The 288,358-nt window shown below is 39.5% G+C and overlaps 2 protein-coding genes across 2 annotated transcripts; one reads left to right on the plus strand and one right to left on the minus strand.

Annotated features, from left to right (window-relative positions):
- The first annotated feature begins 2,768 nt into the window (after positions 1 to 2,768).
- On the plus strand, positions 2,769 to 225,238 carry LOC136879227 (sodium- and chloride-dependent GABA transporter 1). Its single transcript, XM_067153030.2, has 12 exons — positions 2,769 to 2,873; positions 60,923 to 61,237; positions 167,632 to 167,766; positions 178,887 to 179,015; positions 182,117 to 182,216; positions 185,635 to 185,767; positions 186,489 to 186,727; positions 203,573 to 203,789; positions 205,998 to 206,150; positions 209,990 to 210,193; positions 216,124 to 216,294; positions 223,768 to 225,238. The coding sequence occupies exons 2-12, from the start codon at positions 60,928 to 60,930 to the stop codon at positions 223,903 to 223,905; spliced, it is 1,929 nt and encodes a 642-aa protein (XP_067009131.2). The 5' UTR covers positions 2,769 to 2,873; positions 60,923 to 60,927; the 3' UTR covers positions 223,906 to 225,238.
- Positions 225,239 to 272,215: 46,977 nt separating this feature from the next.
- On the minus strand, positions 272,216 to 273,280 carry LOC136879346 (leucine-rich repeat-containing protein 23-like). The gene has a single exon (XM_067153161.2). It carries the CDS (start codon positions 273,278 to 273,280, stop codon positions 272,216 to 272,218), a length of 1,065 nt encoding a protein of 354 aa, XP_067009262.2.
- Between the last annotated feature and the right edge of the window lie 15,078 nt (positions 273,281 to 288,358).

A 288,358-nucleotide genomic window follows, 5' to 3' on the forward strand; every position in this document is an offset into this window, starting at 1 on the left:
GTATAACGCTTTCGCTCTCTAGAGAATAAAAATAAGTTATGAGTCGTAGGTTTAGTAGATAAATGAAGAAGGTGGCTCAGCAAACTTTGAATGTCATAATTTTAAATACTGTGACTCTTGTCTTTTTTGGCCGATACCTTCATTATTCGATGTGTCGGACCCCTTCAAATATTTATCTCTCTGATTAGTGTTAATAGAGGATGGTACCCAGTTGTACTTCCTCTTAAAACAATGGCCACCGCCGCGTCGCCACCGCCGCCACCACCATCACCGCTACCACTACCATTTTGTGTGGCTATTGCTAGCCTGGTACACCCCGGTTATGGTGGAACCTCCGACGAGAATGGATGCTATCTACAGTGTATAGGTAACTGCGTATTAGTTTAATTGAGGATAGTGCCGAGTGTGTTTATGAATTTCAAAGATGTTAGGGACAGCACAAATGTTAAGTCCCCAAGTCGTGGGAGTTAACCATTTAAGTTTAAAACCTCTGATTCTGCCGGGAGTCACATCAGGGGTCCAAGTCTGAACGTAAACGATTTCAAAGAAGTTGGAAATTTATCAAACATCTCCCTTGATAAGTTATTCCAGTCCTTAATTCCTCTTTCTATAAATGAATATTTGTCTCTTGAATTCCAGCTTTATCTTCATTTTATGACTTTTGCTACTCCTGAAAGCTCCACTCAAGCTTTTTCGTCTACTAAAGTCATTCCACGCCATCCCTGCACTGACAGCTCCAAACATTCCGCTTAGTCGAGCAGCTCTTCTCCTTACTTCCAAGTCTTCCCAGAGCAAAGTCTGCAACATTTAACACCACTCTTTTGTCAAAATTATCCAAACTGTGCTGCTGTCCTTTGAATCATGTTCAGTTCTCGTATCAAGTCAGGTCCCACTATTTTGAATGGCATGTTCATAAATGTCCCTGTATGTCACTTGCTACGTCCCATTCGGTAATAAGATTGTTGCTCATTTTCTGCAACTTAGAGCTTTACACACGATTTTCTTCATAATGCAATTATTACTGGAGATTTTAGCATTACATTTTTCATGTTAGTGTATTTTATGCATATAGATAACAATCTGTAGGCCGTTGACACAGTAATTTTACTTTCAAAACGTGAATAACACTTTAAAAAATTAGAAAAAATAATACGTAAGGAAACAATTAAGAAAAGTATTTTCGGAAATAATTTATTAAAGTTTATTATTGCTATTTGCTTTACGTCGCACCGACTTAAGACAGGTGTTATGGCGACGATGGGACAGGACATGTCTAGGACTGGGGGCTTTAATTAAGTTAAGGTATCTTAAGTAAATAAAACAAACAAACGGAAAACCATCTTCAGGACTGCCGAGAGTGGGATCGAACACACCATTTCCCGAATTCAAGACGTTACCCAAACCACACAGCTAAGTCACTCAGTGTGCATTTATTACTTTAGAGTATGCTGTTGATGCAAGAATTAAAATCATTCACCAAAATAATTATTTAAATATTAATACTACAATCATTATAATTATTAAAAACTAAAACGCAAATTTGATTAAGTATTTACTGAAAATTGGTAAACTTTCTTAAGTGTCTGGCAGAATAGTCATCGACTGATCTCCGGCTCGGCCGCGGTTTTGAATCCCGGCCGGACCGAGGATTTTAACTGCGTATAATTAATTCTTTTGGTCCGGGGACCAAGTGATTGCGTTCGTCTTAATACACACCTTTTAATCTACACACCACACAGTCAACCACTGCAGAAACGCACAACAGTAAATACATCTCTCCACACAGGATCGGCGTCAGGAAGGGTAACCGGCCATAATAGTGGGCCAGATCAACATCAAGTGCCGAACGGGGGGAAAATCAGGAAGAAGAAGAAGAAGAAGAAGAAGAATACAATGCTCTCTGTCTTAAACATATGAGCAATACGTTCTGTGGTGTAGCTAGTGGTTAGTGTGATTAGCCGCCACTCTTGGAGACCCGGGTTCGATTTCCACCTCAGCCATCCTCGAAGTAGTTTCCCACTTCTCCTCCAGACAAATGCCGCGACGGTACCTAACTTAAGGCCACGGCCGCTTACTTCCCTCTTCCCTGTCTATCCCTTCCAATGTTCCCCTCCCTGCCACAAGGACCCTGTTCAGCATAGCAGGTGAGGCTACCTGGGTGCGGTACTCGTCCTCCTCCCAAGTTGTATCCCCGACCCCAAGTCTTACACTCCAGAACACTGTTCCTGAGGCGGTAGAGGTGAAATCCCTCGCGGAGTCCGAGAGAAAAACCAACCCTGGAGGTTAAACGGATTAAGAAAAGAGAAAGAAAGAAAGAAAGAAAGAAAGAAAGAAAGAAAGAATGGAATACGTAACTTATCTCCGCATGCTCCAGAAGAACATGAGTCAAAATGGTTATCCCTCTGTCCCCGGACACGTAATATGAACAATTGCTCTCACCGGAGCTGCTCTATATTCTATTCAATTTATTACATGACTAACCTAGATCATTCGTAATCATTTATGACCTACTTATCGAACACATTTCTAGATATTAATTTTACCCCTTTCCATTTACATAATTGCAGTTAGTTATACTTTTCAACAATATATGGATATCAATGTTTTGTGCTTAGTGAACACTCAGCTGACCCTGATTGTTATTAAAATGCGAGTAAATAGTAGTGTCTAGTGGCGCCTCGCTGCGCGCATGCGCGGACGCTGCCGTCTACCTTGTTATATAGACACGGGCCATCAATGACGAGCCGGTATTTTCGTGTAGTCATTTGCTGTGGTAGTGTGGTCCCCAGTGTCACTCTCGTGGAACGTCAAGACGGCGGGCGTCACGATTAAAGGCAAGCCGAAGGGGATTCTCCGACCTTCGGCAAGAGAAGGTATATCATGCTTTATTATTAATAATAATATTATACACTGATAGCAATATTTTATTTTATGGAGTAGATTCTATGATAGGTCCGCCTCTGTAATGTAGTCGTTAGTAGGATTAGCTGCCACCCCCGAAGGCCTGGGTTCAATTCTCGGCTCAGCCACGAAATTTGAAAAGTGGTACAAGGGCAGGAACGGATCTAATCAACCTCGGTTGGTCAACTGAGTAGAGGGGGTTCGATTCCCACCGTAGTCATCCACGAAGTGGTTTTCCATGGTTTCTCACATCTTCTCCAGGCAAATGCCGGGATGGTACCTAACTTGCCGGGCTGCGTGTCTCAGACGGTTGAGGCGCTGGCCTTCTGACCCCAACTTGGCAGGTTCGATCCTCACCCAGTCCGGTGGTATTTGAAGGTGCTCAAATACGTCAGCCTCGTGTTGGTAGATTTACTGGCATGCAAAAGAACTCCTGCGCGACTTGGCACCTCGGCGTCTCCGAAAATCGTAAAACGAGTTAGTGGGACGTAAAGCAAATAACATTATTATTATTTATTGGTACCTAACTTAAAGCCACGGCAGCTTCCTTCCCTCTTCCTTGTCTATCCCTTCCGATCTTCCCATCAGCCACAAGGTCCCTGTTTAGCACAGTAGGTGAGAACGTCTGGGCGAGGTACTGGTCCTTCTTCTTAGTTGTATCCTCCGACCCAAAGTTCCACGCTCCAGGACAGTGTCCTTGAGGCGATAGAGGTGGGATCCGTCGCTGAGTTCAGGAAAAACACCAGCCCTGGAGGGTAAACGGAGTAAGAAAGAAAGATTCTATGATGAAATACCTTACTATAGTAATAATAATAATAATAATAATAATAATAATAATAATAAAAATCTTTCTGTAACTACATTCCACACTCCCATGGGGTCGTGGGTGCGAACTCTATAGCACATGTGGGCTTGGCCGAGGTTTACGGCACGATGCCCTTCGTGGCACCCAGCCCCTTGTGGAGGGATATATTTACTATTGCGTGTGTCTGTGGTGTGTTGTATGTCTATGAAGAGAAGTATATCGAGGGAAACTCAAATACCCCGCCCTCGAGTGAGAAGAATTAAGCAAACGGTTAAAATCGTCGACCCCACCGGGAACCGATCTTGGGACCTCTGAACCGAAGGCCTCGACGCTGACAAGTCTGCCAAGGAGCTGGACAATAATAATAATAATAATAATAATAATAATAATAATAATAATAATAATAATAATAATAATATGAGTATTATAATTGTATCTTGGAAATTGTGAAGCTATGCAGCGTGTATGATATCAAAATTAATCTTTCAGAAATCATAGCGATGCCAATTGGTAAGGAACCTAAGGGGATTAAATGTCCGATAAGGACTGTGAAACTGGAACAGGTGGGTGACTTCAAGTACTCAGGATGTTGATTCTCCCAGAACTCAGGATGGTAGTAGGCTATAGTAAGTAAAATTGAATAAAGGCAGTGCAATGAAAGCGCAATTGTGATCAAGGGTATTCTGTAAGAAAGAAGTTATCTTTATGACGCTCTTATTTGAGATTGACTTTGCTGTACGGGAGTGAAAGCTAGCTGAACTCAGGATATCTTGCTCATAAGCTGGAAGTAACAGACATGAAAATAGTGAGAATGATTGCTGGTACAAACACGTGCGAACAATGCCAGTTGGTAGAGTGCATATAAAGTGGCTTCGGCCACCTAACATAGTTCTATAAACACGCGTCTTTTACGTTTAAGGTTAGTCTGTTGGCACAATGATGTGCTTCTCTTTTTGTGGGTCAGTGGCAGGGCTTCGGATCCCAAGTTCGCGGGTTCAAATCCGCCAGAGTTCCTTGGATTTTTAATAGGCGGAAAATTATTCTATTCGACACTCCATAGTCTACCGTACGATGTCGGCATGTAACAGACCTCTAGAGTTTCAAATTAGTTAAAGCTCCGCCATTGATCGCGCAAGAGAGATCCAGTTAACTCTGTTATCTGGGTAAGTAAAACGGAATCCCCGTGTCGGTGGGGGAGGTAGAATAAAATCTACGGTATCCCCTGCCTGTCGGAAGAGGCGACTAAAAAGTGGCCGCAAGGGTTCTAAATTTTGGAGCGTGGATTGGCCACTACAGGGCCCTTAGCTGAGTCTTGCCATTGCTTCTACTTACTTGTGCCAGGTTTCTCACTTTCATCTAACCTATCCGACCTGTCTTGGTCAACACGTGCTCTTTCCTGACCCCGGCAGTGTTAGGTGTCGAGGCCTAGGGAGTCATTCATTTTCACACCATTCATCGCCGTTGTCTTTCTTTGGCCGATACCTTCATTTTTCAAAGTGTCTGAAACTTTCCATTTTCCCCTTCTGATTAGTGTTAATAGAGGCTGGTTTCCCAATTGTACTTCCTCTTAAAACAGTTATCACCAACCCTGCGGTTGGGGGCCATAGAGTAAGACGCAAGGTATCCCCTGCCTGTCGTGAGAGACTAATGAAAGAGGCCCAGCGCCTCTTAACTCGGGAGCGTGCGTTGGTGACCATGGGGCCATTAGCTGAGTCCTGGCATTGCTTGCACTTACTTTTGCCAGGCTCCTCACTTTCATCTCTCCTATCCGACATCCCCTGGACCACTTTTCTTATTTCCCGACCTCGATGTTATTAGGTCGCCAGGACTAAGTGGTCTTTCATTTCCATGCCTTCCATGGCCCTTGTCTTTCTTTTGCCGATACCTTCATTTCTTGAAGCGTTGGAACTCTTCCACTTACCTTCCGATTAGTGTTAACAGAGGACGGTTGCTAAGTTGTACTTTCTCTTGAAACAGTGACCATCATCAGCACCACAACCACCAGTAAAATGGAATGTCGAAATTGACGCAGAAACAACGTAGATGGCGTCAAATCAAAATGCCTGTATACGATAGCTGAACCCATACGATTATTATTATTATTATTATTATTATTATTATTATTATTATTATTATTACTGCTTAAATAGGGAGCCTCCGTGGCTCAGACGGCAGCGCGCCGGCCTCTCACCGCTGGATTCCGTGGTTCAAATCCCGGTCACTCCATGTGAGATTTGTGCTGGACAAAGCGGAGGTGGGACAGGTTTTTCTCCGAGTACTCCGGTTTTTCCTGTCATAATTCATTCCAGCGACACTCTCCAATATCATTTAATGTCACTTGTCATTCATAAATCATTGCCCTAGAGGAGTATGACAGGCTTGGGCAGCCGGCACAATTCCTATCCTCGCCGCTAGATGGGGGCTTCATTCATTCCATTCCTGACCCGGTCGAATGACTGGAAACAGGCTATGGATTTTCGCTGCTTAAATGAAAGAGACCCGTGTCTGTAGAATTTTTGGGTTTGGAATAGGTTGTTCAGACGGTGGAGCGTTAGTTTTCTGAGCCCAAACTTACGAATTTTACCCCAGTTCAGTCTGGTTGTATTTCAAGGTGCTCAAATATGCCACTTTCGTGTGGATCAAACTTTCGGTTCCTCTGCGTCCCCCAGAAGGGTAAAAGTGTTTAGTGGGACGTACAATTATTATTATTATTATTATTATTATTATTATTATTATTATTATTATTATTATTATTATTATTATTATTATTCGAACTACATGTAGTTAGCACTAATATGGATTAAGCTCAGTTTTCCTGCCCAGTGCCCTTTCGCACGCCAGACCTACGTGTGGTATTCACTATTTAGTATTTTTGTGGTGGTCGTTGTGAAGATGTTTATTATAACGATTCCAAACACCCAGCCCCCGAGCTGAAGGAATTAACCATACACTTTAAAATGCATGGCCAAACCGAGCATTGAACCCGGCGCCCTCTGAACCGAAGGCTAGTTCGCTGACCATTCAACCAACAAACCGGTTTATTATTATTATTATTATTATTATTATTATTATTATTATTATTATTATTATTATTATTTTACGTGACGAATTTACCACCTTTCTTAGGTTATACAATGATCACCAAACAAGAGTTTATGGCGAATTCAAGTGAGGCGCGCACAGCAAGCTGGGTGTATTTCCAGAGAAACCCATCGCAGATTCCCGCTGGAGGTAGATGGTGGTCTCTTCAACAAGAATAAATCAGGATATAGCCTATTTACTGTGAAAACCAGGAAAGAATGAAAAGCAGGCAATGATTTTCCTTTTCTGAACTTAACTAATGTCATAACAGCTGCTAAAAAATAATTTCTATTCTCGATTTATGCAGACCTGACAGCTGTCACTTCTGTGATACGCATCGTAATTTGTCTTCTATTATTTCACTTATCGCTGTCCTAATTCCAGAATTTCAAGCCTTCTTGGCACTGGAGTGAACACGATACCGCACTCCTTTGCTAAACGGCTAGACTTTTTGGGTAAGTGAAGCCTGGTTTGCATATCTTCAAGTTTTTCGTCTGTTAAGACCCTCTTTTTACAATGCCTTTTTCTGTTTATGATGGATTCGGTTGCACAATCTCGAAAGACAACACTGTTAGGCAGGAAGTACTCATCAGGACACAGAAAGAATCGAACTTCTACAGTCCAGTCAGAAATCTTCTCTGGGACAGCAAAATACCACAAAAAGCGAAAACAATCATGTACCACACTTACTTCGTACCAATCCTCACGTACGGTTTAGAGACATGTACCCTACTAAACAAAGACTTCAGGAGAATCCAAGCCACTGAAATGAGATTCATTAGAACCATGAACCAAACTACCAGAAAGGACAAGGTCTGAAATGAAGGGAACAGGAAAGTGGCTGGTATTGAGTGTCATAAAGAAACGCAGAGTTCAGTGGTATGGGCACATAATGAGAATGAACAGGGAAAGACCGGCCAGAAAATATTTTGACCTTAATCTCGTAGGAGGAAGACCACAGGGAAAACCAAGAAAACGTTGGATAGAGATTGTTAGGTCAGATGTGGAGGAGAGAGGACACAAATGGGAGGATGTACTGGAACAGAAGATGTATGAAGACAAAAAGAGATGGCGAGCGCTTGTACACCACACCCGGGAAACTGGAGTTGGGAAATGATGATTATGATGACGATGATGACCACTTCTCAAACAAAGCACGGATATGTGGTTTTGATGGTAGGCTATAGAAATGTCCGTAAATCGTTTGCAATACTTCCGTACGTACCTATCATACGATTTCTTTAAAAAACGATAAGTATCAATAATAAACACTCATTGCTTAATGGTCTACTTAACCGTGATGGATAATTGTTACTGTGTACTTTATAATCACAGTCACTTAGCGCGTCAAGTAAATCACGTGTCTCACTAACACAGTACAGAGTTCTATTAACGACTGAGCCTTACAGGACAGAGGATGGGACAAGAAAGCTGTTGTCTCCCACCAGGTAGCTTCTTGTTCGTCCGTTGAGTGTGCTGTAAACTAGTGATTGGTGGTATTTATTATGGACTTCAAACTATAGTCTGTGACAGATGGGAAACCGTTTTTGTTGGTTCGCTTTTATGAACTAAAAAGTTTCTGGCCTGGAAAAGTAATATTTAGCGCAGTGAAATTTTCCGCGGTGTGCACGAGTGGGAGAACGCGACAGCATAGCAGTCGCTAGGTTGGACAATTCTGAAAAGCCTCTCGAGGCCAAACATGCTTCCCATTTGACACAGACTATAAATACTGTATTCTATTTTAATGTACTCCACACTCAACTTAGGAGGCTTAGGAACTAGGTGCTAAAAATCTCATAGGTTACCGTACGATGTCTACATGTCATCTAGTCAATGCCGGGGTGAGTGGCTCAGACTGTTGAGGCGCTGGCCTTCTGACCCCAACTTGGCAGGGTCGATCCTGGCTCAGTCCGGTGGTATTTGAAGTGTTCATATAGTGTCGGTAGATTTACTGGAACCTAAAAGAACTCCTGCCGGGCAAACTTCCATCACCTCGGCGTCCCCGAAAACCGTCATGTGTAGTTAGTGGGACGTAATGACAACAACATCATCATTATTATTATTATTATTATTATTATTATTATTATTATTATTATTATTATTATTATTATTATTATTGTTTATTCAACTGATTTATTGTGGTGTTTGTTTTAGTACGATATGTTTTGTTTGGAAAGTGTTATTTTTGAACTACTCTCTTGAAACTAAAACACCGTCCAAGCATTTATTTGGGAATGTGAATGAAATACGTTGGAAAAGTGGCAATGAGGATGGTCTAACAAAGTAGAAAATGTGGCTCACATTGCAAACACCTTTGGAATTTCCTTGTTTATTTATGCAAAAGAACGCTTGCCGAGTCTATGATGATGATGATGATGATGACGATGCCTCACTGACCTGGCGCTGCTATTATGCAGTATTGCAGATTCGTTGCTGTGAGTTCGAGTGATCCTTTTCAATATTTAAATAGGCTGATTGAGAAGCGTGCAATATTCTCTTATATAAACAGCATAAATTTACATACGTTATATTTGGTACGCGGACCGGAGCGAATTCGTATTACTGCGCCAAGTTTTCATGTTTGACATGCGCTCTACATGTAGTTCAAGACTTCTGTCTTACGTCTGCCATTGCCGGTGTCTGCTAGTGTAAATATTTAGTACTGCGGCCACCGTGACTCAGGTGGAAGCGCGCAGGTCTCTCACCGCTGGATTCCGTGGTTCAGATCTCGGTCACTGCATGTGAGATTTGTGCAGGACAAAGTGGAGGCGGGACAGAGTTTACTCCGGGTACTCCGGTTTTCCCTGTCATCCTTCATTCCAGCGACATTCCCCAATTTCATTCCTTTCATCTCCCAGTCATTAATTATTGCCCCAGAGGAATGCGACAAGTTTCGTCAGCCGGCACAATTCCTATCCTCACCGCTAGATGGAACCTCATTCATTCAATTCCTGACCAGGTCGAATGACTGTAAACAGGCTAAGGATTTTCATAAAGAAGGGTGTTACAGGGCTTGAAAAAATGCACAGTTTCTTTATTTGCCTGCAATGAATGTGATACAAATTTAGAAAATCTCACTTTGGTTGGTAGTCGTACCTTACAGGCGACACGTGTGAATTTGTAATCCGCTATTCTTACATCCTGAGTTCTCCTAGCGAGCATTATTTATTTCAGACTGTGACGTAATTGCCTTCTTGGCGTATTCAAAAGTGTATGGAAAATGACACTTTACAGTGCTGTAATTACTTTCCACGCTGGTTATTACAAATCGTCTCTGATAAGTTGAACTCCTCTTCAGAGTAACGTAAACACGGATGGTCAGAGAAATCATGTTGAATAATTCCTCCGCCTGATTGCAGCACCGTAGTTCCGTACTCATCTATGCAAAAATCCGCAGTTCTAGCCCTTGAGGCAAGAAACTCAATATTGAGAACAGCCTAGGGATATGAGCTACTAATTTTAGGTAAATAAAATATAATAAAATATGAAAATATATTCTTTACTTATTCCTATAAGGTATTTTCTTAATCATCGTTATCCGGTCGATTAGATTAGCAGTTTGCCTTTTTCTACCACTACGAGCGCTAATGTGAGTCAATGCAGAGTTTCATTTAAGTCCTTATAACTACAGTAGAGTCTCGTTAATCCGAACTAATTGGGACCGGATTCTGTTTGGATTACGAAATTTTCGGATTAACCGGAAAATATTTTCTAATGATAATGTTATTGTTTTTACGTCCCGCTAAGTACTTTTATGGTTTCCGGAGACGCCTAGGTGCCGGGATTTTCTCCTGCAGGATTTCTTTTACGTGCCAGTAAATCTACGTACACGAGGCTGACGTAATTGAGCACCTTCAAATACCACCGGACTGAACCAGGATCGAACCTGCCGAGTTGGGGTGAGAAGGCCAGCGCCTCAGCCGTCTGATTAAAATAGTTTCTACAATACAGTACAGTACATACTGTAATCTGAAATGTCCGTTCTTTAGCAGTTACATTAATAACATTCTGTATAAAATTACAGTAGGGCAGTTAAGAACCCGTAGGGGAGAAAACGACAAATAAAATGACATTAGCGAGTGGATGGAAGCTGACTGTCATCAATTACAAACAGACCAAGAAATTGTAGCTATGGGGAGGAAGAATCTGGAGTTGATGAGGAACATAGTGACGACGAAGAAGACCACAATTAACAACTAGTGTCACATTCAGATGCCGTGGCCGCCTTAGAAATTGCCGTACGCTACGTCGAGCAACACTCCGCTCCTACGCCCACTGATGTGATGTTTATGAGACCATGGTTTAACACTGCATCTTCGAGTAGGTTCCAATCACTATGGCAAAATAAACTAAGAGACTTTGTAAAGATAAACGACCAGCGATTGATGGTTTATGATGTGTAATTATGTTTACATTAAAATATCCTAGTAAAATATGACTAATAAAATGCAAGTAATGCAAGTAAATCTTCATTCTATAATATGTTCTTTCATTTCAATAAGGAGACTCTTTTAAAAAATTGAATATTTCAGTTCGGATTAACGGGACTCTAGTGTACATTTGGTGTGGACATTTTTCAAAAAGTTAAAAAAGCCTTAGGGTATTGAATCATGGAACACATTAAAGAATGTTTGAATGAAAAAAAGAAACCGAGTAAAGAAACAAGCAATTTTAGGTTGTATTTCCGGAACTACATTTAGGCCGGAAGTGATTTTTGAAATTTGTTTTTTAGTTTGATAGAGCTATCCAGGACTCATAATTTGAAACCATTCTGGGCCCTTTAGCCCTTCCACATTCAGCACAATAGACGAAATTGCCTAATTTTATGGTGTTCGTAGCATGGAGGCCCCTACTTTGCTAAGTATGTCGTCTTCATCATCAACAAGTCTGCGAATGTTTTGTTTTCGCATAGTAGGGGATTGCTACATTATTCTTGCAGTATCAACTTCGACTCAATACCGTATTACAACTGGCGTGGCGAGAGGACTGGCCTTCGAGCTCTGGACATGACGACTTACGGCACAAGCTTGTGCAAAAAAAAGAGAGCGAAAACCACCAATGGCCGTTTTTGAAAACCCTGAGTTAGAGGAACAGGGCGGTCCGGTAATAAAGGCGATAATTTACCAAACTATAAACTTGAGAACTTATTGTCCTTTGCGCCAACCAATTAAGAACAAGCGCCATGGTACATTTTCTCACGGAGTAATCTTGTTGAAGAACTGTCGCAACTCTTGCGAAGTTCAAATGGAAATGCCTGCAGCACCTTTCTAACCGTGTGAAACCTTACAACGTGCAGTTTTCGTGGGTTGAGTGCACTATAAAGCAATTTGAAAAGTCACCGATTTTCACCAGGTATGTCCATGTCCAGGTATGCACGTTCGTTGCCATCCAGCTTCCAAGGTACTCATATGGCCCTGGAATTGGTGATGATGATGATGCTTGTTGTTTAAAGGGGCCTAACATCTAAGGTCATCAGCTACTAAACTCTGGAATTACTATGCTTTTTATACAGTAGGACTATGCTGGAAATGGATATTGTTAACAACATAATTTGTTTTAATTAATTTCATGCCTTTATTGGCGAGGTGTGGTGTTTATAGTGCACTATATCTTTTAGTGTGGGCTAGAACAAATTTATTACTCTCATTGATATTCCTCAGTCTTATCTTTGGTTTTGCCAATATGAAGTGACAGAGGTATGAGCGATGTTTGTAATGCCATTTCTTGTGCAGCCAGTTTCTGTTCTGAAAGATGTGAAAATGTTGCTCATAGGGTCGGTTACTGGTTGCATTTCAGTGGACTTGATAGACTGGTATGTCATAGCAACGTCTGGCTCGGTAAAGAAACTACCCCACTCCTCATTTTCCTAGTACACCTCTTCAGTGATGTCTAGGCCATCTATGACAGCTTATAGCGGAGCTGTTGAGGTTCTTCTGAATACTTTATTTATTTATGTATTTACTTACTTATTGGCGCGTGATAGCCGAGCCATGGTGTCGCCGGATACTCATCAAGACGAAAGCTGTTTTTTTTTTCTATTTATTTTACATGGTACCGACACAGACAGGTCTTATTGCGACCATGGGATAGAAAACGGCAAGGACTAGGAAGGAAGCGACCGTAGCTTTAATTAAGGTACAGCCCCAGAATTTACCTGGTGTGAAGACGGTACACCACGGAAAACAACTTACAAGTTTGTTAACACAGGGGTTCGAACCCACCATCCCCAGATTGCAAATTGATACTACGTGGCCCAAAACACATAGCCTCTCGCTCGGTCACGGGCAGCAGTTCGAATCCGAGACAATGCATATGGATTTTTTGAAATACAAATAAAATTTCACGCCTCTCTTGATCAGATTCCACGTAAAACTGGAAGTCCCGTGCGTATGAGCGCAATATGTATACTACTACTACAGTCAATAAGTTTGTGGTCTGGCGCCTGCAAAATAGGCAACACAGTGTACCCTTACGTACTGCAGTAAGTTCGTGGGCTAGCGCCTACAGTATAGGCAACACAGCGTACAATTGCGAACTACTGTCGATCAGTTCTCATCATCATCACCATCACCTTCATCAGAATCGTCTTCTTCAGCCTCGTACAGAAGAGTTGACCCGAAGTTCTGCCATTTACGGGATAATCCTGACTTATAAGCAGCCATTTTACTTAAAGAAAACAAAACATACGCATATCTATGATTAACTGCGAGTTGTATTAAGTTTACACGTAAGTCATAAACATTAAAATCTCATGTAATGAAAACATCTGTGCTAGAGTCAAATAAATAGCTAGCCGCTGGTATAAAATTTTGTACGAGTAGTTACCATACTCATGAAAACACCAGAGTTAGCTATAAAACCGCTGACTTGGCAACACTGATGACTGGCTGTTAACAGTTGAAATATACTCTGTCTGCTGCCACTCATCTCCGTTAGATAGCAGTACTGCTACAATTGTACGAAACTAGTCCAAACAGCTACCCAGTTAATGATAAGTAGGCCCCGGAGTTTCAGCCAGTAATTTGTTTATTAGGAAATATCATCAAGCACGCGAGAGTAACGTTAACTCTAGGGGTTCAGATGTTTCGTACCCCTAATGCATATGCAAAACTCATAGCATAACCGTTGTGCAGGCTAGAGTAAAGTTGGTATTCTCTTCAGTAAATTTGCATCCTAACCTATTACTGCCTAAAATTTCGGGCTCTAATGATAATAACAACTGATTTGGACGGCAAAAAATTACTCGTTAACGAAGAAGAATTATGTAAACTATATCAACGAAGTAATGAAGACGTTATCATTCATTTTTAGGCTCCTTGGGCCTAGTTGCAACGGAAGAGAGAGAGAGAGAGAGAGAGAGAGAGAGAGAGAGAGAGAGAGAGAGAGAGAGCGAATTTGAATTTGTTTACAATTTACTACTGAATCTAGTGAGCCCACTTATATAGAGTTTATATTAAATAATATATACAGTTATTATAGAAAAATGTGAAAAATAAATGCAAGCTAAAACCTTAAAATATGCAATTTAAAACAGGAACACATTATATTTAATTAGATTAGAAATCTGAAAACAATCTTGAATGGTACATTTTGAGCTAAAAATCTTTGTCGGTGATGGACAAGAAAGGGCTAGTTTAATTATTTTAAATGCTGTAAAATATAAGGAATTTCCTTCTAAGAAAAAGGAACTACTAAGAATTTTAAAATTTGACTGGCTAGTAGTAAACGTGATGATGTAGCGCACGCATTATTTACTAATTAAAGCCCATCGTTGTCTTCACCCAAGAGAAAGAGACAAGGCGCCCGCGAAGATTTGTTGGCTGAATGGTGACAGGGCGACTTTGTTAAGTGTGATGCCACAGATAAGGCACGAACTCAGGTCGCCAAGTCGTCGAGAATTTTTTTTGCTCTGGGTGCTGGTTTGAGCAGCATTTGTTGTTTGACATTGGGTGGCTATCCACTACCCTGATCGTCGTCGGCCATGGACTGATGACCTCTCGACCTCTCGTTCAGCAGATTGCAGTAAATTTGTGTGTGGTTGGTTTGTGGATGGCAGAACGCTACGATCTGGTGGTAAGTATCGTAATGTGTTCCTGGGGAAGAGTGAAACTCGATGTGCGGTTAAATACGAATGAGCAATTTTCTTGACTTGGTGTCGCTTAGCTAGGTCCTTACGGCTTGGTCAGGAATGCAGATCGAAAATTTGCAAAGTCATTTAATTATTCCCCTAGTATGACAAAGTCCTGATAGATAGCACTGTCTTACAAAATGCTGAAGCAGAGACATTCATAAACACGTACTGGTCGTTTCGATATTTTAAACTGGATTGAAGTATTACAATACATGTACAAGATGCTTTATGGTTAGATGCACTAACTCCACCTCTTATAGCAAGTCATAATACATAAATAAATAAACAAACAAATAAATAAATAAATAAATAAATAAATAAATAAATAAATAAATAAATAAATAAATAAATAAATAACATTATATTATTATATACACTACCGTAGGTCTGGATTGGTTAAAGACAGGAGTCTATCACACTTATGTGGAACCCATAACAGATTTAATTGAGGTTCAATGGCTGACAAGTATGTTTCATATAAACTGTGGAGTCCTGAAGGAATGAAGGAATGAAGGAATGTATCTGAACCATTAATAGGATCAAGATGAGCCATGATCTAATATTATTATTTTATATCTCTATACACTTCCCTTATTTTGCACTCAAATTAATGCTTGCTTCTTTCTTTCTTTCTTTCTTTTTTTTTCTTTCTTCGCCTTCGCTACCTTGAGTTTTCTTCGTTGTTTTAATTGCTCTTTGACTAGACATTTTTGAATAAGCCGAATAAAGATTTTAATTACAAATTATAAAGGTTGATCCAAGAACCTTCGTTTCAAAAGATATGTGAAAATCTTGGAATATATGCAAATTGTGAAACAGTATAAAAATGAGACATTTGTGGAAAAATAAGAAATTCAGATATTTCGTAGTTCATTCACAAGTTAGTCTTATACTACCGCATATACTTGCCATCTTATTCAGCTCACCGTAACTTTCAAAAATCAGAAGGCGTAAAACCGAAAATATGGCGCTCTCCCATCTGTCCAGCAACTCTATATGGTTCGGGGTATTGACCCACGACCGAGGAAGTATAACATCGAATTACTGTAATGGAATCAAGTATGCTTCGTTTGACACCTGACGTGACATTGATTGTAAGTTCTTTCTCCGAAGGCTGACGGAATCCCTAGCAGTTCAATCATCAGCTGATACGGAAAGCACCGGGCGAGTTGGCCGTGCGTTTAGGGGCGCGCAGCTGTGAGCTTGCATCCGGGAGATAGTGGGTTCGAACCCCAATGTCGGCAGCCCTGAAGATGTTTTTCCGTGGATTCCCATTTTCACACCTGGAAAATGCTGGGGCTGTACCTTAATTAAGGCCACGGCCGCTTCCTTCCCATTCCTAGGCTTTCCCTATCCCATCATCGCCATAAGACCTATCTGTGTCGGTGCTACGTAAAACAAATAGCAAAAAAAGATATGGAAAGCCTGGGCGTCACCGAAGAGGTGTATTAGAGAAATTGGGGGTGATGTAGTTTACAACTGCTTTCCTCACTGAGTTAGAAGGTCGTATTACTTATCAGTTTACCAAGCCCACTGAAGTGCGTACATTAACCGGCACTACAAGCTATACTTTCGCACCATTTATCAGAGAAAGACTAACCACGCAAAGAATGATGTTAGTAACATACCTTATAGTTCACAAGAAGACACGCTGATGGTGACAGATAAAAATGTTAATTATTGAATTGAATTTAACATATGACACTTTGTACTCATACAAATTTTGGCCACTTGTGTGCTATAACTTTGGGAGATAATTGACTTAAATAATGGTGTGAGAAGAGTGAGACTTTCTTGTTAGTAACAAGTAATCGAAATTTTACCTGAATTAATGTTTCGTTGTATTCAAAAGACATTTCCAACTGCGATTAATCATGAACATAGACACTGCAGTAGTGATATTAAAAAATGTTCAAAGCATAACTTATCTGAACACCATCTATATTTCACTGGCTTAGTCTTCCCTTACAGGAAATACCACAGTTCCCAACAATAAGGCTGGCAAGTAACGATATTTAAATGTGACATTACCCATTTCTGGCGAATCATCACTAAATTTTGTACAAGAGATAAATAACGTCGAAGGTTATTAGTTTCACAACATTAAGGAAAAACAATATTCACACATACAAGTGACAAGAATGGGTTGTCTTACGAACTGTATGTTTTTCGGTAGTACGGTGGTAGAGATTTTGACTAAAGATCCTAAGTTCGATAATTCGATCCCGCCTGAAGTAGTCGTTTTGTTAAAGGACGATTAAAACATCTCGACTCTCTAAGTCAATGCAGTTGGCAGGTTAAAGATCTCTAGTGGTGCACTCAGCGTCATCCGATAAAATTAAATTACCGTCCAGTAGAAACTCGCTTTTGTTACTAGACAGCAGCACAGTCGATACGGATGCCGAAAAGACGACACCATTTCAGAAGCTACGCAACTCGGTAGCTACAGGTCATTCGATTATTATTATTATTATTATTATTATTATTATTATTATTATTATTATTATTATTATTATTATTATTATTATTATTATTATTATTTCCCAAAACACGGCCATCTATCACGACTAACTGAAAAGGGAAAAATGAAAAACAACTCACAATATTATGGCTGAACATAATAAATAATGAAATGAAAATCCACAGCCTGTTTCCAGTCATGCGACCAGGCCAGGAATGGAATGAATTAAGCCCCTATCTAGCGTCGAGGATAGGAGTTGTGCCGGCTGCCGTAGCCCGTCGCACTCCTCTGGGGTAATGATTGATGAATGACAGATGAAATGAAATGATATTGGGGTGTGTTGCTGGAATGAAATATGACAGCGAAAATCGGAGTACCCGGAGAAAACCCTGTCCCACCTCCGCTTTGTCCAGCACAAATTTCACATGCAGTGACCGGGGTTTGAACCACGGAACCCAGCGGTGAGAGACCGTCGCGCTGCCGCCTGAATCACGGAGGCTCTACGAACATAATAATAATAATAATAATAATAATAATAATAATAATAATAATAATAATAATAATACCGGGCGAGTTAGCCGTGCGGTTAGGGGCGCGCAGCTGTGAGCTCGCATCCGGGAGATAGTGGGTTCGAATCCCACTTTCGGCATTCCTGAAGATGGTTTTCCGTGGTTTCCCATTTTCACACGGGCACAGATAGGTTTTAATGGCGGCGATGGGATAGGAGTAGGAAGGAAGCGACCGTAGCCTTAATTAATGTACAGCCCCAACATTTGCTTGGTGTGAAAATGAGAAGCCACGGAAAACCATATTCAGGGCTGCCGACAGTGGGGTTTGAACCCACTATCTCCCCAATGTAAGCTGATAGCTACGTGACCCAAACCGCACAGCCACTTTTCGGTATATTTAGTACTCTTTATAGTATTCACAGTCGCCAAAGTGCCAGAATTTAATGTGCCAGTAAATCTGCCAACTCGAGGCTGGCGTATTTCAGCATCTTCAGATACCACTGGACAAAGCTTGAATCGAACCCTTTAACTGGGGCTCAGTCGGCCAGCGCTTCCACCGTCTGAGTCGGTCAGTCCGTCGGGAAGGTTAAGGACAAAGTTTGTAACTTGAGCACAACGTGCGATAGAATGATTAGCACTGTATCCGCCCGCCTTTGCTCCGTTAACCCGGTACTCGTTTTGGCATAGTTGAGGGAACCTCTGGGAAGTGATACCCTGGAGCCAATTTCTTTCGTACCGAGCTCGATAGCTGCAGTCGCTTAAGTGCGGCCAGTATCCAGTAATCGGGAGATAGTGGGTTCGAGCCCCACTGTCGGCAGCCTGAAGATGTTTTTCCGTGGTTTCCCATTTTCACACCAGGCAAATGCCGGGGCTGTACCTTAATTAAGGCCACGGCCGCTTCCTTCAACTTCCTAGGCCTTTGCTATCCCATCGTCGCCATAAGACCTATCTGTGTTGCTGCGACGTAAAGCAAATAGCAAAAAAAAAAATATATATATATATATATATATATATATATAAAATAAAAACTTTCGACTTGCTGGCAAGGAATGGAATCTGTTTTACCGCCTTCAATATACACGCTTCTTCTTTCTTGACCTTTTCCTAATTATGTGGAGTCAGCACTGAGGTAGTTTAAGCCTAGTTTTAAAGTCTAATGCCCTTCCTGACGCCAATCCTATGAGGAGGGATATGTTCACTATTGCGTTTTTTTCAAGGTTGGTAGTGTGACGTGTTGTATGTTCATGAAGATGTGCATTAAGACGATCACAAATACCCAACCCCTGAGCTAGAGGAATTAACCAAACGTGGCTAAAATCACCGGCACTGCCGGGAATAGAACCAGGGGCTCTCTATCAACCGAAGGACACCATGCTGGGAATTTAGCCAAAGTGATGGGCATTTATTTACTGTAGTCGGAAGGGGTACATATAAATCATAATCAGTATTTGTCTCAGAATCAGAAACGATCATTGCATTCATTGTGTTTATTGGTTCTGCGGGTTGCTTTTCGGGGTTTGGGGTTTGCTCATAATGCTGCAGCCAACTCTACGCCATTGCAATATGTATGCTTCGACGGACTGTGGGTTGAACGACGTCCACAACGACACTACCGGGCGGCGAATGGGCTTCACACCTATTTATGAAAAAATGCGGGAGGGACGACTCCCGTGGTACGGCCATGCTGCGCATGAAACTTTCAACGGTACAACGCCCGCGAGGAAGACCTAAACAACGATGAATTAAGCCTGATCTAAAATCCAAACATTCAACCTGGTAATTAAATCACATCAGGCTTAGGATAAATAATAGTTCAATATGTCCAGCAGCATAAAGTTTATATCTGTTTGGTTCAACTCAAGGACATTTCCATTTGAATATATGGAATCCTCAGCCTATTTCCAGTCATTCGACCGGGTCGGGAATGAAATGATTGAATCCCTCATCTAGCGGCGAGGATAGGAATTGTGCCGGCTGCCGAAGCATTTCGCACTCCACTGAGGCAATGATTAATGACTGACAGATGAAATGAAATGATATTGGAGAGTGTCGTGGAATGAAAGATGACAGGGAAAACCGCAGTACCCGGAGACAAACCTGTACCTCCTCAATTTTGTCCAGACATGGAGTGACCGGGATTTGAACCACGGAACCCAGCGGTGAGAGGCCAGTGTCCTGCTGCCTGAGACACGGAGGTTCCATCTGAATATAACACCTTCAAAATACAATTTCATCGAAAATCTTCATTCATTAGGAGTAGAACATGAAAGCATATGGGTGAGGATGCATAACGATTTCTTGAAAGACAAAGTGTCACTCGGTTATTGCCAGGAGGAAAGGTTAGCACTGTTTAGTGGTCTCTTCTGGAACCAGAATAATTTGTATCTCTACGTGCCTCAAGTGAACAACGTGAGGCTGTGTACTCTCAGCAGTGTCGTAAAATACCTGCTAGAGAACAATGGAATTTAAAGATATTGCGCTAAATATGGCCAAGCATAGTCTTTTTTTCGTGTTTGTAACACAGGATGCATGTCCAGATTTTGTCAGTAGGATAAATGATGGAAATATGGGCCATCAGATAATATGAGCAATTTTTGGGAAGTGCCCATATTTAACTGACAAGTGTCATTCTACGATGGTGGTTGTGTATGGTGACCAGGCGCGTCTCGTGTTAAGGATCACACGATCACGTGAGCACTTTGGTAATCCCAAACCATTGCAATTTACACGATATTGCATGATGGTAATAAGATTTTTGTACGTTGAGAACATTCGGTATTTACGAAGTTGTACGTGCCGATTCACTTCCTGTTTCCATTTGAATCACGCGTCACGCTAGCTGATCAGTGATCACAACGCCGTTTTGAACTACAAAGTTCGGCGTATTGCATACCTAGACCTTGAAGGGGCAATGCTATGGGTATAGCGAATATGAGCACAAATTCCTGTGTGATCACGTTCCGCTGGGCCGTTTCCAATGCCTTCTTCTAAAGTTCTTCTCAAATCCCAAAAATGGATGCATGTATCGCGTAGTCCGTGGCAGTGGGTAAGGCACAAGGGAGGACTGCTACCACGGAGTGGTTTAAAAAAAAAGAAACTATTTGTCAAGGCATCGGAGCTAAAGCTCATTGTGGTGCAGTACATTCTAATATTATCATGACTACAGAGCATTTATAAAGTAAATTAAAACAATCCAGTAATCAAAGTTTGTAACACCAAATCAGTTTAAGAACAATTTTGGTTACATGAATAGATGTAAGTACTACATATCACACATACGTTAGTATCATAAAATATTAATATCATAGAAATATAATCATCACAAGGATTAGGTGTGTTGGGAATGGTGCTACTAACATTGCTTGTGCCTCAGTCACTTTCATATTACCGAAGCAAAGGGTGAGACTAAGACAGAGAAACGAAAGTAACACACTATTGTTCCGGCCCATATCCATACTGTTCACATTATTGAAACAAAGGAATTGTTAAGTTGTTTAACTATTTAGTAATGATTAAAGGTGGGGGGAAAACTGCTTTGTAAAATGCATAATGAATGAACTTAGGTCAATCTGCAAGTTTGAATATTTGCCAAAGGACGCCAACATGGCTAGTTAATCGTCGGAAAGGATCCAACAAAATGTCCACACACCCCACGTACATTCCTGACAACATTAAATAGCCTATGACCTTTTGGGTTATAAAAGCCTTAAAATGATAGGCATTGGACTTCAGGAAATATATCTCTATAAATAAAGCAAATAAAACGTCAGAAAGTAATTGAAATCTACTGGCAATGCAAGTAATCGTGACGGCACATTCCATTCTGATGAATTACTTTACTCACACTAAATCTCCCCCTGTGGAGGGGGTGGTAGAATAACACTCACGGTATACCCTGCCTGTCGTAAGAGGCGACTAAAAGGTGCCTCAGGGCTCACAACTTGGGAGCGTGAGTTGGCCACCACGGGGCCCTTGGCTGAGTCCTGGAATTGCTTCCACTTACTTGTGTCAGGCTCCTCACTTTCATCTATACTATCCGATCTCACTTGGTCAACTCTTGTTTTTTTCGAGCCCGACGGTATTAGTCTTGCGGATCCTGGGGAGTCTTTCATTTCCACGCACTTCGTGGCCCTTGTCTTTCTTTGACCGATATCTTAATTTTTCGAAGTATCAGATCCCTTACATTTTTCTCTCTGATCAGTATTAATAGAGGATGGTTCGCCAGTTGTACTTCCTCTTATAAAATTAATCACCTCCACCATCATACTAAATCACGTGCTATTAGGATAAACTGCTCTTTTAATTTAAGAGAGTAAGCTTTCGGCTATACATACGAAATATGACTGAACATGGAATATTTTATTTGAATTGATAAATGCATTATATACGGAGTGAGTCAGGTAAAATATTCACACCCAATAATTCGTACATTTTTAAATGTACAGAAAATCTGTTTTTATTTTCAGAATCGAACCTGCAGTATTTTACTGGGATGTCGGTATTCGTTACTTAGTTTTAAAACGAAAATACACTGTTTTCTAACCCTAGCATTAGGGATACTGATACCGTAAATTCAGGAGTGGTTACTTTCAAAATCCAACAAACACTTCTCGAGAAAATGAAATGTCTTCACAATTCTTCTTTCGCCAGCTGTACGCCATCCTATTCGAAGGAATGCTGTCCCTTAAAAGCCATCACCTATCTTTTTTCCGTTGCCGCTTACTGATTTCAAAACAGTTGAAACTGTATTCAGAAAGGAAGGATCTCCACAACCTTAACAAACATATCGAAACACGGTGACTTAAATCTAATTTAAACAAAACTAAAGTTGGTTGCTTCTGTTTAGATAATCAAAGAGTCAAACACATGCCTCAAGTGGAATTCAAAAGCCAACTACTAAAATAAAACCCTTGCCAAAAATAGCTTGGAGTCGCAATGGATACTGACCTATAAACAACACATCTGTAATACTGCAGCAAAGATAAAAAATACAAAGAACAACATTTTGTTTAAACTCAGTGGAACAGGCTGAGGAGCCAACGCAACGGTTCTACGAACATCAGCACTTGCCTTGATCTACCCAGTTGCAGAATACTGCTGTTATATATGGCTTAACAGCGCACACACTGGAAAATTTGATACTAAATTGAATGATAGTATATTGAATGATAATATATTTAGGCACCATCAAATCGACTCCTTTAAGTGGTTATCAGTGTTATCAAACATCCATCACCCTCATATAAGAAGAGCAGCAGTTGCGATAAAAGAATGGAATAACTATCGCTGGACTCCCCAACCGTACATACACCAGGACTGCACCCCTCCGAAACAGGAGAGACTGAAACCCAGAAACCCTCCATGAAATCTAGGTGGGAAGCTCATTAAATCACATTTTATTACTGATCAGTTCGGGTTTGATGAATGGCCACTTCAAATCCTGACCACTTGGGTTTAATCATCAATCCATGCAGGGCATCTAATTTGAACTTACCAAGAAAAGAATATCCTTGAATAGAATCCGAATAAATTATGGAAAATGCAAATTCTGGCTGCACAAATGGGGTAAACCGAAAAACCCATTCTGTGCTGTAACTGAGACAATGTGTCTCACACACTTTCCAGCACGTCGGCATGGAGTGTCCAAAGAGATTTGTAGGATCGATCCAAGATATACACAGTGCCACTGCAGATGCTATCAACTGCCTGAACACAATGAACATTACATTTTAATTTGCCAAAACGTTACTTACAATTTACCCTGTAAGTATTATAAGCTTATTGTAACATATTTATTTTTCCAATAGCAAAGCAAGCAAAACCACCTTCATACAGGCCATGAAGGCCCTTCGAGGAGTGGAAGGTAAAGGCTTCCACCATTGTTAACCTCGGCACGTGATGGGGTAGAGTGGTTAGCTCTACGCCCGGCCGCCTTTGCCCCCAGGAATTAACCTGGTACTCATTTTTGGTGTAGGCTGAGTGAACCTCAGGGCCATATGCACCTCCGGAAGTGGAAATCTCGTTTCTTAAATATTTCGACTTCCTGGCGGGGATTCGAACCCACGTCCTTCCGGGCGAACCAGCACGCCTTTACCGCCTCGGCCAGGCAGCCCCTATTTTTCCAATAATGTATCCTAATTTTTTTTGCAAACGAAATAAATATATTCGATGACATTACAAGTTTGAAAGTATAAATTTGATCATAGCAGATTTACAAGTACAATAGAGGGTGTACATAGCTGTCAGAAGAAGGTGAAGTGACTCTGTACGTAGCGCGCGAATAAGGCTGCCTACAGTCAATCAATCAATCAATCAATCAATCAATCAATCAATCAATCAATCAATCAATCAATCAATCAATCAATCAATCAATCAATCAATCAATCAATCAATCAATCAATCAATCAATCAATCAATCAATCAATCAATCAATCAATCAATCAATCAATCAATCAATCAATCAATCAATCAATCAATCAATCAATCAATCAATCAATCAATCAATCAATCAATCAATCAATCAATCATCTGCATTTAGGCAGTCGTCCAGGTGGCAGAGTCCCTATCTGTTGTTTATCTAGTGTTTTCTTAAATAATTGCAAAGAATCTAGAAGTATATTGAACATCTCCTATGGTAAATTATTCTAGTCAATAACTATACTTCCTATAAACGGCAGACGAACGAAGCACGTTTGAAGACATTCCATTTTCTTCGGAAGAACTTGTTGGAGTTTTTATTGTAAACATGTATGACATAAAACATAAAAATATGACCTATAAAATTCAAAATATGACTTAATGAATGGCATCTCCATTACATACAGAACAATTTTATTACTATTGCTACAAGCTGCAGTTAATTATTGTAGACTGAAAGTAGTTTTAATTCTTCGAAATCCTTAACCTAAACGTCAAATACTGTAAAATGCTGAATAGTTCACGAGGATGGACTCTGAGGAAGATATAAACACTACAGTTACTTTCACTGGTTATCCAATCAGATTGTTGCAATTTATGACTATATGCATCTTAAGGTTGTTGAATGGCAATCCTCTCCTGTTGTAGCGAGAAAAACTTCTTTGGACGTCACATAATGTAACGGGAGCGTACTTGAATAGAGTTAAATCACCTGGAGAAAACTCCCAGAAATCTGCAGACAAATAACTACAGAATTGCATCTGCTTTCCTGGAAACAATAGCCCGATTTCCAGGAATTGACCCAACCAGCAAAGAATAACTCTTACCTGCTTGAAACATTCCATACACTACTTCTTAATTCAGTTGTACTTCCTCTTAAAACAATAATCACCCCCACCACTACTACTTTTCAATGTTTCATCAGTAGAAGCATATTCCAGTCTATCCTGAAAAATAATTTCTAGAACTTTCGCTGATTTTTATAAAATGAAATTCAAATGAAAACAAAATATTATGAGATTTTGTTCAAAATATGCCATAAAACTAAAAAAAAGCTTACATATGCATTTATATGCCCAATAAAACCTGTTTAAATGTGGTTATCATGCTAGAAAAAGTTTTGAAAATAGAAGACTGTATGATATAATGTTGAGAAAAGTTATGACTTGTCATAGAACTCCGTCCCTTGATAATCACAGTCGTGAATGTTCAATATCTATATCAATAATACTAGATATAGAAAATAATATAGTGCCATTGAAGAGTAACAAAGTTTATACCGTTATCTCATTACACCCTGGTAAAGTTCTGCAAGTTCGATTTATGAGTCTCTGGGTAACATTAAAGAAATTGAAAACATATTTTTCAATAGCTTTAATGGTTTGCAAGTTATTTGAGGTGAATATACTGTATTAGATGACAAAGTAGAAATTATCTACTGAAAATATCACAAATAACCGTAATAAATTTCATGTACATATAACTTCAGGCACTTCAATACTAAATAACCAATAAGTAAATGAAAAGAGGTTAATTTTCACTAGACTGTTGTACTCTGACCGATTTACTAATACTAAAGTTAAGGGCTATCTGTTCAAAAGGTGCCATTTCCACTTACGAAAAACAAATCAGTGTTTCGTCCATATGCATTATAGTAGTTGAATATTATCGATTGCACCAGTCCGGCTCCATGGCTAAATGGTTAGCGTGCAGGCCTGTAGTCACGGGGGCCCCGGGTTCGATTCCCGGCAGGCTCGGGAATTTTAACCAACATTGGTTAATTTATCTGGCACGGGGGTTGGGTGTATGTGTTGTCTTCATCATCATTTCATCCTCATCACGACGCGCAAGTCACCTATAGGAGTCAAATCAAAAGACCTGCACCTGGCGAGCCGAAAACGTCCTGGGATCTCCCGGCACTAAAAGCCATACGCCATTTCATCTCATCGATTGCACTGAGCAATCCAAATCAGAGATGTAATTCCTTAAAAGTTGTACCAAACTCGATCATGGGTACGTTCCATGTGCCTTTAAATTTACGTTTCTTTAACTTTTCCACAACTTTCTTAAGGCGGAAATAGCACCTTTTGAACTGTCACTCTCGATTTTTTCATTCCTTATCCTGAAGGGGTACGGCGGATTCTTAGAAGGCGACGCCTTCTCTCGCGCCAAGGAGATTTGAATTGGTGAAGGAGATGTGCGGTGAAGGTAATAAAATGTATACCTTTTTTACCAGTAGCATATATAATGGACAACAAAGCTCATTTTTCTGTTTGCTCGCTAGTAATCTAATATTAAATTTACTCACCACCACCATCACCACCACCATCATCATCATGTTCGGTTTTATGGCTGAGTGGTCAGTTTCTTGGCCTTTGGTCCTCGGGGTCTCGGGTTCTGTTTCCAGCTGAGTCGGAGTATTTTAACCTTAAACGGTTCATTCCCACAGCTCGGTGTTAATTCTGTCCTCAGCATCCTTGCAAATTACACGCCACACAGAACACTCCTTCATCACACCCATCTTCCCCTAAACGACAGATGGCAACCGCCCATGTTGGGTTGCACAAGGCTAGCATTAATCACACGAAAATCATCATCATCATCGTCATCATCATAAGTAATCAGTCCTAAGACCGGTCACATGCCACGAAGTTCCTCTGAGTTCTGCAGTCCTATTCATTGACACATCGCTGTCTGCTCTTATGTCATTCGCTCTTTGATGAAGCTGTATCTCGGTCATTCGCGTCGTGTCGTCCCTTCAATAAAACGTTCTTCTATTATGGGTATAAATTCTGAATGGCACATCGCATATCTCCATCAGGACAAACGCCGCTTGCGTGTGAGATGTACTAAAGATTTTAGTTTAGAATCTCAAGTACCTTGGAATTAGAGATCTTATACTTGCACGAGATTCTCATCATCGAACCGAAGTACCACCTTTGAACCGCTTCGAGATGGTCAATTTCCGCCATATATACTGTCGCTGATTCAGTGAAGTACATTTCAGTAGTTCTTATAAACGTGCATAGCAATGGTATTCGCGTGTGGAGACTTCATATACGGGTTCAAAGTAATGTAGCCTATGTTTTGTAGGCGCATAAAACAGCCGTGACTAGTAGTGTAGGCACCTAACTTCTGTACCGCGTTTACCATCATCAGTAATATTCTCTCCAAGGTACATGGATGAGAAGTAAGTCAAACTTTTCTGTTTTATAAAGATATCAGTATTTTCAATTTAATTTAATAAGTATGCCAATTTGACGATCTAATAATGGAGAAAACACATTTATTTAAACTATACGTCCCACCGACACAAATAGGTCCTATGGCGACGGTTGGGTAGGAAAGAGTTAGGAGTGGGAAGGATGTGGCCGTGTCCTCAATTAACGCACAGCCCCGGCATTTGTCTGGCGTGAAAACGGTAAACCATGGAAAACCATCTTCGGCTGTCGACAGTGGGGTTCAAACCCACTATCTCCCCAAAACAAGAAAGTTCTATTTCGTGCAATCAGATTTGTTCTAACTAGTTTCTTTGAACGAAACCATTTAAAAAAAGTTATTGTTATTACGTTCTACTAACTACTTTTACTCTTTCCGGAGACGCGGAGGTACCACAATATTGTTCCGCAGGAGTTCTTGTAAGTGCTACTAAATCTACCGACACGAGGTTGGTGTATATGTGCACTCTCAAATACCAGAGGACTGGGCCAGTTTCGAACCTGCCAACTTGGAGTCAGAAGACTGCCGTTATACCGTCCGAACTACTCATCCTGGCTCGTTTAAAAGAAATTCAAACAGGTTCTAGTACAAACTAGTGGGAATAATGGATGGAGGGTACTCGGAACTAGGAGATAAAGGCTAAGTTTGGAATGAACTCGATGGATGAAGCTGTACACATAAACCTGCTTCAGTGGTGCCGTCATGTGAGGCGAATGGAGAAGGATAGTTTACCTAGGAGAGTAATGGACTCGGTAATGGAGGGTAAGAGAAATAGGGGGAGACCGAGGTGGCGATTAATGGATTGGGTTTTTAACGATTTAATGATAAGAGAAATGGAACTAAACAAAGCCAGGGAGATATTTATACATAGGGGATTTTGGAGGCGTTTAGTTAATATAATGAATAATGCTATTGACTTTTACGTCCCCCTAAATACTTTTACGGTTTTCGGAGACGCCGAGGTACCGAAATTTAGTCCCGCAGGAGTTCTTTTACTTGCCAGTAAATCTTCTGACACGACGCTGGTGTATTGAGCACCTTCAAATACCACCGGACTGAGCTAGGATCGAACATGCCAAGTAGGGGTGAGAAGGCCAGCACCTCAACCTTCTGAGCCACTCAGCCCTGCGCGTTTAGTTGATTCACAGGGGCATGCAGACTGAACGCTGAAGGGCCTACCAGTGTATAATAAATGTATCTGTATAACTTTGCCAGCTTGACGACCTCATAGTAGAGGGAACAGAATAAAATTATATTCCGTATATGAACGACAATTTTGTGTCCGCCTCTTTGGTGTAGTGTTTAGTGTGATTAGCTGCCACCCCCGGAGTCTCGGGTTAGGTTCCAAGCTCTATCACGAAATTTGTAAATTGGTACGTGGACGGGAACGAGGTCCGCTCAGCCTCGGGACGTCAACTGAGTAGAAGGACCGAGGGGGGGGGGGTCGATTCCCACCTCAGCCATCCTCGAAGTGGTTTCCGTGGTTTCCCACGTCTTCTCCAGGCAAATGCCGGAGTAGTAACTAATTTATTCCTTGCCCATTCCTCCCAATCTCCCCATACCGTGTTCACCATAGTGAGGTCATCAGGGCGAGGTACTGGTCGTCCTCCCAGACCAAATATCTCACGCTCCAGGACACTGCCGATGCCGTTGAGGTGCTAGTGGGGGAGATCTCTCGCTTAGTCCGGGGAAAAATCCATCCCTAGAGGGTAAACGGATTGATTAAATAAATAAATAAATAAATAAATAAATAAATAAAGACAGTTTTGTTCTAATAAGCTACCCTGTCCGATTTTGAAGGAAGTATTTTCCTAGATCACAAAAGCTACCTTCGCGAGAACGTTAATGGCTACAGTATAAAAATAACCTTGGTGATGACTGACTAAATCTCGGGGCCAGTAGCTCGGACGTTAGCCCCGTTTGAAGTCGGTGCCAACAACAAGTGATTGCTATACAGGTAACCTAATTATACCCCTCAGTTTGGAAGACGTAACTCGCTACCATTAATTAGTTCAAGGTTAGCTACCCAGAAGAAGCGGAGACATGCCTTGGACTCAGAACAGATTCTATTTTAGTTAGAATGTTAGGCAAGTCAGGATCTAAGTTGTACATGAAGCAATATACTCTAACCGTAAATGCCGTACTTGGGCAAGAAGAGCATAAGATTCAACGCAGGGCGTGTACGGTACAGAAATGGAGTGCTACAGATGGAGAGAGGTTTGTTGAAATAATGTCCGATTCAAAGAAAACGGAGTTATTAACAAAAGTTCAAATTTCGTATCACCTCTGTACAGAAGAAATACTGCGAAGTGTCCTTTCCTTGTCCCGCGGCTGGCGACGTTTCTTGAAGTCCGGCTGCTACTCTCGTACTACCATGGGTCTCCTCTCTGCACCATGGAACCACGATTCCTCCCTCGAGAGAAATTCTAGACGTTCTGGAATTTCTAGAAGATCCAGACGGTCTAGGAGTTCTAGTAGAATGGGCGTCGATATTGGTCTCGCATAAGATGAACATGAATACAGGCACTTATGCCCTGGACGTGTTAATTTGGAAAGCGGCTTCTGCACAGATGAAAAAGAGATATAACACGTAGAAATCATGTACTCAAAGGTTGAATCAATAACTATCACACGGTAGAGTGTCACTGGAATCTACTCCATGTTCTAACACCAATCATTTAATGCAGCCGAATTTCAATAAAATCGAACGCGCAATTTTAATCTTAACGCTTGAAAGACGGGTAAGCGGAGTCGAATGTCAATAAAATCGAACTCGCAAAATAAATAGCTACTCAAAATTATGTGATAATGTAACTTCACATCGTCGAATGTCAATGAAATCGACATAGTAAGTTCGAAGAATGTGACACTTGGCATAATTTGAAGTTTTCGCACTTGAGAAATATTTCTAAGTTTTTACACAGTTTTGAAAGTAATCACTTTGATTGAAGGAAAAAAATATATTTTACCTGTGAAAGTAGTCCTGTTCACACGTGTTAATTGAAAAATAAATTGAAACTGACTCTGTTCGTTAACAGTCGTTGGTTCGATCACTCGTAAGGTTGATAAATACAAATTCAAATATACAGGTCGCAGTCTATCACCTACGAAAATATTTCCAAGTGTTTGAGAATTATTTACACACGGGAAAATTGCAAGTCCGGTGACGTAGATACTGAGTTTAAGTTAACGTTATATTCAATCACTTTTCAATGTTCGACACTTGAGAAATTCTAAGTCTTATAGCACCATTATGTCAATCAAAACTCTCGATATTTCAATCACTTGACGAAATACAAGCACTGTTCAAGAATCTATGACTGTTTAGAACGTCTCATTTACTTTGGAAATTTGAGCACTTGGAAAATAAACACAAGTCTTAAAACACTCATCCTAAATAATCAATCACTTGTAAATATTAGTGTCGGCGAAGCACAAGTTGTATTCAATCACTCACGAACTGAAGAAAATTTATAAGTCCTACATTCAACATCGTAGAACTTAAACTGTTAATCAACGTACATCGCGAATGCCACGAGCCGATCGACCGGGTTCAACCGTGGTAATAGACACAATGATCTGCCTTGGGAATTAGCCCTCCTTATGTACGCAAATCGTGAAGATTGCAGTAATTGTATTCCATTGAATATCTTCTCTAGCTTTCGTCGGATTTACACCAAACTTGGTGGAAATGGAGACAAAAAATTGGCAACACGATGATGTTTTTCTGATAATTTATTTCTTATCCTAAGGAAAGTTATTAGGCGTAGAACATTTCGAATATTCTCTGGCTGATGCAATCTTTCTGTCGCAAGGGGAGGCAGGCAGGCTGTGACGTCATAAGCTCCACATCGCATACGAACATCATGCAGCGCGTAATTCAAGCTCGAAGTGCGGGGACTTCATCTTGGACCAGTGTTCCTGGTACAATACTATTATACAGAATAGTAGATACTATCCTGTCCGAATCGTTGGTTGAATGGTCAGCGTTCTGGCCTTCGGTTCCGAGCGTCCCAGGTTCGATTCCCGGCCGGGTCGGGGATTTTAATATCGTATGATAGATTCTTAGAGCTCGGTCTGTTTGTGTTTGTCCCAACACTCCTCTTCATATTCAGAACACATCCCACACTAACAACCACCACAAAAATACGCAATAGTGATTACTAGAGCTGGGATTTCTATGTAATTACATATTTTGTTCCTTGCTGTGTAGTGTAACCATCCAGGCTTCTCCAGCCCTACTAATTTAATATAATATCATTTTACGCGATATCATTTGATATCAAGTTTATCCGCCATAGGCAATTATTTGTAATAACATTTTTATTCAACGTCAATCATTTGTAATCAAGGCTTTTTGGAATCATGTTGTATATATGATAACATCGTTTTATTATTTAAATTATTATATTATGTAGGATAAGAATTCATTATGTTGTAAATACGGTCAATATGTTGAGACATAGTTGTTTTCATTTCATCTCATGTTTGTGTATACGGAGGGTTATTCTTGAAGCTTGGGATTTTGCGTGAGTCATGGGTTTATTTTATGACCAAGGCTAGTAAACAGCGACCCGTGCGCGAGGCTTGCAAGCTGGTCAGCTATATCATCGCCACACCTTCTGGACTTGTCGAGGAAGAAGAGAAAGGGAGTTGATGCTTCGATCTATCGTATCAGATACTTCGTTGTATATGAGTTTTGAGATTGAACTGTTACCAAGAGTGGGGGTGAGCCCGGATATATACTGATTCTCAACACGAGAACGGGACCTTACAACCGTACGACCTTACAACCTAACTACGAGATACTCCATCACTACTACTTCTACTGTGAACATCTACTTTGAACGACGTGATTTGATTTTTGATACAGTGTGTGGTCGCTCCGTGACATAGTTATTTTTGTACAATGTGTTGTCGCTTCGGTTATGTTATCGGATCTACGAGAAACGAAACAAGCTTATGGCTTGTGTGATATTCAGTAAATATTGTGGACGAAGAACTATGTTTAGTTCAAGTCTACGGAATTTTGGTACAAGTCTGTACCGTATAAATAGTATAGCTCAGTTGGTTTGAGATTTCTACTAATATGGAAAAATTCATATCTCTGAATTTTCTCCTCATACGATCAACGCTGATCAGTTATTACAAGTATAGGGCCAATGTCTAATTTAAAGACAAGGCAAGTAGGGAGTGTTAGTCCAGATAGCCCGTACCATATCAGAGAAGGAAGGAAGGATGTCCATGGAGCAAAGTCTACATCGAGAAGAAGAGAACGAGTAACCACGGAAACCAGATGACGTCAACGAAAGCTGCAATTGGTGAGCTTCAATTAGATAAAGCAAGCAATAGTAAATTCAGTAAATTATAAATTCCTCCACGCTTTAAGGAAACTTTTCCGATTCATCTCATTTTTTTGTATAATAAATTCATTTGTATTTTATATTGCGTTAATTTTCTTTCTTAAGCGATACTTAATGGTTAATTATTTAAAATCCTACCCCTGTGATTTAAGTATAAGTCTCTATGCTAGTAAATATAAATTTTGGTTTACAGTTTTATTTAAAACTGTAACCATGGCACCCAAACATTACATAGAGAAATGGGGAACCATGGAATGTTAATTGTTTCTATTTGCGTGGCAATTTGCGGGCAAGCCACAAATAGTTTATTTAATATTCATGTGTCCCAAGATAATAACTTTCATCTCCTCAAGTGTTTTGACGAGAGGGAACAGTTACATTTTGTCGCGCCAACGTGGAGCTCGAAAACCATTAAGTATTCGTGGAAGGAAAGCAGTAAAGTAGAGTCTGTGTTTGTGGGGGTTAAGTGAGTGTCCATATAATTTGTATGTGTGATTTTGGGGGAATCATGGCTGCACAAGGTGAAAAGGACATGAAATTACGTAGCGGAAACTTAGTAAAGGGAGGCGAGACACTGAATTCTAGGAATGTTGTAGATGAAAGTATTGAAGTAGATAAAACGGTAGAGAGCAATGGGAGCATGGAAAATAGCACAGAATCTGATGTAGCTAGGATGGAGGGCGAGAAAGAAAGTAATACGATTAGTGATAAGAATATTCAACAACTGTTTGTGATGATGTAAGTGATATTAGAGCAAACGAAAGGGATAGATGAAATTAGGAAGGAAGTGAAAGGGATAAATGAAAGTAAGAAGGAAGTAGAGAAAAAGCAGACAGAGATTAAAGAAAATAGAAAGGAGATCGAACAGACTAAAACCGAAAGTAGCAGGGAAGTTAATGCTAAGATGGATGTTTTAAATAGTAGTAGTACACGTGAGCACACAAACTATCAGACACCACCCAGAAAACAAGAACACAATCACCGTGGTCAGTTTCAACCGAGACAACAACCTGTAGGTAATCAGTCACACCAGCAAAATAGGAATGTTCAGAGGGAACGCAATGTAGAGGAAGGTACAAGCCGAAACCAGGATACAAGGAGACACAGTAATTTAAACTGATAGTAGACGGTAATGAGAGATCAGATTATCAGTCTTCAGTACATGTTGCTAGAAATTGTGTAATGACGCACATGGATTATGATCTCGATGTTAGAGATGAGTTATTACGGGAGGTGGAAGTAAATCAAGTCGATGTTGATAGTAAAAGTGAGAACCCCGTTGTTACTATCGTTATATGGAGGGCGCAGTATCAGGCTTTATTGGATTCAGGCAGTCAAAGATCATGTGTAAGTTTGAAGTGGTATGAGGACAGAAAGAAGGAAAATATTGAGATAGAAGAAATGCCTGTGAAATCCACATATATCGTCACTGCTGTAGGTAAACGATCCAAGCAAATATGTAAACAAGTTGCCATACCTATCTGTATTAACGGGAAGTCGAAAATTCAGATCTGTCTTGTTATTCCGAATCTTATATTTGATGTGATCTTGGGATCTGACTGGCTAAGTTTATACTCAGCTCGGTTAAATTACAATGAGGCGATAGTATATTTAAGGTGGGATAATGAGGATGTTAAAGTCACGTGGGATGCCGAAGTTCAGACGAAAGTGGAGGTTTGTAACATGTGGTGTGTTAATGAGGTTTCAAAAGATGAAGAAGAGAGAGCGGATTTTAAGTTGTGTGAAGTGTGGTTAGAGGAGAACCACGATGATGCTTTGAGAGAAGCGGTAGATAGTAGCAATTTGGAAGAAGGTCAGAGGGACCGATTGTTGTATGTGTTGAGAGAACACAAGAAAGTATTTTCATCGAACCTGGCAAAACACATGTGTATGAACACTCATTTTCAGTGCTGGATAAAAGTATATTCGCTGGACCGAGATATCCGATACCACATAAATATGCTAAAGCCGTAGACAATCAAATTGAAGCTATGTTAGAGGATGGTATTATTGAAGTTTCGAGTAGTCAGTGTGTCAATCTTTTATTGAGAAAAGCTACAGGTCTTGGTTGCAGTAAGATTATTAGTGACAAGTATGTTCAGGAATTAGGTACGCCTAGGAGGTTATTATCTGATAGCGGATCTCAATTTACATCGAAGAAGTGGAAGGCTGTGATGACAGAGTTAGGTATCTCACATGTTTTTTCCTCAATTAGGAATCCGCAAGGGAATATGTGTGAACGCACGATGAAGGAATTAGGTAGGATGTTTAGATCTTTAGTTCATGACAAGCACACTGCGTGGGTTATTTCTTTAGTGTTGATTGAGTAATGGATTAACATGGTTCAGCATGATAGTACGACATTCACCCCATTAGAGGTTCATTTTGGCAGCAATCCAAGGAATGAGCTGACAAAAGTACTAGGTATTACACAGGAACCTCAGCGGGACTCTCAGATATATGTCAGGTTAGCGAGAGAGAATTTGATTCAAGCGGCTGAGAAGCGTAGCAGACAGCAGAAACGTCAGGTGTTAGACGAATTTCAGGTAGGAGATTCTGTTCTGTTACGTGTTCCCATGCTCTCGTCCAGTGAAGAGAAAGTGACGAAGAAATTCTTTTTGTTGTATCAGGGTCCATTCCAGATTCATTGTCGGGTTGGTCCTTGTGCATACAGATTGAAAGATGGTAATCGTGTCATGTTGGGCACTTATAATATTCGCTCTCTGAGACGATATATTTCTGCGAATTAAGTGTAATGTCTCCCCGATCTTGTTTTGATAACATTAAATGTACTTGAGTTGGAAAACGTGAATTCATGTATAGGTTGTGAACCTAGACCTGACACCATTATAGAAGCCATGAGTAACTTGGGATTTTTTTTAAACTGCAGAAGGAAATTAATGCAATAATTTTCTAAGTAGTAATATTTTTTGCAATGAAAACAAGAAATTGCTTGCGGCCATCTATGAGAGGTAAGCCACGTGTGATTACGTGTGTGTGTGGTGTATATATTATTATAACCTGGAACTGCCGAACACTTTGATGGTGAAGTGCAAAGATAGAGTTATTTACCTGTTGTTGTAAATATTATGAGTGTCGCTGACAAACTTTCGCAAGAAAATTGGCAGGATTTATTACTAATGTTATCTGGTATCGTTGAAACAGACACTCTACAGTGAGATACAAGATTTGATTATGTATGTTTTTATTAAGTGTTTGTCAGATGTAATGATGTATATATCAACCGTTTTGGTGTAGTGTGTTATTTTCATATATGTTATATCTGTAAATAACAGGAGGGCGTATGTAACCGTCCAGGCTTCTCCAGCCCTACTAATTTAATATAATATCATTTTACGCGATATCATTTGATATCAAGTTTATCCGCCATAGGCAATTATTTGTAATAACATTTTTATTCAACGTCAATCATTTGTAATCAAGGCTTTTTGGAATCATATTGTATATATGATAACATCGTTTTATTATTTAAATTATTATATTATGTAGGATAAGAATTCATTATGTTGTAAATACGGTCAATATGTTGAGACATAGTTGTTTTCATTTCATCTCATGTTTGTGTATACGGAGGGTTATTCTTGAAGCTTGGGATTTTGCGTGAGTCATGGGTTTATTTTATGACCAAGGCTAGTAAACAGCGACCCGTGCGCGAGGCTTGCAAGCTGGTCAGCTATATCATCGCCACACCTTCTGGACTTGTCGAGGAAGAAGAGAAAGGGAGTTGATGCTTCGATCTCTCGAATCAGATACTTCGTTGTATATGAGTTTTGGGATTGAACTGTTACCAAGAGTGGGGGTGAGCCCGGATGTATACTGATTCTCAACACGAGAACGGGACCTTACAACCGTACGACCTTACAACCTAACTACAAGATACTCCATCACTACTACTTCTACTGTGAACATCTACTTTGAACGACGTGATTTGATTTTTGATACAGTGTGTGGTCGCTCCGCGACATAGTTATTTTTGTACAATGTGTTGTCGCTTCGGTTATGTTATCGGATCTACGAGAAACGAAACAAGCTTATGGCTTGTGTGATATTCAGTAAATATTGTGGACGAAGAACTATGTTTAGTTCAAGTCTACGGAATTTTGGTACAAGTCTGTACCGTATAAATAGTATAGCTCAGTTGGTTTGAGATTTCTACTAATATGGAAAAATTCATATCTCTGAATTTTCTCCTCATACGATCAACGCTGATCAGTTATTACAAGTATAGGGCCAATGTCTAATTTAAAGACTAGGCAAATAGGGAGTGTTAGTCCAGATAGCCCGTACCATATCAGAGGAGGAAGGAAGGATGTCCATGGAGCAAAGTCTACATCGAGAAGAAGAGAACGAGTAACCACGGAAACCAGATGACGTCAACGAAAGCTGCAATTGGTGAGCTTCAATTAGATAAAGCAAGCAATAGTAAATTCAGTAAATTATAAATTCCTCCAAGCTTTAAGGAAACTTTTCCGATTCATCTCATTTTTTTGTATAATAAATTCATTTGTATTTTATATTGCGTTAATTTTCTTTCTTAAGCGATACTTAATGGTTAATTATTTAAAATCCTACCCCTGTGATTTAAGTATAAGTCTCTATGCTAGTAAATATAAATTTTGGTTTACAGTTTTATTTAAAACTGTAACCATGGCACCCAAACATTACATAGAGAAATGGGGAACTATGGAATGTTAATTGTTTCTATTTGCGTGGCAATTTGCGGGCAAGCCACAAATAGTTTATTTAATACTCATGTGTCCCAAGATAATAACTTTCATCTCCTCAAGTGTTTTGACGAGAGGGAACAGTTACAGTAGGTGCTGGGAAAAGTCTTATGTTCACAAAACACTATATTAGAGTTATTATTACCGAATTTCATTTTACATATTTTTTTATATTTGTGGGTATTCTACATATTCTTAGTGATATTACATAAAATTACATATTTTAGCGTTTTCCTGTTTACATATATAATAAACTGCTGAATTGAAGTTTCACACTTAATGTGGGGGGGATTAAGGTAATTATGAGTGACAGGTATTTGAGAGGATGATAGGTGCAGATAGAGACCCTTGCGAAATAGGTTATTCTAAAGGTTCCAATTAGCTGCAGGAAAACTGTTACTTTACATGTGCCAGTCTTAAACCTTTCATCCCTTTTAGATTTAATTGCTTTACAACTAGCCACTTTCATGTTGGAGTTTCCAGGAATATTTTTCTAACCGCATTTCTGTGACCTCTTTGTTATGAACTTAGGAATTTCCAAATCTGTTGTTAGAGCTGTCTTCCTTTGAAATGTCTCAATTAGGTTTTAGTTTCCTTTGAACAGCTGAAGAACATAGTTCATGAACATCAGTTTCCTCTAGGGTCAATATGGCACCAGTAGCGTCCTCGCTGGCTTCAAAGTTAAAATCATGGATTGCAGTTGACGAGTCCTTTGCAACTGATGGCAAAGTAGTGATTTGCCAAGCATGCAACAAACATGTCGCATGTTGCATGAAATCCCAGCTTGAGCAACATGCACGAAGTGCTCTGCATAGAAAAAACCAACAGTTAGGTCTACAAAAGAAACAAATCCTTTTAACACAGATGCAGCCTTCATCTTCAAGTAAATCTTTATATAAAGACTTATGCTGTGCAATGACCGCAGCCAATATTCCATGGTATAAACTTGAAGTGCCTGAATTCACATATTTTCTGGAAAAATACTGCAAGCAACATGTTCCTAACCAATGAACACTACGCAAGAATTATCTTCAAGTCTGCTACGACGAGGTAATGCACAACATAAGACAGCATATAGGAAATTCTTTCATATGGGTTGCTGTTGATGAAACAACAGATGCTAAGGGTAGATTTATTGCAAATCTTGTGGTGGGGAAGCTACAACCTGACAGCGCCTCAAAATCATGTTTGATCTACAGTAAAGAGCTAGACTATACAAATGACTCAACTATTGCGAGATTTGTGAATGAGGGATTAAGAGCTCTGTGGCTGACTGAGATGGAAGAGGAAAAGTGATGTATTCTGATGCTGCAGCATATATGCTTAAGGCTGCAACTGCTTTGAAGGTGTTTTATCCTAATATGCTCCATTTTACATGCTTGGCTCATGGACTGCAACGTGTTGCCGAAGATATTAGAGCTAAGTTTAAACAAGTGAACAGATTAATTTCAGCAACAAAAAAGGTTTTTCTAAAAGCTCCACGACGAGTGATATCTTACAAACAGCAATTGCCAGAGATACCACTGCCGCCAGAACCAGTGTTAACGAGGTGGGGGACATGGATAGAAGCAGTTAAATTCTATAGTGAGCATCTAGATGCTATAAAGACTGTGGTAGATTCTTTTGATCCTGAAAATGCTGTATCTATTAGTGAACCACAAACTGCCTTTAGTGACTCCAAAGTGGTCTCCTCAATCACCTAGATCAGGGGCAACTTCTGCTGGCTTCCAGAAACCATCAAACGTCTAGAAACATCAGGACTGCCACTGCAAGATTCTATTGGCATCATAGAGGATGCTATTGAAAAACTAAGTGCTGTGGATGGGGAAACTGGTGCAAGTGTATTGAGTAAATTGCAAAAAGTGTTGAAGAGAAATCCTGGTTATTCAACATTTCACAGTGTGTGCCGAATTCTAAATGGAGATGGCGTTGATCCTCCCGAAGACATTTCTCCAGCGAAAATTCCTCTCCTAAAATTTGCCCCAGTTACATCATGTGTTGTGATATAAGAACATCCTAAGTGACAAACGCCTTTCCATGACCCCAGAGAACATCGAAAAATACTTAATAGTTCACTGTGCTACAAAATATAAAGAATAAACGTGCTCTGAGTGTTGAAAATAATTAAGTTTATATTGAATATGTGTGTGATATATTCATATAACATGACTCCAAAGAACATTGAAAAATACTTAATTATTCACTGTGCTGCAAAATGTAATATAAAGCATGTTTAGTGTGTTGTAACTGACAAAATGGTAAGTTTATATTAATTATATGATATTACATATTTTGCCCATTCTACATATTTTGCTACATATTTTGGTGCTTTTTGTAACATATTTATGTACATATTATGCCACTTGATACTACATAAAAATCCCAGCTCTAGTGATTACGTACATCCTTCAACACAGGGTTGTCGTCAGGAAGGGCATCCAGCCATAAAACAGGGCCAAATCCTCATGTGCGTCATAGTTCGCACCTGCGACTCCACAGGTAGAAGCAGAATAATAATAATAATAATAATAGTTACTGTCCTACTCCTTGACTGAATGGTCAGGGTTGAGGCCTTCGGTTCAGAGGGTTCCGGGTTCGATTCGCGGCCGGGTCGTGGAGGGAATCAGAATCTCAGCTGCTGGACTGAGTAGTTCAGGTGGTAGAGCGGGCGGTTTCGATCCCGGTGCAGTCCGGTGGTATATTTGAAGGTGCTCAAATAGATTAGTCTCGTATCGGTACATTTGCCGGCGCGTATAAGAATTCCTGTGGGAAACATTTCTGGCACCTTGTCGTCTTCAGAAATCGTAAAAGTGGTTAGTCGAACGTAAAACAACTAACATTACTTACTTAAAATCTCAGCAAACCAGCAAGCTTGGAGTTTTAGGTGACGGTTAATAAATATCACGATGAAAGTGGCATGCCTGCTCTATTTGTGCTGGAATCCTAACTGCATGAACGTAACTTTTAATTACAAAACCCCACATGGATTGGCTGGAATTCGAACCGTAGTCACCATGGTGATAAACCAGTGCTGTCACCCAGCCATTCACAACCAATCTGCTACATCGTTGCTGCAACTACCAACTTCATTTACTTTAAAGTCAATTGAATTTCTATACTGAAATGTGAAGTGTTTGTGAAGTTACTGCTCTATACAGAATTCACCCCCCCCATGATGTAGGGGTAGTATGCCTTCCTCTTACCTGGAGACCTCGGGTTCGTTCCAGGCCAGTCCAGAATTTCTGGACTGACTGCTAGACGTCTCGTAGTTTCTTGCCCTCCATTACACGAGATACCGAGCAGATAAGGAACACTGCCCTAAGTGTATACTCCGATTTTGATTAAACTAGTGTCGTTGAAAATACCTTCACGTCTTATTGACAGCTCAATAGTGATAATGTAGAACTTTTGTTGTAAACTGGTGATTATTTGATTCCCTAGGGTTGAGGAATGGATATCCGTGCTGTTCCTAATATTCCTACAACACATACAGCACAACAATGACACGTAGTTTACTATATGTGGCAGAAACTGCCCACCTTCATCGAAAGGTCTGCCCTACAAGGGCTGCACCATGCTATCAATAGCCACATAAAATTATATATCATACAGCACACATATAAAGGGCTCATTCCCACGTACAGTAGTCATCATACACTGTAAACAAAAGAAAACGAATGTTTTACGTTATTTTTAAATTTATTTTATTTATTTATTTATTTATTTATTTATTTATTTATTTATTTATTTATTTATTTATTACAATAACCATATTTACATGCCATTTATACTGTAATTATACTTTATCACACTAGTATCGTGTGTGTGACTGTTGGAAACAAATTATCACAGGGATTTTTTCATAAGTTAGAATGCTAGTTGGATTTCAGTATTGAAATTCAATTGACTTTAAAGTAAATGAAATTGGTAGTTGCAGCAACAATGTAGCAGATTGGTTGTGAATGGCTGGGTGACAGCACTGGTTTATCACCAAGGTGACTACGGTTCGAATTCCAGCCAATCCATGTGGGTTTTTTGGAATAGTCTTTATGTTGGGGAATTTTGTTCAACGTATTCTTGTGAAAGAAATTTCTTAATAGTGTCGGAATCTTATTTTTTCTAACGGTTTAACGTCGCACTAGCACATCGAAGGTTTTCGGCGAAGGGAGGATGGAAAGGTAGTGGCCGTGGCCTTGGGGTGAAAATGGGAAACCACAGAAAACCAGCTTCAAGGTTGCAGACGGTTTGGAACCCACCATCTTCCGAATGCAAGCTCACAGCTACGCGACCCTAACCGCACGGCCAACTCGCTCGGTTTTCATTTTTTATCCTAAGAATTGAATCGGTTATTTGAGAAAGCACATATGTCCACTACTACTTGTTTTGAGAAAAGTGAAAAAAACTGCCTACAGCTTCTAATGTTTGGAATTTGTGTCTAGTTTTTATACCGATTATTTATCACATCTTTTGTAATAATTCTGGTCATTTTTGAAAAAAGAAAGTTTTCAAACAAGAGTGATATGGGGACTGAAAGTCACTGGACATGTGCGATTTCTCAAATAAAAGAACTCTTGCTTGCAAAAACATAACGAAATGAGGTTACTTAATGCTTACATACACTTAAGCACACTACAATTTCACACTTTTATTATATAATAAAGTTACATCTTTAAATTTCCGTTCATATAACAACTTTACATTCAAAAATTCAGAACATTTTCTAACATTGTCCGTCTTAACAATATCACTTATTATAGTTACTTAGGGACATCTTCCCTGTTAACAACAACGCCAAGAGAATGTCTTGTCATGCATTTTAGTCAAGGTCCTCAGATCCGTCCTGCCTATTAACAGCAGACCAGGAGAAAATCTTGTCGTAGAAGCTGTTGATTTCATCCTCATTGGGTAAATTTCTATGTAACTTCTTCACATCTACGATTTTTTGCTCATTGATTGGGAGACGGCCTTCTGGGTATGCTTTCACAGTGGGTAATGATGGCGCTGAAGATGTTTCGGACAGCCGAAATGTATGACTTACCACACTGTCAATGTAGGGCCTTGCAATTACTGATCCATTCATGTCACTGTTGAAGGTAAATTGATTAAATTTGCTTAGTTGGAAAGGTACTTTGTGTTTTCTATCTAAATGCTTACCACACGATTCTACAGAAATAGTATTTTTCTTGTAGAACTGGGGCCACCATGTTTTGAACTGCAGTATATTATCAGATGTTTCCACCATGTTATTATTAGTTCAACATAATCCGTTAGCAAATAAATTCAATTGGTCCTCCTCACCTTCCTTTTGATGACACTGAAATCTTGGTCGCAGGACATGAACGAGTGACCTCGTGTAGGGAAATAGTGGTGTATGACATTGAACCGACCTTGGCATGTCAGTATTAGCCGCATTCGTAGGACTGTGTGGTTTTTATTTTATGCACCACAAGCATCGGAAAACACATGTAATTCCCTCACGTCATGTGGAACACTTTCAAGGTATTGCATAATAATAAATGAAGTTAATATTTTAGGTTATGTTGTGTATACTTACTTGCATGCTTCCCCACGATGTCTTTCTTGCACTATGTCCTCTCTCCAGTTTTCATATTGTAAGCCGTTAATGCGAGCTCACTTTATAATCTCACACTTGTACTCTACTTGTTTACGTCCCTTTGTCCTTCCCTTAACGTCCATATCAACATTCGCTTCTTCCATGATGAACTACAACAACAGCTGTTTAACAGCGACAATTATAGAGACCAGTGCCATTGGTTCATATGGTTGTCACCAGAAATGTTTAATTGAAAAACAACTCATGTCCTGAACATGTGTGCTTACTCAAATAAACACAATTTTCAAGGTCCCAGTAAAACCCTTGAAATTAGGCGGACATGTATGATTTCTCTATGAAAAATGCGTATACATATAATGTTCACATACAGTATATGCATTAAACCCATTTTGTCCAAAAATGGACATGTGTGGTTTCTCAAATAACCGATTCAATTACAGAGAAAGGTTTGCCACAAAAACACGTAATTAAATACAGTACATTCCTCTGCATAGGGTAGGTGTCAGGAACGGCATCCGACCTAAAAACTGGGACTAGTCCACACGTGGGACGCACATCAATCCCATGATCCCACCAGGATGTGGAATCAATTGTAGAAAAATGATGAAGGAAAGGAAGAAGATAAGTTATCATACTGAAAGGGCCATCCTTGATTTTCTTCTGCTATCTGGTGCCGGCACGTCTTAAGCTGGACTACCAAAATTACCTGTGTAGGGTAGAAGGTTAGTTGCTCGCCTTCGAATCCTGGCAAAATCGGTTGACATTTAAAAGTGTCAAAATGTGAGAGACCTGTGTCACTAGATTTACTGGCTCAAAAGGCTTCTTTCCAAAACGAAACCCAACACTCCGACAGGTGTTGATGGTAGTGGTAATTTAAGGGGCAAGACAAGATGAATATCGACCGCCTTTATTTACTTGCAAGGCAGAGCTTTCTTTTAAGCCGGAACGGTCCGGAAAGAGTTCCGGTAAATTTCAAGATATTAATGGTCCCTAAACACATCTGCGTGTTTTTCAACCCTTACCATACGCCAGCTGCTGGTTTTTGAAAGACAAGCATCTAACAACAGACTGAAGAATAAGGAGCGAACTCGAGAAGATGGTAATATCGAAGTGATGACTGTAAATTGAAATCTATTGTGAAAATTACAGAGAATCTATTGTGAAAATTACAGAGAAAGGTTTGCCACAAAAACACGTAATTAAATACAGTACATTCCTCTGCATAGGGTAGGTGTCAGGAAAGGCATCCGACCTAAAAACTGGGACTAGTCCACACGTGGGACGCACATCAATCCCATGATCCCACCAGGATGTGGAACTTTTCCCTCTTGCATTATTGTTCAGTATTTTAATTTTACTTCCGTGCAACACCAGATATTTGTTAAAAGTGAAAGGAGACCGCTTTGAACGTCTGGTATATTTTGATTTTCTTGTGCGTGGTATGAGATGGTAGAGTTCCGATAAACTTATATTTAGAGAAGGAAATCTCTACTTGCAAATACAACTATGAATTCGCTCACATTATTCAGAGGATCTCTTCTAGTGTATACAGGGTGTAGCAAAAGCGTATGACAATATTTCGGGGGTGAATTCCACGCATATTGGCAAGAAAGCAAAGAGTGCATAAAGGTCTTCCTTTACCGCCTTTCCCGCAGCTCTGGGGTCGCGTGTGCAAACTGGGTTTCCCCTTTCTACGGCCGGATGCCCTTCCTGACGCCAACCCAATGTGGATGGATGTAATCGCTCTTGTGTGTTTCTGTGGTGGATGGTAGTGTGGTATGTTATCTGAATATGAAGAGGAGAATGCTGGGACAATCACAAACAGCCAGTCCCTGAGCCAGAAGAATTAATCGGATGAGATGAAAATCCCCGACCCAGCCATGAATCGAACCCGAGAATTGAACTGAAGGCCTCAACGCTGACCATTCAGCTAAGGAGTCGAACCAATTCTTAATTCGTGAAATATCAGTCCTCTACTCATCGTAAGGTACAGTGTTATATGCTGTAATTTTTAGGCGCGACACGTATTATACATATAGAACGTGCAAGTAATCGCAGCTAAAGTGAACAAATTTGAATAGAATCTGTTTAAACCTGCAAATTGGTTGCATATGAGATATATTGTGAAGGCTTGTCAAACTCTTCGTAGAGCACCAAGGATTTTCGAGACTGTTCGTAACGCAAATGAGACAACGAGCAGTGGTCTGCGGTGCGGCAGAAGATGTGTATTTTTAAATTCTTCTTTTAAGGTAATCAACAGAGTGCATAATTACAGGAAAGTACAAAAAATTCATGTCTCCGTAATTACGATTTTCTGGACGCATATTTAGATGCAGATTTTTCTCCCCTCTAAAATTTAACATTTTTCCATCCTTTATAAGCGAACAAGCATCAGACAGAATGACGCTCGAGTATCAGATTTCTGAACATAAATATTACGCTGCATTTCTCCACTCATGGGAATTGTACAATGGCGTGTCTACAATGGTCTTGTTGATGGCCGTCTAACACGCCATGTTCTCACAGAGTGCAATAGAACAATATTATTGTAGTCAGTATGGTACACTTCAGGGGTGTGGAAACAGCTCCAGGAGTAGTGGCTAACGAAATGATATCACCATGTCCAAAATCTACCTCAAATGAAAGAAATAATAATAATAATAATACGGAAAATCTTGGGCCTAATTCAGATTGAAACCGGCTGTAAACTTCGGAACAACAATGAAGTCTACAAAAATGTGGAGAAATTTTCAGAGATAATGGAAAAAGAGGTGTTATCATTTCTCGGATATTTGTACAGAATGGAGAAAACTAGACTAACCAAAAAGTTATTCGACTACCTGTGGAACAATAATACATCGATGGCATGGATTAAGGAAGTTTGTAAGGATCTAGAGAATTTCAACGTCCAGGAAGTTCAGATGTTAGACAGGAAAACATTTCCGACCATGATTCAAAATTTAGAAGGGTTTCAAGTCGAAAGAACTGCAAAGACTGGAAGATCCTGGGAGGGTGAACAGAAGAAACGGCATAACTTCCGTATGAAGGAGAACAGGAGGAAGAGGAATTTTCAGACAAAGAAACAAAAAACGAAATTGTAGCGTGATCCTCAGTGGTCAATTCGCAAATAAATATAATAATTTTATTGGCTTTACGTTCCACAATGTTTACGGTTATAGGAGACGCTGAGATGTCAGAATTAAGTCACACAGGAATTACTTCACATGTAAAAGAATCTATTGACACGAAGCTGACGTATTTGAGCACCTTCAGACACTAACGGATTGAGCCAGGATCGAAACTAAAAGATTGTCTTGTTTATGCTTCATACATTATTTGAAATATCTGACTGTTGAAGTTATAGTAAGAAATATTATTTCTAAACGATGTTTCAAAACTGAATTCAGAGATAGTGCGAGTTACCGCCTAGTAGGGCATGGAATCCTTTCTTATACACTATAACGACGATCGAGTATCATTGGATAAGAATTTTTAACTCGTAACAAATTTCCAGTTGGAGCCTTCCCAAATCAGACTTCTTCTAACACATCCCACAATACTCAACTGGAGAATGTGGAGAATACTCAACTGGAGAATGTGGAGGCTAGGGAAACATAGGATTTGTTTTCCAAGCCTTTGTGAGTGGGAAGACTTATTGTCCTGATGGTACTCACCATGTATATGGCAGATGTATGGAATTCAGAACCATGTTTTATTGGTAGTACGTTTACAAATACCACTCTGTGTAAGAAAAATGTCTTTATTTCTCAGAGGTTACGAGTTCCTTTGATATTATGCCTCCAGTCTAAACCAAGTAGGTCTCTGGAAGTCGTAAGATTAGTTAGTAAGTGAGACGAGAATTATTATTATGAAACAAAGTAGTTGATTCATTAATTTCGCAGTGAAACAGATAACATGCATGATATTCGGTATTGTTTTGCACATACAAACATATGAGAGCTCCATTTCAACTTGATAACTTACCATCAGCCAAAAATTCATAATGTTTCCATGTTTATGAAATGCTACATTGTTTGTGTCATATTGCTTGAACTTATTGTGTCAATATCTGTTGTATTTTCAAAACTTTTAGTTTCCCATCTACTACGACAATTTACATTAATAACTGAGGAGTGTCTGTTCAAAACGCGCTGTTCCCATCCTAAGAAAGTTACGGAGAAACGCAAGGAAACTTAAAAGTTAAATGGAACGTACGCATAATCGGGTATGGTACTACTGAAAATGAAATGGTGTATGGCTTTTAGCGCCGGGAGTGTCCGAAGACATGTTCGGCTCGCCAGGTGCAGGTCTTTCGATTTGACTCCCGTGGGCGACCTGCGCGTCGTGATGAGGATGGAATGATGATGAAGACGACACATACACCCAGCCCCCGTGACAGCGAAATTAACCAATGATGGTTAAAATTTTCGACCCTGCCGGGAATCGAACCCGTGCCCCCTGTGACCAAAGGCCTGCACGCTAACCATTTAGCAAGGAGCCGGACATTGTACTACTTTTAAGGAATTACATCTGGTCTGTATTGTTCATAGGATTCGATAGTATTCAAATACTGTAATAGATGTGGACTAAAAACAAACTGAAGTGCAAATAGCACCTTTCTAACTCACAATCCTCAATTAATTTAACTGTCGTTCTTCGGCGCGTAATGCTTTTCTCTCTCTTCCTTTACAAGCATTTTATTGTAATTTTTTGTGTTCTATTTCGAATTATGATGAGAAAAATAAAGTGATATCGTTCAAAGATGTTAGAACTGTATTAAAATATTTTGTTATTTTTGACTACAATTTTGAACTCCTGTTTGAAAGGTACAAAATGTGTGCGGAATGTTCATATTAATAGTATATTTTTAAGATACGTCGTGCAGTGACTTAGGTATAATTCTTGCTACTACTAGACATTAGTGCCCCCACACAATTAGCAATGCACCCTCCTTTTTTTCTCACCCGGGCTTGAGACCGGCTATAGTGGACATTAAATTGAATGGAATATGATGTATAATAAATGTTGGCACTATAGCTATTTCTAATAAAATTCTATTGTCAAGACAAATTTACCGTGACTTATGAATAGTTCATGGTATTTATTGATCATTCTGTCGGTAATACGATTTGTGACCAACGTGTTTTCCTGATTTGAATTCCTAAAGTTTTAGTTTGGATACATTTAAAATAAACTGCTTATATATAATGGACGATCTGAAGCACACAGTTCTCTAGAAACTAAAGAAAAGACTCCTACAGGGTTTTGTAGTCGGCTTACAACGTACATTTACATTTGCATGAACAACGCAATAAGCGTCTGCCATACGTGAGTATTTTTGGATTTGTTGAAAATTTGTTCAGTAAACTGAGGTAGTTCTGTGGTGCAGTGGTTAGTGTGATTAGCTGTCACCCAGGAGGACCGGGTTCGATTCCCAGCTCTGCCACACAATTTGAAAAGTGGTACGATTGCTAGAACGAGGTCCACTTAGCCTCGGGAGGTCATCTAAGTAAAGGGGTGCTCGATTCCCACTTCAGCCATCCTCGAAGTGGTTTTCCGTGGTTTTCCACTTCTCCTCCAGGCAAATGCCGGGACGATACCTAACAAAAGCCACGGCCACTTCCTTCCCTCTTCCTTGTCTATCCCTTCCAATCTTTCCATCCTCCTGTTCAGCATAGCAAGTGAGGCCGCCTGGGCGAGTTACTGGTCCTCCTCCCCGGTTTTATCCCCATCTAAAGTCTCACGCTCCAGGACACTGCCCTTGAGGCGGTAGATGTGGGATCCCTCGTTGAGTTCGAGGGGAGAACCAAACATGGAGGGTAAACAGATCAAGAAAGAAAGAAAGAAAAAAGAAAGAAAGAAAGAAAGAAAGAAAGAAAGAAAAGGAGCTAGGAGAGAATTTGCGGCCCATCCATTAGCCGGTAGTTCTGAGCGTTGAAACCTTTTCTCTTACTGCTCAATATGGGCGTTCCATTATCGTAAATCCAAAAGTCCGGCTTTCTGGATAAACGGTTAACGTAACGGCGTTCAATTCAAAGTGTCCCCCGTTCGATTCCCAGTCAGGCCGGGGATTATAGATCCGTGTGATTAATTCATTTGGGTCGGAAACTAGGTGTTTGTTCTTCTTCCTACACACTACTTTATATGCGCACAATGCATTACCTATATATAATCATCGTCCATTCACTACACAGAGTAGCCGTCAGGAAGGGCATCCGGCCCTAAAACGGGATCAAATCTGCAAGTAGGTGCTACACATATTAATGTGAAAAATGTCGGAAGAGAAGAGGAGAAGAGGATTCATCCTGCATGAACCAATCTGTACAAAAAACAATTCTTACTCACTCTTGTCGCTATATGTACTTTGAATTATTTTCCTTGAATGGACCTGGGTGTTACCTTATCACAGAAGAAATAATTAAGACAGGGTACTTATATTTACTTATCATGTGTATATGGTGCAATAATGAGAAAAGAATACCGAGCGAGTTGGCCGTGCGGTTAGGGGCGCGCGGCTGTAAGCTTGCGTCCGGGAGATAGTGGGTTCGAACCCCACTGTCGGCAGCTCTGAAGTTGGTTTTCCATGGTTTCCCATTTTCACACCAGGCAAATGCTGGGACTGTACCTTAATTAAGGCCACGGCCGCTTCCTTCCCATTCCTAGGTCTTTCCTATCCCATCGTCGCCGTAAGACCTATCTGTGTCGTTGTAACGTAAAGCAAATAACAACAACAACTATACTGAGAATCCTGATAAATTTCTGTATATCAGTTTTACTATGTGACTATTCTAAAATAACATAGATAAGACAATACTGATATGCATTTGTTTCTTTTCTGCTGGAAATTAAAATATTACTGATTCTTGTTAACTAATAAGCCCTAAATCCATATTTATGTTCATATTTCCTGTATCACGTCAGGTTATTTTGTAAATTTGAAAAGAAAATCGAGAAAATATAAAAATTGTCGAAGCTCATCATTAAAAAAGATACCTGTAATTTAATAAGACAATATACCTGAAATGACTGCTTAGGTATTGGGGATGTAGAATCCAAGTCTCTATTCATATTTTCTCTATCGTGCCCAGTTTATGTAACTTATAGAAATAAGAACGAAACACTTCAAAATTTGAACAATAATTTCAATAACGTCAAATTAGGCACTGTGTATTCTATGTGTTTTAACACCGCAATATAAAATTTCAGTGCATAAAATTAACTATATAACATTGAATTGTATTCATAAAACGTACTTATAGCAATTCAGATGTTCAATTTGTCGGTCGGTCGGTCGAAAATGTTGCGCTGTTTTGATGCCCTGCTGTGATTTTGAGATGTATTCCTCTTTAAATATGTGAACAACATAATGGGTGAATAACTACTACTACGACTACTTTAAAGCACCAGCTATAATCCGCTAACATTGCTTCATTCCACTTGCCCTGGTATATTATTTCCATCGCTTTAATATCTTCATAAAATATTTCAAGGAATCCCATTCTAATGTAGAAACGAACTGAGCGTTCAAGTGTCCTTGCAATATTAAGCAAGAAAAAAGTAATTATAGGATACTTTGTTCATAATTTTTAATTTTAGTGATCCTATTATATCCAAGTTACCAGCTATAACGCTATAATAATAGCTTATGTAAAGATGTATATTAATTTCAGAAGACATTTTCATGAATTTAAAAAAGAAGCTTTTTAATTGGACGTGGTGAAACGAAACTGAAATTAGACTTTGTAACTGCTCCTGTGTGGGGGTGGGGGTGAGGGGGGGGGGGGAGACTGAAAAATATAAAATTTCTCTGTAGAAAAATGCTTTCTAGCCTTGTCGAACCTATTCTTTGATGTATTGACACTTCATGATTAGACTGATTCTTCTATATCGAACAGATAGAAGAGATTAATGATTGCAAATCTTGGTGCAGACTGCAAACATATTCTTAAAGAGCTGCCACGGCTAGCAGGTTATAATTTTCCCGAGCCATTAGATAGTTCAGCAGTCATCGTCCTAAATATTAATGCGAATATAGGGCCTTTTTAAGTGGGCGTAGCATGGGAAACTAACTTCCTTTTCTCCTATGTGTAATTGACATCCCTGAGCAAGTTCGCTGAAATTAGAGCAGTGGACTGGTACATATCTATGATCTAAATCGATACAGGTGACAAAATAAAGCGGTCATAGAGCAAAAGGATCCATGCCATAACGTGTGGGCAACATACATTTAGTTGATTAGATTAGGATCCCATGTTCTGTCTTGAAGGTCAACAAAATTTTAACATTCAAGACGTTCTTTCACTTTATTGATTCAAGAAAGTATTGTTACGAATACAACTACTGTTAAACTGTCCTCTGGAATTCGGATATTTCGAGACTCGGACATTTTGAGACGACACGGCTCAGAGCAACGGTTCCTTGCAATGCCCCTGAAGCCTGCAGTAAACAAACCATTATCAGTATAGCACGTTATTCTGTTAAGTGTAACCTACTAATGTCTCCTGATTTGATCTGCTGTGCTGTTATCAGTATCAAACAGGGAAACAGTATGCATTGTTACCGCATTTCACGCATATTTCAGATATTACATCCCGTAATGATAAATTGAACCCTGTGCTGGTGTTGTTTATTACGTTTGATTTCGTCTGGTGGATTAACCCTACCGGTCTTCACTAGTGGAGAGGAACTAGAGATTATTTAAATTCATGACGAATGTCACAGAAATGCAACTACAAATGAGAAATTGAACGCTGATTGCTACTCTGATAGACAATGTCCTTCACCTCGTACCATTGCTAACATATGTACAAGTCTCGTAGAAACAGTCTACGTATTTCAGAATGTATGAGGTTTGGACAAGTGAAACCGAGTCCCTTATCACTTATTGTACGTCTAGTTTTCAGTTCGCTAGACAAAACGAATATTCCGTTTAAACAATGTCACTTTGTGTTGCAAATCATATTTGTTTATCTTTTTAGTGTGCACGCCTCCCCATTGCCTGAGCCTCTGAAAGGGGTACATTCCTGTGCAACTAGATTTTTCACATTCTGTTTCATTTTGAAAATATTTGAGTTGCTATTAATGCTGCTAATGTAATGCTTTATTAACAGAAAAGAGTTAACTTCCGGATTATTTTTTCAGAACACTCATTTTGTCCGACAGAAGACCACATGTGTAACAAAGACAAGCGTGCAGCGAAGTTCTCATGTCTTAATTGGCCATCCTATTAATTTTTACAAGTTGCTTTACGTCGCACCGACACAGATAGGTCTTAACGACGACGACGATGGGATAGGAAAGGGCTAGGAGTGGGAAGGAAGCTGCCGTGGTCTTAATTAAGGTAGCATCCCAGTATTTGCCTGGTATAAAAATGAGAAACCACCGAGCTCGATAGCTGCAGTCGCTTAAGTGCGGCCAGTATCCAGTATTCGGGAGATAGTGGATTCGAACCCCACTGTCGGCAGCCCTGAAGATGGTTTTCCGTGGTTTCCCATTTTCACACCAGGCAAATGCTGGGACTGTACCTTAATTAAGGCCACGGCCGCTTCCTTCCCACTCCTAGCCCCTTCCTGTCCCATCGTCGCCATAAGACCTATCTGTTTTGGTGCGACGTACAGCAAGTTGTAAAAAAATGAGAAACCACAGAAAAACATTTTAAGGGTTGCCAAACAGTGGGGTTCGAACCCACTATCTCCTGAATGCAAGCTCACATTTGCGACCCTAACCGCACGGCCAACTCGCTCGGTCCATTGCAATCGATTCCTCCGATTAACCCCGTTCCATCTAAAACTGTGGCAAAAATATTATTTTTAAGTATGTAAATAATTCTTCATGCACCGGCCACGGACGGGATTCTTATACGAGTAAGGTAAATTTATCACTTCAGTGGCTGTTGCTTACAATATTTTATTCTACAACATGGCGAATTTATTTTAAATTAAATATTTTACTCTAACTTTGATACGTTGCCACCTAAATAATGCTTGATCGAGGCTACCGTGACTAACACAGTCGATACAATATTTCAGAAAATCAATACTTGAGAAGAAATTCGAACCAATCAGAGAGGCTGTTGGTAAGCGAACCAGTGTTCAAACAATCAGAGTCGCTTTTTAAATAGAAGTGGACGGAAAGTACAGCGTGACCCAAAAGTCCGTTAATATTTGATGAGGCAATACTTCACAGAATATTGGAGATAGAGAGGTAATAATTGACACATATGATTGGCATGACATGGGGTTTTATTGACACCAAAGTAAGTACACAAAATGACCACCATACGGTACACGAGCAATAATTAGCATAACAATCGAGGTTTAGCAAAGACTATGTTCTTTCTGACATATGCTCAACATGTCAGCCGTTATTCATCAACAATAGACCCTACCTGTAATCGAGGGACAACGTTGTGAACAGCACTGTACAGCATGTCCGTAGGTATGGTGAGAATCGCCGTCGTATGTAGTCTTTTAGCATCCCTAATGAGGTCGGACGATCGCGGTAGACTTACGACCTCGGGTAACCCCACAACCAATAATCACATGATTTGAGGTCGGGAGGCCGGGAGTGCTAAGCATAACATGCCGCGATTGCAGGCGCATCTGACGGCCTCTCTACTACTACTAAAACGTTTTCCCTGAAGAGCGAGGCGGGCCTCTTACACGGTAACGCCGTCTCTCAGGCCGGGAAATATGTTACGGTGAACGAGATGCACGGAGAAGGTGAGGGGGTTGGCGGCCGTGGCCTATACTAGGAACTGTCACAGCATTCGCCTTAGTGCAGGAGAATGGAAAACCACGGAAACCATTCTCAGGATAGCCGACGGTTGGGGCCAGCTGTGAGGTCCAGCTCTGTCCCGTCTCCCTAATGCAGAGGCGCAGAGCCACTGTAGAGACGTGGCCACCCCTCCCTCTGCTCGGTTGGCCGGTCGGATTACAGAGCTGTTGGACCACGGACCAGCCGTGGCCACTTGTGGGCCGAGACCCACTCTGCATCCACCGACTCGTCCTCTCTAATGACAACTCCTTTTATACCGTACGCGGGACACATTGCGGCATCAATGACGTGTTTCTGTCCAGCGACATCTGTTGGCCTGTTTGTGAACTTGTTGTTGGTATCAATAAAACGCCATGTCATGTCAAGAATGTTTAGCCATTTGTACATGACCTGTTGCTGTCCAGCACCATCGGTCGGTCATTTGGCGTACTTTAATTTGATGTCAATAAACCCCATGTTATGCCAATCATGTGTGTCTGTTATTACCTCTCTATCTCTAGTATTGCTTCGTCAAATGTTAACGCACTTTCGGGTCATCCTGTGGCTACTGAAGCGTAACGTGTCATTTTCTGTACACTTTTGAGCTTGGAAAGAAGTAAAATTCGTCACAGTATGGAATAAAATTATTTTGTGGTACAGTGACTATTACCATTAAGTTTATGATGTCTGAATTGATCATAAGGCCAAGTTTCATTGAATTCAGTAATCCTTCGCCGTCCAACCGTTTTTCTACACTGTAGGCCTAACTCAGGCTAGCAGGCCATTCCCTATTAAAAACGTGTTCTGATCAGGTGGACAGAAGAAAATCAGAGAGGTGTCGCCTCAGGGTGAGCCTATCGTCAACAATTCCATATTTCCTCATACTCCAGTAAAATCACTCCCCGTCATGTATCACCACCACCACCACCACCACAACCACCACCACAAACAGCCGCAGCAGTTTACCACTCAGCCGTAGTGTCTAGTTTTGCCGCTCCTGACTACCAAGCCAGATTTCTTCCCGTTGAGCCCATAATTCTACATTGCTGAAAGAACCACCGCACGGCTATGTAGGGCCGACTGCGAGAGGGAAAAATGCGTATCCATCTTTGTAATATAGCTAACCTCATGTCCGGGGCTTGTTACTCACAGCAGGAGCGAGATCGGAACATTTCGGAAGACCTCAGTAGATTAATAATACAATTCTGGCTAATAACCCCTATTGGGAGAGATTTTGGCACTGCCATTAGCGAGGAAGTAGTTAATTAATAATTTTGGAATAATCTGATGAAGATCACAAGAAGTATATTTATTTATGCCCAGATAGAAGTTCGCCTGTCTATCGACAGAGTGGGATTGACATGTGTTAGGCTATCCAGTCAAAATAAGCGGAATCTCTGGTGTAAGTGTCAGGTAAATCGGTCCAGCTGCTAACAGATGGAATTATTGCACAATAAAAGATAACGCGTTGTACCGCTTCCCTAGAGTGCCTATTAATAACCATTCTCAAAACGAGAGACTCACTCACTTGTCATCGTTCACAGAGGACGAACCTGTGACTGTCGAAATCAAGAAGAGGACTTACCGAAATTAAAGTGTTAGAAGCTTGGAAATCTCAAAAGCCAGTTGGCTTGAGGGGTAGGAAATTTGTAAAGAAAGTGTTAATGAGAAGTAGAAACGACTCTGATTTTAAAACATTTTAGTTACGACAATTCATCCTGGTAGGTAGATATATCATAGTGGCTATATGTAGGATTTATGAACTTCTGCTAGGAAGACAATGAAGTCCTAGATAGCTCTTTGAAATTATTATTAATACAGTTATGTTGACAATCTGTAAGGGAAAACAGTTGGTTTATTGTGAGAGATAGCATCATTGTCCCACGTTCATTCACGCTTGATGAACGCGTGGCATAAAGTGGGGTAAGAGCTTTCCACGATTTCATCAGTTGACTAGCCGATAACGGAGTGATGTGGTAAATTTTGTGTTGTGTGTATAATTAAATCTGTTATTCTATTAGTTCATGCTCAAGAAAATTAATCTCTGTTGCGTCAAGACAAGTACGCTATTTTGCTTTACGTCGCACCGACACAGATAGGTCTTATGGCGACGACGCGACAAGAAAGGCCTAGAAATGGGAAGGAAGCAGCCGTGGCCTTAATTAAGGTACAGTCCCAGCAATTGCTTGGTGTGAAAATGGGAAACCACGGAAAACCATCTTCAGGGCTGCCAACGGTGGGATTCGAACCCACTATCTCCCGGATACGAGCTCACAGCTGCGCGCTCCTAACCGCACGGCCAACTCGCCCGGTCAAGACAAGTACAGTGTCGTTATTGATAAGGCAGTATTTAAGTGAAGAATGCCACCTATAATTATAATGGCCTAAGTCGGAGGTTGTTGGTTTGTTAAATGCAGCAAAAATGTCGCCACATCAATCAGCACAATTACAGGCCTGTCTAATTCCAATATTGTGTTTTTGTAGTTAGAAATGTAAATGCTTGTCCCTTTAAATTAGTTGGTAAATCATGACACTGCGTTGTATATGTGGCGTGTGTACAATTAAGCGTGTTGCAATATCTTAATGAAATATTTCAAGGAATGCCATTCAGACAAATAATAATAATAATAATAATAATAATAATAATAATAATAATAATAATAATAATAATAATAATAATAATAACAATAATAATAATAATAATAATAATAATAATAATGCATTCGGCAGTTGTGTGAGTGAGGTCCACAGTTTTATTTCGAAATCCAGTCAAGTAAGATAATTTTGGCATTTAAAAATTTAATTTGTAACACCATGTATTGGAGAGGATATAATCCGACATACTATTTTGCTCCTCAGGACTGGAAAAATTTAGAGAAGCTACTTTGAGATCATTATGAAGTTGTTTGGTTATGGGATAGCTTGTACTTAAAATTTCTTCAAGCAAGAAGAAATGGATCGTAATGAGAAAGGAAATATTTATGAGAATAATTAGGAGGGAAGTCTGAGGCAGGGTAAGCTCTGTATTTTATGAGCGGAAAGAAATGGCCCTGTGGATTGATGAAGAAGAATTTTTGTGACAGTGTGTACATGTTGATGTGTGATATTTCCGAAACAGGCTGTATAAGAAGAGCGACATCCTGTAGCGATCCAGAGCGATTAAAAATGTAAGGGCTGTCAAATCCAAGTGAGTGCGTTGCAACGCATGTGTTAAGTACAAGTGAAGTCTCTCATGATTATTATTTTACGTAAGACTGTAGTTAACGTCAGTTAAGTTAAGTTGATGATTCTATTTGATACCAGAGAAGTGGGTTTTGTTCTAGCTGACCTCACGAATAAGATACCTTCTCACACACGATCGTGAAAATATTTGCTTATTGGAAATTGAATTTTACTCTGTATCTTTATGAGGCGAAAAATATCGCGAATTGGAGATATTACGGGTAAGAGAATTAATTTATTAGATTGAGAATTTATCCTGCGTGCGTTGAAAAGAGTTTAATTCACTGGATAGTTTACAATGATACATGTTTGGAGTGTTGACATTGCAGGTTATTTGGAGCCTCACACTCTAAACTATGCCGCGAAAATCGCGGTGGTTGTGATTATTGTTTTAGGTAATATCACGTAATATCATACGAGATTTGAGTTTACTTTTATTTAGCGAACTTCACTGAATGTGTTTAAATTTTAATGAGTGATAGAATGAACTATTCAAACCCATTATTTAATTTCTATTTCACACTTTATCGTAGGAAATGGACATAGTAATATTATTCCAGATTCGAGTTCATTTCTGCAGCGGATTTTACTTCATGTGTTTGAATTTCAATGATGATTAGATTTAAATATCCGGGCACTCTTTTAAATTTTCGATTTCGCCCGACAGTATCAGTTATGTGTAGATACCATAGTGTTGGCTCAACGATAGGTTCGGGATGCCGCATGTATGTTATTATTGCTAGAGGTGTGCAGACACTGTAGCGTTGGCTCAACGATAGAATCAGGACTACTGCGGGACTAAGTTCCGACACCTCGGCGTCTCTGAAAGCCATAAAAGTAGTTAGTGGGACGTAACGCCAATAACATTATTATAATTTACGTACTAGTAAATCTACCGACACGATGCTGACGTATTTGAGCACCTTCAAATACCACCGGACTGAGCCAGGAGTGAACCTCCCAAATTGGAGTCAGAAGACGAGCGCCTCAACCGTCTGAGCCACTCAGCCCGGCAACATTATTATCTAGCCTACCCTATGACTATGAGTCATGCTCATGACCACTCGAAATTGTCTGATTTATATTGGGAAGAACAGCTCGGTATTCTGTCAGTTCGTATGTCGCAGCATCAGTGTACAATACTTCAATAATCGAATCACGAGATCACCGGTGTACGCGGACAGTGAGTAAGTGAGCCGACTGATGCAATAGCTTAAATAAAAATATGTTTAATCAGAAAACCAGTAGGCTACTGTACATCTCTGTTAGCCTATACAAAATATGATGCTTTAAAAAATCCTCTGCTGATAGAAAGAAACATTTTAAAAGATGACCGAGCTAGTTGGCCGTACGTTTAGGACCGCGTAGCTATGAGATTGCATTCGGGGTATGATGGGTTTACCGTGGTTTCCCATTTTCACACTAGGCACGTGCTGTAGTACTGAATCTGAAAGTTGGCTGACTCATAGGAAAGCGGTTCACAGAATGAAGACAAGATGACAACAGGAAGCACTGAATGTTGTTGCTGCTGTCTTATCAGTACACACTACACAGATGCAGTAGGATCGATAACTCTAATGAGCCGTATATCGGCTCACTGTATCGATTCAGTAACGTGAACGGAATCAAATGAATCGATTCATTAAAATGAATCGAATATCCCATCATTAGTGGGAATACCAAGATTGTGTACTTACAGGGGTTCGATCTTCTGATCTCTCTTCACCACCGTTACCGGCAATCAATATTGCATTCTTAGTTGACAGAATATTAGAATAGCACACTTATGTTCTGGAAGTGTATCAAAGTAAATACGTAAATAATAATAATAATAATAATAATAATAATAATAATAATAATAATAATAATAATAATAATAATAATAATAATAATAATAATAATAATAATTTTGTTCCATCCCACTATTTTTACCGTCTTCGGAGACGCCGAAGTGCCAGAATTTTGTCCTGCAGGTGTTCTTTTACATGCGGGAAAATCAACCGAGAGCCTTCAAATACCATCGCATTGGGACGGGATAGAAACCGCCAACTTGAGCTCAGAAGCCTGCGCTTTATCAGCTCGGCAATCAATTTGTCGCTTTAAAAGGCAAAAGAGGCAAAGGCTAAAATAGGAAAAATAAAAATTGGCCCTACTAATCTCAAATAATTATGTCAAGACATGTTTATATAACTCTTTTATAATCCAACCTGGCATAAAAAGGCATTTTGCCAAATACCCGCGTTCTGCTGGTGAATAAACCTATTTCCAAGGCGGGCGTACAGCTTTGCTTGGCGTGAAGAAGTTAAGTGTGTCCCCAGGTGGTGTATATTATCCATGCGCTCAACAAAACTGGAACAGGATTAACGATTTAAACAGAGAAGGAACGCAACAGGGTTCGACACTCGACAAGCGCTCTCTGTCAAGTTCGTCACGTCGCATTGCGACATCAAATTAGGCTGTGGCCTGCTAACAGCGTGACACTTTCACCTCCTGTCTACCGTGTAATGCGCTGCGGTAGGACCTCTAACGACAAGCAATATTAAATTGCACTCTGCCATTCAGGGGATAGAAATAAAATTCATCGCACTGCACCAACTGTCTGGCTCTATGTCTGAGAGGTTGGTGTCTTGGCCTTCGGTCCTCGGGATCTTGGGTTCGATTCCCGACCGGGTCGAGGTCCTTGATCTTATTCGGTTAATTCCGTTGGCTCGGGGACTGGATATTTGTGATGTCCCCAATATTCCTGCAACTCATACACAACACACAAGATAATCCTCCATCACAGTAATACGCAGTTTCTTGTACACGGCAGACGCTGTCCACTCTCTGCCTTACAAGGGCTGCACCAGGATTTACCATACGAGATTGTAATCCCTGACCATGTCGGAAATCGAACCCGAAACCCCCTGGACCGAAGACCGCTACACTGACCGTTCAGCAAAGGTGCCCGAAAAGAATTATTTACTTCTATATTACAAATAAATGACATTTCCCTCTCTTGTGTTATCAGTAATTGATATCCTTATTTTATTTAAAAACATATTCAGATCGTTCTTTATTTATATGTCCGTACGCAATGTCACAGTCTATTTTGATGTTGATAACTTTCTGTTTGCCGCACTGCCAAGGTAATATTTTGTCTACAACAATCAAAACTGTACTTTTAAAAAACTCTTTGGTAAGCATTCATAGAATGTAGTGCTACAGATGTACACGATCATTACACGCATTCTTCACTGAAGATGGTACATTTTGCTAGGGAAAACCGCTAGTCAGATCATAAAAATTCCTTGGATATAGAGGGTACAGAATTACAAACCTATCTCTGATTCATGGTTGTTGCCTTGTTCTTGCAGAAAGGGTTCAGTTTATACACTTTAAGAGTAGGAAGATGTACGAAACAATTAATTTACTTGCAGGTAATGATAAACACGATCATGCAATAACAGTGTATTTCTCAGTTGTTCTCAACCATCCGAGCATGTGAAAAAAAACGTTTTGATGTCCATTTTAAATTTTTGAAATGTAGGGGTACATTTATTGTGCAGTCTTAAATAAATAATTTCACTGTTGGAAGTACAAAAATGTGTGGAATAAATCTATAAATAATGTGAACACCCTTGACTTGTAAATCATCTCGGCTTCCTTTCAAATAAGATTTGAATGCCGTTCTGACAAATAACCATCCACGCATCGTTCATTGTGAGCGAAAATCTAATTGTTGCATCTTGTTTATAGGCAAAATGTCCGAGAAGATGTACTACTGGGGGGAGGAGAAGGAACCGGTGGACCCTGAGGAGACATTCATCGAATTCTCAGCAAAGCCAGTGCAGATAGTGAAGCAGGCGACGACTCCCACAACTGCCGCTACTGTGTCTCTCCCCGAAGGTTCTGGGGCTGGACCTGGTCCCGGTCCAGGCACTGAGGAGATCGAGAGCGAGGAACGTGGTGGCTGGGGGAACAAGCTGGACTTCCTCTTCTCGTGTATCAGCGTATCTGTGGGATTAGGCAACGTGTGGCGCTTCCCGTATCTCTGCTACAAGAATGGAGGTGGTAAGTCACTCAACTGCTTTCATTCTCTTACTTTGTGCTCTGAAACGAGTTTTAAAATTAATGTACAACGAAGTGGAATGGACAAACTTGCAACACACACTGGCATAAAAATAAATCCAAACACCAAGAAAGGGTTGTGCTAGATTAAACGAACGTCGGTAGGCGTGTTTACACATCTGAAGGATGACGTTGATTCAAATTTCCCGAAAATCGCATTAGCGTGGCGCTAGTGGCGGCCCCTTGACGTTGCACATCAGGTTTGCTTTAAATACGGGTTGTACTGTGCGAGAGCGTTAATTACCTGTGAGATTGGACGGAGTGACTGTGAGTGGGTCAAGAATGCATTTATGACGACGAAGAGTCCAGTATCAGCAGCTCACTGCGGTTGAACGAGGCCGTATAAGAGGGCTACGTGAAGGTGGATTTTCCTTTCGCGCTATTGCAGAACGACTTGGCAGGAATGTCTCCGCTGTGCATGCGTGCTGGCAGCATTAGTCATGAGAAGGTACGTTCTCAAGAAGACTGGGTTCAGGACATCCTCGTGGCACCAACGAGAGGGAGGCCCACCGTATTCGACGTATAGGCTGTGATGCAGCTGACTGAACCTACAGCAGCAATTCGAGCGGCAGTTGGCACCACAGTGACGCAACAAACTGTTCGAAATCGGTAACTTGAAGTACAGCTCTGAGCCAGACGCCCTGCGGCGTGCATTCCACTTACCCCAAACCACCGCCATCTGCGACTTCAGTGGTGTCAAACGAGAGCTCATTGGAGGACGGAGTGGAGGTCCGTTGTGTATCCCGATGAAAGGCGGTTCTGCCTTTGTGCTAGTGATGGCCATGTGTTAGTTAGGAGGAGGCCAGGTGAGCGCCTGCATTCCACCTGTCTGCGGGGTCGACACACTGGACCTACACGGGAAGTTCTGGTCTGGGGAGCAATTTCCTATGACAGCAGGAGCACTCTAGTGATTATCCCATGCACCCTGACTGCAGATTTGTACGTCCATCTGGTGATTCGACCTGTTATGTTGCCATTCATGAACAGCACTCCAGAGGGTGTTTTCCAACAGGATAATGCACGCTCCCATGCCGCTGTTGTAACCTAACGTGCTCTACAGAGTGTCGACATGTTGTCTTGGCCTGCTCGGTCCCCGATCTGTCTCCAATCGAGCACATATGGGACATCATTGGACGACAACTCCCGTGTTATCCACAACCGGCATTAACCGTCACTGTATTGACCGACGAACTAGAACAGGCATGGAACTCCGTCCCACAAGCTGACGTCAGGCATCTTTAAGACACAATGCATGCACGTTTGCTGCATGCCTGCATTCAACAGTCAGGTGACCACACCGGTTATTAATGGACCAGCATGGCACATTTGCGATGGCTTTTCTCGCGTGGATATTAACCCGTAGATTTTTACCTTTAATCAATTAAATATGTTATCTCGGCAAATATATAGCCAAAGTTTCCGTATTATACATTCCTTGTATTTCATGGTGTTTGAATATTTTTTCCGCTTGTGCACAATGAAACCTGTGTAGACTGCTATGTTCACTCAGTGGTCACCTCATTAAATGACCATATCTTTCTGGAAATTTTCCTATAAAGCCTGTGTTAATACCTCTCCTAGCGGTCATCTCATACCGTGACCAGTGGCCAGACACATTTCACAAGCTGACCTGAATGGAATGGCCAGTCATAACCGCTCTGAATACTACTCTGTTCATCCCTGAGTCGGTCAAACAGTAATAAAAGTCGACCCTTTTCACATTTGACCACCCGAAAAGTGCTGAAGTTTCTCTTTTCTAGCGTAAAATAATAGGTAGCGTCTTTCATCCTCATCCTCCCTTCCCGTAGCTTACTAGTAAACAAAGTTGTAAATTACTCGTGACAATGAATCGGGCGGAGTGATGGAATAAGCTAAAAATTTGTGCACACATTTCAAAGTGTTTTGATTTAAATAATATGTACTACTATTACAGTAATTGGCGAGAATAATATAGGCTCGCATAAAATAACCACTTACAACCTTTTGAAACGTATGCCGCTAAAAAGAGATGTGGAAATACTACAAAACACACCAAACTGAATTATTTTATTGTAAATTGAGTAAATTAAGAAAAGTCATTCTACAGTACAGAGCAGCTTTACTCCAGTGAACGTCTGTTTTAGTGCCGAGTACCTTCGTTCCTTCTTATTTCTGTGAAATTCTTTCCTTAAATCCTTCCTGTCTACCTCATCTAGGCCTTGGTCAATCATTGTTCTCGTTTTAGACCTTTATTTCTCACAGGATCTACAGTATCATCAGAATACGAGGAAGAATATTTATGTACAAGTACAATATACTATCTTGTGGCCACAGGCACATTTTTCATGAACAAATTAGTTACATCTTTATATGGCCAGTGTTTAGCTTAGTACTGTGCCTGTGTGAAAATGAGAAACCATGGAAAACCATCTTCAGAGCTGCCGACAGTGGGGTTCGAACCCACTATGTGCCGGATGCAAGCTTACAGCTGCGCGCCCCTAACCGCACAGCCAACTCGCCGGTTTCACAATTACTAAGGCAAATGCTATTTATCTCTCATCTGCATATAGTAATAAAAATATTTTACATCTAATGCAGGGTGTATCTAACCCACAGCTGAAAATACCTTGATGATGTTGTGAATATGAACTGGCTAGTTTTGTAATAAAGACAGTTGGAAAAAAGCATTCGACAATAAATGTGTGTGATTGAAACAAAAATAGTGTCCGAATATTATGATAGTTATGAATACTCTCTCTTTGGATAGATCCTTAAAGCTGAAGCCAAGGAATTCCAGAAGTGCAGTATCTAGACTTACAGCTTGATGGTCGTCCCACTCTCCCACTTCACAATCTAGTCATCTTGAAGATAATTATGAATCATGTAATCAAGACATGTAATTACTCATCTCGTATAGGGGAGAACTTCAGCCCTTTAGAGAGAAGGTTTAATGATCTTAAACTTGACTTCAAACGATTCCGCGTACCTCAGAACTTGCCGTTACACCTCCATGCGGAGATTTTTAGTGACTCACGTTGTGGAAATTTACATTCTTCATTATCGTAATTTTGTTACAAAAGGAAGAAGCATGAAACACTGACCCTGGCCATTTATAAGATGATAGGATGTGTATCCATCTCTTTACCGTTCTATTTCGTTATTTCTATCAATAATGATATCATCATCATCAATAACAATAATAATAATAATAATAATAATAATAATAATAATAATAATAATAATAATAATAATAATGATAATCGTATGGCTTCAGCCACCGTGTGCAGTCATTTTGATCTGACGACAATCTAATACTGTCGGCAATAGCCTCTTTTCTAATTGCTAGTAATCGTAACCTATGGTGCTCCTCCCTCATTTTCTCTTAAAATGACCCATATTTATACAGGATGAAATGTAATGTACTGAGATTAAACGGAAAATCAGAAGAAAATTATTATTATTATTATTATTATTATTATTATTCATCTGTTTACCCTCCAGGGTCGGCTTTTCCCTCGGACACAGCGAGGGATCCCACCTCTACCGCCTCATGGGCAGTGTCCTGGAGCTTCAGACTCTTGGTCGGGGATACAACTGGGGAGAATGACCAGTACCTCGCCCAGGCGGCCTCACCTGCTATGCTGAACAGGGGCATTGTGGAGGGATGGGGAGATTGGAAGGGATAGGCAAGGAAGAGGGAAGGAAGCTGCCGTGGCCTTATGTTAGGTACCATCCCGGCATTCGCCTGGAGGAGAAGTGGGAAACCACGGAAAACCACTTCCAGGATGGCTGAGGTGGGAATCGAACCCACCTCTACTCAGTTGACCTCCCGAGGCTGAGTGGATCCCGTTCCAGCCCTCATACCACTTTTCAAATTTTCGTGGCAGAGCCGGGAATCGAACCCGGGCCTCCGGGGGTGGCAGCTAATCACGCTAACCACTACACCACAGAGGCGGACATAATAATTATTATTATATACAAAATGATATTTTCAGAATGTTGGTCATCATGATAGGAAAGGTTGTGCTATACAATTTATAATTACTAGATTGCGTGCCAAAAGTCGGGATTAAATTTAAAACCTCTCCATAGTGTCCATGTGGAGTGAGGGTGTGTGACGCTGTTGATGGTGATTCGTCCATTGGATGGCGACGTCAAGCCTTGAGCAGAACCCCTGATGCTGTTTGACAGAAGTAGGCTTTTAACTCTTCTGATGAGGTTGACGTCAGGAAAGGTATCCGAGGAAAGGTATCCGATCGTAAAATCTCGCTACGAAGATCATCTCGCTTCATACTCGACCCCGTAGAGAAACGAGACAAGGGTTGGACATACACAGAATGATATTTGCAAGACATACTTGGGAAACATTTTTATTTTTCGGACATACTGTACGTACTATAATGGAACTTTGTGAAACATAATACGTTTATGAAAGGTGACGCAATATGTAAGGAGACGCATGGCAGTACAATGGCTTGCTGTGAGTCACTCCAGTGGCAAGGGCAAGCGAACTGTTATGACAAGCACAACACACATGGTCGAAAGTCAGAGTAGTAGAATGATTTAGAACAAGCACACGAACTGGTTATGTAACTTGATGTTTACACATTCTTTGTGTCATAGACACAGACAGTATACTCGCAATATTAAAAGAAGCGTTTTGACAGATAGGGCTGGAAGGAGGAGCACATTCCTGCATTCCTTTTCCCTTTTTCCTTCCCCTCGCTTCTGGCTCAGTTGTTCGTTCGTTCAGACCGCCATGTTCTGTCGTACATAACTCAGACGTGAGAGGTTTGGCAAATCCAGGCAACACGAGCCGGCCAGCAGGCTTATCTCTATGGCAATCGCAGTAGGTCCGCCCTCATTTCCATGGCAACAATACCCCTTACTCCTTTCTATTCACCCAGGCAGGCAGTAAACGGACTTCCCTCTTAGAACTGCAGAATGAATGTTTCAATATTACGACTATAGTGCCATGGTGCCGGCCCCGTGGTGTAGGGGTAGCGTGCCTGCCTCTCGCCTGGAGGCCCCGGGTTCGATTCCCGGCCAGGTTAGGGATTCTCCTCTCAACCTGGGGGCTGGTTCGAGGTCCACTCAGCCTTCATGATTAGAATTGAGGAGCTATCTGACGGTGAGATGGCGGCCCAGGTCTCGAAAGCCCAGAATAACGGCCGAGAGGATGCATCGTGCTGACCACACGGACCCTCGTAATCTGCAGGCCTTCGGGCTGAGCATCAGTCACTGGGCAGTCCAGCCCTTTCAAGGGCGTTAAGTGCTGTGGGGTTTGGTTTTTGGTTTGGTATAGTGCCATGGTTGTTTGACGGTCGCCCGTGTGCAGTGAGTACGGAAGTTAAACGTAAAGCAAAACGATAAACATTGACTTTTGTCCCTCTGGACAGTAACGGGATGTTGGGCAGCTGTAACACATTGTAGCAAGTATATTTCCTATACAACCTTCACGTTTTTTTTTGGGAATACTGTAACTTACCATGGCACCCTCCTTTACAAACATACAGTATATCAGTGGCAATGAACTCGCTATTTATACAGTCATTTCCTTCCTGTTTAGCTTCTTGATAAGAGGTAGAAGAATACCAACCCCCCTCCATACCAATGTTGATTAGTCCAAGATGAAAGATATATTCTGGTGTGTAGGAATCTGATTAGAGAATGCTCTCATGATGATCTTTTAGCCAATGACAAAGCACTATACAGAGTGGACGAAAACAACGTGAACTAGGTATACGAGCGTTAGAGAGCTGGTCATAATGATAATTTGAAGAAATCGATATTCGCGCCGTTTTCATTTTATTAGCTGCTGAAGTTAGCAAATCGATGTCGACACTGACTAGGCTTGCGTTGCAATGTGAGTCCAAGTCCACTGTAGGCATTTCCGTAAATCAGAATGAAACAGTCCGGCTCCATGGCTAAATGGTTATCGTGCTGGCCTTTGGTCACAGGGGTCCCGAGTTCGATTCTCGGCAGGGTCGGGAATTTTAACCATCATTAGTTAATTTCGCTAGCTGTGTGTATGTATCGTCTTCATCATCATTTGATCCTCATCACGACGTGCAGGTCGTCTACGGTAGTCAAATCAAAAGACCTGCACCTGGCGAGCCAAACATGTCCTCGGATACTCCCCGCACTAAAAGCCATACGCCATTCCATTTCATTTCAGCACGAAACAAAACACACCGTAGCGTACTAGTCAGCTCGGAGGTCCGTGTTCTAATCTCTCCCCTGGCGAAGTTTTTTCTTCGATTGGTGCTCTCAAGCCAGTCTTACGCCACGAGCAGATTTAGCAGCACCACCACACAAAGCCTATTTGAATTCGCCCGCGAAGTGATCTAATTGCATAACTTCAGCAGGTGACAAAACTATTGTTTCCGATCACACTGTATATTGCAGAATACTGGAATGATACAATTTAATCATGATGTCGGATATTTAAATGTATTATAATGTAGTTGCTGTCCACGGCTGTTTCTCTGCATATTAACTGGTGATCATGATAATATTCTTCACCAGCTTTACAAATTAGCGGTAGTGTGTGTTAACAGGAGAAGAGGCTGTATTCCATTTTCCCATTCCTGATATCGTTGTGACCCCGGTATAAAATTAAAAGCGGGGAGATGATACTGACGTCATCTAGCTACGGTTCGTTAGCCGCGGCAAAATTGAAAAGATCCTAGACAAAGGCTTGTGATTACTTCATGAGAGCCTGTTAACTCCATTCACAGGAATCCTTTACAACTGCTAATAATATTGACAATGATAAGAGTGCATTCATCCCAGCAATTCGGTCGTTGGAGGCGTAGAGAATCAGGCAGGTATTGAAATACTGGTAGACCGTAATAATGGCAAAAATGAGATTAATAAAATACTTGGTTTCAGACGAAGTTGTTAATGTGATAGCTATGTAAGGGAAGAGAGAACTATGATGTGACTCACCTCGTGATTCTGCATCACTAACAAGAGTCTAATGTGTAACAGACACCATAATTGTCGAACTTTCACGAGATTATTCTATATGAATACAAAATCAGTACGAGTTCAGACATTCTCTCCGACAGACTTTAATTTTCTAGTTTTTAGTGCTTCAATATTTAAACGCCAATTATATACCTTCATATAAATCAGTATTCGGTCCGGCTCCTTGACTGAATCGCCAGAATTATGGCCTTCGGTTGAGAGGGTCCCGGGTTCGATTCCCGGCCGGATCGGAGATTTAACTTTGTCCGGTTAATTCCTCTAACTCTGGAGCTGGGTATTTGTGTTCGTCTTAATACACATCTTCATTTACATACAAGTCGTCTCACTGCAAACCATCGCAGAAAAACGCAATGAATTGTGAATACAACCCTCCACATGGGGTTGGCGTCAGAAAAGGCATCCGGCCTTAAAACTGAGACAAATTCTTACAAAATGCCGACTCCAGATAACTGGTAATAGGTCAGGAAGAATAAGATGTAAGCCAGTATTCGGAGAAGGTTTCACGGAGCATAATGGTCAAGGCGTTGGGTCCGTAAAATACGATAGTTATGCTGGGTGGGTTTGAAGTAGTTAATAACAGAGACATCAATAGAACTTCAGTTTTTCAATAGATGGATTTCATTCGCCAGCACAGAAGTTATCAGTGAGATAAAATGGGCGGTGTACCTTTTCCAACTGCAGTCAATCCGTTGATATCAAATTAGTATTCCATAGGTAAAGAGGAAAATAGAGTAGAGTTATACAACCAATTAAAGGTATTCCATTAATAAAGAGTCAGAATTTTTACGTGACTGTTGATTACATGATTATAGTCACGGGAGCTTCAGTTTTCGAAGACTCCGAGCCACATGAACGTGATTTTTCATTTCAAAAATCCCATATACATTGGTAGGAATTCGGACGGTGCCAGCCAGGTGAGTAACTCGGCTATCAAGCCCCTGGAGAAGAGCTAAACATAACAGGGATTCAGTGTGGATAGAAACACATGTACTCAAGTTGTGTCCAAACTTGTGATATGTTATAACTTATAGACTTCAGTTCTGTAGTTCTAATGTTATAGACCGTATCAGGTAACTTTGGTTCATGAGGGAGCAATCCCACTATTTATTCCCCATTACTACTATTTTATAACTGTTAGGTTGCATTCTGCGTCACCAGTCATACAGTGTAGGGACTCTGCTTACTGTTATCTTTCAATCAACTACAAAAGTTTTCATTCCCCACCCTGAAGGGGTACGGCGGGCCTCTTAGAGGGTAACGCCCTCTCTCAGGCCAGGAGATTTGCAGCGGTGAAGGTGATTTATGGAGAAGGAGGGGGATTGGTGGCCGGGACCTATAATAGGAACCGTCCTGGCATTCACCTTAATGCAGGAGAATGGAAACCCACGGTAAACCATTCTCAGGACAGCTAACAGTGGGAACAGCACCTCTCCGCCTCCCGAATTCAGAACTGTAGAGCCACGGTATAGCCGTGGCAACCCCTCCTCTACTCGGTTGATCGGTTGGAGTGCAGAGCTGTCCGACCAAAGACCAGCCGTAGCCACTTGTAGGCCAAAGCCTAATCTGCAGCCGTCGACTGTTACCTTTTATTTAGCAGGTTGGCATTATGTGATGACTTCTTTTCATGACTTGCGAGGTTATTACGTACTGCCAATAGTTACAGTATACTGCCGTACTGTATTGTAAAGGTCACTATTGGTACAACTGTCATCATCTTCGTACAGACCATGAAGGCCCTTGGAGGGGTGGAAGGTAAAGGCCTCCCCTATCCGTAACCTCGGCACTTGATGGGGTAGAGTCGTTAGCTCTACGCCCGGCCACCTTTGCCCCCAGAAATTAACCTGGTACTTATTTTTGGTGTAGGCTGAGTGAACCTCAGGGCCATGTGCACCTCCGGAAGTGGAAATCTCGTTTCTGAAATTGGTACAACTGGGAGTGTAATTAAGGAATATTTTCGTTATCTATAGGATTGTAAATGTATGTGGATAATTAAGAAGCAATATAATTCTGCAGGGACTCCTCCGGAAAGGAAAGAAATCATTTAATCTACAAAGCTCACTTTAGAATGTTATCGTAAGTATGTATGAGGAGTTAGGAAGATCAGGAAGAAGATAGGAACCGCAGTGATGCAGCAATCATATTAATAGTTGTTAAATTAATGAGGGTAAGAATTTACTTTAATCTTGTTTCTATGATAACTTTCTGACATAATGGGAATCAAGCGAAATTGAAGGAAATTTCAACTCTCGTGATCAACCGAACTTAACAGTAGCACATTGTTAAAGTGTTCTTCTTGACATCATAGCGGTACTGTTTTGCAGACCTATGCCATTCTGCATTATTATTGATTTACGGCATATATGTAATGCTGTATATCTGATTGTTTATATTATTACAGCATGGATTCACTGCGGTCAAGAGACTGATAATGAATTCCAAATTCTTAATTCCTCAGTGAATTTGAGAACTGATCCAAGTTTTGTTGACGTATTCAAGAATGTAAGTAGGCTAGTTTCCACCTGGGAGAAGAACTCGAATTAGAGCCCTCCCCACCCCCATTACTCACAGACCAACCAAACCAAAACCCTCCCCGACAACATCTGATATCGAAATTACGCAGTAATTCTTGTATTACATCTTTTTCAACTCAGATGGCAAATACTTTTGATTTCAAATTTGCAATTATTTAATTTTTAGTACACGATAAAATACTTAATTAATTCTAAGATATATTATTGACAAGTAATATGAGAGTAGCATGTTTGGAATATTCTTTCATCATCATCATTATCACAATCATCTTTCACAACTATCATAATCGCTGCAAATAAAAAGATCTGTCAAGTGATATCGCGATGTGTATAGTATACGGGTGGGCTGAATCAACAGACTGTTGCTTTAGAATAGGGTATTTAATTATAATAAATAGTACTAATATTATGAATAACCGATTTTACTCCAGTTATTATCTTGAGTAGGCCTATTATACTTAGACATTTTACACAATCTCTTAATCTATTGACAAAATGTAAGAAACATTAAACTACAGAACGCTTGAACTAAATCTTCATTTTACGGTTCCTTTTTAGCTTCAAACTGTTTTACAATGTCCTCAAAAGATAGCTTTGAAGTTAGTTTGTCTTCCGTAGAGATGATGCTGTGGTTCGTTAGTTGTTGCTGTCCTGTTAAGTTTCTGAAGTTATTTTGTATTATCTTTAGTCTACTAAAACTCCTTTCATTTGAAGCAACTGAGACTGGTATTGTTGGGAGAATTATCAACGCTGTCGTTATGTTGAGATACGATGTATATTAACGTCAGACGACCTAATGATGTAGCCATTTTCATATTACAGCTTAAACCCAAGACATGATACTTAAAACTCTCCACTTATATCGCCAGCTCGTTCAGCTAACTCGAGTGCCAGGTTCTTCAGCTGTTCTTCATTCATTGTTTCAAACCGAGCACCATTATGGAAACCAAATAAACTATTTATGTTTTCAATGGCTTGAAACCGTTGGCTCAGTTCGGGGCTACAGATAGACTGCGTCACTCTAAAATACATTCACGAACTGTTTACTCCCCTCCTTCACTCACATAAAAATCATGCAACACTTCACACATTCTGTATTTAGCTACTTGCTTTTTGTAGTCTACTCATATCCAGCGCCCGGGGCAAATGCGACGTCTGCCCCCTAGTTACACTCATGGACGTATATGATTCATTAGTGCCCCTTAACATATCATGGATTTTCCTAGTTTCTTCTTATAATTGACTTTACATCGCACCGACATGGATAGTCTTATAGCGACGATGGGATAGGAAAGGGTTAGGAGTGAGAAAGAAACGGCCGTGGCCTTAATTAAAGTACAGCCCCAGCTTTTGCCCCTAATATGTTAATTTTCAAGACAAAGTCAACCTGTAAGCTGAAAAATATGTTAAAAAATCTTCCTTCGTTACGGATTATTGAAGAAAATAAGGGAAAGTATAATTCAAGCAAAAGAAAGAAAGAAAGAAAGAAAGAAAGAAAGAAAGAAAGAAATAGAAAGGACAAATACTGCACATGACAAGTTTCTCAAGCTTTTGAAAATCGTAATATATCATGTAACTAAGACATGCCTTTCATTTCAAGAATACATTTATAGTAATAGGTAGCCCCTACATCAAAATAAAGTCATGACATGTATATAAAATAAATGAAGTGAGGAAGAGAGAGTGTTATTTTATTAATTCTGCAGTGACCTTGAAAAAGAACTAGATTAGTAATATCGTAATTTATTTCATATGGCATTATGAAGAGAACTGATACATTTTAAGTTTAATGAACAATATGCTCATGTATATTATTGCTTAAATGTATTCACGAGACTGGTCATCCATGGTTTTCATCATAAAATATGCAGGAACAAAAATCCATGACCCAAATGAAAATTGCGTATGCCAATTGTGAGAAAAAGTGCGGCACATATCACGTTACCGAGTGCGCAAAAAGAAGCAGGTCCCAGTGGGATTATGGCAAATAACAAATATACTTTTCTAATTAAAGTTATCTTCTTAATTATTGTTTATATTGAGGTAAGTTTGTTTCGGTAATGTTTGGTCTTTTCAAAATGTAAATAGTCAATCTGAAAGCAGTGAAGAGCCATACTTAGGGTAGCTATGTTTTCTTTCTAGGAACCAACGTTACATAAGTATAATGTGGAGCGAACGGACGCTTTAATTCTCCAGTCGCACGACAGTAGGCGGAAGACCTCACTTCACCTTTAGTTTGCATACGCTCACTAATAACATCATTTTATGCTTGAGAAACCCCATTTCGACTACACAGACCGATACTACGAACATTATTACGTTCCACTATAGTTTGAGTCGATGTTGACGGATGAGGCTTCTATGGTGCGTCGAACGCGGCGGCATTTCGAAATCGCCTTTGTTCGCACATGCACTCTGCATTACACCTGCCCGGTTTTTCTTAATGTTTAATTCTTCCTTTAATTTTTTATTCTTTAGGTTGTATTTTTTTATCTCATCTTTGTATCTCATCATGTTTACGCTGCATCAGACAATTTTAATGTCATTTTTTTTAAAATTCGAAAATGTTTAAATCACTGTAACAGTATTTTTCTTAATAAAAGAGTATACTAATACCTTCAATTTAATCTCATGTTAGTTTCTCTATGTTTTTAACTTTAGAAGTTCTAGCACTTAACAATCTCGGGCTAGTAATTTTCGTAGTCTAATTTTGTGATGACGCCATACCTACAAATATTAATCCGAACGAAAAGTCTTTATTTGAAAAATGTGATAGTATTGTAAAGTAGAACGCAGTTTGTTTAGTTGAGTCGTTGGGGAGGGCGTATAGCATCACGTTTTAACCCTTTATAGGGCAAATGTGTTTAAAAAATGTCTAGACCACACCTTTCGTTTACTACTAACAACGATGCTTCAAAAAATATGAATATAATTTCGTTTACATAACCTTGGTTGAAAAATAGTCTATCTTAAATCGCCTCTAGTAAATTCAAGGAAGGAGAAATTGAAATATAAGTGTATATTAATTATCATTTACTACGGAGTGAACGAAAATTTAAAATATATATACAAGTTATTGCTGACCAAATTTAACACAGTTAGTGAGATTTTCCAAAAATTGACCACAAAATATAAAGAAAAACATCCCAAAAGATGGAAAGTATTCTACCTTAACAAACCAAATAATCTTCCAGGAACGGAACATTCTCACAGTTGTCAAATGCACTGAATTTTATACGCCTGCTTTCTTGTTGTATATGTTTAAATTAATTTGAATAATCATACTATTCGTAAATTATGAAGGGTTAAAATAGACCACAAGGTCGGTAAATTATTTTACCAATAACCTACAAAGGGTTAAATGAGGTTGACACGTCAAGAAGTCACATTCTTTGCTATTATGATACATTTCTTATTTCGTCTTTGCTATTGCAAACGTACAGTTTGATATCAACGCAATGCCCATATTGAGGTGAATTCAATTTCATTGTCTTTGAATGTTTATGCTGATTTTATCCTTTTCCCCCCTTTAGGAGCCCTGAAAGTAGTTTGGGAGCAAATTCCCAACATTTCAGTTTCGGACCATGGAAAATATTTCCTGCCATCCCGAGTGTAAATTTTGCAACCGTTCTTCCCTCGTTCCCAGTACAAGCAGAAAGTGGAATGCTTGAATTCTAGGCTAGGGCAGTTTTTTCCTAATCTAACCCGGGAGAATAACATCCACACACTCTAGAACAGAATAACATCCACACACTCTAGAACACATAATGTTAACAGTAGGCTATAAATATTACTGGTAACTTATTTACACTTAATTTCTATTCTAAAACTGATCGCTTGTTATTTTTTATCCTGTTATGAATACCAGTTTCAAGCTTTCCTCAAGCTTTGGTATGTAAAGCCAGGGGGAGAAAAACAGTAATTAGGAGTAGAAACAACTAAGTAATTAATCCAGATGAACTTGCTGGAGGCTGCAGATCGACTCCGTGACGCATCACATTAGGATCGATAAAACAAGCTTTACCCGTTGATTGGCTGGCTCACCACAAGTCGGCAGACGTAATTGTAGCTTCCAGTGTCACAGCCCGGACGTTAGCGATGTACAATTTCATTCCCTGGAGGGGAACTGCCAGGGGACAGCTCTAGGATGGAACGCCCCGCTGCCACTGGGACATTAAATTATACAAGTTCTATTGCCAGTCTCTAAGTGACATTATTGGTTAAGAAGATGATGGTTATGAGGAAGTTTCTTACAGGGGCACTTACCGAGGTTCCAGGTCAAAAAGTTAAATGAGATATCATTTTTTTTTTTTGCTATTGGCTTAACGTCGCATCGACGCAGATAGGTCTTATGGCGACGATGGGACAGGAAAGGCCTAGGACTGGGATGGAAGCGGCCGTGGCCTTAATTAAGGTACAGCCCCAGCATTTGCCTGGTGTGACAATTGGAAACCATGGAAAACCATTTTCAGGCCTGCCGACAGTGGGGCTCGAACCCACTATCTCCCGAATACTGGATACTGGCCGCACTTAAGCGATTGCAGTTATCGAGCTCGGTCATCATCATTTAATAATATAATAATAATAATAATAATAATAATAATAATAATAATAATAATAATAATAATAATAATGTTATTGTGTTACGGCCCACTAACTAATTTTGACGGTTTATGGAGATGCCGAGGTGCCTGAATTTTGTCCCGAAGGAGTTCTTTAACGTACCAGTGAATCTACTGACAAGAGGCTGACGTTCATGAGCACCATCAAATTCCACTAGACTGAGCCAGGATCTAATCTGGCAAGTTGGGGTCAGGAGGGCAGCGCCTAAACCGCCTGAGCCACTCAGCCCGGCCATCATAATTAGTAATTGTTCTATTTAAATCAACTGGGTTTCTACAATTGATATATATTTTTGTTTCCATATTATGGACTTTTGAAGTTGGTGCTGTAAGGTGCGCGTGTACGCTGTATAGGTACATATTCTTTATGTTGTTTTTCTATTTTTTGTTACAATTTGCTTAACGTCTCACCGACACAGATAGATCTTATGGTGACGATGGGTGCGAAAATGGGAAACCACGGAAGACAATCTTCAGGGCTGCCGGCAATGGGGTTCGAACCCACTATCTATCGAATACAAGATCACAGCTGCGCGCCCCTAAGCGCACGCCAACTCGCTCGGTTACATGTTTTATTACGGGCGAGTTGGCCGTGCTGTTAGGAGCGCGCAGCTGTGAACTCGCATCAGGGAGATAGTGGGTTCGACCCACACTGTCGGCAGCTCTGAAGATGGTTTTCCATGGTTTCCAATTTTCACACCAGGCAAATGCTGGGACAGTAAAATTAATTAAGGCCACGGCCGATTCCTTCCCACTCCTAGACCTTTCCTGTCCCATCATCGCCATAAAACCTATCTGTGTCGGTGCGACGTAAAGCAAATACCAAAAAAACATGTTTTATTTCACCGCTTATTTCCCAATATTTACATATGGCGCATGTTGAAAGATTCAGTTTTCGGGAGAAATGATCCCCCTACAAATATTCCCGAATCACGCGAGAAGATAACGTCACATTTTACGTCCTTACAGCAACCTTTGTTCATCAACATGTTCAATAATCCTCAGACACCTTACAAACAATGAGTGGCACGTGGTGGTACACATTTTGAACACATACTGTACTAACACAATTCCGTGTCGTTTTATTTTGCCGCATACGAATAGTCGAAGCCTTTACCTTCTACGAGGGTTGGGGCAAAAGTCGTTACAACTATTTTTATTTATTGCAGACATATGAACGGATCGCTAACCGCTATTTGCCGCGTGGAAGCTATGCAGGCATAGTGTGTATTCACAACTACAGAAGGCTATGTGATTATTGGTAGTAGCACAGTCAGCTGTGTGGTGAGCGTCGTGCGAGATGGAAGTAACCCGTGTTGAGCAGCGTGCGTACATCAAAATAGCCGTTCTGCGGAGGAAGAAATGCTCGAGAACGTCACAGTGAATTGGTGAAAGCCTTTGGCGATAATGCCCTCCCATACCGTACAGTAGCTTGGTGTGTAGGAAAGTTCCAGCAAGGGCGTGTTGCAACCGGTGATCAGCAACGCTCGGGACGACCTGTCAGTGTGCGCACCGACGTGGCACGTGCAGCCGTGGAGCAGTTCCTAGAGGAAGACAGACGATGGACGCTACTGGAGGTGGAGAGGGCAAGTGACATTGGGAAATGCACCATGGATATATATGGTCAGCCTTGCTATATGGTGTGGAAACATGGACTCTCAAGAACATATCATTGAAACGCTTGGAAGCCTTTGAAATGTGGATCCACCGTAGGATGCTCAGGATTTCATGGGTTGCACGACTAACGAACCAAGAAGTACTCAGAAGGGCAAGAGCAAGTCGGGAACTCGTTCAAACAATAAAACTCCGGAAGATCTCTTACCTTGGCCACATCCTTAGAAATGACCGTTACCTCATCTTACAGCGGATTGTACAAGGCAAAATACAGGGTCGAAGAGGTGTCGGGAGGAGGCGAACATCATGGCTTGGAAACATCAAAGAATGGACTGGAATTCACAGTGTTGAAAGACTTTTCCACCTAGCTAGAGATCGTTCTGCATTCGCCACAGTGATCGCCAACGTCAGGGGGACCTGATACGGTACTATGAAGAAGAAGAAGAAGGTTAAGTTACAAGGAGATTCCTACCTTCCAATACTTGTCAATTTCCATATAATGGTTTTATTAATTACAGGATATAATCCAGCTTAATCTCTAGGACATGTTTCGTTCCGATTATGGAACATCTTCAGCTAAAAGATTTTACTTTTACCTTTCTATTTCCTAGAAAATAACATTCTAAGTACACTGGGTAGGCTCCATTTTCAAAAGACTGACAGGTTTGGTAGTGCTTTCACTTTTAAGGGTTCCAGGTGTTAATTTTCCTCTGATTTGCTTCACATTTTCTTTCACTGCATTACCGAGCGAGTGGCCGCGTGGTTTGGCGCACGTAGCTGTTAACCTGCATTCGGGAGATACTGGGTTCGAATCCCTCAGTCGGCAGCCATGAAGATGGTTTTCCATGGTTTCCAATTTTCACACCAGGCAAATGCTGGGGCTGTACCTTTATTAAGGCCACAGCCTCTTCCTTCCCGCTCCTAGTCCGTTCCTATCCCATCGTCGCCATAAGACCTATGTGTGTCGGTGTGCCGTAAAGCAAATTCTATTTTTTTTTTAATCCTGCACTGCATATCGCCTTTAAGAGGCAACGGGCCTGCTTGTTGCTTGATGTAAATTGCTGCCTCTGAAGTAGTCACTGACATGCTCCGACGCCCCGCAGAGTTGTGGGGGGTTGCCTACTGTAGTCCTGGGTGTGGGGCGACACACTTTCGTATTGTCTCCCAGCTCTACTCAACGACTACTTCTGTTCCTTGCCGTGGACCCCCTTATACTGAAGGAAGTTCTACCTGTAAATAAATATAGAGCACAGGCGGAGCGGCGAGCAGGGCCAGGAGAAGACGAGGACAGCCCAACCTGAAACTCCAAAATTGCTGTAATACATATAAACCAGTTGCCCGAAGTCTACAAATTAACAAACAAGGCAAATGCCTAATCAATTACGTCAGCAATAAACAAAAAAACACATAGCAAAGGCAAAGCGGATAAACCTGGATAAAGATCAGTGTTCAAGGAGTTTTTTGGAGGGGTCTCAATCAGTAATCGGCTCCGTGTTGAAGTAACATCTTCACAGAAGAGATCTGATGTCGAGGAGCACGGTCGGGAAGAGTCGACTGCCTTCTCGGACTTCCGTGGTTCTGGTTGGGGATTCCTCCTTGACCTTCGTCCGGCGCGACCTGTTCCTCGACGGTTGGCGTCGCCACTGACCGAGGGGCACATGAAACTGAAATCCGGGTAGAAGATCCACGACGCCATTCCCGGTGATCTCCAACTAAATGGCGTGCTCCCACCTTTTAGTGAGGACAATGTACAGGACACACTCTGGTGTAGATGTTTTTCTTCTGTGTCCTGTCGAAATGTGGTCAAGCATCCACAGAACAGTCTGTGAATTGCGGTTATCTCAACCGACTGGGAGGAGCGATGCTTGCTGCTGAAGAACCTATGCTAGGTTGAAAAGAGTGAAGACTCGATCGTGCGAGGTAGAGGGGAAACTTTGTTGTAGCTCATGGGCTGGAGCTTCCACCATCTGTCCACCGGAGAGTATTTTTGTTCGGGAGCCTGGAGTTGATCGGTCACATCGTCCTCTCGTTGCCTAAAGAAAGTCTGCATACGGTCGACCTTTGCTGTAGGTTCAGTGATAGTCTGCTGCCAAGAACGTTGAAGTTCTGCAATTGCTGCTGCTAGGATGTTCAAGGACTGTAGATGTCCTCAAAAATTTCACTGATGGATTCGTTCACTTGCGATGCACGAGAGGCTCTACTGACTGGTGTTCCGATGGCAACAGTTCTCTTGACCGAGATACCCGATATACTAGCTTGTACGGTAAGCTAAAGTACCTGCTATAAGCTTGACAAATTTGTCCTTGTTCGGTCGACTAGTTTTTACGTGAAAGAAAGGAAGAAAGAAAGAAGGAAAGGAAGAGAAATCGACCAACATTCAGATTTGCATATTAGTAAGGGTTGTAGGAGCGTAGCCAGAACCTCCCGCCCTTCCCCTCCCCCTATCGACGTTATAGAAAAAGGAAATGAACAGAAACTGACAATAAACAATAAAAATAAACATTCAGGGACATAATTGTAGAGGCAACAGATCAGTAACTCACTCGCATCAGTGTTCTACCATCATTTTGAAACTATATAATCCCCCCTCCCCCCATCGGCCGATCCTAGCTACAATACTATAGGGTTGTACCAATATTTGTCTGGCACTCATTTCCGTTATAGGCTGAATGTATCCCTGGACCACGTGTCTCTTCAGAAGAGCGAGTCCCGTTTCTAAATTCCTTGTCTTATTGACTGAGAATGAAACCTTCCGGGTAAACTAAGCTCACCTTTACCGCCTCAGGTAGGCAAGCTCATTTCAATTTGATTTTTCTGGTTATGTAATGATCTCGATGTAATCATCTCGATCATAAATTTATTTTTATATCCATAACTGGCTTTACATTCTGAGTAATAGAGATAATATCGAGGGACAGAATAGGTTACGTCATACCTCTTGTGAATTTAAAATGCGTTGCACTACCTTTGATTACATTCATAATTTTCTCCACTTTCAAATTCTTATATTGAATTGCAATACACTAACGGAGGGTATATCGGGCCTGTTCTCGCTGGCACGCGAGGTTTATCCCGACCGTTCACTTACAGCGAACGCAGTTCAAACTGGTACACGACAGATTAGGGAACATTACAAAAATAAAAATTAAAAAGCCGCCTTGTGAGTATTGTTGAGGATACATCCGAATGACCATTCTCAAATGATTGAATTAACATCCTACGGTTTCGCACGCGTGGAATTATTTCCATTTTGATATTTTCAACCGATAGTAGTTCACGCCAGTCCTTGAGACAATGGCAGTGTTACAGTGCTCCATGAGAACTGTATTATTATTATTATTATTATTATTATTATTATTATTATTATTATTATTATTATTATTATTATTATTATTATTATTAACAAATGCATTGCAATTAGAAGATATCCTGACGGAAATGCTTACTTACAGTAGTATAACAATGAAGTAAACTTAAAATATACATTTTATATGCAACATTAGGCCTAACAATTTCCTAAAAAAACTTTAAAAAATACGATAATAGAAGAAGAATAAAGCCGGGTGAGATGGCCATGCTGTTAAGGTCTAAGCTTGCGTCCAGGAAATAGTGGGTTCAAGCCGCACTTTCGGCAGTCCTGAAGATGGTTTTCCGTGGTTTACCATTTTCACACCGAGAAAATGCTGAGACTGTAACTTAATTGAGGCCATGGTAACTTCCTTCCCATTCCTAGCCCTTTCCTGTCCCATCGTCGTCATAAAACTTATCTGTATCGGTACGACGTAAAGCAGATTGTTAAAAAAAACAAGGGAGAAGAATAAAAGGTGAAGTAGGTATATGAAAACAGGAAATAAAATGTGACAATTAAAAATGACATGCGAGTAATGTAACGTAATCATTAAAATTAAAAAAATAGAAATTAACACGAAATTTGCGCAAAATAACTTGAAAAACTCCCTTACATATGGCGTAGCATAATATACTCTGTGGTGGGCATATAAACGCCCTCAGCCAAATGCTCAAAATGCTCATTTTATACGTTAAAAATCAAGCAAATCGTTGAGTTAACAAAGAAAATTCATGAGATTTTGTAAAGGGGGCACTATTCTAATCGGACTAACTGTTTAGGTAGCGTATTCACTTCTAAGGATCCTAGGTGTACTTTTATTTTTACTTGCTTGATATTTACTATCGCTGCATGGACTCCTTAGCTTTCACAACTGCATTCATTTTATGAGATCGTGTTGATTACATGGCGAAGAGAGATTCATTATACACTGACTGACAGAGCAAATGCAACACCAAGAAGGAGTGGTCAGAACTTTATGCCAATTGCAGGGTAGACTGACGTCACTGAGGTATGCTCATGATGTGAAATGCGCCGCTGTGTTGCGCACGTAGCGAACGATAAATGGGACACGGCGTTGGCGAATGGCCCACTTCGTACCGTGATTTCTCAGCCGACAGTCATTGTAGAACGTGTTGTCGTGTGCCACAGGACACGTGTATAGCTAAGAATGCCAGGCCGCCGTCAACGGAGGCATTTCCAGCAGACGGACGACTTTACGAGGGGTATGGTGATCGGGCTGAGAAGGGTAGGTTGGTCGCTTCGTCAAATCGCAGCCGATACCCATAGGGATGTGTCCACGGTGCAGCGCCTGTGGCGAAGATGGTTGGCGCAGGGACATGTGGCACGTGCGAGGGGTCCAGGCGCAGCCCGAGTGACGTCAGCACGCGAGGATCGGCGCATCCGCCGCCAAGTGGTGGCAGCCCCGCACGCCACGTCAACCGCCATTCTTCAGCATGTGCAGGACACCCTGGCTGTTCCAATATCGACCAGAACAATTTCCCGTCGATTGGTTGAAGGAGGCCTGCACTCCCGGCGTCCGCTCAGAAGACTACCATTGACTCCACAGCATAGACGTGCACGCCTGGCATGGTGCCGGGCTAGAGCGACTTGGATGAGGGAATGGCGGAACGTCGTGTTCTCCGATGAGTCACGCTTCTGTTCTGTCAGTGATAGTCACCGCAGACGAGTGTGGCGTCGGCGTGGAGAAAGGTCAAATCCGGCAGTAACTGTGGAGCGCCCTACCGCTAGACAACGCGGCATCATGGTTTGGGGCGCTATTGCGTATGATTCCACGTCACCTCTAGTGCGTATTCAAGGCACGTTAAATGCCCACCGCTACGTGCAGCATGTGCTGCGGCCGGTGGCACTCCCGTACCTTCAGGGGCTGCCCAATGCTCTGTTTCAGCAGGATAATGCCCACCCACACACTGCTCGCATCTCCCAACAGGCTCTACGAGGTGTACAGATGCTTCCGTGGCCAGCGTACTCTCCGGATCTCTCACCAATCGAACACGTGTGGGATCTCATTGGACGCCGTTTGCAAACTCTGCCCCAGCCTCGTACGGACGACCAACTGTGGCAAATGGTTGACAGAGAATGGAGAACCATCCCTCAGGACACCATCCGCACTCTTATTGACTCTGTACCTCGACGTGTTTCTGCGTGCATCGCCGCTCGCGGTGGTCCTACATCCTACTGAGTCGATGCCGTGCGCATTGTGTAATCTGCATATCGGTTTGAAATAAACATCAATTATTCGTCCGTGCCGTCTCTGTTTTTTCCCCAACTTTCATCCCTTTCGAACCACTCCTTCTTGGTATTGCATTTGCTCTGTCAGTCAGTGTAGAATGTAAGAAATGGCTAATCGAACACCGACCTACGACCTGTGGATTTCGCTTACAATATTCTCCCGACTGAGCTACGGTGTTATTAAATGTAAGTCTTCTTCTTCTTCTTCTTCTTCTTAATCTGTTTACCCTCCAGGGTTGGTATTTCCCTCGGACTCAGTGAGGGATCCCGCCTCTACCGCCTCAAGGGCAGTGTCCTGGAGCGTGAGACATTGGGTCGGGGATACAACTGGGGAGAATGACCAGTACCTCGCCCAGGCGACCTCACCTGCTATGCTCAACAGGGACCTTGAGTGGGGATGGGAAGATTGGAAGGGATAGACAAGGAAGAGGGAAGGAAGCAGTAGTGGCCTTACGTTAGGTACCATTCCGGCATTTGCCTGGAGGAGAAGTGGGAAACCACGGAAAACCACTTCCAGCATGGCTGAGGTGGTAATCGAACCCACCTCTACTCAGTTGACCTCCCGAGGCTGAGTGCACCCCGTTCTCGCCCTCATACCACTTTTCACATTTCGTGGCAGAGTCTGGAATCAAACCCGGGCCTCCGGGGGTGGCAGCTAATCACACTAACCACTACACCACAGAGGCGGACATTAAATGTAATTAATTTATTTAATTATTTGGTAGGCCTACATGTAGTATTTTAACGGTTCAAATCCCGTTACAAGATGATATCTGTATTATTATTATTCTTATTATGATTATTATTATTATTATTATTATTATTATTATTATTATTATTATTATTTCATCTGTGATATTATTACTATTATTGTAACTATTATTATTGTTCAATTCAATTATGCAATGCTTGTCGCTTGCGTAATTGTAGTCAAATTGTTACGTATATATATATATATGTAGATTAACACTAAAAACATGTACAGTAAGAGTTGCTGTATATCAGATGTGGATGTAGTGTGTGCAATAACTTGTGACATTGTAACATTGCGAAATACTGCTGGAGTAACTGCAGAGTCATTGTACGTCATCGTGTGCATTTAGCGGTGAGCTCACTTCGTGGGAGTTACCTAGGGTGCCGCCGGCGATTTCACCATTGCATCTAACATTTGTTGCGAGGTGGGAGTAGATCATAGTTATTTCTGGAGATTGCGTAGGTGTGTCAACCAAAGTCTATATAAGGTGGCTGCATATTGTCGCGTCAGTCATTATTCTACTGGAAGGAGACGCCACAGTTGGTCATTAACTGAACGAGACGGAGAGGAATTTATGTGACATAGTGTATAGGTTGAGATGTAATATTTCTGAGACAGTATAAGATGAGCGATGTCCTGTAGCAATCCAGAACGATTGATGATTGTAAAGGTTGTCAAATTTTTCGTTACTCACATTATTTATGTGAGACGTTGGTCTACCGATCACTTGCAGTTTAGTTTAATGGGACAAGTGTAGGTAGACAGATCTGTAATGGTAGTCGTAGTTATAGAAAATTGAAAAGATTTCCTTTTATATGTGTTATATTGTAGACTTGTATTTTAACTAATTTAACGATGTAACTGTTTGCTAACCTGAAAGTTGGTTTAGTAAGAACATTTTCAAGTGACTTATATGACTTTTCTTTAACTTCAGCGTTTGGCATTTCTTCCAAATGCATAGTGAATTAATGTTTTCCTGCATGTCACAGTTTTGTTCCTTCAGGACGACGTAAGGTAAGATCCCATCGGATCAAGTGTTGTTGGTTCCTTCTGAACTCTGTTTGGGGTGATGCATGTTTCAGCATCGAAATTCCTCTGTAACTTAAGGGTGTCACGAGATGACAATATATGGTGGAATTTTATTTCTGATTGTGACAATTGCTGCTAACTTGTAATGAACACCATGCTTTCCAGTAATATTTCGCAACCTATCCAAAGCAACTGATAGTCGATTTGGTTCGATTAAGGGTACATTCGGGGGATGTTCCAATATCCGATAGGATAGTAGACTGGTGGATAACCTTATATAATTTCCATTTATTTTGGAAAGACCTCCTGTATTTACAGGCTGCCGCTAAGAACAAGGTAAAACATATCAATTTTCTGTACATATCTAATTAAAGAAAATTCAAACCTAGCTGTAGAGGTGGTGCCTCATGATCTTGATGGAGGCTCGGAGGACGAGGGTCGCGATTTCGGGGATGAGCTTCATTGGGAGTTGGAAGCGCTTCCATGTGGCGACGAAGTGACGAGGTATGGTACCGCGAGCTCCGACCATTATCCCTATTATTTCAATTTCTTGAAGGTGGTATTTTGATTTATAGTAAGGGATAGTAAATCTGGAATTCTACTTGTTGAAGATCAGATTTTACACAGATCGTGTGGATTAACCCTCAGTTATCCTCTAGATCAATGGTGCCTGATTTTCAGGTTTTATTGTCGTTCTCTGGTTTTCGCTGTGCAAAAATTTTACACTACGTTTTCATTCTTTGGAAGACAATAATAAATATTTCAATAAAAATTTACCACTCACGTTATGCATTGTGACTGCGTTAAAACATGTGAAAATTTTAAGTGACTTTTCTTGCCAATCATTCTTTGGTCATCTGTTGAAAACACCTCAAGGCAGGTTAATACGCAGAATTTTGGAAAAGCTTTGGAAACAAAAGCAACAACCTGTCTGGATAAAAGAAATAAAAGAATACATGAAAGAATTAGACATAACACTGGAGGATTTAAAGAATAAATCAAACAAAGTAAACAAATTGAAGAATAGTGAAGTTAGATTCCTACCAAAATGTGATAAAAGAGAAACAACTAAAAGGGTATTTTCAGAAGAAGAACGACAACGAAGATCAGATGGAATGAAGAAATACTGAAGATCAGAAAAGAAAAAAAACATAAAATATCATAGAAGACCGGACAGAAATTGACTACAGTGGTCCAATGCGGCCGTAAAAGCATAATAATAATAATAATATTTCAGTAAGCACATTTTAGCTCCTCATTTGAAGTAGTTATGCTGAACCCTATCGTTTGGTCGATGAAGTGACAGAAAAACTCACAACGACCCCAAGATCCAAGAGTACGATATTGCCCTACTGGAGCAGCCGAGGCAGACGACCAACGATGGAACGGTAAGTTCAAGGGTTCAGCACAACTATGAGGTTGATGGTGGTGATGAATGTGACCATCATAGAAGAAGCTCTGTTAGTTCGGTTTATCACTATGCTCTGTGCTCAAATGGTAACGGTTCAAATGTTATAATGTTCATGTATTAAGTGCACTTGTCCACAACAGAGTGCAGCATCAGCCAGGCAGCACTTGCTGCTAACGGAATGGCAACGTATCTGGTAGTGAGATACTTCCTGTTAGGTTTGAGGGACCTGGTGCGACATGCGTCGAGACATGCGGACGGACGCAAATCTACGTCCACATCCATGTAGATTAAACATGTTGTACATAAAGTGTATATTAAGTGTTATAATTGATGTTCAATGTGTGCGCAAATCTACCTCCACATCCATGTAGATTAAACATGTACATCAAGTGTATATTAAGTGTTGTAATTGATGCTCAATATGTGCGCTTCCATTCGTGAGACAGTGGGTTCGAACCCCACTGTCGGCAGCCCTGAAGATGGTTTTCCGTGGTTTCCCATTTTCACAGCAGGTAAATGCTGGGGCTGTACATCAATTAAGGCCGCGGCCGATTCCTTTCCACTCCTAACCCTTTCCTATCCCATCGTCGTCATAAGACCTATCTGTGTTGGTGCGACGTAAAGAAAACTGTACCAAACGAGTTGGCCGTGCGGTTAGGGTCGCGCAGCTGTGAGCTTGTATTCGGGAGATAGTGGGTTCGAACCCCACTGTCGGCAGCCCTAAAGATGGTTTTCCGTGATTTCCCATTTTCACACCAGGCAAATGCTGGGGCTGTACCTTAGTGAAGCCACGGCTGCTTCCTTCCCGTTCCTAGGCCTTTCCTATCCCATCGTCGCCATAAGACCTATCTGTGTCGGTGCGACGTAAAGCAAGTAACAAAAAAAAATGTAAAAATAAAAATAAAAAGTTTAACGTGTGTGTATAGTATGTTATTTGCATTACATATCATTCACGTGATTATTTTTCGACCCGAGTGATTTACAACCAGCCCACCTCATGCATAACAACCTTTATACAGACCACTCGCCAGTAATTCACAACAACAAAACACTGTATACGAATGTATAATGCTGCAAAAATAAGAGAATATCAAATAAAATATGTTGTTACATTTTTTATATACTAACAAATGTACCCGTGTTTTGCTACGATATTCTAAATTGTATACGGATTTATACGTAAATTACTGTACACGCAGTGAGAAAGATTATATTAAATTGCATGTTTCTTAGCGTTATCCAAGAAACACCACGAGGAGGACCCCATACTTTGCTGCAGATGTACTGTGTGCTTTGGGAAGTAATGATGATGATAGCATGCCACGTTTCCTACTGCTATTCACAATCGAGTTCGAGAAATTTAATTTGCAAAACCAATTCATTAAGGACATTGGGTTAGCAGCCCTGAAATGATCGTTAGCAATTAAAAAAAATCATTTATACTCTTAGCTATATCTTTGTCCTATGAGGAATTTCTCATGGATTTCAAAATTATTGACTGATACGATTTTTTATTATTTAGGCTTTACTATAGTATACCTATCATTTACAGACACATTTTAAAAGGCCCTTGTAATTATTAATCAAATTTTTATGTAAGCTTTGTCTTTTGGCAGCCTCCAAATGGGGGAAGCAGAAATAAATGCATTTCTCAATAAAATAAGAGCGAAATTTCTCACACAGTATTATTGGGCCTTAATGTTTTCTTATACAGCGTGTTTCCGTAAGAGCGTGCACAAATTTAACAGGACATAGAGATTGCTCCACTGAACAATTTGAGGTAGGGGTACAGTTTTCTCACATTACTTTATTTTTCGGATACTTATATGGCAGATGGAATCACAAAATTTGACTAACATGTGACCACCAGCCGTGTCAATCTGCGTACCGAATTTGACAATTCTATCTTTACTATAAGTGCGTCAAACGATAAGATATACGTGTAAAAAGTACAAAATTAACTTAAAATTGAGAACTGCAGCTCTATCAAATGTATAAAGTATCAAGACACGACAATATGTCATAGGAACGAAGTTATAGAACTTTCCAAATTGAAACGTGATTGTACTAGCTATTTTGTGATACGACTTGCCGTTTAGCCACCAATTACCACGAAACGAAGGTCTGCACCGTCATTAAAATTGCCTCCATATTTCGATATGTTCCGGAGCCAAAAAGTTATACATTTTAACAGCTTGGAATGTTTCCTCAAAGGAAAGAGTGTTCAGGTTTCTGGAATAGCACTCCCATACATACGAAGTAATTAAGGAAGAAAGTATTATAATTAAGAAAGTTGAAATTAATAGAAAATAGGATTGTAACTGAGGACAACCGGATAGAACAAATATGTAAATACCAAGTAGATGTATTGCAAAATGAAATGTCCCTCACTAAAATGATGATATGAGTTGCGGATATAAGAAGGCAGAAACAGAGGAAAAATTTACGCGCAGAGATTTTTAGATAAGAAGATGACTTATAGTGTTACTACTTAAGCCTAAAGAGCCAAAACAATAAAAGGAGAGAGTGGAAGTAGAAGAGAACTACAGTAAAAAAGTATAGCAAATGCCAGAAAATACCTTACGGCGTGAAATCATGGGCTACACTCCACGGTACTGTTCAAATATTAACAGCCCCTTTAGTGCTATTCGAAGGCGATTGTATCCTCCAAGGGTATTCCGCAAATATTGCTCAGAAGGCAGCATGACGTCTCTCTCGTTTCCTACGCAAGAAACAACCATTAGTTTACATTAATGATGTCGAAAATGGCATTATGTTACTTCATTGCTGGCAAGCAGCCAGAGATGTTGCCATGGTAACCGGTAGGTTCGTTGTCGGTCTGTCGCCCACTCAATGCAGAGCATGACACCCGCAGAAAATAATAATTTTCTCCGTCATTTGAAGAATAAGCGAAATTATGCTCATAACAATAGTTGTTTAAAATGAAGTGACGTTTCACATATAGTCCATGGATTTTACACAAAATCAATGGTATAAGAGAAGATGAAAGAAAACTGTAGTGGTTTACTTATAAACCCCCAGTCTATTCAGTGATTTGTAAATCATATGCACATCTAAACCTTCCCCTGGATGAGTATATTCTACATATATGGAGTTTGGTCGAAATCTAGCCATTTCGCCGTGATGGTGGAACAGACGGACAAACAGACACAGAAGTTAAAAACCATTGATACGGTCTTGAGTTGACCTAAATCGGATAGATATCTTAAAAATTGGCAAAACAAAGGAAATTACAGACAGTGGAACAACAATTAACTGCGTAATAACATTAACACGTCTTGTCACAGTTAAAACGCTACGGATTTGTACATCAACCCGAAAGTATTATGAGTAGGACTGATCAATGAAATAAGTACTATTCGAAGATTTACCCAAGTACAAGGGATCTTCCTTCAGAAAACAGGTCTCAGTGCTGAAATTGGAATCTGTGAACAGTGCCGATCTCTGGTGCTATCGTAGATTGCTTGTTAACGAAGATGGGTGAAGAAACAGGCAACTATTGCCATCGCTGCTTTTTAATTAGGAACAAATTATATCCTGAGACAGTTAACTCGTAGTAATTATTCTCTCGCGATATAAGAACACGTGAAAGTTACAGTTATTGGAAATAGCGATAACCGTTTTGCTGATTAAGTTGCTCCGTATCTCATTGCCGTAGACTTCATTATTATCAAATCACGTAACAGCTGAAATCACGGCACACTCCTGGCTCTCGCGGAATATTGATTGCGGGGATTAGACACTTCCATTAGCACAAAGAGCTCCGTCTGGCGGCGACGGACAAACATGGAGATAGTGATGTGCTGAGCGAAATATCGAGTAAGCAGAGGGAGAAAGATTATTTGAAGAAATATTTATGTACATTAACGATAACTGAAAGGTCAAAACAACGGAATGTTCTGACCTTTCCGAAAAAGACGGGAGCTGAGAGGGGCCCAAAAGTAAAAGTTTAAAATGACCGAGATTAGTGTTGAATCCACTGCTTTTGGAGTCGCAAGGTCGATTGGTGATAGCCTCAATGACAGTTGACATCGCGAACATCATATCTACAGCGCGACGGGTAAATACATGTGGTTATCACTTATTACTCTTTTGAGAGGATCAAATAATTCCCAGTCAATTCGAGCTTCCACAAGGACAAAGTTTTACTCAAAAATTAAATCATCTAAAATTCAAAATCATACACATCTAAATAACAGAGAGTAAAATATCAATCAACATCTCAAAAAGGAATTCACACATAACGAACTGGTAAAAATATCTTCAAGGTAAACATTCAAAAACTTTCCGATCAACGCCGGGTACTATAGCTAGCATATGCCCATAATTATATATAAATGTCATTGTATGTATGTATGTATGTATGTATGTATGTATGTATGTATGTATGTATGTATTACATCTCCTACACCACTGGAGCGATTTCAACCAAATTTGGTACACGGATAACTTAGTATCCGGTGACAATCCGCGCGGGGGTGAGACACCGCAAGCACCCTTAAAGGCAGGGAGCGAGGGAGGTGAATATAAAAGTAATCGAAGTTCGTTTTGAATTCACACTTTTCGGGTTCCCTGAGATGAACAGTCACACTACGATTTTTTAAAAAGTTCCTTTGGGGTGAAGGGAAGGGGGGGAGTGAGATATAAAAATAATCGCAAATAGTTTATAAAGCCATATTTTTTCGTGGTCGCTGAGATGAATAGTGACACTCTGGGTTTTTTTAAAGCCCAAGATCCTCCCCCTTTGAGGTGGGGTGCGAGGGGGGAGTGAGATATAAAAATAATCGAAAAATAGAGTCGAATCCATATTTTTTGATTCCGGGTTTTTAAAAGTCTGCGTTCAGCTCCTTTTTCTGAGTGGGGGCGAGGGAGGAGTGAGCTATAAAAATAATCGAAAATAGCGTCGAATCCATACTTTTACGGGGTCGCTGATATGAATAGTGACAGTCCGGAATTTTTAAAAGTCCAAGTTCAGCCCATTTGGGGCGGTGGCGAGGGGAGGTGAACTATAAAAATAATCGAAAATAGTTTGGAATCCATAGTTTTCGGGGTCGGTGAGACGAGTAGTGACACTCCGGATTTTTAAAAGGTCCAAGTTCATCCCCCTTTGCATAGGAGGTGAGAAAGGGTGAAAGAATAAAATACCTTTATGGGGGTGAGATACAAAAATAATCGAAAATAGTCTGCAATCCACAGTTTATAGGGTCGCTGTGTTTATAGTGACACTCGGGATTTTTTATTCCTTGGCGGCACAGGGTGATTGGGGTGAGATATACAAATTACCAATAGTAGTGTCGAATCCATAGTGTCCGACTCGTTGGCTGAATGGTCAGCGTACTAGCCTTCGGTTCAGAGGGTCCCGGGTTCGATTCCCGACTGGATCGGGGATTTTAATCGCTTCATATTAATTCTACTGGCTCGGGGACTGAGTGTATGTGTCCGTCCCAACACTCTCCGCTTCATATTCAGACAACTTACCACACTACCAACCACCACAGAAACACGCAATAGTGATTACATCTCTCCATATAGGGTTGCGTGAGGACGGGCATCCGGCCGTAAAACAGGGCCACATCCACATGTGTGACACCATTCTCACCCGTGACCTCACAGGTTTGGGAAAAAGCGGTAGGAAAAGAATGAAAGAAAGTGTCGAATTCATAGTTTTCAGGACTACTGGAGCGATTTGAACCAAACTTGGCACACTTATGACTTAGTATCAGGAGACAAATAGTGTGGGGGTAAGACACCCCAAGCACCTTTAGGGGCGGGATGGGAGGGGGTGGAGGTCGTTGGGATATAAACATGCTAAAATAGTGTCGAATCCATACTTTTCGGGGTCGCTGAGAAGAATAGTGACACTCCGGAATATTTTTAAAGTCCACGTTGATCCCCCTTTGGGTTGCGGGGCAAGGAGGTATTGAGATATAAAAATAATCGATAATAGTGTCAAATACATAGTTTACGTGGCCGCTAAGATGAATAGTGACACTCCGGAATTTTTATATCTTACTTTTGGGGTGTCGATGTGTGAGATAAAAAAATAATCGAAAATAGTGACGAATCCATAGTTTTCGGAGTCGCCTAGATGAATAGTGACACTCTCAAGATTTTTTTAAAGTCCAAGGTCATCCCCCTTTGGTTTGGAGTCGAGGGGGTCGCTGAGATGAATAGTAACACTCCAGATTTTTTAAAGTCCAAGTTCAGCCCCCTTTATCATATGGAATGATGGAGAGTGAAAAACTTAAATGTCCAAAGTGACCGAGGTTAAGGATGTAGGCCTATGTGTGTATTTTCCAGCATAGCTGCCAACTAAATTAGGTGCAAATATTACTTACTGTCTGTGAAGAATACTGTGGGGGAAAGACAACCCTAGCAACCCTAGGAGGGGAAGGGGCGAAACACAAATATAAATAATAACGACCAATATTCGTGTCGAATCCATTGTTTTCAGGACTACTGGAGTGATTTGAACCAAACTTACTAACAGGAGACAAACTGCGTGCAGGTATGACGACCCTAGCACCTTGCGGGTTGGGGTGGGAGGGGGTGAGATGGGAAAACAATCGAAAATTGTGTCGAAACCATTCTTTTCAGGATCATTGAGATGAATGGTGACACTCCGGGCATTTTAGAGGTCCAAGTTAAGAAGGTCAAAAACAAAACTCCAAAAGGACAGAGATAATAGACGTATGTGTGTATGTTCCAGCATAGCTCTCAACTTAAATTGATACAATTAAGACGTACTATCTGGAAAAAGTACCTTGGGGGTAAGAGACCCCTAACCCACCAGGGGTTTGGGTGAAATGTAAAAATAACCGAAAACAACCAATATTTGTGTCGAATCCAACGTTTTCTGGGTCGCTGAGATGAACTGTGACACTCTGGATACCATTTACTGTAAGACAAATTTCAGTCCCAATCGGCAGGGCGGTGAGAATGGGCGAAAAGAAGGTAATGTCCAAGGTGACCGAGTTTAAGGACGTGTGTTTGTATGTTCTAGCTTATCTCTCAGCCAAACTTGGTACACATATGATTTACTACCTGGAATAAATTAATATGGGGCTAAGATACCCCTGGCACCCCTAGGGGCGGGTATGAATGATAAAATACCCAGAAAGAGGGATGAAATATAAAAATAATTGACAACGACAAATATTAGTGTATAGTCCGTAGTTTTCGGGGTCACTGAGATGAATAATGACACTCCGGATGTCGCTGAAGTCCATGCTTGGCCCCCATCGTCATAAAGATGACAAGGGGTGGAAAAGAAATGTCCAACATGACCGAAGTTACGGATATATAAGTGTTTCTTCCAGCATAGCCTCGTTCAAAATTGGTAACATATGACTTACTATCTGAAGAAAATACTGTTGGGACAAAACACTCCTAGCTCTCCTACGGGAGGTGGTTAAATATAAAAATAAACGGAAATGACTGATATTAATGTCCAATACATTGTTTACTAGGTCGCTGAGTTGAAGTGTGACCCTCTGGATGGTTAAGACATGCTTGATCCCCAATCAGTATGGAGGTTGGGAAGGAGTGAAAATTAATGTAAAACTAACCGAGATTATGGATGTATGTGGGTATGTTTCAGAGTAGCTCTCAACGAAACTTGGTACCCATATGACTTACCATTTGGATAAAAAAAGTACTATGGAGATGAAACATCCCAACCCCCACTGGGGATGAGGAATGGTAGGAGATGAAGTATAAAAATAATGGAAAATAACTTATATTAATGTCGAATCCATTGTTTATGTGTCGCTGATATGAATTGTGACGCTCTGGATACCGTTTAAGTCCCCGTTCAGCCTCCATTGAGACGGGGTGCTGAGAGGAACTTTAAATAGTTTAAAATGACCGAGATTAGCGTTGAATCCACTGCTTTTGAGGTCGCAAGGCTGATTGGTGACAGTCTCAAAGACAGTTGAAATCGTGTACGTCATACGGCTAAATACGTATAGTTATCACTTAACTGTTTTTTTTAATGATCGAATACTTCCCAGGCAGAGCTTCCACAAGGACAAAGTTTTACTCGAAAATTAAATAATCTAAAACTTGAAATCAAACACATCTAAATAACTTTAAAACTACAAAATAGACATAGAAGATTGTAAAATCAGCATCTCAGAAAGGAATTCTATAAAAATTCACTTCACACCCTAGTAATACAAATCTTAAAATTAAACATTCAGAACTTATCCTGGCAACGTCGAGTACTACAGCCAGTATCCTGTAAAGAAAGAGGACACAGGGCAATCTGAAGTAATTCCCACACTTCAAAATCTTCTACTATTGGGATTGGAAGAAAGCAAGAGTTGTCTGAGGGAATTCGGACAAGAAAGATGTGTGATACATACAAGTTAGTTGTAACTTTACGTGCATCAATTTAAGGACATTTATTTCTAGTTAAATTCCACTTCGATTTAACCCAACACACGTAATTACAAATAGCGGACTGAGTGACTCGGACGTTAGAGTGCTGAATTTCTGAGTCAAAGTTATCGGATTCGATCCCAGATTAATCCGATGGTTTTTTGAAAAAAGTCCATATGTATGACTGCCTTATTTAGGTAGATTATTGAGCAAATATAACAATTTCAGCAGATCAAAATTCTAGCTCCTCTGGACTTTAAACGACGATTTCTGTGTTAGGAAATATTATAAAAGGGTATTATTATTATTATTATTATTATTATTATTATTATTATTATTATTATTATTATTATATTAATAATAATAATAATAATAATAATAATAATAATAATACGACACATGACGATATTGAAGTAACGCTATCCAAATCGCTGGACAAAGCGCGGTGAACCTCGGAGCTGGCCTTCGAGGTCACCGGATCTCTCACCCTTAGATTATTACTTGTGGGGTCGCATGAAAAGTATTGTCTATATTACTGATGTATAGACTGAAGCGCAATTATTGGAATGAATTACCGCTGCTGCAGAACACGTATCGCAGCAACCATATCTTCACTACTGCGTAGAGCATAGAAGATACTTCGAGCCAAACAGCTATAAATGAAGGAATGTTATTCACTGTGTTCTGTTTTCGCTGAATGGTTCCGTCTGGGGTTCGATTCCCGGTCGGGTCGGGTATTTTAACCTTAAATGGTCAATTCTGATAGCTCGAGGGCTGTGACGTTTTCATCATTAGAATCATCATAGGTAGGGCCCCATCCGCATAGACGCGCAGGTCGCCTGTACGTCGTCAGCTCGAAATACCTACACCAGGCCACTTCGGAGGCCACACGCCATTATTATTATTATTATTATTATTATTATTATTATTATTATTTAGTAAGCCGTTTACTATTATTATAAGAAGTTATTTCAAACATACGAACATCTGCGTTTGTTGTCATTGAGACGTTTACAAGTTCCGCTTTTGTACACTGTTTGCTAATAAATTAGACAGTTATTGTCATGTGTTGTGTGATTTTTATTGTCGTATTCTAACATAGCTATATGAACGCTGACAATAGTTCACCTCCTCGCAAGTCACGAAAAATACTGCCAACATACGAATTCAAATATACAAGATTATTATTTACTGTATTAGCGTATGATGCTACAGTTGACAATTGAATCTATGTACGCGTTCTTGACACACACAACGTTGCTCAGCGTCCGTGCTTTTAACCTTAAAGTACCCTACACGTGTCCTCTGGGTGGTGCTAATAGACCAATAACAACAATAAGATGCCCCCGTACTTCCCTACTGGGCTTCACGACTATGGCGATCGAGAAGTCAACTTAAGTAATAATAAAAACAGTCCTTCTGAAGACTCGCATTTCCGTAATGGAACATTCGGCTCTCAGCTAAAAATCTGCCAACTAAATATCGAAGGTATCAGTACGGCAAAAAGTGAACTGCAAGATGATTTATCGACAAGTCTTTGCTTTGTATAAATAGCAACGCAGAATGTAACCCAATGGTTAGGAAGTACCTGTAACTGTAAATCAGTCACGTAGCCAAATAGAAGGTCCAGGAGGTCCAGACCCTGATCAGAATTTCTCCCAGAAGTGTTAAGGTATAAATTTTACTTTTCTCAAACAACTACCTCAAAAATAGGGAATAGAGATATTTATCACCAGTCGAAGTCCTGCTACTCATAAATGATTCGTGCTGTGTTGATGTGAAGAAATCACTTAAAATGAAGTTTGCTTTTGTAAACAGAATATCATAGTCGTGCAGGATATGTTGATGCGAAGAGTGGCGAGCAGAAAATGAAAATCGATTTAGGATAAGCGTGACAAGAACTTTTATCCTAATATCTATTACGTATTGTGAATGTTGGCAGCCCCACCTCTTTCAATTTCTTAAATAGAAAATTTTCTTCAGTTAAGTTGTGGAATAAATGGGCATTGAGCGTCGAAGTGGAACTGCTCTTTTGACTGTCTACTACACAATCCCAGTTACAATTGAAGAAGTTCTACGAGTACATGCAATGGCCAGTAGCAGAGACAGTACTGGACAGCTTTAACAAAGGTAAATATTTTTGATATTAAATGATAATTTATCTTATATATGAGGGATGTTCAAATTATTAGTTACGCATGCTGTCCGAACCAGAACACATTTTACAAGAAGTGTGGCGCATTGTCTGAACAGAGTACATGTCCACGGCTACTTAAAGAGAAACGTGTGCTGTGTAACTGGTAAGAGGTGCATCGTACTACGCAAGTGAATGAATTGGTGCGTTAACTGTAAGCATACTCCAGAGATGACAATGAACCGTTACACTTTTTGAGCTCAAAAGGTTGCAATTGTGCTGAGATTCACAGTGAAATTGTGCTTATGTGTGAGCCAAATGCAATGTTACCTCCAGCCATTGTGTAATGGTGCCAACAATTAGAATAAGGTCGCCTGGACCTGGCTGATGCAGATCGGATTGGAAGGCCATCAACGTCGAAGACAGTGTCCTGCAGATCGACGCAATGGTTCCCAGGAATAGCAGAACGGGTATCGGAGATATTGCGCAGTAGATGAGTATCTCAAAAGGCAGTACGCACGCCATTACCCGATACCAACTGGATTGTCGGAAATTGTAATCATGTTGGGTTCCAAGATGATTTACATCTGAACTCAAAGCAGCAAAGTTTATGGCTTTTCTGGACTTCCTTCAACGTTACTCTAAGAAAGACAATGAGTTTCTAAGCCGCATCATTGCGGGCAATGAGAATAGATGCACTTTGCTGATTCCTATTGTTAACCTCATAACTTAAGTTAATATTCTAGTTTCTAGTTATACCATCTAGCTCATCATCATTATTATCTTCGATAACATCACTACCATCATGTATAATTACAGTACTAATGCAGCTTTAAAGCAGTTCGTAAATCATTTTAATTGTAATATGTTAAATACCTTGTTATAATATGTGCATATGTAACTGAATATTTGTAATACTATGTTACTGAAGAAATGTGTATTTTTTATTTCATTTATGACTTTATTTTACAAGTACTTTCATAACGGGTATTATAATTTTAATTTAATATTTGTTTTTATCTAATGTAATAGTATATGTATATGTGTTTCACATCATTAGGTTTGTACCTGTCTGAAGCACAATAAATAAATAAATAAATAAATAAATAAATAAATAAATAAATAAATAAATAAATAAATAAATAAATAAATAAATAAATAAATAAATAAATAAATAAATAAATAAATAAATAAATAAATAAATAAATAAATAAATAAATAAATAATTTCTCACCCGAGGTATAGCTGCATCACTTGACATTCGAGGGAAGAAATTCAAAGTTGTGCCATCAACATGACCACTGTTTTCTTCGACCCCGAAGGTGTTGATTACGTACAGTTTACGCAACAGGGTGCAACCATTAATGCCAACACTCACTGCCAAATATTGGTGTCGTTGCGCAACGCCGTAAAGAATAAGAGGCGGCAAAGATAAGCAAAGGCATTGTTCTCATCCATGGCAATGCAACGTCACGCAAGGAGCGCACAAAACAAGCTTTACTTTGACGGTTTCGATGGATGGCATGGCGACATCCGGTGTACAGTCCAAATTTTGCACCGTGCGATTTCCATGTGTTTTGAAAACTGAAAGAACATCTGGGTAAAACAAGATTTGCCAACGATGAACAACTTCAAACTTGCTGGAATCCTAAAAATTGATCCTCAGTGAAATAACTGTTCCTAAAAACGAACTGCATTCTATCAAACAAGTTAGTAATTTCGCTAACATGTCTAATATAATAAGAAATAATGCTTTCCAAATTCCCACAGCTTGCATGAAACACGTTATGCGGACTGGCCTGTAATTATCTGTTTACAGAGACTGGTGGCTACGTCGAAATATAATGTGGTGTAGTAACTGTGTCCCTTTGCATTATACTACGTAATTCAATAAACGTTACCACCTGTGGGTGGGGGTGGGGGGTAGAAAACATCCACGATGCCCCCTGAATGCCGAAAGAGGCGACTAAAACTTGCCCTAGGTGCTCTTAACTTAGGAGCGTGGGTTGGTGATCACGGGCCCCTTACCTGAGCCTTGGTATTGCTTCCACTTACTTGTGCTAGGCTCCTCACTTTCATCTATTGTATCGGATCTCCCTTGGTCAATTCTTGTTTTTTCAAACCCTGACGGTATTAGAGCAACCGAGGCCTAGGGAGTCTTTCATTTTCACCCCCTTCGTGGCCCTTGTCTTTTTTTGCCGATATTTTAATTTTTTGAAATTCCGGACCCTTCCTTCTTTCCCTCTGATTAGTGTTAATAGAGGATGGTTGCCCAGTTGTACTTCCTCTTAAAACAATAATCACCACCATCACCTCAATGAATGTTCACTGGCCTCCAATACTTTTTTTGCTATTTGCTTTACGTCGCACCGACACAGATATGTCTTATGGCGACGATGGGATAGGAAAGGGCTAGGAGTGGGAAGGAAGCGGCCGTGGCATTAATTAAGGTACAGCCCCAGCATTTGCCTGATGTGAAAATGGGAAACCACGGAAAACCATTTTCAGGGTTGCCGACAGTGGGGCTCGAACCCACTATCTCCCGATTACTGGATACTGGCCGCACTTAAGCGACTGCAGCTATAGCTCGGTGCCTCCAATATTAATGAGTAACCTACTTCTTGAAAGTTGCTTTCACGTCGCATCGACACAGATAGGTCTTATGTCGACGAAAGGACAGGAAAGGACTAGAAGTGGGAAGGAATCGGCCGTGGCATTATGTAAAGTACAGCCCCAGCCTTTGACTGGTGATAAAATGGGAAACCACGGAAAACGATCTTGAGGGCTGCCGACTTAATTTTTGAAGGCGCCTCGTAACATATTTTTGATTTTGGTATTTTATTGAAAATAATCCGAATAGGCTATCAATTAAAGCTTTAAGTGTTGCAGTTTATATTATTATTAAAATTCGAGATATACATAATTATTTACTAGGTGCGCACAGTTTCTTTGACATGACATAGCTATATTAGCAATCCATTTCAATTTCCAATTTGATTCTCAAATGAGCCGAGACTAGGAAGGTAGAACAAATCATACAATGGAGTGCTCAAAATGCTAGAAACCAATAATTTCTATTTTGAATCCTTCCGAAAAAAGAAAAGCCCCTTTAAGGGTCTGCTGAAAATCATTGGGTTTTGCAGATAGGGGGTGAAAGGGAATGTTAGGTCACTTCGACTCTAAGTAGCCCGCAATTTAAAATAAATGGTGGTGATTACTGTTTTAAGGGGAAGTAGAACAAGATCTGCAATTGCTGACGAAACCTAATGTTTACAGTGCACTATGTCTTCTGGCATGTAACAAATGTGTTACTTTCATTGATCAGTCTCAGTCTCATCCTTGGCTTTGACAACATGAAAGTGACTGAGGTTTGAGTGATGGTAGTAATGCCATTCTTGATGCAGACAGTCCCTTCTGAATGGTGTGACAATGTCACTCATAGGGTCGGTTGGTGCGTGTGTTTCAATGCGCTCGGTAGACTGATATGTAATAGCAACTTCCGGCTCGGCGAAGGAAGCAACAGGAAACTAACTCACTCCTTATTTACCTAGCAAGCCCCTTTAATAATGCCTAGGTCATCTATGACAGCTGATGGCGGAGCTCTTGAGGATCCAACCAGTCTTTAGGCTGAGTACTCAACATACAATACATCAAGATAACTATTTCTAATGTCCGACTCGTTGGCTGAACGGTCAGCGTACTGGCCTTCGGTTCAGAGGGTCCCGGGTTCGATTCCCGGCCGGGTCGGGGATTTTAATCTTCATTGGTTAATTCCAATGGCCCGGGGGCTGGGTGTTTGTGCTGTCCTCAACATCCCTGCAACTCACACACCACACATAACACTGTCCTCCACCACAATAACACGCAGTTCCCTACACATGGCAGATGCCGCCCACCCTCATCGGAGGGTCTGCCTTATAAGGGCTGCACTCGGCTAGAAATAGCCACACGAAATTATTATTACTATTTCTAATTTCGCCGTCATAAGGAATGTAATATCAGTGCATGGAATTATATTAATACGAGAGAGATACTAACATATCCTTTTACATTCTATTTACCTAACTCCAAACAAAGCTGTCTTTGTTCCGTGGACTGCCTCGGCTGCTACAGAAAATTGGACTTAGCTGTTCCTTTTTCGCTTCCAATATCAGCCCGAAGCAATCCGAGATATTTACAGTGAGTGACGTTAATTCCAGAGCAGTCTGGCTAGAACCATACAACCTGTGGCGGCTCGTAGTTCATTAGAGGAAAAAGCTCACATTTTGTTACCAAAAGCCAAAAACCAAACCCCATGGCACTACAGCCCTTGAAGGGCCTTGGCCTACCAAGCGACCGCTGCTCAGCCCGAAGGCCTGCAGATTACGAGATGTCGTGTGGTCAGCACGACGAATCCTCTCGGCCATTATTCTTGGCTTTCTAGACCGGTCACATTTTGTAAGTACCAGGCCCGTAGTAGATGACGCTCACTCCGGTGTATCACCGGCAGGAATTTACTAGGTACTTTCCTTCCTTTTCTTTTTTTCTGTTCTTTTATTTTATTCAAACAGCATGTTATGATCAGCATCAGCAATTTTTTTTCTGGTAGCCTAGCTCTATCATGAGTTGACTAAGTGAGATCGGAGATGAAAGAATTTTTTCCGAGTAAGTGGCCGCGCGGTTTGGGTCACGTAACTATCAGCTCGTAGGTTCGAACCCCACTGTCGGCAGCCCTGAAGATGGTTTTCCATTGTTTCACATTTTTACACCAGGCAAAAGCTGGGGCTGTACTTTAATTAAGGTCACGGTCGCTTCTTTCCCTCTCTTAGCCCCTTCCTGTACTATTGCCGCCAGAAGACTTATCAGTGTGTGCGCGACGTAAAGCAAATTGAAAAAAAAAATTCAACGTCACCCTCATAGCACGTTTTAGGCACCACTGGGATAGGGAAGGTTTAGGACTAGGAAGGTAGCAAAATAGAAAAACAACAACAAAAAACAAACCAATCAAACACACACTTGGCGTGACAGTCAAGATGGCTCCTGCCCAATAAGTTAACCTGCAAATACTGGAGTGTCACAACATTCTCACTCGTATTCTTTAGCTTTCTTGAACAAGTCCACTGCCTCTTGTATCAGCCAACTCCTCATTTGTTCCCCCATTCCAGCACTCAGGCCAGAAATAAAATTCTCGGACTAGCTGGGAATCGAATCCGAGGTCTACGGATAAAAACCAGGCAAGTAATTTTTACACCAAGGGGCTGGGAGGAAGGTGCCACGTAATTTATTCCAAAAATTATGAAAATTTTTATCGAAATACGTATAAAATGTATACATAAATACGTAAATTAAACATTTTCCCCAGGTGGAAGCTGTCAGGAATGACGAGGTATGCTAACATTGCATATTGTTATTGGATTGTTGTCCAGCTCCATGGCTAAATGGTTAGAGTGCTCTCCTTTAGTCTTCGGAGTTCCGGGTTCGATTCCAGACCGGTTCGGGTATTTTAATCTCCATTAGTTAATTCGGATGGCTTGGGTGCTGGGTGTGTGCCGTCTTCCTCATTAGAATTCATGGTAAGCAGGGCTTGATCCTCATAGACGGGCAGGAGGTCTATACTGCGTCAACTTGAAAGACCTGCACCAGGCCTCTTTGTAGGCCACACGCCATTATTATTATTATTATTATTATTATTATTATTATTATTATTATTATTATTATTATTATATTGTTGTTGTTGTTGTTGTTCGCAAAATTCCGAGCGTTTTTTTTTTCATAGCTACATGTTCGGGTATAACGTATGTAGTTATACTGCTTGAAACACATGGCATCTTGCAACCCTTCTATATAATTATGTATAAATATTGAAACTTACTTGTCAATGAACTTCCGTTACGAACATTTGATGGTCTGTGTTTTTATTCAGTTTCGAGTATGAATGACCAGTTTTTTCCATACAAAGTCAGTTGAAGAGACCACTCACTATACGTAAATCAATGGTTTGGAGGATGTTCATGGAATATGCTCACAAACAAGGTTATGCTCTGACTCTTGTAGGGTTTCAGAGGCTTCTTGTTCTATGAGCAACTTCTTTTCAAGCAAACTCAATTAGAATGTATATTATATATAGAATAAGAGGTATGAAATATCGAAAACTATTGATGTTGTGTCCGAACAAGGCAAATCAAGATATCACATGACTTTGGTCACTCATAGAAAGTTGTCTCTTTTTAGAACTATTATATTGAGTAGACATTACACAATACGGTCCTAACTCCACTTATTCTTTTTCTCTACAGAATCAATGTTGTCATTGAATTCACGTGGATGACCATTTCACCTCCCAGAGAACCAAGTCAAAAGAGGAGATTTTAACATCGTCAATAAGATGGACTAAACTCATTTACTTTCAACGAAAGAAAGGGTATGACGTTTGAGGCATCTCTGGTAACTTGCAACGTATGTCCTCGTTGTATCGGGCCCTCACAATAACAGAATGGTTTTTTGCCCTGTAAATACATTGCGATGCATTCTGCTGTCCAGATGTTGAGTTGAAGGTTACAGTCAAGAAAACGACTTATATTTTGCATAGAGACGTGTTTAACGTTGTGGCTTAGCTACTGTCCTTCCTCTGGAATATATGTATGTACTGTACCATTATTATTGCCATTATATTAATCTAAACTATTGATTTGGTAAACATTTTAAAATAATAAACGATGTAATCTAATGAAACATGTCTCATCTGTACCATTTTGCATAAAACGGTATCTTCTATGTGGAACGTCTAACAAAATTATATTAATTTTGTAGCGAATATCAACATTTTGCAATTATTTAAACATCAAATAGAAGCTGAGGGGTAATGACACGCAAGAATTGTTTATAGGCTAATCTTGGTCATTAACTACATATCTTAGAAATGAACACTGCAGTCGCTTAAGTGCGACCAGTATCCAGTATTCGGGAGATAGTGGGTTCGAACCTCACTGTCAACAGCCTTGAAGATGGTTTTCCGTGTTTTCCCATTTTCACACAAGGCAAATGCTGGGGCTGTATCTTACTTAAGGCCACGGACGCTCCCTTCCCCCTCCTAGCCCTTTCCTGTCCCATCATCGCCATAAGACCTATCTGTGTCTGTACGACGTAATTTGTAAAAGGAGATCTTTTTTTGTTACTTCTGTAAAACGTTATGTTTTCTTCCCGGCAGCGACAACCTGATCACAAAACATCTTGTCCACAGGGGAATGAAGGAAAGTTTGCTTTTAGGTGATGAAAAAGGAATGACGAGTTTCTATAGCGCCGGAATCCAGAGCTTCCGAATTGGAAGATGGTATATAGGAGACAAGTTAATTTTCACGAAGGGGTCATCAAAGCTCATTATTCGTTAACATCATCTGCAGCTATACTATCCAAGAATATACATTTTCACGATTATTTGTACAATACGATGGAATATGGGTTCTAAAAAGAGTGGTATCATACTTGATTGTCCTCAATGGTTTAGCGCACCGCGGACTTCATATTTGTAGAGAAGAAACGTTAAGAGGGCTAGGTGCCAAATTTGGTTTAAAAAAGTTAATGGTCAGCTATTGCGTCAATATGCCTTCATCCTTCCAAATAGTTTCCGATTGGTAAAAGACAGCACCGGGTATATGTTTGGCAAATTTGATAGGCTAAGTACCAGCACCATTTTTGTTGCATCATTCTGTATCTCACTGTGTGTTTAACACTGAATATGGAGGTAAATAATGGAAACACTAATGCCATTACCCATCTAAATACATCTAAACCATTTAGAAAAAAACAGCAAGTCATACAAAATGCAAAGGCCCATGCGTTGGAAGAAGTATGAAAGGTAATAACAATAACAAGTCCTTCATGTCATAATCATTCCGTGTCTTAGATACGGGTGAAGGGTTTCTTGACTTCGAGAGGGAGCAAAAAACAAACACATGAAAACACCATAAACACTTCAAAGTTGAAGGTTTTAAAAATATAATGCCTGAGGATGACAAAATGCAATCCAAGTGTCATTACGTTAACGATTAAAGAAAACTTCAATGAATTTACCAAGTAAAAAACCTGTATCGTCCGCCTCTGTGGTGTAGTGGTTCGTGTGATTAGCCGCCACCCCGGAGGCCCGGGTTCGATTCCTGGCTCTGCCACGAAATATGAAAAGTGGTACGAGGGCTGGAACGGGGTCCACTCAGCCTCGGGATGTCAACTGAGTAGAGGGGGGTTCGGTTCCCTCCTCAGCCATCTTCGAAGTGGTTTTTCCTGGTTCCCCAGTTCTCCAGGCAAATGCCGGGATGGTACTTAACTTAAGGCCACGGCCGCTTCCTTCCCTCTTCATTGTCTATCCCTTCCCATCGTCCCATCCCCTGACAAAGCCCCTGTTCAGCATTGCAGGTGAGGTCACCTGGGCGAGGTACTGGTCATTCTCCCCAGTTGTATCCCCCGACCCAAAGTCTCACGCTCCAGGACACTGCCCTTGAGGCGGTAGAGGTGGGATCCCTCGCTGAGTCCGAGGGAAAAGACAAACCTGGAGGGTAAACAAATGAAGTAAGTTAAAAAAAACAACGTATTAATCCTGGCGAAATATGAATATTACCCATTAAAGCTTAAAAAGAAAATTCTTCAGCATATATCCTGTATTGTAAAATTGTCCTCGTACTGAGGCGAAAAATATTCTCAGAGCTGGAAAATGTGTGAACAGAACTGACCTGAACGTATCCTGCTCCGCCACAATTCATTCTGTCGTAAGTTGGTATTGGGCCAAGGAGTTGTGTTGGTCCTATTGCTGTTCCCTCGTTGACTTGATCTGCACGTGCGACATCCGCTCCGCTTCCATGGCTAAGTGGTCAACTTCTTGGCCTTCCGTCCGCGAGGTCCAGGGTTCGATTCCTGGCCGGGTTGGGGGATTTTCATCTTAAATGGTTAATTTTGTTTGGATCGGGGATGGGTGTTGGTGCTATTCCCAACATCCCTGCAACACACACACGACACTGTTTTCCACCGCATACACAGTATTGCAGGTTCCGTCCACCCTGATCGGAGGGTCTGCATTACAAGGGCTGCGTCAGGCTATCAATAGTCCACTATTATTATTATTATTATTATTATTATTATTATTATTATTATTATTATTATTATTATTATTATTATTATTATTATTATTATTTCGTTATGCCCATTCAAAGAGCGCGTTTAAACTTGTTCTTTGGCCTGATGCTTTTCGCCAAACTCTCTTTATGAATGCATTGTGTTGCATCTTGCATTCAGTGGACAATTTCCTACCAGTTTTCTTTTTAGATTTCTCCATGAATTTGTGCTTGGCTACTATTGTGCTAAAAGCTCCACGATCTTCTATGACGTCGCCCGTGATGTTCATTTCTTGGAGCTCGGCCTTACTTTCTTCTAGCCAGTTTATTTTAACCTTCTTTGAGTTGATTACTGTCTGTCTGTTGCTGGCCATTCTATAGATATCATCATCATCATCATCTGTTTACCCTCCAGGGTTGGCTTTTCCCTCGGACACAGCGAGGGATCCCACCTCTACCGCCTCAAGGGCAGTGTCCTGGAGCTTCAGACTCTTGGTCGGGGATACAACTGGGGAGAATGACCAGTACCTCGCCCAGGCGGCCTCACCTGCTATGCTGAACAGGGGCCTTGTGGAGGGATGGGAAGATTGGAAGGGATAGGCAAGGAAGAGGGAAGGAAGCGGCCGTGGCCTTATGTTAGGTACCATCCCGGCATTCGCCTGGAGGAGAAGTGGGAAACCACGGAAAACCACTTCGAGGATGGCTGAGGTGGGAATCGAACCCACCTCTACTCATTTGACCTCCCGAGGCTGAGTGGACCCCGTTCCAGCCCTTATACCACTTTTCAAATTTCGTGGCAGAGCCGGGAATCGAACCCGGGCCTCCGGGGGTGGCAGCTAATCACGCTAACCACTACACCACAGAGGCGGACTCTATAGATATGACCATAGAATTTTAGGCATCTCTTGCGTACGGCATCAGTGAACCTGTCAGTTAATGGGTAAATGTCCGCTAAACTCGTGACCTCGTCCAGAGGTGTTACAGCTCTTTTCAGGCACACCCCCACTGGTGGTGAGCTGCATGTACCATTTCAACCACATACCAGCCCTCCTGCCAATCTTAAAAGTCTTGGCAGTACCGGGAATCGAACCCGGGCCCCCGAGGACGGCAGCTAATAACACTAACCGTTAGACTACGGAGGCGGAGATGTCCGCTGATCTCCTCTTAATCCACATTCCATTTTCTCTCGTGGGACCATAAATTTTTCGGAGAATTTTCGTTTCTTGTTTTTCTTCTTCTCCTTCGTAATCTGTTTACCCTCCAGCGTTGGTTTTCCCTCGACTTAGTGAGGGATCCCACCTCTATACCGCCTCAAGGGCAGTGTCCTGAAGCGTGAGACATTGGGTCGGGGGATACAACTGGGGAGATTGACCAGTACCTCGCCCAGGCAGCCTCACCTTCTATGCTGAACAGGGGCCTTGTGGGGGGATGGGAAGATTGGAAGAGATAGAGAAGGAAGAGGGAAGGAAGTGGCCGTGGCCTTAAGTTAGCTACCATCCCGGCATTTGCCTGGAGGACAAGTGGGAAACCACTGAAAACCACTTCCAGGATGGCTGAGGTGGGAATCGAGCCCACCTCTACTCATTTGACCTCCCGAGGCTGAGTGGACCCCGTTCCAGCCCTCGTACCACTTTTAAAATTTCATGACAGCGCCGGAAATCGATCCCGGACCTGCGGGGGTGGCAGCTAATCCAAAGCCTACGAGATACTAGAAGGCCTGGACAGAGAGCCAATTTCTTGCATTAAAAGCGAGGTAATCGTTTTTCTCTTTTCCACCGCTAGGTTCGCGTTTATGTTCTGTTGTTTGGCACGAATTATATGATTACCTGTGTTACTGCAACATGTTTTATGAGAAGAAATAACATATTAAACTTCATTATATAAGGAAAGGCCGTATCTAACATGAAATATGAAGAATTTTGTCGTTTTTTTAATTTATTTGGTCTCACGATTTGCAATATATGGATGGTTGCTGAGATGCACTTAACATTTGTTTAGTTATGTGCTTCCAAATTACCGTGAAGGTGGTGGTGGTGATTATTGTTTTAAGGGGAAGTACAACTAGGCAACCATCCACTATATAACACTAATCAGAGAGAGAAACTGGAAGGGACCAGACACTTCGAAAAGTGAAAGTATCGGCCAGAGGAAAACAAGGGCCACAAAGGGCGTGAAAATGAAAGACTCCCTAGCCCTCGGAAACCTAATAGTGTCGGGGTCGGCAAAGAAGCAGAGTTGACCAAGGAAGGTCGGATAGGACAGATGAAAGTGATGATCCTGGCACAAGTATGTGTAAGAAATGCCAGGACTCAACTAAGGGCCCCGTCGTCGCCAACCCACGATCCAAATTTCAGAGCCCCTGGGTCCAATTGCCGTCAAGTTTCTCTTTCCATTCTGTGGGTTAAGGTGGTTTATTGTTGCGTGCCTAACTGCACATCTGACATAGCGAAGAAATATACACAAATATAAATTTTCATCTTTTTCCTAAAGATCCGAGTTTAGGGGACAAATGGAGGCTTGCTATTTCTCGACAGGGCAGCAGAAAAGGATCTCTTTGGGCTCCTAATGATAAATCCAGAATATGTAGCTTGCACTTTGTCGAATCAGATTACAGTGTAAGTACAGTGAGGGGAATTCTGCTCCCCGACAAGTCCCGGCGCAAATTCGTCTTCTTCTTAAAAATGCATTAATATTTACAACGCGGGCGTTAGGATATCTCGGAAAATGTAACCTTGTCCGAAAGCTGAAATTCCTCACCGCTCCAAAGTTTAAAGAGACGTTTCAGTGCCGCGACTGTGATCAAGCACACATCACATACGTTATACCGGTACTTACAAAATTTTTCAGGCCTGTTCTTGATACTAATGCAAAGAAAGAGACTAAAGACTGTGATTTATTAAACAAATTCAAGAGCAAGCCTCCGAGCAGAAAAGTGTTGAAATTATAGAAATAGGGAAACATCTTGTGAGTATTTCTATTTAGGCCTATTTCCCTATTCTTTATTCTTGTGCGATAATCAAGTGCTAAATGAAATAAATATATGTAGTGTAGTGTGTTCTAAGTTGTTTAATATATTTTTATCTGATTCACACTGGGCATAATGATAATAAAATGTATTATTTCGCTTTATTGTATGAATCTTCAATATAAGGATATAGATAGAACATGAGAACAACAGAACAAAAACGCGATCCAAGCGGCAATTGCCTGAACTACTTTGTTCGCCCAGAAATGTGTCGGCTTGTCCAGGCCTTCTGTTATAGCGTAGGCAACGGCTAATCACACTAACCACTACACCACAGAGGCGGACTTCTTGTTTTCAATTTCTGTAATTTTAGAGTGACCTCCAAGGGATACGGTTTCTGAATTATTATTATTATTATTATTATTATTATTATTATTATTATTATTATTATTATTATTATTATTATTATTACTATTATTATTATTATTATTATTATTATTATTATTATTATTACTATATCCCTATTCTAAGCGGGAACTTATTCTGAGTCCTACAGAGACAGTTTTCCCTGGAAGAGGAGTTTCAAGATGAAGGCTCCCGTGTCAGAGAGTAGCGCCTGATGACAGTGGTGGGCAGAGGGCCACGATAATTATAGCGGTCAGTCGTGCGCGCCTTGACAAAGACGTTATGTCACAATGGAGGGTCAGTACTACCAGGCGTGAGGCACACGAATAGACCAAGTCACGTGATCGACCGACCGGACTCAACCAGTACCTATATTTATTTTCCTTAGACTCCTTGTTTCTCTTTCCTTTTTCATTGTTCAGTGCCTTGCATAGGGATAGCTAAATCAGTCAGTAACATCCTTGTTAGTCATATTGACCTTCATATTCTTGACTCACATTAACTTGCGTCTACTTCCCGCGTGAGATAGGTGTGTCATTTCCAGTAATGAATGTACGTCCATACATAATTAAAGATTCGCAAACCGTAAAAGTAATAAGTTGAACGTAAAACGAGTAGTATTATGACTAATTAAAGATGCGTTCAGTAGAAAATTTCTGTGTGTGAGCTAATTTTTTATCGTGATTTCTTTCTTTCTTTCTTTCTTTCTTTCTTTCTTTCTTTCTTTCTTCCTTTCTTTCTTACTTTCTTAATCCGTTTACTCTTCAGGGTTGGTTTTTCCCAAAGGGATCCCACCTCTACCGATTGAAGGGCAGTGTCCTGGAGCGTGAGACATTGGGTCGGGGGATATAACTGGGGAGGATGGGAGGATGACCATTACCTCGCCCAGGCGGCCTCACCTGCTATGCTGAACAGGGGCCTTGATGGGGGACAGATTGGAAAGAAGCGGCCGTGGCCGTAAGTTAGGTACCATCCCGGCATTTGCCTGGAGGAGAGGTGGGAAACCACGGGAAACCACGGGAAACCACTTCCAGGATGGCTGAGGTGGGAATCGAACCCACCTCTACTCATTTGACCTCCCGAGACTGAGTGGACCCCGTTCCAGCCCTCGTACCACTTTTCAAATTTCGTGGCAGAGCCGGGAATCGAACCCGGACCTCCGAGGGTGGCAGCTTATCACACTAACCACTACACCACAGAGGCGGACACAGAGTAGGATAATGGTTCAAAATACCAAACCAACACGAGTTATCGGACAAAACTTCACACACACTCTCTAAGCACACGAGACTTATTATCAGCATGTCTTCAACTTCTATCTTACAACCAAAACAACTACGACAACAATATTCAATATTAAACAACTCTACGCTTTCGAAATATATGTTTTAAGAATTTAAATAGAACTGAAGTAATAAACCTCAGGTTTGGGACCAGATAAACGATGACGAAACACGGCAACCAAATTTCCTGTATTTTATACCGAAACTGTACAGTATTCTCTAACACAAATTGAAAGAAATTAGTGTACATTTCAAAAACCATAAGAAAAACATCAAATTCTGTGCTCAGGAGCAGAAAGTGAAAATTAATATAATCTATATATATAAAATAACTTGTCCTGACTGACTGACTGACTGACTGACTGACTGACTGACTGACTGACTGACTGACTGACTGACTGACTGATTCATCATCGCCGAGCCAAAACTACTGGACATAAAGAAATGAAATTTTGGGGATATATTCATATTAAAATGTAGGTGCTCGCTAAGAGAGGATTTTTGGATATTCCGTCGCTAAGGGGGTGAAAAGGGGGGTGAAATTTTAAAATGAGTGTATCTATATCTCAAAACTTTAAAAGTTTACAGGTGTAAAAATTGGTATATAGAATCTTCTTTAAAAATAAGGAAACACGTACTTTTTTGTTTTCAGAAAATCCCAATAGGAGGGATGAAAAAGGGTGAAAATGGGGGAAAATGGGTTGAATGCCTTTAATCAGGATACCGGTACTTATATCTCAGAAACTGAAGATATTACAGACCTGAAAATTGGTACTTTGGATCTCTTTTAAAAATAAAGAAGCACGTATTTTTTTGTTTTTGTAAAATCCAATTAATGGGAGGGTGAAAAGGGGGTGAATTTTTAAAATGAGTGAATCTATATCTCAAAACTTTTAAAAGTTATAGATGTAAAAATTGGTATTTAGAATCTCCATTAAAAATAAAGAAACACGTATATTTCGCTTTCGGAAAATCGTAATAGGAAGGGTGGTAAAGGTTGAAAAAGGGGTCGAATGCATTTCATGAGTCTACTTATATTTCACAACCTGAAGATATTACAGACCTGAAAATTGGTGTTTGGGATCTCCTTTTAAAATAAAGAAACACGTATTTTTGTCTGTGGAAAATATAATTAATGGGGGGGGGGTTTGAAAAGGGGGTGATTTTTTAAAATGAGTGTATCTATATCTCAAAACTTTTTAAGTTTATACATGTAAAAATTGGTGTTTAGAATCTCCTTTAAAAATAAAAAAACACGTATTCTTTTGTTTTCGGAAAATCCCAATAGGAAGGGTTTAAAAGGGTGAATAATGGGTTGAATGCCTTTCATGAGGCTACTTATATTTCAGAACCTGAAGATATTACAGACCTGAAAATTGGTATTTTGGATCTACTTTAAAAGTAAAGAAACACGCATTTTTTCGTTTTTGGAAAATCCAAATATTGGGGGTGAAAAGAGGGGGTGAATTTTTTAAAATGAGTGTGTCTACATCTTAAAACTTTAAAATTTACAGATGTAAAAATTGGTAGTTAGAATCTCCTCTAAAAATAAAGGAACACGTATTTTTTTTGTTTCCCGTAAATCCTAATAGGAGGGGTGTAAAAGGGTGAAAAATGGGTTGAATGCCTTTAATGAGGATACACATATCTCATAAACGAAAGATATTACAGAACTGATAATTTGCATATGGGATCTCCTTTAAAGAGTTCCCGTAAGTGGAGGTTTCCAAAGAACAAATCACCTGGATGTTTCTTGACATTTACAGGAGATTCCAAACACCCACTTTTTACGTCTGTAACATTTTAACGTTTCCAGACGTAAAATGTTACAGACGTAAAAAGTGGGTGTTTGGAATCTCCTGTAAATGTAAAGAAACATAGGTGATTTGTTTTTGGAAACTCCACTTAAGGGGAACTCAAAAGGAGTGAAATTTTAAAATGAGAATTTTTACAGTATATCTAAAAAAACTTAACATGTTACAGAAGTGAAAAATGGTATTTTTTATCTCTATTAAACATAAAGAAACGTGTATTTTTAGTTTTCAGAAATACCACTTGGGTGGAAGGGGGGGGGGGTAAAAGTTACTGAAAATGGTGTTGAATTCTTTTAATTAGGCTACTGATATCTCAAAAATGAAGGTGTTACAGACGTGAAATTTGATATTTGCAATCTGCTTTAAAAGTAAAGAAACACGTATTCTTGGAAAATCCAATGAAGTGGGAGGGGGGGTGAAAGAATTGAAAAATAAATTGACTTAATTGTATGAGAATACATACATCTAATAAAAACTAAAGTTTTTACTGACGCGAAAATTCGTTTTAGGATCTCCTTTAAAAACAAAGAAAAACGCGTTTTGGTGGGGAAACCATCTTGGAGGGCGGGAGTGTAAAGGAGTTGAATTCCTTTCATGAGGACACATAAATCTTGAACTGAAGAAGTTAGAGTCGTCATAATTGGTATTTAGAAGATCCTTTACTATTAAAGAAACAAGTACTTTTTGCGGGAAAATTCACTTGGGGGGGGGGGAGGAGTGTGAAAGGAAGTGAAAGAAATTGAATTATTTTTATGGGGATATTTACATCTCAAAACCGAAGGTAATAGACGTGAACATTGGTGTCTGGAATCTCCCTTAAACATAAAGAAACAAGCATTATTTTAAATTTATTGGTGGGGGGGGGGGGGGTGGCGGTAATTAAACTTAACGGCGGTGGGAGTGGGGTGTAGAAGGAGGTGAGACCAATTGATTTTACTGTTATTAATGTACTTATCAGTATCCTCCGTTTCTCAGGCGGCAGCGCGCCGGCCTCTCACAGCTGGGTTCCGTGGTTCAAATCCCGGTCACTCCATGTGGCATTCGTGCTGGACAAAACGGAGGCGGGACAGGTTTTTCTCCGGATACTCCGGTTTTCCCTGTCATCAGCCATTCCAGCAACACATAATAATAATAATAATAATAATAATAATAATAATAATAATAATAATAATAATAATAATAATAATAATATTCCGGACCGTCGTCAAATGCGCGGACTGCGCTGGAAACGGCTCCTGGACGGGTAATGACTAAGAATGCAGTCCGGACGCGGGTTCAGTGCCACCAAGGCACCCAATATGACACCACGCCGGATCTCCTGAAGGATTTTATCCATATTAAAAATATTATAGGAAAAGATGGCAAAGATTTACGAACCCAACTGACCGGGAGGAATACCTGAGTCTATCCCGGGAAGTACGAAATCGATTGCTGGAAAGGAAGATTTTAAAATGGGAGGAAACGTGCCGTAAAATCATAGAAAACCAGTCAGATCGGGAATTTTGGTGGATTCTCGCAGAAAACGAGTCAGATCGCGAATTTCGGCGGATTATATATCTAAAACAATAAGCATTCAATTATAAATTTCAGTATAATACCGTAGCGAAGCACGGGTATCTTGCTAGTAATAAATAAGATCTGAAATATACAGTACAGACGCCATGAAACTGAAATATACCACGCAAATCGGTAGAGACCTTTCATATTTTACTACAAAATACTTAAAATAAGTAAGAACCAAATTTATAATTTATAACACTCTCAAGTACATTCAATGGATTTTCTTACTCCAAATAAGTATATCACGTATTTTGATTATGCTAATTTTGTTAACTGTCATTATGTTTCTGTAAATTATAAGGTTTAAACAACTTGATATACATCTTAAATCATAGATTAAGTTTTCTTATTAACTACCACTGTAGTAATTTTTAAAATGACGTATGAATACCAATTATTTGAATGTATGTAACAGACCTCGCAGAAGGATTTGCCTTATGTGAGAAAATAGTATTTAGGTTATTTTATGTAATTGAATATTTAAATAAACTAATATTTTATGATATAATGGTTAATTAAAGATTTAGATAGTAAATAATTAATAAAATTAACAAAACTGATATAGCTCATACTGAAAAAAAAAAACCGATAACTGGTCGGTATCAAGACTAAAATATGTCTTTGTACAGTCTGTGAGGTCACCAGCTAGCTAAACTAAACAATCTAAATGGTCTAACTCAAGGGGATTCCCTAATTTTCCCACTGACCTCACGTCCAACATCCTTAATCAAAATTTTATTGGGCACGCTACTCGCTAACGATCATAATTGTGTTAAGAAATGGGAGCAGAGTCGAAGTTCACAGACGTCCGGGAATGTATCACGAACTTTGTTAATGCAGTTGACCCCTTACCGGCCCCCAATACATTTGTACAGCCTCATTGTTTAACTTTCCTTGCAGCAGGCTAGCACAATACTTTATTCTCTACAAGGGATGAAAACGCTCTGAGTATACAGGCACTTGGAGTTCTCCTTTATAATAATAAAAAAATCAATACATTGAACCTCTTATGGATATTTCTCTAGAAAATTTAGAGAAACTCTTAATAACAGTTCATTTATGTGCCGCGCTTAAAAAATTCGGGCACCACGTCACCACGGCTACTAAAAGTACGAGCCTGGTGCCTAAGATTTTCTAACGTTAATATTCGCAGTTTTTACCTCCCGTATTTCTGATTTTGACATATGTCTTATTGTGGGTCATCCAAACATTTGTGTAACGTGAGGCGATAAAATGCGTTCGGAAGTGTAACCATAGCAACCGTGCAGGCAGTGTTGTAAGGTACGAATGGTCAGACAATGTTACCTATAGTCGACGTCAACTGAAGTCCTAAGCGGTCCCTTTGATGTTATACCGTTACCGGCAGTCAACTGAAGAATTGAGGAAAATATCCTTCCGCGTGTAAGCACTCTTTCCCGTTCTCCATCACGGTTTTCGTCCTCAATCTGGCGGGTAATGCAAGCGGCTTTTATATAATCATCAAGGGGTTCGCTTAGGACTTGAGTTGACTCCGAGTATAGCAACCGTGAAGACTATGCCTTAGGCTGGTTGCCATCTGAAATTAGCAGCCGTTGATGGATGACCATGACCGGGTTTTCCGCAAAGGGAAAATTGGTTTTTCTAAACGTCAGTCTTCCTTCAGATTTTTTAAAAGATTTAAACTTATGTGAGACGGGTAATTATTGCCTGGCTTCTCGTGTCAAATTAATTGAGATAGTCACTTCCATATACCTTATCCACTTCAGTAAAAGTCGGGTCATTTTTAAACTTACAGAAAATGGTATATAGAATATAAAATTTTTATGTGATCGTTGAATGAAAATTAATTTAGGCTATAATACATTCGTTCTTTCTTTCTTCTTCTGGGCCGATGACCTTAGATGTTAGGCCCCTTTAAACAACAAACATAATCATCAATGGAAATGAAAATCCACAACCTGTTTCCAGTCTTTCGACCGGGTCAGGAATGGAAGAATGAATCCCCCATCTAGCGGCGAGGATCATCATCAACAACATCTTTCTTAATCTATTTATCCTCCAGAGTTGGTTTTTCCCTCGGACTCAGCGAGGGATCCCACCACTACCGCCTCAAGGACAGTGTCCTGGAGCGTGAGACATTGGGTCGGGGATACTCCTGGAGAGGAGCTCGCCCAGACGGCCTCACATGCTATGCCTTGTGGGGGATGGGAAGATTGGAAGGGGCAGACAAGGAAGAGGGAAAGAAGTGGTCGTGGCCTTAAGTTAGGTACTATCCCGGCATTTGCTTGGAGAAGAAGTGGGAAACTACGGAAAACCACTTCCGGGATGGCTGAGGAGGGAATCGAAACCCCTCTACTCAGTTGACCTCCCGAGGCGAATGATCGCACCTCTACCACCTGAAGGGCAGTGTCTTGGAGCGTGAGATATTCGGTCAGGGCATACAACTCGGGAGAAGGACCAGTACCTCGCCCAGGCGGCCTCACATGCTATGCTGAACAGGGGCCTTTTGGCGGATGGCGGGATTGGAAGGGATAGGCAAGGAAGCGGAAAGGAAGCGGAAAGGAAGCGGCCGTGGCCTTCATTTAGATACCATTCCGGCATTTGCCTGGAAGAGAAGTGGGGAAAAAAATGGAAAACCGCTTCGAGGATGGCTGAGGTAGAAATCGAACCCCCTCTACTCAGTTGACCTCCCGTGGCTGAGTGGACCCCGTTCCAGTCCTCGTACCACTTTTCAAATTTCTTCGCAGAGCCTGGAATCGAACCCTGGCCTCTGGATGGGGGGTAGCTAATCATACTAACCACTAAACCACAGAGACGGACTGTAACGTGTTAAGTACATGCAATTATTATACCGCATTTATGCTGGCAGGAGGAGTGAATAAAAATGGCTTTTATTGTATATGTGGGTGTATCTTAATCACAGGAATATAATTTAAAACAATACACTTTCATCGATGATATAGTAGGTTGATCATTGCCCTTCTGATCACAATATAGCGGGTTCGATCCCTGATTCCCCCGGTGCGAGTGGACGGTAGAATATTATCCACGGAATTCCCAGGCTGTCGTGGGTCCCAGGGGCTCTTAACTTGAGGGCGAGGTTTGGCGACCATGGGGTCGTTAGCTGAGTCCTGGCATTGCTTGCACTTACTTGTGCCAGACTCCCCATGTTCATCCATCTTATCCAACCTCTCTTGGTCAAGTCTTGTACTTTTCTGACCCGACGGTACTCGGTCTCCAAGGCCTAGGGAGTTTTTCACTTTCACGCCCTTCGTGGACCTTGTCTTTCTTTGGCCAACACCCCATTTTTCGAAGTGTCGAACCCATTCCATTTCTTTTCCGTCTGATTAGTGATAACAGAGGGTGGTTGCCAAGTTGCTCTTCCTCATAAAATAATAATCACCGGGCGAGTTGGCCGTGCGCGTAGAGGCGCGCGGCTGTGAGCTTGCATCCGGGAGATAGTAGGTTCGAATCCCACTATCGGCAGCCCTGAAAGTGGTTTTCCGTGGTTTCCCATTTTCACACCAGGCAAATGCTGGGGCTGTACCTTAATTAAGGCCACGGCCGCTTCCCTCCAACTCCTAGGCCTTTCCTATCCCATCGTCGCCATAAGACCTATCTGTGTCGGTGCGACGTAAAGCCCCTAGCAAAAAAAAAAAAAAATAATAATAATCACATCACCACTCGATCCCAGTTGAGTTAGATGTTTTGCCAAGGTGTTTAAATGAGACAATACCGTATAGTAGGCCTCTAGCACGTTAAATAACTCCTACAAGTAACATTTCCAAAACCCGACGTCTCTTATAACCTATAATAAATTGATTACTGTAAACATTAGCCTAATTTCGACTGCGTCTCGGGATTAAAGAGGCTCTTACAACACCAAACACAAGCCAATTCATTCATGTACAGTTCTCGAGTGTGCGAAATGATTACCCTAGAAGAGGGGCTACTCAGTTTAAAGGCCGGCTCGATGGCTAAATGGTTAGCGTGCTGGCCTTTGGTCACAGGAGTCCCGGGTTCGATTCCCGGCAAGGTGGGGAATTTGAACCTTAATTTTGTTTTATTTCGCTAGCACGGGGGCTAGGTGTATGTGTCGTCTTCATCATCAATTCATCCTCATCAAGACGTGCAGGTCGCCTACGGGTGTCAAATCAAAAGACCTGCATCTGGCGAGCCGAACTTGTCCTCGGACACTCCCGGCACTAAAATCCATACGCCACTTCATTTCAGTTTCAAATTTCTATCGTACCATTTACGATAATTCATTTACAGTACTTGCCTGCCGTGAGTGGAACCTCCTTCGCACTTTCAAAGAAGCTATTTGGAGACATTTTATGCACCAGTAAGGATCCTACGTAAACTTGATGTTGCTACTCACAACCATCCTATTGCCACGGATGCTCTGGTAGATGATTCCTTAAAACTTAATCGTTTTTTCAAATGTCATTTAATTTTATGCACTATCTATTCTTTACATATAGGATATTACCTTTAAAATGTTTCCTCTTATTATATTTAATTTTTGTTTAATTAATTTTAATTGTAATTATAATTTATCACTATTTATATTATTTTAATTAAATTCAATTTAACTTTTAATTAAATACAATGATATATAGGCCTATATATTCCTACTCTGTGCCTGGTTAGATGGAACAGAAAGTCCGAAGACTTTCATCTTACTTACTTACCGAGCTCGATAGTTGCAGTCGCTTAAGTGCGGCCAGTATCCAGTATTCGGGAGATAGTAGGTTCGAACCCCACTGTTGGTAGCTCCGAAAATGGTTTTCCGTGGTTTCCCATTTTCACACCAGACAAATGCTGACCCGACGGTATTAGGTCTCCAAGGCCTAGGGAGTTTTTCACTTTCACGCCCTTCGTGGCCCTTTTTTTTCTCTGGCCAACACCTCATTTTTCGAAGTGTACCTTAATTAAGGCTACGGCCGCTTCCTTCCAACTCCTAGGCCTTTCCTATCCCATCGTCGCCATAATACCTATCTGTGTCGGTGCGACGTAAAGCAACTAGCAAAAAAAATCTTACTCACTTACTTGCTTACTCCTCTTCAGTGACCCCTCGACTCTCTATATCAGCCGATGCTGAAGCTATTGAGGATCCAACCAGCACTCGGACTAAGTACTAATCGTACGGTATAATAGAGGAAAGTAGTTGTGTTTATCAATTTACGGAATGTGTTCGTTCAATTCGTTCGCTCGTGGAGTAAGTTTACGTATTTGTTGCCGTGTTGAATGACTGTGATACTTCGGAAGCCCCATCAGTGTGAATGAGATTTATGTAATACAATCGAAGATTTCTTGTCTATGGTCAGGGATGTTCTGTAAACAAACTTCCATTGAGCGGATGATATATTGCCTCTTGTACACGGCAGAAACGGTCGTTTATTTTGAGCCGTCTTTCGAGTGCGTCTCGCGATTAAAGAAGACCTTACAACACCAACACAAGCTAATTCATTCAAGTACAGTTCTCCAGTTTGTTGAATGGGTTTTTTCAGAAGAGGACGTAACTGATCCAAATTTCTTTTTTTTTTTTTTTTGCTAGGGGCTTTACGTCGCACCGACACAGATAGGTCTTATGGCGACGATGGGACAGGAAAGGGCTGTGAGTGGGAAGGAAACTGTCCTGGCTTTAATTAAGGTACAGGCCCAGCATTTGACTGGTGAAAAAATGGGAAAGCACCGAAAACCGTCTTCAGGGCTGCCAAGAATGGTGTTCGAACCCACTATCTACCGAATGCAATCTCACTGCTGCGTCCCCCTAACCTCACGGCTAACTCGCTCGGTGAACAATTCTCATGCGGATCTCTGTAAGTAGCCAAGTGTTCATATAAGGAAAGATCTTCATTGCGATAATCACATAAACGGGATTGTAAATAAAGGTTACAGATCTCTTCATATGGTCATGAGGGTGTTTAGGGGTTGTAGTAAATATGTAAAGGAAAGGGCATATAAGTCTCTGGTAAGACCTCCAATTAGAGCATAGTTCCAGTGTATAGGACCCACACCAGGATTACTTGATTCGAGAACTGGAAACAATCCAAAGAAAAGCGCTCGATTTGTTCTGGGAGATTTCCAACAAAAGGGTAGCGAAAATGTTGCAAAGGTTGGGCTGGGAAGACTTGGGAGAAAGGAGAACGAACTGTTCGACTAAGCGGTATGTTCTGAGTTGTCAGCAGAATGATAATAGTTGATAAATAAGTTTGAGTGCTGTTTTTGAAAGTAGGAAAGATCACAATATGAATATAAACTTGGAGTTCAAGAGGACAAATTGGGGCAAATATTCATTTATAGGAAGAAGGGTTAGGGATTATAATAATTTACCAGACGAGATGTTCGATGAATTTCCAAATTCTTTGGCATTATTTAAGGAAAGACTAAGTTAACAACAGATAGGGAATCTGCCACCTGGGTGACTGCCCTAAATGCAGATCAGTGGTGATTGATTGATTGATTGATTGATTGATTGATTGATTGATTGATTGATTGATTGATTGATTGATTGATTGATTGATTGCATACCTGTATAAACAATTATAAGTCGAATTGATTTTTACAAGTATGTTATAGTGTTCTAAGTGTTATATTTCGTATCTCGACAGGTTGAAAACTTACAAATTTTATTAACTAAGTCGACACTGAAAAAGAATTGAATTATCCTCCTTAACAAAAAAAATGTAAGATATGTATGATTTACTATTTCGTTCATTCTTGCATGAGGCTAGCGCTTCAGGCTCAAGTTTGTTGCGCTCCCCTAGCCATCTCATTCGTTCTGCAAATGTACTTTTGTCTTATTCGATCTCTTATTAAGGGGTGTGCGAAAGCCCTATCTTGACCTTGTTAATTTGACAGAAAATATATTCCAATATCGCAGGAACTGTTAAGGTTAAAGTTTTGACATTTTTACCACTGATAATTACGACCTTCTCCTAGATACAGAACTAGAATGAAGTGGACTGAGTGAACAGCTGTATATTTATTAATTTTTTTACTGTTCATATTTTAGCAATGAATGTCATTAAAATGCTCTAAATCAGAAACCAATCAAGGGAAATACCTTTTCTAGTTCAGTAGCTACATTTAGGCATAAAATAACTCTCTGAAGAAAATGATCTTCTTAGATTGCATGCTTCATGAGATAATGGGTCGAACATGTGAAAAAAAAAAAAAAAGGTCAGTCTTCAGAAAATGAGTTGACAGTAAGACACAATGTACCCATGTCAGCACCTAAAAACTTCCTGTTCCATAGTCAGCATTATCTAAATGTTTGTTATGATAGTGTGAGCAACTTCTTCACACATAATTCTGGAACAGATTAGTGAAAACCACAGCCCTCTAAATCGAACGGTTACGGAAATAGGTAACTTCAAAGAGAAGCATGCCCGAAGTTGTACAATTTCTCACTTGTGCAGTAATATTCTAAAATATCTTTTAAAATATTTATGGGTATCGTGTAATAATAAATTATACACCATTTCATTCAGCAGAGTCCAAATAATTTTATGAGGCATCATTTGGAAAAAGTCATTTAAAACTTGATTTTCCACATCCCTTCAGTCTAGTTTCCCCTTGCATACGTTTTCTGTAGACTTTTACCTTCTTTTTAAGGCATATAATTGGACATCTTTGTAAAGTGTACTGGATTCAGTTCCAAACTTCTCCGCAGTGTTTATATAAAGTGAGGGCATATGACGCTCTTGATGGAGATTAATTCGTCGGATGGCGACGTTAAACCGTAAGCAGACACTTTGGTGTAGGCAATGTGCCGACTCCGGGCTTCACCCTTTCCCTACCTCATTATCACGATCATCCCAGTTCACCCATCATCGTCAAATAGAAACACCTGCACCAGGTGAGTCGAACATGTCCTCGGACACTCCCGGCAGTAAACACCATATGTTAAATAAATAAAATAATTTGCTTATGGACAGCTGTATAAACATTCAGAAAACAAATGATTTCTTGCAGTATGTTAATTTAGCAATGATACCAATAATTTTTAAAAGATTCTTTGTTTATATCTGGACATAAAACTAGTTTTCTACACGAAATAAATTACGTGTAACATCCGTAAAAGAGGTAATAAGTAAATTACGGAGCCAGCCTTGATCCTGGAAACGAAATGGTGTAACTGGTTAGTCGCCTGAATGTGGCGAATTAGGGTGAATCGTGGTAATAATCGTTGCAGTTTGAATTCAGGTAAATTCATGCTAGTTAAGTGGAAAGAGTCAATTAGAACAGCTAAGGAGCTAGTAACGGAGAATTTCAGTGTAATCCTGTTACTGTATTTTTATGTTTCTATCAAGCTTTGTCAACATTATAAATTTCACACTTATTTATTCCCTTCAAACTGCTACAGTTATGTCTTCCTTTGATAAATTACCCATTAAATGAGCATAAGTTATTGTTTAAAATTATATCCACAGTTTTTAATAGAACTGTTAACGGAAAAGAAAACTAGTAGCAAAGAGATTTCTTCGCGCTTACCTTTAGTACTGTGGCCGTGATGAAAATAGACGCCAACAATTGTATAATACTACTGCATAAGAGATGTCACGGTGAATCAGTGGCAGTGTCCGACTCATGATTCCATGTTCGCGGATTCGATCTCAGCGTATGTAGTCGATTTCTGAAGAGCAGTCAGAAATCTTGGCATGGCAAGTCATTGTTGTTGGCAAATGAAAGATCTCTTCTAACACACATAGTGTCATCTGACAAAGTTAACTACATAGAACTGTCTGCTACAGCGGTGGCAAGAAATGCGCTCGCTCGGGGAATGCGCCCCCGTGCACTCGAGCTGAACGAAATATTTTAACGGCGCATACGAATTGAACGAACGCCTCCTGCCTCATCTAAACTAAAACAATCGAACTGAGTGACTTCCTGCCCAGGTCACCTAACTCAACCAAACCTAACCTAACCGAACCCAACCTAACCTCACCTGACTTCACTTAACCTAACCTAATCTAACCTAACCTAACCTAACCTAAACTACCCTCACCTCACCTAATCTAACTTTATTTCGCTCAGCTCGATTGTTTGCTGGGGAAGGAAATTTTTGGTCAGTCACTCAGTTCGAGTGTTTGGGCTCAGCTGAGGCAGGTAGAATTCACTCGGTTCGTGTGCGCCGGTGCGACCACGTTTGACCAGCGCTCCGGCTATCCCTGACCACAGAGATATTTGGTTGAAATTTGTGAGAGAGACGGATATATGCTGACAGTCGCGGTATCTAGGGGCGAGCAGAAGGTGTGCGTGTGGTGAAAAAGGACTGATAAAGCAAAATCCGCGTCAACAGCCTTCGTAATCAAACATAACAACAAAAATAATATATTGTGTATTTTACGATAACAACATTTTGCATACAGGAACATGCATTCACTCTTTTCAGCAAAACAAGGGAAATTGTGATCTGAGATAGTACGTGTGTTAGTTGGGCTGTAAAATGTGTCCTGTGTATGGAACAAGGCTTCTCTATGCAGTCGATCGCACGGAATTGCCTAGGTTAAAGTCCCTTAAAACCGCACGTTGCCAGGACTTTGTCAGCTTCGTGACAGAAAATATAAACGCTCACGTATACTCCCTACCATGTAAGGGTTCAACCTTACTCTTTCAACGAATCAGTCACTACTGATCTGCATTTAAGGCAGTCGCCCAGGTGGCAGATTCCCTTTTGTTTTCCTAGCCTTTTCTTAAAAGATTGCAAAGAAATTGGAAATTTATTGAACAACTCCCTTGGTAAGTTATTCCAGTCTCTAACTCCCCTTCCTATAAACAAATATTTGCCCCAATTTGTCCTCTTGAATTCCAACTTTATCTTCATATTGCGATTTTTCCAACTTTTAAAGACACCACTCAAACTTATTCGTCTACTGATGTCCTCCCACGCCATCCCTCCACTGACAGCTCGGAATATGCCACTTAGTCGAGCAGCTCGTCTCCTTTCTCCCAAGTCTTCCCAGCCCAAACTTTGCAACATTTTTGTAACGCTACTCTTTTGTCGGAAATCGCCCAGAACAAATCGAGCTGCTTTTCTTTGGATTTTTTTTTTTCAGTTCTTGAATCAAGTAATCCTGGTGAGGGTCCCATACACCGCAACCATACTCTAGCTGGGGTCTTACCAGAGACTTATATACCCTGTTAATACTGAAGGTAGTGATTTATAGTTATTTTCTAACTGTTGGGTTCGATTCAGTGTCTCTAACAATACAGTTTAGGGACCCTAATTGCCGATACGACGTCTTACAGTTTCTGTTAATCTTGCACGTTGGCACTACGTATATAGTCATGGTTTTCTTCGTGTCTTGGGAGATTTACGTATTGCCATTGCCGTATTATGAAAATTAATTATAAGTAAAGCATATTTTTCTTTTTCTGTAGGATTATAAATCTGTTCGGGTAATACCAAGTAAGTAGAATTGTAGCATGTTCGAATAGTGCATTTAATAACGTAGTTAGTGTTGAATGTCGAACGCAGAATTTTAGTAATACAGTCTTATTTCGTCCAATTCATACGTATAGAATTCGGTTAGGACGTATAAGAAACGAGAAAAATCTGCAAGAACTCCTCCGAAAAGGAAAGCAACATTACCTCCTCTATAAAGATCAGTTCAGTTGAAATGGAAGGAAACTTCGTTATCAACCTAACCTAACCTAACCTAACCTAACTTAACCTTGTCTTGTCACAACTTTGGTACGGTATGCTTACTTAGCCTTTGTGCATTCTTATTGACTTATGGCATGTGTACATGTAATATATTTGCTTGTGTGTATTATTGCAGCGTGGTTTGACGTAAGTCCGACAAATAATAACAAATTTCGAGAAGGGAGCTGAATTATTTACACCAGGCATCGTCAATAGAGAGCGAAATGCCTTCGGAGCCAGTTTGCTCCCCGCTCTCGAGGAACGTGAGCAGCTTAGCGAGCAAGTAGGGGAAGAAGTAGGGGAAGTTCATGACGTAGTATTGTATGTGCTGAAGGCCAGTGGCGCAAGTACAGTACGGCCACGTTATGCAACCCGCCTGACTGCTGCTCTCTTGTCACGTGACAAACACCCGTCCCGAGCGGAGCAAGTAACACCGGCTCCCTAGAGCAACTACGTGATGACGTCTGATTTACACCACGCAAACACTGAAGAATACGAATATAGTAACGCGTATATCAAAATAAAGGCAGAAATATGTAATATTTAATTAAGTGAGGGTGAGAGAGAGTATTTCCTTAATTCCTCATTCAGCTTGAAAAGCAACTTAATTATGAATATCTTGATTGATCATTTATTTGGGTAAGGGAACCTCCATTATTGATTCATTGAGGATAGTTTGTTGATGGTTATATCTCTTTATTTCAGTATGTAACTAGTCAAGTTGGCAGCAGCGATGACCCATTAAAAAAAGGAGAATAGGGCGACGATATTTGCTTTTTAGTGTATAGCAGAGCTTCTCAGGGTGCAAGCACCAGTGCATTGCGCGGCGCAAGGTGCAAAAGACGACTTAGCTAGGTTGACCAGAGTGCAGACCCCCACTCCTGGTTTTTAAGCAATAGCGCTCTCTCCCTCTTTCCCTACGCCTGTCTCGCTCGCTCCACCTGTCTCCCCTTTTCTCACTTGCTCTGCAGTGCTCCACCGGCCGAGCAGAGTTAAGCCGAGCTTAGCCGAGATTAATCGAGATTCCCCGAGACAAAATGCTTGTCCGAATAGAGCCGAGTCGGGCCGATGCACGGTGCACAAAACCTATGTGCCTCGGTTTGCACGTGTGAGATTTTGGGCGTTTGAGAGGCCCTGGTGTATCGCCTTACGTGACAAGTACTACACATACAGTGGGTGGACATGAATATTGAGAAAGCTTCATCAGCGTGCGTGTATAGTCGAGGATATTGCTGTTGAGGAAGTTTTTAAAAAAATCATGCACATTTCGGAATTACTGAAATATGTGCTCTAGTCAGGTGTCGCACCGCAGAGCTATCAGCTGATGTTGGAAGTAATGAGGAACATTCTCAGCCAAAAGTAAGAAAGGCCTGATATGTAAATCGAAGCCCTTCGAATTCTTGAAACCTCTTTGTAAACAGACTAGATGACAGGCTGGAAAGTTGGCTGTGCTGGTGACGCGTGGTTAGACTGCTAACTGGCTGACAATCGAACCCATGAACTCCGGGAAAGAGGCGGGCACGATACCCATACACCATGGGGCAGTCAATAATAATAATAATAATAATAATAATAATAATAATAATAATAATAATAATAATAATAAAATTAATTAACAAGAGGTATTATATGGATTAGAATGTTTAACGTTGAACAAAACAGGTGAACAAGAGGAACTGGGAAAGAAAGAAAGAAAGGGAAATACTTCGGAAAGTTTTGGAACCCCCAAATAATAAAGATATTCGGGAGAAAAGAAACAATGAAGACCTCTACCGCAATATATAGACAATTGCAGTCACAATTACAGTCACCTTCACAGAATGAACAATGACAGGCTAACTATGAAAATTTTTTGATTGTACCCTGGGTACTTACAAATTAAAACACATTACAGGTTTGCTGGAAAAGATACGATGGGATCTACAAAGACTAAAGATCGCAGATGACATAATAAATAACAGGGTGGCTTTCCCGCAACAGATAACTTCTGCGGATTTTTTGCTTTTATTAAATTCGACGTCAACCTCGGAGAGTGTTATCGGAGGAACAAAGGATCAGTCGACGTACGAAGTTCTGGAAAGAAAAGAAAATTAAAAATATTGTACCATTGTCTTAGGTTCTAAGCTGTCTATAATTGGCCAGATTATTTAATAAAAATAAATATAATAATAATAATAATAATAATAATAATAATAATAATAATAATAATAATAATAATAATAATATCATTTAGACTTTCACAGCCCGTGTAACTATTCATGATGTATATTTTGGGTTTGTGCCGTGTTATGAACTATATAAAAATTCTCAACGCGTTTTAAAAGGAACCTTTACTTTTTCAGTAGAAAACAGAAAAATGTAACATGACGCATCAAAGGTTGCTAAGAGAAAGCAACAAAGAACGTAAAATGGTGCCTTAAGGTGTAATAGGGACGCCATTTTAGCTCCATGTTAGGGATAACGAATAGCAACAGTAAAGCATCATTTTCTGATGGTTCTGATGATAGGTAGCCATTTAGCCGCATATGATGAATTTTATTTGACTCGGGGACTGAGTAGGGGCTGCCTGGCCGAGGCGGTAAAGGTGTGCTCGGTTCGCCCGGAAGGACGTGGGTTCGGATCCCCGTCAGGAAGTCATAAAATATTAAGAAATCAGATTTCCACTTCCGGAGGTGCATATGGCCCTGAGGTTCACTCATCCTACACCAAAATGAGTACCAGGTTAATCCTGGGGGCAAAGGCGGCCGGGCGTAGAGCTAACCACTCTACCCCATCACGTGCCGAGGTTAACAATGGTGGAAGCCTTTACCTTTCACTCCTCCAAGGGCCTTCATGGCCTGTACGGAGGTGACTTTGTCTTTTTCTTTGTCGGGGACTGAGTGTTTGCATTTGTCTTAATACACACAATATAACACACTATACCACCAGCCACTACAGAAACACACAATACGTAGCCATTATCAGAACCATAAGAAAATTATGCTTTACTGTTGCTATTCGTTGTCCCTAGCATGGGGCTAACATGGCGTCCCTATTACATCTCGGGGCACCATTCTAAGTTCTTTGTTGCTTTCTCTTAGCAACCTTTGATGTGCCATGCTTCATTTTTCTGTTTTCCGCTGATGAAGATAGGCAAGCTTCCTTTTAAAACGCGTTGAGAGTGTTCATTACACGGAATAAACCCAAAACATACGTAATTATTATTAATAATAATAATTTCGTGTGGCTATTATTAGCCTCCTTCAATCCTTGTAACCGAGCTCGATAGCTGCAGTCGCTTAAGTGCGGCCAGTATCCAGTATTCGGGAGGTAGTAAATTCGAACCCCACTGTCGGCAGCCCTGAAAATCGTTTTTCGTGGTTTCCCATTTTCACACCAGGCAAATGCTGAGGCTGTACCTTAATAAAGTCCACGGCCGCTTCCCTCACACTCCTAGCCCTTCCCTGTCCCATCGTCGCCATAAGACCTATCTGTGCCGGTGCGACGTAAAGCAACTAGCCAAAAAAAAAATAAGAAGAAGCAATCCTTGTAAGGCAGACACTCTGACGAGGATAGCTGGTGTGCCGTGAATGCTAAAATACTTCTTAGTGTGGTGGAGGATGTTACTGTGTTTGAGTTGTAGTCCCAGTCCCTGAGCTGAGGGAATTAACCGTTCATGATGATAATGCCATAGCCTGGTGTGGGTAACAAACCAAGAACCCTTAAGTCCCAAAGCCAAAACGCCCACCAATCACCCATAGAGCCAAAACGACATTATTGGACAATTCCTTAAATTCATATCCTGAACTAATCATGTTACAAGCTACTGGGCCTGGTAACTTAAGGAGCCAAACTCGTTACTTGGAGTAGAAGCAGCGCAAGGACATAGTATACGCTGTGTATGTCGATAAACATGAGCAGTGGAAGAAAGTGTTTGACTTCCTGGCCCGGCAGAGACCACACTTATTGGCAGTAATTGTATCAGTGGGGAGTTGATCTTCCCAATTAGTTCAAGGCAGTAGATGGTGTTGTGTCATCCGTGGTAGAGACCTCATAATCGTAGTTTAGATTAACTCGGAGCTACGTCTTGGCCAGTTTTCCTCTCACAACTAATTGTTGGTTTTTAAACAGAAGTCTATTCTTTGAGTGAGACTTTCACTTAAAGAATGCATCAGATGAATGAATGAATGAATGAATAAATACACTTCTCTCCCTTTCACGGATGACCACCAACCAAGGAGAGGGTATTATTTCATTGCACCATTGTTAATACATGCAGCTGGTCTGGATCTTTCGCTGAATGTCAGTTCTTTGTTCAGAAGGTACCACGTTTGATTCCCGACCGGACGGAGGGTATTTTAGCCGCATCTGATGAATTTCTTTGACTCGGGGACTGAGGGTTTGTATTTTTCTTAGCACACACAACATAACACACCACCAGCCACTATAGAAACACACAATAGTGAATACATCCCTTGACATAGAGTTGGCGTCAGGAAGAGCATCCAGTCGTAAAACTTGGACAAGTCTACATTTTAACCGAGCTCGATAGCTTCAGTCGCTTAAGTGGGTTCGAACCCCACTGTCGGCAGCTCTGAAGATGGTTTTCCATGGTTTTCCATTTTCACACCAGGCAAATCCTGGGGCTGTACCTTAATTAAGGCCATGGACGCTTCCTTCCAACTCATAGCCCTTTTCTGCCCCGTCGTTGCCATAAGACTTCTCTGTGTCTGTGCGACGTAAAGCAACTCGTAAGAAAAAAATCTACATTTTTAATCATGTGATCAGTTTGACGATATTCTCAGCCGAATCGCTTGGCTCGCACGACCCGGCCCTGTGTACCGTGTACCAGACCACTCTCCAGCCCTCAGTCCAAATTTAAAATATCTGGCCTGGCCGGGAAACGAACCTGGGTCCTCCAGTTACGAGGCAGGCAAGCTACAGCTCGGAACTGGCATAAACTTGTTATAATCTGTTTGCCTCGTATACAGGGTGATTCAAAACATACCGACAACACCTAGCATATTGTGCGAGACGGCAAGCTGATTCAGAACTGGATGATGTGGGCACTGTGGGGCATCAAAGTTTGGCAACATCTCGCATATAGGAAATTGTGTACTTTCCACATTTTGTAAAGAAACCTTTACCAACCCCAAGAGCATCATAACGTGCATTAATCCTTTAAGTGACTAATGGCCTTCACTACGACAATAAAGACATTTATTTATCTGCCTATTTCCAGATACATGAACATCCCCATGCTGAGTTATTTTCACATTTATCCTCATTATATATCAAGGCCTTAAGTCAATTTAACACATTATCTCTCCTCCTATCGTTTCCATATTAATACACATGTACTCCTTCAATGGAGATTTTAAATGTAATGTAAAAAGTTTCAATAGACTATCACAAGACGGAACAGGTAAGAGCCTCGAAGAGCTGGAATATGAAACAAAAACGTTGATCGCACAGTGAGGAACCGTTTCATCAATAGCGCCTCAAACAGCTGGTATATGGCACAAATAAAATGGTGTCAAATTTCCTTTTGGAAAAATCAAATGATTATAAATATGCCTTTCCATAAATTAAACTCAAATTTATAGGGATTAATTTATTTGCATCTAACGAATCATTTTCGAAACATCTTTATGTAATTCAGTCAACAAGTGTAGGATAAAGAGAATAATAATAATATTGTTATTGACTTTATGTTCCACTAACTACGTTTATGGTTTTTTGGAGAGGACGATGTGCCGGAATTTATTTCCGCAGGAGTTCTTTTACGTGCCAGTAAATCTACCGACAAGAAGCTGACGTATTTTAGCACTTTCAAATAACACCGGTCTAAGCCAGGATCAAACCTGTCAAGTTGGGGTCAGCGCCTCAACTGTCTGAGCCACTCAGCCCAGCAGGATTCAGTATATAGAAAGGCGAAGGTGTTGGTGGTGATTACTGTTTTGAGAGGAAGTACAACTAGGAAACCATCCTCTATATAACACTAGTGAGAGAGAAAAAATGGAAGGGATCCGACACTTCGAAAAATGAAGATATCGGCCAAATAAAGGCAAGGGCCACGAAGGGCGTAAAAATGGAAGACTCCCTAGGCCTCAAGTGCTCTCATACCGTCCGGATTGGAAAAGAACAAGAGTTGACCAAGGGAGGTCGGATAGGACAGATTAAAGTGAGGAGCCTGGTACAAGTAAGTGGAAGCAATGCCAGGACTTAGGTAAGGGCCCCGTGGTCGTCAACGCACGCTCCGAAGTTGAGAGCCGCTGAGGCCTCTTTCAGTCGCCTCTTGCGACAGGCAGGGGATACCGTGTATGTACTCTACCACATAATGGGATATAATTTATAAACAACATGATTCTTACCAATGGGTCAGAATTCTCCATTATAACAAGAAAAGGTAGCCTACAATGCGCTGAATAACTTTCAGAATACATCCACCGACACTTCAGTTCAATACTGTTACATATTTAAAAATTGTTATTTTCTAGATTTGTGCATCAGCAGAACCCAAAAAGTTAAAAAAAACATTGTAAAAGTCCTACGATTGTAAAGCCGACAAATAAAGACTTTCAAGAAACCTACTTCTCGATCAACTGATAAACAAACGTATCATCTCTAATGCGACGGGGAAAGAACGAAGTTAATAAGAATATACGTCAAAGGCTGCTTCGTGCATTAGTACAAACCTAATAAACATAGAGAATGTTTTGAAAATACCTGTTAAAGCTTTCATTGAATTTACTGAAATCTTAATATCCTTCAACAGATCAATCTATTCTTTTTCGAGTTATAGAGTGCTATTGAGCTGAACTGTCGATATAAGATAAGAGGTTATTGCCAATAAATAGTAAATATACATGTAAGAGGTCCTCTGTCTGTACATTCATTCCTTTTACAAATGAAATATCTTTCCGTTTCAGATCAGCTGACCATGCCAGTGGTTTTTAAACTTTTTGTCGTTTGTTTCCCATGATCGTTGGGATCAGCTAAATATATTGCGACCAATCTTCATTTTCACCACTTTTGTGGTGATGAGGGCTGCAATTGCTCACACGCAGGCAAGGTAGTCAGTCGCATGATGCCATTTTCATCATTATGCATTCATTAAGCACTGGTTACAGTTGGAAGATGATGGATTTGATTTGACTGGGAAGCACTCGGCTCAAGGGATTATGAAGAAGACTTTTCCCCAATGCTACACAAATCAATTACAGTTCTTCTACGTCCGTTTCTCCTCAGTCTCCGACTAAGTCATTTCAGCTTTATCAATCTATTTGAAAACGGTAGTGTATGAAGTGTGGCGATTGTCCTCCTACCGGGCGAGTTGGCCGTGCGGTTAGGGGCGCGCAGCTGTGAGCTTGAATCCGAGAGATACTGGGTTTGAGTCCCACTGTCGGCAGCCCTGAAGATGGTTTTCCGTGGTTTCCCAATTTCACACCAGGCAATTGCTGGGGCTGTAACTTAGGTAAGGCCACGGTCCCACTCCTACTGTAGACTTTTTCCATCCCATCGTCACCATAAGACCTAAATCGGTATGACGTAAAAAATTTGTAAAAAATAAAATTTAAAAAAGATTGTCCTTCTCCTTTAGTGTTTTCATGTTGGTCCATGGCTCGTCTTTCTACTGTTCCCTATTCTCACTGTCTTTATACACTGGCCTGTTGCTATTTCTTGACGGATACAGTATTCTTAGATCTTTCTCGTGACAAATTCCAGAGTAAAATGAAATTCCTACTGAAGACTCCGTCTTATTCATGGTTGTGATAGTATGGAAGCTGCTGACGTTGGGTGGTGCTGAGTAGTAGTGCGTCTGGATCAATCAATGAATATTCAAGTTAAACTTAAATATTATAACTAAGCGGTCCGCCTATTCAATACAATATATAATTTATTATATCTAGGACATGTTTCGTCCCCTAAGGGACATCATCAGTTAATAATAAATTAACATTAATATATCAGAAATAAATATTATTAAAATTGGAAAGACACATTAAAATTTTTGACATTTAAAATAAGATCTTCGAAATTTTGTTGAAATTGTAAGTCATAAGACAGATAAAATAGTTAAATTGTCCATATTTTTCTTGTTGATATTCTTGGAAAATACCAGTTTTGCTTATAATGTGATATTTTAAGATTTTATAAGCAAAACTTATGACTTACAATTTTTACAAAATTTCGAAGATCTTATTTTAAATGTCAAAAATTTTAATGTGTCTTTCCAATTTTAATAATATTTATTTCTGATATATTAATGTTAATTTATTATTAGCTGATGATGTCCCTTAGGGGACGAAACATGTACTAGATATAATAAATTATTGTATTGAATAGGCGGACCGCTTAGTTATAATATTTAAATTTATCTTGAATATTCATTGATTGATTATAGTCAATACGGGATTAGTATTACTTGAAATGAAGCAGTTAAAGCTTATCACTTGTAGTGTGTCTGTATGTTATGAAAAGTGCTACCCAGAAGCCGGTCGTGCTGAAGTAGCACCTTCTGGCTTAAAGAGGAAAGCAATGACAGACTATTTTCTCCTCATCATGCCTGGTGCGCCTCATTTTGGTGCCGACGTCGGTTTTTGCAGTTTCCATATAACCGCATGATCTTTGGTGAAGGATTTTGAGCATTCTGGGCTGAATACTTAACATACAGACAGCTCTCTATTTATGACGTGATTTGACATATTTCTGTTCGTTTTCATTACTTATACACATATTATGATGATTGAACAACTTATTGTTTATAATAATAACAATGTTATTGGCTTTACGACCCACTAACTACATTTTACGGTTTTCGGAGATGCCGAGTTGCCGGAATTTAGTCCCTCAGGAGTTCTTTTAAGTACCGGTAAATCTACCGGCACGACGTTGACGTATTTGGAGCACCTTCAAATACCACCGGACTGAGCCAGGATCAAATCTGCCAAGTTGAAGTCAGAAGGCCAGCGCCTCAACCGTCTGAGCCACTCAGCCCGGCAACTTCGTGTTTCTTTTAGGCCCACTCTAATAAATAGTGAAAGGATTTTTAGGCACTAGTAGGTTAAAATGCAAAGGTATTTAGCCCTAGAACTGGCAATGTTAAATTTTGTTGTGGCAGCCGTATTTAACAGCTTTTATTTGTCTAAATAAAATACAGAATATCCGCAAGATATGAAATAAATTCCATCTCTTAGCACAGGCCAGAGCAAAATGTAGCTTCCACTGAAGTCCCAGTCTCATCCATGGCTGTGACAATATGGAAGCTGCTGGGGTATGAGTGGTGCTGATTAATGATATTCAGAGCACAACCAGTGTGTCTGAGTGTCATGAAAGGTGTTGCTCATAAGGTTAGTTGTGCTACAATAGAACTGTCTGGCCCAGTGAGGAAAGCAATGGCAAACTACCTCACTCCTCATCTTGCCTAGTACGCCTCATATTGGTACTGCCATTGGTTTTTGTGGTTTCCCTATAACTGCATAGCCTTTGGTGTTGCTATTTGAGGATCCAACCAGTCTCTGGGCTGATGACCTAACAGACAGGCAGATGAAATAAATCTACGAGGTTTTATAAATCTTCATAAAGCTAATACACTGAGTATTGCCGTCGTGACACTAAATTATATAAATGTTTTGGCTAGAAAAATGTACAGACTGCTCAAAAATGTAATTTTTAAATTCAAAATAATAATAATTTCGATCATATGTAGGCTACACAAAATTAGAACAGGTCACAAACAAACTGAGATATACAGATTGTCAATAATGTATCTGTGATGCACTATCAAAAGTTTCGTCACTCTTCGAGGTATATTCCCCAATATATTAGATAAAAGTATTGGCATGCAATCGTTTGGAGGTGTGACATTAGACCACGTTGTTATGATAGGTTGCTTTATGGGAGATTCGTCTTCACTTTCACTTTCCGATATTGATGCGAAGAAATAGCTAATAAACATCCCAAATCTGACTCTGAATCTGCCGGTTCATTTTCAATAACCTCAAAGTCAGATCCGCCACTTTCATCTTTCAAAAAATTTCGCACCACTTCATTACTAACTTTCCGTGATGAAGGGAGATTTCATATTTAGACACTCACTGATCTAAAAATGTATATAATAAATTAAATAACAATATATATACAGAAGTAAATAACTCGCACCGAACGGAAAACTACGAAATAAAATTAAATAGAATAGCAAAACAGAGCCCGTGAAGGTTTGTTTACAAACACTACTGAAATGGCGCTCGAACAGATGGTCGGAAAACTGCACTCATTTATTTCTGTGAAATTGGGCCCAAAGAGTTTGTAAATATCAATTAAACTGAACTCGCAGCTGCTGTGGACATCGAAAATGACAAGAAGTACACTGTCATGATCATGACATCTGTTGAAGAAATGAGGAAATTACGAGAAGAAATACGAACATGTCGAATATTCGACAGTGCCACTACAGCAAGTACCAAAGTGTCGAATATTCGACAGCTGGCAGTTCTAAGGTTAAACGAGTCGCAAGTATCATCAAGCCTTCACAATCGCTCTGCAGTGATAGTTGCATAAATATTAGGGATATGGACTATCAGGACCTCTAAAATTTACGCAACTCGGATAGATACCTGAATTTGATCTTGTCGTATGGATACACACTCATATATTCTTTAGAAATTGCTGTGACAACTAATGCTCTGATGTAACATCGAGTTCTGCCTTGAACTTTTCTGTTGAGATCAACTCTTCACTGATGCAATTGTTGTCAATAAGCATGGTCTCTGCCAGTAATGAACAGGGCCAAGAAGTCAACCGCGTCTTCCACTACTCGCGGTTCAGGCTTGTTTTGATTACAGCAGCTCTGCAAAAGAACAAGGAAGTATTGATTTAGGTTATGTCGAGTTCCTCAACATTGGGACTACTCCTGTCTGCTACTACTCGCAGATATCTATACAGTAGATATAGCCGGGCTGTGTAGCTCGGATGGTAGAGCGCGGGCCTTCGGAGCCCAGCTTGGCAGGTTCGATCATAGCTCAGTCCGGTCGTATTTCAAGGTGCTTATACAGTATACGTCAGCCTTGTGTCAGTAAATTCACCGGCGCTTTAAAGAACTCCTGCGGGACAAAATTCCGGCTCCTCGGCTTCTCCTAAAACCGTAAAAGTAGTTAGTGGGACGTAAAGTCAATAACATTATTATTATTATTATTATTATTATTATTATTATTATTATTATTATTATTATTATTATTGTATAGAATTGTAATTTCGTATGTACACTTCAAAGGTTTGCCCCACACTTAGTTTTTGTCTCGGGTAAGGTAAACAAACTTCGAAGGTAGGCTTAGTTCAATTTCTGTCTGTCTGTTTGTTTGTTTGTTTGTTTGTTTGTTTGTTTGTTTGTTTGTTTGTTTGTTTGTTTGTTTGTTTGTTTGTTTGTTACTGCATCACAATGAAACGTCTTTACAGAATTTCTCGAAACGTAGTATGAAAGTTTTAGGATATCCGGGTAGTGCACTAGCAAAGCAAAGCCATCTCCATGCAGGACATGAAGGTCCTTGGAGGAGTAGAAGGTAAAGGCTTCCACTTCACGTAACCTCAGCACTAGGTGCGATAGAATTGTTAGCCGTATGCCCGGCCACCTTTGACTCCAGGAATGAACTTGGTACTCATTTTCGGTGAACGCCAAGGCCATGTGCCGCTATAGAAAATCTCGCTTCTTAAATTTGTCGACCTTGAGGGGAATTGAATCCGTCCCCTTCCTGGTGAACCAAGCACGCCATTACCCATCTCGGCTAGTCAGCCCCTGGGTTATGCACTAAACTATACTGTATATTATTTGGTTAGTACACTACACAGTGGTGTAGTAATATTAAAGGGATCATAAACAAAAGAATGCCTCACTTCTCCGTCAATATTTGCTGCATCCAAAAACTGTAAATAACAAAAGTTATGTAAAATTTTACTTCCTATCTTTATATGTTTTCTATTTTTACTTAATGATGCTTGTTTTTTTAAAGGGATCTAACATTGTATTTTTACGGCACGATGAATAATATCGAATATATTCTAAATAATTACATTATTCAAGAACTTCAAAACTTCTCTGGAGAAGTTAGCGCTATCCAAAAATTATACGTAACAAACATTATAAAAAATGTATTTTCTTATCCTTTACATTGGATACATTTTTACCGTACTACCTATATGAGTGGATAAATTCACGATTTAATATTTATTTACGAATTCCATCATTGGCGAGCATCGCTAACGTAGAAATATATTTTGAGTCGTCATGGTAACGAACTGGCGACGGCGCTGGTTGTCGTCGTGATTGTTGTTATGAGCTGGAAAAGTGCATGTTGAAACCATGCACTAATATCTTCGAACCGGAAGTAAATATGTGATGACATGCAATGTCCTATGCCTCAAGATTTTACATTATATTGACCAATTATTGACCTTTCCTCTGCTATTAATCTCTACTAGATGACATTACTGCAGTGATTGCGAGAAATTAACTCTCCAACGGTGGGCGCACAACAGCTAGTAAGGAATATAAATAGAAGTGTACACCATATTTAAAAATAACAAGTACTTCTCAAAAGGAATGCACCTTTACGTGTGTATTTGCTATCATTATGTTTTCAGAATACCGTACTTACTTGCGGTGGATATAGCACAAGAACTTGCTCATACTGAAGCGCTATCGCCACGCCTGGTCTGATGTAACATCGAGTTCTGCCTTGAAATTTTCTTGTCGAGATCATCTCTTACTGGTCCAATTGTTGTCAATAAGCATGGTCTCTGCCGACGATGAACTGGGCCAAGAAGTCTACTACATCCCATTGTCAACGCAATTGATTCTCAAGAATTTGTTATAGCCAAGAACTTGATGAATCTACTCCATCAAATAGGACAAAAGTATCGTACCGTGCAGTATGCAGAATGTTAGTAAATTGACGTCAGATTTAATATTTTTGGGGGGACATATTCTTAACAATAAAACATTTTATTTTACAATTGGCTTTATGTCGCAACAACAGAGATAGGTCTTATGGCGACGATGGATAAGGAAAGGGCTAGGAGTGGGAAAGAAGTGGACTGGCCTCAGTTAAGGTACAGACCCAGCATTTGTCTGGTGTGAAAATGGGAAACCACGATAAACCATCTTCAGGGCTGCCAACAGTGGGGTTCGAACCCACTATCTCCCGAATGCAAGCTCACAGTTGCGCGCCCCAAACCGCAGGGCTAACTCGCTCGGTAATAAAACATTAAAAACTGTTCATACAAACATGATCCTGAAAATGCTTGGTTTCACGGTTACGCTACGTTATTCCTGACAAAAAAAAGATATTGCAGTAGTAGCCGCGATAGTGCTAAGCAAGTTATTGCAAATTAAGCCCACTTATTACAAACATTACTCCAAGTAACCATCTCCTGCATGGATGCATCCTTTAAGTCTGCGTTCCAAGCTTCGACGTACTCTGCTAAAACTGCATGGAGTGTTTCGTATTTCTTCAAATCCATTTAGGATACGCTTCCTAACAACGTCAGCATTGGCTACAGGAGTTGTTCCTTCCCTCACCGGGCGAGTTGGCCGTGAGGTTAGGGGCGCGCAACTGTGAGCTTACATCCGGGAGATAGTGGATTAGAACCCCACTGTCGGCAGCCCTGAAGATGGTTTTCCGTGGTTTCCCATTTTCACACTAGGCAAATGCTGGGGTTGTACCTTAATTAAGGCCACGACCGCTTCCTTCCCATTCCTAGGCGTTTCCTATCCCATAGTCGCCATAAGACCTACCTGTGTCGGTGTGACGTAAAGCAAATAGCAAAAATTGTTATTTCTGTTAACGGGAGCTGGTATACCCTATCTTCGCAATGTTAATTTTGCCTATTTTAGGTACATGTTTTTAGAAAACTATCTATAATATCTCAATGAAATTTGGTACACATTCAGCTTGAGGTATTCCGTGTCAAAGGTAGGTTTTATTGAATAATAAACAGACTGAATGTATATACATTTCTTTACAGACGCCTGTTTTTACTGATATTTTAAGACTTTGTAGCTAAATAAATTCACGTTTTTTAAAATAATGAGTTTGAAAAACTTGCGAGATTTGTAAAACAGTCAATAGTAAAAGTGATCGAAATGTCATGCTTATTTAGTTAGTAGTTCTTAAATATTCCTTAAGGAATACCGAAATAGAGAAAAAAAGAAATCAAGATTACTTTAATGCATACCAATACCTTAATCTGGATCATCGCAGCCATCAGCAACTTTTCTAGACCTTTTCTTGTTTCTCTGCACAGTTCTCGATCCTTTGGAGATAACAGAAGCATCCATGTCAGACATTTTGCTCTTCATGTCATCAACTTCTTGAAGCATACGGAGGGTGTTCACTCCTGGATCAATCCCCCATTGCTGTATTTATTTCATCCTACCAACCCACCCCTCATTGAAAGTAATTACAGTATAAAAACACCAATGCAAAATGACTGATATCCTGCAAACAATGATTTTGGAACTCTACTCCATATGCCATTCTTGAATGATTCATTAGGGTTCTGAGTTTGACCTTACAAGCATTTAAGGGACAGTTCTGGATCAGAAAGTCTCCTGAACACAAGATTTATATGGAGTCAGCTACAACACAAATGGACATAACTATTTTCTTAGTTCAACAACATTACTTTATGCATAGGAACTAAAATACGAACGTATTTTTATTCAGTTATAAAAGAGGGCGCAACCTCTCAAGTGTCAAATCGTCATTTAGACTGTTTTAGAGGACGTTATGAATGATTTTGGACAATCCAATTACTCATACATAATAAAATAAACTTCAAAGTTGCAAAATTCATCAAAACAAAAACCTAATATTTTTCAACCAGTGAGGTTTACCCTAAATGCAATTCTTCTTGTACCAATTGATTAATTTTCGCCCACGTTACGAAGAACTCGTTTCTAAGACTCACAATTTCGTACCTCTCTCGGGCTTCCAACAGCTAAAACATTAATCTCAAGTGTCCCCGTCTCTCTTAAACGTTGCTGAATTCGTGAGAATGTTCTTGCACAAGTCTGTTGGGATACCTTTCAGCATACAGTCCACGTGCTCTTGATACATTCCTCTCTGACAAGCCATAAGCGAACTGGATATCTGTTATTTCCTCTCTGGATACACTTTTGTTATGAAAACAACATATTTAAAAGAAAATCAAGCATTGCAAAACATATTTCGTGGCTGTTGCTGTTCTAAACAAACAGTCATAATATGAAAGCAATTTGATGTGATCGATCCTCAAGGTTCGATGTAAGGATGATAATTCAAAATTAGGCATTTTCAGCGCCATGTCCTTGTGGAAGTCTTTTAATATCTTTTTATTACACCAGTTTACATACACCTTGTATATATTAAGGTTCTTGCAATTTTCTCTTTAACGACTGGTACGCTCTTGAAGCCTACCTGGCCGGCTGTGTTTACATTCCTTGTCCGCGGGGTGCCAGGATTTCGCAAACTCGAGACACAGCGCTGTCAACTCTCCGCTTCAGCCACTTATAGTTCCGTTTTTATGAGTTTCGACTTGACAGTTAACCGGAAGTCAGACTGTGGTGCCAAACTGCTAAAAATACAAACAGCTGATTTACGATACACAACAAGAACGGAAATGTATATACTGGAATATGTCCATAATCAATTATTCTTTGTAGCAACATACATAATTCACGTAAGATGAACAACAATACACGACACATCTAGGATAAGACTACAAGATAAACATATATCAATGCTCGAAAAGATAAAGCGTGAGGAAATTAAATTAAATTTCTACTCACCATGTAGAAGAGCTCGTGTTGCTGTTAGATTAAATTTCCCCTAAGGAAGGAAATAATCCTACAAAGGGAATTCACCACTCATTTCTGAGTCGCTATCGGCATTGTAATCGTCTGTTGAGGTTTCACTCTCTCCTGACCCTAAAGAGATAATAAAATCTTGAACATAATCGTCTGTGAGCCTTTCTTTCTCCCAATCTTTAATCATCTCGGAATACGTGTGTCTCACAACGTTGCTCCAGTCCTCCGCACTTATACGGCCTACGGCTTCGAAAATGTCTTTCAACTTCCGAAAGTGTGAAGAGTCGGTTATTCTCAGCTTCATAATTCTTCACTTGGGCCCAGATCAGTTCTATGACGTTAAAATGGCAATTGCAAACAATTTCCCGGACCTGGCTCCTTAGTGGAGTACCGCGTCTGAACGGTTTTCTTTTCTTGGGAGCTTCATCCTTAGACGTAGGCGTCGACGTGACAGAATATGAAATTCACACACGGGCCTAAAATTAACCTATAACTACCGAACGAAATATTAAACTAAGCTACTATATAAACTAGATCACTGTTGTACATTGTTACACACTATTCAATACAATATAACGGGCTGTACTACACAATAAATCTATAAACTCTGCACTACGAAATATAAACGAACAGCCTAGCACAAAGACACACAAGACCGCTAAAAGAAATGAGCACAATACAACACACAGCTGATAGCACGTGGTTACAGTAAACAACAGATCGACAACACCCCTAATCGGAAATGGAATTTAACGCGCTCTATCCGAGCGATCGGCTGCCTATGATCGGCAGTTGATTAATTCACTTACCCTCCGCCAAAAGGCAGCGCTCAAACGTCAAGTCGAAACTCATAATAACTGAACTATAGCCTCCAAGAGTGAGCAGCGGGACCGAACAGAACTCCGTGCAGCTGTACAACAATGACAAGCGAGCCAGCTTCAGGAGCGGCACGCTTTTGAAGTACTCCACGTGGACTGTCACTGCATGCTATTGGTCAGGAGCCATCTGCTATTGGTCACAACAAAGGAGACTGTACACGGTCATAAATCTGGTTACTGTCAGCGGGTGGGACTGCTTAACGTTTGAGTCTCCGGTCGTTAACGAGGAAATCGAGAGAACTATAACGACATCGTTAAAAGCGGCATTCTATGGAACTATCAGAAATATTGTGGAATGCCAAAATTAAAATGGAAAAATATGAAATGCGAATTTTTTCACATATTACCCAGGGACTTTACAGAATAACTGAATTAAAGTGTTAAAATACATTTATTTTCTCACATTGTTTAAAAATCAGTATTCTGAGTAATTATTAGGAATTGTATAGAACGCCAAACATCAAACTAAAGAAAATGACATGTAACAAAGCAACGAATAGGACACTTCGGAGATTAAAACAAGTTTTTAGGATTAATGAACATAGGTTTCCGTGGCTCATTGTATTAGAATAAAGAAATACATGTGCTAACTGGGTTAAAGCCACTTACAGTATATACCAGGTGGCTCCCGAACGCCGTACTTTCTACTTATAAATGTCCCGCATGCACGAATGATGAACGGGATATCTACCAACTGTTTTTCGCAGGGGCACTAGTGCCAGCGGGCAGGTTACGTCAGAATATAAAGAGATAAGAATCGGCCTGTCACTCGCAGCATGTTACTCAGCGCTACCGGTCTAATGCACCCCTTGCATTAGTAAACCTGCATAGTTCTAGGCTGGTGTATGGTACAGCCGCGCTATATTTGCTGTCTGCTTATCGGCAATGGCTGGTGTGTTCAGCAGCGACGAATACAACCTGGTCGGAATGCAGCCAAAGCTGCACACACGTATTTCGCTTAAATGTATGAGTGTTTCATACAAGCAGCTCTTTTATCGAGTGGAATGTCTACACGTGTATAAGTTATTAAATTTCCTTTTATGCACCTTTAGCGTGTTTACAAACAGTAGCGGCGATTAGGGAGTGGGGCGAGGAGGGACGGTCACCCCTCCCCACTTTGTGGAGTAAACATTACATTTTTATTCCACTTTAGCCAGCTGGAACTAGGAATTATTTAAAAAAAGCTATTTTTACAAGCCTTGTTGTCTTATCTGCTAATTCTTTCCTTTTATTTATTTATTTATTTATGATTATTATTATTATTATTATTATTATTATTATTATTTATTTTCTTTAATTATTAACATAACTATTGGCGGAAATACGCACAAAATGCCGTTCGTCGCGGCTATCCGATTTGTATAGCGCTACGGCAAGTAGTGGAGACTTTGCATGTGCTGTGAGGAAGGGTAGAAGGGGTACATACTTTTTTTGCCGAGGTCGTGGACACTGAGTTATAATTCACCCGCTTGCCGCGCGCATTCGTTAGTCTGGCTGTCTCTTTAGCGCCTGTTAGTTTTTACTGTGTATTCAAATACCGGTACTAAATGATTTTAATTGCATAATCATGCCGCACTTCTATTTAATTGTACCGGGCGATCTGGACGTGGGGTTAAGGGCGCGCAGCTGTGACTTTGCACCTGTGAGATAGTGGTTTCGAACCCCACTGTCGGAAGCCCTGCAGATGGTTTTCCGTGATTTCCCAGTCTCATACCAGGCAAATGCTGGGGCTGTACTTAATTAAAGCCACGGCCGCTTCCTTCCCACGCCTATCTCTTTCCTGTCTCATCGTCGCCATAATTCCTACCTGTGCCTCACTGTTGCCAGCACTGTACCTCAATTATTGCCAAGATCACTTCTTTCCTAATTCTAGGCCTTTCCTATCTCATCCTTACAAAAAATCTGTCAGCTCGTGCGACGATAATCCAGTAGCAAAGAAGAAAAGTGACTTTCAAACTTCAGCAGTCCACTCAAATGGAAGGCAAGGCTTCTGGAGCGAGCCACACCAGGAAAGTACCGTCCCGGTTGCCCCACCTTTAAAATACTAATGACTTTTCTTTCCTTGATACACACTGAATCGTAATCCATTGCATATATTGTGTTATTTAATATCGCACAGTTTTCTATACAAAGTACGATGGTGCTGCCAACAAGTCACATTTAATTACAGTTGTAGACTTTGTGACGTCAATAGAGCAGGATTCATCTGATGGCGGATGTATCAACAGAGCAAAGTCGCTCAATATCTAGGTCACTCCAGCCACCCGCTATTGACCCAGCTGGAGCATCAACCCTTCCATCTTCACCCCTCCAATTTGGCTGAACAGGCATGTAATAAAAACAACACCAGTCTGCTGATTTTCAAAAGGACTGAAAAACTTTATTGATCATGATAGGGAGCTGCCCAGATTAGGAAGGAATAGCTGCCCTTGTTAACGGCACACGCTGAAATCTGGCGTGCGCAATAGATGTTGTCCATCTGAGCTGAGCGGCTGAGATAGCAGCAGAGGGTTGGATTTCTGATTCGAAGTTGTCAGATTTGATCCGGGTCAGTCCGGTAGTATTTGAAGGTGCCCAAATACGTCAGTAGATTTACTGGCACCTAAGAGAAAATACAGACATCTCAGTGTCTGCATAAAACGTACAAGTAGTAAGTGGGTCGTAACACCATTATTATTATTATTATTATTATTATTATTATTATTATTATTATTATTATTATTATTATTTTCTACGAGGAAGGCCAAGTGAGAAGTTGGTAGACCACCGATCTCATGGTTCCAAAACATGAAAGACTGGACTGGTATCAATAACACCGAACAACTCTTCAAGTGTCCGGATCCATGGCTAAATGGTTAGCGTGCTGGCCTTTAGTCACAGGGGTCCCGGGTTCGATTCCCGGCGTGGTCGGGAATTTTAACCATCGTTGGTTAAGCTCCCTGGCACGGGGGCTGGGTGTATGCGTTGTCTTTATCAGCATTTCATCCTCATCACGACGCGCAGGTCGCCTACGGGGCTCAAATCCAAAGACCTGCACCTGGCGAGCCGGACCCGTCCTGGGATCTCCCGGCAGTAAAAGCCATACGCCATTTCGTTTCAACTCTTCAAGTTAGCTAACGAAAGGGGGTGCTTTCTCCAGGGTGATCGCCATCGTTTGGGGGACCGGATTTGGCACTTGAAGAAGGAGAAGAAGTAGAAGAATTATATTATTGTTATTTATATATTAAAAACAGCTAAAACAGCTTCCGCAAATCCGTCAGCGGTTCTACTGGACCGATTGGTTTCATTTCTGTTTTATTTTCTCCAGAATTACACTTCCTCTAAACACGGAAGATTACTATTCCCTGCTGAATACTCTTGATTTTCTAACATTTCCCAGCTTCCAAATATATTCACCAGATGGCAAAACGTTCCTAATAAACTTACATGCTACTAAGAGAAAAAAGTATGCGTACAAACAGACCCCATCACGTCATACGCTTTGGTGAATCATGAGACATTGATAGGTCTCTAAGTTCAGCCAACTTTGAATAATCATCAAATCAAATCATTAAATGACCACTCTAGTAAATGCAGGCGAAGGCTTACCCTAACCCACAATATTAATTTTGTACTTAGCAGGTTCCTAAGCGACTAACACTTTCATTAATTTTCTGATAGACCTATGTGATTTTCATCCTTAGTAATATTGCATGCAGCCATGCTTGATTACTACCTGTCAAGCCAGAGAGTATACACTTCCTCTGATCATGGAAGAATACAATTCCCTGCTGCATTCTCTTTGATTCTCTAACATTTCCCAGCTTCCAAATATATTCACCAGATGGCAAAGCGTTCCTAATAAACTTACATGTTACTAAGAGAAAAACTATACGTACAAACAGACCCCATCATGTCATACGCTTTCTATATTATCTGGGAACACCTCTCGAAGGATAACCTAACCACACTAGAAAGAGTGAAGGCCATGTATCTTAAAGAAGTTCTCTGGGTGGCAAAGGACGCTTCTTTGAGACTAATCTATGGGCTCACAAGAGAACCGTTCTATACACTGTATAGAAGAACTGCGTTTGCCTTCTACGGCACAATACCAAGCTTTACATCAAGAACTGCAGGATAAAAAAAGCGAGAATATGGGTAGATTTTTATCATGATGACGCCAGAATGGACGAATTCTCACAACGAACTGCGGCATACAATAACGCGCTTCTTAATAAATGTTCATAAAAACACTGGAAAGGGCAGGCAAAACAATATGAGTACGACAGACATACCAAGACGAGTTTTCTGACCTATTTTTATATAACGAATTCTGCGGAGTATGGGTCCTCTAATTATTATTATTATTATTATTATTATTATTATTATTATTATTATTATTATTATTATTATTATTGCCAGGCAGAGTGGCTCAGCGCTGGCCTTCTGACCCCACCGTGGCAGGTTCGATCCTGGCTCAGTCCGGTGGTATTTCAAGGTGCTCAAATACGTCAGCCTCGTGTCGGTAGATTTACTGGCACATAACAGAACTCCCGCGGGACTAAATTTCGGCACCTCGGCGTGTCTGAAGACCGGAAAAGTAGTTAGCGGGACGTAAAGCAAATAACATTATTATTATTATTATTATTATTATTATTATTATTATTATTATTATTATTATTATTGTTGTTGTTGTTGTTGTTATTTTTATTATCGATTTAATCAACGACGTGTGCTCTTTATGTAGAATATCAGCGTCTTTGAGAAATCTTTTTTTTTTTTTTTGCTATTTGCTTTACGTCGCACCGACACAGATAGGTCTTTTGGCGACGATGGGAGAGGAAAGGCCTAGGAATGGGAAGGAAGCGGCCGTGGCCTTATTTAAGGTACAGCCCCAGCATTTTCCTGGTGTAAAAATGGGAAACCACGGAAAACCATCTTCAGAGCTGTCGACAGTGGGATTCGAACCCACTATCTCCCGATTACTGGATACTGGCCGCACTTAAGCGACTGCAGCTATCGAGCTCGGTATTTGAGAAATCTGTGGCCATCATTCTGATAAAGCTAATTCTTGGATTGTTCTCATTCACTGTGTCTGACTCTTTCTACTTTCTGTTGTCTTTCCTCTCGAAATACACTGATTGCGACAAACATCTGCTTTTGTGAGAAAAATGAATTTTTGACTTCCCCTTACATCTTTGACCTTACAATTCATTAACCGACAATGTTCTTTTTTCTATTACGTCAAACCGGCACAGATAGGTTTTATGACGACGATGGGATAGGAAAGGTCTAAGGGTGGTAAGACAACGGCCAACGCTTTAATTAAGGTACAGCCCCAGCATTTGCCTCGTATGAAAACGAGAAAACACCGGAAACCATCTTCAGGGATGCCGACAGTGGGGTTCGAACGCACTATCACCCGAATGCAAGCTCAGAGCTATGTGACCCAAATCACGCAGCCATTCGCTCGGTAAGTCCATTGTCTGGAGCTGGATGATATTAATAAAAAAATCTTGAATTTTGATACTGCACAGCAGTGTTATTAATTCACCATTGACAGGTCAGTTTGTGTACGCTTGTCTCTGTACTCGTTCAGTCGAGTAAGCTCTCGGTCATCCTATGGATCATTGTGTCTCCATTCATCTTTATTTCGGGCGACTTCTTTCAACCCAACGATCGTCATGTCAATGTCACCTTTCCTCTGTCTAACCAATGTGACCTTGATCATCCAGTTCCGCTTTTGACAGTTCTTGGGAGGTTCTTTTCATTATTTGGGAAAAGTAAGAACCATTGAGAAAAAACAGGTACCATAGGGTCAGTAGCAGTATTGCAGAAATTCTCAAAAAATCTGGCAGTTTATAGTATTTGAAGAAGTGCACTGTATCTCTAGCGATGACTCCACTATACGTGCAGACATTGTCGTGATTTAAAAAAAAACGGCGTATGGCTTTTACTGCCGGGTGATCCCAGGACGGGTAAGGCTCGCCAGGTGCAAGTCTTTTGATTTGACTCCCGTAGGCGACCTGCGCATCATGAGGATGAAATGATGATGAAGACAACACATACACCCATCCCCCGTGCCAGGGAATTTAACCAATGATGGTTAAAATTCCCGACCCTGCCGGGAATCGAACCCGGGACCCCTGTTGCTAAAGGCCAGCACGCTAACCATTAGCCATGGATCCGGACATTGTCGGGATTGACAGGAAGAGAAACATCGGCTTTGTTATTGATCCAACAATAAGGTTTGAGTGTAACAGTTCACAGGCAAAATAAGTTGATTCTGAAGAGACACTACGAACCCTGTTTTAAGTTCTTTGAAGAAAAGTATCACATACCCTCCATTTGCTGGGAGGTGATTGAGTTACTTTTCGATGCGCGAGGATCTCTCACAAAATTCTCAGTTAATTTCTTGCTTCGTATAAGTATTCCTGTCCCGTTTTTAAAAGATATTTGTTTAGATGTTTTACGTAATTCATTGTCAACTGTAAATAACCATTTCTACGGTATATGTGAAGAAAAACGACGTTTTCCCGTTTGGAAACAGCTGTAGAACAAGGAAATATCAAAATAAAAAATATCTAAAGCTCATTTTATCCTAAGATAAATAGTGTGAAATTTACTATCAATCTAGGGGTCCAGATATCATCTTATCAATAGTTTTTTGTCAGTTCAGTTACCGGCCCTGTCACAAATTGAAGATTTATGACTGGGAGCACTTAGTCTCGGGAATGTAACTGAGATGAGAGAATTTTAAAATCTTCGTACGGTACCCCTTGTTCTAGGGCAACTATCTCTTGTGGATTTTCTCTCTCTAATCTAATTAATTATAACAACACCGCAGGAGTACAGACTAGATATAGGGGTATAAGAGCCTCATACCCGAAGACATCGGGTTCGATCTACGGCTCGTTTATGGATTTTAATGCTGTCTTGAGAGATGGAACAGAATGTATATTCCATCTTGTAACATCAGCTGAGGAACCGTTTTATATAGGAGGCAATGAATCCAGAAAGGAAAAGCAATACTACTAAAAACATCGTCACTCTGACTGTGTGGCACTCCAATGTGGTCTCAGTACGTCTTGTTCTTCTTCTGCTTCTTCATCCTGTCTATTTGTCCGACTTTGCACCCTGCGACTTTCAACTTATTCGTAGAACGATAAAACATATGAAGGGACGTCATTTTGTATTAGCATACGAGATAAAAACAGCATCGTAGAATGCGGTATGTAAAAGATTATGTTGGTAATCACTAAAGATCAGCAAAAGATCGCCAAACGGAGATTAGGTTTACTCTGACATCTGGCGAAAAGAGTTTGTGAAATGTACTCTCATTGGAATGGAAGAATATTTCCATAGATTATTTTATACTACAGAGAATTATTGTTCCCTGAAACTGTTGAAGGGAACAATATCAAGATACGTAGGCCATCCAGAAATTATTTCTTTTGTTGTAAAGTAAACGTATTTAGCCAGGAATTATGAGCATGTGCGACAGATATATGGCGTAACAATTATATACCTGCTGGCCAAGTATCTTCCATCATTTAAGAAAAGGCTAGGTGAACAACAGATAGGGAATCTGCCCTAAATGCAGATCAGTGATTGGTGGTCCCGCCTGTTGTCAGTAACGTAGCAGCAGTGGCTCGAAATGGCGGCTCGTAATTCCTTCTCCCGCTGCTTGCGAGGTTCGGTCTATGATAGAGTTTCTACAGAAATTGCGGTGGGCCATTCAAAACAAGAGGCTTGAAATGTTCAGTGCAGGGGTTGTGCTGATCCATGGCAATGCTCGCCCACATACGATTCGGCGCTCAGTAACTGTTCTGCAGGTGTTCGTCTGGGAGGTGTTTGATCATCTGCCGTAGAGTCCTGATCTTGCTCCCAGTGATTTTCATCTTTTCTTGCACCTCAAGAAATTCCTGTCCACCTGTCAGCTTTTTCGCACGGACGAATAGCTGAAGACGAATGTCACACGCTGGCTCCATTTCCAGGCGGCAGACTTCTATGACACCGGCATACAAAAGTTGATCCCACGATATAACAAGTGTCCATTCTGGTGGTGTATCGGGTGCTAATAATGTTTATCATGTAATTATTTTGTCTTTTTTTAAATAGGGTAACTTAATTTCTGGATGGCCCTCGTATCAACCCTCATGCGAATATTCGGGAGTTTATTCCTAGCAAAAATACCTTTCACAGTCACCGTATCTTAATATTTTCATATTTGGCAGGACAATATACGTAACTGATTAATTATAAACGCTAGGATCTGTATGAAATTTTGAACGCCATAGTTAGAGGAGTACTAACGTTTAAACAAATGGAATTTCCTTCCCATTTCTGTTCGGATAAATTGTTCAGATTTTAATAGGTAATAAATTGCGACATATAACTAACTGTACGTAACAGCTATTGAATATAAATGAAACTCTCTGTGTGTGGGCGTCCGGTCGAATTCACTGATATAATCGGATGGTGGCGTGAATGAAATGCAAATTAAACGGCGAGCGTTTATTATTACAAAATTGTTCTAAAGTATCATGGTATCACTGGCGTCTACAGTGTGACGTATGATGGTGAAAAGAGCTGTGAAACGCACTCTCAATGAAATCGAAGAATATTTCCATATATTATTTTGTACTACAGAGAATTGTTCTCTGAAACAGTATATGAAGAACGGTGTAATTTACGTGCGATACAACAACAAAAATATCAATAATCATTTTCGTGCTACTGTTGTAGTGCAGGTGTCTAGATATCATCTTCTCAATAGTTTTCTGTCAGTTCAATTACCGACCCTGTCACAAATTTTAGATGTATAATGCAACTGAGACGAGAGAATTTTAAAATCTCCCTCGAGATGATTTTACATGTGATTGTGGATCTTCCTACTTCACCTCTTAGTGAATAACACCCAGCGACAATCTTTGCATCCTCATTTCCATTTCCATCGTCACAGACCAACATTCCGCCCAATATACAGTATATAAGGTGAATGACCGTGCGATATTTAGATATATGCACACGTATATCTAATTGCAAGTGATTTGTTGTAAGTAGTTCAACAACCTGGTTAGCGATAAAAGGTACGATGAGGTCGCCATTCCTTGATCTTATCGAGTTAAATAAATAAATAAATAAATAAATAAATAAATAAATAAATAAATAAATAAATAAATAAATAAATAAATAAATATGTAAATAAATAAATATAAATAAGTAATAAATAAATAATTAAATAAATAAATAAATAATTAAATCTCCGTACAGGGCATGGAGGTGTCGTATGAGTTGCGCCGAGTAAAAGTTGCGCCGTGTAAAAATCAGTAAAACTTGCGCCGTGGTCATTAATCATTCTAGGAACTAGAGGTCTTGTTTGGGAATTCCACAGGGAATGAAACAACGCTGATAGAATGAACATTTGCGACGGAAAACTGTAAATTTCAGTTATTGTTAAGATTAAAAAAGCTTCTTCATGACGCTGAAGGAACGTAGGCTTCCCATCACTGCTCCGGGGGTTAAATCTACGATCACTTTAGATAGCGTTTATGCTGGACAAAGCTGGCATTCAAAATATTATTCCTGATTTCTTCATATTTATATCAGCATCACTGTTTGAAACAATTTCATTTGTCATTTATTAATCTTGTATACCCAGGGGAATGCGACAGGCCTCGCTAGGGCACACAATTTCCTTTCTTTGGCAGTAGCTATGGTTCATTCTTGAGGCTTATCATTTCATAAGGGGTGCATGTCGGGGAAACGTAGGGTGAGACAGTTTTTGTCTGTTTTCACTGGTCATTCTTTATTCAACAAATCCGCTACATGTCATTTGCCATCCATTAATCTTTGTCCGCAAAAGCACGTCGGATATCGCATTCGGCAGTATTTTCTTCCTTTAGCGGTATTTCATTCTTCATTCACTCCATTCCTGACCCTGTCAGTTAGCTACAAACAAGCTGTGGATATTCTTCATAAGACTGAAATACTGATTTATGTTTCCACACTTGGTTTGTAAATTAACTCAAACTATGTAGTTATACACATTTCACCCACTGATATAAATACGATGCAGGTTTTCTAAATGTGCAAGAAACCAACATTGATAGAGTGAATACCGAGCTCGATAGCAGCAGTCGCTTAAGTGCGGCCAGTATCCAGTATTTGGGAGATAGTAGGTTCGAACCCCACTGTCGGCAGCCTTGAAAATGGTTTTCCGTGTTTTACCATTTCCACACCAGGCAAATTCTGGGGCTGTACCTTAAGGCCACGGCCTCTTCCTTCCCACTCCTAGCCCTTTCCTGTCCCATCGTCGCCGTAAGACCTATCTGTGTCGGTGCGACGTAAAACAACTAGCAAAAAAAAGGATATATATATATTATTCATTATTAATTTCAAAATATCAGTACTACAGATATTCACAGACATTCCTTGAACTTGGAAATAACCCCATGCGGCGCAGCGCAGGTAGCAGATGCTTAAGACAGCTGTCAAACCACTTCTACTCCCGGCGGGGAATCTCCACGGCGCAAATTTTACTCGGCGCAACTCATACAGAACCGGGCATGAAGGCTCCTGGACGGGTGAAAGGTAAAGGCTTCCACTGTCCTCAACCTCGGCACTTGGTGGGGTACAGAGGTTAGCTCTACGTCCGGCCGCCTTTGCTACCAGTAAAAACCAGGTACTCCCTTTTGATGTAGGCTAAGTGAACCTCAGAGTCATGTGTACCTTCGGAAGCGAAAACCTCGTTTCTTAAATTTTTTACTTCCTGGCAGGAAATCGAACCCACCTCCTTCCGGGAGAACCGAGTACGCCTTTTCCGCCTCGGCCAGGCAGCCCATGGATACTGAGATAGCCTCATGTTAAAATTACAAATACTGTAATAAAGATTCAAGTATGTTTGTTTATGTGTATGTTTACTTTCACTTTAGTTATCTAATTACAAATAGTTATTAATTATTTATTTTAATACCGTTTGTAATGTTTTCAACATATTTCCGCGTTTATTAGCTTAAGTATAATATGTTGATGTGTAGTTGTTTCTATGGCTGTATACTACTTATTTTTAATGATTAATTATCTGTGAACTCGCATTCGGTAGGCAGAGTGTTCGTGTACCACCGTCCGCAGCCCTGAATATGGTTTTCGGTAGTTTCCCATGTTCACACCTGGAAATGCTGGAGATGTACCTTGATTAAGGCCACGGCAGTTACCTTACTAATCCTAGCCCTTTCCCATCCCTCCGTCGCCGAAAATCTGTGTGTTTTAGTGCGACGTTAAACAGGTAGCAAAAAAAAAAAATTACTATATAATTTAACTTATCATCTTCATTGTCAAATATTTAGGTATATCTTCTTCTTATTCTCCGTCTTCTTTCCACCAGGCTGTGGGGTTCCGCTTTCCAATATTTTGCACTCCACTTCACCCGGACTGCAGTGTCGGATGGGTGGACGCTTGCATCCCGCAGACGATCCATCTACCGCTTTTCTCGACGTCCTCGAAATCGCCATCCTTCAGGGCTAAGTTCAAATGCCTGTTTCGCAGTTGATTCTCCATCAGATTTTGATACGTGGCCATGTCAATGCAGTCTCGCCTCTCATCTTTTTTCGGTATTCGGGTGACCTTGATGGTATTACTAACGTCTTCATCCTCATTCCTTAGGTGGTCCAGTCGTGTAACTCCCAGCATCCTCATTTCCATCATCATATGCCAACATTCCGGCCCATATAGTGCCATATTACCGTGCGATATTTAGGTACATACAGCCCTCCCCCAAAGGCACTACAGCCCTTGAAGGGCCTTGGCCTACCAAGTGATCGCTGCCCAGTCTGAAGGCCTGCAGATTGCGAGGTGTCGTGTGGTCAGCACGATGGATCCTCTCATATTTAGGTATATACACACTCATATTTAATTGCAAGTAACTTGACGTAAGTAGTTCAACAACCTGGTTAGAGATATAATAATAATAATAATAATAATAATAATAATAATAATAATAATAATAATAATAATAATGGCGCGTAGCCTCCGGAGAGGCCTGGTGCAGGTCTTTTGATTTAACGCCCGTAGGTGACCTGCGCGTCGTGATGAGGATGATGACGGCACATACACCCAGTCCCCGTGCCAGGGGAATTAACCAATTATGGTTAAAATTCTAGACTCTGCCGGGAATCGATCGCGGGACCCCTGTGACCAAAGGCCAGCATGCTTACCACTTAGCCATAGAGCCGGACCTGGTTAGAGGTAAGAGGTAAGAAAAGGTCACCATTCCTTGATCTTGACGGGTTAAATAAATAAATAAATAAATAAATAAATAAATAAATAAATAAATAAATAAATAAATAAATAAATAAATAAATAAATAAATCTTTTTTTCTCTCTTTTCTTAATCCGTTTAGCCTCCAGGGTTGGTTTTCCCCTCGGACTCAGCGAGGTATCCCACCTCTACCAGCTCAAGGGCAGTGTCCTGGAGCGTGAGACTTTGGGTTAGGGGATACAACTGGGAGGAGGACCAGTACCTTGCCCAGGCAGCCTCACCTGCTATGCTGAACAGGGGCCTTGTTGGGGGATGGGTAGATTGGAAGGGATAGACAAGGAAGAGGAAAGGAAGCGGCCGTGGACTTAAGTCAGGTATCGTCCCGGCATTTACCCGGAGGAGAAGTGGGAAACCAGGGAAAACCACTTCGAAGATGGCTGAGGACGGAATCGAACCCCTTCTTCTCAGTTGACCTCCCGAGGCTGAGTGGATCCCGCTCCAGCCCTCGTACCACTTTTCAAACTTCGTGACAGAGCCGGGAATCGAAGCCGGGCCTCCGGGGATGTTAGCTAATCACACTAACCTCTACATCACAGAGGCGGGCATAATAAATAAATAAATAAATAAATAAATAAATAAATAAATAAATAAATAAATAAATAAATAAATAAATAAATAAATGCAGAATTCTACTCTGAAGTGAAGAATAGGATCTACCACAAGAGAAAAAGAGGAGGAAATCTTCCTTCCTCCAGGATAATGCGAGATCTTTCACTTTCAGAAAAGCCATCAGAAAACTAAAATGAGATCGCATGTCCCATCCAGCTTACAGTGCAGATATGGCACCAAGTGCAATTTATTTTACTCGTCTGGGAGATTAATACGTAAAATCGAACGAATGTGGTTCGAGGGTGTATGTGGTGTACAAATCAAAATACTTTTGAGAAAAGGGAATAGAACAAATTTCCAGAACGCTGGAAAGAATTGAAAGAAGCCAACGAAGTCTACAATGATAGCTGATATGTAATAATGCAAGTAAGCATGTAAGAATATATTTTCTATAAAAACCAGTCTGTTCCAGTTATATTTAAGGGCACGTGTCTCTGAAGACCATAGTAAAATAGTCGAAAATCACTATACTTGCCATCATAATTTGGCCAGATACACTTGTTCTAGGTGGACAAAAATTATGTGCAATGAATGAACATTGTAGATTGTTGTTATATTATTAGTTATTGGTTAAAGTTCATTGTTAATTTTTTATGGGAATTTATTTCTTGCGATGTCTTTTAAGTTTTTTCAAAATCACCCCCAAGCTGTCGGAAGGGTAAACTCATAAACTACTCGTGTGATATGTATGATATTTTTACATGTACTACCCACAGTATATAGCTACAAAGTAGACTACAATCGTGATATTTGGTTAAGTGGTTCTTTTGTGGGAAAAGTTCTAAAATTGTTATTAATATTTTCATAAATTTTGTTGAAAATTTTATGGACTATGCTTCATAAATAAATAGCTATGTTCATGATTGCAGTCTACTTTTCAGATAATTGTACACTAAAACCGTGTGCCAAATTTCAGTAGTCTATCATTAACGGTCACTGAGATAGTAAAATAAATATTCTAAAAAATACAATTTTTTAGGAGAGCCATTCAAAGTAAAAGTTTAAGTTTGTGACCAACCGTTTAGTTTCGATGCATTCCAGCTCCATATTCCTCATGATTGAGGGCAATCTCATCATCCTGCTGTCTTTTCCTATTTCTTCTCTTGGTACTGGCTTCTTTCGAGCTTTCGAATACAGCCCTCTCAGAATCAATTACCCTCCGACGATCAATTGCAGCTAATGCTGAGGCCATATTTTCCCTGGAGACATTCCTAAAGACTCCAGTGCCTTACATCTGGATGCAGCACCTGCATTGAAGCAGATTACTGCATCCAATACACCCATTTTTAGAGTAGGAATACGTACAAATATGCATTTTGGCACACGTTCCCAACTGCAATGATGGAAACTCTCATTCTGGTTCTGTGTTCGTCCATGCAAACATTTTTCGAAGAGATTTTTGGCACTAAGATCTATATTAATAGGTTTTATGGCATTAGTAACAGCATAAGGTAATGAATGTTTGTGAGAATAATCTTTACCCTCAGCCTTTTCTCTCTGGCACCCACACCAGTAGTTTGTACCTGGAGGACATAACACGTGTTGTGGGTGGTCATCAGTTAATGCTTTGTGAAATAAACTAACCCATACAGTTTTTCTCATAGCTTCCAAATTACCCTGGTTTCTCGTTATAGCTAAGCCATAGTACAGTTGTAATAAGCCCAGAAGGAGGTTTTCTGTGGTTTACCATTTTCATACCAGGCAAATGCTGGATGTTTACAAATAGAGAATGTCTTGCACGCTATACGCTACTAGCTTCTGTTTACAACCTAACACGTTGCAGCTGATAGGTCTAAGAACAATCAGTTCTTACGCACGGCAGCCAATCGATAAAGTACCACTTTCCGATATCTTTACTGGTGGAAAAGTTATGACACTTTCAAATATTTAACATTTAAAGGGGCTTGGCTAGTTAGTGCAGACATTCCTAAAAACAACATTTAGGACAAAATATGTTTGCTAACATATGTAAACTATATGTAGTCTGAAAGAGAGAACTCCAAAGAATAATAATACACGAAAATCAAATATTCAATTTTTTGAAAGTAATTCACGTACGCATGCCCTTAAACCATCTTGAAACATTGCCACACAACTTTACGGATGTAAAGTCTCCAGGGAAGACGAGGCTGCTACTGCTGCTGCTGCTGCCACCGAGTGTCCAGTGACCACATATGCTGTACGCCGTAATTCAGAACAGCTACTGTATACCAGATCGTGGCAGATCCCCTGGAGACACATAACTCGTATCTGATCGTGTACTCAATATGCTGTAATCCCCACGAGGACTGGACCACGGATATATTGATTCTGAATATGAAACCAACAATTTACTCTGCAATTTATTAAACCAGTTACATGAACTTTTATAAGTATATAAATCACTAAAAAGAAAATTACATGAAACTGAGCATTTCTTGGAGGAGACCTCAATGGTGCACATGTTAGTTGTTGTACTTCTCTTTCTAAGGCAGTGGGTTTGATCCTAACTGACGTTAAGGGCATATGGAGGTGTTTAAATGCAACACTTCTATGTCACTGGCTAAATTCCCACACTCGGATGACTATTATTAAAATATGAAATAAATGAAGACGGTTTCTGCCCAGTCAAATGGTCTAGGGAGAGTCACGTGGTAGGCGGACCGGCTTTCAGCCGTATTGCAAGCCCATTACCTCTCAAGTCATACATCTCCTCATTAAACCTTATGATTCGATAATGTAGTTCAAATTTACAGTGCATATGGTACAACTCCCAGGATAAGTGACACAGATTGGCTTAATCGACCTCGTTAGGCGGCCAAACCATTGTTCTGTGAATTTCACCGGAATGGTTCAAAACAGAAATATACATGCCACTATATACTGTGCTAATTGAATGCATTACGTCGTGAACCAGAAATCTCACTTACTGCCTCCTTGATCTCCTATTAAACACCGCTCCGTTACTAACATTAACCGAATGTAAATCACTCAATACGATGTTTCGCTGTGCTTTCCGAGTCTGATGAACAAATACGATTTCTTTACTGCGAATTACAGAGTGTGCTTTATGAAGCACCAATGTTGTCATTGCAAACGTCGTTTAGATATATCAGTCTGCATATTGGTCTTGAGTAACGAAAAGAGGTCTGCAGTATTCTGTTTTCAGCTGGGGTGTAATGTGTTCGTGACCCATTTGTGTACATATCTCACTAATCCAAAAAGGAGCCGGATATTATTATTATTATTATTATTATTATTATTATTATTATTATTATTATTATTATTATTATTATTATTATTATTATTATTATTATTATTATTATTATTATTATTACCGGTCTAGAAAGCCAAGAATAACGGCCGAGGGGATTCTTCGTGCTGACCACGCGACACCTCGTAATCTTCAGGCCTTCGGGCTGAGCAGCAGTCGCTTGGTAGCCCTTCAGGGGCCGTAGTGCCATGGGGTTTGGTTTATTATTATTATTATTATTATTATTATTATTATTAATATTTGAAAGAGACACCAAACTCCAGACGTGTATAGGGTAACATGGAATCACTAGGTTTGATACAAGAGTGATATCGTGTAATGCGAAACTTCGTCATCACAGAACAGTTGTTTTGCTGGAAGCAATATATACCTCAGAAACTACACCTCTAAAATTGATGAAATTGGAAAGCAAGAACGAAAAATCCGCAGAAAAATATATGGTCCCACACATGAAAATGGCCAATGGATTAAAAGAAAAACACAGACCTGTACACAGCAAGAGATAAGTTTACTAATGCCGTACATTATTATTATTATTATTATTATTATTATTATTATTATTATTATTATTATTATTATTATTATTATTATTATTATTATTATTATTATTATTCAATCCATCACTACTGATCTGCATTTAGGGCAGTCGCCTAGGTGTCAGATTCCCTATCTGTGATTTCCCTAGCGTTTTCTATGATCGCAAAGAAATTGAAATTTATTGAACATCTCCCTTGGTAAGTTATTCCAATCCCTAACTCCCCTTTCTATAAACGAATATTTGCCCCAATTTGTCCCCTTGAATTCTAACTGTATCTTCATACTGTAGTCTTTCCTACTTTTAAAGACACCACTCAAACTTATTCGTCTACTGATGTCATTCCACGCCATTTCTCCACTGACAGCACGGAACATATCACTTAGTCGAGCAGCTCGTCTCCTTTCTCCCAAGTCTTCCCAGCCCAAACTTTGCAACATTTTTGTAACGCTATGCTTTTGTCGTAAATCACCCAGCAAAAACCGAGCTGCTTTTCTTTGGATTTTTCCAGTTCTTGAATCAAGTAATACTGGTGAGGGTCCCATTACACACTGGAACCATAATCTGGTTGGGGTCTTACCAGAGACTTATATACCCTCTCCTTTACATCTTTACTGCAACCCCTAAATACCCTCATAACCATGTGCAGAGATTATTATTATTATTATTATTATTATTATTATTATTATTATTATTATTATTAGAAAGAGTCATTCATTCTGATAGCAAATCACAGATTCGTGAAAGCTAAAAAGACTACTGGAGAACAGTGGACAGAAGAACGGAAGCGGAGGAGGAGGAGGAGGAGGAGAAGCCTTGAGACCAAACTAACAAGATCAAACACGCACTTTAAATTTTATATAAGGAAGAAATAATAATAATAATAATAATAATAATAATAATAATTGTTACCGAGGTTTGGTGGATTAGCTGAGGTGAAAGAAGGTGCGGGGGTGAACAGGTCTCAAAATACGAAATTAAAGTTAAGATAAAATTTAACAAGGTTATATTTTCTTTTTAAGATTAGGAAATAACAAATAGAACAGGTACTCAGTAGCCGAAACACAAATCGATAATATACAATTACAGAGTTACAGAATTTGGGCTCCGAGAGCCAGATACACAATTCTTGAGCTATAAGCCCAACCTTACGATATACAGAATTCAACAAAGGGGCAGAAGACCCCAATCATGCCCAGGAGCACTTGCTCCCAATTACACAATAAAGCCTCCTCGAGGCGCGCAGAAAACAAAATTTTAGGAAGAGCAACCCGCTCTTAAGTTCAAGCCTATCAAAGGCCACACCAAACTCCACTTTCAAGTTGTCCTCCAAGGACATGAAAACAGGGGTAAAAATACCCAACCTACTGAGGCCTATTAAGTAAAGAAACAGGTCAATTACATGGCCTCTAAAATACCAACTTGAGAGGAGGCGTTCTTGCACTCCTAATACACTTTATATAAAACCTACTTGGCACTAGGCCGTTGCTGCAAGGGCTAATCCCATACTAAAGAGGTGACTTATAGAAAGAGACAATTTACATTACGTTAAGGAAGAAACGGTAGTGAAAATAAGCTCACCTCAATGCAATATGAGTGGGAGCTCGAGAGGGTTAAGCACTCTCTATCCCAATATGTAGTTTAAAAGATAGAATGATACTAAGTGTCTTTACATTTTAGGGGAAAGTTACATGGTAGAAAGGCTTCGGACCTGCCCCGAGAGTTAAACTGCTGAGCTAGCAAGAAAAGAAGTTATTAAACGGCCATTACCTGGTGGTTGAACTGCTGCCCGACGAAAGAGGCGCTTCCCGCCCCCTGCTACGTACTTTACACACTGATAGATGTTACTGAAGTGGCGCGGAGACCCGAAAATCAGCAGTTTATATACCATCGTGGAAAGTTCGAGGCGTTTCAGGAATGAGAACACCCTCCCACAAGAATTTTATTGGCTAACAACGAAAACCCCTACACTATTTGAAGAAGAAACCCATTATTGGTGGAAAATTAATTACAGAAATTACTCATTGGTCGAATTCAAAGCTGGCGGAAAGAAAGGGTTAATATTGCCAACTTAAACAATAACTGAAAGAAATTTAACAAAGAACAAACTTATGAATTCCAAATTTCTCCAAAAAACACAGTTCTTTCACTTCGCACTAGGGTGCATAATTGTAGTTCTTCAGTAGTGCCATCTGGAAGAGAATGTCCACACTTCTTACTACAGGCAAAACAAAAATACATCGAAAACGACCCAGTTCAGAAACTTCAAAATTTACAAGTAGTGACATCTTCTGAGAAACTTGAAAATTAACACAGTAGATAAAGTTCAGACTTCCTCCAGTAGAGGAGTTTCAACTGGCGCAAAGTTTGAATTAGCGGCGTGGAGGTGTACCACCCGGTACAATAATAATAATAATAATAATAATAATAATAATAATAATAATAATGACACCGCGGACAGAAACCTTTATAGGAAAAAAATTAATGGATGGAAAGTGCAACCAGAGAACGAAGTGAAAAAGAAGACTGGAGCAAAGTGGACAGAAGAACGAAAAAGGATCCACGGAGAAAGGATGAGAGCTGTTTGGCAACTCAGAAAACAGATCCGTTAGAGCTTTGCGTGATCCATTGGGTCCATACGCACATAATAATAATAATAATAATAATAATAATAATAATAATAATAATAATAATAATAATAATAATAATAATAATAATAATAATAATAATAATAATTGTATGTTTCAACATTTTTACTATGGCTATCGATTTTAAGAGAAGGTGGAGTGTATGAGTTCTGTGCTACAAACGGGGATCTTTAACGTGCCAGTAAATCTATTGATGTACATCTCCATTGCAACAAAATCCAGAAGAGTCAATGCCGTAGTCTTCCTCATCACAGCGACGCATGTAAAATCTGGACCCCGGAAGAAAACTAATCGGCACAAGATAGATTTCTTTGAATTATGATGCAGGTGATCAAGAGATGTTGAACAGGAAAGTTGACAGGAGTATGTAAAAGCAATGACAGATTCAGCTGGGGAACCTCGCATTCATAACACAAAGTGTGAGCTCCTGGGAAGGTCTCGTGTGAGCGCTGTTACTGTGATGCAACCTGTTATCAGATATCATTGGCTATAATTATGTTGGCCCAACAACAATCACGAGGCAGTTGATAGGCTCAAGGAGCTGTAATAGAGAGAGCCAAGAATCGCGCACATCCTGCCGTCTGCACTCTTCAAGAAGATTCGCTGAGATGGAATTGCCTGGAGGCACTCGACAGTGCGACTGATTTGGAGTAGATTTGTGGTTCGATTTGCTAACGTTCATCCGTATAATGTTCAGCGATATAAAATTAAAAGAAGTTTACAGAAAACTATGCATCATATTTCAATTAGAAGAGGCGTAATGATCGGCCATGTCTCCAATCTCAGTATGTCTAATCTATATCTCATTTCGAGCCACTGTAGAACTACTACTACCGAGCTCGATAGCTGCAGTCGCTTAAGTGCGGCCAGTATCCAGTATTCGGCAGATAGTAAATTCGAACCCCACTGTCGGCAGCCCTGAAAATGGTTTTCCGTGGTTTCCCATTTTCACACCAGGCAAATGCTGGGGCTGTACCTTAATTAAGGCCAAGGCCGCTTCCTTCCCACTCCTAGCCCTTTCCTGTCCCATCGTCGCTATAAGACCTATCTGTGTCGGTGCGACGTAAAGCAACTAGCAAAAACGAACTACTACTACTACTACTAAACGTTTTCATTCCTCCCCTGAAGGGGGAGGCGGGCCTCTTAGACGATGACGCCATCTCTCAGGCCGGGAGATTTGTTGCGATGAAGGAGATGTGCGGAGAAGGTGAGGGGGTGGGCGGCCGTGGCCTATACTACAAACTGTCCCGGCATTCGCCTTAGTGCAGGAGAATGGAAAACCACGGAAAACCATTCTCAGGACAGCCGACGGTTGGGGCCAGCCGTGAGGTCCAGCCCTGTCCCGTCTCCCGAATGCAGAAGCGTAGAGCCACGGTAGAGCCGTGGCCACATCTCCTCTGCTCGGTTGGCCGGTCAGAGTACAGAGCTGTTGGACCACGGACCATCCGTGGCCACTTAAGGGACGAAACCCTAGTGCCGAAACCCACTCTGCATCTACCGACCAAGAGTAGAAACCTTTACTTTCCACTTATCAAAAGACGTTCATATACTGAACAGAGGTGGTTTTTACATTTTTCGTATTAGTAGATCGAACCCGAGGGAAATATACCCAAACAATCACATTTAAGAGAAGGTAGAAAGTGTTACTGGTGACGTTTATATGTGACAGAACTATTAGTCTCCTTGTCAGGTTAAATGAAGAAGAAGAAGAAGAAGAAGAAGAAGAAAGACAAGTAAATACGGCCTCACAAAGAATGAATACACGGGCTGTAAAAAAAGGAGTGGCAATACTGATAAAACGCAATATTTAATTAAATAACAAGTTCAACTGAATTACCTTCCTTCAGTGCAACCACCCGCAAATGTCGAGAAGCCATTGGGGACCGTTAGCAAGGCGTTCTCTGTTGATGACGGAACACCTTACTGCGCGGAGTATAGATGCCACGTCAGGAAATCGGTGGCCTCGGAAACAGGTCTGGTGAGTACGGAGTATCCAAGACCTCCCAAGGCCACCGTTGCAATAAGAGCTTGACATTGTTTGCGACATGACAATATTCATTGCAAAACGATAGAGCGATCGTCTCGCAACAAACGCGGACGATTGCGCCGCATAACTGGACGCAGATAACGCTCCAGAAATCGGCAAGGATAGTCACTGTTGACGAGTTGTCCCTCAGGCACAGTATGCGTAAGAATAATACCCCCGTAGTCTTAGGCCACACCCGACTAGGTTCCTCTCGACATTTCTGTAGACTTAACGAACCTGGGTGACGCCATTCATTTGAATGACTCTTTAATTGAGGCTCGTATGTTCGTATCCACGTCTAATCATTGGCCACAATACGATGCAGAAATGCGTCTCTTTCGTTGCGGTATCTTTCCAGGAGGAGAATACCAATGCTATTTCTGTACGTCGGTGAGTTGATGTGGAACACGACGGGACGCAATGTTCCTCATGTTAAGACATTTCTCCAGTATTTGCCTCACCGTTTGATGACTGAGACCAACCTCTACGGATAATTCTCGGACAGTCCATCGATGGTCTACGGAAACGAAATCACTCACGATGTCAATTCGATCTCGAGGAATGGACGGCCACCCTGTGCGGTGAAAATCCGCAGTCTTATTCCCACCTACACGAAACGCCTTGACGCATCGTGCAACCGTCCTATACGGTAATGCATTCCCGCTACAGACTTCACGTAGTCCTTAATAATATAATGATGCATTTTCGCCACGAGTAACCTCGATTTCAATCCATGAATTTTGATCACCTTTTGAAAATATGCTTTAGAGCGGTGAAATCGACGCTCTTCACTTCAACGCCACTCAGCAACAACACTCCCAACTGGATGCCCGTCAAATGCGCACTGCACATCGACAACAGAGCCACCTCCCCGTTCCCATATCCTATTTGCGCATGTCCGATCTCCTGTGAGAGTCTGGACTACGTTGCCACTTTACTTACAGGGAAGGACCTGGAAATGCTACAGAATGGAAAACTCGCTTAGTCACACAAGAATGCTTGGAAGGCAACAAGTGATGATCTGAGTAGGTCAGAAAGCCGGGATCCCTCAGTCACCACACTGGTATCACGATTTGCGAGCATCTAGAGGGAGGGTACGATCACCGATATATCCTTTCATAATAGTTGTATGTAGTAACTATATAAACCAAACCAGTCCCCAATCCCCAACAGCCCCTAAGGGCCATGGCCTACCAAGCGACCGCTGCTCAGCCCGAAGGCCTGCAGATCTCGAGGTGTCGTGTGGTCAGCACGACGAATCCTCTCGGTTGTTATTCTTGGCTTTCTAAACTACCGTCGGATAACTCCTCAATTGTAATCGAGTCGGCTGAGTGGACCTCAAACCAGCCCTCAAATTCAGGTAAAAATCCGTGACCTGCCCAGGTATCAACCCCTGGAATCTCCGGGTAAGAGGCAGGCACGCTACACCTACACCGTGGAGCCGGCTAGTTATATACTTAACTTTAAATCCATCACAGAGAACTGCGAATATGATGTAAAACTGAGCTAGTAAAATTTATTTGAGAGAATTTGGAAGATTTTTAAAATGCTCAGTATCTAGCTTATCGAACATAGTAGGTTATATTTTTATAGACAGGACACTACTACAATAGCCAACGGCCGTAGCCGTGTTGAAACACCGGATCCCGTGACATCTCCGAAGTTAAGCAACATTGGGCGTGGTCAGGAGTTGGATGGGTTGCCACGCGCTGTTGGTGGGGGGGTAAGGGAATGGAGGAGCGGAAAGGAACTGGCCACCCTACCGCACGTAAACTCCGGCTCAGGAACACCTCTGCGGAGGTTCGGACCTGCCTTCGGGCAGAACAACCCTTACCTTACCTTACTACTACAATATACACTGACTGACAGAGCAAATGCAACACCAAGGAGGAGTGGTTCGAAAGGGATGAAAGTTGGGGAAAAAACAGAGTCGGCACGGAAGAATAATTGATGTTTATTTCAAACCGATATGCAGGTTACACAATGCGCACGGCATCGACTCAGTAGGATGTAGGACCACCGCGAGCGGCGATGCACGCAGAAACACGTCGAGGTACAGAGTCAATAAGAGTGCGTATGGTGTCCTGAGGGATGGTTCTCCATTCTCTGTCAACCATTTGCCACAGTTGGTCGTCCGTACGAGGCTGGGGCAGAGTTTGCAAACGGCGTCCAATGAGATCCCACACGTGTTCGATTGGTGAGAGATCCGGAGAGTACGCTGGCCACGGAAGCATCTGTACACCTCGTAGAGCCTGTTGGGAGATGCGAGCAGTGTGTGGGCGGGCATTATCCTGCTGAAACAGAGCATTGGGCAGCCCCTGAAGGTACGGGACACCGGTCGCAGCACATGCTGCACGCAGCGGTGGGCATTTAACGTGCCTTGAATACGCACTAGAGGTGACGTGGAATCATACGCAATAGCGCCCCAAACCATGATGCCGCGTTGTCTAGCGGTAGGGCGCTCCACAGTTACTGCCGGATTTGACCTTTCTCCACGCCGACGCCACACTCGTCTGCGGTGACTATCACTGACAGAACAGAAGCGTGACTCATCGGAGAACACGACGTTCCGCCATTCCCTCATCCAAGTCGCTCTAGCCCGGCACCATGCCAGGCGTGCACGTCTATGCTGTGGAGTCAATGGTAGTCTTCTGAGCGGACGCCGGGAGTGCACGCCTCCTTCAACCAATCGACGGGAAATTGTTCTGGTCGATATTGGAACAGCCAGGGTGTCTTGCACATGCTGAAGAATGGCGGTTGACGTGGCGTGCGGGGCTGCCACCGCTTGGCGGCGGATGCGCCGATCCTCGCGTGCTGACGTCACTCGGGCTGCGCCTGGACCCCTCGCACGTGCCACATGTCCCTGCGCCAACCATCTTCGCCACAGGCGCTGCACCGTGGACACATCCCTATGGGTATCGGCTGCGATTTGACGAAGCGACCAACCTGCCCTTCTCAGCCCGATCACCATACCCCTCGTAAAGTCGTCTGTCTGCTGGAAATGCCTCCGTTGACGGCGGCCTGGCATTCTTAGCTATACACGTGTCCTGTGGCACACGACAACACGTTCTACAATGACTGTCGGCTGAGAAATCATGGTACGAAGTGGGCCATTCGCCAACGCCGTGTCCCATTTATCGTTCGCTACGTGCGCAGCACAGCGGCGCATTTCACATCATGAGCATCCCTCAGTGACGTCAGTCTACCCTGCAATTGGCATAACGTTCTGACCACTCCTTCTTGGTGTTGCATTTGCTCTGTCAGTCAGTGTATGAATGTTTCCGTTTATGACCCTTTTCACATTTTTATGCAGTTTTCCAAAGAAATTTATAGTAGCAGTTGAAGAATGGTCCACTTTCAAAATGTGTTATTCGAAATAACAAAGTCAGAAGAATTGTATGTTCGGGACCCTTAAAGTGAATACGCTACCTGAACTGTTAGTCCTATTAAAATAGGGCCTATCAAATGAACTTAACATTCGATTTTCTACAGAAATCTCCAGATACATTTTCTTCCTAAGACTAGCAGTTTTCCAGGCAAAGTAACTTTCTGTCATTTGGTATAAACTTTATTAGATTTAAACTAAAATGACGGGTAAACTGTCGAGTGTATAAAAAAGGAGCTGATATGCAGCATTTAGAATTAAAATTCCTACAGAAATGTCCATATGCAATTTCTTCGTAACTCTAAAATTTTGCCAGATAATTTCGCTTTTACGCATTTTGAACATACGGCTAGTAGAGCTCGCACGCTGAACGTGGTACAACTGAGTGAATGATTGTGAAAATCGTTATAGATGTCCAGTAGTGGAAGTCCAACAATCGCTATGTTCTATAATATAATAATGTTATTGGCTTTTCGTCCCACTAACGACTTTTACGGTTTCAGAGACGCCAAGGTGCCGGAACTTAGTCCCGCAGGAGTTCTTTTACGTGCCAGTAAATCTACCGACACGAGGCTGGCGTATTTGAGCATCTTCAAATACCTGCTGACTGAACCAGGATTGAATCTCCCAAGCTGGGATGAGAAGGCTAGCGCCTCAAATGTCCGTGTCACTCAGCCCGGCTCGTTATATTCTTTCAATCTTTGAGAGAATAACGTGGTAGGTGGGACAGGGAGCAAAGAGAAAAACTTGGAGCAAGCTAAAGGAGATGAATATTTCCTCTATGTTCGAATTTTCCATCAGAGCCGAAGCAGAAGACCACAGATTTATCGTGCATCCCTTAGGTGATGCATATATTGCGTCAGACACTAGCAGCATCAGTTGAAAGATGGCACGGAAACATGGTAAAACGCGAAAGTGCGTTGAGTGATCCAATTCCTGCGTTTGAAGGGCACCTTGTAAGCGGAAATTTATCGGCAAGTTGTGTTGTGTTGCTGCACGATAACGACAGACCACACGCAGCCTAGCACGCTTCAACTGTTACGGCGTTTCCTGTGGGAGGTACTAAACTATCCTCCCTACTTCCCCGACATGGCCCACAGTGATTTCTGTCTTTCAGACCATTGAGGAAATACCTGGGGAGCAAGCGATCCAACGACAACACGGTCATTCAGGAATCACCTGGGTGGTAAGCGATTCAACAACGATACGGCCCTTCAGGAAGCACCTGCGTGATAAGCGGTTCAGCGACGATACGGCCGTTCACGAAGCACCTAGGTGAAAAGGGATTCAACGAAAATGTGGCCGGTCAAGAAACACATGGGTGATAAGGGATTCAATGAGAATACGGCTGTTCAGCATGCCGTCATGACGTGGCTTCAGGGACTGAACACAGATTTCTTCATCGATACCTTGGTATACCGTTGGAACAAGTGCTTGGACAAGAATTGAGATTTTGTTGAATAGTAGTGTCTACCAGTGCGCTACTACTGTGTATACTTACACCTGCCTGTAAAATAAAATTTATCCGTGCGAGTTCTTGTTACATTATTTCTTGAAGCTAGCTTGTATTTCGAAAGAACAAGCTGCTTTCAAGCTAGCCTATTACTGATTTGCTTTGTGGTTTAGAGTCTGCTTTGGTTTTGACACCTTTCTACCCGTTTAAGTGGAGTGTGTTTGTTAAACAGCAGTTTTACATACAATTATTACAATTTGGTTTATGTTCTCTCAAATGCCGGTATATGAAAATCATTCCCATTGACTTCCGAAACTACTCGCTGTGATGAATCAACAACAAATATATATATATTTGAGTTATCATTGTTCCAAACTTTTGATTTTATTTGGTAGCTCTTAGAATGAATAGTGTTTATGATTTACTCTACAGATATTCTGTCATTCGAGTTTGATATTAAATTGTTTAAAATCGTAATACCATAGTGTTATATGAGAACCAGTTTCACAATCAAGTAACGCAAGACGCTACTTGAGATACCAGATACTTGTGTTTTTGAAAACTAGTGTTGAGGAGTATAATAATAATACAACATATTATTTTTTTTCTTTCAGGAGCCTTTCTGGTGACGTACGGCATTGCCATGATATTCTGTGGAATTCCTATTTTCTTCCAAGAAGTTGCCATCGGGCAGTACCTTGGAGCCGGAGGGATGACACTGGTCGGACAACTTTGTCCAATCCTCCAAGGTGAGTTGAATTTAAGTCTTCGCTTAACCAGTAAATAGTCCTGCGATATCTTCAAGGACCTTGTCAAACTGCCGTGAGGTCTGATGAATCTGATGGTTAACTCGGACAGGATCTGAGATTGCACCGTTATCTTTGGAATTTATGATAGGGGTGGTGATAGTCCATTTATGGCAAATAAACAGAATATCGACACTTCTTCACTTTAATTGAAACAAAAAGAAGAATAGACCAAACCATCGAAGAATGAAGTTTTCAGATGAAGGAATTAAAGGGTCAAATATGGACAAATATGTAGGAAGTGAACTATGGAATTCAGATAAGAAAGATGAGGGAGAAGCCTACGGCGGTAAAGTGGGAGCAATCTTAGAATCAGTAGGGATCCCCATAGTTGCTAAATTATTCTCACAAGGCCTTAGCTTCTAGAAGATGAAGGGCATTTAAAGTATTTTATAGTTATGTTCCTTACTGTTGACCCACTGGCGCAGGATCCGTTTTGAGGGTCGATAAACGTCATTTTGCACGATCTTGTGCTTAGTTTGGCTTCAGACCGACGGCCGTAAAAGTCTGAGTTTATTGTATCTTTCCAGCCCTTCTTTGGTCGTCCTTTGAGACGTTGGCATTTGACGTCAAAATGGGGGATGCATTTGGTAACTGTACCAGACGCTGCCCACAATTGGCGCAGTACCCATTTGGTGCCTATGTGTGTCGTTCCTGGTGTAGTTGACAAGGGAGATTGCCATCACCCAGCAGAGAATTCTCATTTTTATGACCTGTAGCTAGAATCAGTGTTTTTGTCACTTGGTCAGTATAAGTATACATATTCGACTCGAAGCGAAGTGGCATTCTTTTGCCACTAAGGATACTTACGACCTCCTTCCACCTGATCCAAGTTGTATTTATCCTTGTTCACACGTTATTACCGATACAATCATCGCTCTGGAGATGAGATTCAAGGTGCCTCAAGTTTTTAGTCTTAACGAGTTTCCCTCCAGCAAGTTCGATGGTAACATCTCTTGGATTTTTCTCTAGATATTCCGTCTTCTTAACAGATATTTGCACTTCTGTACACACAAATTAATAGTAAACATTTTAATTTTACTTATAATTTTTTATCTGAAAATAATGTTGCTTTGAATATAAAAACTTAATGAACACATATTTATCTGCACTGAGTATATCGTTGTTAGGTTTAAATAGAAACTACGGCGATGATTAATGTGCATTCAGCATATCTTACAGATCCTTAATTTTCATTTTCGTGATTGTTAGATTATCTGGATACAGAGGAACCAAGAACAAAATTGACAATTTCTCACCGGTCAGGCCTAGCATATTTCTTGATAATATAGTTGGATAATATTAGAATGCAATTAGTGTACTGCGGAGTTTTCTGGCGTATACTCCACTTACTTTACTTTACCGTTTCTTGCATTTTTTTCCGTCAATCTGCGTGCAGCACTTGGCGATAACTTAACGCTATAATCACCAATCTCGTCTGATTACTTTTCCATTTTGTATGATAAATTCAATATACTTAAATAATTCACAGCTGGAAACATCGGAGTATCCTCTCGACTTGAGTGATCATGAACGACGGTTTTTATTTGTAACACTGCTACCGTAGTTCACGCGGAAAGCGAATGTAACGGAGGGTTTTACTCCAAGTTTAAAATGCGCATTTCGTTTCAGGATTTTGGAACACTTAAGCCTTCTGTTGCAATATGTTCAAACTAAGCACAAATTCGGATCAAATACATTATCATATTTGTTTCGTAAATAACTTCGTTTTTACAAAACAATGTAACATTTACGTTTATTTATGCATATGTTTCCATTCTTAAACGAGAAGATAATGTTGATTTTGACTGATCTTTTTTGTTTTGTTTAAGTTGTGTTTATATGAAATTATCGTCACTATAATACTACAGCGAAAGGAATCATGCGCACTTATGACCAGGTCCTCGTAGGAATACAGAATAAATTCTCCAGTTTTGTAGGCCTTGTTCGAACTAGGCTTATAGTTAACTGCTGACCCTCGGAAAGAGAGGACACTTGAAAATGCCGGACACAGATTCAGGTGAAATGTTAGGAGCTAGAAACTCCAATCCGCCACAACCTACAAGACTAGAAAATGTCTTCTGTATTCATCGAGAAGCCAGTCCTAAGCAGCTATGCTACATCCATATGTTTGGAAATTCGTAAGGAATAACCCTCTACTTCCAATAATAATAATAATAATAATAATAATAATAATAATAATAATAATAATAATAATAATAATAATAATAATAATAATAATAATAATAATTAAAAGAAGAAGAATCATAGCCCTTTTCTCAGTTTATTGGTATCCGCACTTAATGTGTATTTAACCCAGTTTTACGGTTACATGCCCTACTAGTGGGGGGAGGGGGATGTATTCACTACTGCATATGTTTGAGGTGGTTGGTAGGGTGGTGTACTGTATATATATATATAAAGAGAAGTGTATTAGGATGGACATAAACATGCAATCCTTGAGCCGGAATAATTAAATATGCGTAGTTAAAATCTCCGCCCTGACCAGGAATCGAACTTGGGACATCTGTTGACCATTCTGCCAAGAAGCCGGATACTACTACTACTACTACTACTACTACTACTACTACTAATAATAATAATAATAATAATAATAATAATAATAATAATATTGTTTATGTTCCACTAACTACTTTTACGGGTTTCCGAGACGCCGAGGACCGGAATTTTGATGTGCCTGTAATTCTCCTGACGCGAGGCTGACAAATTTGAGATCTGTCAAATACCAGCGGGATAAGCCAGAATCTCCCCAACAGAATCAAGTACTATACAACACCATTCTCGAGTTTCACAACGGGTGTTCGGTTCAGAAGGTCCTGAGTAAAATTCCTGACGTGGTCGGGGATTTTAACTGCGCCTGGTTAATTCTTCTGACTTGGGGTTCGGATATTTATGATTCTTCCAACACATCCCTCCTCATATCCACAAAACACTCCACACTAACAACCACCAAAGAAACACGCAATTGTGAATACATCCGTCTACACAGCGTTGCTGTCAGGAATGGTATCTGCAGTAGAACAGGGCAAGCATGTACTACACAACTTTCACCTGCGATCCATCAGGGTGTGGGAAAATCAGTGGAAGAAGAAGAAGAATGATAATAATAATAATAATAATAAGAAGAAGAAGTATCGGGTGCGCCGTCAAAACCAGATACTACTGAAAATTCCGGATTGCACTTGGGGCTTCTATACAGTATATTATTCAGATGATAACACAATACCGTAACTACAATTTGCCCTACTATGTGCTGAACGAGTTCCCGAAAGTTGAAAGAGAGGAGATTCATAAATCATCAATAGAATCCCTCTCCGGCCAGCAGAAGAGTGAAGTGAACCTGCTCTACTTCTCGTTAGGAGAAATCGTCTTCTCATCCCAGCAAGCAGATCAATTAGAATGAGACATTATATTGTTGCTTGTGCATGCCACTTGGGAACCGCCAGCAAGTTTGACCAGTGAGTCACTGCTAATGCCTGCTGCGTTATGCAACCCGTTAACCGGATTTGTTGAAATAGTGGCATCCACATGTAACTCACGGCGCTCTTTAAACGCTGAATCTTTTGTTACGCGTTATTCAAGAAACACGACGAGAGCAACCTTTCAATAATGAAATATAACGTTGTTGGGTATGCTATTTTTTTAATAACGGACTCAAATAATATGTTGTGCTACTGGAAAGTTTAAAAGCTTCCGTGAAAAATATAGCTAATTTACATATTTTCTTTGTATTGTAATAACAACAATACTACTACTAATAATAATATTGGTTTTACATCCCACTAACTACATTTTATAGTCTTCGGAGATGTATTATTATTATTATTATTATTATTATTATTATTATTATTATTATTATTATTATTATTATTATTATTATTATTATTATTATTATTATTATTATCAGCATCCTCTTACATTCTACTACCATTACGATTTTCGAGACTCTGAGGTGCTGGAATTTTGCCCCGCAGGCATTGTTTTAAGCGCTATTTGTGTACTTTAAATACCATCGAACTGAGCAGGGATCAAACTTGCGAACTTGTATTCAGCGTTCAACCGTTCGGGAACATATCCATAAAAGTAACGGTCCTCTACTGTTCATCAGACACTAAACGCAAAGAAATTGGTGGCATAAAAGTAACATGATTATGAGGCAGATGCCCTCCGTACATATGGCGACGACGACGATGATGATAATAATAATAATAATAAATTATTATTTAAATTATAATTGCCGGACTGAATGGCTCAGGCAGTTGAGGCGCTGGCCTTCTGAACCCAACTTGCAGGTTCGATCCTGGATCAGTCCGGTGATATTTGAAGGTGCTCAAATACGTCAGCCTCGAGTAGGTAGATTTACAGGCAAGTAAAAGAACTGTGGGACAACCTTCCGGCACCTCGGCGTCTCCAAAAACTTCAGAAGTAGTTAGTGGGACGTAAAAACATTATTATTATTATTATTATTATTATTATTATTATTATTATTATTATTATTATTATTATTAATAGATACATTCATTGTTTATTATTCAAGATGACAGTCTTCGGTTTCTATACAATTGTAAGAGCTAGAGTTAGCAGAATTAAACCACGGTGCATGCGCGTACATGCCAGTCCCTTTGGGAAGAGGTATCGTGACTGCCTCGTACCCGGAGGTTCCGGATTCGATTTCCAGTCAGTCCGGGAAATTCATTTAGGACTGAGGGCTGGAGCAGGGTTCACTCAGACTCGTGAGACCAACCGTTATGCTGTCTAATGGGAGAAACAGCGGACCCGGTCAAGAAAGTCAAGCGATAGACTGAGGCTGTCATCACACTGCCCATCTGGCACTCCTGTATCTGCAGACCATCGAGCTCGGCAGCAGTCATCTTGGCAGGCTGAGCCCCTAACGTGCTCTTCTGTCACGGGTTTGTTTGTTTGCTTAGTTTTCCAAAATTGGCCCTAAAATGAACGTGGGTGGGATTGTTGAGTCTTAATTGTGATTGCCCCATCTCACTTCTATAGGTATTTTTGTAGCGAATATACTTAAACACTAGACGACGGTGCAGATAGCTCTGCCATATAAGAAATGGAGAATACAGTATAATTCTATACAATCAATTAATTATCAATTATACATTCTCAGGAATTATTGTGTATAACCTCCACTTACATTTGGAAGCTTGATACTTTCAAATTCATTATTGATTTTTTCGGTCATTTTACATAATTTCAAAAATTGGTTCGTTTATTTATTAATGGTTTATCGATCATGTGAAAGAGAAATCCAGGCTCAATGAATATTGGGTCTGAAATTTAATGAGTACATAGAACACACAAATATTATAAGCGCTTAATCTTTGAAGAACTAACAATAACATTTGGGACAAGCAAGGGTGTTTTTAAAGTTAATCATCTTAATTATTCCATTTACAAACTTCTTCAAATATTTACGAGAAGCTAAGTTTTATGTGGGGTCATGTGAGGCAAATGTACTCGGTCATGGACGGTAAAAATAAAAAATGTAAATTTGAGTCCTCGTACCGAAGAGGAGCACACCCGCAATGGAGGGGAACTGCGTGTAACTTTTTATCACATTCCAACCAATCTATTTCTGATAGTATCAGGAACCAAACCGGGCCCTTCGAGGACGGCAGCTAACAGTGCTAACCGTTACACTAGGGAGGTGCGCAGACATTGAGGATAAAAGAAGTGGAGGGAGACTGAGGCGACGATGGTTAGAATCAGTGTTTAATCATTTAGTGATACGAGGATCTTGACGAGCTAGTCATGATTAGAGGATTGGGGAGGAGGTTAATTAAATCAAAGAGGCTTGCAGACTGAACACTGAAAGGCATAACAGTTTATAATGAAGATGTATGTAATATAGACGTGGCAAGCTATCATGTCAGTTTGAATTTTTCATTTATCTTAGGCCTACACTTACTGCACATTTGGCAGAACTGAGGTTTTATTGTATGTACACGCATGCACAGAATTGATGCCCCGACGTTAACAATCAACACTGCCCCACCGTAATACTGAACAGGAGGGGAGAGAGTGAAAGGGTGTTGTTGAAGGCCACTGCAGTAACGAAAAGGTGGGGAAGGGAATGAACGGTTAGTGGTGGATATATAACAGTAGATACACTGTGCCCATTTCAATCACAACAAAGTCTTTACCGGGCTGTCTACCTGCAGCAATACGGTAGGCTAGGATGTGGAAAGACACCATGCTTTGTTTATGTCGGGACACCATTTAGGGGTATGCGTGTACATATCTAATACCCTTGACGACCTGAAATGGAAGAGCTTTTGCACACTCTCGAAGAGACGCAAAATTAGCTATCCCTCCGGCACATTGTTAACATATGTACGGGTCATTTGTCGACATCGGGATATAGACTGTCATTTTTGGCATCAAGAGACGGTGGTTATTCATACTATCCAGTAAACATGATTATACACGAAACGTTTAATTTGTATTACTATTCTGCCTCGTTTCCCATACCCTGATGGGATTGCGGGTGCGAACTGTATCGCACATTTGCATGGACCCTATTATATGACCAGATGTCCTTCCTGACATCATCCCTATGTGGAGGGACTGGCGGTGGTGGTGTTTATTTTTTAAGAGAAACTAGGCAATCATCCCCTATATAACTAATTCGAGGTAAAAAAATGGAAGGGATCCGACGCTTCGAAAAATGAAGCTATCGGCCAAAGGCAAGGGCCACGAATGGTGTGGAAATGAAAGACTCCCTAGGCCTAGAATGCTCCATTACTGTCGGGGTCGTAAAGAACAAGAGTTGACCAAGGGAGGTCTGATAGAATAGATGAAATTGAGGAGCCTGGCACAAGTAAGTGGAAGCAATGCCAGAACTCAGATAAGGGCCCCGTGGTCTCCAACCCACGCTCCCAAGTTCAGGGCCCCTGAGGCCGCTTTTAGTCACCTCTTACGACAGGCAGGGGATACCGTGGGTGTTATTCTATCGCCCCGCCCACAGGGGGAAATTTGGAGGGATATACTCACTATTAGGTGCATCTCTTGTTATTGGTAATGAGGTGTGTTGTGTGTATGAAGAGGAGTGTATCGGGACAAGCACAAACACCTAGTCCCTGAGTCAGAGGAATTTACGAGTCGTGGTTAAAACCCCCAATCCTGCCGGAAATTGAACTCGGGGCCATCTGAACCGAAAGCCTCGATGCTGACAATTCAGCCAAGGAACTGGACATTAACAAATATAAATATGACATATTCATACAAATTTATCGTATTAACCAATTCTACTGTAATTATGAATAGTATGAGGCCATTATATACATATCGGATGAGCTACTGTGCGTCAATAACCGTCTTGATAATCTCAATAAACAATGAGACTTTTGGTAAGTTAATAACTGTAATTTATAATGTTAGTGCTCTGCAATATACATTTTTTTAAAATAAAGAATAGGGGTCTCTTATAAAAAATATTAAAAAGAACTCCTGATTTTATTATTTATCGTTTGGCTTTTAGTGCCGGGAGTGTCCGAGGACATGTTCGGCTCGCCTGGTGCAGGTCTTTCTATTTGACCCCCATAGGCGACCTGCGCGTCTGAATGTGGGATGATGATGATATTGAGGTAGGAAAAGGGTGAAACCCAGTGTCGGCACGTAGCCTACTCCTGTCGAATAACTCCAAGGGCTATGCTCAAAGCTTTACGTCTCCATCCGACGGACGAATCACTATAAAGAGCGTCATATGCCCTCACTCCATATGTGCACTGCGGAGAGGTTTGGAATTTTGGCACTCAATTTAGTGATTGGAAATTGTATACCACCACCTCTCTTACCCTGCCAGCCAACATTCTGATGGTGAATTTTTTTCGATCAACGGGACTCGAACCGTCTAACCATGGTGTCAAACCATACAGATTTCATTGCCTTAGCGATCATGGCCACCAGGTGAATGAGATTGTCACTGTCCTATCAAAGCAAACGCGGTTCAAATACCGTCTAATGCATGCTGGATTTTCAAAATAAAAAATCTGTGTTGTGGTTTGTATTCGTATAAAACTACAGGTTTCGTGACCATGACCATGCAGTCAACAGTGATATAAAATTTAAAAGCATGCTTTCCAGACTCCCCCTTATTGTCATCCTTACTTGCTCAGATAAAACGCATGAAAAGAAAGAAAACAGTTCTAGAGTTCCTGTACACTGGAGAGTCCAAAGCTATTTTGGGAGAGTTATTTAAAAAATTATCATTATATTCTTAGAGAAGTGAACGCTCTATATCACTATTAGTTAGTGTAATGACCATTTATTCCGAGTAGCTGTCTCCATGTTGGTGTAACATCAGGGATTCTGAATTCTAAACAGTAATACAGGAAATGCTCAAAATGTCAACCATTCGCTTGAATGAACTCGCAGTCTCATTGGTTGTAGGATAAGTTCTAACATTCCAGGCATCGATGGTAATCATGTTCCACACGCTGACGAAGTACTGCAGTGAGTGTAATGGCATGTCTGATTCCAAACATAATCCTAAATATGAACTCTCTTTCCATTCTAGCTAATATCTGAAACAGACTTGGGCTAATGTTCATAGAGATTGTTGTGTTATTTTGGGGTGTACTACCCTTCGCCCAATTACTTCCCACATGTTTGGAAACAACCTACCTATATATAATCAGGTGGCCCTCCAGCCCCGTGCTTTCTACGTATAAGTACCCCGCATGCACTGATGATGAATGGAATGCCTAATCGATGGTTTACAAAGGAGCGCTGCAACTATCTATATTTCTTCTTTTTTTAATTCTTTTTACATGTTGCTTTACGTCGCACCAACACAGACAGGTCTTATGGTGACGATGGGACAGGAAATGGCTAGGAGTGGGAAGGAAGCGTCCGTGGCCTTAATTAAGGCACATTCCCAGCATTCGCCTGGTGTCAAAATTGGAAACCATGGAAAACCATCTTCAGGACTGCCGACAGTGGGGTTCGAACCCACTAATTATTTCCCGAATACTGGATACTGGTCGCACTTAAGCGACTGCAGCTATCGATCTCGGTTTGCTATATTTCGGATGTGAAACAAATAAGCAGTAATTTTACTACACACGTTCTGTGTATAATTACACTAAAAAATGCAGAAAATAAAGTTGAATAACGAATTACTTTGTAGTCAAACAGACATTCCACCCTACGAAAGAGTTGCTTGTATGTGTCTTGAAGGATCCATTTACTCTCAATTGCAACTTTGTTCGGCGAAATATGTATATAGAAGGCAGACGGCTATTTGGAAACTCTTACGCAAAACGTCTACGAGCTTCGGCTGCATTCCGACTCGATTCTCGATAGATTCAAATTATGTGCATGTATTCATCTTTGATGAACACACCATCATTGTCGATATGTTGACAACAACTGCAGCGCTGCTGTACCAAGCACCAGCCTACTACTCTACTTTAGGAAGTGAGCGGTCGTCCTGTTGTTGTTTCTTCGTATTCTGACTTAACCTGTCTGCAGGCAGTAGTACCCATGTGAAAATCATCAGTACATTCTGGACACTTATAAGTAGAAGTTGCTAGGTGTGTATCAAAATGCAAGGGTAGGAAATGATGACTAAGAGTAATCTCCTTTAGTAAGTATCCTACTAGTGTTAAAAATGACGACTGAGGTATAATTGAAAAGTGAAAATATTCTGTCACCTCAGGAAATGGACTGTATCGGTATTCCATGGAATTGTGAATATGTATGGCTTCTGTCTAATGTAGATAATATTTCAGTTGCCTGTTTGAAAAGGATGTAGTGTGGGTGATACCTGATTTGTGTTTTATCAAGATCAGTCGAGGTACGCTCAACCCCAGTCACGGGGTCATGGCCGTGTAAAGAGCATCCTGAAGATCTTCGTCATAGTTACTTGACTGGAGTACATTCGTGTTACTGACTTTAAATTTACTTCCGGTAGAGACTAAATTAGTTGGTCACCAAAATTTCTACAACGAAAACGACCAGTTCCGTACTTAGTTTGGCCCCTTTGCTATAGAACATCAATTCGTTTTGCTAGTTGCTTTACATCGCACCGACACAGACAGGGCTTATGGCGACGATGGGATAGGAAAGGGCTAGGAGTGGGAAGGAAGCGGCCGTGGACTTAATTAAGGTACAGCCCCAGCATTTTCCTGGTGTGAAAATGGGAAACCACGGAAAACCATCTTCAGGTCTGCCGACAGTGGGTTTCGAGCCCACTATCTTCCGGATGCAAGCTCACAGCTGCGCGCCCTTAATCGCACGACCAACTCGCCCGGTAAATTAATATTCAGCGGGGTGGGTCTTCTTATTATTATTCTTATTCGAAATGGCGATCTCGTTGTTTTGAAGATGATGAATGATACGCATAACACACGAAGATATTGAAAACGCACAACTTGTGAATGGATGAACATTAATACCAGCACACTTGAAGTTTTAATAAAGTATTAATGTTGTTATATTTTGTAAGTCCCACTGACTATTTTAAGGCTTTCAGAGACGCCAAGGTGCCAGAATTTTGTCCCACAGGGGTTATTTTACGTCTTAAATCTACTGACACGGGCTGACGTATTTGAGCACCCTCAAATTCTACCGGGCTAAGCCGGGATCGAAACTGTCAACTTGAGCTCAAAAGGCCAGCGCTCTGTTACTTAGCTCGGATTTTAATAAACTAATATTGACTTTAAATACTTTTGTGTACTTCAGACTGCAGCCACAAGTTATCCTGGTGGAATATTTTATTATTTCCTCAGTAGTGTATTTTAATGCACTCTTTTGTAAAAATTGTAGTTTAGATATTCCTGTTGCTTTTGCTTGCTTTAGAACTCGTTTACCAATTCTCACAAGTTTTCAAGTGTGAGCAAGGTTAGATTTGCGAAATATCAAACACGACCTGATATATATATAAACTTCCATTGTGACTGTTTCAATTACAGTTCTGAGTTGATATTTAAATAGGAGTTTATTTTCCATTTTGTCTGGTCACAGTAGTGTCTGTTAATAAATTCTTCGTTCTCTAATAAATAACGTACATATTTCAGGAGTTGGATATGCTACCATGACGATCGTGTTCTTCCTGGACATCTACTACTGTATCATTATCTCGTGGACCATATTCTATCTCATCTCTACATTTGTCCGGATCCCAAACTTACCTTGGGAGGACTGTGGTAAGTACTCCTCCATTAATTAGTTAAAGAACACGTCCTGCTTTAAACTGCACTCACTAATTCTTCACGTATTCTTAGCATTCCCTGTCGACAAGAAGATGTTGAAGAAGAACTGGCACCTGGTAAGGTATCTGAGCACCTGTTTTGCATTCATTCTAATTAATACTAATTTGTCATCGCACGGCTATATGTAACCTGTACTCTCATATCTTGTCATCAGTCGAATTCTTCTATCTATTTGTAAAATAATTGCATTGTGTATGCAGTTTTGCTCGAGAAAAACAGAAGTTATTAATTTATTGAGATATGTGTATATTGCACCCAATGTCCTGCAAAAAGGGTGCAACATATATGTTAGTTCCAGCCCAGCTCCTTGGCTGAATGATCACGTTGAGACCTTTGGTTCAGAAGGTCTTGGGTTCGATTCCCGGTCGTGCCTGCGATTTTCGCTACCGGTATATCTAGCGAATTCCTGTGACTCAGGGACTAGGTTTTTCTGTTCGTCTTAATATACTTATTTTCATCTACATACAACAAACCACATTACCAAACACCAGAAAAACACGCAGTAGTGTATATTTCCCTTCCCATCGGGCAAGTGACCTTAATACAGGATCAAGTGCAAGTGTGTGACACAGTTCACCCACGTAACCTCGCCAAGTTGTCGGAAAATCGGGGGGAAGAAGTTAGGCCCTATTTATTCCAAAATTATTAAGTAGAAGTGGCAGGACCTACGGGTCTACTAACATATCAGGATACAAAGAATGATAAACCATCAAAGATGTAGGGGAAACATGGCAGCAGAGTGACATAGCTATTGGATTCTCAGCGAGGTGGCGCCGATTGAAATCTTGTTATTGTATATGGGATTTTTGAAATGAAAAATCACTTTTCTATGGCTCGGGTCCCATTTAAAACGGGAATTGCATTAACAGTTACGTACAAATGTAAGCCTACTTGTAAAATAAAAATAATAAAGTACACTTTATCGTCCCGCACGTTACAATCCTGTAGAGAAGTAGAAATTCAGTTTTCTATGATTTTAGGTTTTAGCCTTAAGTGTAACTTTTTTGTTCATAAGTGAGTCTCGCTCTAAGACAATTCTATAATAATGTTTTGTATAGGATTACATTAAGATATTCAAAATCCAAAACATGTAAAACAAATTAAAACCAATTTGAAATGCGTGTGTAAATAAAACTGATGGGCATTCCATATCCTACAGATAACTTCATTAACTTAACTCAGCATCCAACGTTTACGAATTTAACAATACTGTACTTTAAAACATTCCTTGGCACTATCGGCCCGAGGTGCCTTAGACCTAAAAAGCCCGACAGCCTGCAGATTACGAGGTGACGTGTGGCTAGCCCGACGAACCCTCTTGGCTGTTATTGTTGTTGGCTTTCTAGACAGACTCAGCCTCTTACCGTCAGTTAGCTCCTCATTTGTAATCATGTAGGCTGAGAGGATCTCGAACTAGCTCTTCGCCACTTTAGTTTGATTTCTAGAATTGTGAATGTCATCAAGTATTTTAGAATCTGGTGGTAAAAATTCACAGATAATAAGTTCGAAAACTCAGTTTTAAATAATACACTACAGAAGCTTTAAGCGTATCAGGGTCTAGCTTGTTTCTTTCGTGGCTCCAAAAATTAAGTCTTGAGGAAAACACACGTTCAACCGAAGTATTAGCCCTGGGGAGACGGAGAACGAATTGAACTATAGTCGTAAAATCGGGCAATTTTACAATGTTCCCAACAAATGTTCTGGGTAACATCGCAGTACACATTTTGTACCGCTAACTTCAGGTGACACCCAACCACAAGACATTTTTACGTCAAAATTCGACTGTCAAACTTTCATTCTCAGCTAACGAAATTTCCATATACAGCAATCTACACAACAGACGTGTGCATAAAGGCATTTTTGAATGTCCCGTTGCATGAAGTAAAACCTGGCACATATTTTCAGTTTATATGGAATTCGAGACATTTATATGTCGCGAAAAACACTAGGAAAATTCTATAATAATGCTCTGCATAGGGATACATTAAGATGGTTACCCATCTCCAGTTAATCACACACACACACACACCTACCTGAGTATAGATATCTAGATAACGCAGGTGATCTGAACGAAATCACGCTTACGTAACACGGCAGGCTATGTAAAACCAAGCAACATTGTTCACATAAGCGCAGGAATTTCTAAATGCACATTAAGCTGGAGTCTCTCTCTCTCTCTCTTTGGCCATGGTACGCTCTTTATACAAAAAACAAAACAAAAAACAGCGAACTTCAGGTAGTACCGGCAACTGAGCATGAGATCAGGTACAAAGCTAAGATTCTGTTCTCACCCACATTCCGATTGAAAATCTTCTGATGGTACTTGCGAAGCTACAGCTACTAGGGAAAGGAAGTGAATGTCAGATACTGGTAAAACAGCAACTCGAAGGAGTTAGCTGCCATGGTGACGTTCAGAAATTTCACACTCTAGATCTAGAGATATATTTCCAGACCTCAGTATTCCCACCTGTGAATGCTTCGCTGTAACATTTCACTTGGCTGCTAGTCTTCCAATTAGAGTATATACACTAGACCAGTGCAAGAAGGCGTTAGTCTTGTATTACAAATTCAAGCATAAAATATTTTTTTGTTATTCATGTACAGTGCACTGCCAGATTGATGAGCTCCTGTATTGGACACTAACGGGGCCTCCTCTAGAAGTTGTCTTGTTTCGTCTTTAAATCCTCTTATCTGTATCCATCTTCCTTGCTTATTGCACATGCACTTGAATTTGTCATTGCAGTAAGGTGTTTGCTCTTAACTCCCTGGCCACAAAGATAGTACTCCACTTTAGAGGACCACCTCACCCCTTCAGGGTGAGGAATGAAAACGTACAGTACTCTCAAATTGCGCCCGAAGAGATTGATGATAAGTTGAACTGCAATGACTGATGACAAGTTAATGTTAATTAAATGAATGTTAAAAACAGGTGTTTCAAGATGTAGGGTTGTTCTTAAGTCGCGATCATGAGAGGAGGCGCTGCTGCAGCAGGTGGCCAACACCCAGTATACAGGGTGCGTTTTCTCTGGTTGCAGACAACTGGTGGAACACACCCTCCTGCTTTTCGTCAGGCGTAAACACCAGCCATGAGCACAGACCCAACCACACCACCACACCAGTGGAAGAGTTTTGGGAGTAAGAAAGTAACACCATCATCTAATTTGAATTCTTTATTTAAGGAAAACGTATCGTCGCTAACAAAATCGGTATATACTGTATTTTGACTTTCCAAAATTTATTAACATCCCTAACATTTCCATTGGATTGAAGCACCATTATAAAGCAGCAAATTTGCTTGCAAAATTTTAAAACTAATTTTGAAATGTTTTGTTGTATATAATGAAATATGCAATACTCTTTCTAGACTATAAAAAACTTGGCGATATGTTGTATTTAGAAGATGTAACAGACAAAATTCCGAATTCTTGGTATTACAAGCAAGTAAATAACTATGTAAATGTTACTTGTGGCTTCTCACAAATATTTGCTTACTCATGGGCGGGATTTATGGTATTTGTGTATCGAATTAAATCAAAATACTTCAGCTTTTAAAAACAAAAATGTCATAATATGTTTGATTACCTATTCTAAGGAATTTAAATTTTAGTACAAATTAACAGATTAGTTGTTAATTCAACTCTACGCATATTCACGAATTCATATATAAAACAACTATCGTTATTAAAATACGGTATTTCAAAAACTTTAAGGGGTGAGCTTATCCTAACTCAAAATGGTGAGGTGGCTGAATTAGTAAATGCTAGATAGCAGTTATTGTACATGGCAATAGATGTGCTTGATGATGATGATGCTTGTTGTTTAAAGGGGCCTAACATCGAAAGTCATCGGCCCCGGCAATAGGTGTAAGGAAGACATAGCAGAGAGAGAAGTGATATGAAGAGACATGAGTTTGCATTGTCCAGAAGTGATCATGAAAATCAATTTGTCCAATAATATCAGTTTCTCTTCCTTGGTGAAATGATAAACTGCAGCAAACTACTGATTGATATGTTCAAAAGGGATGTCGTGAGCATGTCAGTTAATTTTCAAAATCACGTCACAAAAATGTGTACAGTATTCCAATTTGTATCAAGTCATAATTTAATTTTTCTTGTGAATGACTGAATAATGAAAAGAATGAAGTTTCAGACTTTGGAATTTTGAGCCCTATGAATACTGTGAACCAACTTTAAAATTTGAGTTATATACTTACGACGTAACAATCAATAAAGAAAATTGTGTCCAAAAAGAGAAGAGAGGGTAGCAGATCTATAATGGAAAGCTCATATTAAATAAGGAATGACATATCTTTTATGAGCATTTATTTCTCTTTCTTGGATTCTCAATACAGTGAACGAAGACAGCAAGTTAGTGACCTTAGAACAATAGATTACTCAGAACGTCATCATAATCTCTTTTTTGTACAAAGTATATTTAGTGTGAAAAAAAGAAAGAAAAGAGAACGGTAAAGGGGGAATGCAAGAAATGTTCTATGTACCTGAAGTAGGGTGCTACATATAAGTTTCCAGACCGCTAACGCTGCTTCAGATTGTTTACAAGAAGATATTAATATTAATTTTAAATGAGAGTAAAAAGGTATTCTTTTTTTCCTGGGATGAAGGCATGCGTTACGACAGTGGCATAAGGGCTAGTGTTTGAAGCGTTCTACACAATTTTGAGAACGGTCAATCCTAAGTAAAATTAGGTCAAAATGAATAAGTACCGGTCCATTAAAATACAAACCTTCCCCTTTGTTTGGGACTGATATGATCAGTGACAAGTGATCTCAAATTGAGCGACGCATTGATCATGAAATTTTTCAATTCTTATTAGAACGAATTCTGAAATTTGTCAATGATTATGTTTAAGGAGTATTAGCTCGAGCTCTTAAAGCTATATGACAAAAGAATTTCCAACATCTCAAGCAAAGAAGATATTAGATTAATAAAGAGAAGGTCCATGGTTGGTAGGAAAATGAAAGACTTCCTCGGTCTTACAAACTTCATAATACGAGTACCATAGGGGTGACAAGACTTGCTCAAGGGAGGTTGGATGGGAAATACGATTGACAGGAGTTTGGCAAAAGAGAGTGGTAGTTACTCTAGACTCAGCTGGAGTCCTATGATCGCCAGTTCACGCTAACAAGTCAACTGGTGAAATATTTGTAATTATCTGGAGGTCAAGATTGGGAAAGAAATGGCCATGGCAAATATTCTAGGCACCATCCCTCAATTCAGATAGAAGCATGTCTAGAAAGTTCTCGGCGTGTACGCACCTAGGCTAATACAATAGCATCCATTGCGATTATGCAGACAAAAGGTGAAATAGGATAATAGAACAAATACATGGAAGTAATGCCATCCTCATTTTTTAATATCATGATCACCATCCACTTTTCATCAACTGCACACGCTCTTGGACCATCCTCTTTAAAACTAATCTGAATGAGAAAAAGAAGAGGTCCGACACTGTGAAGAATGACGGTATCGGCAAAAGAAAGGGAAGGACCGCCTAGGAGGTGAAAATGGAAGACTCCCTAGGCCTTGAAATCCTAATACCATCGGGGTCAAAGCGGAACGAGAGTGGTGGTGGTGGTAGTGGTGATTATTGTTTTAAAGAAGAAGTACAGCTAGGCAACCATCCTCTATTAACAATAATCAGGGAGTAAAATGGAATGGTCCCGACACTTCGAAAAAATGAAGGTATTGGCCAAAGAAAGACAAGGGCCAAGAAGGGCGTGAAAATGAAAGACGCCCTAAGCCTCGATTGCTCTATTACTGTCGGAGTCGGAAAAAAACAAGAGTTGACCAAGGTAGGTCCGATATGACAGATGAAAGTGAGAAGCCTGGCACAAGTGAAAGCAATGCCAGGACTCAGCCAAGAGCCCCTTGGTCGTCAACCCACGCGATAAAGTTAAGAGCCCCTAGGGCCGCTTTTAATCGCCTCTTACGACAGGCAGGGTGAGTGTTATTCTACCGCTCCCACCCTCAGGGGAAACGGAACAAAAGTTAACCAAGGGACTTCAGATAGCAAAGATGAAAGTGAGGAACCTGACACAAGTTGAAGCAACGACGGACTCAGACCGTGGTCGCCAACCCACGCTTCCAAGTGAGAGTCCAGTGTGCCCCTTTAAGTCACCTTTTGCAACATGCAGAGAATACCGTGGATGTATTCTATTGCCCCTATCCACAGGATGGAGTGGGGGGGTTGAGGATGAGAGATTATAGGAAATATCAAACTCATATCAGGCCTCTACATCCGCCTTCTACGTAGTCACAGTCCTCTAATCTACATAGAACTGATATTTTTTAAATGCAAATAATTCAAATATATTTCCATATACAAATGAATTGATACACTGCTACTTGCTCGCATGTAAGGTTCGGATATTCTGTCTGTACATCAGTCCCGGACTGCTGATTCCTACTAGTTCCATGCACCACTTGGTAAGTGTGGTTCTTGTTTAGATGATGATCCTGAATGCTGAATCGTTTGGGAGCGTCTGTCTCCGACCTGTCGGCGGCCCCAGTATTCATCAGATGTCTCTTTACAGTCGCCGAGTGCTGGAGATCTCGGACGGGATCGAGGATCTTGGAGGTATGCAGTGGGAGCTTCTGGGGTGTCTTGCCGTTGCCTGGACACTGGTATACCTTATCATCTGGCGTGGTCTCCATCAAAGTGGCAAGGTAAATATTGAGTCCCTAACATAAAACTTCCATAGCTACAATGTTTTGTCAGTTGATATATTGATCACTGATTAACCTTTATAAGTCACAAAGAGATTTTGGGATAAGTAAAAGTTCCTCTAAACAGGAACGAGTGAAGACGGATGGTGGTGGTGATAATTGTTTTAAGAGGAAGTACAACTAGGCAACCATCCTCTATTAACATCAATCAGAAATGACGGTACTGGGCAACGAAAGACAAGGATGTGAAAATGAAAGACTCTCTAGGCCTCCGTACGTAATACCGTCGGGGTGAGAAAAGAACAAAAGTTGACCGTGGGAGGTCTGATAGGATAGATGATAAGTAAGGAGCCTGGCACAAGTAAGTGGAAGCAATGCCAAGACTCAGCTAAGGGCCCCGTGGTCGCTAACCCACTCACCCAGTCAAGAGCCCCTTTTAGTCGCATCATACGACAGGCAGCTGTTATTCTACCACCCCCACCCACAGGAGGATGAGTGAAGATGGATAAAAAAATATTATTAAAAAAAATTTAAATTAACATGTTTGTATCGTTTCACTGTTGTAAAAAATCAATGCTTGATATTTATTAAGAAAACTGTTGATTTTTTAAATGTAACATATATTTATTCATCAGAGCGCAAGGCACGATAGGCCTATTTGTATTGTTATTGAAATTAACGTCTCATCACAATATCACGCTCTACTTTTTCGTGATTGCAGATCATTTGGTTCACGGCGTTATTCCCGTACGTTGTGCTGGTGATCTTGTTGTTCCGCGCTGTGACACTGGACGGTGCCAGTAAGGGACTGCTGTTCTACATCACCCCGCGATGGGAGGAACTCTTAGGTCCAGGGCCTTGGATTGATGGAGCGACGCAGATCTTCTTCGCTTACAGCATCGGCACTGGAGCACTACCTGCCCTTGGCTCCTACAACAAATTCCACCACAACTGTTACAAGTTAGTTCATCTGCGTGTTGCACCACCATGTAGTCTAAAAGCTACCCACCATACTGTCATTGTTTCTTATTTGTGAATTTCGTTTGTGTTCGAGTTTTAATGTATGAACTGTAATCCTATTTGACCGTGTCCGGTTCCTCGGCGTCAGCGTAGTGGCCTTCGGTTCAGAGGGCCCCGAGTTCGACTCCTGACAAGCCCGGGGAATTTAACCACGCTTGGTTACTTCCTCTACTGTAGTTTGGAACTGGTGTTTGTGTTCGTCTTAATACACATCCTCATTTACCGACAACAGAACACACTACCAATCTCCACAGAAATATGCATTAGTGAATTCATCCCTCTTCATTGGGTTGGCTTCAGGTAAGGCATCCGGCCGTAAAACTGAGCTTAATCCACACATAGCAACGACACTAAGTAGGTCTAATTAGGATAAATACTAGGAATAAGAGGATTTCTTTATGACCGTACAAGACGTGGAAATAGGTTGATAGTCAGAAAGTGAGAGACTTTCAAACAAATTCAATTAAAATAATTTAAATTTTTTGTTGAAAAAAATCAGCAAAGCAAACGAACCACATGGCAGAACTGGTCTGATGGACACTGGCCTGCCCAGTGACTGCTGCTCAGCCCGAAGGCCTGCAGATTACGAGGTGCTGCGTGGTCAGCGCGACGAATCCTCTCGATCGTTATTTTTGGCTTTATAGACCGGGGCACTATCTCACTATCAGATACCTTCTCATTTTTAATCATATAAGTTGAGTGAACCTCGAACCAGCCCTCAGATCCAGGTAAAAATCCCTGACCTGGCCAGGAATCACCTCTGGGTAAGAGGGAGGCCTAGAAAACCGGGCCGGTGTAATAATAATAATAATAATAATAATAATAATAATAATAATAATAATAATAATAATAATAATAATAATAATAATAATTATTATTATTATTATTATTTATAATATTTTATTTATAATATTTATTATTATTATTATTATTATTATTATTATTATTATTATTATTATTATTATTATGTGACCTAAACTGTAGTGGTTTCATCTACATCTACAAATGATCTTCCAAAATAATTAAACTTGTGGTACAATGAAAATTATAATTCCTATTTCAATTGTAGAGCTTCCTATAATCTCACCTGAGAATGTGCTAATAATGAGAGGGTAATTTGGTCTTGGAGCTTATAAATGCACCTTGGTATGTTCCATTGTTCTTTATGTACGAACTAATTATTAAATATGTAATACACTGCCAGAGTTAATGAAATTAAATCAACATGCCAATAAAACTCGTGTGCATTTACACCTATTTATAATCTCTATTATTCTCCAATTCCAACAAATTCCAGTCACTACTGATCTGCATTCAGGGCAGTCACCCAGGTGGCAGATTCCCTATCTGCTGTTTTCCTAGCCTTTTCTTGAGTGATTTCAAAGAAATTGGAAATTTATTGAACATCTCCCTTGGTAAGTTATTCCAATCCCTAACTCCCCTTCCTATAAACGAATATTTTCCCCAATTTGTTCTCTTGAATTCTAACTTTATCTTCATATTGTGTTCTTTCCTACTTTTAAAGTCATCACTCAAACTTATTTGTTTACTAATGTCATTCCATGTCATCCCACCAACTGACAGCTTGGAACATATGACTTAGTTGAGCAGCTTGTCTTCTTTCTCCCAAGTCTTCCCAGTCAAAACTTTGCAACATATTTGTAATGCTACTCTTTTGTCGGAAATCATCCAGAACAAATCCAGCTGCTTTTCTTTGGATTTTCTCCAGTTCTTGAATCAAGTAATCCTGGTGAGGGTCCCATACACTGGAACCGTACTCTATTTAGGGTCCTACCAGAGACTTGTATGCCCTCTCCTTTACATCCTTACTACAACCCCTAAACACCCTCATAGCCATGTGCAGAGATCTGTACCCTTTATTTACAATCCCATTTATGTGATTACCCCAATGAAGATCTTTTTTATATTAACACCGAGGTTCTTGCAGTGATCCCCATAAGGAACTTTTACCCCATCAATGCAGTAATTAAAACTGAGAGGACTTTTCCTATTTGTGAAACTTACTGACTGACTGACTTTTAACCCCGTTTATCATCGTACCATTGACTGCTGTCCATCTCACAACATTATCGAGGTCATTTCGCAGTTGCTCACAATCGTGTAACTGATTTATTACTCTATACAGAACAACATCATCTGCAAAAATTCTTATCTCTGATTCCACGTTTTTACTCATATCATTATATACATATATATTGAACCCTTTGGTCCATATTGAGGGATACCTACCTCTCTTACGTATCAGCAAAGTTCATGAGATCTGTCTCTTGGGTCGTATCGGGTTCTTCGTCACTTGCTGAGGTAAAGGTAGGGTTCAGTAATTATAATCTATCTACTGGAATAAAAGGTCTATTTAAAAGATTCCTATTTATTCAGGAAATTCTGAAGCAATCTAATATGTCAACGGTGTCATAGTCAATTGTGTCCACTGGACACCACAATCATTTTTACATAAACGTCATAACACTGGTGTGAGACTTTAACGTAACTGCCTGACGGGCATTCATACTAGAAACCATTGTCTCAATTATTAATCATTTAAGAAAGGAAAGTCTGGAAATCCTTAAATTCGGCTTCCATGTGAGACCACATGTACCATCATAGTGATTCGTTATGGTCCAGCCCTCGTAACACGAACTCTGGACTCTGGGTATAATTAAGGCAGTCCAATTGGTGTGTGCCACACAGTGGTTCTACGGCATGGACCCTTAATTGAATCGATGTGACCTGCGTCTATGTCATGGACCGACATCTAATCATCTAAGTTACTTTAAAGTCATTGTGGATGATGACCGCAAGAAATGATGCTACAATGGCATATGGCCCTAATCCAAGTCACTGAGGTTGATGACCCCCTGACCATCCAAGTTTCTAGGCTGAAGGCTAAACACAATTAAGTTACATCGGTTGATGACCAAAGTTTCCACTTTACTATCCCCAGCACATTCACTGCTCAATCAATCAAAGTTCAATAATTACAACAATAGCAATGCTCACAAACTTTGTGGCAGTAAAATCCATTTCCTTCGGATATGTCCCCTTAATCGTTACTTAATTTTTTTAATATTCCCCAGAAAACAAACTAAAATTTTCAGAATGCATCTCCAAGTTATTCGCTTGATTAAAGTTATTTCAAAATGCGGTTTCGCTGAATTTAATAATTAAATAAATTTAAATGATTTGACGAAATGTTAACGAACAACAAATTTTATCTCCGCGGACTCTGGTTTCTTGACAAATTTCTACGCAGCTGTGATGTGAATTCAATCTTGTGATATTTATCTGGCTGGAAAAGAATTGTTACATAATTCATGTCCAGCTATATATCTTGTCTCATGATTTCACACTTTAAAATCTAATCTAGTCCTAACCGTTATTAACACTTGGATATCCTATGAATCTACGTACAAACCAAACAACTCGCCATAAAATTACGATGTCATCTCTCGTCATACCATTATGAATTTTGCACACCCCTCACAGACAAACCGATCATCACAACCATCGCTCTATATTTTGGACAACCCTGAATTTGGTTACTCTGTTCCTTATACTCAAAGTTCGTGATTTCAAATGTTCATTACGTCCCCAATTATAGTATTTCACAATACTCAGATCATTACCGGCTATGAATTTCAACTAAATCCAGCATTTTAACGTTTTCCCCGGCCGAGAATACAGTACAATCTCAATTCCACGCCTGTCCCGTTATCACAGCTGAGGCCTCTCGCCCCCCAGTTCGCTTGGCAGTAACATGAAACACCTGTTTGACTGGCTTCTCAAAATGCTCTCTTTTAAACTCTGCCGGCATAATTAAACAAATACGATATTCTAACCAACAAAATGCACAGATTAAGCTTCAAGATGCCCACACTAATTATACGCGTCGCCAATTAATACCGCTGTGGATTTCTATGAATTTCTTTCCATTCCCAACATTATAAAATATACCTCGGGCTATCGTGTCCCGGCTTCAATGACAGGACTCTAACCTGATTCGCACATCTCATCTCAACTCATATAAAACATTCCTCGGGCTTCCATGTCCCGGCTTCAATGACAGGTCCAACCTGATTCACAAATCTCATAACAACAAAACTAACCCCTGTTTCCCAGCTCCACAATTATCATCGACAAAGAACTGGAATAAAATCCTCACTAGAAATCTCGACGTCTAACATCGCACAATGCATTAATCATGAATAACTTCGCATAAAGGATATCGTATTTAACAACTTGATTTTTACGAGAAAATGACTGAAACATTCTACTAGATCTTTTATTGTCAGTCAGACACAGTTTAAAATGGGCCTAGAAAAACATTTCTCTCCGTGACCAAATTCATCACCCTAGGTTCTCACCCGACAGCGCGCTTCCACTCGATTGAAAATGAGTGACCATGGATTATTATTATTAACGTCAAATTGCAGACAGAAAAATTTTACGTCGAATGAACATCTTAATTTGACATCACAAAATATAGGCAGTACACTCACACGGATGACGATCTACATTGGACGTGATATCACTTCGAAACCCTATTGAATAACTTTTACAACATTATATGGCACTCGCAAGACTTCAACAATTTATCCAAGTGGAAAATGAAACAAATGACTCTTTTAGTCGTATTCTCACATTTACAAACTTAGTAGGGGTGACCACTGCGTCGTATATCCCCATTCAAATACACTTTTAGAGATCATGAGACAAGATATAAGAGGTAGTAAGATGGAAAGTCACCTACCTCATGTAGTCATAGGGCTCACCTGCGACCCTGGCATTTTATTTAGCCATTTTTACATTCGTGGCTGTACATATCATTATGTTTCTTCAGGTTTCCTGGAATAAAGCATTAAAAAAAAGAAAATACCCTTCACTTGTTTGCTGAGCGCACACGATGGACTATAATTATTTCCGCACACGGATTACTTAATCACCTTAGAATTTATTCAGTACTTTGACCGTCCTATCTGGTACAATTATTTCACTCAAGAAAACTATCTCCTCATGGAGACAAGACCTAGCCACAATGGCTAAAATCTGCAGTTGAACTCAGTCTACTTTCGTTGGTTTGATTTCGCAGAGCAGCTCAACAATTTTTCGTCCGCTTTGTATCACAAATGCCGGAGAAGGAGACTTCGTCATGGCGTCCCTTCATATTTATAGCAGTTACCCCCTCCCTTCGGATATCTCCCTTTGCCGCCAAGAGAATTTCTATAAATTTTCTGACTTACCTAAACTGTAATTTCAAGAGTTTTGAAAGTGACTACATGCTTGCTACATTTCTGGCGGTAGTGTGCATGGACATTTAAAATTTTTACGGGTTCGATTTGTGAGATGATTGACCCCCTTTGATAGGCACTATATTTTTTTGACTTGGCTTGGGTCACGCCATGTACACGCGCTTTGAAATAGTTCACAAAAATGACTTGAGATTCTTCCGCCGTTGACACGTGTGGCTGACGTCACGTACCCCAGAGCGTGGGACCGAAGGTAATCACCTCCTCGTCACGTGTCAAATCCATGCTATCAAGAATCCAACTTTTAAATGATTGTCGATTTATGCATAATGTTCTTAGGGCACAACGGTCATGGGTTCAATATATAATAAAACATAATCCTTGACCTGGTCAATGACTGGAAAACAGGTTGTAGGTTTTAATTCATTCAATAAAAATTGAAGGTCCAATAATACTGCCTTGAGGAATTCCCCTCTTAATTATTACAGTGTCAGATAAAGCTTCTCCTACTCTAATTCTCTGAAATATATTTTCTAGAAATATAGCAACCTATTCAGTCACTATTTTGTCTAGTCCAATTGAACTCTTTTTTGCCAGTAGTCTCCCATGGTCCACCATATCAAATGCCTAAGACAGGTCAATCATGATACAGTCCATCTGAACTCCTAAATCCAAGATATCTGCTATATCTTGCTAGAATCCTACAAGTTGAGCTTCAGTGGAATAACCTTTCTTAAATCCAAACTGTTCGACTCGTTCGCTGAATGGTCAGCGTACTGGCCTTCGGTTCAGAGAGTCCTGGGTTCGATTCCCGGCCGGGTCGGGGATTTTAACCTTCATTGGTTAATTCCAATGGCCCGGGGCCTGGGTGTTTGTGCTGTCCCCAACATCCCTGCAACTCACACACCACACATAACACTATCCTCCACCACAAATAACATGCAGTTATCTACACATGGCAGATGCCACCCACCCTCATCGGAGGGTCTGCCTTACAAGGGCTGCACTTGGCTAGAAATAGCCACACGAATTATATATATAATCCAAACTGCCTTCTAGGGAACCAGTTATTAATTTTATAAACATGTCTAATATAATCAGAAATAATTATTTCCCAAAGCTTACATGCAATGCATGTCAAATGGATTAGCCTGTAATTTTCAGCCTTATGTCTATTACCCTTTCCTTTGTACATAGAGGCTACTATAACAACTCTCCATTCATTTGGTATAGCTCCTTCATGCAAACAATAATCATGTAAGTACTTCAGATATGGTATTATATCTCAACCCATTTTCTTTAGTAAATCCCCTGAAATCTTATCAATTCCAGCCACTTTTCTAGTTTTAAACTTTTGTATCTTACTGTAAATGTCATTGTTATCATACATAAATATTAATACCTCTTTAACATTAGTCACCTCCTCTATCTGGACATTATCCTTGTAACCAACAATCTTTACATACTGCTGACTGAATACTTCTGCCTTTTAAGATCCTCACATACACACTCCCCTTGCTCATTAATGATTCCTGGAATGACCTTCTTGGAACCTGTTTCTGCCTTATAGTACCTATACATACCCTTCCATTTTTCACTTAAATTTGTATGAGTGCCAATTATGCTTGCCATCATGTTATCCTTAGCTGACTTCTTTGCTAGATTCAGTTTCCTAGTAAGTTCCTTCAATTTCTTCTTACTTCCACAGCAATTTCTAACTCTATTTCTTTCCAATCTGCACCTCCTTCTTAGTCTCTTTATTCCTCTGTTATAATAAAGTGGGTCTTTACCATTTCCTACCACCTGTGAAGGTACAAACCTTTTTTCACATTCCTGAACAATTGCTTTAAACCCATCCCAGAGTCTGTTTAGATATTTTTTTATGATTTTCCACCAATCATAGTTAAACTCCCTTATACCTGCTTTATCAGCCAGGTGGTAGTGTCTAATAGTCCTACTTTTAAGACCTCCCTTTCTATCACATTTATTTTTAACCACGACAAAAACAGCTTTGTGATCTCTAATACCATGTATTACTTCGGTTTTTCTATAGAGCTCATCTGGTTTTACCAGCCCCACATCCAGTATATTCTTCCCTCTAGTTGGTTCCATCACTCCATCACTCAACCTCCAACTCAATAAATAAAAGTTTTTGTATTATTACAATATTCTCTCTTTGATTATTGTTGAAAGTTCTCACATATGAGTCAGAAGTTAGTCTGATGGATAATCTTGAAACAATACCACAGTTCTTCAGAAGTTATCATGGCTTTATGATAGTGTCATACACACACCTACAAGGGAATAAGCACAAGTTGAGATCATGATTGTGACTGAGATTTTGTTGAAGGGATTGAAAAATAAGTTAAAAACATGCAGACATTGTGTACTATCGTTAATTATATTATACTTTACAAACATGAGGGCAACATGGTCACTCAATGAGTTCCAAAAATGGAATACAGTTGACTCATAGTAAAAGATTATGAAGCTGCGTATGTCCAATAAGTAGCCTATAGAATACTGCAAACAGAGTACCTGATCATAGTAGGTGTAATTCATAATGGTAGTGGTGAGTATTTATTGTGGTGCAGTTTTGAATGCCGTACGCAGCTCTTCAAGAACATCCCAGTCATTTCCAGCCTGACAGCTCAGTGCATGATTCAACAGATATGTCACCACTCCCGCTGGGTATAAAGGAAACCCCTAGCCGGGAGGTAAATACTGCCTCTCCGCCAGATTGTTTTTCTCCCGCCAGTACAAAATCAGAGATTTTTCCAACTATTGGCATTTCTCAGAAACAGATGAGTAAAGAGGCATAGTTTTCACCCTGGGCCTCTCAGGTACTAAAAAATAAAAAAATAAAAATGGCAGAACACCACAAGCTGTCAACCTGCTACCCAAGCATGCAGTGTTCAATATGGGCACCGTGGAATATAGGGCTTACTTAGGATACCACCACTATTTTATCATTTCTTTTAAGACGGCATATTACGTGTGTGTAAGTAAGGAGCTAACTCAGACTCTCCTCACACAAGTCAGATACCAGTAGTGTTCATATGGACTTATAAATTTTGCTGATATCTTCCATTCTCCCTGCACATATTGTGAATAAGCAGTGTTATTACAGACTTGTATTTTATCTTTCAAGTGGTTCATATTGTAAATAGTTTTGTTCAGGTGAACTTATAATTTATCACTGCAATCTTCAAGTTTTCATATTGTAAATATCCAAAGTTTTCATGTCTGTCATTCAAAGTCATTAGCATTATTTTTGTAATGCAAGTGCAGATAGAGCGCCGGCCCCTTGGTGTAGAGGTAGCGTGCTTGCCTCTTCCCCGGAAGCCCTGGGCGATTCCTGACCAAGACAGGGATTTTTCTCTCGACCTGAGGGTGGTTCGAGGTCCACTCAGCCTGCGTGATTAGAATTGAGGAGCTATCTGATGGCAAGATGGCGGCCCTGGTCTCGAAAGCCCAGAATAACGACCGAGAGGATGCGTCGTGCTGACCACAAGGCCCCTCGAAATCTGCAGGCTTTCGGGCTGAGTAGCGGTCGCCCTTCCAAGGGCGTATGTGCCATGGGGTTTGGGTTTAAGTGCAGATAGACTTGCTTTCTGTAATAAAATTGTAAGTGTTGTCTAGTTCTGAAAATTGATTCTATTAGGATATAACAGTATTGTTTAAAGAGGGAGTACACCCAGACGATCATCCTCTCATAACACTAATTAAGAGCGAGAAAAGGATGCGATCCAGTCCTTCCATGAAGGAAGGTATTGACAGAGAAAAAGGGAAACGGCCTCACAAACCAAATACCGTTGGGGTCGGAAGAGGACAGGATTGACCAAGGGATGTCAGATAGGAAAGTTGAAAGCGAGGATCTTGGCTTGGCACAAGTAAGTGGAAGCAATTCCAAACTCGGCTAGGGGCGCTGTAGTCATCAGTGTATATTTCCAAATTGAAAGCTCCTTGGTTCCCATTTAGTTGCCTCTTATGACAGACATGGGATACCGTGGCTATATTGTACTACCCTCACCCACAGGGAACAGGTGCATTTCATAAACAATTGCTACAGGTACTGGTAATTTTCCAAATCACTCTGCTTTATAACTTCAATCATCCATCCAGTTAGCAACTGAAACCTCTCTCACTCTGGTTTGACGATTAAGTCATTATTTCCAGCTATAGTTTATGAATATCTAACAAAGTATATGAAGACAGGAGGCAGAATGGGTTGTGTATTTTACTCATCAGCAATGAAATTGAATCGCTTGTCAATGGTGTGAGGAGAAACCCTGATAATCTCAGCATCTGTCCAGTCAGGTCTAAGGTTCAATTAGTTTACCTGAAACCTAGCCTCAGCTTCATAGCAACCTTATTACATTTATCACTGGGAAGCATTCATGTATCCCACATTACATACTTAAACTCCTTAATACTTTTGCCAGGAAATGAAAACAGAATCATATATTACATATATGAATAGTTTGACATATTTGCAGAATAATTTGCTAACTTCATGCTAATATATTGTACCTTATTTACAGGAGAAAATTTGCCAACTTGGTGCTAATTTACTTTCATTACAAAAGAATAAGATTTGTGAAGTCTGGAAAACCATTCACCAATTTTGTACAGAGTTTTGTTTACAAATTTTTATAATTTTAAATAATTATCTAAATGTGATTTTAGTTCTGTGTTCATAAATATGTTTGTTGTTACAGTACAAAACTCACACAAGAAATAAATAGAAGGTTCCTTTGTATACAGTTTCACATGAAATAACCTGTACGTAGCATTACCATGATAAATTGCACTTATTTCAAATACCTGTTGGCAATACATTTCTTGATCTTTAATATGAATATTATTAACATACTATGAGGACATACTGCAGTACTGCATTCTTGTATATTTCATTATTCAAAATTTATTTTTTGTTTTGTCAAGTGTTTCAATAATCATAGCATCATCAGACAGTGGATCCACCCAACGGCAGATGACTAGAAAATTGAACTAGAACGACAATGGAAAGTCACTTTGCTGCTCACTCCAGACAGCGGGCTGGCCAGCATGTGTTCCTAAGTGAACACTGGTCTCTAACTTTCAGCTCTTATCCTGTGCATTATTTCACCTTCTTTCCAACTGTTCCACCTCATCAAAACACTTGGGGAGATGAAAGTTATTATCTTGGGACACATGAATATGAAATAAACTATTTGTGGCTTGCCCGCAAATTGCCACGCAAATAGAAACAATCAACATTCGATGGTTCCCCATTTCTCTATGTAATGTTTGGGTGCCATGGTTACAGTTTAAAAAAAAAACTGTAAACCAAAATTTATATTTACTAGCATAAAGACTTACACTTAAATCACAGGGGTAGGATTTTAAATAATTAACCATTAAGTATCGCTTAAGAAAGAAAATTAACGCAATATAAAATACAAATGAATTTATTATACAAAACAAATGAGATGAATCGGAAAAGTTTCCTTAAAGCGTGGAGGAATTTATAATTTACTGAATTTACTATTGCTTGCTTTATCTAATTGAAGCTCACCAATTGCAGCTTTCGTTGACGTCATCTGGTTTCCGTGATTACTCGTTCTCTTCTTCTCGATGTAGACTTTGCTCCATGGACATCCTTCCTTCCTTCCTTCTCTGATATGGTACGGGCTATCTGGACTAACACTCCCTACATGCCTAGTCTTTAAATTAGACATTGGCATTATACTTGTAAAAAACTGATCAGCTTTGATCGTAAGAGGAGAAAATTCAGAGATATGAATTTTTCCATATTAGTAGAAATCTCAATCCAACTGAGCTATACTATTTATACGGTACAGACTTGTACCAAAATTCCGTAGACTTGAACTAAACATAGTTCTTCGTCCACAATATTTACTGAATATCATACAAGCCATAAGCTTGTTTCGTTTCTCGTAGATCCGATAACATTACCACAGCGACAACACATTGTACAAAAGTAACTATGTCGCGGAGCGACCACACACTGTATCAAAAATCAAATCACGTCGTTCAAAGTAGATGTTCACAGTAGAAGTACTAGTGATGGAGTACCCGTAGTTAGGTTGTAAGGTTGTAAGGTCGTAAGATCGTAAGGCTCCGTTCTCGTGTAGAGAAACAGTATATATCCGGGCTCACCCCCACTCTTCGTAACAGTTCAATCTCAAAACTCATATACAACGAAGTATCTGATTCGATAGATCGAAGCATCAACTCCCCTTCCCTTGTTCCTCGACAAGTCCAGAAGGCGTGACGATGATATCGCTGACCATCTTGCAAGCCTCGCGCATGGGTCGCTGTTTACTAGCCTTGGTCGTAAAATAAACCCATGACTAACGCAAAATCCCAAGCTTCAAGAATAACCCTCCGTATACACAAACATGAGATGAAATGAAAACAACTATGTCTCAACATATTGACCATATATACAACACAATGAATTCTTATCCTACATAATATAATAATTTAAATAATAAAACGATGTTATCATATATACAATATGATTCCAAAATGCCTTGATTACAAATGATTGACGTTGAATAAATATGTTATTACAAATAATTGCCGATGGCGGATCAACTTGATATCAAATGATATTGCGTAAAGTGATATTATATTAAATTAGTAGGGCTGGAGAAGCCTGAACGGTTACACAGTACAAAACTCACACAAGAAATAAATAGAAGGTTCCTTTGTATACAGTTTCACATGAAATATCCTGTACGTAGCATTACCATGATAAATTGCACTTATTTCAAATACCTGTTGACAATACATTTCTTGATCTTTAATATGAATATTATTAACATACTATGAGGACATACTGCAGTACTGCATTCTTATATATTTCATTATTCAAAATTTATTTTTTGTTTTGTCAAGTGTTTCAATAATCATAGCATCATCAGACAGTGGATCCACCCAACGGCAGATGACTAGAAAATTGAACTAGAACGACAATGTAAAGTCACTTTGCTGCTCACTCCAGACAGCGGGCTGGCCAGCATGTGTTCCTAAGTGAACACTGGTCTCTGACTTTCAGCTCTTATCCTGTGCATTATTTCACCTTCTTTCCTGGTCTTTTCTGTTACTAGTGTTATTTTTGGTTGACTCACCACCAAATACAAAAATCATTTTATGTCTGTACTTTTTCAATATTAACCTGATACTTGGTTCTCATACCAGACAGGACACATAATATTGTATGTTGGGTTCAGTTTACTTTGTGTCTGCTTTTCTGTTACTAGACTAGGTATACATATGTTGAAAATAATTCATCAGGAAGGGGACTTTAGAGGAGGGTTAAAACGTGATTTTTTATGGTTCATTTTACAGGAAAATTGCTTATTAGAAAATTTATTTAGAATCTTATTTACATAATTTTGTGCTCTATACATATTTCAGATACAGTGAAAAATAAAGGAAATATCAAGACAGGAGCTTCAGAGGGTGCCTAAAATATAAAACTCAATGTCTCTCTCAAGTTTTTTTACAGGAAAATTGCTTGTGACAGCATCATTTATTTAGAGTCCCATTTATAAATTTCTTTTTTTTAAATACCATTTTCCAATACAGTGAAAAAATAAGGGAAATTTCAGTGAAAATTTAAATCCAAGAATTGATAACTAGCTGTAAGGGGATATGCTGTGGAGATCATCCTGGTAACATTTTAAGGGTTTGTACATTTGTCTGTACTTTAATATTAACCTGATACTTGGTTTTAAAAATGGAGTTTGGTGGTCCGTGTGAAAGGAAAGGAGGGCAGAAATGAAGACCTGAATACAAAGAACCAGATGCACTAATATCTTTGTTTATAATATGACTACATGTCCCAAAAAAATTGGACAAAGGATTTAATATTGAGAGAAGCATTTTTTGGTCATCAGATGGAGTTACTTAAAAAGTATGAAGTTAACCTACTGTAGCTAACATAATTAGGCTGCTAGACAAATACCACAAGACAAGTAGATACGTATCATACAGACTATTTCTGTTGTAATTTGATTTAACTGTGTTCTGTATTGAATGCTCACTCAATGGTTAAAAAAGTGTTATCATATACATGTTAAGTGATTGTCCTGTAAACAAAGACTAACTACAACAGCTAGTTTAGGCTGGTAAAAATTCTTTGAATTTGAACCTACTTTGTATTTTTAAGACTCTAACATAATTTTCAAGTAGGTTACCATTATGTCTTCTATTCAAAGCATTTAGAACTAAAGAATAGGCCTATATAATTACATCTGCACTAAAATATTATTCCATTTTTAATTAAACAGTTAGTTACATATTTTTTCATTTATCAACTTACTTTACTTCGGCCTACCTAAAGTTGTGGTACAGTAGATATATTTCAGAAATTTTAAAAACTTGAAATGTACAGTAATTCCTATAGATGATGTTTCTTTTCATGGAAGATTGCTGAAGAAAATAAAAGCTAAGCTACTATACTACACAAAAGAGTGGGTGAATACAGGGTGGGGGTAAATTAGAAAAAATAGAACTTATGATTTAGAGTAGGTGAAGTAGGTGATCCTTTAATGATTAAGAGGGGTGTCCCAGAAGCAGTTGGGCCTTTATGTTTTCTCATGTACAGGCATACAAATGATATCAGTAAAGAAATGGAATCAGAGATAAAGCTTTTTGAGGATGATGTTATACTGTATAGGGTACCAGTAGCAAATAAGTTAGGACTGTGAGTGACTGCTAAAAGAACTTGACAATGTTGTGAGATGGAGAGCAGACAATGGTATGATGGCAAACAGGGTTAAAAGTCAGATTGTAAGTTTCACCAAAAGGGAATATCCCTTTAGTTTTAATGACTGTGTTAATGGGATGATAGTATCACATGGGAATCATTGTAAGTACCTACACCCATAATATTGAAATAAGTATTCTGAGAGATAGGGCTGGAGGGAGGATCATTGCATGTGCCATTGCATGGTGTTGCCATGTTCCTGCATTCCTTTCTCCTTCCCTTTGCTTCCGGCTCACTTGTTCATTCGTTCAGACTGATCTATTTTGTTGTACACAACTCAAAAGTGAGAGGTTTGTTAACTCCAAGCAACACAAGCTGGCCAGCGGGCTTATTTCCATGGCAACCATACCCCCTACTCCCTTATTCCCACCCAGGCACATAGTAAACGGGCCTCCCTACAAGAAATGTCAGAATGCTTCTTTCAGTATTACAACCATAGGGACGAGGGGGAATCAAATATAAACGGAATTTTATTTTTTATTTAAATTCATTTATTGAAAAACACAAGGCAATTACAATTTATTTTTCCTGCTTTGGAAATGCATTTGTCACAGCGCATGGGCAGCTTTTTGATGCCCTCATCATAAAAAGAACAGGGTCGTGTCACAAGCCAGTTGTGCATGAAGTCTTTCACACTCGTCGTCTTCAAATCGTTGTCCTTTTAGAGCTTCTTTAAGTGGTCCGAACAAATGGAAATCACAGGGTGATAAATCCGGGCTGTAAGGAAGATGATCAAGTGTAGTCCAGTGCATTTCCTGAAGCTTGGAGATAGATAGAGCTGCAGTATTGGGTCGCACATTGTCATGGAGGAGGTTGAACTGTCGAATTGGTTGGTCTCCTCTTCTGCGGTGATATGCAACCCTCGCCTTTTCTAACAGCTTGCAGTAGTAAGCAGCATTGATTGTGCACTACTTATGCAAAAAATCAATCAGCAAAATGCCTCGCCAATAGAAAAAAAGCTGTTGCAAGAACCTTGCTAGCTGACAGTCGAGTCTTGGCTTTCACTGGTGCTGCCTCCCATTTCCCCCGCCACTCTTTACTGACTTATTTGGATTCGGGAGTGTAGTGGTGGACCAATGTTTCATTGCAGGTGATGATCCGACTCAAAAATGCATCACCTTCTTCCGCAAACCTTGCTGTAAACCTCTGACAGACTTCCAAACGTCTCAATTTTAGATTTTCAGTCAAAAGGCAAGGGACCCCATCTGGAACACACTTTACAGAACTGTAGGTCGTTTGTAATGACTGCTTGACAGCTCCCATAACTGATTCCGAACTGTTCTGCAAATTCTGATACTGTCGCCCATCGATCATCATCAATAATGTCTTTAACTGCATGAATGTTTTAGTCTGTAATGCTGGTCCGAGGACGGCGATTGTGTTGCTGATTTTCTACATGTTCTCACCCTTCCTCAAACTTTTTATGCCAGGCAAACACACGTGTCCTTGACAAAGTTTGTTCGCTGAACTGTGCAGGCAATCTCTGGCAAATTTCTGCCACCGTAACTCCTTCATGAGCAGGAAATTTTATCATTATGCATTGTGCAATGGAGGGGTGCTCCTGTTGCTCTGACATTGTGAGCGTTACTGACGAAATGCTGGGAAATATCTAAAAGTACACTCTCTCCACTCCTAATGGTCCCACCTAAGCATAGCAGAAGCGCGGGGCCAGTCCTACCAACTGTTGATGCTCAGGAACAAAAAATGAAATGGTGTATGGCTTTTAGTGCCGGGAGTGTCCGAAGACATGTTCGGCTCGCCAGGTGCAAGTCTTTCGAGTTGACTCCCGTAGGCGACCTGCGCGTCGTGCTGAGGATGAAATTATGATGAAGACAACACATACACCCAGCCCCCGTGCCATTGGAATTAAACAATTAAGGTTAAAATCCCCGACCCGGCCGGGAATCGAACCCGGGACCCTCCAAACCGAAGGCCAGTACGCTGACCGTTCAGCCAACGAGTCGGACTCAGGAACAAAAATCCTGTTTATATTTGATTGACTTTCGTATAAATATAAGGGAAGATATTTATTAGGGTAATCGTGTTAATGAGGTTATAAATAAAGGCTACAGACCTCTTCATATTATGGTTATGAGAGTATTTAGGGGTTGTTGTAAGGATGTAAAGGAGGGGGCATATAAGTCTCAACTAAGATCCCATTTAGAGTATGGTTCCAGTACATGGGACCCACACCAGGATTACTCGATAAGAGAACTGGAAAAGATCCAAAGGAAAGCAGTTTGATTCGTTCTGGGTGATTTTCAACAAAAGAGTAGTGTTATCAAGTACTTTGCGCTGGGAAGACTTGAGAGTAAGGCGACAAGCTGCTCGATAATAGGTATGTTCTGAACTGTCAGTGAAGAGATGACATGGAATGACATAATACATGAATAAGCTTGACTGGAGCTTTTAAAGGTAGGAAAGATCATAATTTGAAGATGAAGTTGTAATTTAAGAGGAAACTGGGGGATATATTCATTTATAGGAAGAGGAATATTAGGGAATTTATTAAGGGAAATATTTCATAAATTACCAAGTTCTTTGAAATCATTTCAGAAAAATACTATGTAAATAATCGATATGGAAACTGTCATCTGGGTTACAGCCCTAAATACAAATCAATTATGATTGATTGATTGATTGATTGATTGATTGATTGATTGATTGATTCTCTCCCTGACTACTTTTAAAATAAATTGTCCTCATGTACTGAGTATAATGTTTATTTGTCATCAGGGATGCATTAATCACATGTGTGGTGAACACATTCACGAGCCTGCTAGCAGGATGTGTCACTTTCTCCATTCTGGGTCACATTGCACTTGAGAAGGGAGATGATGTTGCTAATGTGGTCAAGAGTGGTCCTGGACTTGTGTTTCTCACCTACCCAGAAGTGGTCCTCAAACTTCCTGGGGCTCCTGCCTGGGCTGCCATCTTCTTCTGCATGCTTGTGGTAATTAAAAATGTTGTTATTATGTATTTGTTGTGTTACCATTAAACCTTAAATATACCTATATAAGGTCACATAAGCCACTAAATAATAGCTGATGTATGCATTTAAGGAAATTCTAAAATATCACTGAAACCTACAATTTTGAGGAAATAAACTTTAAAACCAAAACAAAACAAAAATAACTAATATAAATTTTAATTAATTCAATGCATATTATCTGCAGAACATTTCACCTTTCTTGATTTTGAGTTGTAATCATTATAAAATTTCAAAACCATTATGTTAAAAACAGTGCTGTTAATTGTATTATTATTATTATTATTATTATTATTATTATTATTATTATTATTATTATTATTATTATTATTATTATTATTATTATTATTATTATTATTACTACTATTATTATTACCGGTATTATTATTATTATCATTATTATCATTATTATTATTAAAATCAAAGAGTCATATTCAGTTCAAAACCGGTTTTCGGACACTAAGGTGATCAGTGATTAAAACTTATTTAAAACATACTACAGTAATCCACATAGACGTGTCGTCAAGATAAAATGGAGCTCAGATGAAACAAACTGTAAAAAAAAAAAAGAAATGAATGATTGATTGAGTGTTCATTCATTCTGTTACTGATTATTATGTCTCAAACAACTGTTCTATTTCACCCCTTTTATGTCCTTCCTTCAGAGGCACATTTTGGTATTACAGTTAAGTTTCCTCCATCTTCGTTCAGTTATGAGTATTTTATCAAGAGTCTTTCATGTAATGGTGTCATTTTATATTTTGCTTTTCCAAACCCCATGAATTAATATTACATATTTGTCTATTTCTTTTGCTCCTTGCAATTTCTGTAACTACCCATGCTGCAACAGACCATTAGCATGTTAACCTTCAAGTTGACTGCTGCTCAGCCAGATTCCCTGCAGATACTGCAGTACCACGTGGTCACTGGGGGAACATACTCAGCCATATAGCATAGTTTTCTTTACTAGGTCTGCTAATTCTCATATCAAACAGCTCCTCAGTTGGTCTCATGAGGCTGAGTGAGCCTCGATCCAGCCCTCAGTCTAGAGTTAAAAGCCCCAGATTCACTCACGGTGAGGGAGACATGCTACACCTACACCTCACGACTGGCAGTTTCTGTAATTGCTATTATGTTAATTCTATTCCTACATATGGTAGGTCATTATCTAACTCTTATTCTTTAAGGCTTCTCACATTTTAAGTTCCTAATTGCATTGTATCTTGAATAATCGCAAAAAGGGCCCTTGCATGTGCCCGGGGAGTTGCAAAATCCAAACTATGTTTCTCCAATGCTCTCTTTGCATTTATTGAGGTTCTGGCATGGTTCATCTTTAGAAATAACTTGAGGATGTGACTCATCAGACTAATGGTTTGGTACACATCACATGTCTTTGCAGTTTGTTTTCTCAACAATGTCATGAAGGTTAGCAAGGAAAGATCTTTGAACTAAATACGAGAGTTGAGTCATAAGTCATGGCAACTATTTTTTTCTTGCAAACAGGAGGCAACACGGAAAATCTAAGATATGCATTTGGAAATATAGGGCATGTACTTATGCATAGTGTCTGAAGACAAATTCTGACTTCAGGAGATTCTCGTAGGAAAGTGACAGAGCACAAGCCATTGGTAAACATTGTTTTATTATGATATAGACAGCAAATACACAAGACTATGTACAAAGGACAGACTTTTGAAATAATCACCCAAGGTTTCCACTGTGCGTTGCCAGCGGTGAAACAAATTGGCAGTTGATACTCTACCCCGTTTGAATGTCTCCACACATCTCACCACTGTTCTATAGGGCATGGCATGCACACCTAACACTTCCCGCAGCTCTGCACGGCATTGGCGTGCATTTCTACCGTGGAGAACTGTTATTTTAATATATGATCATTGCTCCTGCTTGTTGACTTCCATTTTGTGATGCTCTCACTCACACACTGAACTTGGGGGCATGCTTAGTCCCACACTGTTGTTTACATACACTATCAGTGGCATCATACGCAAGTACATACCGTACATTTCCAAATGCATATCTTAGATTTTCCATGTTGTTTCCTGTTCACGAGGAAAAAAAATAGTTGCCATGACTTATGACTCGACCAATGTAGTTAGTCAAATCTAAAGCTAATAATATCTTCCTAACATTAAATTTATCTTAATTTTCCAGATTTTAGGAATTGACAGTGAGTTCTGCATCGTGGAGAGTTTTGTAACAGGAATGGTAGACAACTGGCCTGAAACTCTGCGACCTCATCGTCGGAAATTTACTTTGTCCATCTGTCTGTTGATGTTCCTCCTTGGCATCCCAATGGTAACTCATGTAAGTACAGATACTATATTCACTTTTTAGACTATCTGAATATTTTTTCAATTCCTTGGCTGAATAGTTAGTGCTGAGGCCTTCGGTTCAGAGGGTTCTGGATTTGATTCTTGACAGTCAGGGTTTGTAATCGTGTCTGACTAATTCTCCTTCCTTGGGGACTGGGTGTTCGTTACAATGCTTTCTCCTTCTTATTCAGACAACACACCACAGTACCAACCACTACAGAAACATGCAATAGTGGTTACATCCCTCCACTTAGTGTTAGCATCAGTAAAGGCATCCGGCCGTAAAACATGATCAAATCCTCATGTGCAACATAGTTCGCACCTGCAACACCACAGGTGTGTGGGGAAAAAGGCTGTAAAAGAAGGATATTTTAATATCTTTTGGTTTCATTTTCAGTTGCACAAAAGATTGATAGAAAATTTCAATAATAGATCCTAGTGTTTGGGATAGTGGTTTTAAGGTTGAAAAACTACAGTATTATCAGCCTCTATTAATATTCAACAAAGAAGATTGGGAAGACTTTTGATCATTGAATAAATTGGGTTTCTGCTAATATATAAGGCTGAAAAAATGAAAGACTCTCCAGGCGTCATAAACTTGAAACTACAGTATGTTTCGAGAAGAGAATAAGAATTGATCTAAGATGTTTGGAGGAGGATCCTGTCAAAAGCCAATAGAAGCAATTTGGGCTTCTATCATCACGGCACCATGGCTCTTGAGTTTGTAAGTGCCTGGGGTAAGATTTTAATGAAACAGATCTGAAACACTTAACTACAGTTCCATCTTCCTATTAACCACAGTCTACATTTTTCAAACTATTCCCTGATTTTGTTCATGAATACCATTTTTCATCCTCTTCCATCTGCCTGTAGCAGTTTTCCCCCTACTTAATAAGTGTGTCTCCTAAATCTTGTTTGTTCTGATGGCCAGGCAGGCACCAATTTTTGGTAATGAGACAAAGTCTCTCATAGTGCATTGGCACTGCCGGTGACTCCAAGTAGCCTATGCAGTGGCCTCCACAGGGTATGCAATAACCATGCGTCATGGTGGGTGTGATTTTTAAGGATGTTTGATGATAGGAATCTAGGGTATGTTCCACATTTTAGCAGTAAGTTAACCAGAAAAGGTGATGAAACCTTGTTGTAAAGTTCCATTTTCTATAGCTTGGGTGCATTTCAAATACTAGTCAGTGCATACGAGACTTTTCCCCCTTTAACTTATGAGAAAGTTGATACCAGGCTTGAAATGACAAATTTCTCATATCGTTACTTGTTTTTCATCCCAACTTCTTCACATCCTCTTCATTGTATTCCAGATCCAAATGAGTTAAGTTCTTCATTCAGGCCTCAACAGATTTTTAAATGTTTATCATCTACTAATAGTCTTCTGGCATTGTTAATGTGTTGCATATGTTTCCTCAGTCTGCTTTTATTAATCCTAAACCATGAATATTTCTAGAAGAATAAAACATTGGGGTTAAACAAATCTGTTTTACTGTTACTTGGGGAATTTAGCAAAATCCTTGAGAAAGGAGGCCAATATTTTTTACAATGGAGTATTTTTCAAGGGGTAGGTAATGCTGGGCTAAATATGTTGGTTAATAATATTCAGTTTCTGATCTGGTTTTAGGAATCTGGAGACAGCTAAACTATTGAATTTTTAATTATTTTGTATTTATCTCAAACACCTTCATTTGTATATGAGACACCAAGCATTTAACTCTTTCATCTGCATTTAAATATTAACATTTATTACGATTCAGATTGATAATAGAAGCCTTCAATCTTTTATATTTATGATCTTTGCTTTTAAGCCAATTGTAGCTGAATTACTAACTGTCATGTTAAGAGGTATTTGAAGTGATGCTTCATCTTTTCCAACCAGATATGTCATCCGCAAATGCCATAACAGAAATTCTTTCCGTGCCATCACAAAATTGAAAACCATAAGCTTCACCAATTTTGCTATATTGGAGAATTTGGTCAATAACACATTTAAAGAATATAGGTGACATAAGAAAGCCTTGCACTGCTCCTTTTTGCAGTTTTAATTTAAGTGTTTTATTTATACTGCCATCTACTTAAACCATTTCCTTTGACCAGAGAAAATATGAAGTCCCTTAAATTATTAGGCATGTCAGTGTTATTTAGACATATTTAGATACTCATAACACACACTGTCGTATGCCTTATTCAGGAACGTAATGCACCAGTCCTTTTTATTTTTCTTGAAAATTTTGACAATATTTGTTAATGGATCTTCTTCATATCGCACTGACACGGATAGGTCTTATGGCAACAATGGGATAGGAGAGGGCTAGGAGTGAGAGGGAAGCGACCATGGCATTAAGGTACAGCCCCATCATTTGCCTGGTGTGAAAATGGGAAACCACAGAAAACCATCTTCAGGGCTGCCGACAGCGAAGTTTGTCACCCGTGACAATTGAGTCCAAAAAGTTCTCCTGTTCGTCTGCAAAGCATTGAAGAGGGAAGAATCAACTCATTGCTGCATGTGGTCTTCAGTCAGCATCTTGCATCTTGTGTACACCTTCCGGTATTTCAACTTCAACTCATTCCTGGTATGCACTAGCTATGCGTCTTGATGGGTGTGCTATTTACCAACTGATGAGCCCAACTTAGCACACTGGGACAAAACGCTGGCAACCAGGAATGAGTTAGCTGGAAAATTTATAATGTCCAATAATGGAACATTTATATTGGTATTATAAATTCACTCATTCAGGACAAATATTTCAGGTTCCCTATGGGAATCAACATCTGTATCATCTGATGGCCAGGCAGGCATCAATTTTTGGAAATGAGACAAAGTCTCTCATAGTGCATTGGCACTGCCGGTGACTCCAAGTAGCCTATGCAGTGGCCTCCATGGGGTATGCAATAGCCATGCATCATGGTCGGTGTGCTATTTGCCAACTGATGAGCCCAGCTTAGCACACTGGGGTGAAACGCTGGCAACCAGAAATGAGTTAGCTGAAAAATGTATAATGTCCAATAACGGACCATTTATATTGGTATTACAACCACATCACTTAAACATATTTTTCTTTAAAATGAACAAAAATCATGGTTGTAAGAGGATCCTTATATTTTTCTTATAAAGGGGAAATAACCTACATCGAGTACAAATTTTATCTGCTGAAATTTCTCTGCTTTTTTATTACCACCATGAGAGACAGGCAGACATAGGTATTTTAAGTACAGGTGGATTTTTATCAATGCTGTTAAATTCAGACATAGTATTTACAATAAGTTCATGATGCTCTCCTACTAATATGCTATAGTACTAGTACAGGTCCCAAAGTTAGTTCTATTTCTGTAACACTACCTACAGTCTATGCCTGTAGCAGTTTCCCCCCTACTTAATAAGTGTGCCTCCTAAATCTTGTTTGTTCTGAAAAAAGTGAGAAATATTAATATGGTATAGGGAAGAGCCTTGTGATTTTTAAGGTTTGATGATAGGAATCTAGGGTATGTTCCACATTTTAGCAGTAAGTAAGTTAACCAAAAAAGGTGATGAAACCTTGTTGTCAAGTTCCATTTTCTATAGCTTGGGTGCATTTCAAATACTAGTCAGTGCATACGAGACTTTTGAAAGGTAAAGATGTACCCTGTGATTCAAATTCTGTGTAAAGTTGTAAGTCTAATGGTTAATAAAATCCTATAAAATTCTCAGCTTGTTTGCTATCAATAAGTTCTGAATAATTTTTGTCAATCCCCATTCATCTAACAATAAGATCTACTTAATATATCACAAGCCTGATCGAAAATTGCAACAATTTACCAGTGTCGTGTAATATGGTGTGTTTGCAGGGTGGAGCCTACGTCTTCCAGCTGATGGATTTCTACTCAGCCAGTGGAATGTCCCTGCTTTGGGTATGCTTCTTCCAGACCATCGCCATCTCATGGATATTTGGGGCAAAGAAATTCTCTGACTGTGTACATCAGATGATGGGTATTCGTCCCAATGAGTTTTGGTACATCTGCTGGGTGTTCTTAGCGCCTGTTGTCATGCTGGTTAGTATAACAAACCTTTCATTATCCAACAATGAATCAGTCCAAATTTATAATTTTGTAAACTATTGTGCTTGTATTCTGGAGATGATAGGTTCAAACCCCATCATCAGCATTCCTGAACATAGTTTCCTGTTGTTTGCCATTTTTTGCTCAAGTGTCAGGATTGTATCTAAATTCAGCCCATACTGGCTACAGTCCCAGTCCTTTCTCATTTCAGCATCACTAAAATCTGTATTTGTTAGTGCAGCATTAAACTTCTATCTATAGGATATTCTATGTCTAGCACATAGTTAACACAAATATATATATATATTCTGGTCATGTTAGAATACTTTGATATGTTTGTGTACCTTGCCTTGAAATTATTATCATTGGATTTGAATTCATAAACGTTGGGCAAGTTATACATGTCTGTAGACCAGTATTTAGGTACTCTTACACCCCTGGGCAAAGAAACATTGATACCTCCTACATATAAAAGTACACAGAATTTTAAGCATTTTAATGTATTGAGGAAAGCAGCAGGAAACTACCTCACTCCTCTTTTCCCTAATATGCTTCTTCATTGACGCCTAGGTTATCTAGGACAGCTGTTGGTGAAACTGTGGAGGACCAAACCAGCCTTCAGGCTGAATACCCAACATACAATGTATTATTTTACTTTACTTTTATTACTAGCACTTACTTTAAATTAATGCAACTTATACAAAACTAAAATTAAAAACACAAATTATTATAGAAATTTACCTGAGCTTACTCATATTCAAACTGTGACAATAAAGTTTGATGAATGAAGTCAGAACGGTCGGTCCGGCAACACTGGCGACACACAACGCTGCACCTGCGTAGCAGCAGGTTTTGACCACCTGCTCCTAACGTTGTTCAGTTGAACATTGTTTGTGTGCTGTGTAAGACCTGTTTGACACAGTGCGTGTTTATTGCATTGGTTCTGAACTGTGAACAGGAACAAGAACGACCAAAAGATCAATGTACAGTTTTGTTTTAAGCTTGGCAAGACACCAAAAGAAATGCATGCGATGCTGGTACAGGTTTACGAAGATCAAGCACTGTCCTTGAAGTGTGTGTACGAGTGGTTCACCCGTTTTCGAGGAGGCAGGGAAAGTGTTTCTGACAATCCCTGTAGCGGAAGACCAGCGACCGCCATCAGTGACAGAAACATTGAGAAGGTGAGGACATTAATCACGAATGATCAGCGATTAACTGTGCGCACGATAGCGGATGAACTGCAGATTAACCCTGAATCCATGCGACAAATCGTTACCCAGAAGTTAGGGAAGAGGAAAACGTGTTCTCGTCATGTGCCACATCACTTGACTGATGATCAGAAGCAGGCACGTTTAGAGGTTTCACAGGATTTTGTCAAAACGGCGGATGCGACACCAAATTTCTTGAACTGTATTGTCACTGAGGATGAAATTTGGTGTCACAGGTATGACCCTGAAATGAAAATGCAAAGCATGGAATGGCGTTCTCCAGGATCACCTCGTTGGAAAAAGGTCAGAGCCAAAAAGTCACGCATCAAAATCGCTTTGAAAGGAAATAGATTTGACGATATTCCTGACATCCAACGAAACATGACAAGGCTTTTGAACACCATCCCAAAGGAAGCCTTCTTGTAAAGTTTCCAGGACATGTATCGCCAATCTCAGCAGTGCATAGTTATGGGAGGGGACTATTTCGAAGAACAGTAATGTCACTGTTGTGCATTGTTCATATATGTTGATAGTACAGGACTATTCACCAAACTTTATTGTCACAGGTTGTATTTTATCAAAAACCAGAACAGCAGGGCCTTGTTCAGATCACGAGCTGCTTCCTCCTTGCTCTGTCATAGGCATATGAATTTCCCATAGTCCAGTCATACAATACAGTAATAGGTACAGTTCTTTGATAATGAGTTTGGAATAAGAACAACCCAGTTTTCATTTAGTCATTTTAGCAATAGCAGGTGTGTTGCTATCATAAAAACCGAAACAAAACTTGAACCATTTTGAGAAAACTACTTCATTGCTCTTTCTGACACACATATTGTTATTCTGTTATAATTGAAATGTGCAAGGAGTGAAATTTTGTGGTGTTAAACAAAGGATATAGCTTGGTGTTCAAAAAAAAAAAAGAAAGCTAAGGCTTGCATGGGATTAGTCTAAGAAAAAGGTAAACCTGCGACCTGCTACAAGTTGTACCCCATATGTGATAGTAACCTAGCTACACAAAGAATCATTGCAAATAAATTAGGAATATTGCTAAAAATTGCCCATACCAACAAGTATTTGAATGTGGAAAAAGTTCACACAAGTCAATTATTGTTTTGTCACACTTCAGAATGCCATATGAACATCAGAAAACTGTTGAAATTCACCTAATTGGAAAAAATGGAAATTGGTGATTGCATTAGAGTTGTTTATCTAAATTATTGCAACAAAATCTGCACAAGTTACTACCATTCAAGGCATAAGAAGAAATTTCAATAATAGTATATAGAATGCAAGGAAATATGCATAAATTAAGGAAGAGATGGAGAACAGCGACTTACCATGTAAAAACATGTGGATGGAGAACATACAGAAGAAAGACATGGGTCCAGAATTTTTGACTTCCACCTTCACCAGTGAAGGATAGAATAATGATGGTAGCAGTCATTGTTGACAAGTAAACACTGAGGTAAAGGGAGAGAGGAGACAAGGCAAAAGAAAGAGAGTGAGGAAAAAAAAAAAAAAAAAAGGATTGGTGGAGGTGGGATAGGACACATAAAAGTGTGGAGCCTGATGCAAGTAAGAGGAAGTAATGCCAGAGCTCAGTCTGTAGGGTTTTCACACATCCCTATTCTTTAATTACAAGCAGCAACCTAGAGTGAAAATTTTGCTCAGAGATTGCACTACAACCAGCCTCACACCCCAGCAGGTTCAGATTCGATCAAGCCACATGGTCTTGCTTGAGCAGTGAGGTCGTGCTATCGAGCTGATCGAGGTATCGATCATTGACATTAGTAGGCGAGTAAGCTTTGAGTGCAGCTTTTAAGGATAGGAAATATCATAATTAATTAATTAATCAATTTATTTATTTATTTATTTATTTATTTATTTATTTATTTATTTATTTATTTATTTAGCAGTAGCAATGTTAGGGCTTGTAGCCCTATGAAGATAAAGTTCAAAATTGGGGTCAAAGTTAATTTATAGGAAGTGGAATTATAGATCGGAATAATTATGTTCTGTATGATTCTGAAGGTTTGACGCTCAGCCCTCTTTCTGGAGAGGTGGAGTGAAGCTTTCACAAATATGCTACATAGAAAGGAAGACTAATGAGGAAGTCCTCAACTTGTTACATAAGAAAAAAGGAGCTTATATCAACCATCAAGGAGCAAAAGCTCTGGTACAATGGGCACGTCATGAGAGGTGAACGATGTGAACTTTCCAACTCATCATCGAGGGGAAAACTGAAGGACAACGATGTGGGGAGATGGAGAAATTCCTGGCTAAAATACTTGCTCCACTGGTATAGACGAGCATCTATTGAAATCTTCACGAGTAATCATAATCTATTGAAATGCCAACTTTTGTAGGAAGAGGCAATAATCCTTAAGTGCAAGCACCTTTATAGATGCAAGCAACTTGATGATCATATGGCGTACAATGCTGAAGACAAGAGATAGGAAACTTAAAAGGGTCCACCTTTTCAATACAAAAATGTTATAGTTTATTTATAACATATATTTGCACTTGGAACTAGTTTTGACGCTGTTTGGCGTCATCATCAGCCAAAATGTGGGAAATAGGCTAGCATGTAGACATTTAAATTACACAAGGCGTTACATTAAACAATAGATTTAAATGAAGACAAGAGAGGAAAACAGACTATAATAAAACTAAAAGCTTATAACCTCAAGAGGGCCATTTTCAACTGGATCAGCAGCTGGAGTGAAGTTAAAACTTTAAAATGCATGGAATAATCTTTTTGTACAACGAGGAAACAGAGTTTGGTCTTGAAGAAAAAGAAGATTCAGATTTTTCAGGGTGCATTTCGAGCTACAGCCATGGAGGATGTTGGTGACTCTCTGGATAAAGATAAAGATTTTAGAAACCAAATGCTGACTGAGGACAAAATAATGGACCAGACACAAGTAGTTTCCAGTGAAGATGAGGAAGGTGATATCAGTGAATGTAATAGAACAATGTTTAAATTGTCAAACATAACAGAAAATTTGGACAATGACATTAATCCAGACTAACAAAAGTATTACCTTACATTAAAATAGATGTGGCAACATGTGATTAAAGAACAGTGCAGGAAAGTGTCTCAACCAAAAATAAGTTTCATCTTCAAGCCATTATTAGCAAATATTGGGGATGACAATATTGCCATGGCATCAACATCATTTAGTAGTGTCTCTTTGCCTGCTGTGGACCATATCAATATCGATTCAGATGACAGCAGCAAGTAACTGGTAAAGTACCATTCTACAGTAAATGTAGCATATACATTTCCTATACAGAATTTCTTTTTTAATTGCCAGGGCTAGGATTTTGATAACAAGTCATCTTTTAATTGATTCACAACAGACATTGCTAACATGCACAGAAATCCTGATTATAGTTTCCACATTGTAGAAATGCTAATTTATTGGGTCATTTTTGGCCATTTTGTATTTCTAGGTCATTTTCTATTATTATAAGTGTTCATTTGGTCATTTTATGGAACTTATTAGGCTATTTTATACTTCTTGAGTCATTTTTTTACATGTTTGAGGATTTTGAAGCAATTACACATGTGGTATTGGACAATATAAGTGAGGATGAATATGGATTGAGAATCTTCACAGCACTTTATCTATCTGGGAACTAGAAACTTAGTTCACCATTTACTTCTTGGAAATGTCCACATTCCAGGAGAGACACATCCAATTGGAGAAGTCTTCCTCGTGAACAGTCAAGTTTTTCTTCTGAAGACATGGAGAAAAGTTCTCTGTGAGACGCAAAGAATTTCACCTTGTTTTCTTGACATGGCAAAATCCCAAAAGCTTATTATAATGCCTATAACATAAATATAGGCTATACCAAATCGATTAGTAAATAGATTGTAAAATTTCATTTTAAATTTGTCATTTTTTAAGCTTTTTGACCATTTTACTGGATTATTGCAGTCATTTTATAATAACTTCTTAAACATGTTTAGGTCATCAAAATCCTGGCCCTGTTAATTGCATACTGTGTATGTACAGTAGTGCATTATCAAGCCTGTTTAATGTAACCTTTGAATATTGTAACTTTGATTTGTTTAATAATAGTGTTCATTATTGTGATAACATTAGTTCCTTTAAAATTAAATATATTGTACAGTATTTCACATAATATTATGTTCAAATAGTGTTTATTTAAGCATTGCATACATTTTACATGTATTGTATTCCTAGTTATAGCTTCAGATAACTATTTTAGAAAACATTTCTATAATTCGGACTTTCAGTCATTCGGAGTAGGTCTCACCCCCATTAGTTCAAATTTTTGAGGTTTCACTGCATTTTCAAATCTGTATAAAATCTGTTTTTTAAAAGCAGAGTGTTACTGTAAAGTGGAATTCATTTCAAGTTGGTTTAGTTAACATTGGTCTTGTGGTGGTTTTACTGGGACTTCCAGAAATGATAATTAAAAATGGCATTTCATTAAAAGTGGGAACATTAAAAAGAGGTTCTATTGCAGTACTTCATAAGTGATGCAACTCCTTCTGATGTGTACAGTTAGCCATTCATAGTATTGTACTGTGTTCCTGTGATTTGCCAAATAGCCCAGTCTTATCCTCAGCCTCCATAATAGATTCTGTAACATTCTTCAAACCTTAAGTCAAAGATTGTTCACGAAAACAGGTTTGAAATCTTCATGAAAATCATTATATTGCTTGATTTTGTGTTCCAGTCTATCTTCATCTTCTACTGTATCCAGTACGAGCCCATTAAGTACGGTAAGGACTATCAGTATCCTGCATGGGCCGAGGGTGTGGGATTCATGATGAGTGTAGCCTCTATGATCTGGGTTCCTGCTTATGCCATCTACTATGTCCTCTTCTCACCAGGATCTATTAAGGAGGTCAGTGATCAATTAACTAGTGGTGTGTACAAAAGTTTTATCACTGCATCTACTGAAAGTCTGAATACAGATTTCTTACAGAAAGTAATGGCATTATTTCAATTGGAAGCAATACTTCTCCATTCCTTTCTGAGGTAAACTGTTTCAATTCAAATGAATAGTTATACAGAACTAGAAGAACTGGAATTAATGAAGATAGTTTATCTATGAAAATTATAGTGTATGAGGGTGTGGAAATTGAGCTTGTCCTTATGTCTCCAATGTGTTGTTGTACTAGGTGTTTCAGATGCATATTCCTGAGTTGAATGGCTAGCCTACCTGGCCCGCTGTAGGAGGTTTCATTGTGATGCATGGTACGGCTACATGCAATGATGTAAGGTCAGAAGTTGTGAGTGTCAAGGGGGCTATATACTCAACAGGAACTCAATTTGCTGAAGTGGTGTGTGAGTACTTTGTGTACTGCTAAGGGTACAAATATCCCTATTCCATGATTATTCATTCTAGTTAAATGCTTAAAAATGGAATAGCCATGTGATACGAATGACAAACTTCCTATATCTGGAGACTGTCATTGCAATGAACAACAAGCAGCTGCAGTTTATGCATAGCAATATCTAGACAGACAACATCCAGATGTAGAAAAGAGACTACACCAGCATTATACACTGCATATGCAGCTTGTCTATTGAGGATACAGCAAAGGGATCGGGAGGAAGTGAATTATTTTTCTTCTACCCCTTTTTCCCACACCTGTGAGACTGCAGGTGTGAACTGTGTTGCACATATGGATCTGGCCCTGTTTTACAGCCAACCATATGCAGAGAGATGTAATCACTATTGCATGTTTCTATGATGATTGGTAGTAGAGTGTGTTACCTGACTATGAAGAGGAGAGTGTTGGGACAAACACAAACACCCATTACCTGAGCCAGAAGACTTAAGATAAAATTAAAACCTCCAATCCAACTGGGAATTGGGCCAGAGATCCTCTTAACCGAAGGCCTCAATGTTGACCATTCAGCCAAGGTACTGGACAGCTGGAGGAAGTCAATATGGTGAGAAAATGTGTAGCTGTAGAACGTCATACATGTACAAGAGTGGTGGCATACATCTTATTGAAGAACAGAGAATTATTAAACATAATCTCCACTGGCATCCATTCAAACACACAACTCACTCAGCACCTGAAAATGGATGATCATATCCACCATGAGGCTTTCTGCGTGTGGATCACTGAACGAGCAAGTAGCACACACCTCAGCATAAGTTACATTGTTCCATAAATGTCATAAATATACATAAGTAGTGCCTCGTATGGTTTTGGTTTTCCAGGTTATGTCACCAGGATCACACAAATTGTAGTAGTGAAATGTGCAACAATATTCATATATATTGTCATTTTCCTTTCACTTTCCTTTCTGTATGAATGCACCGGCCTGGTGAAGCAACTCAACCTGCCAGAATGTTTGTACCTGTCAGTTGCAGCAATTCAACATAGTGTGGAGTATGTATCTGAAGCACCCAGCATCACTTGATTGTTCATTTTTAATTACTGTATATAACAACTAGAGAATAAGTCAGGACACCTAAACATTGCCCAGAGGTGGCTACAGATTTAAGGAATGCTGGCTTTAGGATGAAATTAGTAGTTTATATTACTGAAGTACCTTGAGGTTCAAATGCAAAATGAAAGATTTGTGTGATGACTGAACACAGTTGTACACTGCAACAAAATGAGTGACTCTTAAATTACACCATTTTATTTAAAATGTATCACCATTCTTGATAAAGAAAAGAACGAGGTGAGTCACTTATGTAAATGGGTGCCATACTTTGTTTTAGTCTCCTAACTACAGGTATATTGACAAATGTTTTGATTCAGCATAATGGTGCTTTGTACAAATTCTGTTACCACCTTAAGCTGATATAGATAACATGAATTGTATAACATATGATGTCATTAACTTCAACATTCAGTCTCTGAACGTTCACTTTAACTTTAACATATAAATAATATTAGTGATTTTGAAAAATAATACTAAGGATTTGTCAAGTATGACAAGTATGACAGAACAAGTCAGCCTGTGTATTAATAGAGTGATAAAGCAGCTGTATGTGAAATTTATAACAATTAATAATATTTATTCTTCACGAAAGAGGATGCAATTTGCACAAGTTGTATGGATGAGAAAGTGGATCAACTCAGAATTTAAAATGATCTTGAAATGAAGGTATTGTACGTGCACTTTTTAGTGATAGATTTTTGTACTGGGTTGAGGAGTAAGGAGGGAGCACTGCCAGTTCCAGTAATACTGCCAACTGAATGGAAATTAAATCGGAATTGAATCGATAATAATGAATTCTATAGTTTGACTTTGCTGTGTAAACAACAACAGTACGAGTACGTAAAGTGTACGCCAGATGTTGCACAGCGATCAGAAGCGAGTCTGAGTTTGTGTTTCAAAGGTTCCCAATACAAATCTCGAAGATAACCGAAGTCGACCGATTCAGCACTAGGGTGTAAATCTATCGCTAAAAAGTGCACAGATAATATGTATTTAGACAGGGGGCAGTGGAGATTGTTGTTTTAAGAGGAAGTATCCAGGCAACTATCCTCTCTTAACCCTTATTAGAAGAGAAAAAGAAGATGCTTGACATTTCAAAAGATGAAGGTGTCTGTAAAAGAAGGATGAGCCATAAAGGACGTGAACATAAAAGACTATATTCTTCCTTAGCAGTGGCGTACGGTGAACACATGCATTACACCAGCTGGTAAAATAAGAGCAATCGCAGCCCCACCACTCCTTCCAAAGCCAATACTATTTTATAAACTCACTCGATAACTACTGTAAGTGGAAATATAACAAGCAAACAGATCAGACAATGAATAAAACAATTTAGGTATAGAAGAACTTTTGAAATTATAACTCACTTGAATAAGAATATTTTCAACCACATACTAGCACATATTTCCAAATTGGTATCCGGGGCAGTGATGGCACCATCATAACTACAGCAGATTTTAAACAAGGTACTTACAGTTTCACCCGCTGACACTTTGTAATAGTACAGTCATGTTTTTCACAGAAAAATACGGAAACAAACTTTGTTTTTTAACCTAACTGAATGAGCAAAATTTAGAAGGTTGCAGAAGTTCGACTGTTTCACTGGCTTATAGCATAGCATATAGTATAGCAGCAACAAACGAAGGAAAATATTCCTCAGAGCAGATTCCACTGTTATATTCATGAGGAATGCCTCAGAACTCACGAAAACTTCACCTATAATCCAAGAGGGACGCTACCAAAATTCACAATATACCACTATTACAGGCAAACCCACTTGTACAGAGCAACCAAATACAAAATTATTTTACTTTGCGCTTGGCTCTGTGTTCATGCTGTGCAACCTAAATATTTTTCCGCATGCATCGAAAAACATACTCGACACGTGCCATCAATGAATCGCTCCCAAAAACTTTATGCATGCTGAAATCCAAAAATAAAATAAATACTTTTATTACAATTGATTTCATAAAATTGGTATTTTTATCAGCAAGACTATGTGCAAGTAGCTGTACTGTTTTCCTCTTGTAGCCTCTGGCCTGTGGCACTGAAGACTTTGAGTGTTAACTGTTACAACTAACATGTACCTAAGCTAGCTGCTTGGCTGCCGTAAGATGCTGTGAACCTCGAGTGAGGTCAGCAGCTATCACCCCGCCTCCCCAAGAGAAGGAGGCTTAAAGCACACGCGTCAACCAAGAGACTTGAATTTCACTGGGGTAGCTCTCTTTCGTGCCAACAAAGAAGCCCAGCTTGCTGGAGAGATCTGGACTGTGGTATTGTGACCGCTGTACTTGCCTTGACTTAGTTGTTTGTAGTTTATTAACTTGATAAAGAAACATTGTAAGGAGTAATAAGAAAATGTAAATAAAAATTATTTGTCCCAGCGGTGCTGGGATAGCTGGGGTTCAGCGCATGCCACTGTTCTACAGACGACAGGCATTTTGTACCGATGTAAAAATATTCTTGGGATTCTGACTCACTTTTGACTTTCATGGGGACTCGTAATGACACCATTTCAGTTTGAACTCATATGATCAGGTCTATATCACATCCACTGTTATAATATGGCATAGCAAAAACTTTCCCTTTCCGCTGATAACATTCCAAATGGGTTTGTGCAGCATTGTATCATATCCATTTCTGTAATTCCATCAAACTGTGCAGAATCCACTGCAATGCAGTTTTTCTCATACTGAGGTGGTCTTTCAGAGTATGAAACACAGTCTCAGGCACTATGCCTGTCTCACAGGCTAACTCATGAACCGTCTGGGTTTTATCTGTCCCGAGCAAACCGCCAACAAGCTGCATGTCCTCGTTAATAACAACAGGGTGACCCAGTCAAGACATGTCTGCCATATGTTGTCATCTACCATAGAAGGCTTTGACCCACTATGCCACGGTTCTGTAAGGCAACACCAAATCACAGCATGCCTCATGAAGACCTTCATGACACTGTCATGCTATACAGCTGCGGCCATATTCAATTCATGGGTGACCTGAGCCTTCCCCTGTTGAATAATATGAAGGAGTCTGCTCAAGGCTTAATGGCTTTATCATCATCATCATCATCATCATCATCATCATCATCATCATCAACAGCATCATATGCCCTTACTCCATACAAACACTGTGGAGAGATTTGGAATGAATCCAGGTTTTTGAACACAATCTAGTGATTAGATTAGAGTAAAAATTGTATACCACAATGCCCTGCCAGCCAATATCATGATGATGAAACCTTTTTCCACCAGTGGAACTTGAACTGGCTAACCACACCATACTGTCAGATGTTAGAGACTTGATGCCTTAATGATCATGGCCAGCAGGTGGGATGTTTTGTACACCTGGCTTCCCATGCTGGGGTCAGGAGAGTGGGAAGTCGGCTGGTGGCAAAATGATACAAAGTTTCCTTGTAAAATGAGAGCACTGTATACTTACCACCAAGTGTGCATTGTGCTGATTTTATGAATGAATAGTATTTTAGGAACTCAACATTATGATTATATTCTTTCAAAACAACTGTAGAGAAATCATATTTGAAATACTAAATTACCGGTAACTGAAAATGTGTTTAGGCAATCTGAATCACAGAGAAACATACAAGGAAAGCAGCATAAACATTACCACACTATGCAGGGGACATCGAGGGAATAGACTGCCCACAATCCATTGCTAGACGCACAGATAAGCTGTAGAAGTGCAAGCAGGTGTTCGGTTTCATTATGGTAGGCCTAAATTATTATTTAAGAGTAGGATTGCCAACTCTCCAGTATTTTCTGCATCATTGGGTATATTTATCCTATATTTTAACAATTTCAATCACTTGCATGTTGTTTACAGAGGCCTAACATCTAGGTCATCATTTAAATTTTGTGCATGGATGGAACTTATTGAAACATTAGACAGCACAGGCAATTGATTCTATACCAACATTTTTTTTCTATTTATTACCTTGTTTATAAATGACCAGCCAATGAATTGAAATCTTCTCGTCTGCAAACCATTGAATGCTTACGTTTTTCTCTCTTTCTTTCTTTCTTTCTTTCTTTCTTTCTTTCTTTCTTTCTTTGTGTTGCTCAGGTGGTGGCAGTTTGGTGTTGTATGGTTTTTTGTGGTTTTACTTTATATCATGTGTCAGTCGTGTAAGTGCAAAAGTTTATAATAAAATAATGGGCAGAGACAACAAAGCTAAAACACCACCAAAAAAAGAAAGTAAAGTGTATATGTACACTCAACTGCACAAAAATTGACTGGCAAAGAAATAATTAATTGTATACAGTATATTCCTGAAATGCAAGGATATTTATAAACTGTGGATATCAGGTGGCCGAAGAGATGATACTTAGAATCCTACCACTTGTAAAATATGTTCATCGTACTTCAAACAAGAGGATTTAGAAATAATGTTCTGAATGCAGTAATATCACACCAAATATCGACTTTATGATCGTGAAGAGGACTTTCATGCACTACATGAGGATTGTCAGTGTCCAAATACCTTGAATTATGAGAATTTACATATCCACTGAACATTCAACAATGCCATCATAGACAGACTGCAGCATCCACTGACAGAAATTTACATGGGCAGCTGGATCCCGTGGTGTTAACTAATGAACCACTGATGGTTTGTAAAGATAAAAGTGTATCATTTTCAGCCTCTGCAATGCCAATCTTTGTGAAATACCACACTTCTGTGCCAATCAGCAGAAAAAAAAGCAAGCATTTCCCCAGTCAACCTGCATGGTAGCACCCGCTAAGTGCCAGTAGCCTTATGCTGCCTATCCCTGTATGGTGGTGGTGGTGGTGGTGGTGATTATTGTTTTAGGAGGAAGTACTAGCCAGCTATCCTTTATATAATACTAACTAGAGAGATAAATGGAAGGATCCGACACTTCAAAAAATGAGGATACTAACAAAATAAAGACAACGGTCACGAAGAACATGAAAATGAAAGACTCCCTAGCCCTTGAATGCTCTAATAGCATCAGGGTTGGAAAAGTACAAGAGCTGACCAAGAGAGGTCAGACAGATAGATGAAGGTGAGGAGTTTGGCAGAAGAAAGTGCAAGCAATGCCAGGACTAGCTAAGGCCCTGTGATCACCAGCCCATGCTCCCTTGGGCCCCTTTTAATCACCTCTTATGACAGGCAGGGGATACCGTGGGTGTTATTCTACCGCCGTCCGACTCGTTGGCTGAATGGTCAGCGTACTGGCCTTCAGTTCAGAGGGTCCCGGGTTCGATTCCCGGCCGGGTCGAGGATTTTAACCTTAATTGGTTAATTCCAATGGCCCGGGGGCTGGGTGTTTGTGCTGTCCCCAACATCCCTGCAACTCACACACCACACATAACACTATCCTCCACCACAATAACACGCAGTCACCTACAAATGGCAGATGCCGCCCACCCTCATCGGAGGGTATGCCTTACAAGGGCTGCACTCAGCTGGAAATAGCCACACTAAATTATTATTTATTATTCTTCCGCCCCCACCCACAGGGGATATCTGTGTACATTAATGGTAAGGAAGGAATTTGATCTTGAAAAATACATTCCCAGTCATTGCTCACAAAATACTTTTTAGTTTTGTGTACTGAATGGTAGTTCTTTTTGTACAGAAACTTTGTGATCGGTGTGTTTCTTTAAACCATAATGACGTGACCAAAAATATCATGTTTTAGATAAGATGAAAGACTAAACAGAGAATTGTGAATATTTTGAATGTCTCTTGTTTTTATCACTTTACAACTCTACCTTTTATACCAGTATTATATGTCCATTATTACTGATCGGTAAATTCACTGTACATTTAAGACTGTTATTGCTGCAGATAATGATGACGTTTATGGTTATATTGTTACTGAGAAAGTCTTCAAGTACATCTGATATTTTTATTGTTTTCTTTCAGAACTTTCTGAAAGGAATAAAACCAAACATCAAGTCAAGAATCAAGATTCCGAAGGGTCAAAAGACAGCCATAATCCCGATGTCTGAAAGTAGTGCAGGGCTACTGACTAAGAACAGTTCATTTCTGAGTACTCAGTAATACTCATGAACATATAGGGAGAAATTGAAGTATAGCCCTGGCATAATGTTCAGTTATTTGAGTGGTTGAACCTTACCTGTGAGCGTTCTGAAAAACAAATGCAACATAAATTGCATTAAAACTCACAGAATGTGGGATAAGGTGCTTATGATTCATGGGATATTTGCAACTGCAGTAATGAAATGAAGATAAATCCCCTACAACAATGCATTCCATATTTCACAACCCTTAACAGTTGTGTGTGTTAGAGTTAGATAAGCTTGAATTTGTGCTCAATGCATGAAATTTTGTCATTTGTTTCTAGTTATGCATGAGCAGTTGCAGAACAATTTCTGGTATTCTTCAACCACATAAGCAGATGGTATAGAATCTGAACTATTTTAAGTGGCTATAAGTATGATACAAAAGATACTGAGACACTATTGCTTATTACAAACTTTGGAAGAAAAAATGCAGTACTTCAGACTAAGAGAGAATTTTCTTTGGTGCAAGTTTCCAGTGATCAAAAGAAGATCTAATCATAGGCTATTCTGAATGCAATCTGAGGTGTACAGCATGCATAGAGATGTGTCTCAGGTCTACCAGGTGGAGGTTGATTTTAAAAATCCCAAAGCCACAGAATTTGTTGAGTTTGCTCATATAAGGGTTCTGAGAACCCTAGTACATCAGTATTTATAAATGTAAAGTGAGAGAGTTCATTATAAATTTCTGTACACTGGTACTAAAAAATGTTTGCCATTGCCATAGGAAGGACAGGTTAATATATTACCGCACTCTTTTGAATTGCATGGTTGGAATTTGCTTAAATTATGGTCTATAATAGGCAATAATCATCAAAATGGAAGTTTGTGTATAGAAATAAAGACTTAATTTGTAATGAAATCCATAAAAAATTAAGATCTCAGTATGAGCTGCAGGCATGTTTTGTGATAGTGTGCAATGAAATCCATGAAACCAAAGATCTCAATATGAGCTGGATCCATTGGGTACCGGTACTTCAGTCATGGTTTGGAGTCTTAGACCTTACTAATGATATTTTCAACACAATAGATTACTTGTTCTACCACAGTCGATAAGTTTGTGGACTGGCATCTAGGCAGTCATGCAACACAGTATACACTTACCCAGCTTCATATCTTCCTTCAAAATGAGCACAATAGGCTGCTATGTACATTTGTCAAGTTAGTATAGCTGTTGGAAACACTGCTGAAAGATGTTGGCAGAAGGATCCTGTACAGCTGCTCTTATGACAGTGGTGACCTCAGTAAAATGAAATCTATGCCTATATAGCTTTGGTTTCAAGCAGGGAAAGAGAAAGAAACTGCATGGTGCATGATAAGGTATGTATGCAGGATGTGCAATACGGTGACCTCTTGCCTTACCTTTTCCTCTTGGACAAGCAAGCAACAGTGGTGGTGTGTAGCAATAATTAGTTCTCCCTACCCTCCAGCTCAGGATGCTTACGATGAGAAATGGTTCAAGCATCACCTTGCTTTTTGACCTGTCTTTGTGCTTTTTTTTTTCTGTCATGGTGATAGGGTGATTTTGGCTTTATTATCTGAAATGCTGTGCTAGCAGATTTGAATAATTTTTGGCAGTACTTGACATCTGCCTGTTTTTCAAACTGGAACATTTTTGCATTCGGCCACTCAAATTTAACTACATCTGACAGCAGAGGTTGTAGTTCTGTGTACATTGTTATCACATGAAAATTGTTCTTAATGGGACGAGAAAAGAAACTGGCATGTTACCATCCTAAGGTGCATCCTATCTGCTGTGAAGGACTACAGCGACACATTGTGACCAGTCCATCAAATTAATGACTGTGTTCTGTAGTTTCCATAGAAGTTAATCATACTGATGATAAATAAAATGCTTGACTGATATGAATGGTTGAATCAGATTATAATGATAAAGATGTACGTCATCAGTCTCAATAGTGAAGTAAGCTTTCAGATTAGTAAAAGACTAATGATATTTGACAATAGAGAGGTGTTGAAAAGTGGAGTAGGAAGTATAGTTATTCAAGGTCTTGGTACCTAAAATCATTAATATCTGAAAATAACAATACTGGTATCAGAATACTATAGGAAGAAAATATATCTCCATATATTGGAGGCAAAGAGACTTGGTAATATATAATAACCTCTCCTTCCTAAGCATTTATTTCATCTAATTCAGATTTCACTGTGATCTGAAGAATCATTGTTTGATATGTAATGTGATGTGTACCTACCATCACTTGTAAATAAAGTTGTACATTAGTAATAAATGAGACCAATGTGTAAGAAATCTTAAAGCATTTAAGAGTTTAAAAATATCCTAATAGACATTAAAAACATGTTAGTTTATAAAGACAACCAATAGTCTGAAGCAAAAGTAAAACACTGCTAACTGTACTGTATTATATTTTAAGATCAATATGACAAAGATCTGTGATGATATGCAGCAGTAATGTTCTACAATGGGTTTAATTATTGTTAGTTTGAGTAGATACAGAAAAGAAATTGTGATAAAGTTTGCTTAACAATGCACTAAATGAATAAGTTTTGAATTAACATTACATTCAAGATTTCCTCATACACATTATTTCCCCCCTTCTTATTGGATTTTTAGAAACAAAACCTGACTGAACAATATTTTTTTCAAGTTTTCTTTCTTTACTAAACATTGAAAAATCAACTGGTATATTTAAACATTATTCTATACAAGTCATAAAGAGTAACACAGCATGGTAAGTAATTGTGAAATTAAACTAATATTTGAAAAGAACTTTAAATTTTGAAAAGTAAATAACCAAAATACTGAATTTTATAGCTGTAATCGATATACATTGAAATTGTGAATAGTGATTTGTATTTTGGGATACTGTCTGATGATTAAGATTAAAAATTTGAAAGTAGTATCTAGTGGTTTATTTGAAAGCATCTATAAATAACAAATGCAGATAAGAATTTCTTACTGCATCTTTGACTTTTACGTACAATTCATCATGGAAACATTATAATTAAATTTTTTGTGTGTATGATAAATACATTTACTTAATTCCATTTTCACTGGGAGCAAAAATTTTATTGTCATCATTGCTTCATTCTTTAATTTTGTAATTCAGTTTCTGGGGAAATATATATATATATATATATAGTGTTTTTAGGAATATAATCACGTAGATAGGCTTTTCACAAATGAAGAGATACAGTAGGCCTATACTGCTCTAAAATTTTCTATAACTGAAGGTTTTATCATAAATTTGGCTGATGTATTGCAGCAAGTGTATTGCAAATTTTCACAAAAATTAGCTGTTTCAGTACAAAATCCTCATTTCTGTGTTAATCATCATCTTTAACCACTGATCTGCATTTAGGGCTGTCAACCAGGTGGCACATTCCCAATCATTATTGTTCACCTAGTCTTTTCTTAAATGATTTTAAAGAACTTGAAAGAATGAAAGATTTAAAAATGTTCATTTAAAGAATACTGGTATACTAGTTTTGAAGGTGTTGGCTGCAAGAGAACTAGGACACAGAGAAATATAAAATTATTTAGGAAAGTACGTGGAATTCTATTTATCTCTTTAATGGTCTGCATTGATGGCTGAGTTTTCCTACAGTATATGCTGGTCTTATATTTAGATATGGACCAGAAATGCTTGAGGGATAAGGGTTGGAATTCAAAATCAAATCAAAATCAAATCAAAATCTCTTTATTTGCAAATGAGGTGTCTACCTCGGTGGCAAATGGTACACTAAAATACATTATTGTCAAGCACTAAATTTTAAATTAACAGGAGACGAAGAAAATTTTCCTAGAATACAATATTATACAATTTACGCTAATAATTTTTTCTATTAAACACACACATCATCCTTAATAAATTTATATTGTTTACAAAATTCTACTTATAATATCTTACAAACATAGTCAACTCATATACAGTACGGTATGTGAAATTACTTCTAATAATACTATACAACTGGTATAAGATTAAAATTAACATTGAATTTATTTACATATTTATATTTTACCCATTTTGGAACCTAAGTAGCATAACGACCTGCTGCGTCTTAACCAGAGCCCCTTTTGCCACCACTTTTCAGAGTTCCTGAAGGGCCTTCACAGCTACCGTAGCGGTCCCAGGGCCCTCGAAGTCCCCACTGTACTTCACCCCTACAGGCAGTCCCCTACTTGGGCTGTCCAAACACCTTAGACCAGGGGATGGAATTAATTTAATCACACACATTTATTATTTACAATATCCTGCACTGGTCGAATGCCCTCTAATATTTAATTTATTATCTCTGTTGTTGTTTATTCTCTTCTTGAATATCTGTACAGATTTTGGAAAAGGATCAAACACTACCCCTGGTAAACTGTTCCACTCCTTCACGCCCTTCCCAATGAAAGAAAATTTACCCCAATCGCTTCTGCTAAAATTCCTTCTAATTTTGTACTTGTGGTCAGTTCTACCAATATAATTATTTTCCAACCGAAGCCTCTCACGGATATCTCCCCATACTTCTTCTCCTGTATAGGCTCTATATAATCCTATAAGTCTACTTTTCTCCCTTCTCTTACTTAAAGTTTCCCACCCAAGTTCCTTTAACATTTCTGATACACTACTCTTTCTCCTGAAATCCCCTGTTACAAACCTTGCTGCTTTCCTCTGCACACCATCTAGTTCTTTTATTAGGTATTCTTGGTGAGGATCCCAAACACTGTTTGCATATTCCAATAATGGACGAACCATACTTAAGTAACTTTTTTCTTTTAATTCTTTGTTGCATCCTTTAAGTAGCCTCATTATGACATGTAACGATATGTATGCTTTCCCAACAACGTCATCAACATGACCCTTCCAGTGCAAATTACTTTCAAATCTCACACCTAAGTATTTGCACTTGCCATCTTTTGGGATAACTACCTCATCCAAAGTATATTCAAATTCAGTTTTAAAGCTCCTGTTTGTAAATGTTGTAACAGTTGATTTGCCTCCATTAATCTTCATATTATTTTCTTCAACCCATTCCTGGATACTGTCAAGGTCCCTTTGTAATTCTGAACAATCCTCAATGTTATTTATTTCCCTATAAACAATTATGTCATCTGCATACAACCTTATTTTCGATGTTATATTGTTCCCTAAGTCATTTGCGTATATTAAGAAAAGTAACGGACCGATTATACTACCCTGTGCAATTCCCTTCCAGACTTTCTCTTCCTGTGATATATTATTTCCTACGTTGACTTTCTGAACCCTTGAATTTAGAAATGTTCTTATCCAACGTATAACCCTTACGTCCAATCCTATTCCCTCCAATTTCTTTAATAATATTCCATGTTCCACTCTATCAAAGGCTTTGGAAAGATCTATGGCTATGCAATCTAACTGGCCTCCTGAATCTAACTGATCTGATATGTCCTGCTGAAATCCCACCAGTTGTGCCTCACAAGAAAATTTCTTTCTAAATCCGTACTGGCTCCTCATGAACCAATTTTTATCATCACATATCCCTCTGATGTACTTTGCTATTAAACTCTCCAGTATTTTACAAACTATACTGGTCAGGCTGATTGGTCTGTAGTTCTCTGGTTTCCTTTTATCACCCTTTCCTTTATAAATTGGTATTATTATAGATTCCTTCCATTCCTTTGGTATCACACTATTATTTATGACATAGTCAAAGAGAAATTTTAAATAAGGCACTATATACCACCCCATTGTCTTTAATACCTCCCCAGTAATTTGATCACTTCCTGCTGCTTTTCCTTGCTGAAGCAGTTGGATTTCTCTGAAAATATCTTCATTTGTGAATGAGAAGCTTCTTGTTTCCCTCTGTGTCTCTCCCTCTCTATCTTCTGTTACGGTTTCCAAGTCCTGACAATCTTCTACTGAATCTCGGAATTCCCTACTAAAGAGGTTTGCTTTCTCAGTATCTGTTAAATAGTGTTCACCCCCTTCTCCCACCATTGTAGGAATTTGGATTCCTTTTCCTTTTTGATTCCTAATATATGAATACAGCTTTTTCCATTTCCCTTTGTGGTCATTACCCTCTTGAAGAATGCCATTCATATAATTCTCTTTTGCTTCCTTTTTCACTCTATTCAGTTCCCTCATTAGTTGTTTTCTAGTTTCTCTATTCTCCCTACCTTCTTTGATTTTCCTGTTTACTATTCTACATTTTCTTTTTAATTTTCTTATTTCCCTTGTGTAATAAACAGGGTCTGAGGTCATTTTACCCTTCTTAACAGGTACAAATCTCTTCTCTCCTTCCCAAATTATTCCTTTAAATTTAGCCCAAAGTGTATCCACATTATTCCCTTCACTTATCCAACAACTGAATTGTGATTTAAGGTAAGTCCCAAATTCATCAACTTTAGTTTTTCTGTATAATTTCTTGTCTTTTGTGACCCTCTTATTAAGCATTTTTGGTACGAGTCCTACATCCATTATTACAGCCTTATGGTCACCTATTCCTTCAATTACCTCAGTTTTATCAACAATTTCCCATGGTTTAACCAAGAATACATCTAGCAAGTTATTGAGACGAGTTGGTTCTTGTACTACTTGTGTAAATCCTCCCTCCCAAATTAACTTATTTGCCAGTTTCTGTTCATGGGCTTCACTTGCAGCTCCATTCCATTCAACTTCAGGCAAGTTTAGATCTCCCCCAATTATTACCGTATCATTATTGTTTTTATGAGTATAATCTATTATTTTCTCAAATATTTCCATATCTCTTTCCTCTCTTCCAGGCCTATATGTTCCTATAATTCCCACCTCCTTCATATTATCACAAACTAATTTTGTCCCTAATATTTCATCCCTTTCATCAGTAAACCATTCATGCGAACAATAAGTTTCCTTCACCAGAATAAATACCCCTCCTCCTTTTTTATCTCCTCAGTCTCTACGATAGACTGTATACCCTTCTGGAAATACTTCTGTATTACCCACCCCTTCTCTCAACCACGATTCCACTCCTATCACCACATCCGTCTCATAAGATTCCATCAATGTACCGAATTTTAATTGTTTATTTACTACACTCTGACAGTTTACCAAGAGCAATCTCAGACCTCCTTCCTCCCTAAAACTTGACTGTTGCAATTGGGTAACGTTTGACTCATGAGTTGAGAACTTCCCTGGAACCCAGATCCTTGTACATAGATCTTGATTTAAGGGTCTGGGTTTTCTGGCAAGTTTCCCTGTATGTGCCAGTTTAGTGGTATGGGTTTTCTTAAGTACCGATTAGTTTGCAAATCTCTGTTGATAATTGTAGCAATTTGTCTACAGAGAGTTGCTTTTCCATTACCATTTAGATGTAACCCATGTCTAGTGAACATTTGCCTACCAAGACCTAAAGTATCTACTACATAGACATTTCTAAAACTCTTACATAATCTCTTGATTTTTATATTTACATCATGTACAGCTTTGTTCACACATGAGTCCTCTAAAAGGTCATACCTGGGTGGCACATTTACTACAATTACTTTTGAGTCAGGTAGTTTGGAAATCTTACCTCTGAGAGTCGTAATTAGTTCCTCACCTTCATTTGCAGCAATGTCATTTGTACCACTCACAATCACCACATAATTGTCCTTCTCTAACACAGGATCACAACTTGAAAGGACGTCTTCAGTTTTGGCACCTGGTTTTATTAGTCCTAAAACCTCAGTCTCTGGATTCTGCAGCTCATCCTTGATGCCTTCTGCCATACCCCGCCCTTGACTGTCTGCGTAGAGATGAATCTTTGGCGATCTTGACTTTCGGTTGGTTTTCTTACCTCCACTGGATTTAAAATTATTTGGAAAACTTGGTGTGTCTTCTTCTGGAACTTGCTGCAATAACTGAAATCTATTTTGGCACTGCAAAGAGTTTTTTCCCGGTTTTAAGTTGTACGTAGTTTCTCCCATATGTTTAACATTAGGCCTAAAATGGCCACGCGTCACTTCTGTCCACGGCGATCTTTCTTCTCCAATGTCTTCTTTATCTTCCAGTTTCTTTATTCTGTCCTTTAAGCATTCATTTTCATGTTTCAGAGCGCATAAGTCCTCTTGTAGCACTCCTAAAATCTTAATTATAGTTTCGTAAGTCTCTCTTTCTTGTTGTTCTGCCTCACTATCAGTTTGTTTACACTCGGGACACAGCCACTCACTTTCTTCAATATCAGTCCTATTTACAATATTTGCACAACGAAAATGGTACCAGTCATCACACTTACGACACAGAATCCCATTTTTAACTACTCTTCTGCATTTGCCACATTTTCCACTGCATCTTACACCATTATCTACTACGGATATCACAGACTCACACACAGTAGTCGCCATCTTGAAATGTCACTCAAAATTGGGGTGGGGTAAGACATTTCTGAAAAAAGAGAAATTGAGGAAATCACATGCTGTATGCCAATGTTTCATGCCTGAAAATAAATGTTAGGTTGACTGTATACAGTTTATTTTTAAAATCCTGCTTACAAAACTGAACTAAGTAAATAAATATGGGTAATTTACATCAGGTACAATTATTTACCATGTTTCAAATACAATACCATATAGAAGACTGTAGCTAACTGAAGCTTTTGTATGACATTATATTGTGCTATGTTTTAAAAAATCATAATTGTTTGTGAAAATACTACTGTTAGCACATTTTAAAACATTCCTTCCCTCCAAATTTTTTATTAGAAGAGCGAAAAATAATTCCCCAAGCGAACTTGACTCTGACTATAGATAACTAAAATTGATAAACTTGCAAACTTGTAGAAAGTTAAATATTGATTTTCCACAAATATATCTATATACGCCTACATTTGTTTAAAAAAAATAAAAAAGTAGAGGAAATGAGCTACAGAATACTCTTGTGCAATTCTATGTCATTGGGATAGAAGAACATTGAACTGTGTTATGCAGGATGTGTACCAATCCAAGAAAAGTTTCTAACAAATGAGCTTTGGAGTCCACATTGTGTTCTATGCAAGTTCCTTTATTCTATATTTCTACCGTATGTGATGCAGTAAATTAACACTTTTCAGAATGTATTACTACCATTGGAAGCATATTTATAATTACAGGAACTAGATTTAAAAAAATATATATATATATTTTTTGCTGTGGTTTAACATTGCACTAACACTTTGAAGATTTCTGGTGAGCTTTTGCCTGGTATGAAAATGGGAAACCACAGAAAACCATCTTCAGGGCCACCGACTGTGGGATTCGAACCCACAATCTCTTTAAATGTATTTAAGTAACTTTATGAAGAGAGAGAGTAAGAGAGTTCAATAATTGATTTCACATAGCCAGATAACCAAGATTTTCTCAAAGTCAAATAATCTAACTGCTATGACAAAATGCCAATGAAGCCTGCATTGGCATATTATTAAATTTATTTGGTGAAATAAAGTCTAATATTCCAATCACTTACCTCATACTCAAGATCTTTTCAGGTATAGTACAGTAAACAATATTACTGATATCAAATTTAAAAAATTATTTCAGTATCTAAACTGACAGAATGCCAATAACAACATAAGAAAAGATCATATGCATTCAAAAGGACAAAGATTTCAGTACCTTAACTACAGATTTGATACCAAATAATGAAATAAGCCTGACTCTGCATGTTAATCCACAGTAGGGATGGGAATTCCTCTCGCTTGAGAATCTTGAGACTGGCAGCCAAAATTTCGACAATCTCACAAACCCATTTGGGTGAAAGTGAATAGTATTGTGTTCTTTGTGTGCATGTGTGAATCACAATTTGCTATAAACATTTATCTCTCGAAGCACAAGACTCAGCCTGTTTTAAAGGATCTCATTTTTTTGTTCATCTGTTGTAACACATACAGGACATCAATTTAGAATTCATTACATTTTCTTTGTTCATACCAACATGACTGCTTATTTGCAAACAGAATCAAATGCTTCAAAAACATACTACCTAAATATTATTTGCAATTAAATAAATACTGAATGTTATTCCTTTGAATTATGAATTCTCTTGTATTCCTAGATAACAACTTTGTATTTATATGTAAAATGATAACAGTTTATTTGCAGAAAAGGAATAAAGAACAGAATGTAGAAAGTTACAAATACAGCCTGCAAAGTAGAAGAGCTACTAGCTGATGCTTGACCGCACTGATATCTCATGGCTCTCCAAATGCCAATTTACACCTGATGTAATTTTGCTTTAGAGAGTGATGTACTGGGAACAAATATCACATAACACTTTATTTTCTGGACCCATATTTTATCTTTGGTAGCCATAAATGTGCAATAAATACATTACATTCAAAAACTTTGAGCAGAAGAGCACAGATCTTTCTAATCCAGCATAAATCGATGGTTTGTGCTTGAGTGAAACAGCAGATTATGCTACTTGGCTTATGGGTTGATGGGAGTGAATATGAGCTCCAACTAACTTCTGTTTGTGCACATGTCTGTGGTGTTCATTGTGAATGGAAGACTAAACCATGTCCTGATTCATCTGATTGACTGAGACATCACAGCATGTTATACTCTCTGTGTACTGTGTGATGTAAACAAATTTTTCAAGAGCCTAACAAGACATTTCTATTGCAAGACAGTGAAAATTTGAGTTTCCTAAGATATGTGCTCTCATTTCCCTTCCTTATTATTTTAGCATCAGATGTATATTTCTTGAGAAATATTATTCTTTCAATGTAGGTACTTAAAATGGTGTGCACTGCACCAAACTCGGAAAATAGCAATTGACTCAAGAATTGGTCACTAAATCAGGTCAGAAACCTGAATCTGTGCTCATTCATGGCAAACAATATTGTAGATGCATGTGGATGCTATACCAGAACACATAAATTCACAAAGAATAACTGAGCCTTTCAATATACTGGCTGCTACAGGATGGAAACCTCAAACTGATCATGAACACAAAATTCATTCCATTCTACAGCATTGTTTGCCAACAGCTCCTCCTGGTCATTGACCTCATGCTTGACTTTGGACGACAAATGAGGTCCTGCATGACTGGGCCTGAACACATCAAGTGGTAGAAGCTGCCTGAGCAGAATAGGGAGTTGGCATACACTCTTTACACACTGACTGTTTACCCCAGCCAATGGGTAGAGGCCCTCTAGAATAGTAGGCCTACAGCAGACCACATAGCTGCCTCTGTGAATCAGTGGTAGAGTGTCAGCCTCTGGATCCCAAGATAGCGAGTTCAAACCTGGCAGAGGTAGTCGGATTTTTGAAGGGCGGAAAAAAGTCCATTTGACACTCCATGTCATACAATGTCAGCATGTAAAAGATCTCTGGTGACACATATGTTATTTACCGGACAAAATTCATTAAATCTCAGCCATAGATGCCCAAGAGAGTTTCGGTTTACTCGGTCTACCATTTAGTGGGCCTAGTGTAAACTGACGAGCAGACTGCCAGGTGGCATAAAATTGAAATGTCTGCACATGGTAGCTGAGGGTATATTATTATTATTATTATTATTATTATTATTAGTAGTAGTAGTAGTAGTAGTAGTAGTAGTAGTAGTAGTAGACCACACTCATACTGAAGCCATTGATACTGTCAGAAAGGTGAAGTGAAAGGCAATTTATTGACAGGCAAGTCCGGTAGTGGACGACACCATGCAAGCAGTGATCAAGGGGAAGAAGTTGGCCTACAAATCCTAGCAAGCTTCATGCTTCAATGCTGATCACCAGCAGTACAAAAACCTGACGTCTGCAGTGAAATGAGCTGTCATAATAGCTAAAGCCCAGCACTGCATTGAGCTGTACAAACAGCTGGGCACAACAGGGGGAACAAACAAAATCTTCTGCCATGCCAATCCCTGCCATTGGTCAATCCAGGACTTCAGACATGTCATGAACATCAATGACGAAAACCACCAAGTCCTCCAAGATACAGCTGAAATGCCAAGCAGGTGGAGTTGCTACTTCTCCAAGATCAGCAACAAGGAAATCCTCTATCCACTGATTCAAAGAGCCAGCAGTGTCCATGGACCAGTTCTGCCAATCTCAACCATGGAAGTTCAACAGGTGATTACGTAAGATGAAGAATGAGAAGGCAATTGGCCCTGACAACATCCTCGCTGAGACCTGGAAGACGTCTGACCAGCATGGTGCCAAAATTCTGGGATCTTGATTCAACATGATTGTAGAAGAAGGCGCAGTGCCACAAGCCTGGTCCAACAGCATTATGGTGCCACTTTGGAGGGGCAAGGGTGACTTCAAAGAGTGCATTAACTTTCGGCCCATTCGACTGCTCTGTCATACAATGAAGACCTTTGATCACATCTTCTATAGCCACCTCCGCAGCATCATTATAATCACACCTAACCAGTGTGGCTTTGTGAAGGGCAGTGCAACAACATATGCCATCCATGCTCTGTCAGGCTGTTCATGGAGAGACACAGGGAGAAGAACAAGCCAGATCCATACAACATGTTTAAATCTAGAGAAGGTATTTGACTAAATTCCTCATGAACTGATGAGGTATTCCTGAAGAGTATGTCTGCTGGATGTAGTTCCTGTATCATAACACCAGCTGTATTGTGCAATGTCCTGTTGGAATCTCACCAGTTCCCCAAGTAAATTGGTGCCCGTCAGTGATTGGCTCTGCTTATTCATCCTTTGCATGGACATACTGATGACAGACACCCAAGCACCACACGCATGGATGCTCCTATCACTAGTCATTTGCATCAACAGACTATCTACCCATCTGAAGGTTAAGGTCTACAAGAGTGTCATGCACCCAGTCGCCCTATATGATTCCAAATGTTGGCCGATCAACCATCAAATATTAGGAAGCTCTGTATGTCACAGAAATGTGCATGCTCTGAGGGATTCTGGGCCTCATGAGACTAAGTTCTATCACTAAAAGATGATGTCTGGGCTGTTCTAGGAGTGGCCCCTGTACGAGAGAAAATGTGAGTTATATGCATGATTGAACAGTCTGTGGCCACTCAGAAGGATGCCGATTTCATGGTTGACCCAAGAAACACTGGCTAGATCGGCTGAAGGAGGACATGAAACTCCTCAGTGTCACCCCAATGATGCCCTCGATTGGCAGAAGTAGCGACTATCATGTATAAAAGCGGACCCTGCACGTATGCAAGACAAACTCTAGTAAGAAGAAGAAGAAATGCCATATAATAGAATCTAATTTAATTTAATAATATACAGGTACTAAGGTTTTGAATAGAGTATACAGTTTTATTCTTCGTACGTTGTATGGCGCGGTCAATCCATGCTCTTCTATGCACTTAATTAATTTATAATCCATTAATTGGAAAACTAGTTGTTTGTTTGATACCTTCTGCATAACACTGTTCTGCTATGTCTAATGTCCGTTATCTTGTTACCGGTACCTTTGTTACTAGTCAAATACATAATCACTCTATCACACTATGTGATCTACTTATATGACTAAAATGAGGCACAATTCAACATTATAACTATTTTGTTAAGCTATCACAATAAATCCCAGTTACATCAGAGCAGAATGCTCAGCTTTTAGAAATAGAATATCAGTGAAAGTTGCAGTATAGTCTTTTACTTACGGGGATAAGAATTCAGATATGTAATTTTAGTAATGTTAAGCACGTTAATTGTACAACTGGTTCAAGTAAGTATATTCAAGAAGTCTATCTGATTGGTGCTGGTGTATCATATTATTATTGCCATTCATGAATGATGCTTTTATAACCTTTCAAGAAATGTCTTATTCTCTCTGCTCATACAATGACCTGTGGTGAGTACAAGGCAGTTTCAATAACCATCATATACCATTTGCCGTGAGTAATTCTCATGTTATATTCATTGAATTTTTTAATTTAAGCCAAGATTTTTCATTTCTTATTTTGTACAACCAATTTATCATCTTGACAATTTGATGAATTTCAGTGAAATGTGAGAAGATCGACTTCTTTTGGATAATTGGACAGCCATTAAAATTTTATAAATCAATGCAGGTTTGTATGCAATTTAACTGAAATGTTTATATAATAACCAGAAATTATGGATCAAGTATTTGACATTAATATTTCTCTCTGAGATCAAAATAATATTTGATTCTCTCCTATACGGTATCTGTTCTTTCTTTTTTTAATTTGTTTTGAATTTAAAAATATACATGCCTCCCATATGAAATGACAAATCAAATCTTTCAGTTTAAACAGAATCACTATCCCCGTCCAATGTAAAATAGAATTTAGGTCACAGTAGTAATGTGTTCTGGAATCTCTTTAAACATTTTGGATTGATTATAGAAAATTAAGTAAAATAAAGAAAAGAAGAAATAAGAAAGTACAATAGAGAGAATTTGCTAACAAGTAAAGAGGTGTTTACATATGAATCTAAATGAAATTGACTTTTCCATTATTGTTTCCTGTCATCCTCGTCAAGTCATGAGAATCATTTCATTGCACCAATGCCTTCAAGAAATTGTGGTAATCATATGGCCTAAGTATTAATAGTATAAGGGGAGAAACCACTGACATGGTGCTGTTGTTATCCATAATCAAATGTGCACAGGTTGAATTATCATATTAGGAGACAATGTTAAAAATGACTTTGTATATTAACATTAAAAATGGAGTGCTTTATTTTGCAGACTAATAATGGTATGTCATCCTTCACCACAACCTATCTTTAAGTAGCAGTTTTTATCACTGTGATATTTCTTCTTTACTATGTACACCTCTACGAATGAAAATATGTGCATGAAATACGGTAATATTCTTCATGATAACATTTCAGGCTCATTCAATGTTTCATTTTAAGGACATAATGCAAAGTTTTTGAACTTATTTACTTCTTAGTTCATTATTTTTCATTGTATTCCTGTGGGTAGGTTAATATTTGATCCAGGGAAAAGATTTTGATATTAGATTGAGTTTTCCTTTTTTGTACTACCACTGTCTTGTCCATATTCAGAATTTTATAAATAAAGTTTGTAAAATTTATAAAGTCAAATGTTACTGAAGAACCAAAATCATATAAATTTTTTTGTAATCATACCAAAAGTTTTCTTCCATATATCACTCAAACCATTCTTTGGCTATTTTTTATATTTATACAAATTTACACAGCTGTGTCCTTTTTTTAGACTTCATTATTTTTATAAAATATGTGGGATATATTTCCAAAAGTCCGTTTTTAAAATTCAAGGTACAGTGACTCTTTTCATTACTGAATTTCTAATGAGAGGCAAACTGTACAACTGGTTCAAGTAAGTATATTCAAGGTCTATCTGATTGGTGCTGGTGTACCATATTATTATTGCCATTCATGAATGATGCTTTTACAACCTTTCAAGAAATGTCTTGTTTACTCTGCTCATACTATCACCTGGTGGTGAGTACAAGACAGTTTCAATAACCATCATATACCATTTGCTGTGAATAAATCTCATGTTATATTCATTGAAATTTTGAATTTAAGCCATGTCTCTACAGAGTTTGACCATTTTTGTTCAATTTCAACAGGAGTTTCAGATACCAAAATTTACTCTCAATTTTAGTTCACATTTTCAAAGCAGGACAACACAACTAATACATTGTGATAAAAATCACAAAAAAAGGAATTATACCAACAGATTATCCACAACATTGCTCTCTACAAAATTATAACCATTTACAAATGTTACCTTAACTTACGACTATTGACACTTAATGAAAATAGATTTATTTATTTATTTAACATATGGCTTTTAGTGCCAGGAGTGTATGACGACATACTGGGTTCACCTGGTGCAGGTTTTTCTATTTGATGTCCATGGACGATCTGCACATCCAGGTGTGAAATGATTATGATAATGAGGTAGGGAGAGGGTGAAACCAGGTATTGCTACATAGCCTACTCTTGTCGAATAACATCAAGGGGTCTGCTGAAGGCTTAACGACCCCATATGTTGGATGAATCACCATTATCAGAGTCGTATGCCCCCATTCGATATGAACTCTGCAGAAAGGTTTCAAATTGAATCCAGGTTTTTGGCACACAATCTAGTGATTGGAAATTATATATCACCACCTCCCCTACTCCGCCGGCCAACAGTTTGAAGGTGAAATTTTTTTCCACCAATGGGATTCAAACTAGCTACTATTCTATATTAACATACCACTAGGTGCTGTGTTACTGATTAAGCTGTAATCATAATGAATATAATTTTGTAAAGCAATCCATTTACAGAGATGGAGTCCTGAACTAGCAGCAGTTAGTACTTGTGTTTACTGAGTGGTAATCTGCTGCAAAGCCCTATAACAAATGACTATGTCCCATGGACTTACAATAGGATATAATTTATTAGAAAGCTGCAAGATACATGAGCAACTATGGGTAGAACAATTAAACTTGACAGCACTGGAATTAAGCATATAAATTATACTCACAAAATGTACAGAACCAAAGATCATGAATCAGAAGCACTCTTAACAACAGCAGTAGGGCCCTACTGGTATAACTTAACGTCAGACACACAAGGAAGTAAACAAGCTTACCGTACTTATTCTGTAAACATTGTAGGATCCATACAAATTCAAAACTACTATTACATTTAGTCAAAACAAAGAATAATCATGTGTCACAACTGCTCCTTCGTTGAACAAGCCTAGTAAAAGAGTAAACTTGTGTTGTTCTTAACATTATCTCAATTCTTTACTCTTGTTGGGCTGGAAAGACAATCAAATCATTTCTGGAGGTTCTGTTGCTTACTCTTAAGACCTCTTAAAGAAGACTTGAAATGGAGTTGAATTAAATTATAAGCCATAAAGCTATTTCAACTTTCCAGTTACTCTCTGTCAGACATCAATTTTTGACAGATGGATTATTTTTTTCAATACAAACTATAAATATTTCTGTAAGAACAAGTTTTCTAGTCTCTTACAGATTTAGCACTGGCATGTCATTTATCACATGTGCTTGATGAACATTCTCATTTTTTATCTATAAGCAAAGCTGACCAACGTTCCCAGTAATGCCATGTCTAAAATCCTTATCAATAGCATATTGTAAAATTGTATTACTATCGGTATACATTTTATTAATCCAGTAAGATAATCAATCTGGAAATAAATAGGCAATAGAGCTGCCCTGTGCCCTGTCAATCCTTTTGTGAGACCAGTTTAGTCAATGACTGAAATTTATTTATTTATTTATTTATAGCCTTGTATTTATCTCATATAAACTTACTTATATCTGATACAGGGACTTTCCTGATTTGCACAATCTGAGCATATATTGTTGATAAATTTAATAATAATAATAATAATAATAATAATAATAATAATAATAATAATAATAATAATAATAATAATAATAATAATAATAATAATAATAATAATGACCACAACTCTGTGTGATAATTTCTTCTCAAATATATGTTTGAATCGTGTACATAACACTGATAATTTATAATGAAGTATCAGTAGCTTCTATATTAGTTTCTGTTTCTTGCTTGTGAAATATTTCTAAACTCCCTTTCCTTTTTTTTCTTCTTAGTCCTCGGTCTCAAATATTCCTATAGGTATTAATATACATATTTTTGATATTGTAAAATGGATCACAGAATATATCATGGCATGTACATTCGTATATACATATATACTTGATTGCATTTTCCTTATGTAATTTCAATTGTTATACACTTTTAAGAGATGCTAGAATGTCCATACGAGTTTATGTATGTTAAATTTGGTCAACCAAACATTTCAAATCTTGAATCTAATCATGACATCAATCATACTTATCACCAACAAGTGCCTACTGTCGGTGCATTGACTAGAACCTAAAGAAGTAAAAGAATATCTTAGCACACAGATGCAGTTTTTTGCAGAACTCAAAGTACTTTGAAGAATGTTCAGCTTCTGCATATGAAACCTAGATTTATACATTATTTTCAAGAAGACTGCTAGATTTTATTAATCTAGAAGATAACCATGATAATGAAGTTCAGTAATGAAGGGATCTACTTACAGTACTATACATCATTTTGAAATATTTTGTACTGGGATCATATTAAGACAAGGAATCAGAAATATTGCATTCTCTTTGATGAAGTTCTTTTTCTAAATATAAGTATACAGCTCAGAGAATTGTTCAAAAACAGTACGTATGCCCATATAATAAATTTATATTATCAAATAATATGATGGTTCAATTTTTCTTTTTAAAATTAGTTATATTACTCAAATAAATAAGAGGCAGGAGTATTTAAAGGTTAAAGAAATAACAATGCATCCCAACCAAGCATGCTCCTTAAGATATTCAAATGACATGAGGGTTTTATCAGTAGTTTGAATCATAGTCCATTTTCTGTATTTAAAATGTATTCCTTTACAAGCATTGATGTCATTTAGAATACCTACATATTTTCTGTAAACTCAAACAGAAATCTATATGTCTATTCTTCTATATACTGATGTTGCTTGTGCCTGAGATGGCACATATAGGTTTTAAGTATCAGTAAAATTAGCACTAGAATAAAAATAATAATATAACTATGTGATTTACAAAATTAAACATGTCTTCAAAATATTCTTTTTTAAATCAGAATAGAGAATGTGAATAAATAAGTGAGAATTGATCTGAAAATTAAGAACTAAATTTAGCTGAAAGCATTTAATAGAATAATGATGTTCATAGAAGTTAGGATGCAACAGTGTAACCAGAAGATTCCGTAGCCAATCACAACTCATCACCTGTTCAAAGTAAAATGATAACAAACATACCATACCATTGTAAATGATATTCAGTATCATGATTGAACTCTTCTTGGAATAGAAGTAAAATATAATATAAGGTCAAGTTTTTGATGCTGAATGGTTAAATAGTTTTTCCATCTTTGAAACTTTAAATTTCTTAAATAATTCAATTTTGAAATTGGAAGAGGAAAGGGAACTTGTACGGATGCAGTCTGCTTTCAAAACAATATGTCATTTATTGATTGTATTTCTGATGACAGACATGGCTGCTTTCAATGTAGGTGATTTAATTTTAAATGGGAATTTTTAGGCATGTGAACAGGAACAACATTTCCTGCTTCATTTGTTATATTCTGAATGAAATTTCACTTTTGAACAGTGAAATTAATTTTGTGCCAATACCCTGAAAACTGTGAGCATATCTGTATGGTTATTTCTCACACCACCATAATCATAATACACTTTTCCTCACCAGTAAAATTTGATCAAGGCACATAGATCTGACATTATTTTCACTGTGTGTATTTTTTAAGTTTGGCTGTGCCATGGTAATTGTTTTAAGAGGAAATGCAATTAGGTAACCATCCTCTAAGGACACTAATCAGTGGAAAAATGGACGAATACCAGTTCTTTGAATAAAGGTAACAGAAAAAGAAATAGAAAGGCTACAAAAGGCATGAGAATGGATTCCCTAGGCCTTGCAAACTTAATATCATTGAGTTTGGAAGAGAACAAGAGTTGACCAAGAGAGGTCAAAGGGGAAAGTGAGGTGCCTAGCACAATTGGAAACAATGCCAGACACATTAGGAGACCCGTGGTCACCAAATCATGTTCCAAATTTGAGAGTCCTTCGGATCCCCTTTTAGTCACCTCCTACAATGGATAGTAGATACTGTGGATGTATTCTACTACCCCACTCACAGGGGTATATTTAAGTCTGATAGCCAAATTTTCCTGAGTGTAATTATGCACAATGTATATAATTTGATATTATCAATGGTTCTTCCATGTGATGTTCTATAGATATCCCATGCTACACTATAATTTTGATTCCTAGGCACCTAAAGAACTGATCTCTATTCATTTATAAAGATAAGAAATCAGCAGGGTTCGTAAGGTTAAAAAGAAAATATAAGGCACATAGTTTTAATGATTAGCTAGGCCTATGCAATTCACACTGCTGTTATTTATAGGAAATGGTCTTCACATTGATATTTCCTCTTCCACTTCAAACTATGAATTTTCTTGCAAATATCTTGAAGTTTGAGCAGAATCCCATGAAGCAGACTGACAGCTGATAAGTAAAAGTCTTTTATAGTATCATACAGTTAAAGTTCTTTAGTTTTATCATAAACTATTAAAGTAACATTAATCTGACAAAGGTTGAAGAGTCAAAGTACCATTGATGGTGACGGAAATCTTCCATTGTACGACGAACTTGTCATTGTGCCTGCAAGTAGATAGTTTAGACTAAGGATGCCAAGTATCAATACTGTATTCAAAATACATTGAATTAATATGTACAGATGTTTGGTTATGTACCTACCACAAAAAGTGAAAGGAACCATCTTTGCTTGCATACACTACCATACCGTACATTATTTGTTATTATTAAATAAATATGATACGGTATATCATTTTTATATTTTGAATATATGCACAATAACATTATAGCTTAAAATCATCCACATGCTCAATGCTTCTTGTTAATGTAATATTTCATATACTGGTACTCAATTACAAAGTTTGGAGAGATATGTTAAGAACAAAATAAATGTGTTATTATTCAAAATGCAGTGCTTGTATTTACAGGAGAGTGTTGCCCAGCTTTAATAAATTTTAAATACTAAGGTATGGAAAGAGTGCCTGTTTAGAAAGAGTAATACATTATATATGTCATATGTTGTAGCCTATATAGTATGTAATGTCTTGTATTATTCCAAAATTGTTAAATCTATGATGTCACAGTAATGAAATGTCGTATGGCTTTTAGTGCCGGGATATCCCAGGACGGGTTCGATTCCCGGCCGGGTCGGGGATTTTAACCTTAATTGGTTGATTCCTACGAACTCGGGACCTCCTGAACCGAAGGCCAGTACGCTGACCGTTCAGCCAACGAGTTGGACGATGACACAGTAAAGTGATAGGACCCATAGCGACTGTAAGCAGTTGTAGGATTTCCACTATATGAAATGCACCTTTCATAATACTACTTCATGATACATTGTTCTGTGTGCTTTTCAGATGTCTCAAACATAACCTATCTTATACAGGGATACAATCTATTGTAACAAAAGGGGGGTGGAAATGGGAGTATGAAGGAAGGAAGGAAGGAAGGAAGGAAAGAAGGAAGGAAGGAAGGAAGGAAGGAAGGAACAGGATAAGGATTATGAGTAATATTATTTTGGTTGCTAGCATTTGTATGTGCATAATTCTGTAATAATGGTACCGGTACATTTTAGGGTAGGCAAATTGCATTGATTTTACAACTCCAGATTATTTAAAAGTGTGTTCATTTCAGGAATAAGATAGGTCTATTTTGTTTCTAGTGATAATCTGGAGACCATTTTTATATGGGTAGATAAAAGGAATATCATTCTACTACTGCTGCTTTACAAGTTATTTGGAAAAGACATTTAAAATGCATAATTCCTATTAACAGTAAAGAAAGTAATAGAGCCTAAATAATACACAAACATTAGCAGATGTGTTCATTCTTTTCTAAAATGTTTATGAAAACAAAAATTATTTCAAGGAAACATGTAAACACTTACCGTCACATCAATACACTGATTCATTTATTTGTTTATGTACCAGTACTAACAATTACTGTTCTGAATAAAATTCACAGAATTCAGTTTTCTGCTCATGGTCATGGTCATCAAATCATAATTCGATTGAATATAGGTATAGCAGTCATTATATTAATAATAATAAAAAGTAATAGGTCATAAACAATGTTATCACCTTTGTGATTTGAAAATATCCTATCAAACCACTTGTTATCCAAGAATAAATTGTCTTCCAAGTAAGATATTTATAAATTTTAGAGACTTCTTTTGTTGTAAAAATTTATTTGAACATAAAAGCTAATTATATTTTAAAGAAAAGACTCTAATCAAGAAAGGATCTGTATCCTAGGATTATATAGGTTTCTTTAAGATGAAACTAGTAAACTGAATACTGCAGTCTCTGAATGAGATAGGCAGGCCCCGATTTCAAGTAGTTAGCGCCCTGGGCAAACAATATTTAGCCGCCCACCCCTCTGCTCGTTCTAAAAAATAATTGTTTACAAATTAAATATTACAGTTTTCAAGATTATGAGTTTTAAAACAACACATTATGCAAATACAGTTAATTCTCATAATTAAAGTTATCAAGCCAAATAAAGATAAGAGCCAAATAAGAATGAGTCTGTTTTTATTTTTATTTAAAAAGCCGTCGGTTCAGTTTGATAGTTTGTATGTTAGTAAATAAATTGAGAAATAAGACACACTTTCTTCATAAAATTTAAATATATAGATTAAATTCAGGTTTTAAAGTTAGAATAGTTTAAAGTGTTTTATATAGTCTAATAAAATAATTGGAATAATTTGTGGAATTTAAAAGTAATTTGAATGTAATGAATTTAAGACCTAATTCACGCAGGCCGTAATTACTCGATCCGCCGGCCGCCGCCCCTCAAAAACTGGCGCCCTGGGCAAATGCCCAGTCCGCCCATTTGTAAATCGGGGCCTGGAGATAGGCCAACTTTAAATTGTAATCATTAATCAATACACTGTTATTATAATCTAAATAATTATCATATACTTTTTTTCTATAACAGCTGTGGCCAAATACAAATTAAATACCTGTAATAATATCTTGTAAACTGTTGTAATGAAGCTAATTGTACTGTGCCGAGTTGTTGAATAATATCATGTAAATAATTAAAATGTATTTTCATTAATTGTTAAATACCTACAAAGTAAAGACAATGCCTTGTAAATCATATCGTTTAACATTTAACTGACAACATGCTACTAGATATTGTGAATAAGTTACAGTTCTTCATAACTTATTTTGAAAGTTAGGCGTATGTTTTACATCCAGATATTATTCTATTGATTTCATCCTAGAGATTGAGTAAGTGAAGAAAAAATTAATAATTTGTACAAGTAATTTCAAAGGATATTAGGCTATTTTAATGCATAAAAGTAATGACTTCACAACTGTGGAAACATGAATTTAATTTATGTCGATAAGTCTTCAAACTCTCATAAATCCACTCTGAGACTCCTATCATGAAATAAAATAAAATAATTTTTTAACCTCTGAATCACATGCTTTGGTTAAGTCCTAAAGAATGAATAGACTCTTTTCCAAGACTGCTTTGCAAAAAACATGCTAACTTAAAAGTCTGTTAAATGTTATTTATATGAGTGATAATCAGGCAACGGATTTATATGCAAATACATATCTCTTTAGGAAGCTAAAATTAATTATATTTTGCATTATCTTTACGAATCATGACGTGTGGAGTTGAAATATGGAGTATTCATTTTCCATATTTTTCCATATTTTGGAGTTTAGCACATATGTTCCATATTCTTCATCATTAAAATCAATATAGTCCATATTTCGGCTGAAAAGTACTGTATTAAATTATATTAAATTAGTAGTCCTCTCAATAATGGAGAAATAAATTTAAAATCTATATTCGAAAAATTAATATTTTAACTGGTGTGCAGATCATTATCACGCCTATCCATGTCTGGGCTGATAAAATAAGCTGATAAGCGGTGCGAAGAAAGAGAGAGGTTGAGCCCGGAAGTGGTGGAGATCAGCCGGTCAGTACCGTGACTGTCTGAATCACACTGATAAGCTGCATTACATAACATCGACTGTGTCTGTGCCATAATTTCGTAACTAGGGAAATCTCATTCATCGACGATGTGCTAGAGGTTTCCGGATTAATTTGTAATTCGGGCATTCCCTTTGATTGCTTCATAACTCCATCTAGTTCACTACCAGTCATTCACAGTTTGAATTAGCAGTGAGACGGATCATAGTGTTCTTGTATGTTCAGTGTATTAATTTGTATATTGATATTCATTGAAGACATTAACGTTGTTACAATATGCCTAAAGTAGCTCAGTCAACCAGTTTAAAATTGAAAAGTTACATATCGGAATTTAAAGAAGGTGGTTTATCAACTGACAGTAAGATATTATTTTGTAATTTGTGTCATTGTACAGTGACATCTACTCAAAGGTTCCTTGTGCAACAGCACGTTTCAACCAGCAAACACCAGGCTAACAAACAATGAGATTCCAAGCAGAGACAATTGTTTCTGACACAACCAGCAACTTCCAGTGTAACGTCCGAGTTCAACACCGATCTCTGCCGTGCTCTCATCTCTGCTGACATACCTCTTTTCAAACTGAATAATCAGAGCTTCAGGGAATTCCTCGAGAAATATACTAAACGATCCATCCCGGATGAGTCAACATTCAGACAAATGTACTGCTCAGCCATATACGATGAAACTGTTTGGAAGATAAGGCAAGAGATTAAAGATGGTCCAATTTGGGTTTCCATTGATGAGACAACAGACAAAGAAGGCAGGCTAATTGGTAACGTAATCATTGGTTTGTTAAGCGAAGATTATTGTAAACGGATTCTCTTACACTGTGATGTTCTAGAAGAGTGCGATAACAAAACTATAGCAAAACTGTTCAATGAGGCTATGGGTATCCTCTGGCCACAGGGCGTTAAGTATAATAAAGTGTTACTTTTTATTAGTGATGCCGCACGTTATATGATAAAAGCCGGAGAAGCATTATGTGTTGTATATCCTAAGATGACTCATTTAATATGTGTGCCTTTCATCATGTGGCAGAAGTGGTAAGAGGCAGTTACCGTAGATTTATTGATTTCCTCAGTGAAAAAAGTTTTTCTCAAAGCCCACAGAAGAGTTCAACTTTTGAAAGAAATGTACCCAGAGATTCCATTGTCACCTAAGCCAATTCTAACTAGGTGGGGTATGTGGCTGCAAGCGGTTGAATATTATGTTGAATATATAGACTGTATTAAGAACGTTCTGCATGCCATGGACTCTGAAGATGCAGCCTCAAATGAAGCCGCAAAAACAGTTGTCTGCGATACAAGTGTGAGAAATTACTTATGTTACATTCAGCATAATTTTTCATGCATCACAAAAACACTGAAAAGGCTCCAAAACTTGCATCTCTCACTTTCTGAAAGTTGTGAAATTGTGAATAAAACTGTGGAACAACTAAATCGTGGTACAGGTAAAGTTGCAGATGTAGCAAACATGAATATGGCCACTGTACTTTCAAAGTATCCTGGATATGAAAAAATGACAAAGGTTGCTACAATGCTGTGTGGAAATTTAAATGTAAAATTAACATTGGATTTAACCCTAGCAGATATTGTGAAGTTGAATTATGCCCCTATTACCTCTTCCGATGTTGAAGGCTGTTTCAGTCAACATAAATTTTTCCTTAGAGATAATAGGAGAAGGTTCACTTTCCAGCACTTAAAAGAACATTTTGTAATCCATTGTTTTGATAACAGAGAATAAAATATTGTGTGTTTTTCAAATATATTAAAATGAGAAGTGCAACATTATGTTGCATGTAGATCTACTTTGTTTAGCTTCTTTGAACTTTGATATTAAATAGAAATTAATGTTATATGTGTAATTTTAAGTCCATATATAATTCCATATTTCAATAAAAATAACTAAATATATATGTACATATTTCAATAATTATTAGTACATATAAATCCGTTCCCTGGTGATAATGCAGCAGGTAGAATTTAAACTTTGTACGGTCCCATTCCACAAAGAATAAATTACTTCAGTATAAATGCTCAGACGTCATGTGACTTTACATGTTTTCTGTTTCAAAATGCCTTGGCACTCTATAAATTGTTAGCACCGTTTTGTATATAGGGTTCCATATAATTTAAACGCTTTGTGCATTATGAACACTTTAATCAAGTAAAAAGTCAGAGTGTGATCAAGTGGGTAAATGGAAAGTGTCTTCCTATGAATATGAGATTGTGTGATTGACATTACTAAGTAACGTAGTGTTTGTTACAAAGGGATAGGTTATTAGGTCTTTAAACACAAATTCCACATTACACAGATATTATAGTGGTTTCATTGTGTTCAACCATCCTTTATAGACTGTCCTTATTAAAGCACTTCTTAAAGATGAATTCGGTTTCTTTGGGAGATATGGCATTACCAGCAACAAGAATAAAAAATTATGCTCATGATTCCCATAGGAATTATTTCTTTTTTGATAGTAACTTCCCTCTTGTCACTAATATTTAATAAGAATGTATATCCTTAGATCCCACCCGTTTGAAACAATACTGTATCAAGTAACAGTCACACGCCTATCAGAATGGTGAAACCGGAAATTGTTGAAAGAAATATGAAAGCAGAAGGTGGTGAATTTTTTTAGGAAGAAATAGGAATAATTTCTTTTATATTACTTACTCCCTGTACTATTTCATTAATGATTTCATTGTTCTAGAGAAAATAGAATGATGCTGCTTTAAGATTTGTACAAGTAAGCCACTAAGATGATAATAATGAAACTACGCCACTAGCAGTTATATTAGCAATAACTCGTTGTAGCATGAACTGTATATCATATGTTAATACGTAAGAATGGTTCAAACAGATCATACCTCGCCGTTATTTGACCTTGTTGTTCTTATACTCCTAATTTGACAACTTCCATGAATGAGATTATTGAGATAACTGTTTCTAAATACAATAAAATAAATGAAATTAAAAATAAGTATATTTAGAACTTTCATTGTCTGTTATTATCAATAATTGGATTAGTCATTTGCAGAAAGGCATTTTGATCAAATCCATATATGCATAGTGAACTATTGCTGTGTTCATTGTAACTATATCATCTTCAGTAAAATAGAATAATGTTGCTTTGAGCTTTGATTATATCCAATTCTTTGATGATTTTAAATTTAAAGTGAGATAAATGCATTGCTACCACTGAAACTTAGGGCAAAAATATAATCTGTTTTCTAAAAAATGTTCACCAATCTTCTTGCAAGGTTTTAACCAACCATTATAAATATTCATCTGGGGGAGAATGTATGGATATTCTCTCCCATATCATTAAATCAGAAGAGGCCAACATTCTTTTTCTACTGATATCCAGAGAAACTAAAGTTGATCCTTGAAAATTTGAGCTCCACTACTAAATATAGCTGTTCCTGCATGCTTGGAAGGAGGCATAGCACAGAATAAGCCATCTGTCAGAATTATGGCAGCACTGAGACTATGTGAAGAGCCTCTGTGGTTCAGGTGGCAGCACGCTGGCTTCTCACCACTGGGTTCTGTGGTTCAAATTCTGGTCACTCCATGTGGGATTTGTGCTGGACAAAGTGGAGGTGGGACAGGTTTTTCTCAGGGTACTCTGGTTTTCCCTGTCATCTTTCATTCAAGCAACACTCTCCAATATTATTTCATTTCATTTGTCGGTCATTAATCACTGCCCCAGTGGAGTGTGACAGATTTCGGCAGCTGGCACAATTCCTATCCTCGCTGCAAGATGGGGGCTTCATTCATTCCATTTCTGACCTGGTCAAATGACTGGAAACAAACTGTAGACTTACATAAGACTATGTAAGAGAACAAGAAATGGTTAAAGAAGGCTCTGACAAGCAAGCTTATTCCAGGTGAAAAACTGAATGTGGTTATTGAGGTACCAGCATTAATATTATATCACAGAGCCTTCAGTGGATGCAATGCATATGTCTCATCATGTATTATGAGTGTATTGTATTATGTGTAAAATTTTTGTTTACAATAAAAAAATAAATTACTAAACGGGGAAGAACAAGAACTCTTTTTTAGAATGTGTATGTTTGTGTTCTACTGTCCAGGCACTTGGATATGAGTTCATCAACCTTTTCTTTAAGTGTACGGTACCTTCATGTTTCTAACTCTTCCCCCAATAGGACTTTGGTCATTGTGATTATTGTTTTGATGACAAAATGATGAGAATGTCAACCCCTTCTAAAAATGTGTGACAAAAATGATGAATTAAAATGATCTATACAAAAATTTGGGAAGACTAAGAAAAGTAGAAAATGGAACTATGTAAACCAAATACTGACAGATTTGGGATACTTTTTGCAACTTTACCTTGGCTGGTTTATACAAATGTGTAAGCTTATCCTGTTTCCAAATTGCACAATTCTGAACATCATGGTGGTTCTAGGAAAGATATCTCTGGTGGGTACAAACTTAAAGTAGATATAGTGGCTTAAATATTTCCCCATAAATTCAAAACAGCAAAATATTCAGTTTTCAAAAATGTTTCCACATTATCACACTATTTAACAGGTTCAAGTTTATTTTATTATTAATAATTCTAATTCTTTCCACTCAGAAGGTACAGAGGGGCTGTCAGGACAACATTTTTAGCAGTGGCGTATGATGGTATCAAGACGTGGGCTACCACTAGACTTAGGCTACCCCTTTTTGATAGTTGGTTTAGGGAACATCAAGCCTTAAGCATTTTGAGCTGCAGCCAACAGCCAACGGAGTTGGCCGCTGTGTTGTCAAGGGTGCTTCACAAGCTACTGCCCTGGCCTCTGTCCCCGTCAATACTCAACACCTGATTAATCGAGTTGGTAGCCTAAGGTTTAGCAAATTGAAGGCCAGCTTTGAGGCTAAATGGATAGAATGCTTGTCTTTGGTCCGACGGGCCCGGTTCAATTTTCAGAATCAACCCCCTTAGAGTGTTAATTCCCCTGACTTGGGAACTGGGTGTTTATGACATCTTCGCCATTCATTTTATCCTTATTAGGTCACCACCAAGCCTATGTAGATGCCATGCACCACTTTTATTATTATTATTATTATTATTATTATTATTATTATTATTAACATCATCATCATAATCGTTAAATAACAACGTTGAATTTTACAGTGGTCGTACCCATCGTTCAATAGTTAATTATCTTCCTCGGAAGATCAGTGGTGGTGTCCGACCCATGATCACGGGTTTGATTCCAACCAACAAAAGAGAAAACTAAGTCTGAAAGATTGCGTTTCATTTTAGCAGATCTACCAATAAAAAGAAAACTATATTACTCCTATAACAGCAGCCCTGCAGTGTCTTCCTACAAGGATGTAGAAGTAAACGGGAGTGAAATACCAGCACTCCGTTATCTATATATTTAAGGCAGAAGGATAAGGTGAGGAAGTATATACGATGAGTAACGCATGGTGATAGTTAGCAGTGGCGATCTGACGGACCGAAGCCTAGCACAGCTATCCTCCGCCGGTCCCCGCGCCTGTAGGCAGACAGCAGCAAGCCGCGTGAGGCGAGTCGATGGGAAGGGACGTGAGTCTGGGCTGTAATATCAGTCTCCGAAGCCTTGTTCTCAAAAATACGTGCGACGTGTTTTCTCATTGATTTCAAGTTTTGCAAATGGAACAATGTGTCAGATGCTTACAATATAATGTGCTTTAGATTTCCATCGCTCGCATTTGAGGTTTAGGCTTCACTGATAGCCTTGGTAGCCCTCAGTGTACGCCACTGATTTTTAGTTACATTAAGCAATGGAAAAATGCTACGAGAAGAACAGATGGTTAATTTTCATAGATCTTAAGAAGAAAAGATGTTAGCTGTACTGAGAGATTATGGGATTTGGGCCACAGAGAGAATTGATACCAAAATTAGTTCTTGGTTCAAAGTAGTTACAGGGGGTTAGATAAAGCTGTAATCTTCCAACTTGGTTGATTATAGTGTACATGGATCATTTACTGAATGGCAGGGAGGGATCTATCCAGTTGGGTGGAAATATAAACAGTTTGCCCAATGCTGATGACTTGGTCTTTAATGGCAGGCTAAAAGCCTAGAATCTAATATCTTGTAGCTTGAAAAGAGGTTTGGTGAATATGGTATGAAAAGTAGCATTTCCAAAGCTAAGATATTGTCAGCTGGGAAGAAACTTAAGAAAACTTAATGTGAGATCAGGAAACTGAAACTGGAATAGGTGGATCATTTCAAGTACTGTGTTTAGGATTTGTATTCTCCCAGGATGGTACTATGCTAACTGAAATTGAATTAAGGTGCAACAAAGCTAATGCAATCAGCTTGCAGTTATAATCAGCAGTATTCTGTAAGTGGTGGTGATTATTGTTTTAAGAAGAAGTACAACTAGGCAACCATCCTCTATATAACACTAATCAGAGAGAAAAAAAATGGAAGGGATCTGGCACTTCCAAAAATGAAGATATCAGCCAAAGAAAGGGTGTGAAAATGAAAGACTCCTTAGGCCTCACAAACTAATACCATCAGGGTAGGAAAAGAACAAGAGTTGACCAACGGAGGTCAGATAGGATAGGTGAAAGTGGCACAAGTAAGTGGAAGCAATGCCAGGACTCAACTCGGAGCCACGTGGTCGCCAACCCATGCTCCCAAATTGAGAGTTCCTGGGGCCCCTTTTAGTTGCCTCTTATGACAGGCAGGGGGTTGCATGTGTGTTATTATACCACCTCCATCTACAGAGGGAGTATTCTGTAAGAAAGAAATCAGCTTTTAGACAAAATTCTTTTTACATCAGTCCATTGTCGGACTGACTGTTGTATGGGAATAAAAGGCAGGTGGACTCAGGATATCTTATTCATAAGTCTGAAGTAACAGACAAAGAAGTAGCAAGAGTGATTGCGGGTACAAAGAGGTGGGAACAATAGCAGGAGGGTACTTCGAATGAGAAGATAACAGGTAAATTGTGGATGAACTTGATGGATGAAGCTGTACACATAAAATGGCTTCAGTTGTGGGATCCTATGAGGCAAGTGGAGGAGGACAAATTACCTAGAAGAGTACTAGACTTGGCCATGGGGGGTAAGAGAAATAGAGGCAGACCAAAGTGATGATGGCTATTCATTTTTAATGATTTAAAGATGAGAGGTGTGGGAATACATGAAGCCACAGAGCTAGTTACAAACAGAGGATTGTGGAGGTCCTTATTTAATATACAGAAGCTTACAGACTGATGCTGAAATAGCAAAGCAGTCCATAACAAATGCATACAGTGGACACGTTATAACTCTGCTGTGCCTTTAATGAAAGTGAAGAGTTGAACAACTGTCATCGCTACTATTTAAGTTCAAGTTACATTTCCAGTTAAATTGGGGCTTGGGAGTATGGTACAGCTGACCCTGAAAGTACCGGTAGTACTTTCTTCAAACTGATGCAATAAATCTGAGAAACATCCTTTTAAGGGAGAGTCAATTGTAATTCTCTCTTCATTCTCTTCCAAAAACCAGTGAAGTTGTACAGAGGCAGTTATTATGTGAGCACTGTATGTATATAATTTATTTGGCCAGAATATGTAATAATTTTTTGTGTACACCATCCTTATTTTTTATCTTCTTTCATATTCTAGTAATTTCTTTTGCAAAAATTAGCTAATACTCAATATTTTCAGTGTATCCTACCTAATGCAATTCTGCATGTACTAACCATTACCACTTGTGGTTTGTTAGTGAACTGCAGTGAAATGGTAGTAATTATGAGTAGTAACCTTTTTGGTGCTATTCCTGCAATATTTGAAGAGTTGTAATGATATGATTTGGTTTAACATGGAAATTCATCCTTTCTGTGGTGATGGTTTTCTAGATCTTGTAGTACTTCACATAAGTTCCACTTAATTTTCCAGATACATCAGTTTTGTTTGCTATTGAATCCTCAATGTGACCAGCTCCTTAGCTGAATGGTCAGTATACTGGCCTAGGATTGAGAGAGCCCCAGGTTTGATTCATGGCTGGGCTGGTGATTTCAACTGCATTTGGTTACTTAGTCTGCCTTAAGATCATTAAGGCGTGAAGTCTTTAATGTCTGACACTGTTGTTAGCTGGTTTGAATAATTCTGGGCGCAAAACTTTTGCACATCAGAGTGCTGGCTGGCAGGGTAGGAGAGGTAATTTCTGATCACTAGATTGCATACCAAAACCCAGGGTTCAATTCCAAACCTCTCTGCAGTGTTCATGTGGAGTTAGGGCATATAATGCTGTTGATACAGATTGATCCAATTGGATGGAGACAGTGAACCTTGAGGAGACCCCTTGGTGTTATCTGACAGGAGTAGGCTATTTGCCGACACCGGGTTTCAGCTTTGCCCTGCTTCATTATAATCATCATCACAACACACCCAAATGTGCAGGTTACTCATGGGTGTCAAATGGAAAGACCTGCACCAGGCCTTTCCAGAGGCTACAATCAATCAATCAATCAATCAATCAATCAATCAATCAATCAATCAATCAATCAATCAATCAATCAATCAATCAATCAATCAATCAATCAATCAATCAATCAATCAATCAATCAATCAGCATACAACACACTACGCTGTCAAACACCACAGAAACATGCAATAGTGAATATGTCCTTCCACATAGGGATGGTGTCAGCAAGGGAATCTGGCCAATGAGCCAAATCCACATCAGGATGTAGCCCCATTAAATTGGGAAGAGGAAGAAGAAAAAGAAAAAAAGAAGAAGAAGAAGAAGAAGAAGAAGAAGAAGAAGAAGAAGAAGAAGAAGAAGAAGGAGAAGAAGGAGAAGATGAATCTATATCTTGTGTTGTGTATCATCTTCAATGTGGTTATGTTGTTGTTATACTTACCCTAAGACAAAGAATTTGCCATGAGTGTTGCTTGTTCTGAAAGTATGACACTTGCCCCTAAAACTAGTTCAAGGTTTCTTCACCAGATGATAGCGATTGGTTTATACTCTTATACACAGTATCTGCTATGCCATACTCTCTTAAGAGGTTGGCTAATAATACGACCTAATTGTTAGTTTGAATTTATGTGTCAGAGGGTCTCTTGTCTTTCACTAATTTTACCCGATTAGTCATTGCAAAGTTTGGGCTGGGAAGACTTGGGAGAAAAGAGACGAGCTGCTTGACTATGTGGTATGTTCCATGCTGTCAGTGGAGAGATGGCGAGGAATGATTTTAGTAGACAAATAAGTTTGAGTGGTGTTTTAAAAAGTAGGAAAGATCACAATATGAAGATAAAGTTGGAATTCAAGAGGAATTTCAATTGGTGAAAAATATTCGTTTATAGGGGCGTTATGGATTGGAATAATTTACCAAGGGAGATGTTCAATAAATTTCCAAATTATTTGTAATTGTTTAGGGAAAGACTAGGTAAACAGTGTAAAGCAGCCTATTTAGGTCACATATTTCAAAATGACCAGTTGTATCAGGCTGTATTTTTTTAATAGACAGTAATTGGTGAAGAGAGAAAAAAAAAAGAGAATTGAACTGAACTGAATTTGAATTTATTGATAATTTACATGCCAATGAGGTTAAAAAGCATCTTTATGTAGTGTCTTCACCACTAACACTAACTAAATTTTTATAATATTAAATTAAACATTAAACTTAAAAAATTAAAATACAGATACCATATTCAATAAGATTAAAACATACATTATATAATAAGTAAGAAAGTTAAAACATTAAGCCTATTTATTATTTTAGAATACAAGAATCAGAAGCTAAAAGAGAGTAAAACAATTTTCTAATATATATATATTTCTGATTGTTAGACACAAGTATGCCTGATCTCAGCTCCTTGCGCACACCTCCAGGAAGATAGATGTTAAAGACTGCTTTAGTTGAGTACAGTTAGTGGTATTTGCGAAACGGTGAAAATTAAAGACGTTAAAGATACAAAGGATTTGTTAAATTTAGTGATACGATAGAGGAGAATTTAAACGGTAGTTTCTGTAAACTTATCATCTCCGTTATGTACCAACTGCATAAGTTTAAGTGCATTATAAAGGTAGGATGAAGTATTCAGTTTTAGAATTTTCTGTGTAGCAACAGCTACTGAGATTTCCTGATGTTCATGGTGTGTTCATCACACCTGGCATTTGTCATGTAACGAACAAATGTGTTTTGTACCCTCTGCAGTTTTACGTTCAAAGTTTCAGATAAGTTGCCGTATACGACTGAACCATAGTCAATGATTGGGCATATAAGACTTTGAACAACTAGAGAAAGAAAGTGAGTGTGTGCGTATTTGTGCACAGGGTCATCCTCAATTAAATTTGTTCAATAAAACAGTCATTGTTTTATCTATATATATAAAGTAGCTTGTCCTGACTGACTGACTGACTGACTGACTGATTCATCATCGCCGAGCCAAAACTACTGGACATAAAGACATGAAATTTTGGGGATATATTCATATTAAGATGTAGGTGCTCGCTAAGAGAGGATTTTTGGATATTCCGTCGCTAAGGGGGTGAAAAGGGGGGTGATATTTTAAAATGAGTGTGTTCATATCTCAAAACTTTAAAAGTTTAGAGATGTGAGAATTGGTATGTAGAATCTTCTTTAAAAATAAGGAAACACGTATTTTTTTGTTTTCAGACAATCCCAATAGGAGGGGTGAAAAGCGGGTGAAAAGGGGTTGAATGCCTAATCAGGATACCGGTGCTTATATCTCAGAAACTGAAGATATTACAGACCTGAAAATTGGTACTTTTGATCTCTTTTAAAAATAAAGAAACACGTATTTTTTTGTTTTTGGAAAATCCAATTAATGGGAGGGTGAAAAGGGGGTGAATTTTTAAAATGAGTGAATCTATATCTCCAAACTTTTAAAGTTTGCAGATGTAAAAATTGGTATTTAGAACCTTCATTAAAAATAAAGAAACACGTATTTTTTTGTTTTCGGAAAATCGCAATAGGAGGAGTGAAATGGGGTGAAAAAGTGGTTGAATGCCTTTAATGAGGCTACTTATATCTCAGAAACTGAAGATATTACAGACCTGAAAATTGGTGTTATAATCTCCTTTAAAAATAAAGAAACATGTATTTTTTCGTTTTTGGAAAATCCAAATATTGGGGGGTGAAAGAGGGGGGGTGAATTTTTTAAAATGAGTGTGTCTACATCTTAAAACTTTAAAAATTACAGATGTAAAACTTGGTGGTTAGAATCTCCTCTAAAAATAAAGGAACACGTATTTTTTTGTTTCCTGTAAATCCTAATACGAGGGGTGTAAAAGGTGAAAAATGGGTTGAATGCCTTTAATGAGGGTACATATATCTCAGAAATGAAAGATATTACAGAACTGAAAATTTGTATATGGGATCTCCTTTAAAAATAAAGAAACACGTATTTTTTAGTTTTTGGAAAATCCAATTAATGGCGGTTAAACAGGAGTGACAAATTGGGGTGAATTTTTTGAAAGACTATATCTACAGAATATCTTGGAAACGTAAAATGTTACAGACGTAAAAAGTGGGTGTTTGGAATCTCCTGTAAATGTAAAGAAACATAGGTGATTTGTTTTTGGAAACTCCACTTAAGGGGAACTCAAAAGGAGTGAAATTTTAAAATGAGAATTTTTACAGTATATCTAAAAAAACTTAACATGTTACAGAAGTGAAAAATGGTATTTTTTATCTCTATTAAACATAAAGAAACGTGTATTTTTAGTTTTCAGAAATACCACTTGGGTGGAAGGGGGGGGGGGGTAAAAGTTACTGAAAATGGTGTTGAATTCTTTTAATTAGGCTACTGATATCTCAAAAATGAAGGTGTTACAGACGTGAAATTTGATATTTGCAATCTGCTTTAAAAGTAAAGAAACACGTATTCTTGGAAAATCCAATGAAGTGGGAGGGGGGGTGAAAGAATTGAAAAATAAATTGACTTAATTGTATGAGAATACATACATCTAATAAAAACTAAAGTTTTTACTGACGCGAAAATTCGTTTTAGGATCTCCTTTAAAAACAAAGAAAAACGCGTTTTGGTGGGGAAACCATCTTGGAGGGCGGGAGTGTAAAGGAGTTGAATTCCTTTCATGAGGACACATAAATCTTGAACTGAAGAAGTTAGAGTCGTCATAATTGGTATTTAGAAGATCCTTTACTATTAAAGAAACAAGTATGTTTTGCGGGAAAATTCACTTAGGGGGGGGGGGGAGGAGTATTGTGAAATGAAGTGAAAAAAGTAAATTATTTTTATGGGGATACTTATATCTCAAAACTGAAGGTAATAGACGTGAACATTGGTGTTTGGAATCTCCCTTAAACATAAAGAAACAAGCATTCTTTTAATTTGGGGGGGGGGGGGGGGGTTGGCAGTAAATAAACTTAACGGCGGTGGGGTGTAGAAAGAGGTGAGACCAATTGATTTTACTGTTATTAATGTACTTATAAGGATCCTCCGTTGCTCAGGCGGCAGCGCGGCGGCCTCTCACAGCTGGGTTCCGTGGTTCAAATCCCAGTCACTCCATGTAACATTCGTGCTGGACAAAACGGAGGCGGGACAGGTTTCTCCGGATACTCCGGTTTTTCCTCTCATCAGGCATTCCAGCAACACATAATAATAATCATAATAATAATAATAATAATAATAATAATAATAATAATAATAATGTTCCGGACCGTCGTCAAATGTGCGGACCGCGCTGGAAACGGCTCCTGGACGGGTAATGACTAAGAATGCAGTCCGGCCGCGGGTTCAGTGCCTTCTAGGCACCCAATATGACACCACGCCGGATCTCCTGAAGGATTTTATCCATATTAAAAATGATTATAGGAAAAGATGGCAAAGATTTACGGACCCAACTGACCGGGAGGAATACCTGAGCCTAGCCCGGGAAGAACGAAATCGATTGCTGGAAAAGAAGATTGAAAAATGGGAGGAAACATGCCGTAATCTAATAGAAAACGAGTCAGATCGGGAATTTTGGTGGGTTCTCGCAGAAAACGAGTCAGACCGCGAATTTCGGCGGATTATATATCTAAAACAATAAGCATTCAATTATAAATTTCAGTATAATACCGTAGCGAAGCACGGGTATCTTGCTAGTTCATAATAAAAGTGGTGTCAGAAGACAGAATAGACCCATATGTGACATATCATTGTAATCAGATGAATGAGTGGACCAGATACTGCAGGTTTCACTACTGGGAGCATTCCAGAACATTAGTGTACAGTGAGTACACACTTTGTTTCCTCTTGGACAAGTTATGGGAAGTCTGTTTATTTTAGGATTGTTGTTATGTTAAAGTTGACAGTATCAACCTCGCTTAGCTGAGTCAAATGGACCAGTTGCAAGTTGAATTCTTCTTGTAGTCTTTTATGTATTGCTTTTAGAATTGTCTTTAGTGGAATTTTAGAATTATTTAATAAATATATCTTACTACAGGAAGTGACAAGAGATGCTGTCTCATATGTAACATTAACTGACTGGAAAAGATTTGAAAGGAATTGGAAAATGAATTCTGGGGGAAAACTGATCTAATGGACGATCAAATGGACAATATTGTTAAAAATTTAGGTGTTATGGAGCCAAGTGAAGATGAAGAACTACTTAAAAAACTACAAAAAAAAAAAGTCTTTTTGGAGGTCACAATTAAACACAATACATTTCACTCAGGATATTTTAATAGATGTCCCAATTAATTCGAAACTTACTTTTACTGCAAAACAGGTGACATGCCCATGGTGGTCCTGAATTCTCAGCAAATTTAGGTACTGTATCGAACATCATTTCTCAATAGCGTTTCTAAACAGAAACACCAAAAGCTGACACTGTGGTTAGTCAGTTTGAGTCTCATTAATAAAAAGAAATTTAAAAAATTCACCACCAGAATGTTCGACAGCAGGGTAGGAGAGGTGATTGTATACAGTTTATAATCACTAGATTGCATACAAAAAGCCTGAATTCAATTCCAAACCTCTCTGCAGTGTTCACATGGAGTGAGGGAGTATCATGCTGTTAATGGCGATTCGTCTGTTGAATGGAGACATCAAGCCTTCGACAGACACTTGGTGCAATTCGACAGAAACAGACTATTGCATGATACTATCCTGGTAAGACGCCATCTACTATAGAGTATGGTTCCAGTGTATGGGACCCTCACCAGGATTACTTGATTCAAGAACTGGAAAAAATCCAAAGAATAGCAGCTTGATTTGTTGTAAGTGATTTTCGACTAAAGAGTCCGGCTCCATGGCTAAATGGTTAGCATGCTGGCCTTTGGTCACAGGGTTACCGGGTTTGATTCCCGGCAGGATAGGGAATTTTAACCATCATTGGTTGATTTCTCTGGCATGGGGGCTGGGTGTATGTATCATCTTCATCATCATTTCATCCTCATCATGACGCGCAGGTCGCCTATGGGAGTCAAATCGAAAGACCTGCACCTGGCGAGCCGAAGATGTCCTCGGACACTCCCGGCACCTAAAGCCATACACCATTTCATTTCATTTCCAACAAAAGAGTATTGAATAGGTGGGAATCAAACTTTTATTGTTCTACTTTAGAAACAGACTATGTGCTAGCACCGGGTTCTACCTCTCCCTTGCTACTATCATAAATTTCACATCATTCATTTCATCTCAATATCTCCTCAGATGAGGTTGACGTTAGGAAAAGCATCTGATTGTAGAAAATCACTACCATTCATCGCACTTCATACCCGACCCAATAAAGAAATGGTACAAGGTTTGGTGGTGGTGGTGATTATTGTTTTAAGAGGAAGTACAACTAGGCAACCATCCTCTATATAACATTAATCAGAGTGAAAAAATGGAAGGGATCCGACACTTCAAAAAATGAAGGTATCGGCCAAAGAAAGGCAAGGGCCTTGAAGGCCTCGAGTGCTCTAATACCGTTGGGGTTGGAAAAGAACAAAAGTTGACCAAGGGAGGTCTGATAGGACAGATGAAAGTGAGGAGCCTGGCTCAAGTGAGTGGAAGCAGTCAGGACTCATCTGAGGGCCCTGTGGTCGCCAACCTACGCTCCCAATTTAAGAGCCCCTGGGTCCCAGTTTAGTCGCTTCATATGATAGGTAGGGGATACCGTGGGTGTTATTCTATCACCCCCACCCACAGGGGGATACAAGGGTTTGACACAATAATAACAATAACAACAATAATCTATGGCCTGACTTACCTGTTGCAGACCTTTCAACTTGGCACCATTTAGGTGACCATCATTGATAATTGTCTTTTAAGTGAAAACATAATTGACCTAGCTCCAGTACTCTGATAAGCAATCTATGAGTTCTGAAAATTATGATACAATGTTTTTAGGATGACAGATATTGCTATGTTTCAAGTAAGACTGGAGGGCGCTGCGTTTTTGATGGTCAAATTCCTCAGCCTAGCTATTAAATGAGCTCGGAATAGTAAAAACAAGCCATCATGGTACATTGTTTTCCCTTTTTGAATTACTTCAACCGTTGAGTTTGTCGATCTTGTATTTAAGTTAAGAAGGGAATAAATCATGCAACATCCGATTAATCAGTCAATTGCTGAACAGCAATTTGTACTCACTTTTTTTGTGTTAAAGAACTTGTTAATCTTGAATATATTATTATTTATGTTAAATGATATATTCAGATTATTTCCTTTATGACTCAGAAAATTTTTCTCACAATACATTTGTTTTTGGAATAGATGATTCTGTACAGGACACAAGAAAAGTACCTAGTTATACATGTCTACATACTGGATTTAGTAACTCTGTGAATTTAAATGAACAATCAAGCTGATTCTTTAAATACAATTACATGAATAAGTACCATATTTTTGGCATACAATCATTAAACCCATAAGCTGAAAACATGTTGAGATAAATGTGCAATACTAGGGTTCCGTATGGAACACTGTTGGACTTCGATAGTGTTGTGAGATGGACAGCAGGCAATGGTATGATGATAAATGGGGTTAAAAGTCAGGTTGTGAGTTTCATAAATAGTAAAAGTCCTCTCAGTTTTAATTACTGTGTTGATGGGGTGAGAGTTCCTTATGGGAATCACTGTAAGTACCTAGATTTTAATATAAGGAAAGATCTCATTAGGGTAATCACATAAATGGAATTGTAAATAAAAAGTACAGATCTCTCCACATGGTTATGAGGGTGTTTAGGGGTGGTAGTAAGGATGTAAAGGAGAGGGCATACAAGTATCTGGTAAGACGCCATCTACTATAGAGTATGGTTCCAGTATATGGGGCCCTCACCAGGATTACTTGATTCAAGAACTGGAAAAAATCCAAAGAAAAGCAGCTTGATTTGTTGTAAGTGATTTTCGACTAAAGAGTCCGGCTCCATGGCTAAATGGTTAGCATGCTGGCCTTTGGTCACAGGGTTACCGGGTTTGATTCCCGGCAGGATAGGGAATTTTAACCATCATTGGTTGATTTCTCTGGCATGGGGGCTGGGTGTATGTATCATCTTCATCATCATTTCATCCTCATCATGACGCGCAGGTCGCCTACGGGAGTCAAATTGAAAGACCTGCACCTGGCGAGCCGAAGATGTCCTCGGACACTCCCGGCACTTAAAGCCATACACCATTTCATTTCATTTCCAACAAAAGAGTAGTGTAACAAAAATGTTGCAAAGTTTGGGCTGGGAAGACTTGGGAGAAAGAAGACGAGCTGCTCGGCTAAGTGGTATGTGATATGGATGTTGATAACCATAGGGAGCCTGAAATATTTGTCCCGAATGAGTAAATTCATATTGGTATTAAGTGGTATGTTCCGAACTGTCAACGGAGAGATGGCGTCGAATGACTTTAGTACATGAATAAGTTTATGTGGTGTCTTTAAATGTAGGAAAGATCACAATATGAAGATGAAGTTGGAATTCAAGAGGACAAATTGGGGCAAATAGTTGCTTATAGGAAGGGGAGTTGGGAATTGGAATAACTTACCAAGGAGATGTTCGATACCAGTAAATATCCAGTTTCTTTGAAATCATTTAAGAAAAGGCTAGGAAAACAACAGATAGGGAATCTGCCACATGGGCAACTGTCCTAAATGCAGATCAGTATTGATTGATTGATTTGTACAGGACTCATTCAAATTCTTTCTTATTTAATGCCATTTCTAATTCCATAAAATTGAAAATATTTAATCTTAAAATTTGCATTAGATTATGAAACTGTAATAAACTGACTGCTTACTTTTTTGTTCAATTGTTACATTTTCTGAAGATAAAGCTTTCTACAAAAGAGCAAATTATAGAGAAAGTATGAACATTACAAACTGTTTCACATCATTTACAATTAATACAAAGTTATTCTAAACAATTCTGGAATACTCATGAATGTACAAACTACCACTTATAAATACAAACATCATTCGAAGAAATCTGCAGCATTACAAACATTGCAACCTAACTTATTTCAATTCAGTTTACAATAAAATAACATAACAAGTCATTTAAATAAATCTGTAGTAGCACTTGTTTTCCTTTTTTGATAACGTTGGGCTGGTTTACTATTATTAAAACATGTTCAGTTTTAATAAAACACTTTCATCTGGTGTGAGTAAATTTGTTTCAGAAACATCACTCCGACTTTTCCATTTTTCACACCAGTTTCACAGATAAAGTTTTGGTTTACACTTTTCTCACTTAACATCTCAATATAGATAAAGGAACCTAGTCACATCATCATCTATAGGGTGGTCCTCAACAGACTGAATAATTTCAGTTTGTCTTCATTTGCAGCATCTGACTCCTCAGAAGAATCTGCATACACCTAAGAAAAAGCCAAATGTCCTAGAAGGGTTGAAATGAAATGTCGTATGGCTTTTAGTGCCGGGATATCCCAGGACGGGTTTGGCTCGCCAGGTGAGGTCTTTCTATTTGACTCCCGTAGGCGACCTGCGCGTCGTGATGAGGATGAAATTATGATGAAGACAACACATACACCCAGCCCCCGTGCCATTGGAATTAACCAATTAAGGTTAAAATCCCCAACCCAGCTGGGAATCGAACCCGGGACCCTCTGAACCGAAGGCCAGGACTCTGACCGTTCAACCAACGAGTCGGACCTTAGAAGGGTTGAAATAGGGTAATAGGTTTTACTGAATATTTGGTCCTTTAAGACCTAGCTGTTGTTGCAAACAAGGCACTATGTTGCACTGTCGTAAGGCAGAAGATTATGACACCTCTGAATGTGAGGAATTGACCTGATATTAGTACAAGCCTTACTCAAAATGGGCTCTTCAGAGACTATATCCTCTTTAGGAATATAAAACATTTTTGTTGCTTGGATGTGTAATTCTGCACATTTGTAAAAGTCTTCTACACAACCAACACATGATTTTCTTTCTTCTTCTTTCTTCGTTTCGGCCTGCTGTGGACCACGTTATTTCAACCGTTTGCATCCTTGAGCTTTAATTCTTCCCCAGTACTCACGCATTCTCGTTCTGTGAGCCTCCTTTCTTTCATCAGTCCACTTCTTGCCTGTTTTCAACTTTGGCCTTTCTTGGAACCTCTTGTATCCCTGGAGCTTTTTCTGGAGAGGAGCACGTTTCTGGATGTCTTCGAGTGTGATTCCTATTTCCTGAAGGTCTTTTTCAACTTCGATAAACCAGGGTCCCTTGGTTTTCTTATTAAGAAAGTAGGAAAATATCCTATTGGTCTGTCTCTGTGTGCTCATGCGTGCCATATGGCCATAAAAATTAATCCTCCTTTTCCGAATCGTGTCCGTTATCCTCTCCATATGCTGGTACAGATCGCTGGTGTGTCGTCTCCTGTACTCACCATTTTCTTTGATTGGTCCAAGAATCTTTCTCAGGATTTTTCTTTCTTTAGCTTCTAGCTTCTCCATCAGACCTCTTCTGTTCATTGCAAGGCATTCTGCTGCGTACAGTGCTTCCGGGCGTACAACCGAACAATAATGCCTAAGCTTGGCGTTGATGGACACTGATCTTTTGTTGTAGACATTCCTAGTCAGCTGATATGCCATCTCCATCTTGTTGATTCTGTACATGATTGCTTCTTTCTCAACATGATTTTCTTTATTTTATGTGGTTCCATATCCTTCTCTTTATAGTACCTAACAGGGCATCAACAGTACCTTTGCCACAGGATGTGGCAAAGAATAGCCAGTCTATATCCATTCTGTACTCCTGCTGCATTGAACACAAGTTTAATAAGGTGTACTTTTTTTAAACTGGCAAGTACATCCATCAGAACAAATTGTAAGCTTGTTGAGGGAAGGGAGCTTTTGCTTTAAATCAGTGATAGTTCTGCACAAGAAAACTACAACAGAAACTTTTTCAAGTCTTAGATCATCAGATTATAGTGTATCAGTAAGAATATGTTTGATCATTACTCCAGGCACATGCTGTAAAAATAGTTACTTGATCATGAGACCAATGACCACTCCAAATTTCATCTTGTGCAGTGAGAGAAAAATTTTCTGCGAAGACTACTCGAAGCACACTTGTTTGACAACGCCTGTGCTTCCTTGTTTCAAACTGTTCTGACTGTGTGGTTTAAACCAAGCAGTGGAATTTAAATTTTGTAACTTGCTTCTCAGTTTCACCTAGAACTTCACCAATACTACAGCACCATTCATTTATACAAGTTTTGTATGTCTATCTAGCCTATATCAACATTCTATTTTCACTTTACTTCAGTATCATAATCACTATGGCACTTTAAAATTGATTGTAGATTGCAAATTCTACATTCTGTGCATAAATTTAATATACAGGATTCAGTTTTCGTGTCACAGACAAGACATTCTGGTAACTTTTTACCCAGAGGTGGCCCTCCCTAATGTGCTATAGCATACTCACAATGTTAGTGTTGTCAGCAAATAGAGACGGTCGTCTGTACAATTTTAGTGATCCTACATCATTTATAAATATGAGGAAAAGAATGGGATCTAGTACTGAACCTTGAGGTACACCAACATTTATATTTATATATATATTTTATATATTTATTTATTATAGGACATAAATTGTTCTCTGCCTGTAAGGTAACTGATAAACCAGTTTAATGCTGTTCCTCTAACTCTATTAGCTTCCAACTTCCTGATTAAAATATCATGATCCATTGTGTTAAAAGCTTCCTTCAAGTCAATGAATAATCCCGCAGCTATATTTCCTGAGTCTACGTTTTTCTGAAGTTCTGATTTTCTAAGTCAAGTATTAATATATCATGGTCACTAAAATCATTAAAAATGTTGTTCAACTGAAAAGAGCGGTGTTCGTTTATATTGTAGATGGTCTTGGTTGGGTTTGGAAAAGAACAATAGTTGACCAAGGGAGGTCAGATAGGCTAGTTGAAAGTAAGGAGCCTAGCACAAGTAAGTAGAAGCAATGTCAGGACTCAGCTAAGGCCCCGTGTTCGCTTACCCATGCTCCAAAGTTCAGAGTCCCTGGTGTCCCTATTAGTCACCTCTTACGATAAGCAAGGGATACCGTGGATGTTATTCAACCGTCCCCACCCACAGGAGGCACGAGGTGGTGGTGGTTATTGTTTTAAGAAGTACAACTAGGCAACCATCCTCTATATAACACTAATCAGGGGGTGGGAAAATCGAAGGGATCCGACACTTCGAAGAAAGAAGATATCGGCCACCCATAGGGGGATCGGCCAAAGGAAGACAAGGGCCACGAAGGGCGTGAAAGTGAAAGACTCTCCAGGCCTCGCAAACCTAGGTAATAGTGTCGGGGTCGGAAAGGAACAAGACTTGACCAAGGGAGGTCGGGTAGGATAGATCAAAGTGAGGAGCCTGGAAGCAGTGTCAGGACCCAGCTCAGGGCTCCGCGGTCGCCAACCCACGCTCCCTATTTGAGAATGGTGGTGGTGATTGTTATTTTAAGAGGAAGTTCAACCAGGCAACCATCCTCTATAAAAAAACTAATCTGAGAGAAGAAATGGAAGGGATATGACGCTTCAAAAAATGAAGATATTGGCTAAAGAATACAAGGGCCACGAAGGCCATGAAAATAAAAGACACCCTAAGTCTCGATACCTAATACCGTCGGGGTCAGAAAAGAACAAGCGTTGACCAACGGAGGTCGAATGGGATAGATGAAAGTGAAAGTGGAAGCACTGCCAGGGCACAGCTAAGGTCTCCATGGTCGCCAACCAGTGCTCCAAAGTTCAAAGCCTCTGGGGCCTCTATTTGTCGCTTCTTACGATAGGCAGGGGATACCGTGGATGTTATTCTACCGCCCCCACCCACAGGGGGGTTCGGAAAAAGAATAAGAGTTGACCAAGGAAGGTTTGTTTAGGATGGATGGACGTGAGGAGTCTGGTACAGGTAAGTGGAAGCAATGCCAGGACTCAGCTGAGGGCCCCGTGGTCACCAACCAACGCTCCTAAGTTGAGAGGCTTCGGGCCCCCTTTTAGTCGCCTCTTATGACAGGCAGGGATAGCGTGAGTGTTAATCTACCACCCCCACCCACAGGGGGACTACAGGGTGGGAGTCCCGAGTCCTTGCGAACTTAACGTCGGGGTCGGCTGAGAACAAAATTGTGCAGTGAAATAGTCCTGGGTATATTTATATACTGATGTTTTAATAATCATATTTATAAATGGTTCCATTAATCTGCTCTTGTTTTAGCTTCAAACCATTTTGATCTATTTAAAACACACAGAAGTATGAAATTTTAGAAGCTTTATTGTGTGCCGTAACCCGTGCAACTAGATAACCACCCGCACTTAACTTTGATAAAAAGAGGAAAAGAAAAGGTGGTGGTGATTATTGTTCAAAGATAAAGTACAACTAAGTAACCATCTCTCTTAACACTAAAACCAGAAGGAAAATTGACGAGGTCGAGCACTTCAAAGAATGAAGGCATCGGTGAACGAAAGGGAAGGGCGACAAAGAACGTGAACACGAAAGATTCCCGATACGTCGCAAACCTAGTACTGTCAGGGTGGGACAAGAGTTGACCGAAGGAGTTGGGATAGGATAGATCAGGGGTTTCCAAATGGTGGCCCGCGAAGCCATATTTTGCGACCCGCGAGGGCTTTTTAAAAATTAATATTTTAAGAAATGTGAAGATGTACAAACAGTATTTCCTAGCTCGTTCAAAAAATGTATTCATTTTCATACCCTTTATAGACCCAAGTCAGAAATAATTCATTCTTTAATATTATTTACTGTTTTTTAGTATTCACTTGGTCTGAATAGATTACTTTTGATTAAAAAAATAAAATCCAAAATTCGGTGGAAAATGAGCCCTCACAAATGCCATTGCTAGGGCTATGGGATCCATACAAATTCTTGAACTCCATGCCAACCTCACTGTGGTCATTTTATGCAACGTAGCATGCAATGGATACCAAGAAATACTTTAACTGTCATTCCTCGTTCTTCTCTCATTGGGAGTACTGGATGGTACACAATGCTGTGCACTCGAAGAATTTTCAGAGAAGTACTCCTGGAAGTACATTGCTGGGATTTTAGGCTCTTACAACTGCATATAATTGTTTCCTTCACACTACTCCCCCTATTGCCCTTCTTTAAGTTTTGTTTTGACTACAAAATTAATTTAAGTTCGTCTTTAGGTATTTTTTTTGGTCATTTGTCAAACACATTAATTAAAATGTACTGAAATTGTTGGGTGCTCTTCTTCCAAATTAAATTGTCCTGGGTGTAATAGTGTTTATTTTTAATTTCACTCTTTTATGCAATCGTAAAATAGTGTTTTAAGCAATTAAAATTATTAAAACTTCAGTTCAAATGAACTATGTATATTATTTCAAACTGGCACCTCTATTCTATTTGCGGAAAAAATGAAAATGAAATGGCGTATGGCTTTTAGTGCCGGGAGTGTCCGAGGACATGTTCGGCTCGCCAGGTGCAGGTCTTTTGATTTGACACCTGTAGGTGACCTGCGCGTCGTGGTGGGGATGAAATGATGATGAAGACGACACATACACCTAAGCCCTCGTGCAGGCGAAATTAACCAATGATGGTTAAAATTCCCGACCCTGCCGGGAATCGAACCCGGGACCCCTGTGACCAAAGGCCAGCACGCTAAGCATTTAGCCATTTTACGAAAATTGGCTTATTATTAAAGTGTGGCCTGCGATCATCTCTAAGGTTTCCAATGTGGCCGTCTAGCTCTTAAAAACTGGAAACCCCTGGGATAGATATAAGTAAATGCTAGGACTAAGCTAATGGCTCCGTGGTCCCCAACCCGCTCACCCATCGTCACCTAAAACTTGATTTGAATTAGCGCGTTGTTAAACAAGACCAAAAAATCTATGCCCAGTCGCCTTTGCTATTTCTGGCATAGAGTGAAAGAACCTCGGGGCCATATGCCTCTCCTGAAGTGGGAAACTATTTTCTAAACTTTGTGACTTCCTGACGACGAACACATTTTTCCTACCTCAGTTAGGCAGTGCCATAGTTAATGATATAATCCGAAAATTGTTACATGGCTAAATGGTTAGCGTGCTTGCCTTTGCTCCACGAGGTCCCGGGTTCGATTCCCGACCGGATCGGTGATTGGAACCTTAATTGGTTAATTCTTATGTCTCAGGGGCTGTGTGTGTGTATGTGTGTGCCGTCTTCATCATTACAATTCATCATAGGTAGGGCCCTATTCTCACAGATGCGCAGGTCGCCTATAAGGAGTCAACTCAAAAGACTTGCACCAGGCCTCTCCGAAAGCCACACACCATTATATTATTATTATTATTATTATTATTATTATTATTATTAGACCCTATTATTATTATTATTATTATTATTATTATTATTATTATTATTATTATTATTATTATTATTATTATTATTATTCCATTATTACAACAATTTTGCATTATACCTGTCTGGTAACATTAAATAAAATACACCTTGCAAACTCATATTTGTGGAAGAGAATTTCTAGGCGTATCAGTAAGCGATACGTCTTGACATTTCCTCGTACTGCCATGTATGTATATTCAGTCCGTCAGCGCTGCCGCTGGTGGGATCCTCAACAGCTCTGCCATCAGCTGTCATAAATGGCCTAGGCATCACTGAAGAGGCGTACTAGAGAAATGAGGAGTGAGATAGTTTCTCGTTGCTTTCCTCACCGAGCCAAAGTTGCTATTACATATCAGTCTGCCAAGCCACTGAAATGCATATATAAACCGACCCTATGAGCAACATTTTCACACCATTCATAGCAGGGACTGGCGGCATAAGGATTGGCATTACTAGCATCGTTCATACCTCAGTCTTTTCATATAGTCAAAGCCAAGGATAAGACAGAGACAGATCTATGAAAGTAACAAAATTGCTCTAGCCTATACCAGAAGACATAGTGCACTGTAAACACTAGGTCCTGCCAGCAAAGGCAATCGTACTGACATGGTTTGACCAAATTAAGGAATACTTACGTAGCATTGCAACGTAATTTGAGCTTATGAAGTAAAATAATCCCTATTACAATTCTTTCCTACTACAGACAACTCATTTGAAGATGAATGTACTGTGGTGTACTGCCTCGTCTTTCAAGGCGTTTAAATGGATTGAGATTGGATCGCTATGTTTATACCTCGTCGGCTGAGTGGATGTGGCAGTTTTGAAAATAGGCCAGTATTTACTGATCGAACTGGTTATATTCATAGGGAACAATAATATTTGTACAATTCCATTGATTTTTCTAATATTTCATATACAATTAATAGTCAGTAAACATCATAATAAAGCACATGAATTCGAGAGAACGAATAATAAATAAATAATAGTAAGTCCCTCATATATCTGTGTAATTTTTATTGATATTTCACTAGTCATTCTCGTCATCTTCATCTTCCTCCCAACTTCCTTCACCCATTTCGTATTGTTGAACCAAGCCTTTGTTCAATCGCTTCAGTTTAGGTAAAAAACTCAAAACAGTTGACTTATAATCCTCCTCCATTTCCTCAATGAAAGGATTTTCACTTATAACTAACTTGTCTAACATCGGTAAAATTGCTAGCTTCTTAAATTCGTTCATATCTTGAATATTGCATTTTCTTAAATTCAGATATGAGAGAGAAGCCATTTTCTCACTAAATCCATCAAGATTTGACAGTGGGTTGTCCCGAAGGTGGAGAGTTCTTAAATTAACTAAGAACTGAAAGTCAACAAGTTTTTCTATCTTATTTTCTGCCAAATAAAGACTTTCTAGCGTTGGAAACCGAATCCGTGCAGTCGTAAGTAAAGAGTTACCACGCAATTCCAAAACTTTCAGACGATTGAGAACTTTCGGGTTTAAACAGGAGACTTCCTTAATCCGATTATAATTTAACTCTAAACATTGCAAGAGAGGATGTTCGATTCCTTCTGTTGAAGTTATCTCATTCTTATTCAGCGTAAGCACTTGAAGGTATGGCATCGTTGTGATCCTTGCTGAACGTAAACGATTCTCGTCGGCTTTAATCATCAGTAGGAATTCCATATTTGCAAGAACTTCAAGAGCATCATCTTTTAATCGATTTCCTATAACGTCGACAAATAGGACGTGTTTAAATGAAGGAATTACAGATATGTCCGTCAATCCTAAATTATTCGCTTTCAACATCAAATAGGCATATTCTATGCCGTTAGCAGCTTTTCCTAATAAACACAAGCACTTACCAGCTTCCTCCTTTGTAAGAACATGGGGAGCTTCTTCTTCTTCTTCCTCCTCTTTTTCTATGAAACTTGCAGTAGCAGAAAGTTTCTCAGAACGAAGCTCTTCTTCCTCTTCATCAGATCTTCTTTCTCTTTCTTCTCCTTCTTCCTCTTCCTCTTCCCGTTCGCCTGCTTCACTTAAATCTATATTACTCTGCTCTTCCTCACCGATATCATCAGAATCCTCATCTTCCATATTACGAGAAACTAGTTGTTATATCAGTTTCAGGAAGATTAATACGGTAATATATTTACCTCTAGGCAACTGGTAGAGATCCTAAATGTTAAAAACAGTAGTATAAATAACAATTCAACGCTATTTATTACGTTTCATTAACAATTAACAGGAAGATCGTATAGCTATGAAGTGACTGGAGCAGGAAGTTCTCCGTTTCTCTCCTAGATGGCCCACCGACACACTATATGAAGTTGATCGAAGGAAAGGAGCTTTAGAAATTTGTACTATGATACATATTACCCTATCGATAGCACGTACATATTACTTTGTTTTTAATGGCTTTCATGATCAGAACAATACTTGTTGATGTGATTGCTTCATTTGCGTAGAATCAAACTCACAAAAGTAATTAGGAAAGATAGGTATATTGTTATTATGCATGAGATAACGACAGTAATGGATAATGTCTACCTTATTACACGATGCAAGCGCTTGACACTTCATAAGGAGAATCCAAAGGAGTCTGGACCCCCTGTGGATGGGGGCGGTAGAATAACACCCACGGTGTCCCATGCCTGTCGTAAGAGGCGACTAAAAGGGGCCCCATGTGCTCTCAACTTGGGAGCGTGGGTTGGCGACTACGGGTCCCTTAGCTAAGTCCTGCCATTGCTTCTACTTACTTGTGCAATGCTCGTAACTTTCTTCTATCCTATCCGACCTCCCTTGGCCAACTCTTGTTCTTTTCCGACCCCGTCGGTATTAGGTTTCTGAGGTCTAGGGAGTCTTTAATTTTCACGCCATTCGTGGCCCTTGTCTTCCTTTGGCCTATACCTTCATTTTTCGAAGTGTCGGACCCCTTCCATTTTTTCTGTCTGCTTAGTGTTATATAGAGGGTGGTTGCCTAGTTGTACTTCCTCTTAAAACAATAATCACCACCTCACAGCTTTTGGGCTACATTCGACGGTTTACAGGCTTGCAATTCTTGTTTCAGTTCTTTGATTCGGAATAAAAAGGGGCATCGATGTAATAGAAAATATGTTATGGAATAATGTCCAACACATGTTCACGACTGCAATGCCCCTGTGGGTGGGGGCGATAGAATAATACCCACGGAATCCCCTGCCTGTCGTAAGAGGCGACTATAATTAACTTGGGAGCGTGATTTGACGACCACGGGGCCCTTAGCTGAATCCTGGCATTGCTTCCACTTACCTGTGCCAGGCTCCTCACTTTCATCTATTCTATCTGGCCTCCCTTGGTCATCTCTTATTCTTTTCCGATCGCGACGGTATTAAAGCACTCGAGGCTTAGGGAGTTTTTCATTTTCACGCCCCTCGTGACCCTTGTCTTTCTTTGGCCGATACCTTCATTTTTAGAAGTGTCTGATCCCTTCAATTTTTTCTCTGATTAGTGTTATATGATGGTTGCCAAGTTGTACTTCCTCTTAAAAGAATAATCACCACCACCACCTTCTCTACATGAGAGTTGTATCAACAAATCTTCCGAAGGGTGGATCAAGTGGTTTGATGTATTTTTGTGTTCTTTCAGTCCTCTTAACGCCGAAAATGTACTTTCTCTTTGTTCTTTTTAAATTTCTTGAAGTGAATTAACAAATGTGACACAGTCAGTTAACCGTATTTATCAGTATTTTTAGCGTGATGCACTAAAAAGGACCGCTAATGTCGCAGCCGTTCGAGCCGTGCCAGGCAGGGCCCAGGACAATAACCGTTGTCGGAACCCTTTCTCATGTCCTGGGATATTGTCCCTATGGCGAAACCCTGCGACTTACTAGACACCACGCGATGCGAAGCTCCATCGCTCAGTCATTACAAGAAGCTGGCTGTACAGAGCATGAAGAAGTCTATGGATTGTCGGAGAACGGTAGTACCCGTAAGACTGATATGAGAGCCTTCAAAAAACACCAATCGATATATTATTGATCCTCCGATTCGGTTTGAGTCGCACGCTAACCAGCCCAATGAAGTACACGAGGAAAAGAAAAGCATTTAAGAACCAACTATCCCTTTCTACCGACGTAAAGGGTTTTGATAATTATAATATCAGTGCTCAGACCAAGCTTTATGTGTACGAAGGTATTGTTATACCATCTCTTACATATTATTGTGAAGCATTGACTACCTACATAAGGTACGTACGATGCTTGGAAAAATATCACCAGCGCTGCCTGAGAAGAATCCTTAGACTGAAATGGCAAGATCGGTGAACTAATACTAGTGTTTTGGGAGAAGCAAACTAGCCATGATCATCAAGCACCATCTCCGATGGTCAGGCCACATTGTTCGTATACCTGAATTCCGTCTGCCAAAATTCTGTATTCCCACCTAAAGGATGTTCAAAGACGATACGGAGGACCACAGAAGCACACAAAGATACATTAGAAACCTACATGAAGGAATGTCAAATTTAAAACTGACAACTGGGAAGTTACTGCATTTGATCGTTTAGTATGGCACCGTAATGTCTTGGAAGGAACTCAGCGCTTTGAGCAACAACGTCGGAAAAGAGAAACTGACAACCCCAATGCTAGGAGAAATTCTGAAGGGACACTACACAGCCAGCCCCCACCAGAAAAGATATATTTCAACAACGCGGGAGAATCTGCTTTTCCAAGCTTGGCCTCTACGGCCATCTAAGAACCCATTAAAATTGACTTTTGAAGAAGACAATCATACTCGTCAGCGAGTGAGAGCCCATCATCATCATCATCATCATAAAACTCAATGTCTGTCTGTGTGTATGTATTACAGTCTGGTTATTCAAGAACCGCTGGACGGATATTTATACGGTTTTCCCTACTGCCTAGAGGGTATCTTGAAGAAAGTTTTGTTTCCGTGTATGACATATTGAACAATGATGAAAAGAAACCAAGCAGTAACGACTTCTCCGAAACAACTCGACCATTTTATTGGTTTACGCTGCCTAAACCATTCAAGAGATCTTGAAGTACACAGTGGCGGCTAGTGCAGAAAATCAGTTGAGTGCTGTAACCCCCCTCCCCCACCAACAAAAATTAGAAATATGTAGAAAAATATGTGGTTTTCAAGAGCCTCTCCACTGCGTTTTCCATATTGAACAAATGTGCAAACAACCCAAACACATACACATTCCCTCATACAAAACTAATTAAACACACAAAAACACCTGCAATGACAAAACAATCAAGAACTCAGGGACAATTGGTGTGAGCGTGCAAAAATATAACTTCTCAATGTTATCAAAATCATAGAAATAAAACCAGCAACGCCGTAATGCAAAATTACATGTTACGTTGTTATAGTGACATTTATAAACTAGACATTTTGTAATTAAAGGAAAGCACAACATCATGTCCTTATTTTGACAGCGTAATCTACAATTTGTATAGTTCATCGATTTACAAATGTGGCTATGGAATAGGCAAGCTGGGAGTATTAAAACACCTGGCGGGAACAGCTGATGGCTCCCTCTACAGTATTTTGTTTTCCCGTTTGCTTTGAGCGATCTCTCTTAAATACGACCGCTGAGTCAAGAGGGTGCCACCTGCCACGTTCTCATTTCGGTGGAAATGCAAGTATGACCAGTGCTGCCTCTCTGTGGTCGAACGAATCGCTGTGAAGTGATGTCTTGGCTGTTGTTTCCACAGCACATCGGAAAAGTTGGGCAAGCATGCGCAAAAGACAGAGTTCCTGCTTTCTGGCAAAAAGCTTAGAAATTCTCGCTGAGCTGTGATCTGCACAGCACCCGCGTGGAACGCACGACTAGTTACCTGATTGTGAGGGGAGTTGAATAATTTTCTGTTCTTTGGCTGGCATCTTTTTCAATGCACTGTATTTGATTGTAGATAATGTTATTAGAGTAATTCATTGTTCAAATAGACAATGTGCTGCTGCACTTCTGCACTTAAGGTACGGCCGCCTCTGGAACTACAGTATATGGATAAGAACTCATGTCTCTACTAACAAGTACTACTACTAACAACTGGTGACGAATGAACGTACCATTTCCACTTCTAATATAACGTCTAAATTTTAAAAAGTCTTTTTTTAAGACGCCTTTCTCGTGGACAGTCGAGATTTTCTTCTGATGACGCAGAGCATAGTTCTCTGTGAAACGTAAAGAATTTCACCTTATTTTCTTCACACGGTATAAGCCCAAAAGTCTATACAGCTTCATGTCTATAAGTACGGGTCGTGAAAGCATCAATGGCAATAAGTACTTATTCACTCTTTTTTTTTTTTTTCTTTTACCTTTCCCTCTCACACACAACCTTATCAATCAAGATCTCTTTAAAGAACATGCGCAAGTACAATAATGCTCCTCGAGTAATGAACGCTCCTTGTATAGAAGTAGCTAAAGAGTAAACCGTAGTTTAGCTCTGCGACGTTACTTCCGGAATACATACGCCTTGTGGCAGTTTAATTCCGTAGTATGGACTTCTTTAGTGGATGCTACTTCTAAAGAAATACGTATACTCCAAGATGGTGTAAGGCCAAGGCTCCAACCAAGAGCATGGATTTTCGAACACTTGTGAAATTATAGACCTCCATTTTCTTCATATCGGCAGGTGAATGATGGCTCCTTTTCAAACATACTCTAAAGTCGTTCACGTCAATCACCCGCCATTCCAAGGGAGTACTTAAAGAAGAGCTTTGTTTTACTTCTAGTGAAGGAGGACATTGCAAAGTCATTAAATATGTCTGTAAATATGTAGTTTATTTTCATAGCTCCATAGTCGTCGTCGGCTGCAACTCGTATCCTAGTCTACATATTCTTCAGCAGTTTACATTTTCACACTCGCAGTATGAAATGTAAATGAAATGTCGTATGGCTTTTAGTGCCGGGATATCCCAGGACGGGTTCGGCTCGCCAGGTGCAGGTCTTTCTATTTGACTCCCGTAGGCAACCTGCGCGTCGTAGTGGTGGTGGTGGTGATGATGATGATGATGAAGACAACACATACAACCAGTCCCCGTGCCATTGGAATTAACCAATTAAGGTTAAAATTCCCGACCCGGCCGGGAATCGAATCCGGGACCCTCTGAACCGAAGGCCAGTACGCTGACCGTTCAGCCAACGAGTCGGACACACTCGCAGTGCTTTGTGAATATGTTTCATATCGACGGTGCCGGGCTGAGTGGCTCAGGTGGTTAAGGTGGTGGCCTTCTGACTCCAACTTGGCAGGTTCGATCCTGGCTTAGTGCAGTGGTATTTGAATGTGCTCAAATACGTCAGCCTCGTGTTGGTAGATTTACTGGACAATATTCCGGCACCTCGGCGTCTCTGAAAACCGAAAAAGTAGTTAGTGGCACGTAAAGCCAATAACATTATTATTATTATTATTATTATTATTATTATTATTATTATTATTATTATTATTATTATTATTACATATCGACGGTGTCAATACAACACCTCGTATATGGCAATACACTTTCTATCCATTATTCTCTTTAAGTCCAGCTCAATGGCTAAATGGTTAGCGTCACAGGGGTCCCGGGTTTGATTCCCGGCAGGTTTGGGAATTTTAACCATCATAGAATGGCTGGAGGAGGGTGTGGCTGATTGTGAGCTTGATGGAGCATCCGTGCTTCTCGTTTAGCCTCTTCATGTTTGCGTTGTTCCTCTTCAAACGCAGTAATTTGATGTAGAAACAGTGTGGCGTCAAAGTGTACGATTCTCAGCGAGTGTATCCCAGATTTGAGTGTAGATTTCAGCCGCTTTCATAGCATACTTACCGGGCGAGTTGGCCATGAGGTTAGAGGCGCGCGGCTGTGAGCTTGCATCCGGGAGATAGTGTGTTCGAATCCCACTGTCGGCAGCCCGTGGTTTCCCATTTTCACACCAGGCAAATGCTGGGGCTGTACCTTAATCAAGGCCACGGCCGCTTCCTTCCAACTCCTAGGCCTTTCCTATCCCATCGTTGCCGTAAGACCTATCTGTGTCGGTGCGACGTAAAGCCACTAGCATAGTATACTTTAATGGGTCCTTGAAACGCCTCAAAGGTGCGGAGCAGAGTTCACCACACAGGAGTTGACGAGGAAGCCTGTATACTTTCACCCCACCCACAGGTGAGATAAAGAGTTATAAAACGAAAGAAATCTGAATCATCATGATCTGCGCCCAAAAATATGGCAGCTGATCTAGCACAAAACATTCCCATACCACGTCGTAAGATAGCCCTACCTTTCAAGATTTACGTTCATCGAAATGGTTGCTGACATAGCACACAATTTTATGGCCATTAATAATCGCAAGATACGTATTATGAGAAATAGGACCTGCTATTGGTCCAGGGCGCATGATTTTATGTCCAATAAATAATTTTCTCTGTCTTCCGCAGTCTTCAGAATGTTGATTAATGTTTTCCCGTTAACATTAATCGTCACCATGTTGTATACAGCTTCTCTTTGTGGATGTAATAATTCCAACATCAACATTTTCCAAAAAACTTGCCTTTTCCGTCCACCAAAATGGCGTCGTTCTTCCATCCATATGACGTACACCGATTGCCTGGTTACGGTGTCAGTTTTTTGTCGACGCAAAATTGCTTATGCTAAGTCCGGCTCCATGGCTAAATGGATGCGCGTGGTGCAGTTTGTCTAAAGCTATGAGAAAATGAAATGTCGCATGGCTTTTAGTGCCGGGAGTGTCCGTGGACATCTTCGGATCGCCAGGTGCAGGTCTTTTGATTTGACACCCGTAGGCGACCTGCGCGTCGTGATGAGGATGAAATGATGATGAAGACGACACATACACCCAGCCCCCGTGCCAGCGAAATTAACCAATGATGGTTAAAAGTCTCGACCCTGCTGGGAATCGAACCTGGGACCCCTGTGACCAAAGGCCAGCACGCTAACCATTTAGCCACGGAGCCGGACGTCTAAAGCTATATGGGGAAGAGATAGAGAGTGTGCAGGATTTCATCTTCTTAGGAGCCAAAATCAGTCAAAGTGGAGATAGCCGTCCTGACATCAAAAGACGCTGTGGTGACGATGTACCCGATCTGGAAGTGCAGAGATATCAGTTTGGCTACCAAGTACAGATTAATCAATGTGATTACATTCTCACTATTCATGTATGGATGTGGGAGATGGACGCTGAAACAGGCAGACAAAAGAAAGATAGACGCCTTTGACCTCTGGTGTTGGCGAATCTTACGAATACCATGGACTGCAAAAATCACCAACAATGCAGTTTTAGAGCACATCAAGCCCAGTTTGCCATTGGTTGGTAAGATTATGAAGCTGAGACTAGCTTACTTTTGCCACGTTATGTGATCAGATGCATTGGAAAAAGCAATCATGCTAGGAATGATCAGCGGTACAAGAAGACCAGGTCGCCAGAGGACTCGTTGATTAGACACCATTAAAACAAACACCACCCTCACCCTGGAACAACTAAAGGAGGCAGTGTGGAAAAGGACAACTTGGAGAGCGCTAATTTATAGAATCGCCGATGGTCGGATTCGACTGAACGGATGATATCATCATCTTTGGTCACAGGGGTCCCGGGTTCTATTACCGGCAGGGTCGGGAATTTTAACCATCATTGGTTAATTTCGCTGGCACGGGGGTTGTCTTCATCATCATTCCATCCTCATCACGACGCGCAGCTCGTTTACGGACGTCAAATCGAAAGACCTGTACCTGGCAAACCGAATATGTCCTCGGACACACCCAGCACTAAAAGCCATTCGCCATTTCATTTTGTTTATGCTAATTCCAGAATGACCCCTCCCCCAACTCAAAAACGTATCCATGAAATGAAGCTACACAACACATAACTGATGACACCTGCCCTGTATGTATTATATGACGGGCATCCTCATCCACCGCATCGCTGCATGCGGTAATGCACACTTCCAATTGAAACTGACTTTGAATGCCATTACACATGTAAGCGGATTGATAACAACTTACGTCAAGGAAACTGAAATCCTGACTTTTGAGCGCCGTGATGTGCCGTGCGAGGAAAATTATGCTCTGTTGTGGCTGGCAGCTGGAGCCATCCACTATAACCTGTATGGGTTCAGATAACCTACTCTGGGTACCGTAATAAGTTTTTTGGAAAAGTTGAGGAAGGAACACTGGAAGCTAGTGAAGTGAAAGACCCTTCAAGTTGTTTTTAGAAATATTTCTTCTTCTTCTGCAGCTTTTTCCCACACCTTTGTGGTCGCGGGTGCGAACTGTGTCTCACATGTGGATTTGGCTCTGTTTTACGGTCGGTTGTCCCTCCTGACGCCAATACTACTTGGAGGGATGTAACCACTATCGCGTGTTTCTGTGGTGGTTGGTAGTGTGGCGTGTTGTGTTGTCTGAGCATGAAGAGGAAAGTGTTGGGACAAATACAAACACCCAGTTCTCGAGCCAGAAGAATTAATCAGACGCGATTAAAATCCTCTACCCAGTCAGGAATTGAACCAGCGACCTTCTGAATCGAAGGCCTCAACGCTGGCAATTCAGCCAAGGAGTCGGACGTTTCCAGAAATATCAATTCTAAACTCTCTTTGTCAAGCTGATCAGTGATATGTGTAAACAGTTACTGTTTGTATGTACAGGACTGAGTTAAACTTTGAATTTTATGGTGTACCTAAGTAAGAATTTGAATGTAATACAAAAACTGACATAAAATAATAAAGGTAATTGAAATTGTGGAAGAAAGATAAGTGATGGAATTGATTGCTATAACATGATTTTTTCATATATACATATTTTCATCCTGTAATTTCTTATCAGTGAGTAATTTTTGTGATAAAGAAATAGGTGATTGTTATATAACGTTTGTAATATCTTATTTTATAATATATTTTTGGTTATGTAATTCCGTGATAACATATCAATTTTGTAATAATGTGCCCTGTAACATTTGTCGCCATATATTTTTTGTTTTCAAATAAAAAAAAAGTAAAGCTAAAGCAGAGATATGGATACATTAAGAGCAAAAGAAATTTTTAAAAATAGAATTATAACACGCATATCCTGCGATCCACTGTATCTTTTTTTTTTTACGAGTTACTTTACGTCGCACCGACACAGGTAGGTCTTATGGCGACGATGGGATAGGAAAGGGCTACGAGTGGGAAAGAAGCAGCCGTGGCCTTAATTAAGTTACAGCCCCAGCATTTTCCTGGTGTGGAAATAGGAAACCCGTCTTCAGGGCTGCCGATAGTGGGGTTTGAACCTACTATCTCCCGAATACAAGCTTACAACTGCGCGCCCCTAACCGCGCGCCAATTCGCTCCGTCCACCATTTTCCTCTCAGTAGCAATCAGCATTAGGGTCTGAGATATTATAGTTGGTCACGCAGAAATTACTGTCTATTATTATTATTAAGGTAAATTAGGTAGATCCCGACATGAGGGAGAACTCGACAGTTTTCAGCTTAGTGCCTCTGGTAACCACAGTACTGAACAGGTCAAACTTGCAACTACATTTACTGGAGCCGTATGGTTTTGTGCCCATGGTCATCCTGTTAGCTGAAGATTATCACTATAAATACAAGGCATATGAATAATTGAAACCGAGCTCGATAGCTGCAGTCGCTTAAGTGCGGCCAGTATCCAGTATTCGGGAGATCGTGGGTTCCAGCCCCACTGTCGGCAGCCCTGAAAATGGTTTTCCGTGGTTTCCCATTTTCACACCAGACAAATGCTGGGGTTGTACCTTAATTAAGGCCACGGCCGCTTCCTTCCCACTCCTAGCCCCTTCCTGCCTCATCGTCGCCATAAGACCTGTCTATGTCGGCGCGACGTAAAGCAAATAACAAAAAAAAAAAAAAAAAAAAAAAAAAACAAATTGAAAGTGAGTAAGTAAGTGATATATGATTTAAAAGTAACTTGCTATAATATGTTGAGTAGGTTGTGTAACGAAATAGGTAGATATGCGATACTTTTAAGATAATGTTTTAGGTTAGGCACACAAAGCAAGTTTCGGAGAAGCAGTCATGTCATTTCCAAATCGCCAAGCCTTCAGCTTGGTAAGTTTTGCGACCTCTTGCCTGCCAATGAAACTCGGGGAGATCTAGACACGACAAGCTGGGAGACTGTCGAGATCTCCCTGAATCTCTACACCGGGATACATTTTTGGGGACAGGGTTTAATGGTGCGTTAATACTACAGTTTAGTAGGATTAATAAATGATGACAATGTAGTGTACTAGGATATTTATAATATTTTGTAATGCGATATTTTTATAATAGACTAATGTTTGTATTGTTAAGTTAAACTCGAATTACGAAGGTTGGAGACTGATGATAAAGTAGAAGTTTCGAATTAATAGTTTTGCATCCAAATGGTTATAGGTGGAGGATGCCAAGGAAATATGTGTACAAAGGTCTGCTTGGACGATGGAATGCGGAAGATATGGCTGCCGCTATTAAGGACGTGAAAGAAAATGGAACTACTTTAACAACAGCTGCGAAGTATTTCAGTATTCCAAGGAATACACTCAGATCCAGAATACTAACTGGTATATCTATCAATAGAAAACTGGAAAAAGGAGCAACAATTGACAAAGCTATGTAGGACCATTTAGTCAATCATGTTTTTCATCTTGATTCTAAGGGGTTTGGGCGAACAGTGAGCGACTTACGAGAACTGGCTTTTAGGTTCACTCAGAGGAATGGTGTTAAGAAGCATAATTAAAAAAAAAAAAATTCAATGGTTGGATATGACTGGGTTTTTTAAGAGCCTGGTAATATTTTCAATGCCAATGAAACTGGTGTTCAGCTCATATCTAAGGCAGGGAAGATTATCAGTGAAAAAGGAGAAAAAAAACGTGTTTCACAGCACCATGGCAGAAAAGAGATCTACGGTAACAGTAATGGTGTATGGCAATGCTATTGAATATGCTATCCCACCCTTTGTTATAATGAAAGGGGTAAGGCAAAGATACACTCGAAAGGAATGCCCAGTGGATCAGTTGTTAAAATGTCCGAACCAGTGTATATGCCAGTGAGGTATTTTCATTATTCCTTGATCATCTAAACCGTTACAAACCTCGGGGCAGGATTCGGTTGATAATCGACGGACACTCAACGCACTGCAAAGATCCGGATGTGCTTGATAAGGCATCAGCTTTATGAATAGAGATGTGTTGCTTCCCCCCCCCCCCCATCCACCACGGTGACTTCACAGGATTATCGGGAAAATTTAAAGAATAGGAAACGCGAAAATGAAAAGAATCCTTCAGATCAAAGGACAACAACGAGAACTCGGCGTGCGCAACGGGGAAGCTAGTTTCTCAACCAGTCTTCTTTGCCCTGAGAATTACTGCGCAGTATGTGACGACAACCGTAATGAGGCATGGGTCTAATGTAGTGGGGAATGCAGGAAATGGTTCCACGAGATGGGTGTGGAAAACGGAAACGATGAGCAGTTTATATGTACCCATTGTGTACAATAGTTGTGTAACTATTCCGAGGTCCTACCTAGTGTCAGGTTCTCCCTAAGTGCGGGAGAAGTGGACATTATTGCATCCTTTATTTATTTGATAATTTAACATGTCATGAAATGTTATTTTTTTGCCATAAATAATAGAAAACATAAAATAACTGTGTACAAAATCACCAGGGAAATAATTGAAATATTTTACAAATAAAGCATGAACAAAATTACAGGTATTTGTTTAGCGTGTCGAGATATCCCTAAATTACTATATTATTATTATTATTATTATTATTATTATTATTATTATTATTATTATTATTATTATTATTATTATTATTATTATCCTTGCGACCAGGGGTAACAATCCAGCCTCATACCTGAAAGACCGGCTTCGATTCCCGGCCATTTAGGGATTTTGATCTAGATCTGAAGATTAGTTTAAGGTCCACTCAGCCTATGTGAGAACAATTGAAAACCTAACTGACAATGAGATAGCGGCCCCGGTTCAGAGAAACAAGCCAAATGACCGGGACAATTATTTGCGCTGATCACGCGTCACCTAGTAATTTGCAGGCCATTGAGATCAGGAGTGGTCTCTAGGTTGGTGAAAGCTCATCAGGGCTGTAGCGTCATGGGGTATTATTATTGTTCGTTTTCCTCCCACTCTTAATGTGTTGAGAGAGGCTTCTTTGTGTTTAAAACAAGAGTCTCTACCAACAAGAGCAACGAAGCCCAAAATACTTATGTCCGTTTCGTAGGAACACCCTCGCCGACATCAGGCTAAGGAAATTAAACATGAAAAAGAAGAAAAGGCATATGCATCAGACACACTGTGTATATTTCATCAGAATTCTAATTTATCACGCTACTATTTTTTTCACAACTTTGCCTGGAGTTGTCATTAGAGATGACGCTAATTCTCGGCGTTGCCATGGTTACCGCACGGAGCCACTAATCTCCCACAGGCGACATTTTAATCCTCCAATTCCAAAAGGCTAAATATGGATTCGCTGTCTCAACACAGAGGTAAGTTTGACTTTTAACCATATGAACAGAGGGAATATTAACACCTAATGTACTGACTAGAGTTTCCATATACCGGGCGAGTTGGCCGTGCGCGTAGAGGCGCGCGGCTGTGAGCTTGCATCCGGGAGATCGTGGGTTCGAGCCCCACTGTCGGCAGCCTTGAAAATGGTTTTCCGTGGTTTCCCATTTCCACACCAGGAAAATGCTGGGGCTGTACCTTCATTAAGGCCACGGCCCCTTCCTTCCAACTCCTAGGCCTTTCCTATCCCATCGTCGCCATAAGACCTATCTGTGTCGGTGCGACGTAAAGCAATTAGCAAAAAAAAAAAAAAAAAAAAAAAGAAGAGTTTCCATAGAGCTGGACCACCATCACACATTGACAAGGCTACAGCTCATAGACGTCCTCTGCGCAATTGGCCTCCCCGAGGACGTGTAGCAGCCATGAGTTTGATTTAATATCCCCGTTCTTGTACCAGGCTCGTCCTTTAGTCATCTCGCATTCTTATCAGTTCCTGGCCATATGTGGCTTGTGAAGTCGATCGTTTATGCACCTTCCCCATATCCTTTTTTCTTGGGCCTAGTTCTGTCTTACCTGTGCAAGCCTGATTTCTTTTTTAAAAATATCACTCTGTTGTATATATCTGGTTCCTGTATTTCCATTTCCTCTAGATCCCTTTGTGCCTCTTGGATCCAGCGTATTTTGGTTCTCTTGTTGCAGTGTTAACCTCCCCTGGTCCATTCTCAGGATGTGTCCGAAAAACACGCTCCTTCTTTTCCCTATGATGTCCGAGATTTTCTCTATCTTGGTATACAGTTGTTGGCTCGCCCGTCTTCTAAACTGACCGTCCTCTGTTCTTCGCGGTCCCAATATCTTCCTGAGAATCTTTCGTTTCACCATTTCTAATCTCTTATGTACTCATGTTCTTTCCGCTGCTTATACGGCTTCAGGGCAGTAAAAAAGAGTTATTTATGAACTGTTTAGAGATAACGTAAGGAACTTCATATTATTTGTCCGTATTGAACTGAGAGCACAATTGAATTTAAACTAGTTCTGTAATGAAATATATGTTGTAAAAACCATCCAACAACATTGTATTTTGTATTGAAAAGGGTGGAACTTGCTAGATTTTTAATTCAATTGTGTTTAGAGATAGTCATGATTCTTTCCAGGGGCTTATTAGTTGAGGCGTACGTGGTACATCCCGAAGTTAAAAAAAAACAGATGTCAACTTCTGGAAAGGAAAACTTGCTTTAAGGTACATGCAACCTACACCAAAAATGAGTACCAGGTTAATAATATTAATGTTATTGATTTTACGTCCCACTAACTACTTTTACGGTTTTCGATGACGCCGAGGTGGTGGAAATTTGTCCCGCCAGAGTTCTTTTACGTGCCGGTAAATCTACCGACACGGGTATGACGTTTTTGAGCATATTCAAATAGCACCGGACTGCGCCAGAACCAAGCCTGCCAATCCAGAAATAATAGGCATTTGTCACTGAACAGAACATGCTAAAGGGATCGATCAGCACGCAATCGCTGTAGTTACAATATGTTCGCCTCTTACGTGGATTATCTTCTTTTACCTTGTGTATGCAACCATAATAACCTGTCTTTAGCTCCTTGTTTCATCTCATGGTAGGTGGTACATCTAAGATTTAGCATCAGATCGTACAGATACTTGGTCCTTGGTCTTCCTCGTCCTTTCTTTCGCAGAACTTTTCCGTCAATAATGTTGATCACAAAGCTGTTATGTCTCAGGGTTTGCCCAAGGAATCTGACTGTCCTTTCCTCATCATGGTGAGTAGTTCTCTCTTACTACTTACTTACTGGTCGGCGCTACAGTCCATGTAGATCCTTGGCCTACTTAATCACCTGCCTCCATTCGTCCCGGTCCTCGGCTTTCCTTCTCCAGCATTTTACTCCCATTTTTTCTAAGGTCGTACTCATCATCATCAATCCACTCCTTCCTGGGCCTTCCTCTCATCCTTCTTCTTTCCGGTTTTCCTATAAAGACTTTTTGACAGTAGTGTTTTCTCTCATTCTCTGAACATGGCCAACCCACCTAATTTTTCCCTGCTTAATTTTAACTACAATATCTGGTTGGCCAAACAATCCTTGCAGCTCTGCATTTGTCCTCTTTCTCCATCCATCCTGATCTTTAACTGCTCCAAATATCTTTCCCAATATCTTCCTTTCCCACAGTAACAGCCACTATTCTTCTCTAGTAGTCATCACCCAGCATTCTGTGCCATATATCACCATAGGTCTTAGTAAAGTTGTGTACATTTTAATTTTCGTATTCCTACTGACATACCTGGATTTAAACATATTTTGCAAGGCGTAAAAACATCGGTTCCCACTTGTTATCCTTTCTTGTATTTCCACAGAGGTTTTATTGTCTGCAGTTATTATTGAGCCTAGATATTTGAAAGTTGTAACTATTTGATATTCCTTCCCATGGATTCTCAATGAGGTCCTTCCCCTTCCTCCCTCTGTACCTCCAATCTTCATAATGTACTTTGTTTTATTTACAGTATATTCACTTCTAGTCCTAAGTCCCATGATTTCTCTTCTAACAATGTATAGTTCTCTTCAAGAGCTCTTTCGTTTCGTGCAATAATTGCCACACCAGCAGCATATGCTATCACTTGTACTAATCTATTCAGAATGGTTCCCCCTG

Source organism: Anabrus simplex, chromosome 8 (genome assembly GCF_040414725.1).
Source record: "Anabrus simplex isolate iqAnaSimp1 chromosome 8, ASM4041472v1, whole genome shotgun sequence".
Taxonomy (NCBI): domain Eukaryota; kingdom Metazoa; phylum Arthropoda; class Insecta; order Orthoptera; family Tettigoniidae; genus Anabrus; species Anabrus simplex.

What these genes read in the sequence shown, in the direction of transcription:
- LOC136879227 (XM_067153030.2), top strand. Translation starts at nt 60,928, where the DNA reads ATGTCCGAGAAGATGTACTACTGGGGGGAGGAGAAGGAACCGGTGGAC. An exon ending in ACTTTGTCCAATCCTCCAAG is followed by an intron (nt 167,767 to 178,886) that starts GTGAGTTGAATT and finishes TACATATTTCAG; the next exon opens with GAGTTGGATATGCTACCATG. An exon ending in TCTTCTTCTGCATGCTTGTG is followed by an intron (nt 203,790 to 205,997) that starts GTAATTAAAAAT and finishes TTAATTTTCCAG; the next exon opens with ATTTTAGGAATTGACAGTGA.
- LOC136879346 (XM_067153161.2), bottom strand. Translation starts at nt 273,280, where the DNA reads ATGGAAGATGAGGATTCTGATGATATCGGTGAGGAAGAGCAGAGTAAT.